This window comes from Papio anubis, chromosome 2 (genome assembly GCF_008728515.1).
Source record: "Papio anubis isolate 15944 chromosome 2, Panubis1.0, whole genome shotgun sequence".
NCBI lineage: Eukaryota > Metazoa > Chordata > Mammalia > Primates > Cercopithecidae > Papio > Papio anubis.
Genome location: NC_044977.1, coordinates 141896345 through 142184702, shown reverse-complemented (window position 1 = coordinate 142184702; position 288358 = coordinate 141896345). Strand labels below are relative to the sequence as shown.

The window sequence follows — 288358 nt, the reverse complement described above, 5'->3', positions numbered from 1 at the left end:
ACTGTACTAGTCCTACCAATAGTGTAGTGATTCAAACTCATTTCACTGGGTAAATGAGCTCTCGAGTTTAATTTTAGAAAATTCAATTTCTTAATTTTAACTTGCAAAAATGTCTTCATAATGGACACACTCAAAGCAAATTAATAAAGTCAAAAAAAGAACTATTAAAGCCTATTGCACCCCAAAAGTCAGGGGGCATTCGCACACAAGAGACAGGTAAAGATCTACAAGATAAATTACCGCTGAGCCACATACATGACCATCCCCATATCTCCACCAGGTTATTGTGAAAGGATCTAAATATAAAGGCTTATCCAGTCATTTCCCCCACGAACCCCACAAGACTTGCTGCTTATGAAGTCCCCCAGAGAATGAACTGTTTTGTTCTTTGCTGTATCCACAACACCTGGCACATGTTAGGGGTACAAGAAATATCTGATAAATAATTTAAGAAGCCACTTAACTGCCCTTGCCACCCATTCTTTCTATTCAGCACCAAATGCCTATTATATGCCAGGTATTGTGCTGGGCACACAGTAATGAACAAGACACAATACTTGCCCTCCTGGAGCCTACAGTCTGGCTTATACCACATCCTGTGTTCATGCCTATTCAAGCACTTATCACACTTGATTATAATTGCTGATTTCTAATGAAATTTTATTTTTTGGTCTCCCTCTTACTGAAAGACTGTGAGGACTTAAAGGCAAGCACTGCTATGTCCACAAGGCCTAGCACACACTAGACATTCAATAAATGGTTTGATAACTGAATAGATGTGTAGAAGCAAGAATGGATTAATGGGACATAAGAGATTATCTTTTTAATTGTTTATCTGCACATACCTTAAGATGCTCATGACAATGGGATATTCTCTCTATGCTGGCCACTCTATCCCAAGTGTAAAATTTGAAGATACAGTAAGACAGGTATATCTTTCTTCTGTCCAAATCCTAAGGCTTTTGTCTTAACTCTTACTCCCCTGATGATCCCGCTATTCTTAAATGTTGCTCTTACTTTCAGTGACATTGTGTTGTGCTAGTGGTTGTTTTTCCTAAAACCACGCTTAATTACTGGCTTTTATTTCTATTAGCCATGAGCAACCAATGAGATTCAGTTCAGATGTCAGAGAAATCATTCTCATATGTGATTTCAACTAATCCGGCATCCAAGATTTAGGCCCATATCCTCAACTACTGTAGAGACTGCAACTTAAACAAGCTGTCATCACCTTAAATTCACTCTATCTTGAACTGATTAAGGCCATGTGGGAGTGTGGCTCTAGTGCCGCCTGAACTTCTAATTTTTTCAAAAGTTGCTAAAAATTATAATTCTGGTGTGAAATTTCCTAATTTTTTTTTTCAAACCATAGAAGGGAAGTGGTCAGACTGTGGATACCTTTTTAAGAAACTGACTTGCAGATGGACTAGATGAAGGGCAAGGAGAAGAGTCAAGAAAAAGTCCAAGTATTTTTGGCCTGTGTGATTCAAAGAATGGACGTATCATCTGAGATGGGAGAGGCTGTGGAAGGAGCAGTTTCAGCAGGGAGGGGGTGTATTAGTCCTTTCTTACACTGCTATGAAGAAATAACCGAGACTGGGTAATTTATGAAGAAAAGAAGGCCGGGCGCGGTGGCTCATACCTGTACTCCCAGCACTTTGAGAGGCCAAGGCGGGCAGATCACAAGGTCAGGTGATTGAGACCATCCCGGCTAACAGGGTGAAACCCTGTCTCTACTAAAAATACAAAAAAAATTAGCCAGGTGTGGTGGCACGTGCCTGTGATCCCAGCTACTGGGGCGGCTGAGGCAGGAGAATGGTGTGAACCCGGGAGGTGGAACTTGCAGAGAGCTGAGATCGCACCACTGCACTCCAGCCTGGGTGACAGAGTGAGACTCCGTCTCAAAACATAAAAAAAAGAAAGAAAAGAAGTTTAATTGACACACAGTTCCACATGGCTGGGGAGGCCTCAGGAAACTTTCTTTTTTTTTTTTTTTTGAGACGCAGTCTCGCTCTGTCACCCAGGCTGGAGTGCAGTGGCCGGATCTCAGCTCACTGCAAGCTCCGCCTCCCGGGTTCACGCCATTCTCCTGCCTCAGCCTCCCGAGTAGCTGGGACTACAGGCGCCCGCCACCTCGCCCGGCTAGTTTTTTGTATTTTTTAGTAGAGACGGGGTTTCACTGGGTTCGCCAGGATGGTCTCGATCTCCTGACATTGTGATCCGCCTGTCTCAGCCTCCCAAAGTGCTGGGATTACAGGCTTGAGCCACAGCGCCCGGCCTAGGAAACTTTCAATCATGACAGAATGCACCTCTTCACAGGGCGGTAGGAGAGAGAATGAATGCCAGATGAAGGAGGAAGCCCCTTATAAAACTAGTAGATCTTGTGATAACTCACTATCTATCACAAGAACAGCATGGGGAAAACTGCTCCCATGACTCAATTATCTCCACCTAGTCCCACCCTTGACATATAGGGATTATTACAATTCAAGATGAGATTTGGGTGGGGACACAGAACCAAACCATATCAGTGGGTAAGAAAGGTGGGATTCAGTTTGGAACACACTGCATTTGAATGCTTATCAAATTACCAAAGTGGAGATGAAAATAGGCTTCAACTGTATGACTCTCAAGTTTAGAGGATAGTTCTAGACTAAAGATATACATTTGGGAATCCCAAGAATATGGGGATTATTTAAGACTTCAAATTGGATGAAACCAGCTTGAGAATGTAAGTGGAAAAGGTATGAAGACTCAGAACTGACCTTTGGGGCATCCCAATGTTTAAAGGGCAATGAGATAGAATCAGCAAAGGAGATTGAGAAAGAGGAGCCTGTGAAGTTGGATGAGAATCAGAGGAAGTTATTTCCCAGAAGGCAACTAAAGAAAGTATTTCAAGTAGGAAGGTGTGACTAACTGTGACAAATGCGTTAATAAACAGAATGGCATAAAAACTAAAAAGCGATGACCTTGAGTAAGTTATGAGAGTAGAGTGAAGATTATGAAGTCTGATTAGGAAAAGTTTAAGAGATAACAGGAAGAGAGAGTATACAAACAGAGAGACAACTCTTTCAAGAAGTCTTAGTGTAGGCCAGGCGTGGTGGCTCACGCCTGTAATCCCAGCACTTGGGGAGGCCGAGGCAGGTGGATCACTTCAGGTCAGGAGTTTGAGACCAGCCTGGCCAACATGGTGAAACCCCGTCTCTTCTAAAAATACAAAAATTAGCCAGGCGTGGTGGCACACACCTGGAATCCCACTGTAATCCCAACTACTTGGGAGGCTGAGGCAGGAGAATCACTTGAACCCAGGAGGCAGAGGTTGCAGTGAGCGGAGATCACACCACTGCACTCCAGCCTGAGCAACAGAGTGAGACTGTCTGGGGAAAAAAAAAAAGTCTTAGTATAAAGAGGAGCAAAATAATGGAGCAGCAGCAGGAGGAGTACATGGAGTCAAGACTGGGTTTCTGACTGTGTGCAGAAGGGAGAGGCAAACCAAGTATGACACAGGTAAAAGAGGGAATAATTGCTAGAACTATGTCCTCATGGGGGGAAATGCAGATGGACTGAGGTATACAAGGGAAAAGGCTGCCTGTAGATAAGAGCATGGGCACTTCATCAAGAGGAACAGGAGAGAAGACAAGTGGAGCAAATGGGTCCTGATACAGGCTGAAAGATGCGGTGACAGGTGCGTGTGGGAGTTCTTTCTGTTTGCTTCTCTTTATTAGTCAAGTTGGAAGCAAGGTCAACAGCTAAGCATGTGGAGCATGGAGGAGATGTTGAGGCTTTGAAGAAAGAGATATAGGACATGCATGGTCCCTGCTATCCCAGTGTTTACAGTTTAGTCAAACAAAAAATAAAAAAACAAAAAACCAGGTACATATAAGTGAGATGACTTGCCAAAAGAGGAAGCACAGGTATCATGAAAAGAAAACACAAATGCCACCAAAATTTAACTGTGTCTAGTGGCAGGGGGCATTTCTCCCAAAGGGAGACATCATTTGGAGCACAAACCCTTTCTATAAAGAACCAGATAATATTTTAGGCTTTGCAGACCATACAGTTTCTGGCACATCTACTTAACTCTGCCCTTGTACTTTGAAAGCGGCCATAAATAATACATAACAAAGGAGCATGACTGTATCCCAAAAAAACTTTATTTACAGAAATAGGTAGCAAGCCAGATTTGGCCCACAGGCCATAGTTTGTTGAGCCCTGATTTAAGCTAAGACTTACAAGGATAAGAAAGTCAAGTCAAGAAGAAGTAGCAAAGCAGAAAAAGCATTTCATATAGAGTAAACATAATGTGTAAAGGCCTGATGCTCCTCACATTTTGAATTCCCACCTTCACTCTCTGCCCAGGGGTGCTAGATTAACTTTCCTACATGATTGTTTTTTAAGGTTACCGTCTCTCTCTTTTTTTTTTGAGATGAAGTCTCCCTTTGTTGCCCAGGCTGGAGGGCAACGGCACAATCTCAGCTCATTGCAACCTCCACCTCCTGGGTTCAAGCAATTCTCCTGCCTCAGCCTCCCAAGTAGCTGGGACTACAGGCATGTTGCACCCCGCCCAGTTAATTTTTGTATTTTTAGTAGAGATAGGGTTTCACCATGTTGGCCAGGCTGGTCTCGAACTCCTGACCTCAGGCGATCTGCCTGCCCTGGCCTCTCAAAGTGCTGGGATTACAGGCGTGAGCCACTGCGCATGGCCTTAATGTTACTCTCTTATCCAAATATCTACAAGGGCTTCCTATCGTCTGCTATGTCAGATCTAAACACCTCTAACCAACTTTCTATAACCTATTTGGACATTACCTCCATTTGAATCAGAAGAAGCCACTACAACAGTGGTTTCCAAACTATTGCACATTAGAGTTACCTGGGTGAAAATAAGCTTTAAAAAATCCTGATGCTCAGGCCGAACTCTATACCAATAAATCAGAATCTCTGGGTATTACACACAAACATCAGAATTTCTGTAAAGCTCCCCAGGTTATTCCAATATGAAGTCAAATTTGAAAACAAGTGCACTGTAATACATATTTATCTGTCATTTCCATATCCACGTGGGTCTTTACAACATATTCTGCCTTCTCTACTAAGAATATTTACCCTAATTTTCTCTATTCATTCATCCTTCTGAAATTTCACTTCCTTTTGCTGGAAGCCTTCTTGGATCATGCCAGCACATACACACAATTACACGTGTTGTTGTTGTCGGGTTTTTTTTTTTTTTTTTGAAACAGTTGTCATCTTCATTTATATAATTATATTCTTCTTTCCCCATCAAGAACCTTGTTTTATAAGCTCCTTTAATTACTAGTTATTTTCAGAACACCTAATATCCCTAACCAAGGTGATACCATCTTTTCCAGTTGAAAGTATTTTACACTTCTTTTGTGTCTCAAAGCATTTAGCACACCTCTAATCAGCAAATAGATGGCATTCAATACACATCTACTAATTTATCGCTCTCTGCTTAATAAAGGACTATAAGCAATGGTCTGAATACACCCTTTTGTTTATGTGACTTTAAAATCAACTGAAAGATGAATCTCACGAAAATAATATTGTGAGAGAAGCCAGGTACAGAAGAATATTTACTGAAACATTCCATATATACAAAGTTAAAAGGCAGGTAAATGTAATTTGTGTTAGAAGTCAGGATGCTGGTTACCTTTGGAAAGGAGGGAAGGGGCAGTAATTAGTTAGGAGGCAAGGAGGATGCTTCTGGGGTATAAGCCACAGTTAAATGCGCCATGTGATAATTCATTGAGCGGTACAGTGACCTGTGCACTTTTCTACATCTGTTAAATTTAAACAGAAAAGTTTTTAAACATCTAGGCACCAATCTAAAAAATCTACATAACCATCTCCTTTTCTAAAATAACCGATTTCTTGCAAACTTTGCAAATTAAACTGATTTGAACACACTGAAAATAAAAGAAATGAACTATTTGTGAAATGGCCTAAAAATGAACATTAAAAAACAAAGTTTCAAACCGGATCTTAGTTAAGGTGGTAAAGAATCCAATAAACAGGACACAAACCTAAAATAATTCTTATATTCTACGTCAAGTTAATTTTAAAAATACTATACCTGTACATCTAGTCGCCATTCAAGGTTATGATAACTGGGAAGACTTGGTGCCAATTCACTTAGAATAGTTCTGATCTCTTTTCTGTTGTCCAGATAAAGCTGAAGCAACAATTTGTTTAATTCTTCAGAGAATCCCAGAACAAAAACAGAGTCTTGGAAATCCAGTTCAGAAATCTAAGTGAATTGAGTTTAAAGAACATCAAAATTTATCTTTGTCTAGCTAAAATACTTGAAATACACAAAAGAATATGATATACTCTAATTTATTCTGTCTAGTAAAAGAAACAGCATTCCTTAAAGATAACCACTGCTCACCATTCCAAAATCCAAGTTACTGATACATAAAAGTACTTTATTAAAGTATAAAATGGAAAGAATTGTTAAGATGCCCAGTTTCCCTTCCTATTCTTCATCAAGCCAGACACTGCTGATATGCAAACAAAATATTAATACAGTCTCCCTCCTCTTAGGATACATAAATGGTTTAACAACATGCAGAATTAGAGGTACTTCTATACTAGCTATTTATACCAGCAAGAGGTATTTGTATCAGTAGATATTATATGATTTTTATTTTTTAGGTATGTCTTCAAAAAATCGATTATAAACCATTAACAACATGATTAAAATCCACAGGTACCTGCCAAGACTATGATGTAGAGTACACCAGACTTTTCTTAAGAATCCAGGCAATACAAAACAGTCCAGAGAAACCCTTACCATGAGCTTTGAGCTCTCAGTGAGGAGATACGTTAATCCTTCCACACCATGCTGGACAGTGTCACTACTCACATTCAGTTTTCCTGAGAAAGAAAAGTGAAAACAAGCAAATAAATTACTACTGTGGTATTTATCTTGTTCATATTTGTCTTTAAAAATAAACACTATTTATTACTACATGTTTTCAAACACTGCACGAAAAATAGTAAGTTGGCCAGAGGCTCATGTTCCTTCTCATTCCACTCCCAGCCAAATGCCATTGGTATTTCCCACCATGTAACCTTCTTAACAAAACGCAGTACTGTGGAGACTAGTATAAGGTGCGTAGCCCTTCTCTTGAAAGCGCAGCTCCTTCAAGTCTGGCGGAAGAGGAACTCGACAGGGATTGACTTAATCCCAAAGGCTGCCTCTTACCCAGGGGAAAACAACACTTTTTTAGCAGAAGCGGATTTCTGAACAACTAATAATGATAACCAAATACTTGCATATTTACAGTTGACCCAGCTATTCCACAGACTTTGGTATATTTATACAAAATACTTTTCAGTATTTCTGAAAGTAAGGTGGTATTATGTATGCACATTTTACCATAAGAAAACTGATTTAATAGAAGCTTTAACAATCTCACAGCTCCTTCAGAGACGGGCAGGATTTGCACCCTGACTGAGGAGCTCTGCTGGTTTTATTCTACTACAATCGGAACAAGATCCTAGGAGTCACAATAATCCCTTTCTCTCCCGGGAGACAGGGAATGGATCGCAACCGCCCTGGCAGCCTGCGGAGCCGTCCCCTTCCCCTTCTTACTGGCAGCGCCTTCGTAGATTTTTGGGTTTGTGCCGCGCCTCAGGAATTCCACAGCAATCCGCCCAAACTCGGCGACCACTGCAATGAAAGTCAGAAGGCTGTTGAGTGCCGGGCGCTGCCTTTGACCTCCTCCCCAGCCCACAGAACACCGCCCCCACACCCTCTGACCCGCGCTGTCCACTTGAGGCAGGAAGGCCAGGTGCTCCTTATGCTCCTCGGACAACTCCAGCAGCATCTTCACTGTCCTACGATTTCACCCCGCAGCGCGGACCCCGCCTTCCCCTCTTCCGGCGCCGGTGTCCGGGCGCCTAGAGGCTCCGGCGTCGCAGCGTCCGGAGCTTTGGGTTCCGGCCTACGAACTAACGCCCTACACTCGGACGCCCCCTGCGGCGCAGGCTAAGGTCAGAACGTTCTGCCTTTTGTAAATCATCCCGCAAAGGTGTAGTGAGTGCCGGCTGGGTGCAAGGTGCTAGGCTCTGTGGGAGATGAAAAAGTGTTCCCAATCCGACACGCCCCCTCGTGGAGCATACATTAATATCAATAGCTCACATTTGTTAAGCACTAACCGTGTCAGGAAGTGTTCTTACATTTATTAAATACATTTGGAGTTCACAAGAACCCTGTGAGATAGGTTCCATTATAATTTCCCCGAGAGATAGGGAAACTGAGAGACAAGTCCAGCAACTGACACTTTTATAAAGCTAATAGTTTCCACAGAGCTTCTGTATATGTTATCTTAAATGTATCTCAGTTAATATCCTCAACAGCCTTGGCTTTGTTTTTACAGATAAAGAGACAAAGTTCCAGAGATTATATGACAAAGCCTGTGACAGAGCTAGAAGGAAAGGGTTAGATCCCTCACTTACCTGCTCCAAAGCCCATCCTTCCACCTACCAGGCTGAAAGCTTGTGACAAGGTTTATGAGTGATTATAAATTAGGATAAAGATAATGATGACAATGACCGCTGCTTACAGCAATGTCTTTCTCTCTCTCTCTCTCTCTCTTTTTTTTTTGGATAGAGCCTCACTCCCAGGCTGGAGTGCAGTGGCGGGATGTCAGCTCACTGCAACCTCCGACTCCCGGGTTCACTCGATTCTCTTGCCTCAGCCTCCTGAGTAGCTGGGATTACAGGTGCCCACCACCATGCCTGGCTAATTTTTGTATTTTTAGTAGAGATGGGATTTCACCATGTTGGCCAGGCTGGTCTTGAACTCCTGACCTCAAGTCATCCAGCCGACTCGGCTTCCCAAAATGCTGGGATTACAGGCGTGAGCCACCACACCTGGCCCAGAGCAATGTTTTTAAAAAAGTGTTTAGGGCCTGTGATAATTTAGTTCCTTTTCCAACTCTCTCTTCTCACCTACTGTGGTTCAAAGATAAGAGACTATAAAGTTGCTAATTGATAGGAATATGATTCTTCAAATCTCAACCCCTTTAAAATGGAGGGCGTGGAGGAGGAGAGGGGAAGGGGAGGAGACTCTTCATATGTCTTTTCTGAGGCTTGAGACAACTCTTTCTATATTCTGAGTCTCCCAGGCAGACTAAAAATTGGAAGAGGTTTTCAATTAACTTCTCTGTGTCTACTTTGTCCTTCACATCTGACTGAAATTGTTTCTTCCACTGTGGCACAGAAAGACAGGTCCTTGAACTTATTAATTACGTCTTGAAGTAGCATTTGCAGAGAGAACATAATTTTTACTTAGACTGTGGATTGCAGATCAGCAAAAATTGCATCATTTCCTGAAGTTGCCTTTATTCATACGTTATTGAGAAAACATCCATTATTAAAGAATAATTTTCAGAACAGGTAAAATCGTGACTCTTCTACAAGTGTACAATGAACACATGTCACAAAATGTATTGAACTAGTTAATGAGAGAATTAGTGAGAGTACAGTAAAAACCCATTTCAACTGATTCAAAAGAGGTATTCAAGAACTGTACATATTTAGGGAATAGGAATGCTGAAATGAATTTGCAAATAGTTACAGTAGTATGCCAATATGAAATGGCCTTTCTTCTCTGTAATCTCAGGGAATGAAGTGAGGACAGGTGAGGTGAAGGTGAGACTAGGGAGTGGCACAATGGGCTGTCTAAAGTCCATGGTCAAGGACCATGGCCAGGTGTGGTGGTTCATGCCTGTAAACCCAGCACTTTGGAAGGTCAAGGCAGGAGGATCACTTGAGAGCAGAAGTTCAAGTCTAGCCTGACCAACATGGTGAAACCCCATCTCTACTACAAATACAAAAATTAGCCAAGCATGGTGGCATGTACATGTGGTCCCAGCTACTTGGTAGCCCAAGGCATGAGAATTGCTTGAACCCAGGAAGCAGAGGTTGCAGTGAGCCAAAATTGGAGTCACTGCACTCCAGCCTGGGTGACAGAGTGAGACACTGTTAAAAAAAAAGAAACCAAGTTTTATCCAAGAAAAACCAGCCTGAGAGTTAAAACACCCTAGGATAATTTATAGAGTGACTTCTGTTGCCATAGATGATATAGTTTTTTAGAAAAAATTACCTGAGTGAAAACTCAAAACTCTAGATTCCATATCTGGCTCTGACACTACCTGTATGACTTCCAGTAAGTTGTTTTTATGTTATAAGCATAGTCTCTTCATCTGTAAAATTGGTATTTTAATAATGCCCTTCTGTGCCATGCAGGACTGTTATGATACTCAGCTGAACTAATAAAATTGATTTTGATGATCAAATGAAACAATAAATTAGAATTAAGCAAACAGCAGCATTTACATTTTATAGGAGCAGATTTTATGCTCCTATAAATTCACAAACAATCATCTTAAAAGCCATTCATTTAATTCAACAAACATTTACTGAGCAATTCCTTAAAGGTTCAAAGATATGCTATGCTTTGGCAATTTGTAGATGAATAAAACAATGTCTTTGCCCTCTAGGAGGTGTCAGAAAAGTGAGGGAGACAGATAATGAAGTAATTCCAATACAGTGTGATGAATAGCAATACTTGAAAAATGAACAAAATGACAAGGAAGCACAGAGAATACACGTTAACTCTAATTTGAAAGAATCAGGCTGAGAATAAATGTCCCAGCGTATCATGTGTATGTTAATACTAATGCTCTACAATTAGATTTACATTATAAATATATACAGTCTTAATGTCACTTCATGCAATCTTACTTCCAGGGCGAATGTGAACAAAGAATAAATACTCAGTATTTTTTTCACTTGATGCTGGTAGGGAACAAAGCTTCATATCAATTATCCCCTCATATTCTCTCTGCATCTTTATATCCCCCTCCAGCTCATGTGTCTTTCTTTTCTCTTACATTTTCCCATCTTTTTCTCCTTCTTCAGTATTCTAGCCCAGAATCCTTGCACAGGGTATTTCCTTAGCTGTGTTTCAATGACACATAAAATATTATCACCCCCTGCAAGGAATTACAGCTCAATTCACTACACTGTCAAGAGGACATTAACGTGGTGACAAGCCTCACTCACACCATCCACCTTCTCATGACTCTAAAGCTGGCACCAAATGCATGAATTAGCTCCTGAGATTTTAAAAAAATATTTAATTCATTAAAAAATTGTATTATAAATGCAAACAGAAAAAGGTACAGATTTTAAAAATACTCATTATTGAATTTTCTCAAATTAAACACACTTATTACTCCAGAACAAGAAATAGAATGTTACAACACCCCAGAATTTCTGCTATGCCTCCTGCCAGTCACTATCATCTCTTGTTTTCTCTATAGTGAACTAATACCTATACACATGCTGCCTTACAACATCCCTGTAGAATCATCTGTGTGAGTGTGTATGTGTGAGTGTGTGCACATGCATGTGTGTGTGTTTGTATTAACCTTTGTGCCCCAACCTTGCAATATCTAACTGGGAACTCAAAGGCATTTTTTTAGAATGAGCCTTAGATTTTAGGTGCCTCCGACTGTTGTACCAAAATCTATCTTATAATCATCTTAGTAAATTGCCTCAAAAATATAAAATATTTAGAAAAAAACTTTAACAGAAGATTTACAAGACCTATATACTAAAAATTACAAAACTTTGCTGAGAGGAATTAAGAAATAATTGGAGATATATACCACCGATACAGAAATATGTCATGGATAATAAGATTTAATATTATTAAAAGGTCAGTTGTACCCAATCAGAATAATTCCAACAGGCTTTTTTTTTTTTTTTTTTCCCCGCAGTTGCAAGATTTAATAGAGTGAAACAGAGCTCCCATACAAAGGGAGGGAACCCAAAGAGGGTAGCCATTGCTGGCTCAAATGCCTGGGTTTATATCCAGATCATTGTCCATCCCGCTGTGCTCTCAGGCAATAGATGATTGGCTATTTCTTTACCTCCTGTTTTTGCCTAATTAGTATTTTAGTGAGCACTCTTTACTATCTGTTTGGTTGGGTGTGAGCTAAGTTGTAAGCCCCGTGTTTAAAGATGGAAGCTGTCACCTTCCCAGCTAGGCTTAGGGATTCTTAGTCAGCCTGGGAAATCCAGCTAGTCCTGTCTCTCTCAGTCTCCATTCTCAACAGGAAAACCCAAGTGCTGTTGGGGAGGTTGGCTGATGACCGTTCTAACTGCTTCCTGCTGAATTGGGGTGTATAGGGGTTGTGCAGTTGAGATTTCCTCAGGAGGGGTGCCTTCGATGTCATTAACATCGGAGCATGGGCTAGCAGGCTGGTTCAGGGGTCCACGGTAGATCTGAGCCATGGACTGCATCTGGGGCTCCATGTGAAGAACCATTTGTAGCTTTACAACTTTGATTCTGGAAGAGACAAACTTAACAAGGAAGTTAAAGATACAGGGATTGAAATGTATGGCCTGCAGTGCAGGGGATTATTTCTTTGGCACACTTCACAGGCCCTGGTTGTCTGCTTGATAGTTTTGAAGAGGCCTGGTCCAGTAAATAATGATTTGGCCATCTGATGGGTGCTATCAATGCCTAAGGGAAAGGTTTGGTGAAGGGTTTTAAGTAATTTCCATTGATTAGCTGCAGGCTAAAGTATTTTCCCTTCTTTGGTGGCTAGCCATCCTGAGGGGGAGGAAACCATGTCCTCTTGAGGTTCCCCATTCTATTTCTCCTGCTGAGTACTGGGGCTTGGTTTCCTGGAGGGGATTATCCCATACTAGGGGTCCTTCTATAAGCATTTTTAATGGAGGGTCCTGCCTTGCGGCTCTTTTGGCTTCAATATCCACTTGGCGGTTCCCTTCTCTTTCCCTTTCCTTTCCTTTCTGATGACCCTGGCAGTGTAAGACTGCCACCTCTTTAGGTTTCCATACAGCCAATAATAATTTCCTAATGGCTTCCTGATGTTTGATAGGTGTTTCCTCGGAAGTTAGGAATTCCCTTTCTCTCCATATTGCTGCATGGGCATGGAGGACTAGGTAAGCATACGTGGAGTCTGTATATATATTTACCCTTTTTCCTTCTCCTAATTCTAGTGCCCAAGTGAGGGCTATGAGTTCTGCCAGCTGAGCACTAGTTCCTGGAGTGAGGGGATTACTTTCAAGTATTCCATAATCACTGACCACTGCATACCCTGCTTTTTGAAGTCCTTTTTCTACAAAGGAACTTCTATCAGTATATAAGTTGAGGTTGGGATCAGTCAAGGAAACCTCTAGAAGGTCCCCTCTAATGGTGTAGGTTTGAGCAATTACTTGTTGACAGTTATGTTCTATCTTTTCTTCATTGTTTGTAAGAAATGTGGCTGGGTTAAGAGTTGCACAAGTGTGCAGTTGCAGCACTGGCCCTTCAAGTAACAGAGCCTGATATTTAAGCAAACTGTTGTCTGACAGCCACAAGTCTCCTTTAGCAGTGAGTATGCCATTCACATCATGAGATGTCCACACAGTAAGATATCTTCCCTGTATTATTTTAACTGCTTCAGATACTAAGACTGCTACTGCCGCCACTATCCGTAAACAATGAGGCCAACTGTTTGCCACTGCATCAATTTCCTTACTCAGGTATGCCACGGGTTGCAAGCTCATCCCTTGGACCTGTGTAAGGACTCCTAGAGCTATTCCTGTTTTTTTCTGTGACATATAAAGAAAAGTCTTGCCCCGTTGGCAAGCGTAACACTGGGGCTTGGGTTAGGGCCTTCTTTAGGGCCTGGAAAGCCGCTTCTGCTTCAGGTGTCCATCTTACTAGATGGGTATTGGCTTTCTGAGTTTCCTTAATTAGTGTATATAATGGTATGGCTATTTCACCGTACCTGGGAATCCGTATTTGGCAGAAACCTGTTATGACAAGGAACGCTTTTAGTTGCTTTAGGGTTTTGGGTTGAAGATAAGCCAGTATAGGCTGGATATGTTCCTCACTGAGGGCCCTGGTGCCTTTGGATAATTTTAGCCCTAAGTATTTAATCTGCTCTGAGCAGAACTGAGCCTTTGGTTTGGAAACCTTGTAGCCAAAAGGTAGTGAGGAAATTTAAGAGCACTTGGGTGGCTTGATGGCACAAGGTTTCTGAACGGGCGGCTAAAAGTAAATCATCCATGTACTGAAGGACAAGGGTGTCCAGGTATGAGAATTAAGTCTTGCGCTAACTCAACAGGCTTTTAAAATAGAGAATGGCAAGTTTATTTTAAAATTTATATGGAAATGCAAAGGACTAAAAATAGCCAAAACAAACTTGAAAAACAATAACAAAGTTGGAGGATACATATTACCTGATTTCAAGACTAATTAAGATGTAGTAATTAAGACAGTGTAGTATTAGTATAACGACAAGTAAATAGATCAATGGAACAAAATAGAAAGTCTGGAAATAGATCTGTATCTGTATTGCCAATTGATTTTCAACAGAGATGCTAGGTAATTCAGTGGGGCAAAGGAAAGTCTTTTCAAAAATTAATCCTGACCCTTACCACATATCAGTCACACAAATAATTTGAGATAGATTATAAACCTAACATAAAGCCTAAAATTATTGAACTTCTAGAAGAAAATATAAGAGAAAATCTTCATTACTTTTGAGTAGGCAGAGTTCTTTTTTTTGAAACGGAGTCTCACTCTGTCGCCCATGCTGGAGTGTAGGGGCACTGTCTTGGGTCACGGCAACCTCTGCCTCCCAGGTTCAAGTGGTTCTCCTGCCTCAGCCTCCTGAGAAGCTGGGATTACAGACATGCACCACCATTCCTGGCTAATTTTTGTATTTTTAGTAGAGACAGGTTTTCATCATGTTGGCCAGGCGGTATTAAACTCCTGACCTCAAGTGATCCACTCACCTCGGCCTTCCAAATTGCTGGGATTGCAGGCGTAAGCCACCGCATCAGGCCAGGTGGAGTTCTTATAGTGGAAATAAAAAGCATGAATCATAAAAGAAAAAATGATAACTTCTACTTCATCAAAGTTAAAAACATTTTTGTTTATCAAAAAACGTTATTAATAAAATAAAATGAAATAAGTTTCCCACAACTGGGAAAAATATACACTATATATCTATATCTATCTATATATATATATGATGAAGAACTTGTATCATAAATACAAAAACTCTAATAAACCAATAATTAAAAGATAACCCAATCTTTTAAATAGGCAGAAATTTGCATTGCTACTTCACAAAAAATACACAAATGGCCAATAAGAACATGAAAAGGCATCCAGCATCATAGTCATCAGGAAAATGCAAATTAAACCACAATGATAGGCCATTTCAACCCCCCTAGAAAGACTAAAGGTAAAAATCACTGATGACACCAAGTGTGTGAAGCCACCAGAACTCTCGTACATTGCTAGTCAAAGTGTTAAAAATCATAAAACCACTTTGGAGAACTCTTAGGTAGTTTCTCATAATGTTAAATGTACATTCACCCTGTTATCCAACAATTCTACTCCTAGATACGTACCCAAAAGAAATGAAAGCATATGTCCAGAAAAATACTTTTTACAATAATGTTCATAGTGCTTTTTTCATAATATGTCAAAACTGGAGGCAACCCAAACATCCATACAGTCCATACACCATGCATTATGGTGCATCCATATAATCAAATACTATTTAGTAATAAAAAGGAATGTATAGCTGGGCATGGTGGCTCATGCCTGTAATGCCAGCATGTTGGGAGGCAAGGGAGGTAGATCAATTGAGGTTAGGAGTTCGAGACCAACCTGGCCAACATGGTGAAACTCTGTCTCTACTAAAAATACGAAAATTAGCTGGGCGTGGTGACACACACTTGTAATCCCAGCTACTCAGTAGGCTGAGGCCAGAGAATTGCTTAAATCTGGGGAGGCGAAGGTTACAGTGAGCCGAGATGGTGCCACTGCATTCCAGCCTGGACGACAGAGTAAAACTCTGTCTCAAAAAAAAAGAAAAAAAGGAATGTACTACTGATACATGCAGTAATGTAAAGAATCTTAAAACATTAAGTTGAGCAAAATAACCCAGACACAAAAGTGAACAACTGCATGATACCGATGATTTGAAAATCTCATCTATGGAGATAGAAATCAAAATAGCAGTTACCTAAAGAAGTTGGAATTGACTTAGGAGCTTGAAGGAACTTCCTGGGGTAACAAAAACGTTCTACGTTTTGACTGGGATATTTTTCAAACCCATTGAATCTTACATTTAAGATTCATGCAATTCACTACATGTAAATTTTAACTCAATTTAAAAAATTAATTGGAAGCAGTGTTTTAGCAGAGTTAAAAAGATGTCTGAGATCAGCATTAGACCTGGATGGTATTTGTTAACTTTCTTAAGAACTTTCCTTATATAGAATTTAAAAATTTTATTTATTTTAAAATATATTCTACATTAATATGGCTTAAAAAACCAGAACACTTAAAAAAAAAAAAAAAAAGAAAAACAAACAAAAAAAGAAAATGTAAAAATTCTCACTTCCTTGTTTTCCATTGTCTCAGCTTCCCTACCTTGTGGACAACTACTATTCTCAGTTTCTTCTGAATTCTTCCTTATATTCTTTATACAAAAATAGCACTAAATTTTCAGTTAGCATGATGAAGTCCAAGAAAATATGGTGTTAAATATCCTATTAAAAGTTATGTGGCATTATAACTGTTACTAGAGATGATAACATTAGAACTGTTACTATAAAATGTTAACATTAGCAATGGACATTCTGTTTGCTCAGGTCTTTGTCCAAACTGAGGTTGTCATGATTTTTCAAAGCACAATTTCTAGAGAGTTTTCACATGCTGTCAGACCTCCTCGGGTGGTCAAGTTAGAAATGCTCTTTTTGGCCAGGACTCTTGCTATTTCTAACTGCTGAAGCCATCGTTTCTCTTTAAAGGCACTGCAAGAAAACAAGATATAATTTATAAGAAGGTCTGATCTTATCTGCATACATAGCTGAAAAAGGATGGAAATCTTCAGGTTGATTTTGTAGCTAGGGCTAGTTTGTCTTGTCACGTAGGTAGATGTGAAATAGAAACAGTAATCTTTCTAAAACAAGTTCCCTGTGATGCAGTGGAAATGATGTTTTCCCAAGGCAATGCTAAAAACTTAGAATCACAACTAGAAACAGAAAGCCACTCAGTATCATGTAGAATTCTCTGAGTCGAAACTTTTTCTCTCTCCTCTCTAGATATTCCTATACATCATATATTCCCTGGCCTCTTCTCCTGTCTCCACTTTCTACCCCTACAAACACACATGAGGATTTTTTAATTGAAAAGATATTAGGTATTTTGATAGTCTTTAACTAAAATGCAAAGGAACTTAATGTTTTATGATAGTTATTTTCTGGCGATATACTAATAAAGACTTGCAAATTTGAATACGATTACTCTTACTTGGTAGGATGCAAATGTGATTTAATACAGAGGTGTTTTACATCCCCTTAAACGTTGGGGTCCTCCAAGATTCTATCCTTGGTTCTCCTCTCTTTCTACACCCTCCTCCTAGGAGTCCTCATTTACTCACTATTTCAATTCTTTTATCCATGACTCCTAAAGCTTGACCTTTCTTGAAAGTTGCATATCTCCAATTACCAAATAAAAATATTTATCTCATAGACACTTTTAATTTAACATATCTTTTATCTTCTTCCTAAACTTGTCCCACTTCTGCTTCCTTGTTCTAACACTTCAATTTTGCTATCTTCACTATCTCCAAAGCTAGAAACAAAACTAAATTCCTTCTTTCTCTATTTCCCAACCCAGTCAGTGACCAAATTTTGTAGATTATTCCCCAGAAATATCTCTTGTATTTGTAGATTATTCCCTGTGTAACATTTCTCTTTTCTCCACAGACCACTGTTATTCTAGTCCAGGTCTTTATTTTCTCTTATTTCTCTTATTGCAGTTTCCTAACTTTACTATAGTCTTTCCACATCTTTCCAACGAGTCTTCCATACATCTCTATCAGATTTGTCTTCCAAAACAAACAAAAACTGATTATGTGACTTCACGAAAAAGAACTTCTGTGAGCTTCCCACCTACCTCCAATCCTATGGAAGGGGAAAGAAGAAGCAAACTCTTCACTTGGTCACACAGATGCTTCTTAGTGTAGAAGCAGTCTACTTTGCCAGTCTTATCTCCAGATAGTTTTTCCTTATTGCCTACAATGCCTTTTGCAAATCCATGTACTTTCCTGAAAACTAAATTTCTTGCTTGCTCTTTCACAAACAGTGCCTTTGACCATGTTACTAGCTCTGCCTGGATCCTTTACCTCACCTCTGCCCATGTTGTCTGGCAAAGTCTGGTATTTTTAAAAGTCTTTCACTCAATCTATTAGGAGTAACCCTGTATAAAATACCATAGTGTTTCCAACATTTGAACCAGGTCCATGTCTGCCTGATTCAAATTCTTTGTTCTAGATTATTCTTGTTTTACCTCAATAGTTGTGTCTTTCTGTGCCCTTCTAAACTGGGTTAACCCATCTATGTTGCCCATAAAAATAGGTATTAAGTCTTAAGGAAATCACTCAGGCACTTTCAGCCTTTCCCCATATCCCACCAGAGTTAATCTGAAGTCCTCTCCTGTTCTGATGCATATCCTTGCTCTTCCTAGGCTCAGGCCTATCCTGATTCTCTCCCTGGCATTTGAAACCTGACTTTTCTGCATTGATTCAAAAACTGTTTACCTTAAGAAAAAGATGCATATTGAGCACTTACTCTATGGCAAGCACTATTCTATGTGCTAGAGATATGAAAGGTGATTAAAACATATAACACATGCCTTTTAAAATAAAGAATAAAAACAAAGAGCTGTACTTGTATCCAGAGTACAAGAGCCCATCAAAGCTCATAGCATTTGAGATTATCATCTATTCTCAGTCCACTCAAACTCTCAGCTTTCTGGACCAATCCCCTACATTTGCATGTTACTTAACTGGACTCCCAGGTCACATAAACCTCTCTGGAATTGGACAATAAGCAATAAGGAAGGCTATTTTTCTAAACACACCTTACAGGTATTCTTGACCTATGTAAAGCCTACACTGACTTCTAGGCTAAGGAATGAGACTCTATGTGACCTCTGGCCTCAGTGACTGTCTACACCAGTCACATTCACTCACCAACCCAAACCCACATTAGCGCTTGATCTGTGCTAACTGCATCAATGCCATCTTGGGGTCAACCCCGAGAGGTTTAGTTTTATGAATCTAAAGGTAGGAATTCCTGAATGACATGGAGTCCAGCAAGTACTTTCACATGATGCCAGATGACTTGTCTGGTTCGGGAGACTCCCCTTTCTGTAAAACAGGAACATCTGATGGTCACTTTACCCACCCGATCCCTGGGTCAGCATCATGAACATTAGGTTCTTCCCCATTTCTTGGCTATAACACTAGCTTGGTGATGGTGCATGTAGCCATCAAGATAGTGTCCATCCATTCCTCATGTTTGCGTCTTTGTGGTACAAGAGCTGCCCTGATCATTTAGAGGAGTGCTCAGACCACCTGACTGCCTGCCTTGACTGTCTACTTCAGGCAGATGTAAGTGCTTTTGTGACTTCTATGAGGAACTTGAACTCGATCAAGAAGACTGCAGTGGCATGAGATTATAGATCTCTCCTTCCTTTCCACAGCCCACCAACAGAGGAAGGTGGAACAGATCCTGGGAGAGATTCAGTGGAAAGGGAGGCAGAAGCAGATGGGAAGTGGAGGGTGTGAATACAGGAAAGAGAAAAATATTGGGAAAAGAGAAATGGAAAGAGGATTTGCTGGGAGTAACATTGCCAGGGTAAGTGCGCAGTCAGACTGACCACCACTCCCCGCCGACGATCCCGCCCGCCCGCCAGCCCACCTGCCGGCCCGGGCAAGCGTCTGGCGGCGGTTATGGCGGAAGTAGCGGCCCACCCACCCGCCCCGCCCGTCTGCCCGCCGCCTGCCCGCCCGGTTCAGCGGTGGCGGCGGTTTTCATTTTTCTCTCTCTCTCTCTCTCTTTCTTTTTCCTTCTTCCTCTCTCTTTCCTTCACAGAATAACCCTTTCTTTAACAAAATGTTTTCTCTAGCAATTTCTTTCTTGACCTTGAAATTGCCACTCCTTAATAACTCCAATCCTTATGCAGTGTAGCTACAGAAAAAAAAAGCACACTGGTAGTCTCTTTTCAAAAGTGTTTAGAAATGTTTACTAAAGCTAAACATAAATTTATCCTATGACCCAGCAATTCTATTCCTTGGTATAGAGTCAAGAGAAGTGAATGCAGATGTCCACCAAACCTCGTATGCAAGAATAATTGTGCATTTTTATTCAAAGTAGCCCCTAAATTAGAAATTATTTAAATGCCTATAATAGGAAAATAGATAAATAAATTAGGATATGGAATACTGCATACAAATGGAATACTACATAGAAATAAGAACAATCAATACATGCAAAAATATTGATGAATCTTGCAGGCAATGTGTTGAACAAAAAAAGCAAAATATAAAAGGTATATGCCATATGTGCCCCTTATATGAAGTTCGAGAACAGGCTAAAGTAATATTTGGTGATAGAAATGAGAATAATAGTTACATCTGGGAAGGATCATGACTGGCAAGGGGCATGAAGGAAATTTTTAGGGGCACTGGAAGTAGTTTGCATCTGATCTGAGTAGTGCTTAAATGGATATATGAAAACATAAAAATTCAACAAACCATGTATGTGAGATTAGTGGTCCTTATGGATTTTACTATATATTTCATAACTCAATTCCTCGCCAAGAAAGCACTCTACATAACAGACACCGTCAGCTTTTCTCATAGAAACGGCACCCCCTCCACACACAAAGCTTAAAAACACATGCTTTTTCATGCACATTTCCATTCTGCTGGGCACAGCACTGGGCTATAGTAAACACTTATTGATAAACTCATTTTTAGCATGTATCTGTTGATAAAACAAATCAATATTTCCTTTCTTGTTTATAGCCTTATTTTAAGATGGACTATGCAGTTTTTTCAATTAATAACTTTTCTAGTATATTTCTAGAATTTTTGGTGATACATTCTAGTCATTCTAGTCAGAGATATCTCACAAATTACAAAGATTGAGGCTACTAAGCTATTAAGTGTCTTCTTCTATTGTCAACCTCACTCTGTTGGATATTGAATTTTGCATTTTACAGCCCAAATTACTCTCACCACAAGGTGGCAACAACTTAACTGAAATAAAGTTGAGCTGAGTTAAAGACCAGTACAGAAAAGCAAGTAAAACAATCTAGCCTTCTAGCCTTGTTTTTTCTTGCCTTCTCATTATGTTGAGTAAGGGGAAAAGTCACTCATAAATTTATATTTCTAACTGCAATATTTGCATCAAATAATACCTCATAAGTAATGGATGGGATCTAAACTCTAATCAGAGAGTTGTGTACCTGAAACATCTAATTCTGATACACTTTCTTATCTCTTTAGATGTGCTACGGATTACCTTTTAACTCACTGTAAATATTAATGTCAATTCTAGCACCCTGTCCAATACAGATCTCACCCCACCTGTGCATCTTGCCTAGTAAGTCAATTCAAGTCTTTAATCATTCAATTTGTCATTAATGTGTTCCTTTCTTTCCTCGCATTTTTGTTATCATCTAGTTTTCTATGACACTTTTGATGTCTCCCTCCCATATTTCAGTTTTCTCTCATTCCCCTCTAACTACAATTAATTTTTTATTAGCTTTAGAAGAAGAAGAAGAGACAGAAGTTGAAGAGGAGGAAAAAGAAGAAGCATTAGCAGGCTAGGCACAATGGTTCATGCCTGTAATCCCAGCGCTTTGGGAGGCCAAGGTGGGAGGATCGCTTGAGCCCAGGAGTTTGAGACCAACCTGGGCAACATGGTGAGTCCCCGTCTCCACAGGAAAAAAAAAATCAACCAGATATAGTGGCATGTGCCTGTAGTCCCAGCTAATTGGAAGGCTGAGGTGGGAGAATTGCTTGAGCCTAGGAATTCAAGCATGCAGTGAGCTGTGATAGCACCACTGCACTCCAGCCTGGGCAACAGAGCGAGACCTTGTCTCAAACAAAAAGGAAAAATAAAAGCAGCAGCAGCAGCAGTAAGGGACCTTGAGAATTGATACAACACTTTCTACTGTGTTTCTTTCCCTCCTGAAAGTTTAAGGAGTAAAGTACTGCACAGATTGGATTGGCCAATAATATTAGTTCATTTTGTCCCAGTCATGAGGCTAAGATGAGGTCCTTGAAGCTGGGTATTGATGCATTAGAACAACTTGTATTACTTTCAGTGGCATAGTAGGGCATTATGGACCATTCCTTACCCTGGACCTGCCTTATAAAAGGTTTGCCCTTTGTATGTTTAAGGGGAGAACATTACCTTGCCACAGCTAAGCAGTAGATCGCGTTCTCCCTTGGAGTCTTCCCACTGTGCTCTGAGAAAGATGAGAAGGAGGACTTCAGTAAAAAGTCAGCACTGGGTGTTGCATAGAAAAACGATGGATGTGAATATCCCACTCTTGAAACTGGAGGGAGGGGGACTTGGGGAAGATATGTGTTTTTTATGAGCTTTTCTTTTTTCCTTGCTGTGGCAGTAATTTTTTTCTGATCTTGTTGTTGATGTTTTTGTAATTCAGAGAATGTACTTGCATTCACCAGTGGATGAAATTTGAGGGCTTGTTCTCTTGCGTCCGGCTGTGAAATTGCCAAAAGACTCACAGGTTTGCTGCTTGCAGTTTGTTTGCTGAGAGATGGTAGCTTGAGCAAGATGCTTTGTGAGTCACTGTTCCCAGCCTTATGCCAGCTCTTGGAGGTCATTTTTGGTTTGGTGAAACCATCCACCATCACAGTGTCTCCAACTTTTGCCCCAAAGACCCTTGCTCCACAAAACTGGCTTTTATGAAGACTGTGACTCTGAGCTCTGAGGATCCATTGTTTTATTTTAATATAAATCCTCATTGGGACTGAAATTTTCGGAAAAGAAACTGTGGACCACATTTTACTGAGCAAATATAATACACAGTCTTTATGCTTGTGTTTGAACACAATGGTCAGGGGAGTTTGTCCTGCTGCATTTTTGCATTCCAGGCACAGCACGCTGCAGTTGACAAAGGCCTTCAGAATCAACAGTTGGCCTGCTTCTGCGGCTGCATGAATGGGGCATTTAGAGACATCTGCATGAAGGGCTTCATGGCACCATGCTCGATAGGGGTGAACACCGACTGCCTCGTGGGGCCGCGCACCCTGCTTCAGGGCCCATTCAGTGAGTTCAATGTACCCACAAAAAGCAGCAATGTACAGGGCTACCCTTTTCTGATACCTAAATGAGTGAAACAAGTGGGGAGGGGTGTTTAGAAAATCAGCAAACAAACAAGTGTAGTTACACTAAATGCTCATGAAATATTCTAGCTGAATGTTTATTTCTTCTTAACTTTTACCTTAAAATGTTTTTGGAAAAGGCATATAGTGATATACAGGTTAAACTGCACAGATCCTGCTTATACACATTATCCTACTATGCACATGTAAATAGTTTCCTTGAAGTGGTCGTCTTTTTTATAAAAATTAAATCCTCAGGAAAAATATCAAGCATGGGGAAATACAAGGAGCTTTTAAGTCTGACCACTTACATTCTCTGAGCTCTTAGATTTTATTTAAAGATGAAGTCAAGTGTAGATGGTCAAGCACATGAACACTAGAGTTAAATTGTTACGATTCAATACCCAGTTCTGCCCTTGCTATTGGTATGACATGCGGCAAGTTTTCTTCCTCCATTCCCTGCCAGACAGAGTCTTACTCTGTTGTTCAAGCTAGAGTGCAGTGGTGCAATCTTGGCTCACTGCAACCTCCACCTCCCAAGTTGAAGCGATTCTTCTGCCTCAGCCTCCTCAGTAGTCAGAATTACAAGTGCGAGCCACCATGCCTGGCTAATTTTTGTATTTTTAGTAGAAACAGGGGTTTCGCTATGTTGGCCAGGCTGGTGTCGAACTCCTGACCTCAAGTGATCTGCCCGCCTTGGCCTCCCAAAGTAATGGGATTACAGGTGTGAGCCACTGCGCCCAGCCAACATGGGGCAGGTTTTCTGATCTTAGTTTCCTCATCTGTAAAATAAGATTAAAAATTGTCCACCTCATCAAAGTGTTATAAACATAGAATGAGGTAGTAAATATAACACAGTGTCTACTATAAAGTATTAAATAAATATACACTATTAAAAGTAACAAAGCAACACAGCTATTTCTTTGGATGCAGAACATGGAAAAAATATCACTATCCCATAATAGAAATCAGTGTAAAATATTAGAATATTTTATAAAATTGTAAAAGCTGCTCTTCTAATCCATCACTTCACAGAGCCCTTAGATCTCCTGATGTGTTGGCTTCTACAAAACATGATTAAATCACCCACGAGGGGACACTATTCTAAAATACTATTAAATTAAACCTACAGATTAGTGCAATTGTGTATTTGAGAATCTGATGGCTGTATTAACACATTAAAATGACCACCTGCCTCTCTGAACCAACCCTCCTCCTGCCCCAGCTATACCCGTTACACTTTATGTATGGCAAAAGTGCGAATGCTGGTAATAAATGCAGTTTGAAAAATTACATGTGAGCTTAGGAAGATGTGGTCAATGTTTTCAGTCAATTAACAAGTGTTTTCTTAAAGAATAACTGAATGTGAAAGTGGCAAGATATAGATGCCCTTTGACTTATGATAGGGTTATGTCCTGATAAAAACCATCATATGTTGAAAGTATCATAAGTCTAAAATGCATTTAATACACCTAATCTACTGAACATCAAATCTTAGTCTAGCCCACCTTAATTAGCATACAGTTGGGCAAAATCATCTAACACAAAGCCTATTTTATAATAAACTGTTGAATATTTCCTGTAATTTATTTAATGCTGTACTGAAAATGAAAAAGAATGGTTGTATGGGCACTGGCAGTTTAGTTTCTACTGAATTAATACCACTTTCACACCATTGTAAGTTGAACAATCTAAGTTGAACCATCGTAAGTTGTGGACTGTCTGTATGTGTTCTGATAGCCTTGAAAAATGTTGCTGAAAGTCTCATATCTAAACCAAATCGAAGTCACCCATTTAATCACCGTTGACCTTTGAACAACATGAGTTTGAACTGTGGAGGTTCAGTTTGGCGATTTTCTTCCACCTCTGCCACACCTGAGACAGCAAGACAAACCCTTCTCCTCTTTCTCCCCCTCAGCCTTATTCAACCTGAAGATTGAAGACCTTCATAATGATCCACATCCACTTAATGACTAGGAAATATATTTTCTTTTCCTTATGATTTTCTTAATATTTTCTTTTCTGTAGCTTACTTTATTGTAAGAATATGGTATATAATACATATACACAACATGTGTTAATTGACTATGTTATCAGTAAGGCTTCTGGTCAATGGTAGGCTATTAGTAGTGAAGTTTTGGGGAAGTCGAAAGTTATATGGGAATTTTCAACTGTGTGGGGAGTTGGCATCCCTAACCCCTGCATCGTTCAAAGGTTAACTGTAGTTAGTATTTCCTGAGGAAAGTCTATCTGAATCGCAAGACTGTCAGTCCTGATGGCATCCCTGCTGTTTTGTTCCAGCAAATATGTAATAATAATATTTGGTTGAAACATGCTAAGTGGAACTGGCATAGAGCAGCACCCCAGCTGTAGAGTGAGTGAACTGCAGGCTTAAGGTCTGATGGAAGTTTAGTAAAAAATTACAGCACTTGCTAAGTTAATTTAACATTAATTTCTCATACTTGAGTACTGGTCCTTCTTTTGATAAGTAACGTTGGACTTTAAGTTTTTGTCCGAGGAGACAACCCATCAGAAATTCCTTCCATCCATCCCAGACGTCCAAGCGAAGTGTTGTGCCTGTGGATCAAGAGAGGTGGTTTATGGTTCCAGTCCAGCAGTGTGGTTTGGGAATCCATAAAACTTCTAATGATAGCTTTCCCCAAACAGAGGCATGAGCTAGATGCAAAATGAAAAATAACCTTGAAACAAGGAGACAGGGATGCTATTTTTAGCATAGGCCATTATTGGGGCTTGGAAAAGCTGTTTAGTATCTGTGCATTACCATTTTCTCATCTGCTCAATGATTGCATATAGCGCTGAAATATTTTTTTGCAGCTATCTTAAAACAGCCTTGTGGAGATTGATTCAATGCTGCTGTATATATTACCAAGTAAACTAAAGTTGTTATATTGGAAGAGGAAACTAAGGACCTGTGGCAGGACAAATGGCCTTCTGGAGCCTTTAGCTTATGAGTGGGCTGTGAGGGAGTTGAATGATGCTCACCAGCTAATTTGCTTGTTCTATCCTTTATGAAACATGAGCTGTTCTCTGTTACAAACATAAAAGTAATTCACTGCTGCTGGAGAACTTATCACTGGCTCCTCCGAAGTCTACCCTTTCTGTGATACTACATTCCCTTTATGCTTCAGGCTGTTTTCCAGGGATCTTTCCTCAGCCTTCTGCTCTTCTCAATTTACACACGTTTCCCTGGGGATTAAACCCAGCCTTCTCCCTATGTGGTCCAGCCTAGTTCTCTCTGCCTCATTCATTTATTATGGCCACCTTGACCTTTCACCTGTCCTCACACCAAGTCTACTCCCATCTCAGGACCTAATGACTTACAATTTTTTGCTTGAAACGATCTTCATCTAGATTTTCACAGGACTGTGTCCTTTTTATTCATCTTTCACTTCAACCATAGCTAAAGCAATATCTGCCATTACTACCTCCTCACCTTCATTACTTTGTATCCCATGATGTTAACTTCTTTATTGCCTCTGTCATCAGTACTTGGAATCATTTTACTTGCTTGGAGATTTTTTTTTTATGCTCCCATTAAGAAGAAAATTCCTTCAGGACTTGCCATGTAGCCTGGCACTTGGTAGGTGCTCCCTAAATACTTGATGTCTGATTAATTGTCAATCTTAGTGGCGATGATGACTTCATTGACCACCCAGGTGTCACTCATTCCCAAGTCCCAATTTCCAGCCCAGTCTCTGCTCCAGCTCCAGACTCCCCCTGCTGGCGATATTACCAATGGTGGGATTGCACTACAACCCTATCATCATTCCAGAAGACCACTCATTCTCTTTCACCCAACCTGCTTTTTCTCCTACATTTTTTTTTTTCTCAGTGAGTGGTACATCTATTTTGCTACCTAAGCCATATATTAGAGAGTTTTTCTTCATCCTTCCCTTTTTTTTTTTTTTGAGACGGAGTCTTGCTTTGTCACCCAAGTAATTCTCCTGCCTCAGCCTCTCAAGTAGCTAGGATTATAGGCCACCATGCCCAGCTAATATTTTTGTGTGTTTAGTAGACAAGGAGTTTCACCACGTTGGTCAGGCTTGTCTCGAACTCTTAACCTCAAATGATCCATCTGCCTTGGCCTCCCACAGTGCTGGGATTACAGGTGTGAGCCACCGCACTCAACATCCTTCCCATTTTTTTTCATGTCCTACATCTGAACGGTTGCTTAGGCCTGACAAGTTTACCTGATCAATATTGAAGAACATCTCAACTCCTTGCCTCCATCTCAACCAGCGCTGCCCTATTTCAGACCTAGATAATCTTTCACCTAAATCTACTTTGAGATGCTCCCAGCAGCCTCCGCTTCTTTATTCAGGCCTCTGTTCAATGTTGTCTTCTTTCCTGACCAGCTATCTAAATAGCCTCCCATCAGTTTACTGCATCATTTATTCCATTTTCCTGCCTTCTTTTACTTCGTAGCTCTTAATCTCTGCTTAAAATGAGAAATTTTTCTGTTTGCTTGATGGTGTTTGCCTCCTCCACTGAGATCCAAGCTTCAGGAGGGTAGGGACACTGCCACTGTGCCTGCTTTCCACAGTGGTGCCTGGCTTATGGTAGACACTCAGTAAGTATTTGTTGAATAAAGTTCTGCTGGACTCCCAAACTTCTTCTGGCCATGCTCTGCCCTCCTAACCGGGCAGGCTGGCCTGCGCTTCCCTGTGCACACCAGGCTGTTTCTGGCCTTGGTGGTTTCTGAACTGTGCTTATCTTTGTTGGCTGAGATTTCAGAACACCAGTAATCTTAGAATCACAGAGTGGTGAAGATAGATCTTAAAAGACCAGCCCACTCAGCAGCCCCCTTTTATAGACTTGGAAGCTGAGGTTCAGAGATAGGTGACTTGTCTGAGGCTTCTCAGCCAGCAGGGAATTTCCAGAATTCCCTGGAATTTGTCTTTAGGATTCTTTCTAATGCCTAGAGAGTTTCCCCCTTTCAGTTGCCTTTCTGATTATTTCCTTTCTGCTTCTCCTCTCTTTTCCTTCTTGCTTCCTCTCTGCACACACACAACAAAGGATATCTCCCTGCCAGTCCCTCCCTTACTGGACATTCTATGTTATAACCTGCAATCTTGAAATGGGGCTCTTCCTCTGTTACTCCTTACTCTGGTTTGGATTTCTTGACCTTGGACTTGCTATTCTTTGTGAATTGATTCCTATTTACGTACTTGTTTACTTATAGGCCTGACCTGCGTTACTACCCTTATCCCCCTCACCTGCCTCGATCCTCATCACTTGGACCTCAGCTAGGAGAGTTTACTCTCCTTGCTGGAGAATTCTGGAATTATTCTGTAGACATAAAGTAGTGGTCCTGCAGCTATTCTGTAGGAATACCTTGATAAACATTTTCCAAAATATGGACCATACTTCCTACAATAGATTAATTTTCTCTAAAGCTTCTTGCTGTACTTAAACCTTCTCACAAAATGTTTAATTCTCATGGACTGGAAACAAAGGACTTTAAACAGCACTCCAAGTGCATTTATTTTATCTCCTGCTGAAATGATCTACGTTTTTAGTTTATTGTGAAAATCACTCCCAAATGAGCAGTAGAAAGCTTTAGCCTGGCCCCGTACCCCAGCCTCCTTAGTCCTCCACAGCTGAGGCTACACGGTCTCCATTTGAAGGACCAGCCAGCCCCAGGTCCACAGAACAATTCCTGTAGGAGGGAATTTATTAAGATTTTGACCAGGGGCCCAGTGCAGTGGCTCACACCTGTATTCCCAGCACTTTGGGTGGGAGGATTGCTTGAGGCCAGGAATTTACCAGCCTGAGCAACACAGCGTGACCCCATCTCTACAAAAACTAAAATAAAAAGATGTAGGCCAGTAACTCAGAGGGTTGGTAGGAAGTCAGTGTTCCTGTTCATCCTGGTCAGATATTCTTGTCACTTCTGTTCCTCCTGAGCAAGTCCCCACTTTGTGCCCTATGTTGTAAATCCCAATATTCTACCCTACCTTTTGGGTTTTAAGACTAAGGTTCCATTTCTGAATTTCTTACTGTAAACCCTAATCTCTGGGGTTAGATTTCTATCACATGTTATCAGAGCCTCTGATGTCAACATCACCTTATCTAGTTTCCTGCCTCTTGTGTCATTCATTCATTCATTCATTCATTCATTCATTCACTACCTTGGTGCTATGGTTCACTCACCAGGTCCCTGCTGGATCTCCCTGAGGGTCACCCTCTGCCTTCCTTGGCCTTACCAACTGACAGCTGCAGACTGATTTGCCTTTTCCAGGACTTCCACCAGAAGGACTTATTTGAGGCTAACCTTCCACTGCTAGATGTCTATAGATGGGATTTTCCTGGCTTACCTGTTCTCCGGATGGTTGCCTACCCTCAGAGTCTCAGCTCTCTCTAGCCCTCTTGCCTACTGCTAAATGAGACCTGATTCTGAAAACTACAGAGGAGACTGTACGATTTAAATCTCCTTAACATTGATGGGGCACCTCCATCAGGCCCTGCATTTTGTTTCATTTTAATTCCCTGTCTAGTAGCAAATATTACAGGTGTTATAACCATCAATTCAGTTCCTTGCAATGAAACAGGCCTGATAATGCTCAACTTTTGAATATCCAGAGAATTTCTAAACAAGTCAGCCAGCACTGTTTATTAGATTATCCTTTCACCCCTGTTGCTTTGTAATGCCCTCTTTGTCAGATATTAAATTCCTTCATAAGCTTAGGAATTCTGTTGGGAAATAGAAATTTACTTGAAAAATGCTATATTGCTCCAGAAAATACAACTAAAACCTATTACTGGAGAGAGAGGAAAACTAATAAGCTTTAGGGCCCCTTGCTGTCTTCTATAGAGCCTTCTAATGTTCTTGTCTTAGTTTTGGATTTTTTAAAAGAGGACCCACAAAACTGTGTTAACTTTACAAAACCTGAATCTGTCCATTCTGTGCTTGCAAACTTATCTACTATGCCCAGGTCACACCGGACAGCAGATGGCAGCAACAGTGCCTATTTAGGCAATCATCCTCAACCTCTCCACATGTGGCCCCTGACTCCCAAGTTTCTGGATTCTTCATTCATACCCCAGGAGTCAATCTATGCCTATCTGATTTGGACTTTTTCTTCCTGAATTTGGAAATTGTTTCTCTGGTTTGAGCTTCCTCTGATGGAAGAAATAAAATAAAACATTGATTAGAACTTAAAGGTCATCAATAAAGGCATACTGGTTTGGCAATATAAATTGTTAGAAAAAACCCGATCCTGGGTGTATGATTATCATTTGATAGCAGTGTGATCTTGATCAGATAACTTAACTTCTCTGAACTTCAGTTTTCTCATCAATAAAAGGAATTAAAATGGCACCATAGGTCTCTATGAGCCTAAGGGTTGGTAAAAAGACCCTGGAGCCACCTCAGATTTCAGGATCTGAGCTGACACAACCCTGCTCCTGGAATGGTTTCTCAGGCGCCATGTGCACAGGCAGCCACGAATACATTCTACAAGGTGTTTATACCAATTGGTATCATCTGTAAAGAAAAGGCATTAATTCATTCACTCATTTGTTTAGGTACTCCTTGTTTCAGAAAGGATGAATGACAGTTTATGAATATATGTGAAGTAAAAACAGAATAACAAGCACATAAGCATGTAGATCAGCAAGGGGAAAGCAAAAGCCAGGGCAGAGATTTCAGAGCTAGAAGCCGGGCTAAAATGAACACCTGGTACCATATAGGTTGATGTAAGACTAGGGGTGTGTGTGCGTGTGTGTATGTCTGCATGTATATGTATGTATTGGACCTATGCGATGTGCCACTAAGCCTCAAGTCACAAAATCACACATATTAGGATATATTTATCATGATAGATTTATGATAAGTTAGTCATTAGATGTTCTACCACCAGAATTCCCTTATCCCATCGTTACTTATCTTCTTCTTAATCCCTGAAATCTTTCTTTCTCCATCTCCTTTATTAAAGCTGCTCTCTCTGAGCCCACCAAAGATCTTTAAAGCAAATCCAAAGCTTTTTTTTTTTTTTCTTTTTTAATCTCAGAATTGTCTTTGGACTTTTACCAGCATCTTGAAAACAGTCTCGTCATCTGTTGCATACAAAGTTCCAGTTCTCCTGACTCTGACAGCTTTCCGTGTCTCGTTTTCTGACTCTTCTGTATGCTTGCCCTGACCTCAGCATGTCCTGAGTGCCAGCCATTGGCCCTTAAGACGTTCCCCTCTATATTTACTCTCTGAGGAATGCACCCCTTACAGGGCTCAGCCTCCACCTACATGCGCAGGATCAGTATCTGCTAACCCAAACCATCAGTCAAGCACGAACTCCATGTTTGCAGTGAAGGGAAATTAGAAGACTTCAGTTGTACTTACAGCTTTGCCACTAACTGGCCAGCTGAGTAACATTTTTTTAAAAAGTGCTCTCTGAGTTTCCTCATATCTAAAGCTTAAAACCCAGAACGTAGCTCCTTTCCTCAATTTCCCCACCACTGTCCTAGTGTGAGAACTTTGATTCTTTCCTCTACTTAAATGTGATCTAGGTCCAGGCATGTTAGCTCACTCCTGTAATCCTAGCACTTTGGGAGGCCAGTCAGGAGTTTGAGACCAGCCTGGCCAACATGGTGAAACCCTGTCTGTATTAAAAATACACACACACACACACAAATTAGCCAGGCATGGTGGGATTCGCCTGTAGTCCCAGCTACTCGGGAGGCTGAGGTGAGAGAATCACTGAAATCCAGGAGGCAGCGGTTGCAGTGAGCTGAGGTTGTGCCACTGCACTCCAGCCTGGGTGATGGAGTGAGACCCTGTCTCAAAAAAAAGTGATCTAGCGTGATGTTCTGTCCTGTTCTGCCTTCTGTGTTTCTCACATTTGTCTCTTCCACTGCTAATGGAATTAATTAATACTGGGATTATCGAACATGCCAGTTATTGTATCACCCTGCCTGCAGGGTTTCCTCACTCCTTTCTATATTTCATATTGCTTGCTACCAGATCAAACCTCTCCTAGAACACTCCTGTTCTAGGCTGGGTGCAATGGCTTATGCCTGTAATCTCAGCACTTTGGGAGTCCAAGGCAGATGGATCACAAGGTCAGGAGATGGAGACCATCCCGGCCAACATGGTGAAACCTCGTCTCTACTAAAATACAAAAAAATTAGCTGGGAGTGGTGGTACATGCCTGTAGTCCCAGCTACTCAGGAGGCTGAAGCAGGGGAATCGCTTGAACCCGGGAGGTGGAGGTTGCAGTGAGCTGAGATCATACCACTGCACTTCAGCCTGGCAACAAGAGCATGACTGCGAGTCAAAAACAAACAACAACAACAACAAAACAAAAAACACTCCTGTTCCAGAAGGTGGAGGGCTCTGGCTGCAGCCACAGCAAGTGTGAGCTGTGTTCCCTCACCTTAAGATCCTCCTCTTTCTGCCCTCAGCTGTGTTTGCTAGTGCTCTCTGGAAGCCTCCTCCACTCTCCAGAACAGTCTCCTGCTTTCTGTCCGTCCCTGGAATGTCTTTCCTTCCTCCTCTCAGATGATCCATAGTTCCCACATCTTTGTGTGTTCCAGCCCCACTTTCTCCAGAATGCCTTTCCTACATGCCTTCAGCCTGCATTGAGCTGACTTACTGGATTTTAACTGAGTGTGTATACATGTCTCATTTCTATCACTTTACTGTAAAAACACCCAGAGTGCAGAGGCAGCTTTGTAAATGTTTGTATGAGCTAGTATGTGCAGTGATTAATTGAGCTACTTAAATCTTCGATTTTCAACCTGGACATGACTGCTTCTCCAAACCCTTCTGATTTTCCACTGCCTCTGGAAAAAGGGCCAAGGTTCAACTCCTGATAGCAGCAGAGATGATTCATTGACTAGAAAGAGAGATCCTGTACAAGAAGCTGATCAAGGACTCTTTTTACCTTCTAGTTTTAAAAAAGGTGAGCTGGCTACTTAAGTAATACTAGTTATGCTTTAGGTAAAGGTATGAAGCATATGAAACAGGCCAAAGAGCCCTTCCTCCGTTCCCTTTGAGGTCCTCTGGTGCCCTGTGTTCTCATGGTGGCCAAAGCAGCCTACTCAGGTCATGCTTAGACCCTTAACCTTATATCTGAACACCATCATTTCCTAAAGTTCCTACTCCCAGAGGGTCATTTTAAGGAGTAGGTATGTTGTCCTTGACACACACTGAGCAAGTAATTTAATCATTCAGATGATTTACTTTTTTTCAAGTCTATAAAAGTTGGGGTTGGGTCAATTCAAATTATCTTCCAGCTTAAAACATCACATTATAATCTGAGCAGTATATGCCTGAAGAATAGTCATCCAGAGTTTATTCTAGTTTTGTTTCATCCTTTGGTACTTCATTAAATAACTAGATTATCAGTTGCTTGGGGACAAATGCCACTGTGTGCCCTTCCGTATGCAAGCCCCCATCATGTTCTAGGCAGGGTTCAGCTTCCAGCAAGCATGCAGAGCAGGTATGTGCATTATAGCAAAGTACTCTGAGGAGAAATTGTAGAACTTCACTTCCCTGATCAAAAACAAGGAAAAAAATTATGTTAAAATTTTGAGAGCCTTAATTTAAAATAACAGGAAAGAATAATGCTAAGCAAATATAACAGTCAGGAGAAGTATCAATAAATGCAAATTTAGCAGTTATATAAAGCAAAACTGCTTAACTAAGGATACCTACAAAGCCCTATGTATATGTTGGGAGAACTTAAATTTCACTGCAGTGTTATAATACAATGTCAACTAAGGATGTGCTGATTGTCAGCAAGGATTCATTTACTTCAAGTAATAATTTCTATAAGGTTCCAACCATTTTTTAAAAATGTGAAATGCGGCCGGGCGCGGTGGCTCAAGCCTGTAATCCCAGCACTTTGGGAGGCCGAGACGGGTGGATCACGAGGTCAGGAGATCGAGACCATCCCAACATGGGCTAACATGGTGAAACCCCGTCTCCACTAAAAAATACAAAAAACTAGCCGGGCGAGGTGGCGGGTGCCTGTAGTCCCAGCTACTCGGGAGGCTGAGGCAGGAGAATGGCGTGAACCCGGGAGGCGGAGCTTGCAGTGAGCTGAGATCCGGCCACTGCACTCCAGCCTGGGCGACAGAGCGAGACTCTGTCTCCTCTCAAAAAAAAAAAAAAAAAAAAAAAAAAAAGTGAAATGCTTCGTGAACTTGTGTGTCATCATCAGGTAGGGGCCATGTTAATCATCTCTGTACTGTCCAATCATTTTTTAGTATTCTTAAAACAAATCTGACAGCTTTTTTCTTTGTCTTATTGATGTTTGGCAATAGTAGACATGACCTGGAAGTACAGATTTTTTTTTTTTTTTTTTTTCCCGAGACAGGGACTCGCTGTCACACAGGCTGGAGTGCAATGGTGTGATCACAGCCCACTGCAGCCTTAACCTCCTGGTCCAAGTGATCCTCCTACCTCAGCCTCCCAAGCAGCTGGGACTACAGGTGTGCACCAACACATCGGCTATTTTTTTTTTTTTTTGTACAGATGAGCATCTCACTGTGTTGCCTAGGCTGGTCTTGAAGTACTGAGCTCAAGTGATTCCCCGCTCCCTTGGCCTCCAAAAGTGCTAGCATTACAGGTATGAATCACTAGTTACTATGCCCAGCCAAGGTATAGTATTTAGAGAGAGGTTGTAATTTGTATCAGGGATAAATGCTATTCCACTAAGGCATACTTTCAGCCAGTATAGCATTGGTGTCACATTGTTAAAAAGATTATTTTAATATAACCAGTGACGTTTTAAGATGAAATTGCCCAAAAGCAGGGTTCAGAATAGCATGTATCATATGCTGCCTCGCATTAAAAAAGGGAAAAAGAATATGTACTTGAACTTGCATTTATACATGCCCGAAGTGTATTTTGAAAGAGAAAAAGATGAAGTGGTCTGAGTTTTGCTCTTCCACCTTGAGGATATTAATGAATCTGCTTTGAGAATAAGACGTGACAGGGCTATGAGACCCTCCTTGTTTCTTAGTCTGTAGACCCAGACCCAAGAATGAAATGTTGATAATTCATATCCACACTGAACTTACAGAGGTTTCCATTTAGAAATAATGCCTCCATTTGTTCAGATTTAATTTGGAAATGGTTTTGATTGTAAATCTTCAAAACAATAATGGTTGCCCATGAGGAGGGAACTAAGTGCTTGTAGGGCCAGGAGAGGGAGGGAGACTTACCACTACACATCCTTTTTCACTTCTGATATTTAAACCATGTAAATGTATTAACTGTTTTAAAGTGAATATGTAAATAAAGTTAACAGATTGTATATAAAAATCCTAGATTTCCATTTTCTCTTGAAAAGCTGCAAAATCTGGTATCAAAGGACCCTAGTGCCAAATGGTAGCTGATATCAAATATACTGGGCAGTACCAATATCAGTCTGGTAGTCCTTGAGGGTGTTGCAATCATACATCTCCAGGCCCCTTGGGGTTCGGAGACAGTAGACACTCACAGGGAGGCCACATCTCAGAGTTACCAGTGTTCTCAGATCAGACACTGTTTTATCAAGAAGGGAGATGCTCTGCATTATTGGCATTGTGTCTTGAGTTACAGCATTGAACACGTATAGAGTAGGCTTGTCTTCTTCCTGAAGGGAGAGAAAAAGAGGGAACTTATTGTCTGGAGGTTGGGATGAGGGCCAAGCATTTCAGGGGGTAGCTTTGAGCACCTCTAGCTCCATGACATGGGTGTTAATGTGAAAGCAATAGTCAGTTAAGTTCTCTGCCTTCTGGTCTGAGTCTAGCTCTTATGTCCTGAGATATTAACAGGTCCCCCTGTTTGAGTGAAGTGAAGAAGACTTGGAAAGGCTTTGAGATCCTTTGACTTCTTAGTCTACAGACCCAGATACATAAGAGTGTTGATAATTTATATCCATCCTGTGCTTATGGAGGTGTTAGTTTAGAAAACATTCCTCTGTTATGCCGCACTTTAATTTGGAATACTGTGGATTTGAAATCTTCAGTCAATTATTACTATTATTATTTTCCTAAGAGGTTATTCCTGGCAAGTGGAACTGAGCTGAGAGTGGGAGGGGAGTGTTTGCTTATCATTTTGTGCTTTTCATTGTCTATATGGTTTGACTGTTTTAAAAGCAACATATATTTACTTTTATTATTTACCTTTCTTTTCTTTTCTTTCTTTCCTTCCTCCCTCCCTCCCTCCCTCCCTCCCTCTCTCTCTCTCTCTCTTTCTTTCTTTCTTTCTTCCTTTCTCTCTCTCTTTCTTTCTTTCTTTTGTGTGTGTGTGTGTGTGTCTCACTATGTTGCCCAGCCTGGTCTCAAACTCCTGGGCTCAAGTGATCTTCCCACCTTGGCCTCCCATAGTGTTGGGATTATAGGTGTGAGCCACTGCGCCTGGCCTACTTTTACTATTTAAAAAGGGAAATACTAAATATAGGTTTAGAAAAGTTTCTTTTGTTTCTTTCATTTTGTAATCTAAGTAGGAAAGCAAGTAGAACTGAGATATCTGAAGTAGAGTTAAGATGGAAAGTTTGAGGAAAATATGAATCCTTCTGTTAACAACAGGTTTAGACAAGTCAAACCAAAACTCAAAATACAGCAAATAGGAAAAACGGGAAGCAGGTGGGGAGGAAAAGATTATTATCATTTCCACTTTTCTCATGAAAAATGAAACTGACTTTACTTCCTCTTTAGCAGATTCAGGACAATTGTATTTTTCTGCAACGGCCTGCTGTTGGGTTGGCGGATGTCAGTGCATGGCGCTATCACGGAATGCCCACGACTGCAGGACTCTCTCAGAACCTGGTATCTGGCCTCCAGGTTCTTCAAGGGGCTCCAACCTGTCAATGCTGTCTTGCCCCTCCTTTGCTTCCTTCCTCTATTTTTTCCATCAGAATCCCTCTCTGGTTTCTCCAGGGGCCCCTGCCTCCTGCAGACTTATAATACATTAAATGCATTCTCCCCTCCCACATAACACATAGCAGTAATATGGTCAACATGCAGACCTTTTTGAAAAAGCCTTTGAGGAGTGGTGTTACTGATGAAATTTAAGGCTACTTTGATCTAGGGCCCATTTCAGTGACTGAAGTGATTAGGAACAGGTTCGGTCCCTCTGTGGCTGCGCATAAAGCCAGATCAGCAAGCTGAGCTGCCCACGAAGCCTAAAGTGCTTAGAACAATTTTTCATCATAGTTTCTCATAAACCCATGAAATACAAATTTAAAGGACACAGGATTCACCCTTTCACTTTTGTCATGCCGTGCTTTCCTATGGTTCCATAAAGCAAGTATCTGTTCAAGCTAATGTAGATAATATTTATGGGCAGGCAGAAATTCCTATGAAAACTGAATAAAAAGATAGTGGGAAAGAGAGAAAAATTATATTTTATATAATAGCTCTTTTTTATTTCTTTAAAAATTCCTAATTCATATTTAGAATTAAATGCAAATAACAAATTAAATAGAAACAAATAACAAAATAAATGCAAATAGAATAACATGCAAACAAAATAACAGAGTCCCAAGTCACTCTTTAAAAAAAAAAATTTTTTTTAAGAGTCTAAGGCTTGCTATGTTGCCCAGGCTAATCTTGAACTTCTGGGCTCAAGCAGTCTCCCACCTCCTGAGTAGCTGGGGAAAGAATTCGCCTCCATTCCCAGCTCTTAAGTCACCCTTAAGTTAACTAGGTGTATGAGGTTAGATAAGTTGAAAAGAAACTTCTCAGAATATGAATAATCATATATTTATATCTATAAAGATAAGCATCTATGACTTAGTATACATATAACTGACTCTGGAACAAGTAATAAGGGAGAATTGCAAAGTATCTAGCAATCTTTTTTTTTGAGACAGGTTCCACTCTGTTGCCCAGGCTGAAGTGCAGTGGCACTATGAGAGCTCACAGTAACCTCAAACTTCTAGACTCAAGCAATCCTCCTGCCTGCCTCAGCCTCCCAAGTACAGGCACTCGCCACCACACCCAGCTACTTTTTAAATTATTATTTGTAGAGACAGGGCGTAGCTATGTTGTCCAGGCTGGTCTGGACCCCATGGCCTCAAGCAATCCATCCACCTCAGCCTCCCAAATTATTGGGATTACAGGAGTGAGCCTCTGTGCCCAGCTGATCTGACAATCTTTAGATGAAAATAAAAAGTGCAAGGAAGAAAATATTACTAATTATTAATGAAGCCAGATTCTTAAGTCTCAAGAAAATTAACACCTGCAGAGTCTGTTCATTTTTCTTAGCATTCAGGAACTTTTTATCACATAAATAATAAATGTTGAATCACATCCCAGGCCTTTTTAATCCATAACGTAGTTCTCATTTTACTTTTTAAACTCTACATATTCACCTTTGTATAAACCTTGTTTTTATGGGAAAACCCATTTTGAGTTCTAGTGAGGCACATTGGTTGTCGATACTTCCTCATTTGGTTGTATGACGAGGGAGTAGGTAGATGTCAATTAATAGCAACTTGCTAACCCACCTTATCCACATAAGAGAAGGCATCTCTCTACCTCCCTCTCTACGTGATACTCCTCCCCAAGTATTCTGAATCAGAGAAGGCTGGTCAGTCACACCCAAGGAAGTCAGATGCTATTAAATAATAATACCATACACAAATCATTGTTGAACATATACAAAATTCGACTTTTTCCTTTATAAACAAACTGAGATGCAAACAAACCAACACAAGAGATATACACAAAGTATCTTACTTTTCAATAAAAACAAATACATTCTATTTCATGAGAATAATTCCATGCTTACCTTCAAAAAACAAATGCTAACTTACTGTACAGTCATACATGTACTTTAACAATAAAAAAGAAAAGCTAAACAGAACCTACTGAAAGAAAACAAGTTAATGAAAGTTTTGAATGTACTATATTTTTTCTCAAGTTGTGCTTTTTTATATTTTGCTGTTTTGGAGTTACAGCCCTAAGTAAGCAGAAGCTTGCTGAACTATTCCAGAGTGAACACAAGGGGAAATAATGTTTGTTTTTGTTGAACCGAATGAATTCCAGTGAGATGTCTTCATAAAGTTCTCCTCTTCTGTTGTAGTCATTCTGGAAAGATTATCTGTGGAGTCTTGGACACCGAATTGGAACACCTTTCTTCGCCAGATTCTTTTCATACCTTTTTTTATGGCTCATTTTAGAAAAGAGGGCCATTTTTAAGAAACATGCTTTCATGTGTAAATTTTAAAGAAACATGTTTATACATGCTTTTGTGTATAAAAATACATAAATGTAAAACCACATATATATTTCCTGGATTTTGGTATTTTATACATTAACAGTACCTTTTGAAAGCTAAAATGTTTATCATTTTGAATCAATTTTAGACTTGTCAAGCTAGTACAAACTTCTCTAACTTATCTGATAGACATCTACTCAATGGTACTATAGTCATTCTCTCAGCATAACACAGCTTTTTCACAACATTCCAGGGATGTCAGGAGGGATTAACTATGTTTTGACTCCAGCACTTGGTTGGTACAAGTCTGGTTATAGAAGGAGGCAGGGCAACCAGGAGGAGTCCTAGGGAGGCTGAGCCCACTTCACACTCTGAAAAGCACAACCTGCTGAATAGTGGCCCCCTTTGCAGTAGGATATGGACATGTGACAAGGTGCTCCCAATCAGACCTGCCTATCTACCCCCACTTTGAATCAGGAGCCACTAAGGCAGAGAAGCAACAGACACAGGAAAGTCTGTGGGCAATGGCATTTCTGAAGTTGCTGGCCTGGCAGCAGGGCTGGCAGCATGTCCAGTGCCTGCTTTAAGGGCTCGGTGTTGTCTGTAGTGGTGACCTTCCTAGATTAGTTCCGGGGCATGTGTTAGATGTTGTTTCTGGCTGCATAATCTCTAAGACTGATTCTCCAGTCTTCCGAAAACTACTCAATAGCTTTTCAATATTTATTTTCTGCTTAAATTATCTAGGCTTTGTTTCTGCTGCTTCCAACTAAGAACCTTGATGTTGGTCAGGGGAAAAGCCAAGAATACTGGGGAAAACTTTGCCGTAACAGTAGAGAAAAATGGGAAATGCCACAGTAAGGGAAGGAATGGATCCCTGAAATGCATCTCAGTACCTTGCTATGAATTGCAGACAATCATATACCATCTTGTTAATTTCCATACTTTACCTCTCAAACCCGTATCAATTCATTTATCAATATCTCTTTATGTACAGCCTACTATGTATCTTATCAGGTACTATTCTAAGCACTGGGTGAAAACAGTGGACAAAACTTAAGCAATCATTTCCATGATCACACAGGTTAAAATGAAGGGGGCAAAAGTGATAGTGCCTCTACATGTTGTACAAAAACATAGACTTTTGCAGTGTCTCATGCCATGGTTTATAGGAACACAGTGAAATGCAACAGCATCAGCAATGAATGGTCAGGACTGACTCCTGTATTAATAGAAATTGGAGAAAGAAATAAAGGGTATTCAAATAGGAAAAGAGGAAGTCAAATTGTCCCTGTTTGCAGGCATGATTATTATGTTAGAAAAGCCATCATCTCAGACCAAAATCTCCTTAAGCTAATAAACTTAGCTTCAGCAAAGTCTCAGGATACAAAATCAATGTGCAAAATCACGAGCATTCTTATACACCAATAACAGACAAACAGAGAGCCAATCATGAATGAACTCCCATTCACAATTGCTACAAAGAGAATAAAATGCCTAGGATCGCTTTACAAGAGATGTAGAAGAGCCCTCTTCTTTTTTGGGGCGGAGTGCCGCTCTGTCACCCAGGCTGGAGTGCGGTGGCGGATCTCGGCTCACTGCAGGCTCCGCCTCCCGAGGAGTTCACGCCATTCTCCTGCCTCAGCCTCCCGAGTGGCTGGGACTACAGGCGCCCATACACCTAAGCCAGCTAGTTTTTGTATTTTTTAGTAGAGATGGGGTTTTCACCGTGTTAGCCAGGATGGTCTCGATCTCTCTGACCTGAAGTGATCCGCCTGTCACCGGCCTCCCAAAGTGCTGGGATTACAGGCTTGAGCCACCACCTTGACCAAGGCCCTCTCAGAGAACTACCAAGCCTGCTCAGCGAAATAAGAGGACACAAACAAATGGAGAACATTCCATGCTCATGGATAGGAAGAATCAATGTCGTGAAAATGGCCATACTGCAGAAGGTAATTTATAGATTCAATGCCATCCCATTAAACTACCAATGACTTTCTTCACAGAATTGGAAAAAACTACTTTAAAGTTCATATGGAACCAAAAAGGCCGCATTGCCAAGACAATGCTAAGCCAAGAACAAAGCTGGAGGAGGCATCCTACCTGACTTCAAACTATACTACAAGGCTACAGTAACCAAAACAGCATGGGTACTGGTACCAAAACAGAGATATAGACCAATGAAACAGAACAGAGCCCTCGATACCACACATTGACAACCATCTGATCTTTGACAAACCTGACAAAAGAAACAAAGAAATGGAAAAGGATTCCCTATTTAATAAATGGTGCTGGGAAAACTGGCCAATACATATATGTAGAAAGTTGAGTGGATCCTTCCTTACACCTTATACAAAATTAATTCAGGATGGATTAAAGATGTAAATGTTAGACCTAAAACCATAAAACCCTAGAAAACCTAGGCATTACCATTCAGGACATAGGCATGGGCAAAGACTTTATGATTAAAACACCAAAAGCAATGGCAACAAAAGCCAAAATTGACAAATGTTATCAATTAAACTAAAGAGCTTCTGCACAGCAAAAGAAACTACCATCAGAGTGAACAGGCAACCTACAGAATGGGAGAAAATTTTTACAATCTACCCATCTGACAAGGGGCTAATATCCAGAATCTACGAAGAACTTAAATTTGCAAGCAAAAAATCAAACAACCCCATCAAAAAGTGGGTGAAGGATATGAACAGACATTTCTCAAAAGAATACATTTATGCAGGCAACAGACACATGAAAAAATGCTCATCATCACTGGCCATCAGAGAAATGCAAATGAAAACCACAATGAGGCCGGGCGCGGTGGCTCACGCCTGTAATCCCAGCACTTTGGGAGGCCGAGGCGGGCGGATCACAAGTTCAGGAGATCGAGACCACAGTGAAACCCCGTCTCTACTAAAAATACAAAAAATTAGCCGGGCGCGGTGGTGGGCGCCTGTAGTCCCAGCTACTCAGGAGGCTGAGGCAGGAGAATGGCGTGAACCCGGGAGGCGGAGCTTGCAGTGAGCCGAGATCGCGCCACTGCACTCCAGCCTGGGCGACAGAGCGAGACTCCGTCTCAAAAAAAAAAAAAAAAAAACCACAATGAGATACCATCTCACATCAGTTAGAATGGCAATCACCAAAAAGTCAGGAATCAACAGGTGCTGGAGAAGATGTGGAGAAATAGGAACACTTTTACACTGTTCGTGGGACTGTAAACTAGTTCAACCATTGTGGAAGACAGTGTGGCAATTTCTCAAGGATCTAGAGTTAGAAATACCATTTGACCCAACTATCCCATTACTGGGTATACACCCAAAGGATTATAAATCATGCTGCTATAAGGACACATGCACACGTATGCTTATTGTGGCACTATTCACAATAGCAAAGACTTGGAACCAATCCAAATGTCTGTCAATGATAGACTGGATTAAGAAAATGTGGCATATATATACCATGGAACACTCATGCACACAAAAAAGGGATGAGTCTCTATCCCTTTGTAGGGATTAGCTGATGAAGCTGGAAACCACTTCATTCCTGAGCAAACTACTGCAAGGGACAGAAAACTAAATACCGCATGCCCTCAACCTCGTGAGGTGGAATCTGAACAATGAGAACACTTGGACACAGGGGTGAGAACACGCTACCAACAGGGCCCGTCCTAGGTGAGGAGAAGGGAGGGATAGCACAAGAGATACACCTAATGTAAATAATGAGCATGGGTGCAGCACACCAAAATGGCACATGTATACATATGTAACAAACCTGTAAGGTTAAAGTACATGTACCCTAGAATCCAGTATAATAAAAATAATACAAAGAACATTGTATTAACTTTTCCTTCTTTGAAAAAGAATCCTATGGAAGCCATAATCAATATTTATGGTTTCTCTAGGTTTTTATGGTTTTTAGGTCTAACATTTTACATCTCTTTAATCCATCCTGGAATTTTCAATTTTTTGTATATGTGCAAGGAAGGATCCAATTTTCAACTTTCTACATATGGCTACTGGCTTCTCTCCAGCAATCCATTTATTAAATAGGGAATCCTTTCCCATTTCCCTTTGCTTTTGTCAGGTTTGTCAAAGATCAGATGGTTGTCGTGGGTATTATTTCTGAGGGCTCTGCTCTGTTTCATTGGTCTATATTGTCTGCTTTTGGTACCCTGTACCATGCTGTTTTGGTTACTGTAGCCTTGTAGTATAGTTTGAAGTCAGCAGTGCGGGATGCCTCCAGTCAAATTTTGGCTTAGCATTGTCTTGGCAATGCTGGCTCTTTTTGGTTCCATATGAACTTTAAAGTAGTTTTTCCCAATTCTGTGAAGAAAGTCATTGGTGGTTTAATGGGATGGTATCATCCATAAATTACCTTCTGCAGTATGGTCATTTTCACCTATATTGATTCTTCCTATCCATGAGCATGGAATGTTCTTCCATTTGTTTGTGTCCTCTTATTTCGCTTGAGCAGTGGTTTATAGTTCTTGAAGAGGGCCTTTGGTCATGGTGGCTCAAGCCTGTAATCCCACTTTGGGAGGCCGAGACGGGCGGATCACGGTCAGGAGATCGACCATCCTGGCTAACACGGTGAAACCCTCATCCCCTACTAAAAAATACAAAACTAGCCGGGCGAGGTGGGCGGCGCTTGTAGTCCCAGCCACTCGGGAGGCTGAGGCAGGAGAATGGCGAACTCCGGAGGCGGGAGCTTGCAGTGAGCCGATCCCGCCACTCGCACTCCAGCCTGGGTGGGACAGAGCCAGACCCGGCCTCAAAAAAAAAAAAAAAAAAAAAAAAAAAGTAAGAGGGCCTTCCCAAGACCCCTTGCAAGTTGGACTTAGGCATTTTATTCTCTTTGCAGTACCAGAATGGGAGTTCATCTCATGATTTGGCTCTCTTGTTTGTCTGTTATTGGTGTATAGGAATGTCGTGGATTTTGCACATTGATTTTGTATCCTGAGACTTTGGCTAGTTGCCATTAGCTTAAGGAGATTTTGGTCTGATGGGCTTTTCTAAATATACAACTGCCACCTGCAAAACAGGGACAATTTGACTTCCTCTCTTTTCCTATTTGAATACCCTTTACTCTCCTGCCTGATTGCCTTGCCAGAACTCAAATATCTAAGTGTTGAATAGAAGTGGTGGAGAATACAAATGTGCTTTCTTCCCCACCATTCCTGACAATTCCCTATTCTCTTTCCAAATATGTCTATACTTCGCTACTAAAAAGAAAAAGTATTAATATACAGGGAAGCTGAAAGTAATTGACTCATTTTAAAGAATGTATTTCCACAGTACAATCTCTTCAGATTTATCCAGTACTTCTCCCTCTTTTCTCTTCTTCTTTCTTCTTCTTTCTTTCTTCTTTCTTCTTCTTCTTTCTTCTTCTTCTTTTGTTATTATACTTTAAGTTCTATACATATGCATAACGCAGGTTTGTAACATATGTGTATATCAGGCCATGTTATGTGTTGCACCCATCAACCTTACCAGCACCCACTAACCTGCTTCATTACACTGTATAACCCCAATGCAACTCCTCCATGATAGGCCCCGTGTGTGGATACCCCCTTCCCGGAACTAAGTGGATCTCATTATCTTCATTTCCCCACCTATGGAGTGAGAACATGGTGTTTGGTTTCTGTTCTTAAGGATAGTTTTATTGAGAATGATGGTTTTAGCTGCATCCATGTCCCCATAGCGACGCCACAACCCATCCTTTATGGCTGCATACATTCCCATGGTGTATATGTGCCACATTTTCTCTTAATCCAGTCTGTCACTGGTGGGATACTTACTGATTCTAAGTCTTTTGTTATTGTGAATAGTACGCTAACAAATACACGCGGTGCATGTGTCTTTACAGCAGCATGATTTATAATCCTTTGGGTATATACCCAGTAATGGGATGGCTGGGTCATATGGTACTTCCAGTTCTATTTCCCTCTTTTTCACACAAGCAGAACCTTGTAAGCACACAAAAATATGAGCACTATAAAGAAGCCAACTATTTTGGATTTATTTCATGAGACATAATATCTACTTGTACCTTTTTAGAAAGAAAAACCACTTACTTGCCAAGTTTTTGAACTTTACAAAAGTTTTGGGTTCACATTATGATATTTCTAAGTTGTACCAAAATTTAGAGATGATAAAGACATGCACTTCAGGGATTCATTCCCTCCCTTACTGTGGCATCTTCCATCTCTCTCAAGGCAAACTAACTTTCACAAAGTAACATGATTAAACATAGTTAAGTAGGAAAGGTACTACTTAAATGTATATAGATTTAATTATTCAGTAAAGTGACTAACATGACTTGGAAATCAGCCTTGGTAACCTGAGATAGATCAAGCGTGATAGAACTGGTATGACTGCACTCTTTGAGGCCCGGGATATTATCTAAATGTGATTCTACTGGACAGAATGAAGAGTACAATTAGTAAAATTTCAGGGAACTTGAGAGTTTTTAATCAAACTCTGTGTGTTGTCCAGTCCTGTGACTTCTGCCCTGGCTCTCTTGAATAAACTCCTCTCTTTTTTTTGAGAGAGGTCTCACTCTCTTGCACAGGCTGGGTTCAATTGATCCTCCTGCCTCAGCCTCACAAGTAGCTGGGATTATAGGTGTGCATCACCACACCCGGATAATTTTTAAAATATTTTTGTAGAGATGAGGTCTCACCATCTTGCTCAGGTTGGTTGCATTGAATAACCTCTTTTACCCCTGCTTTCTATTTATAGAATTAGCAGTTTAAAACTTCAGGTAAAAGAGTTCAGCGTGAAGCTTGCATCACTGTGATATATGATGCTTTATTGGCAGAATTTAGGAAATGTTTTTGTAAGTAAAACTGTGAACATAGGTTGCATCTGGGGAGGGAAACTGGGGGCCAGAGGAGAGAGAGTTTTTTCTATTTCTTTTTTTGAAATGGAGTCTCACTCTATCACTTAGGCTGGAATACAGTAGTGTGATATCGGCTCACTATAACCTCCGCCTCCTGGGTTCAAGTAATTCTCCTGCCTCAGCCTCCTGAATAGCTGGGATTACAGGTGTGCCCACCGCACCCAGCTAATTTTTGTATTTTTATTAGAGGCGAGGTTTCACCATGTTGGCCAGACTGGTCTCGAACTCCTGACCTCAGGTGATCCACCCACCTCAGCCTCCTAAACTGCTGGGTCACAGGTGTGAGCCACCACACCCGGCCAGGAGACTTTTACTGTGTATCTTTTTGTTCCTTTTGAATTGAGAACCATGTGAACATACTACCTAGTCAAAAATAAATTTTAAAATGTTACATAATAAAAATAAAATCAGTCCTTAGTTAAATAAAAGTATCCTATCTATATTGTTAAAAACTTTGTCTATATCCCTAAAAAGCCATCAGATTCTTCCAGTCAGCTCAAATGTTAGTATTGAACTTACACTACCATCTCTAAGCAAGCAAACAATAAAAAGTCTTGAACCTTATGATTGGCATTACAGAATTCTGGGAAATTTTAGAGAGCTGATCCTGTACGGCACCAAAAACATAGTATGGAAATATATTTAAAGATATAAAGAGAAGACATTTAGAAATGGCGGATCACGAGGTCAGGAGATCGAGACCATCCTGGCTAACACGGTGAAACCCCGTCTCTACTAAGAAATACAAAAAACAGCCGGGCGAGGTGGCAGCGCCTGTAGTCCCAGCTACTCGGGAGGCTGAGGCCGGAGAATGGCGTGAACCCGGGAGGCGGAGCTTGCAGTGAGCTGAGATCCGGCCACTGCACTCCAGCCTGGGCGACAGCGCGAGACTCCGTCTCAAAAAAAAAAAAAAAAAAAAAGAAATGGCTGTAATTTGGTCTGCTTTGAAATGTAATGTTATACTTCCATTTTCTGAGTAAAAGAGGGAGAAAAGAAAACATTAAAAACATTTGTAAATATGGTCTTTTGTTTACGTAAATGGGATGATCCAATGATCATTATTCTGTGACTTGTCTTTCCTACTTAATAATAAATATTGAAGAATATTGTTTTTGTTTGTTTATTTGTTTTTTTGAGACAGGGTCTCACTCTTGCCCAGACTGGAGTGTAGTGGCTCCAGCTTGGCTCACTGCAACCTCCCCCTCCTGAGTTCAAGTGATTCTCCTGCCTCAGCCTCACGAGTAGCTGGGACTACAGGAGTGTGCCACCACGCCCAGCTAATTTTTGTATTTTTAGTAGAGATGGGGTTTCAGCATGTTGACCAGGATGGTTTCTATCTCTTGACCTCGTGATCCTCCCATCTTGTCCTCCCGAAGTGCTGGGATTACAGGTGTAAGCCACCACACCCGGCCCAGAGTATTACTTTTAAACATCCATTTAGTCAAGTACTAACACATATTAAAAGAAAGAGTTAACTTTGACTACCATAATTTTTTTAAATGTTAAATATGAGAAACTTGGTGCCCCATTTAGTGGAGAACGTATACTTTACTAAGTTTCTTAAGGTTCATATTTTTATATACGGTAAAGCGCTAATACAGGATAATACTTCTTCCCTAGAGCAGCAGCGTTTAAATTCTTTGGACCACTTATTCCTTTAAAAAATTGTTGTACATACAGGATTTTAGACTCAGAAAATCTCTAGGCACATTAATTTTGTTTATATTACAACTTTAGGGGTTTTTAAAGTTCTTAAAGCCCAACTGTGCATCTTAAGTTAAGCACCATTGATTAAAGACCCTCTATAAATGAAAAAAATCTTTATTGCATGTACACCTAATTGGAATGGCTACTTTGGCTGGATTTGGATGTAGAAAATTCCCTTTCATTCTTATTGCTACTGAGAATTTCTTCTTCCTCATTTCAGTGCTGGTAATCACTGTGGCCCCACTGAAGTGATCTAATGCTCTTATTCCCACATCAAATTCCAGATCTGGAATTCCCTTGGCTTTGTTTTCATATTGGTTCTGTGATGGCAGGACTGGGCAGGCAATAAAGGGTGTGGGGAGGCAAGAGGAAGAAGAGTAAAAAGGGGGCAACTCTATCCCTTCTCCATATCTTACTTCCCCTTACAGCACAAAGCATGCATAAGACCCGTTATACAAATGGAAGTGAGGAGAAGGCAAAAAGAGACAATTTCTTTCTAAGTTATGGAATTACTTTGGTTAACTTATCCCCAACTTTGTTCAAAATGAGATAGATATCTTAGACAAATGTTATCCTGACCATCATACCTTAACAAAGCATTTGAGAGTTGAGCAGAAAGATATTCCAACATCAGCAAGACTCCAACTGTCCTTTAGAGCGGCTCCAGCATACATTAACTCCAGATACCGCCTGCCTTGTTTGTCTTCAGAGAGAGGAATGTGGAAATAATCCTTAAAAATCAATAGCATATGATGAAAACAGTACATTTCTACATTACTAGACCAGAAATGTACTCTCTTTCCCTTTACATTTTTTTCCTCTGGGCATTATAATTGGGACAAACGGAAGAAGTATTAAATAGAGGTTCTTAACTTAGAGAACTTCCAAAACGTTTATGGATAGAATTTAGATGGGAAGAAACTACATCTTTATTTTATTAACTCTAAATGAAATTGAGATTTTCTTTCAATTACACATGTAGGCAGCAAATTAAAGTAGGAGTAGTCGCTGCACCTGTGACTGACAGCAATAGAAGTCACAGATGTTTTCATATCACATTATAGTTGTTGCAAATATTTCAAAATATTATTTCTACTGATCTGTATTTTGAAAATACAATAGTTATTAGATGAGCTGCTAGAGCTTGTTAGTTAATGTGTTAATTAGGAAGTCCACATGTCACTGTATCATACATTTGGGCTTTTTAATATTTGAAAATATTTTAAAATAATAAATTTCATTTCTATTATATCTGTTTTATTTTATGCATTTAAAGACATTCTGAGAAGCAGTCTATAGACTTCACCAGACTTTCAAAGGGATTCATAAAACATAGAGGTTAAGGTCCCTTGTGTTACAAGATTTAGATTTCAGTCATCATAATAATCCGAATATCATGTAACTATGGTTCGGTAAATGCTGCTTAGCAAATAGGCATGACCGTCTCCAAGTTAAATATTTGATGATCAGAAACTAAATATTTTGCTTAATTTTTTACTTTAGAGTGAACATTTACATGAAATTTATAAGGAAGATACTGTACACATGTTATTTCTTATTCTGGCTTTGTGATCCTAGGTAAGATAGTCAACCTCTCTGAGCTTCAGTTTTTCCTGAATGCAAAATGAAGCCATAGCTCACAAGTTCTCTAAAGTCCTCTCTGCTTCCAAAATCCTTCGGTTCTTTGTAGTTGTTTGCTCACCAAATAAGACATTTATCTGATGACTGGCATGTCCCACTTATATAGCCTGAAGTTAGTGTCTTGCTTTTGTCCTTTTACAAAGAATTGCAATAATATTATCTGGCCTATGCACAACCCACACATTCCCTAAAAAGAAGCCAGACTTCTGTTTTTGTTTTCTTGGGAATTGACTGACTCTTTGTTTTCTTGTCTAATGCCACCAGAGTTACTGTCTTCTTATAAATCTATTGTGTAAGCAAATAATAGTATTTTCAAATAATTTTCATTCCGTTTTTGCTGAAAATGTGCCCAATAGCATCTCTACCCTTTGTACATTTTTAAATGCACTGCATTGTTAAAATTAATATACATTTTGATGGCTTGGGAATGAAGTACATACCTTTATCATCAGCTTGACAACCTCCACAGTTTCATCTGCTGAAACATCAAATGGTTCAAAAGATCCTTCAAAAGCGATGAAAATCCTCATTGTACAATTAGCTTTTCAAACAAAAAATACCCAACTTTTTCAAAGATCCTCCTGGATGGCTGGAAAAATTCCAGTTCACAATTAAGGACAAAAATGATAGCCAGAGGCAGCGGTCACTGTCTAGCCTCAAAGGTAAGTTGCAGAATGTGAAGAGCCTAGTCCCACAGTGCCACAGTATCAGGCAACACAGACACCAGCTACAGTGGAGGAAGTATTTATCTGCTGAAGGCAGTAGTCAATAGCCACCTTATTCCTATATTACGGAAACCAGCAAACTTGACAATGGTTGAGGCAAGTATGGACAAGCTTCAAGCATGTGATACAAAAAGCCTACTCATAAATTATACTTCTGTGATGTGGTCCCCGTCAACTGACTCCTGAATTCTTATGTGCTTAAGTACAGCTGATTGAAGAACCCTTAAAAATAGATATTTGACTGGGATGCACTAGCACAGGGTGAAGCAAAACAAGAGTTGATTTTATTGAATGTGATAATCCTGAAAGTTCTCTGTAAATAACTCTGAGCTGAAACATTCTGGTTTCCATAACAACTTTGTGTACTTGTTCTCTGGCAGTATTTATAATCCTGCCACAGGGTACAGAACAATACCCACTTGCACCAGGGAGATGAATGTGTAGGCAAATCATTCTGTGGCTTTCTCTTCCGATTTCTCTATAATAGAATCTGCTGAGTAGCAACACAATATAGTTGATATTTTCTTTAATCCTTGCCTTTATGTTATTTAGAACAATTTCCCATTGTTATGTCCTTCGACCCCCACTTAGTGTTGGTGGAAAATATTTCAAACCCCCTCAATAAGTGATCAAATAAGCTGGGCATGGTGGCACATGCCTGCAATCCCACGTACTCAGGAAACTGAGATGGGAGGATAGTTTGAGCCCAGAAGTTTAGGGGTGTAATGCGCTTTGATTGCCCCTGCGAATAGCCACTGTACTCCAGCCTGGGGAACATAGCAAGAATCTGTCTGTTCGATATAATAGAAGAAAATACTGCATTTTTAAAAGGAAAGATAATGTATTAAGAATAAATTTGGCCAGGTGTGGTGGCTCACGCCTGTAATCCCAGCACTTTGGGAGGCCAAGTCGGGCAGATCACTTGAGGTCAGGAGTTCAAGACCAGCCTGGCCAACATGGTGAAACCTTGTCTCTACTAAAAATACAAAAATTAGCCAGGTGTGGTGTTGTACACCTGTAATCTTAGCTACTCTGGTGGCTGAGGCACAAGAATCACTTGAACCCTGGAGGCGGAGGTTGCAGTGAGCTGAGATCACACCACTGCACTCCAGCCTGGGTAACAGAGTGAGACTCTGTCTCCAAAAAAAGAGAAAGAAAGAAGGAGGAGTGGAGAGAGAGGGAGAGAGAGAGAGAAAGAGAGAAAGAATAATCTTAACAAGAAATGTGTAAGAGCTGTATAACATAAACATAAAAATACAATCAATAAACATAAAAAAAGGGCTGAACAAGTGGCAGGTATATCATAACTTTGGAAGGAAGGTTCAAAATTATTTAAAGTCATCAATTCTTCCTAAATTCATCTATAAATTAATATTATCTCAATAAAAATAACAGCAAGATTTTTTTGTTTATGTAAGCAAGATGGTTCTAAAATTCATGTAGAGAAAGCAGGCAAGGATAGCTGGAAAAACTCTGGGAAAGAAGAGTAATGAGGGGCACTCACCTACTAGATGTTAGAATTTAATATAAGGCTACAGTAATTAAAACAGGATTGTACTGGCATACGAAGAGTCAGAGAAATCAAGGTAAAAATAGAAAGCATAGAAATGGATTCAAATACATACAAGAATTCAGTGTATGGTAAAAGTGACATCTAACATCAGTGGAGGTAGAGTGGGGAAATAAGATAAATTATTAATAATGGTGGATTAACCAAGTAGTCACCTGAAAAAAAAACCAAAAACTGGAGCCTTACTTTTTACCTTACAGCAGGAGAAATTAAAAACGAGTCTAAAACGAGTTTAAAAATTTAAATGGGAAAAATTGAATCATGAAAACTTTAAGTCTTCTTATATTTTAGGAGATTTTTCAATCATCTTGAGTAATAAGACCTTTCTAACTGTGACCAAAATTCCTAAAGCTGTAAAAAAAATTGATAAATTCAATTATTTTTTAAAATCTACATGGAAAAATAATTTGACATAAAGCCGGGGATAAATAAAGTTAGAAAAATATCTGCAGCCGGGCACGGTGTCTCAAGCCTGTAATCCCAGCACTTTGGGAGGTCGAGGCGGGCGGATCACAAGGTCAAGAGATCAAGATGATCCTGGTCAACATGGTGAAACCCTGTCTCTACTAAAAATACAAAAATTAGCCAGGCGTGGTGGCGGGTGCCTGTAGTCCCACCTACTCGGGAGGCTAAGGCAGGAGAATCACTTAAACCCAGGAGGTGGAGATTGCAGTGAGCTGAGATCGCGCCTCTGCACTCCAGTCTGGTGACAGAGTGAGACTCCACCTCAAAAAAAAAAAAAAAAAGAAAAAAGAAAAATACCTGCAATTCTTCATACATGTAAAAGGTGCATTTAATATATAAAGAGCACCCACAAACATTTTGAGGACATGATGCCATTTTTTACCAGGAAATTGGAAAAGATCCAAAAGTTTGATTGCACACTCTTGCTGAGTCTGTTCCAGTGATACTTTGCCATAGGGAATGTGATTTGGTACAACCCTATATAAAGGAAAATTTGGAAATGTGTATTAAAATTACAAATGCACATATTCTTTGACCCAATGATTTAATTTTTAGGACTTTATTTTTACAAATATTTATATGCTTATTTGTAAAATGATCTAGATATAACATTATTCATTGCAGAGTTGTTTGTAATAGCAAACGATTAGAAACACCTTTCATGTCCATCAATAGGGAACTGATTAAAACAAATTATTTTTCATTCATACAAGACTATACAGCTATTGAAAAGAACAAAGAAGTTTTTTCTATACCACTATTGAAAAATCTTTAAGGTATATCATTTTATGAAAAAAGCAATGTATAAAATACAGTGTGCAGTACATTGCCATTTGTGGAAAAAAAGGGAAAAATCACATCTATATCTATATCTGTAGATATAAATCTGTTTTGTGTGTATACCTCAAAATCCCTGGAAATATATTCAGAAAACTAGAAAATTTGGTGCCTGTGGAGAGGAGACTTAAGCATCAAGGGTGAGGACAATATTTTTCATTGTATTATATTTTTCTTTTAAATATATTTTATTTTTATTTTATTTTTTAGAACAGTGTTAGGTTCGCAGCAAAATTGGGTGGAAAGTACAGAGAGTTCCCATATACCTGCTACCTCCACATATGACAGTATCCTTAACTATCAAAATCCTGAACCAGAATGGTTCATCTTTTTTTTACAAATGGTGAACATAGATTGATACATCATTATCACCCAAAGTCCATAGTTTACACTAGGGTGTTGTACAACACTCTTGTTGTATATTTTATGGGTTTTGACAAATGTATAATGACCTGTATACACCATTATAGCATCACAGAGGGTAGTTTCACTGCCCTAAACATCCTCTGTGTTCTGTTTATTCATCCCCCACTTCCTTTGCCTGTCCCCCAATCTTGGCAATGAAGAACATCTTGGTTGCTTCCAAGTTTTGGAAATTATAAATAAACCTTGCATAAATACCTGTATACAGGTTTTTGTTTGAAGTTTTCAACTCCTTTGGAGAAACACCAAGGATCATGACTGCTGGATCATGTGGTAAGAGGATGTTTAGTTTTGTAAGAAACTGCCAAACTGCCTTCTGGAGTGACTGTACCATTTTGCATTCCCACCAGTAATGAATGAGAGTTCAGTTCCTGTTTCTCCACATCCTCACCAGGACTTAATAGAGTGTTTATATTATCTTTTTATTTTTAAATTTTGATCCATGTGAATGCATTAAATGAAATAAAATGAAAAAAAAAAAAAAAAAAGTCCAACTTGCAGCCCTTCTAAGAAGCCTTCTTGATGTCCCCAGGGAAGTTGACTTTTTTTCTCGATTCCCCTCCTGCATCATACATTCTTTAACTATAGGATCTTTTATACTGCATCGATTTATGTCAGTGACAGCCTCCTCCACTAGACTGTGAGCTTCCTGATGGTAGGGCAGTGTCTTATTCTCCTTTGTATCCCCAGTGGCCTAGCCCAGAGCCTCACAATGGATGAATAGACAAGCTAGATTAATATCATCAAAAATTGCCTTGTAACAATGAAATGACAGGTAGACTTGGAAAACTCATAGCAGTTTAGAGACAGCTTAAAATGATAAAGATTACACTTGATTCTCTCAGTTGCAATTTAGGAACAGCTTGCCTTAGCATCTAGAGGCCCTTTTTGAGTTATTTTTCTTTTTCCAAGAGTGGTAAAACTAAGTTAATTAGCCTACTGGGGACCTCCTACATGCAATGGAACATGCTAGGTCTTTGGAAGATTTGGTCCTAAATATGATCTTAAGGGATTTGCTATGAGTAGGGAAGAAGACAGATGTCCAAAACACCTGGACCAGGGACCATATTGTAGTATGGTGTATATACTACCATACTACAATATGGTCCAAGAAAGGTGCAAATAAAATAGAAGGTATTGAGGTGAAGACACATTTGATCTGAGATAAGATATATTCTTAATTCATTTATTCATTCAGTACATGCACACTGTAGGAAAGTTGTGGTATCCTTCTTCATCCATCATAAGGGTCATGGCCAACACTCCTATAACAAAAGACAGATTAATAAGAGAAAAGCGTAATAAATCTATTCAATCAAAGTTTTAGTGACACGGGGACTTCAGAAATGAAGATTCAAAGACCCAGGGAAAACTGTCCATTTTAATGCTTAGATTTGATGTGAAGAATGAACAGCCATGTAGAAATGAAATTGGACAAAGGGATATAATCTAATGGTAACTGACTGAGGGGGAAAACTCAGCAAGGCCTGTCTGTTCATAGTCTTCTTGGCCTCTCTTTGTAGCACCCCTTCCTCCCAGGTGTAGGACAGGACCCCTCTGGAATGAGGGTCTTTAAGGAAGAAGGGAGAGAGTCACCTTTCTAGGTTTTATAGCTTACATTAGAGGTGAGGAGTTCGAGTTTTTACGACCTGCCTTGGGGAAGAGGAATACTGTTTTTTTTTTGCCTCCCTTCAGGGCAGGAGGCAGTGTGGGAAAACAGAGGGCAGGAGAAGGTCTAAAGAGACTTTGCTTCTGAGGTTGCTTCTGAGACCTTCCAGTTTTCTTTAGTTCAAAGGACTCAGTATGCCAAAGTGACATACTTCTGAGTATCATTTTCTAAGCTGAACAGCACTGAGCCCCTAATATGTGTCAGGCACTGTTCTGTGCTGGATTATTGCAGTGAATAAGACATGGAGCTTCCAGTGTAGTGTGTATATGTGAGTATGTGTCTTTGGGGTGGAGATGAGAGTAAGAATAGGTAGGGAATCAGGGGAGGGCAAATACAATAATTAAGTAACTAATAAACAAGGAAGCTCTGTTTAAAGAGAATGGTCAAATACTAGGGCTAAACATGGAAAAAGGGCTAAAAATGGTCAAATACTAGGGCTAAACAAAATAAATGTAATGAATTAGGAAAGAATTGCTTACTGGGAATAACAGTAGGGAATAATTAGATTAAATGCAGGGAAAATAAATAATAGTAAGATGACACATACCAAGATAGAAAGAGAAGGAAAAATAGTGTTACAAGAAGATCTGGGTGCACATGAAAAGAAACAGCCATGCCACAATCAGTGACTAATATTTTAGTCCACTGTCTTCTTCTATATTTCAAAAATGGAGATCAGTTTCTTGATTCTAATTTCTGAGCTTAAAGCGTAGCATTCTCCCTATTATAGTTTAACTCTTTAGGTTCCTTTAAAAAGCATTGTCAAATTGTCCCTGTTTGCAGATGACATGATTGTATATTTAGAAAACCCCATCGTCTCAGACCAAAATCTCCTTAAGCTAATAAGCAACTTTAGCGGTCTCAGGATACAAAATCGATGTGCAAAAATCACAAGCATTCCTATACACCAATAATAGACAAACAGCCAAATCATGAGCAAACTCCTATTCACAATTGCTACAAAGATAATAAAACACCTAGGAATACAACTTACATGGGATGTGAAGGATCTCTTCAAGGAGAACTACAAACCACTGTTCAAGGGAATAAGAGAGGATGCAAACAAATGGAAAAACATTCCATGATCATGGATAGGAAGAATCAATATCATGAAAATGACCATACTGCCCAAAGTAATTTATAGATTGAATGCTATTCCTATCAAGCTACCATTGACTTTCCTCACAGAATTAGAAAAAAACTACTTTAAAATTTCATATGGAACCAAAAAAGAGCCAGTATAACCAAGACAATCCTAAGCAAAAAGAACAAAGCTGGAGGCATCACACTACCTGACTTCAAAATATACTACAAGGCTACAGTAACCAAAACAGCATGGTACTGGTACCAAAACAGATATAGACCAATGGAACAGAACAGAGGCCTTAGAAATAACACATCTACAACCATCTGATCTTTGACAAATCTGACAAAAACAAGCAATGGGGGAAAGGATTCTCTATTTAATAAATGGTGTTGGGAAAACTGGCTAGCCGTATGTGGAAAACTGAAACTGGACCCCTTCCTTACACCTTATACAAAAATTAACTCAGGATGGATTAAAGGCTTAAACGTAAGACCTAAAACCATAAAAACCCTAGAAGAAAACCTAGGCAATACCATTCAGGACATAGGCATGGGCAAAGACTTTATGACTAAAACACCAAAAGCAATGGCAACAAAAGCCAAAATTGACAAACGGGATCTAATTAAACTAAAGAGCTTCTGCACAGCAAAAGAAACTATCATCAGAGTGAACAGGCAACCTACAGAATGGGAGAAAATTTTTGTAATCTATCCTTCTGACAAAGGACTAATATCCAGAATCTACAAGGAACTTAAACAAATTTACAAGAAAAAAACAACCCCATCACAAAGTGGGCCAAGAATATGAACAGACACGCTCTCCTCAAAAGAAGACATTTATGTGGAAACAAACATATGAAAAAAAGCCCATCACTGGTCATTAGAGAAGTGCAAATCAAAACCGCAATGAGATACCATCTCATGACAGTTAGAATGGTGATCATTAAAAAGTCAGGAAGCAGCAGATGCTGGAGAGGATGTGAAGAAATAGGAGAGCTTTTACACTGTTGGTGGGAGTGTAAATTAGTTCAATCATTGTGGAAGACAGTGTGGCAATTTTTCAAAGATCTAGAATTAGAAATACCATTTGACCCAGCAATTCCATTAGTGGGTATATACCCAAAGGGTTATAAATCATTCTACTATAAAGACACCTGCACACTCATGTTTATTGCAGCACTATTCACAATAGCAAAGACTTGGAACCAACCTAAATGCCCATCAATGATAGAATGGATTAAGAAAATGTGGCACATATACACCATGGAATATGATGCAGCCATAAAAAAGGATGAGTTCATGTCCTTTGCAGAGAAATGAATGAAACTACAAACCATCATTCTCAGCAAACTAACACAGGAACAGAAAACCAAACACTGCATGTTCTCACTCATAAGTGGGAGTTGAACAATGAGAACACATGGACACAGGGAGGGGAACATCATGCATCAGGGCCTGTCGGGGGGTGGGGGTCTGGGGGACGGATAGCATTAGGAGAAATATGTAATGTAGATGATGGATTGATGGGTGCAGCAAACCACCATGGCATGTGTATACCTGTGTAACAAACCTGCATATTCTGCACATGTATCCCAGAACTTAAAGTATATATATATATATAAAAGCTTTGAAATAATTACATGCTTATATTGACTTTAAAATATTTTCTGATTTATGATATATTGATACATGCCATACATGTTATTGATATGTACAGAATAACAAGAAGAATTTTACGTTACATGGTGAATGGTATTGTAGAGCAATGCTGAATGATTGGTGGTCCTTTATGATACTATTTACCTTAGAAGTATCTGCTTTGGTATTAAAATGTCAATGCTGATGTGTTGAGAAAGAATTGATAGTATCTATTTTTAATATCTAACTATGCTTTTATTATTGTGACTTTTAAAATTTGTCATTGAGTTTTGTTCTTTCTTTCCATCTAAGAAAGCATAAGTGTGCATTTGAATCATCTGGTGATCCTTTTTATATGTTGATTCTCACTGAGAAGTTCTAGAGTGGGACCTGGGATTTTCAATTTAACAAACTCCCTGGATCATACTTTGTTTTTTTGTTTGTTTGTTTTGTTGTTGTTGTTTTCTGAGATGAAGTCTTGCTCTGTCGCACAGCCTGGAGTACAGTGGCACGACCTCAGCTGACTGCAACCTCCACCTCCTGGGTTCAAACAATTCTCCTGCCTCAGCCTCCCAAGTAGCTGGGAACACAGACGCACACCACCACGCCTTACTAATTTCTATAGCCAGATGCTATAATTTCTATAGCCAGACGTACACCACCACGCCTGGCTATTTTTAGTAGAGACGGGGTTTTGCCATGTTGGCCAGGCTGGTTTTGAACTCCTGACCTCAAGTGATCTGCCTGCTTTGGCCTCCCAAGGTGCTGGGGTTACAGCCTTGAGCCACCGTGCCCGGCCTCCCTGGACCACAGTTTGAATAGCAGGGAGCTAGAAGTTATATGGAGCTTTTTAAAAAAGTAATTGTAAAGAGAAAGAGATTTTTGTCCCAGCTGCCTCCCAATTTAATACAAAGAAAAGCAAAAGAATATTGTCCTTTAAAATTCACCTAAAAATAGTTTCACAAAGCAGTGGTTTTAATCTGGCATTATTTGTTTACTATTATTATCTGATATACCTGGTGTCTTTATTTGGATCATCTGAACACATGGCAAATGCAATTGAACAGTTCCCTCATGTCTTTATATTTGGAAGTGAAAAAACTAGGGGCAGATGCATCTCATTAAATTGCTAAGATCAATAAAGACTTAACTATAACCAAGATGGAAGCTGGGAGAATTTCCAGACATTAGAGCTCATCACTAGATGCAAAGGCTCTTTCAAGGAAGTGAAATTGTGCAACTAATAGCTAGAATAAACTCATGCTTGATATAGGAAATAACAAGCAGTAAACAGGAAAGAAATCTACAATTAGGAAAATAAGCAGTATTTAGGAAAATAGCAATTATAAAACACAGTTTATTGTCAACTAAAATAGAACAAGCAGTAGGCTAATTGAAGTACTATGTACCATTGTGTTAGTTGGAATGCTTTATATCAATACAGGACTTGTAAATTGAATTATAACTTTAACCACTGTCTCATTCAGTAGAATCAAACACATCATGCTTAGTAGTCTCCTTTCTGATATCACATCCCCTATCTTGTGTTTAAATTGTAGAGAAAGCTCTTACATATTCATCAAAGCCCAACAGATTAGGACAGTGCCTTCTCTGATCTTCTGTGTTGTCATTTTTGTTCAATATTCCCCATTCTGTGGACTTTGCTTCTCTGCCTTAAGAATGTGTTTGGTCATGCAGTCTGCAGAAGAGTGTTGGGGTCAGGAGTGAGAACTGATCAAATATTGAGGTGGCAATAGCTGACAATTAAATCTCTGATATCTTTCTTTTTTCTGGATCCAAAGAAAAGAATTAACGTAGGCATTTCAGATACTATTGTAAGGGTTCCATGTGGAAAAAACTGTGGGGCAGGAGCCAGGGATTCTCAAAACCTGCTTGATGTATGCTAAAGGCTAGCTCTAAATATATTTTATTTAGTTTAGTAGTTTTATTTGAAAGGTGCAAAGAAGGCTGCCTGTAAATGATCAAGCAGTCCTCCTACCTCAGCCTCTCAAAGTGTTGGGATTACAGGCATGAGACACTGCACTTAATCCCAGTGTACAGATCTTTTATTACCTCCTTGGTTAAATTCTTTTCTAAGTATTTTATTCTTTTTGATACTATAATAAATGAAATTACTTTAAAATTTTTTTCTTGGATAGTTTATTGTTAATGTATACAAATCCTACAAAATGTTTAAATGTTCATGTTGTATTCTGCAACTTTACTGAATTCATTTATTAGTTCTAACAGTTTCTTGATGTAGTTTTTAGAGTTTTCTATATGCAAGATCATATCATCTGGAAACAAAGACAATTTTACTTCTTCCCTTCCAATTTGTATGTCTTAGATTTCATTTTGTTGCCTAGTTATTCTGACTAGGACTTCCAGTATTATATATTGAAAATAATTGGTGAGAGTGGGTATATTAGTCCGTTTACATGCTGCTGATAAAGACATACTTGAGACTGGGAAGAAAAAGAGGTTTAATTGGACTTATAGTTCCATATGGCTGGGTAGGCCTCAGAATCATGTAGGGAGGCAAAAGACACTTCTTACATGGCAGTGGCAAGAGAAAAATGGGGAAGATGCAAAAGCAGAAATCCCCAATAAAACCATCAGATTTCATGAGACCTATTTACTATAATGAGAACAGTATGGGGGAAACCACCCCTATTATTCAAATTGTCTCCCACCAGGCCCCTCCCACAACGTATGGCAATTATGGGAGTACAATTCAAGATGAGATTTGGGTGGGGACACAGAGCCAAACCATATCAGTGGGCATCCTTGTCTTGTTCCTGTTTTAAAGGAAAAGCTTTTAGTTTTTCGCCCTTGGGTTTGATGTTGCTGTGGGTTGGCCATATGTGATCTCTATATTGTGTTGAGGTATATTACTTCTATACCTAATTTGTCGAGAGTGTTTTTTTTTTTAAATCATAAAAGGATATTGAATTTTGTTAAATGCTTTTTCTGTATCAGTTGGGATGATCATATGATTTTTGTCCATTCTTTTAATGTAGTGTATCACATTTATTGATTTGCATATATTGAATCATCTTTGCATCTCAGGGATAAATCCCACTTGATTGTGGTGTATGGTTCTTTTAATATGCGGTTGAATTTGGTTTGCTAGTATTTTGTTGAGGATTTTTGCATCCATGTTAATCAGGAATATTGTTGTGTAATTTTCTTTTCTTGTAATGTCTTTCTCTGGCTTTGATATCAAGGTGATACTGGCCTCATAAAATAAGTTTGTAAGTATTTGCTTCCTTTCTATTTTTTGGAAAAGTTTGAGAAGGATTGATATTTATTCTTCTTTAAATGTCTGCTAGAATTCACCAGTGAAGTGAGGTCCTGGGCTTTTCTTTGATGGGATTTTTTTCTTATTTGTGCAAATATATAGGGTACATGAGATATTTTATTACATGTATATAATGTGCAGTGATGAAGTCAGGGTATTCACGGTGTCCATCACCAAAGTATGATACATTTTTGTTAAGTATAGTCATCCTACTCTGCAATCAAACATTGAATTTATTTCTTCTTACTGTATGTTTGTACTCTTTAACCCACTTCTCTTTAACCTCCTCCCTTCCTACTCCACTCTTCCTTCCCAGTCTCTTTGATCTTGTTTTACACTCTCTACCTCCATGTGTCCAAATATTTCACCTTCCTCATGTGAGAACTTGCGATATTCGTTCTTCTGTGCCTGGCTTATTTCAGTTAAGATAAAATTACTTCCTGTTTCATCAATTTTGTTACAAATGACATGATTTCGTTCTTTTGAATGGCTGAGTAGTATTCCACTGTGTATATATATTTTCTTTATCCATTCATCCATTCTTGGGCACTTAGGTTGATTCCATATCTTTGGTATCGTGAATAGTGTTGCAATAAACATACAAGTTCAGTATCCCTTTGTTATAATGATATATTTTCCTTCTGGTCGATACCCAGCAGTGACATTGCTGGATCAAACTTTTAGTTTTTTTGAGAAATCTCCATACTGTTTTCCATAGTGGCTATACAAGTTTACATTCTCACTAAGAGTATATAAGAGTTCCCTTTTCTCCACATGCTCACTAACAATTGTTATTTTTTGTCTTTTTAATAATAGCCATTCTGACTGGGGTAAGATGATATCTCATTGTGGCTTTGATTTTCATTTCCCTGATGATTAGTGGTTTTGAGCATTTTTTTCATAAACCTTTTGGCTATTTTTATGTCTTCTTTTGAGAAGTATCTATTTGTGTCTCTTATTCACTGTTTAATGGAATTATTTGTTTCTTTCTTTTTTTCCTATTGAGTTCCTTGTATATTCTGGATATTAGTCCCCTGTTGGACAGTTTGCAAATATTTTCTCAGGTTGTTTCTTCATTCTGTTGATTATTTCTTTTGCTGTGCAACAGCTTTCTAGTTTATTTATTTATTTATTTATTTTTGAGACGGAGTCTCGCTCTGTCACCCAGGCTGGAGTGCTGTGGCCCGATCTCAGCTCACTGCAAGCTCCGCCTCCCGGGTTCCCGCCATTCTCCTGCCTCAGCCTCCCGAGTAGCCGGGACTACAGGCGCCCGCCACCTCTCCCGGCTAGTTTTTTTTTTTGTATTTTTTAGTAGAGACGGGGTTTCACCGTGTTAGCCAGGATGGTCTCGATCTCCTGACCTCGTGATCCGCCCGTCTCGGCCTCCCAAAGTGCTGGGATTACAGGCTTGAGCCACCGCGCCCGGCCAGCTTTCTAGTTTAATTAAGTCATGGGAGATTTATGATTACTGATTCAATCTCCTTCCTCATTATTGGTCTGTTTAGATTTTCTGTTTCTTCATGATTTGGTCTTGGTAGATTGTATATTTCTAGGAATTTATGCATTTGTTCTAGGTTATACAATTTGTTGACTTATAATTGTTCATAGTATTCTCTTACACTGCTTTGTATTTCTGTGGTGTCAATTATAATCTCTTCTCTTTCATGTCTGATTTTAGCTTTCTTTTTTCTTTAGATAAGGTTTATCAAATTCATTATTTTTTCAGAAAAAAAATCTTAGTTTCATTGATCTTTTCTATTGCTTTTCTAGTGTCTATTTGATTTATTTTTGTTCTGATCTTTGTTATTTCTTTCTTTTTAGTAACATTGGGCTTTGTTCTTTTTCTAGTTCCTTGATGTATGATGTTAGGTTGTTTATTTGAGATCTTTATGTTTTCCTTATGTAGGTGTTTATCACTATAAAATTTACTTTTAGACTTTCTTTTGCTGCATTCCATGGGTTTTAGTATGTTGTGTTTCCATTTTTAGCTATCTTAAGATGTCTCCTTATTTTCCTTTTGATTGATTTTTTTGACCCATTGTTTGTTCAGCAGTATGTTGTTTAATCCACAAGTTTTCCTCCTCTTACTGATTTCTAGTTTCATGCCACTATGTCAAAAAAAAAATACTTGGTATGACTTCAGTCTGTGGCCTAACATGATCAGTTGTGAAGAATGTTCCACGTGCACTTAAGAAGAATGTATATTCTGTTGCTGCTGGATAAATGTTCTGTGTATGTGTGTTAGGTCCAGTTGGCCTAAAGTGTAGTCCAAATCTACTATTTCCTTATTGATTTTTGGTCTGGATGATCTATCCATTGTTGAAAGTGGGGTATTGAAGTCTCCTCCTGTTGTTCTATTACTGTTTCTCCCCTGAGAACATATATTTACAATTCTTATAGCTGCTGCTGCTGCCTCTTCCTCTTCCTCCTCCTCCTCCTCCTCTTCTTCTTCTTCTCCTTCTCCTTCTCCCTCTCCCTCTCCCTCTTCTTCTTTCTTCTCCTCCTCCTCTTTCTTCTTCTTCTTCTTCTCTTCCTCCTCCTCCTCCTCCTCCTCCTTCTTCCTCTTCTTCTTCTTCACAAAATCTCACTGTCTCCCAGGCTGGAGTGCAGTGGTACAATCTCAGCTCAAGCAGTTCTCCTGTCTCAGCCTCCTGAGCAGCTGGGACTACAGATGCATGCCACCTCACCGGACTAATTTTTATATATTTGGTAGAGGTAGGGTTTCACCATGTTGGTCAGGCTCATCTCGAACTCCTGACCTCAAGTGATCTGCCCACCTCAGCCTCCCAAAGTGCTGGCATTACAGGCGTGAGCCACCGCGCCCGGCGTCTAACAGCCTCTTAATGCAATGACTTTTTTTTTTTTTTAAACGTTATATAATGCTTATTTGTTTCTTTTTACGGCTTTTCACTTAAAGTTTATTTTGTGTGATGTAAGTGTAGCAATCCCTACTCTTTTTGTGTTTTTTATTTGCATGGAATATCTTTTTCCATCTCCATGCTTTAAGCCTGTGTATGTCCCTAAAGCTGATGTGAGTTTATTGTAGGGAGCATGTAATTGGGTCTCTGTTTTTTTCAAAATCCATTCAGCTACTCTATGTCTTGATTGGAGAATTAAATCCATTTCACATTCAAGGTAATTATTGATAGGTATGGACCTACTATTGCCATTTTGTTAATTGTTTTCGGCTGTGGGTCTCATGGGCAGTGTTCCACATGGCTGGGAGAGACACGCACTCACTCACTAAGCTCTCACTTTTTCTGTGGGAGAAATCGCTGGCCAAGGGAGGTCTCTCTTGGCACTGAGCTCTGCCACCTAGTGGAAGTAGTGATGCAGGAAAAGCAAAACTGTTCTTACCCACTTCAATTTATCTATTCTGGAAATTTTTATTTTTTATTTTATTTTATTTTTATCTTGTTGTGTCCCCCAGGCTGGAGTGCAGTGGCACGATCTTGACCTGCTGAAACCTCTGCCTCCTGGGTTCAAGCGATTCTCCTGCCTCAGTCTCCTGAGTAGCTGGGATTACAGGTGTGCGTCACCACACCCAGCTAATTTTTTTGTATTTTTAGTAGAGACAGGGTTTCACCATGTTGGCCAGGCTGGTCTCAAACTCCTGGCCCCAAAAAACTCCAACAGTATGCTGGAACTTCTCCACTGGACTCCTGGACTTCCACAAAGGTACTGTCATCTGGAGATAGTTTTCAAAATGGATGCTTCTGCAGTAGGATGACAGTAAAGAGCTCCTATTTCACCATCTTGCTGATGTCACTTATTCCATCTCATTCTGAATTTGCCATTTAAAATACCTTTCATTCGCTTCTTCCCATCTCTCCTTTTCTGCTTTATATTGCATATCGTTTTCTTTATTCCTTTATTCCCTTTTTATGTCTACTGGTTTGGAAATCATACTCAATATCTTTGGTCTCCATACCTTTTTTTGCATCTCTTTTTTTCTGGGTTTGATTTTCATCTTTCTGAAGATATTCTTTACAAGTTCAGTTAGTAGAAATCTGTTAGTGGTAAAAGCTGATTTTCCCTAAAAATGTATTTATTTTGTCCTCACTCTTAAGTGATAGCTTAACTAGGCATATAATTCTAAATTGACAGTTGTAACTATTTTATTTTAGCATTTGAAGATACTATTTCACTGACTTTTAGTTTCTTTTGTAGCTAGTAAGAAGTCCAGGCCAGGCGCAGTGGCTCACGTCTATAATCCCAGCACTTTGGGAGGCCGAGGCAGGCGGATCACGAGGTCAGGAGATAGAGACCATCCTGGCTAACATGGTGAAACCCCATCTCTACAAAAAATACAAAATATTAGCCGGGCGTGGTGGCGGATGCCTGTAGTCCCAGCTACAGGCAGGAGAATGGCGTGAACCTGGGAGGTGGAGCTTGCAGTGAGCTGAGATCAAACCACTGCACTACAGCCTGGGGGACAGAGTGAGACTCTGTCTCAAAAAAAAAAAAAAAAAAAAAAGCTATCAGCTATCACTCCTTTGTAAGTATTTTATCTTTTTTTGTTTGTTTAAAACGTTTTATTTTTCTTTGATCCTCTTTAAATTTTATTACAATGTGCCTAAATTTGAATTTATTTTGTGTTTCTTTAGGGTATATTCCTTGGAGTGAATTGCTGTTTCATAGAAAAATTTCTTTTTCACCCTCCCTAGACAATTTCACATTGTTTCCCAATGTGGTTATATCAGTTCACAAGCCAATGACTTCTTCCGTCTTTATATTGCATTATGTCATATGAGTTTTTGTATGCTTATTTTGTAATTCCTTTGTTAGCAAACAGAGGAAAACTGGTTCTCAGTGCCCCAAAGGAAAAGTTGAATTTGCATGTTAGTCATCTTAGATATAGAGAGGGAGGCAACCCATCCCACATAAAACAATGACTATATCATTTTTAAGGCATTTAACATTAAGCATACCTCTTTTTGTCTGATCTTTCTCAACTCCTTGAAAATAAATTGGGTTAAACTTTGTTGAAAAACCCTCTGACTGATATGTATCTCCTTAGGTTCTGAACTTTTCACTTTTTATCTTACTAAATGAACCTTTTCATTAATTTGGAACTTGGCAAAGAAATAAGAATGTTTCAGTATCTTTGGCTAAAAGTTCCCTGATGCTATTTTTAGAAATTCTGGTTGGTACTTTTCAAAATTGCTTATTCCATACATACATAAATTCTTTATGGATCTTATTCTTTCTTTTAATAGTACTAATTTTATTTTGTTTTCAAAATGAAAATACCATTTTTTTCTGAATCTAAAATTACCTTTATTTCTGTTTCTAAATATGATAATACATAGAATTGTTTAAGGTTTCTGATTAATCTCTGTGCTTAAGGAGACTGCCTGCATTCTTTCTGGTATTTAGGGAGAACTATTTCTAAGCCATTTCAGACAATTACATAATTGGGTGTCTGTCTTTTGTTGTTGTTGTTGCCTTATAATATTTTGGAAATAGGAGAGTCTACAATTACTTTTATGTGCTATCTGTTTGTACTTTTTAGGAAGGTTAAAAAAAAAAAAACCTGTTAGATACAACACCTTAAAAGCATATTTTGTTTCTATAAAAAGATAATTAGTGGTATATTAGTATCATGTGCCTTATTAAACCTTCATGTTCTTGAAAATTGTAATTACGATATCTGTCAATCTTACTGTCTAATCTGCTTTAGAAAAATTAATACATTTTTCCAATATATTTTTTTCCAATTTACCTTTTTCAGCACAGGTTGGAAGAGTAAATGTTTTTGCAGAGTGTAGCCTAAACGCAGTACAAATCACACATTACCTTGTTCATAACTGAGAGAACTATACCTATTGTGATCTGAAGTGCAGATTGAAACCAGAAGTAAAATATTCTGTACTCCAGGTGCCTTTAAGGAATAAGCAAAGCTCTTTGGCTGAGCATGGTGACTCGTGCCTGTAATCCTAGCACTTTGAGAGACTGAGGCAAGAGGATCCTTTGAGACCAGGACTTTGAGACCTGCCTGGGCAACACAGCCAGGCTCTTTCACTACAGAAAATAAAATAATTAGCCGGGCCTGGTGGCACATGTCTGCAATCATAGCTACTCCAGAGGCTGAGGTGGGAGGGTTACTTGAGCCCAGGAGTTCTAGGCTGTAGTGAGAAACGATCTCACCACTGCACTCCAGCATGGGCAACAGAGAGAGACCTTGTCTCTAAAATAAATAAAAATAAAACAACAATAACAAAACCCAAAGCTCCTCTCTGTGGACTTAAATATATATATATATATATATTTTTTTTTTGGAGACGGAATCTTGCTCTGTTGCCTATGCTGGAGTGCAGTGGTGGGATTTCAGCTCACTGCAACCTCTGCCTCCCGAGTTCAAGTGATTCTCCTGCCTCAGCCTCCCAAGTAGCTGGGATTACAGGTGTGCACCACCAAGCCCGGCTAATTTTGTATTTTTAGTAGAGATGAGGTTTCACCATGTTGGCCAGTCTGGTCTTGAACTCCTGACCTCAAGTGATCTGCCTGACTTGGCCTCCCAAAGTGCTGGGATTACAGGCGTGAGCCACTGCACCCGGCCTAAAAAAATTTTTTTGATGTTATGCAAGAAATCTGATGTAATATACCAATTCGAGGTAATTTAATGAAAAAATGCTTATAGAGATATTATAAATGTGTTTATATTAATTACACTAGTCTTCTTAGTAATATTCCCAATGCTGAGTTTTATTTATGACTTTCTTAAAGGCAGAATTGTGATTTAAGTATTGAATGTCTTCACAACCAATGAAAAGTTAAGACTATATAGAATACTCATAGGATATACAGAAGAGGAAAGTACCTTTGATGGCTTTTATTTAATTTTTTAAAATTTGATTTTAAATTTCTTGTATTTCAATTTTATTTGAGTAGGTAATATTTACAAGGTTCAAAATTCAAAAGGCACAAAAGGATACACAATAAGGAAAGTGTCTTTCCCCCGTTGCTGTGTGCCACCTACTCAGGGCTCTCCAAGCAAAGTTACAAGTTACATCCAATGGTATTCTACTAATATTCCCTGTGACAGCCTCCTCGCCACCATTTTTAAAACATGATGTTGAAGGAGTTGAAGCCTGTAAAGGCCTTATTAAAGGTGCCTTATTATTTGAAGCAGAAGTAGTGGCTGATTCTATGTCTCCTGACATTTTAGTTCAGGACTTGGTAATCTTTGCACTAAGTCACATTGCTTTTGTAAGGTGGCGAGTTGGCAATGATTAATCAGTGTGGATAGTACAATCCGGTAATTTTCGACTGGTTTAAGATTGGGACAACCAGAAAAGGTTTATCAGAAGGGCGGCAGGGGACGAGATTTTTGGTTCATCAAAAGGAGGCAAGGGTTTTAAAAATCACGTGGTTTGACTTTTGCTAAGCCCCGGGGATGGCGCGTGTCAGGCCCAGAGTGCTGATGTCAGCGCGGATCCGAGCCAGGCCTCGGGGGACTGGCGTTCAGACCTCGGGCCGCTCGCATCTCTAACAATTTGAGCCCTACTCTAAGGTGTGGTCACGGTCCCACCCACCCTGATCTCAGACTGGGCACGGTGCGGGAGGAGGGCGGATGAGGCCTCGCCCTCGCCTCTTTAGTAGGTCGGGTGAGTGTAGTGTGCAGGGAAGAGACGTGTCAGCGTCAGCGCCAGGGCCAGGCCCGCCCGGGGGCAGCCGGGCAGCCGGATCTTGGGCTACTGTGTCCCAACAGCCGGAGCGGATCAGACCGACAGGCCCTGCCCGCTCGGTCCCGCGCCGTCCAGACCCTACGGTCTCCGTTTCTAGGGGCACATGGTTAGCGGCAGACGCCCACAGCCAATCCACTCTGCCAGCCTGCCCCTTCCTCTGCCAAGAGCAGCTTCTTCAGCCGCGCTACAGTTCCGCAGACGCCTGCCCCACCCTGCCCTTCACTTCCAGGGAAGACCGATCACGCGGCCAAGAACGAGACTCGCAAACTGGGCATTTCTCCGAGCCGGGCTGGAGCAAGTAGCGAGACTCCTTGTGAGAGTGGGAAGGAGCCTTAACAGGCAACCATGTCGCCCAATGGGTTTTCTGTGCCTTTGGGTGCGGACCAATGAGGCATGTGGGGCGGGACTTCCGCTTCGCCTCGGTGTTGTTGTCCCTGCTCCTACTCCGGGCTGTGGGGGTCGGTGCGGATATTCAGTCATGAAGTCAGGGTAGGGACTTCTCCCGCAGCGACGCGGCCGGCCGGCGAGACTGTTTGTGTTGCGGGGGCTGGACTTCAAGGTAAGACCTTGTCCGGCTTCGCGGCAGCCGGGCAGCGGGTTATCGAGAGGCCCAGAGAACATACCCCGCTTGTTGGCCCTCGAGCCCGGAGTCGGCCCTGCTGCTGAGGTCTTTTGCTGCTCCTCTAGAACTGGGCGAGAAGTAAATTAGGCTTTTTGCAAAAGGAATAAAATAGCCTTGCCCTCGGGGGACCGAGTCTCCTCTGCACTCTGATTCTGCGAGTTTGTGTGTGTCCAAAGTTGAGTTACCGGTTTTGCTTCTCTCATTCCCTTCTTGAGGCTGCAAGAGCCTGCCTGGAAAACATGTTTGGAAGGCTTTTCTTGGTCAAGCACCTGCCGCAACGTCCTCGGGGGAATCGCTTGACTTTAGTTGAGGGGGCTGTTTTGTCTTCGAATAAAAGGAGGGCAATCACTTCCTCTCTTTTACCCCCACCCCCTTTTTCTTTCCCTGGAAGCTCAGATTGCAGATTTGGGACGTGACCCCTGCTAGGGCCAGATACTACGGTCAGTCAGCAGCCGTGCCTGTACGCTTGACTTGACTTGCACTTATTAAAGAACTTTGTCCCAGAGAGAAAGAGAGAGTGGGCAGACATAGAAGCCAAACAGTAGTATCCCGGAAGCACTCATGCAACTTTGGTGGCAGCCACTCAGTTTTCTCTGCCGGTGTCTGGTAAATTCCTCTATTTTGTCCTAATCTGACAATAGTAAATAGTAAATTTCCAAAACTGTCGTTTCATCATCAGTTTCAGCACCGTGGGCAGCTGCTCGGGTCCTCTCTTGTTGCCCCAAACCTGCCCGGCTATTACTGTTAGTCAGTGATGCAGCAGGAACAGTGAAAACTGATGCATTCCTTTCAACAATGATGTGTTGTTCTCCAAGGAGAACATCTGCAGTTTTTGTTACAATATAAATAAGTAAGGTAGCTGTGCCTCCAAAGAGTTCTTGTGGAGAAACAAATCAATTCAAGATTTAAGGTAGGACTTTCAAGAGTTTATTCTATTTAAGGACAATTTTTTAAATGGGTGGAGATTAGCTCCATATCGAAGTAACAAAACTGGACAGTGGTAGCAATGAAAAAGAACTTTAAACAGGAGGTAAGAAGTGTAGTGCAGTGCTGTAGTGCAGGGCCCATAAGGATTCATTAATAGATTTTAGAATCAATTTAGTACATTGACATAAGCATTAAAAAGAAAGAAAAAAATACTAGAGGACATTGTATGGAATAAAAGTAAATATTATGGCAAGAAGCTTTTGTTTCAGTTTTTAACAATATGCATGTGTCAAGAGGAAGTTGGAAATGTAGAGTGTATTATGGATTATTGCAAAAACAAATGTTTCAAAAATACTGGATTCCAAATTTGAGAGTCAAGCTGGGTTCAGTTCTGCCACTTACTAATTCTGTGACATTTTCCGTAAATAACAAATGAGTTATGAGGATTAAATGAAACAAAATTTGTCTATTACGTAAGTTTTTTTGTTGTTTTGTTGGAAACTATTGAAGAGAAGGACGGTTATTTTTCTCTATGTAGGGAATGAGAACTGTTTTATTAGGTTTTTTTTTTTAACCTCTGCCTTTGTTTGAAGCTAGGCAGCTTGTCATCTTGTCTCTATGTGTAATGCAAATCTTAGACAAAATCTTGGTTTGAGAGTTATAATACTGAAGGGTTTGGGATAAGTTCTCATCTCTCCCTGTATAAAGCTAATTTTCTCAATAATTTTGGAGGGGCATAAATTGTTGTTAGCATTCAGCTTTCTTCCCTTGATATTTTTCTGCATTCCAGAATATCGTAGATTATTCAGAACTTTTACAGGCACTAACTTTAGCTAAGTGAGGGTAGGACTGAGGGTATGACTAAAGGGATAGATTTATGTCTTTGAGTTAAGTTGGAGAAAGGCATTTTATGCCTTATAGTTCTTCCCATAGGAGATGTATGAAATGAAATAGTTTGGTCAACTATCATGGTATGTTTTGCTTACTTCGTGTAGGTGTGACCTAAAAATGGTTGGCATTTAAATAACAATATTTTTAAATCTGGGAATTAATGATGTTTAGCAGAAGGCAAATGAGTTTCAGTCAAAATAGTGTTTTGCACTGTTTGTCATGTTTACCATATGGCATTGCGTATGATAGTTTCACATGACATAAAAAGGGGAAGAAAGTTGGTAAGCATTGTTACTTTTCCCAAAAGAGGAAACAAAATTACAAGCAAATTCCTTTTAGTAAAGCATACTGGTGAGTCATTGTTCAAAAATATATGTATTCTATAGATATTTATTGAGCATATATAAAAGTAAAATATTAAACTTTTATGAATCTTTTACATTACACAAAAGTTGATTTGGGGACAACACAGCATATGATTGGTGTTGTCAAAGTTTATATAACGTAGTATATCAATAACAACAAAACAGTAATGTAGCTAATATTGATTGGTTACTATGAGCCAAATATAATTCTAAGCCCTTTGTAATATCTCAGGTGGTTCTTACAGTCATTGATGTAGTAGATGGTAAATTGTTTCCTTTTTATTTTTATTTTTGGGGGACAGGGTCTTGCTCTGTTGCCCAGGCTGGAGCGATTATGGCTCACTGTACGCTTGACTTTGTGTGCTCAAGGGATCCTCCTATCTTAGCCCAACAAATAGCTGGGACTACAGTCATATACTGCCATGCCTGGCTAATTAAAAAAAAATTGTTTTTTTGTAGAGACAAGGTCTTGTTATGTTGCTCAGTCTGGTCTGAAACTCCAGGGTTCAAGTGATCCACCTGCTTCAGCCTTCCAAAGTGCTGGGATTACAGGTGTGATACATCATGCCTGTCTTATCCCCATTTTATAAGTGGGAAGTGGGGGAATTAAGGCATCACAGATACATAACTTGTGAGTTCACACAAGTAGCTGGTGGAGTAGTGGAGTAGCTGGAATTTGAACACAGGTATTCTGACTACGGAACGTCTGTCTCTTTTATGTCTTATTTCATTAAAAATGTGGAATGCCATGGGGCTATTGTGGATTCTTACTTGCTGGTGAGTTTCGGTGAGCTCCTCCTCAGTTTCCTTAACTGCTTCCTTATTTGTTTTTGTGGAGATTCAGATAATTTGTGAAGCATCAGATGGAGTATATGTTTAGTAAATTATATGCCTTAGCTTTTTTTTTTTTCCCATTGACGATAACGTCATTTGAAAGATTGTTAGCAGTTGAAGGAGGGTGGGAAAAAAAAACTTCCACATAAGGACACTGCCCAAGCAAAGGTATAGAGATAGGAAAAGCAGAGTATATTTGGTAAGGGTATGTTTAAGGACCAGACTGGTAAAGATAGATGGATACAGATTATGGAGACTCTTAAATGTCAGACTAAAGATTTTGTATATGATTTTTAGTTAAGAAGAAACTCTCTTTATGGATAATAATTTGTGAACAGGTCCAATGGAAGAGTGGAAGCCTAGAAGTAGGAATACCATGGAGTTTAACTATAGTAGTTGAGGCAAAAAGTGATGATTGTAGTGAAGGTACAAATTTGAAAGATGTTGACATTATAATGACATTGACACTGGGAACTGACCAGAGTATAGGCCCAGGACAAATTTTTGGGAGGATAGTGATGTTATTAGCAGAAATAAGGATATTATCATGAAGAACAGGTTTTGGTGGAAGGAGATTTAGGAGGAGAGAGGATGATAGGGAGTTTACTTTTGGAGCTGAGGAGTTGTTCAGATATTTAGAAATATAGAATGAAAACTGGAAGCTCTGTGTATTCTATGAAAAGGGAAGAGACCAAATGCTTACATTGTAAGGAAATGACCTAAAAGTAACCACTCCTCTGTGGGTCAGAGTTTCACAAGAGTAATGTGACTCCTTAAATTCCTCACAAGTACAGATTTCTCAATGAAGATGTACCCATTATTTTTCCCTTTAGTGTATTTTGATTTGTGTCCTGGGAGATCAGGAGGTAAGTCAGTGGGGAGGAAAAATTTTTAGACCTAGCAAGGCTCCCGTTTATTAAAAAAATAGCTAGTAAACTGGAGACTAGGGATTCTCACACTAAGAATTTTGAGAGTCTGATTTTTGTGTGGTGCCAGGCATTTATAAACATATGTTGAATGTTGAATTGTTGAACATTTGAACATCTCCAGATTTTTATTTTTTTATTTTTTTATTTTTTGAGAGAGAGTCTCGCTCTGTCGCCCAGGCTGGAGTGCAGTGGCGTAATCTGGGCTCACTGCAAGCTCCACCTCCCGGGTTCATGTCATTCTCCTGCCTCAGCCTCCCGAGTAGCTGGGACTACAGACGCCCGCCACCATGCCTGGCTAATTTTTTGTATTTTTAGTAGAGACAGGGTTTCACCGTGTTAGCCAGGATGGTCTCAATCTCCTGACCTCGTGATCCACCCGTCTCGGCCTCCCAGAGTACTGGGATTATAGGCGTGAGCCACCATGCCAGGCCCAGATTTGTTATTTTTATTATCACTTCTTTGTTACCTTGAATTGGTTAATAGCAAAACCTTTAGAATCAGAGAGCCTGTGTGCTTGTTATGGGAGACAATGAAAGTCAGGGGGCAACTGATGAGACTGTATTTTACTTATAGCCAGGATTGTGGAAAAAGAGACTCAAAGGATAAGAGGCTTACCATTTTTTCCATTCTGTAAAACGATGTTGATGACAATACCAATTCTGATAGTTGTTTTGAAATACTGAGTTAATATATGAAAAGTGTCTGGTACATGACAGATAGTAATTGAGATGTTTTTGTTACCAGTATTATTATCTTCATAAGTGGGGGCAAACACAGAGATCCCAGAACCTATTATAAGAAAAAAATTAAAACAACTGGAGGCCCTTTGTACTTGAAAAAGGGCTCAGGACTAAGTCATAGAAGGACTGTAGGTTTCCTTTCTTGGAAGATTTTCTAGGGTTTGGTACAATTGGGTAGAGCATGATGTTGAATTAAGTAGTAAAATATGTCCATCTCAACTATTTTCAGTTTCCTGTCAAGTTCTCAGTAACTGGCCAATGAAACAAACCAACAGAAAAATGTTGTTGAGCATGATAAGAAGGTTTACATATCTTGTCATACCATTTTTGGAAACATTACTTGGATCCTACTACTTAGGGGTTTTTCTGTAACATTTATTCACTCAAACATTTGTTGAGTACCTTCTATGTCAGACACTGTTCTAAAGAGAAAAATCCTTGCCCTCATGGAGCTTATCTGCTAATGGGAGAAATAAGGTGCATTTTCATAGTAGACGGTAATTAGATTTTTCTCGTACTATGTATTTGTACCTGTTTAAGCAGATGGTAATAATGAATACTATACCAGATTGTAACTAATTTTGCAGAGCATTTGAAAGAAGGGACCATGTCTTTCTTATTTACGTTTGTCTCTCCCTTTTCCCCTTTCTCCCAGTGGAATGGCTTAGATGGATTTAATGCTCAACAAATGTAGATACTCATCATATGTTTATTACAGGGAGAAGGTGTTAAGGGAGAGGCTAGATAGATCTTAAAGATTAAAGGAGTCAGTTAAATGTGGCAGGTATTAAGGACCCATGTACCCCCTAGATTGAAGGTGAGAAGAAGAGAATCTGGCCGGGTACAGTCGCTCACGTCTGTAATCCTAGCACTTTGGGAGGCCAAGGTGGGCAGATCACTTGAGGCCAGAGTTTGAGACCAGCCTGGGCAACATGGTAAAACCCCATCTGTACTAAAATACAAAAATTAGCCAGGCTTGGTGGCTCGCTTACGTAATCACAGTTACTTGAGAGGCTGAGGCAGGAGAATCGCTTGAACCTGGGAGGCGGAGGTTGCAGTGAGCCGAGATCGTGCCACTGTTCTCTAGCCTGAGTGGCAGAGCGCGACTCTGTCTCAAAAAATAAAATAAAATAAAATGAAATCAAATCAAATAAAATATAAAAATAAAAAGAGAATCCCCTGGCTTATCTATGAGGTTGGAATAGAAATAAAGTTATATTGTAGCTGAAAGCATCAGCATTATGGGAGTCTGGGTGCCACCCAACATTCCCACTTATTAGCTGGGTGACTTTGCATAGGTATCTTAACCTCTCAGTTCATTTCCTCGTCTGTAAATGAAGTAGTTGGAATTGTCCAGTTAAAAATCTGCTTTTACCACTTCTTGTAAAATATCTCTTGCGCTAATGTTTCACTTCACTAATGTAGATAATATAGAACCAAGCATGAGCTTCCATTGAATAAGCATGAGAAAATGTACATGGTTAGAAAGAAAAAAGACTGGAGGAATGGCAAGGAACTAAGCTAAATATACAGAGAGGAGCCAGTTTATGAAGAACTTCTTTGCTAAACCACAATTTAGTTCTGAACTTTATTCTGAAAACTGCTTACTCTGTTAAGGAATTTTTGCAGGCAGTAACATAATCAGGCATTTTTATATCTACCTTTATATTCCTCTTAAGAGAAGGTGATCCCTGAGGAAGATATTTGTTATTTCTAGTTGTTTCAATGATGTAGATCTTCCTGAGGAAATCGGTGTTTTTAACTTTGAAATAAAGTCTGAGGAACATTGTCAATTTTGTGGTTATGGAGTTAATAATTAAATATTAATGATCATGAAATATTCAGACATTAAAACATTTAAATGTTTATTGCGACATTAATGTGAACTGAAAAGAAAACTGAAATTTTGGGATGTTTTGCGCTTTGATATGACAGAGCTCCTGGTCACCTACAAGAATTTGGCTTAGAATCATTTTTAAGGAGTTAGAAATATGTTGACCTTGAATTGATTGAATGTGAATGTAGTTCAGGCTTGCTCTTTCGCCCTTCCTTCCTTCCTTCCTTCCTTCCTTCCTTCCTTCCTTCCTTCCTTCCTTCCTTCCTTCCTTCCTTCCTCTCTCTCTCTCTCTCTTTCTTTCTTTCTTTCTTTCTGTCCTTTCTTTCTTTCTTTTTCTTTCTTTCTTTCTTTTCTGTCTCTCTCTCTCTCCCCCCTTCCTTCCTTCCTTCCTTCCTTCCTTCCTTCCTTCCTTCCTTCCTTCCTTCCTTCCTTCCTTCCTTCCTTTTTTCCTTCCTTCCTTCCTTCCTTCCTTCCCTTTCTTTCCTTTCTTTCTTTCCTTTCTTTCCTGCTTTCTTGCTTTTTCTGTTGCCTTGGTTGGTCTCAAACTCCTGGCCCCAAGCAATCCTCCCTCCTCAGCTTCCCAAAGTGCTGGGATGAGTCACCATTCCCTGCCCAGGCTTCATTTCTAATGATAGAAATATCCAGAAAAACTTTATAGAGGGAATGAATTTCCACTGGGAAATAATCCTAGTAAGGAGCTGGTGATAAATCAATATTTCTGAATGAAGTCATGAGGGAGAAACATCGACTTTATTTAGACATAAAACACCTCATTAAATGTTGAAGAATACTTTATTTGCATAATTACTATGCTTGTCATTTGCACATTTGACCTTCAAAGAGGAAGAACTGCTTATAATTTCCACATTTATCCAACACGTATTATAAATGTTAATTGCTTTTTTTGGAAAAAAAATTGAGGTAAAAATTGACGTAATTAACCATTTTGGAGCAACAGTTCAGTGGCATTTAGTATATTTGCAGTGTTGTGCAATCATCACTTCTGTCGAGTTTTAAAACATTTTTATCACTTTAAAGTAAAATCTCATACCTATCAAGCAGTTACTCCTCATTCCCTGAGGCCCCTAGCTCATGGCAACCAAATCTGTTTTCTGTTTTTACGGATTTACTTATTCTGGATATTTTATATAAATTGAATTATTCGATATTTGAGTTTTTATCCCTGGCTTCTTTCATTTAGCAAAATGTTTTCAAGGTTTACTCACATGTAGCTTGTATCAGTACTTCTTTCCTTTTTATAGCAGAAGAATATTCCTTTGCATGTATATATATCAGTTTGTTTATCCATTTATCCATCGATGGATATTTGGGTTGTGTCCACCTTTTAGTTATTATGAATATGTTGCTGTGAATATTTGTGCCCAAGGATTTATTTGAGTACCTGTTTTCACTTCTTCGGGTATATACCAAGAATGGAATGCTGGGTCTTATGGTAATCCTGTTTAGCTTTTTGAGGACCTGCCAAACTGCTTTCCACAGTAACTAAACCATTTTACATTCCCACTGAATGTGTGAGGGTTCCAATTTCCCTACATCCTTGCCTACGCTTATTTTCTGTTTTTAAGAAATGATAATTGCCATCCTTATGGGTGTAAAGTGGTATCTCACTGTGGTTTTGATTTGCATTTCCCTGATAACTAATGATTTTAAGCATCTTTTCATGTGCTTGTTGGCCATATGTATATCTGCTTTAGAGAAATGTCGATTCAAGTTATTTGCCCTTTTAAAAAAATACGTTGTTCGTGTTTTTGTATTGGGTTGTGTTTTTATATACTCCAGATACTAGACTGTTCATTATCAAATATATAATGTGCACATGTTTTCTTCCATTCTGTGGATTTTTTTTTTCAATTTTTTGATAATGTCCTTTGATCGATAAATGTTTTGAATTTTGATGAAGTCCATTTTATTTATTTGACTCGTTTTTGGTATCATATCTAAGAATCCATTTCCAAATCCCAGGCCATGAAGATTTATCCTATGTTTTCTTCCAAGAGTTTTATAATTTTAGTTCTTATATTTAGCTCACTGATTCGTTTTGTGTTAATTGTTGTATAGGGTGTAAATTCCAACTTCATTGTCTTGGATGTGAATAGTTGTTCCAGCATCACTTGTTGAAGACACTGTTCTTTTGTCATTGAATGGTCTTCGGCATCTTTAAAATCACTTGGCTATAGATGTATGAGTTTATTTTTGGATGCTCAATTCTACTCCTTTGGTCTATATATCTATCGTTATGCCAGTGCTATGTTGTTTTGATTACTGTAGCTTTGTGGTAAGGTTTTGAATTTGGGAAATGTGAGTTCTCCAGCTTTGTTCTTCTTTTTAAAAATTGTTTGACCTGTTTTGGCCCCTTGCAATTCCATATGAATTTGAGAATCAGCTTTTCCATTTCTGCATAAAAGGCCATCAAAATTTTGATAGGTAACATATTGAATCTGTAGATTGCTTTGGGTAGTATTGCCATCTTAACAATATTAAGTCTTTCAGTGCCTGGATGTGTGTTTGATATCTTTCAGCAGTGTTTTTGTGTTTTATGGTTTTCAGTGTACAAATCTCTCACCTCTTTTGTTATATTTATTCCTGGGTATTGTATTCTTTTGGATACTATTATAAATGGAAGTTTTTCTTAATTTAATTTTTGGATAGTTCATTGCTGGGGTGTAGAAACACAACGGATTTTGTGTGTAACATTTATTGCCTTTAACAGTCATTTACTGTCTTTTTTCCATATGCAAGCTGAATCACGTGAGTAAATAAAAAAGTGGAAAGTGGAACACTAAAGAACTTGATCTGGGCCGGGCGCGGTGGCTCAAGCCTGTAATCCCAGCACTTTGGGAGGCTGAGACGGGCGGATCACGAGGTCAGAAGATCGAGACCATCCTGGTTAACCTGGTGAAACCCCGTCTCTACTAAAAAATACAAAAAAATAGCCGGGCGAGGTGGCGGGCGCCTGTAGTCCCAGCTACTCGGGAGGCTGAGGCAGGAGAATGGCGTGAACCTGGGAGGCGGAGCTTGCAGTGAGCTGAGATCTGGCCACTGCACTCCAGCCTGGGCGACAGAGCGAGACTCTGTCTCAAAAAAAAAAGAACTTGATCTGTAAGATGTCTGATTTCCCTGAATGTGGAAACTATGAAGGATGTTTTTAGCATAGTGTTGAATGACTATCTTACTATAATTGGGCTATTCCATTTCTGGTATCATGTTACATATATTTGGTCATTATTAAAGAAGGTAGATCATTTCATTTTCTTTAGGTTTGGAGAGAAGTGTCAATATGTAATTCATTTTCAAAGTTATAATTATTTTGCAACTTAATTTTGATGTTACAGAGAAAGCCTCAGGGATAAACCATATTTATCACAGTCTGGTACAGAGATCCATGAATAATAAAGATAAAATTAGAACAGAAGCTAGTTTGAATATATAAATTATCATTAATATATGTTAGTTTTTATGTTTTTCTTGAAGTTTTCAAATAGCCTTAACATTTCATTATGAATAGAAATGTGAACAATTTCAACCTCGTAAGTAATTAAAGAAATGCAAATTTATGCAATACTTGGATGATATGGGAAGGGCAGTATTTCATGACACAGACTTTTAATTGAATCCTAACTTCACTGTTTAAGAGGTAAGCGTTACTGGGCAAGCAACTGAACACTTAAAACACTTAAAAATAGGAGGAAATATTTATAAAGTGCTTACTGTGTGTTAGGCGCTGTTTTAAGCACTTTATGCTGTTGATCCAAGTCTTTATTCCTATATTTATGGAGAGACAGTGGAACCTACTATAGAGTTGTGAGGATTAAAAGAAATAATGTATATTAAGTACTTAGCCAGATATATAGTAAGCATTTGATAAATATTAGCTATTTTTGTCATTTATAATTTCACCTAACACCAACAAAAGACCAAAAAAGGAGAATCGATGCAGTGAAAGGCATATTTATTTGGAAATATTAATAGGAATGTTCTTTTCTGGAAAACAATTTGGCAATATGTATGAAGTTTTAAAATGTTTCTTTGGTGTAGCGATTCCATGTCAGGGAATCTATCCCAAGAAGATAATCAGAAGTATGGAAAGATTTATATTCACTGGAAAATTATTTGTAATAGCCTGAGTTGAATTCAATTCAATATTGTACGGCAAGAAAATAGACAAAGTTATGTGTCAGCCATATAAAGCAGTACAAAGTAGTGGTTATAAAGAGTTTGAACAACTGTAATTTCAAGTAAAAAAAGCATACAAATCATAATACAATATGATACAAGTGATTACTTTGAACTTTGGAAGACATTATATTATTAAAATAAAATAACATGTTAAAATTTTGAAGTAACTACAGAGTTAAAGTTGTAAAAACAGTACAAAGACCTTTATGTTTTTTGTTATTAGAGAGAAAGTTGTTTCTCTGATGCTGTATTTTCCTGTAAACAACAATATTCTTTTTAAAGAAATGGCTGATTTCAGGGCTGGGGCAGGAAAAGTACAAGATAGAACTGGAAAATCTTGTGCCAGAAAACAAGGAGGTGCTCAAGAGTGTTGGGAGCATATTAAAAAGACACAGAAGCTAGCTTGAATAAGCCTGCACTGGCCAAACAATTGGACATCAAAATAATAATACAATAACAGATTATAACCCATTGAATAAAACAGTAATATGTGATTCCATAGTGATATAAATAAATAAATGAATAAATTAAAATTTTGCCAAGAAATGTGATAATTACCATGGTAGGCAGAATAATGACTGCCCAAATATGTCCATATCGTAATACTTGGAATCTGAGAATATGTTACCTAGTATGAGAAAAGGAACTTTGCAGAAGTGATTAAGGACCTCCCTTTGGGAAGATTATCTGTGTGGGCCCAGTGTAATCACAATTGTCCTTAAAAATGGAAGAGGGAGGCATAAGAGGAGTTTGTGATAATGTGCTGTAAGAAGGAATTAATCTACCATTGCTGGCTTTGAAGATGGAAGAAGAGGCTACAAGCCAAGGATGTCAGCAGCCTCTAGAAGCTGATAAGTATAATAATCAAATTGTTGTATAATGTAAAACATTTTCATTTAAAAACATAGATGGATAATATCCTAGACTAGAAAAAAAAATGTATATTTTGTGAAAGGAAATGACCTCTGTCCTAGTTTTCCTTTGGGGCTTTTTTTTTTTTTTTTTTAAAGATATACACACAAATATAGTTAGGTAGATTGATAAACAGACACATACAGGATTATATGAGTATGTCTAGTTAATGTCCATTTGTAAGTATATCTATATCAAAAAGCTGCAAAAGAAAACTAGGTCAGAGGTCATCCTCTTTTTTTTTTTAAATTTAACTTTTATTTTAAGTTCAGGTGTACACGTGCAGGTTTGTTATGTAGGTAAACTTGTGTCATGGGAATTTGCTGACTAGATGATTTCATGACCCACATATTAAGCCTAGTACCTGTTAGTTATTTTTCCTGATTTTTTTTTTTTTTTTTTAAAGAGACAAAGTCTTTCCCTGTTGCTCAGGCTGGAGTACACTGGCGATCATAGCTCACTGAAGCCTCAAATTCTGGGCTCAAGCAATCCTCCTGCCTTAGCCTTCCCAGTAACTGGGACTATAGGTGCATGCCACTACACCTGGCTAATTTTTGTATTTTTTGTAGAGACAGAGTCTCGCTATGTTGCCCAGGCTCCAGCAACCCTCTTTTTTTTTTTTTTTTAAGACTCAGTCTCACTCTATTGGCCAGGCTAAATGCAGTGGCACATTCTCTGCTCACTGCAACCTCTGCCTCCCAGGCTTAAGTGATTCAGCCTTCTGAGTAGCTGGGATTACAGGCACCACCATGCCCGGCTAATTTTTGTATTTTTAGTAGAGACAGGGTTTCACCATGTTGTCCAGGCTGGTCTCAAATTCCTGACCTCAGGTGATCTGCCCATCTCAGCCTCCCAGAGTGCTGGGATTACAGGTATGAGCCACTGTGCCCCACCTCCAGCAACCCTCTTGACATAGATGTTGTACATTCCAGACCTGGTGTTGGCAGCTGCGCCCTGACTGCCTCTGCATACCTACCCATCAGCACCCCAGTGGGCTGTTTATTGTTTGCCTGGCAACCTTGGACCAGCTCTGGTCTGGTCAACCCAGTGAGATTCTCTGTTACCTAGAGTGCTGCAACCACACCTGCTGCAATGAAAACTGAATTTCAGCCTTAGACTGTCTTCCAAGTTTGTCCCTTTGTAATGTCTCCTTCAGTGTTACTCTCTTAGAGTTTAATAATTCCTTTTCTCTAAAAAATTAAAAACAGCTTTACTGAATTATAATTCACATACAATAAACTATATAAAGTGTATACTTTGATAAGTTCTGATATATTTATATAATCATGTAACCACCTCTATAATGAAGTTAATGAACATATTCATCACTCCTAGAAGTTTCCTCATGCCCTTTTGGAATCCCTCTCTCCTGCCCCTCCCTACCTCTCTTCGTATCTTTATATTTACTATCCTATCATAGCTTAATAATCATTTATATTGAATACCTTTTGTTTAACTTACTGAATAGTGTCTCCTGTTTGAACCTCTGCTGGTACAAAATTGGTATCTGGAGTGGCTCCAGCAGATAGATCTGAAATTCTGAGATTTTGGCATTTGGTTGGTTATGCCTTTGGGCCTGAGCACAGTGCTAAGCTCCTTGTCAGAGGGAAATGGAATGCTAGTAATCCATGGCATCACAATTAATTAAGCTATCACCTGTGGTTGATTATGATGTGTTGCTAATGAATGCAGATGCCTCAGAGCCCAAGTGGCTGCTACATTTGACCTTTATGGCAATAATAACTATAAGGACTGTAGTGTAGGATAGAGTCTTTGAGTATAATTAAAGGCTTACAGACAGAAAATGACAGCTCAGATTTGTTAACTCTGCTCAAGATCTGCCCTTTCTCTTTTTTGATTATATATTTTACTTCAAATCATTTCATCTCCTCCAAATTATAAGTAAACTTGTAAATTAAAAGACTTGTTGCTTGCTTATTTAAGAAATGTTTTGCTGTATAAAAGTAATTCACACTTAGAAAACTTGAGCAAGTAGAACAGATTTCTCTTAATATTTTCATGTATTTTTTTCTAGTCTCCTGTATATATTATGTAAAATGAAATAGTCTAGGGAGTTTTAGTTTTTTATTCTGAAACATGCAGATAAATATAAAGAAGAATAAAAACCACAGAGTCCCACCATCCAGAGTTTACATGATTCAGCAAATTCATTTATTATTTCATAGTATTTATGTTTTGTTTTAAGACAGGGTCTTGCTCTGTCACCCAGGCTGGGGTGCAGAGGTACGATCTTGTCTCACTGCAACTTCTGCCTTTTGGGTGCAAACGATCCTCACGCCTCAGCCTCCTGAGTAACTGGGACCACCTGTGCATGCCACTATGCCTAGCTAATTTTTGTATTTTTTGTAGAGACAGAGTTTTGCCATCTTGGCCAGGCTGGTCTTGAACTCCTGGACTCAAGCAATCCATTCACCTCAGCCTCCCAAAGTGCTGGGATTACAGACGTTAGCCACCATGCCTAGCCATATTTACATATTTTTAAATATTAACTTACAGTTGACCCTCTGTATCCATGGCTCTGTATTTGTGGATTCAACCAGTGTTCAAAATATTCAGGCAAAAATGGATGGTCGCATCTCTACTGAACATGTTGAACATTGTGGTATAACAACTATTTACATAGCATTTACACTGTATTCAGTATTACAACTGATCTAGAGATGATTTAAAGTATATCGAAGGGTTTGCATAGGTTATATGCAAATACTGTACCATCTGTGGTAAGGAATGTTACCATCCATAGGTTTTAGTATGAACGGGCAGTCCTGGCACCAATCTCCTACAGATACCGAGGATGACTGTATATATAAAGTATATATAAACTTTTAACATTTTTAATGTTAAGGTCTTAAATTTTTTTTCTGAGCATAGTTAACAGGTAGTCACATTCAGAGGCTCTGCAGAAGATATCAAGAGAGGCCATGTAGGCATTCAGTCTACAAATATTAATATTAAACACCTAATACATGCTAGGCACTCTTTAGGTACTTGTGATATATCCATAAAATAAAGATTCCTGTCTTTGAGGAGCATATATTTTTGTGGCAAAGCTGAACAATAAACAATAAATATTACAAGTATTATAGTGTGATAGAAAGTCGTGAGTATTATAATAAAAAAAGAAAAGATGTTTATAAGAAGAGTGAGGCGTGGTAGGTGCATACACAGGCTGCAAACACTTGCCAAGGGAGAGTGTGGTGTCCAGAAAAGACCAAGAACAGGGCTTGGTCTTTGGGTGATGTTTTAAATAAACAGTTGTTATAGGCTGAGTGTAGTGGCTCATGCCTGTTATCCTAGCATTTTGGGAGGCCAAGGTAGGAGGATCGCTTGAGGCCAAGAGTTCGACCAGCCGGGGCAGCAAGGCAAGACCCCCATATCTCTATTTTTTTTAAAGAAACAGTTGTTATAATCCATGGGAGTGGTATAACTTGATCTGGTGCTCCACCATTAACATGGTAACCCATGTTAAGTTTCATGCTTAACACCTGAGCTAAGTATGAGTCATTAGACTTCTCAGCTTTTTGTTCAGAAATTGCAAAAATTAAAGGAGGGATTGGGATGAGGGAACTGGTTCATTTAGTCAGCCAGTTAGACTCTAGCACTTAAACATAGAAATTGAATCCTCTAAAATAGGGAAAATGGAGCGATAGTGCAAGTTCCCTGTGTTGTTTTTGTTTTATTTTACAATGTTGTTTTGATGATTAGATGCTTAACACAGTTCCTAGCACAAAATTAAGTTTTCTATCAATGTTGGCTACAGTGATGGTGACATTTATGTGAGGAATCATGAAAATTAAACATTCGGGTTCGGGAGATAGATGACATTAACGCCTTCAAGTATACTTTGCATGGTATTTGATATTTTGGTAATCAAGAAAACCAGAATTTTCTACCATCTTACATCTTAGTGTTGAATATTCTGCTATTCATGAAAGCAATTTCATTGTCAATTGTCTTTTTCTTGTTTGCTGTGTGGCTTATTGCTAGGGTTGGCAACCTATGGTACTCGTGACAACAATGGTATTTGAAAGAATTATGAAGTCTGTTTTTGTTAGCACTCCTATCTCTCTCTTTCTGTTTCTCCTTTCTTTAGTTTGACCCTCTGCCCGCTGCCTATTGACTTGGAAGAAGTTTATGAATAATGACTTGGTATGCCACTTGCCAATCTTTGGTTCAAAACAGTGCTTTCCAAATTTGACTTAATTATAAGGATTCAATAGGGAACTTTTTTTTAAAAGTCAAATTATAGGTTTTCTGTCTGCATCTCAAGGAGAGGGGCCTGGGAACATTTATTTTTGTCACAGGCACTGAGAGATTTGTGATATACTGAACTAAAAATGTATTTTCTATTTATAAGAATCACCTGGAGTATATGTAAATACTGTAAGTAGTATAGATTACCAGATCACATCTCATATACACTGAATGAGAAACTATAACTCTGGGGTTGAGAACAATTGGTATGAAGGCCCTGAGATTGGAAAGAATTTGGTATTTTGGAAAAACCTATTTCTTTTTTTTTCTTTTTGAGATGGAGTCTTGCTCTATCACCCAGGCTGATGTGCAGTGGTAATCTTGGCTCACTGCAACCTCTGCCTCCCAGGTTCAAGCGATTCTGCTGCCTCAGCCTCCCAAGTAGCTGGGATTACAGGAATGAGCCACCAGGCTAGGCTAATTTTTGTATTTTTAGTTGAGACAGGGTTTTGCCATGTTGGCCAGGCTGGTCTCGAACTCCTGACCTTGGGTGATTCTCCTGCCTCGGCCCCCCAAAGTGTTGGGATTACAGGTGTGAGTCACCACACCTGCCCGGAAAAACCTGTTTCTTAATCTATTAAAAGTAAAAAATGGATCATTTTGTTTCATTTGTTGAAAAATCAAATTGTAAAACGTTTATTGCATTAGATGAAAAAATTTTGCTTTGGTTGATGGTGGTAGTTAAAAATCTTAGATTATGCTTGCTTTTACTTGGAAGACTTTATGTTAGAGGAATTTGCTGGGCAAACTTCTGCTTTCTTGCAAAAAATATTGTGCATCTTATTTTTGCTTAAAAAGAGAAGCCATGTTATTGTTGTTTTTGTTTTGTTTTGTTTTCTGATGTAACACTTTTGCTTATGACAACTTCTGATCCAGTGTCTTTAAAAGCTTTAAAAAACTGTGGGGATTTACGTATAGCATGTGATATGGTTTGGCTGTGTTCCCACCCAAATCACATTTTGAATTGTAGCTCCCATAACCCCCATGTGTTGTGGGAGGGACCCGGTGGGAGGTAATTGAATCATGGGGGTCGTTTTTTCTGTGCTGTTCTTGTGGTAGTGAATAAGTCTCATGTGAATTGATGGTTTTATAAAAGGGAAGTTCTCCTGCACATGCTTTCTTGCCTGCCACCATATAAGACATGCCTTTCCTCCTCCTTCACCTTCTGCCATGTTTATGAGGCCTCTCCAGCCATGTAGAGCTGTCAGTCCATTAAACCTCTTTTTCATTATAAATTACCCAGTCTTGAGTTTTCATCATAGCAGTATGAAAATGGACTAACATAGTAAATTGTTACCAGTGGAGTGGGTACTGCTATTAAGATGCCTGAAAACTTACGTTTAAAAGGGAAGCGACTTTGGAACTGGATAACAGGCAGAGGTTGGAACAGTTTGGAGGGCTCAGAAGAAGACAGGAAAATGTGGGAAAATGTGGAGCTTCCTAAAGACTTGTTGAATAGTTTTGACCAAAATACTGATAGTCATATGGACAATGAAGTTCAGGCTGAAGTGGTCTCAGAAGGAGATGAGGAACTTATTGGGAACTGGTGAAAAGGTGATTCTTGATATGCTTTAGCAAAGAGACTGGTGGCACTTTGTCCCTGCCCTAGAGATTTGTGGAACTTTTAACTTGAGAGAGATGATTTAGGGTGTCTGGCGGAAGAAATTTCTAAGCAGTAAACTGTTGAAGAGGTGACCTGAGTGCCCTTAAAAGCATTCAGTTGGCCGGGCGCAGTGGCTCACACCTGTAATCCCAGCACTTTGGGAGGCCGAGGCAGGCAGATCCTGAGGTCAGGAGATCGAGACCATGGTGAAACCCCGTCTCTACTAAAAATACAAAAAATTAGCTGGGCGCGGCGGTGGGCTCCTGTATTCCCAGCTACCCTGGAGGCTGAGGCAGGAGAATGGCGTGAATCCGGGAGGCGGAGCTTGCAGTGAGCTGAGATCGCGCCACTGCACTCCAGCCTGGGCGACAGAGCGAGACTCCGTCTCAAAAAAAAAGCATTCAGTTGTGTTCATTCACAAAGATACGGTTTGAAATTGGAACTTAAGTTTAAAAGGGAAGCAGAGCATAAAAGTTTGGAAAATTTGCAGCCTGATGATGCAGTAGAAAAGAAAAACCCATTTTCTGAGGTGAAATTCAAGCCAGCTGTAGAAATTTGCTGAAGTAACAAGGAGCCAAATGTTAATTGCCAAGAAAATAGGGAAAATGTCTCCAGGGCATGTCAGAAGTCTTCATGGCAGCCCCTTCTATCATAGGCCCAGAGGCCTAGGAGGAAAAAATGGTTTGCTGGGTTGGGCCCAGGGCCTTCCTGCTTTGTGAAGTCTTGGGACTTGGTGTCCTGGGTCCTAGCTGTGGCTAAAAGGGACCAAGGTACAGTTTGGGCCATGGCTTCAGAGGGCGCAAGCCCCAAGCATTAACAGTTTCCACATGGTGTTGAGCCTGCAAGGTGCACAAAAGTCAAGAACTGAGGTTTGGGAATCTCTACCTAGAATTCAGAGAATGTATGGAAACGCTTGGATGTCCAGACAGAAGTTTGCTGCAAGGGTGAAGCCCTCATGGAGAACCTTTGCTAGGGCAGTGTGGAAGGGAAATACAGGGTTGGAGCCCCCCACACAGAGTCCCTACTGGGGACTGCCTAGAATAGCTATGAGAAGTGGGCCACTGTTCTCCAGACCTCAGAATGGTAGATCCACGAACAGCTTGCACCACGTGCCTGGAAAAGCTGTAGACACTCAACGCCAACCCATAAAAGCAGCCAGGAAGTGGGCTGTACCCTACAAAGCCACAGGGGCAGATCTGCCCAAGTCTGCGGGAGCCCACTTCTTGCATCAGCATGATCTGGATGTGAGACATGGAGTCAAAGGAGATTATTTTGGAGCTTTAAGATTTGATTGCCGTGCTGTCAAATTTCAGACTTGCATGGACCGTGTAGCCCCCTTGTTTCTGCCAGTTTCTCCCGTTTGGAATGGGTGTATTTAACCAATGCCTGTCCCCTCATTGTATCTAGGAAGTAACTAACTTGCTTCTGATTTTACAGGCTCATAGGTGGAAGGGACTTACCTTGTTTCAGATGAGACTTTGGACTGTGGACTTTTGAGTTAATGCTGAAATGAATTAAGACTTTGGGGGCTGTTGGGAAGGCATGATTTGTTTTGAAATATGAGGACATGAGATTTGGGAGGGGCCAGGGGCAGGTATTTCTTCATAGCAGTATGAAAATGGACTAATACAGTATGTGTTAGAAGTTCTAGTTGCCAGAATTCCTGGAAATATTGATGCTTTTTAAGGGACACTAGGAAGTTATTGATATATTTAGGTGGTGTGTGAGCTGCGAACACTATTTTGGAGGAAATTTTATGGTGCCATATATATGTTATATACATATACATATACATAATCACATTTGTAGGAAAAATAACCTATTAAATGATGTGTGACTGGCTATTATGAATTTTCCACTAAAATAGTTAATTGTTCACTGATTTTTTCTGTTAGTGCTTGGTACAGTATATATTCTTTTGATGCTTATTGTAGTATAAGGTACATTTCTTGAAAAAAAACAAATGGAAATTACTCTTTGTTTATTCTTTTCGCAAATTAGGAAAAGATAACAATTCTTTTAGTAGTGGAATATTTTGGTCCAGTTCTTGAGATGCCAGTGAAGGTCAGGAATACAGCTTCAGAACCAGTGGAATCTGAGCTTACTTGGTGGATTTCTTATGGAGATGGTTGGCTGTTTCATGAGTGTTATTTGGCAGTGAAGTCGTTGGTATCACACTGTTGACTCATCTTCAGAATTAAAATTTATTTGGAAGTGAATTTCCTGAAAGTAATACTGGTCTTAAAAATTCATTGTCAAAGATTTAAATGTGAAGTTAGGATTTACTGTGATGCTTGGGAAATTTTTAAATTTTTCAGTGACCAGCATTAGACAGGTAACTGTCATTTATCCTCTAAAACCATACAGATAATCATGTGTGCCAGCCAGTTTGCTCATTTCTCAAAAATGAGGCCAAGAGAAAACGCAGCAAAACCAAGAGTTGATTTTTAAAAAAATCTATGAAATTAACAAATCTTTCATTATATTGGTTAAAGAAAACAAGAGAGGAGGCTCAACTAAAATCAGAAATGGAAGAGGGGATATAACTACCAATTTTACAGAAATAAAAAGGATTGTAAGTGTACTATGAACAATTGTATGCGGAGAAATTGGATAACCTAAATGAATTGGATGAATACCTGGAAAGACACAGCCTCCCAAGACTGAATCATGAAAAAATAGAAAGCTTGCACAGACCTATGGGAGATTGAAGCAATAATCAAAAACATTCCAAGAAAGAAAAGCCTGGGATCAGATGGCTTCATTGGTGAATTCTACCAAATATGTAAGGAAGAGTCGACATCAATTTTTCTCAAACTCTTCCCAAAAAACTGATAGAGAACACCTCCTAACTCATTCTAAGGGGCCAAAATTACCCTGGTACCAAAGTCAGACAAGGATACTAAAAACAAAAACAAACAAAAACAAAAAAAAGAAAAGGAAATACCTTCTCTCTCTCTCTCTCTCTTTTTTTTTTTTTTTTTTTTTTTGGAGATGGAGCCTCGCTCTGTTGCCGAGACTGGAGTGCAATGGCATGATCTTGGCTCACTGCAACCTCCGCCTCCCAGGTTTAAGTGATTCTCCTGCCTCAGCCTCCTGAGTAGCTGGAGATACAGGTGCCTGTCACCATGCCTGGCTAATTTTTGTATTTTTAGTAGAGGCAGAGTTTCACCATTTTGGCCAGGCAGACCGTAATCTCTTTTGACTGCTGATGTAAAAATCCTCAACAAAATGCTAACAAACTGAATTTAGCAGCACATTAAAAGCATTATACACATGACCAAGTTGGACTTATTCCTGGAATGCAAGGATAGTTCTACGTGTGAAAAGTCTTATAATCAATGTAATGTACCACATTAAGAGAATAAAAACACATAATCATTTCAATAGATGCAGAAAAAGCATTTCACAGAATTTAACACTCTTTCATGATAAAATGCCCAACAAACTGAAAATAGAAGGAGACTACCTCAACAGAATAAAGGCCATATATAAAAAACTGACAACTAATATAATTGATCGTAAAAGACTGAAAGCTTTTCCTCTAAGATCAGGAACAAGACAAGGATTCCTGCCTTTGCCATTTCTATTTATCATGGTACCAGAAGTCCTAGCCAGAGCAATTAGGCAAGAAAGAGAAATGAAAGGCATCCAAATTAGAAAGGAATAAGTAAAATTACCATTGTAAGCAGATGATATGATCTTACATGTGGACAATCCAAGATTCTACAGAAGAAAAAATATCTGATAGAACTATTAATAATAAATGAATTCAGCAAAGTTGCAGGATACAAAATCACACACAAAAATCAGTTGCATTCCCATAAAGTAACAGTGAACTATCCAAAAAGGAAATTAAGAAAACAATTCCATTTACAGTATCAACAAAAATAAAGTAGTAATAAACCAAGGAGGTGGAAGAATTGTACACTGAAAATTATAAGACTTTGCTGAAATAAAGAAGACATAAATAAATGAATAGACATTCCATGTTTACGGATTGATAGACTTAATACTGTTAAGATGTCAGTACTACCCAAAGCAATCTATGGATTCAATGTAATTATTATTAAAATCCCAATAACCTTTTTGCAAAAATAGGAAAATCTATCCTAAACCATATATGGAATCTCAAGGGACTCCAAATAGCCAAAACAAAGTTGTAGGTCGCATACTTCCTGATTTCAAAACTTAGCTTACAGTTATTAAAATAGCGTGGTACTGGTGTAAAGATAGACATATAGACCAATGGAATAGAATAAAGAGCTCAGGAATAAAGCCTCACATACATGCTCAAATAACTTTTGACAGAAGTCCTCCTGTGGTTTGGAAATGGTTTGCTTGGCCCCACCAAGTCTCATATTGATATTTGATCCCCAGTATTGGAGATAGGGTCTGATGGGAGCTATTTGGATTATGGAGGTAGATTCCTCATGAATGGCTTAATGCCATTCTCATGGGAATGACTGAAATTTCACTCTTAGTTCCTCTAAGAACTGGTGATTGAAAAGAGCTTGGCACTTTCTTCCCTCTCTCTCACTTCCTGCTCTTGCTGTGTGATGGGCTCCATTTTGCCTTCTGCCATGAATGGAAGCAGCTTGAGGTCCTCACCAGCTATAGATGTTGGCACCATGCTGCTTGTACAGCTTGCAGAACTGTGAGCCAAATAAACCTCTTTTCTTTATGAATTACCCAGCTTCAGATATTCCTTTATAGCAACACAGATGGACTAAGACAGGTGTCAAGACCATTTGATGGACAAAGGCATTGTACATAGTCTTTTCTACAAATGGTGTTGGAAAAATTCAATGTCTGTATGCAAAAGAATGAGTTTGACCTTTACCTTATACCATTTGCAGCAGTTAACTCAAAATGGATCAGAGACCTAAACATAAGAGCTACTGTGTAAAACTCTTAGAGGAAAACATAGAGAAAGCTTCACAACATTGGAATTGTCAGTAATTTCTTGGACACGACACCAAAAGCATGGGCAACAAAAGAAAAAAATAAATGTTTGACTTCATGAAAATTAAAACGTTTTTGTGCATTGAAGGACAGTACCAACAGGGTGAAAAAAATGAGAGAAAATACTTTTCCGTCATATATTTTATAAGGAATTGCTGTCCAGAATATATAGAGAATTCTTTTTCTAAAATTTTTTTATTTCCATAGGTTTTGGGGGAACAGGTGGTATTTGGTTACATTAGTAAGTTCTCTTCAGTGGTGATTTGTGAGAGATTTTGGTGTACCCATCACCTGAGCAGTATATATCCTCACCCCTCTCCTACCCTTTCCCCCGAGTCCCCAAAGTCCATTTTATCATTCTTATGCCTTTGCATTCTCGTAGCTTAGCTCCCACTAATGAGTGAGAACATACGATGTTTGGTTTTCCATTCCTGAGTTACTTCACTTGGAATAATAGTTTCCAATTCTATCCAGGTTGCTGCAAATGCTATTAATTCATTCATTTTTATGGGTTAGTGGTATTCCATATATACCACAATTTCTTTATCCAGTAGTTGATTGATGGGCATTTGGGCTGGTTCCATATTTTTGCAATTGCGAATTGTGTTGTTATAAACATGTGTATGCAAATATCTTTTTTTATGTGACTTTTCTCCTGAGTTGGGATTGCTGGATCCCCAGTAGTGGGATTGCTGGATCAAATGGTAGTTCTACTTTTGGTTCTTCAAGGAATCTCCACATTGTTTTCCATAGTGGTTGTACTAGTTTACATTCCTATCAGCAGTGCAGAAGTGTTCTCTTTCACCATATCCATGCCAACCTCCATTATTTTTTGATTTTTTTGATTATGGCCATTCTTGCAGGAGTAAGGTGGTATTGCACAGTGGTTTTGATTTGCATTTCTCTGATCACTAGTGATGTTGAGCATTTTTTAATTTGTTTGTTGGCTATTTGTGTATCTTCTTTTGAGAATTGCCTTTTCATGTCCTTATGCACTTTTTGATGGGATTGTTAACTCAGTGGCAAAAAACCAAGCAACCCAATTAAAAAATGTACATAGGAGCTGAATAGACATTTTTCCAAAGAAAACATACAGATGGCCAAAAAATACATGAAAAGATGCTCAGCATCACTAGTCACTGGGGAAATGCAAGTCAAGACCACAATGAGATACCACTTTACATGTATTTTAGTATGGCTATATGTGTATATATATTGTATATATATGTCTATCATAAAATAGATGTAAAGTGGTATCTCATTCTGGTCTTGAAGGAAAACATAAAAAAATGTTGGCAAGGATGTGAAGAAATAGTGTTTGTGTATTATTTGTGGGAAAGTAAAATGGTGCAGCCACTTTGGAAAATGGTATGACAGTTCTTAAAAAAAAAAAATCAAACGTAGAATTACCATATGATCCAGCAATACTTCTGGGTATATACCACAAATAATTCAAAGCGGGAACTCAAGTTATTTTTTTCGCAATAGCTAAAAGGTCTAAGCAACCCAAGTGTCGATTGAGAGATGAATGGATCAGTAACATGGGGTATGTACATATAATGGAATATTAGCCTGCTAAGGAAGGAAATTTTCACATGAGGTACAACATGGATGAAACTTCAAGATATCACACTAAGTAAAATAAGCTAGTTACAGAAGGACAAATATTGTATGATTCCACTTATATTAGATACTTAGAATAGTCAAATTCATAGAAACAAAGTAAAATTGTGCTTGCCAATGGCCAGGGGATGGGGCATGCATAATTCATGTTTAATGTTTGGGAAGATGAGAAAATTTTAGGGATGGATTGTGGTAATATTTGCACAACAGTGTTAATATAGTTGATGTTACTGAACTGTACACTTCAAAATGTTTAAAATGATAAATTTTGTGTCTGTATGCCACATTAAGAAATGAGGCTGAAGGTCTTCTGAAAAGATCACTGAAGAGTTAAAATAATTTTTCATGCATTTAATAAATTTTTTGTTATATAAATTCTCAAACATGTAGAAAAGCAGAGAAATAGTGTAATGAAGCTCAATGTAATCTTCACCTAGATTTACAGTGTTTTTTTTTCTGAAGTGCTTTAAATGACAGATATCATGACATTTCTTTCCTAAGTACTTTACTATAATAGATAGCTCCCAAAATAAGGACTTTTTCATACAGCCGTTGTATTAGTCCTTTTTCACACTGCTGATAAAGACACCTGAGACTGGGCAATTTTCAAAAGAAAGAAGTTTAATGGACTTACAGTTCCACGTGACTGGGGAAGCCTTACAATCATGGCAGAGAGTGAAAGGCACGTCTCACATGGCGGCAGACAAGAGAAGAGAGCTTGTGCAGGGCAACTCCCCTTATAAATCCATCGGATCTCATGAGACTTATTCATTATCATGAGAATAACATGGGAAAGACCTGCCTCTATGATTGAATTACCTCCCACCAGGTCCTTTCTACAACACGTGGGAATTCAAGATGAGATTTGGGTGAGGACACAGCCAAACAATATCATTCTGCCCTGGCCCCTCCCAAATCTCATGCCCTCATATTTCAAAACCAATCATGCCTTCCAAAAGTCCCCCAAAGTCTTAATTCATTTCAACATTAACTCAAAAGTCCACATTCCATTGTCTTTTCTGAGACAAGGCAAGTTCCTTCTGCCTATGTGCGTGTAAAATCAAAAACCAATCAGTTACTTCCTAGATACAGTAGGGGTACAGGCGTTGCATAAATACAACTGTTCCAAGTGGGAGAAATTGGCCAAATCAACAGGGCTACAGGCCCCATGCAAGTCCAAAATCCAGCAGGGCAGTCAAATCTTAAAGTTCCAAAATGATCTCCTTTGACTCCTTGTCTCACATCCAGGTCATGCTGATGCAAGAGGTAGGCTTCTATGGTCTTGGGCAGCTTCTCCCCTGTGGCTTTGCAGGGTACAGCCTTCCTCCTGGCTGCTTTCATGGTCTGGCATTGAGTGTCTATAGCTTTTCCAGGTGCACAGTGCAAGCTGTTGGTGGATCTACTATTCTGGCATCTGGAGGATGGTGGTCCTCTTCTCACAGCTTCACCAGGTGGTGCCTCAGTAGGGACTGCATGTGGGGGTTCCAACCCTGTATTTCCCTTCCATACTTCCCTAGCAGAGGTTCTCCATGAGGGCTCTGCCCCTGCAGCAAACTTTTGCCTGGGGATCCAGGCATTTCAATACAGATTCTGAAATCTAGGCAGAGGTTCCCAAGCCTCAATTCTTGAGTTCTGTGCACCCACAGGCGCAATACCACATGGAAGCTGTCAGTGCTTGGGGCTTGCATCCTCTGCAGCCAGGGCCTGAACTGTACCTGAGTCCTGTTTAGCCACAGCTGGGATGCAGGGCACCAAGTCCCAAGACTTCACAAAGCAGGAAGGCCCTGGGCCCAGCCCAGCAAACCATTTTTTCCTCCTAGGCCTCTGGGCCTGTGATGGGAGGGGCTGCCATGAAGACCTCTGACATGCCCTGGAGACATTTTCCCTATTTTCTTGGCAATTAACATTTGGCTCCTTGTTACTTCAGCAAATTTCTACAGCTGGCTTGAATTTCTCCTCAGAAAATGGATTTTTCTTTTCTATTGCATCATCAGGCTGCAAATTTTCCAAACTTTTATGCTCTGCTTCCCTTTTAAAGTTAAGTTCCAATTCCAAATCGTATCTTTGTGAATGAATACAACTGAATGCTTTTAAGAGCACTTGGGTCACCTCTTGAATGGTTTACTGCTTAGAAATTTCTTCTGCCAGATACCCTAAATCGTCTCTCTCAAGTTGAAAGTTCCACAAATCTCTAGGGCAGGGACAAAGTGCCACCAGTCTCTTTGCTAAAGCATATCAAGAATCACCTTTTCACCAGTTCCCAATAAGTTCCTCATCTCCTTCTGAGACCACTTCAGCCTGGACTTCATTGTCTATATGACTATCAGTATTTTGGTCAAAACCATTCAACAAGTCTTTAGGAAGCTCCACATTTTCCCACATTTTCCTGTCTTCTGAGCCCTCCAAACTGTTCCAACCTCTGCCTGTTACCCAGTTCCAAAGTTGCTTCCACATTTTCAGGTATCTTTTCAGCAGCGCTCTGCTCTACTGATACCCATTTACTGTATTAGTCCATTTTCATGTTGCTGTTAAAGACATACCTTAAACTGGGCAATTTACAAAAGAAAGCGGTTTAATGGACTTATAGTTCCATGTGACTGAGGAGGCCTCACAATCAAGGTGGAGGGTGAAAGGCACATCTCACATGGTGGCAGAGAAGAGAAGAGCTTGTTCAGGGAAACTCTTTTTTATAAACCTATCAAGTCTCGTGAGACTTATTCACTCACATGAGAATAGCACGGGAAAGACCTGTCCCCCATGATTCAGTTGCCTCCCACCAGGTTTCTCCCACAACACCTGGGAATTCAAGATGTGATTTGGTTGGGGATGCAGCCAAACCCATACCAACTGTAATATTATCATCATATCTAAGGATTTTTTTTAAAGAATATCTAATATCTGGGCCATATTTCTGTTGTCTCCATTATTCCCAAAATGTATTTTTATTGTTGGTTTAGTGGAACTATACGTTGCATTTGTCTTTACTGTTTCTCATCTCTTTTGACGTATTAACAATTTCATGTCATTTTCTCATTCTATCCTCTTGTATTGTCTCTGTTTATTGTGCTGAATTTTGTAGTAATTGGGGCATTACCCTCAAGCAAGACACCCATGTTGTGGTATCTTATTTTTTTTTTTTCATTCCAGAAAATTCTTGTAAGCTTGAAGTGAGAGCTAAAGGCTTGTTAGAATTGGTTTAAAACAGCTTTGCAAGAATACATCTTAAGTGTTATAGTACAGACTGAACAGAAAGTAAAATTAGAATTTGACAGTTGGAAAAATCTTTAGAGTTAGGAAGCTGATTTCAGTTAAAATGTCTGTTAATAACTAGTAGAATTATGTCAAATAGTAGGCCAAATTAGATGTGATCAAGGATGGTGGTAGTGGATACATCTCTAGAAGCCTTTTTGGTAGTTCTCAAGGGTTTCTTGTATATTCTCTACTTTGAACTTTCTTCCTTTGAAGAAGTGTGACTTTTTTTATTATAGGCATACTCAAAATGAATACAGAGTTATATTCTGTCTTTGGTAATATAAGTGGGAGGAGGAGGGGCACAAGGAGGAGGAAAAGGATAAAGGGAAGGAGGAAAAGAGGTAGATGTTTGTTATCAGCAAGATTTTACTTGATTTTTTTCTATGCATTCTCTGCTTCCCAGAATGGTTCTAAAATATCCTCAAGATGAATGTATTCTATTTACTGGGGGATAAAAGTCACGACAAACAATACTTTATTGTAGACCATGCAGAGACTCCAACAGTTGAATAAGTTCAAGCATGAGAGACAAGTAAGAATTGTAATGGGGAAGAAAGGCACCACACTCACTGTCCATGGTCAGGGGTTCTGATTGGCATCCACACTCTCAGTAACTGATGGGCTATTACCTGGTACCAGGTTCACTAGCTTGGTAGGAGGTAGGAGGATAGAGACTGGGAGCACAACATATCAACATAAAATGCATCTTCATTGAGAAGCCTTACATTCATTCAGATAAACCTTTCATACCTACCAAAGAGTATACTGGATTGTAACCAGTGAGATAAATATGTGGATGTGTGTCACCTCAGCATACAAAAGTGTCACATATGAAAGGAACCACTTCTTCTAATATTCCATGAGTAGCTCCAGCTTCCCTCAAGCATCATGCTTTCTTTCAAGAAACACACACTGCAGGGAATCTGAGACTTTTTTTGTTTATGTTTTTGTAATAAGCTTTTGTAGTTAACTTACAGTCTTTACAGTTTAAATACTTTTCATCATTCAGGAGTCATTTTTACCATAAATAATATTATCTAGTAATACAACAGACAACCTGCATTTATTTTAATCTAGTTGATTAAGTGCTAGAAGAAGGTGTCAAAGAATTTAAGCTTGCTAACTTTTCTCCTCAGAAGGCTTCCTGGAAAAGGGAAGATTTAAATGAAAACAAAACAGAACAAAACAAAACCTAGCAGCAACAACAGAAAGCCTACGTGCTTATTTGAGAACGTGTTAATAAGCGTGGTTCTTTTTCACAGAAACTATCTGTAGGTGAACATACACAAAATTTTGCATACAATTTCATGGGATTTGTAGTTTTCCCCCAAATTCTCTTTTGAAGATAGAAGGGAGTGTATTTTGGTTCCTGGGTAACATGTGAATGAAGATATAATCCCAGCAAGGTGATTGCTGGAAGCAGTGAGCTAATCAGAGCAAGGTTGAATGGTAGAGTATGAGGAAGTAAAATTGTTTAGGTTGAGCAGATGGTTTTTTAATTTTTTTTTGAGACAGAGTCTTGCTCTGTTGCTCAGGCTGGAGTGCAGTGGCATGACCTTGGCTCTCTGCAACCTCTGCCTCCTGGGTTCAAGCGATTCTCGTGCCTCAGTCTCCTGAGTAGCTGGGATTGCAGCTACTCAGCTACAAAAACTACCACACCTGGCTAATTTTTGTATTTTTAGTAGAGATGGGGTTTTCCCATGTTGGCCAGGCTGGTCTGGAACTTCTGACCTCAGGTGATCCACCCGCCTCAGCCTCCCAAAGTGTTAGGGTTACAAGTGTGAGTCACTGTGCTTGGCCTGGGCAGATTCTTAAATGTGAAAATTTTAGACCCTCTTGCGCCTTCTCCAACATTTACTTTTGTTGACCAATGCCTTACTTCCCCTTACATTCATTTTAAAGTTCTTGTCTTTCTTGACTTTCCTGAAATCAGTCTCTCTCTCTTTTCTCTTTTTCCACCTCCCTTTGAAACTTAGATATCCCTCAGTTTTTTTAGTCCTCTTCTGTTTTTGATTTTCACTTTTACATTAAGAGCACTTCAGTTATTCCTATCTACTGATGATTCCTAAGTCTCTTTTTGCCTTGTGTGGAGCTTGAGACCTTTATTTATTGTTGCCTGCATACATGTCCACCAGCCTGTTCCACAAATACTAAGTTCAGAAATTCTCAAGTTGTACTTACTCTCTCACTGTGGTCTTCCTTCTGTGTTTCCTGTTTCATCTGTTGGCATCCCTGTCCAAAGTCCTTTCTTTCTATATTCCATTGCTATGTTAAGCCCTTCTGTGCATAATTGTATTTATTCTACAGAGTTGTCTTATAGGTCCTATGGTCCTACTTTTAGAGATAAAGCAATTTATGTAATTTAAATGTTTATCTCTAAATTACACTATTAGTATGGGACAGTGCCGGGATATAAACTCATATGTATAGATTGCATATTTTTTACTGCAATTATTATAATGCCTGCCACTTCTGTCACTTTAATCTAAAAAATATTAAGGGTTTACCTATAGGTGTAATTAAAGAAATATTTATTGCAGTGTTTTTCTAAAAAAAAAAATTCCAACAGTAGGAATTTCTGTTCAGTCCGTTAAAGAATATTCATAAGGAATACCAGGTGGCCATTTATACATCATATTTTTTACCAGTAGTTTTTATTTTATGTAGACAAATCATGTATGGAAACCCAAAGTGTGAAATAGATTAACAAAAAACAGTGCTTGAAAGAAGGGAAGCTCCGCAGTATTTCATGGACAGCTATCTGCAATGGTTTTTGAGGAAAATTAGGAAAATATTCGTAATACCTTAAGTGAAAAAAATACAATTAGTAAAACAATATGCACAGTGTGCCCCCAATTTTGCTAAAAATGTATTTGAATATGCAGTTCGCCCTCCGTATCCATGGGTTCTACATCCATGGATTCAATCAACTGTAGAGTGAAAATATTTGGGGAAAAAAGCATCTGTACTGAACATGGACAGACTGTTTTTCTTGTCGTTATTCTTGAAACAATAGAGCATAACCATTATTTACATAGCATTTATATTGTATTAGATATAAGCAATCAAGATATGTTTTAAAGTATTTGGGCGGACATGTGTAGGTTATATGCAAATATTACATCATTTTACATAAGGAACTTGAGCATCCTCAGATTCTGGTATCTGCAGGGAGTCCTGGAACCAATCCTCTGTAGATACCAGGGGACAACTCTATACATCACTAAAAGACTGGAAAGTTATACATCAAAGTATGAACACTAGTTATTCCTTAACTTGAGGATTATTTATAATTTTTATTTTCTCCACATTTTCCACAATGAGCAAGAATTAGTTTTGTAAATAGAGACTATAAAGCAAAACTCCCAAACATTATTAAATAAGGCAATAAATGCAAAAAACCCTCAAAACCTACTACATATCATTGAATACACACCATATACACACATACACCGTCATATACAAAGTAAAAGAAAACTGGTGACTGTTGCTCCATGAGCATTGGCTTTTGAAGCTCTTGAATACCTTTGTAGGCAAGAAACTGTACTCTACTCTTGGAACGCCTTGGATGAATATTAATGCTGTTTTCAGTAGGGGTTTAGAATTTGGACTTTGGAAACTGACTCTTAGGTTTGAATCCTGGCTCTGCTGTTATTTATTGTTTTATCTTGGGCAAGTTGCTTAACAGTTCCTAAGTTTTCCCCATTTGTGAAATAATACCTACTTTATAGGGAGGTTAGGATTAAGTAAGTTAACTTAATAACATGCTTACAGCAATGCCTGGCACTTAATAAGGGATCAGTATTAGTTGTTTTGGTTATTATTCCTGTCTTTTATTTTCCCTCCAAACTCTGTCTTCCTTTCCCTCCCCCAAAGTTAGCTGGAGATTTAGATGGAAAGTCATAGTTTTTATTCAGATTCAGTTTCCCAAAGAGGTCACTGGTCAATAAGGTACATACTTCTTCTCCTACTAAAATTTAGTAGCAACTATACCTTATTTTGTAAATATTTGTGTGCTTTTATGGTATGATTTCTAACCAGAAATTGTCCACATTCAGTGATTCACTAGGAGGATTTACAAGACTCAGCACATGGTTGTACTTACAGCTGTGATTTATTATAGCAGAAGGATACAAAACAAAATCAGTGAGAAGAAAAGGCACATGGGGTAAAGTCCAGAGTAAATCAGTGTAAGCGTCTAAGGGTCCTTTCCCAGGGGAGTTACACGGGATGCGTCTAACTCCTCCAGCAAGTTGTGACAACACATGTAAAACGTTTACCAAGGAAGCTCATTAGAGACTCAGTGCCCAGGGTTTATATTAGGGATTGTTCATATAGACACACTCTGCCTAGTGTGTACCAAATTTCTAGACCCTAGAAGGAAAACAGGTATTTAGCACAAATCACATTTGTTTGTAAAGTGTAGGCACACTGAGCTGTTCCTACTAGGAAATGGTGGGAACTGTCCTGAAATCTAAATTTCCAGATGCCAGCAAGGGGCCAACCTTGCAAGCAGACCTTTCTAGGGATAGCAATCTCAGGCCTGCTATGTTAACTCTTTTCTGTACCATGGTATGTTATGAAATGTATTTTACTTAAGAAACGAATGTCAACAAATCTAGACGTTTTAAAAAAGCTTTATTGAGATACAATTCTCACATTATAAAATTCAACCAATTAAAGTGTACAGTGCAGTGATTTTTAGTATATTTATAGAGTTGTGCAGCCATCACCAGAGTCTAATTTTAGAACATTTTCATCATCTCCCCCTTAAAACCCTTACTCATTAGCAGTCATTTCTCATTCCTACCTTTCTCCTCCCTCAAGCTTTCCCCCCACACCCTGCCAATCCCTAGGCAACCACTAATTTACTTTTTGTCATTAAGGAAAAATCTATACTTTAGCATGTTTTCATTTTTATTTCATCTCTGATATTAGTGTCTTTGTAAATGGTACCTTAAAAATTATTCACAGGTATTTTACTTCCAGTGTGTCAAAGATTCAGAGGTTGAGTCTGTATGGCAGCTTCTACATCTAGAGCACTTATCTACACTAATCATCATCAAAATAGATATTACATGAGTTTGGGATATTTAATGAAATAATTCGTTATAAAAGCCCTTGTTTTTGTAATGCTCATTCTCACTTGTTTAAAAGTATATAATACAATTGATTGAGGCATACCAATGAGAATTTTTATATTTATGGGTTGACATTTAGTGTTTCATGGTATCTTTTTGCTAAAAGAGAGAAAGGGACTCATAGTGAACAGGATGAAGTTGGGAGAGGTAGTTACGCTGTTCCCATTCAGATGTAGAGAAGGGAAAAAAGTGTAGATTGTTAGGAGGTAGGACAAAAAGTATTCCTTTATTATAAGTGGCTATTAATTTTTTGGCATTCTCTGATGTTGGTACAATATACAGTAGCAATGAAAAGTAAATTTACACGTGAGTTTATATTGAACCAGAAGCTAAAAATTTTTTAAGTTGTAGAAAATTTTCAATTTTAAAGCAAAGCTGCTTGTATGTTTTTAACCATTCTTTTGGTTGAAATCTAGTTTCTTTGAAAATTGGGTTAGTAAGACAAGCTGTACTATAAACTGAGCACTATGGGAGGATTTTTTTTTTTGTGATTAAAACACAGAACTTTGTCATCATGAGTTATATAGGTATTGACGAAACATGGATGTTCACCTAAATGTCCAAATCTGTGTAATTCTTATGCTTTTGAAATAAAAACTTTACTTTTAATGTTAATACATGTTTATAATTAAAAGGGATATTTTTGGACATTGGGAATTAATATATCAAATGATCTATTCCCTGGGACAAAGCACCAGCTCTCATAGTTACTTACATCCTTGTCTTGCAGGTGATTTTACGACGAGATGCTGCTCTCAATAGGGATGCTCATGCTGTCAGCCACACAAGTCTACACCATCTTGACTGTTCAGCTCTTTGCATTCTTAAACCTACTGCCTGTAGAAGCAGACATTTTAGCAGTAAGTACAGTAAAATTTATTCATGTCTAGAAACGTCCCTTAAAGAAAAGCTTAAAAAAGCCCTGAATGATATTTATAAGACATTGTTATAAGATATTTTTATCTAAAAACATACTCCAACACATATACACAGTTACTTGACATTGAGGTACCTTATTCATTTATTTATTTATTTTTTGAGACGGAGTTTCATTCTTGTTGCCGAGGCTGGAGTGCAATGGTGCGATCCTGGCTCACTGCAACCTCCACCTCCCAGGTTCAAGCAGTTCTCCTGCCTTAGCCTCCCGAGTAGCTGGGATTACAGGCATGTACCACCACGCCTATTTTTTTTGTATTTTTAAGAGACAGGGTTTCACCATGTTGACCAGGCTGGTCTTGAACTCCTGACCTAAGGTGATCTGCCTGCCTTGGCCTCCCAAAGTGTTGGGATTACAGGTGTGAGCCACCACGCCCAGTGCCTTATTCATTTTTTTTTTTTTTTTTTGCTTCATATCTAATGTAAGATCTTGTGAACAATCAGTACCTGATAAATAATGTTGCACATGAGGGTATGTGTGCACATGTGGGTGCTTTGCACACATACCTACCTGCTGTATACTTATATAGAATTTTACTGTTTTTCTTGGTACCTAGTACATATCTTCATGACTGTAAGATCTCAGTGGTATCTCTATTGATAATAATATTTAAGAAATTCTATAAGGTGTTGATAGAAAACTTCAGCCCAAGATTAGCATTAATGAGTCAGAAGAGAAGCACAGTGGTCCTATCTTTGATGGTGGATGGAAAAGTTTTTAGAGAAGAAGCGTGCTGCTCAAAACCTTACCATAGCCTCTCTTAGCTACTGTCTTACTTTCCTCCACACTGTGGAGTCATCAGATAGTCTCCAGCTTAAGATAAGGCTTGACTAGTGAGCTTTTGACTTTATGATGGAATGAAAGTGATGTGCACATTCAGTATGCACCTCAATTTATGATAAGATTATGTTCCAACAACCCCATCATAAGTTGAAAATATAAGTAGAATTTGACTTCTGAAACATTTTTGACTTATATATTTTCAGTTTATGATGAGTTTATCCAGATGTAGCCCCATTGTAAGTTGAGGATATATATTTTCTATTTCTCTTTTTCTGTGAAGGTAGAAAAAGAACATACATGCCTATCCTCTAGGTCTGTGCTAAGGATTTAGTTTTACTTTCTGGGTGCAACTGATTTGCTTAACGGTATCAGGTGAGAAATAAAAGGGCAAGAATTGTTGCTGACCAAAGCTTGTTGTGGTCCTCAGCTGTGCTCCTGCACTTTGCAGCAATTTTGGAAGATTCTGAGATCATTGTAGCACTTGAGAGAGCCAGGCTGGTTTCCATACTATAACTTTTGAAGGCAGAGGATGCTAGTAATCCATACGAGATTTCTCATCCCCTGTTGTCCTCTGTAGGGAACTGGTTGATTAGGTTTGTTTTTGGGAATAGTCTTGGTCTTTTTGAGGTGGAGTGGAAATAGAACCTTTGAAGACTGAGTCCATTGCTATTCAAATCTCCCTTCTCAATTGATCCCTAAAATCCTTAGAATATTCTTGGCATGACTTTTGAAATGAGTTTAGAGGATTTATGGACTGATCAGGGAATAAAGTTCTCCTTGTCTCCTTTCTCTCCTTTGATTTCTTCTATTTTGTGTCTCTCTTTTTCCCTCTCTGTTGTTTTTAATACCTTTTGCCTTCTTTCTTTCATTTATACCCAAGGTGGATTGCTATTCTGTGGTCGAGCTGCCTGATGGATTAAATGATTTTCAGTGTTGTGCTCTGGGAACTTAAGCAGCTATATGACCTTGATCAAATTACTCAGCTGCTATAAGTGCCACAGTTTCTTTATTTCTTTATGTAAACTAGAGTGTTGTGGTGGTGATTAAATAAGATAAACTGCTTAGAATAGTATCTGACACATGGTAAATGTTTTATATATGGTTTAAATCTTCATTATAATTATCATTCTGATTATATTTCACTCAGCCCCTTGAGAAGATATGAAACTACCTGAGCTGTATTTTTTAATGTAGAGAAACAAAAAAAATGTTAGGTATAGAAGAATAGTCAGTCCTTTTTGCTAGCAGGGTTCCCTGTGCTTTACACAGGTACTTGTGGAATGTATATTGATGTCCTCTAGTGAAGGACCTGTAAGATGGGAGCTGTTTAAATCTGGTCTCTATGCTGACCATAAGGATAGAAGGCTGACACGAATGCAAAGATGGCTGGAGGGGAGCGGCTTGTGAAGGCATGTAACTGGTGAAACAGGGAACTAAAAATTGAGGCAGAGGAACTGGATATGTGACAGTCATTCAAAGGAAGTGAGTTAAGAGGTAGAAAGAACGCTTCCTTTTAATGCAATAAGAGCATCCCTGAAATCTGAGTTTGCAGTAATACAGATATAAATAAATTAGACATCTAGTTCCAATCAACTAGGTTGATTCTAGTTCTATTTGCACAGGGCTTGGGATGCTGCTTTTGAAAAGCTAAGTCCGTTTTAGTTATGCTATTTGTAATGCCAGATGCCTTTGGTTTTGGGTTTTTTTTTTTTTTGCAGTTGAATTTTCCCATGTGACTTTGAATTCACAGACAACAGTGTTTGTCCAACTAGTTGAGTTCTAACAGGCTATGGAGATGCTGCTATAGCATGACTAGATGACTAGTCAGACAGACCTCTAGGCCATGAGTACTTGGAAGGCAGGACTGTGTCTTACTAAACTTTATTCCTGGTGCCTGGTGTCGGTTACACAGTAGGAATTCAATACAGGTTTGAAGTAATTAAAAGCTTTCTCAGAGATTTTTTACATCACATTTTCTTTTAATGGCATCTGTTCCTTAGTACTTTTAGATTACTGTTTTTATCTCTTATCATTTTTCTTTTACTCAAAAAGAAACGTAATACTATTAATTATGTAGGTTTATACTAGAAACATGAAATTTTAGAATTGCACTTAAGAGATAACTACATCAGTGCTGTATATTCTGAGACTCATAGTCCACAAGTGACTTGCTAGTTTTGAATTGTGCCCAAGATCTTACTGAGAAGTATTATCCATCTTATATGAGAGTCAAACAACCCATGTTGCTTGATGCCCAATCTGCCTTTTGATTCTTTTGTCTGGATTTGTCAGAGAGAATTGGTTGCTGGGTGGTGATTATGAGGGCCAGTGTGCTGTGTAGCAAAGAAACACCCAATGGGTGGTGGTGTGAATGGATTGGATTATATAGCACCGTAGTCCAGAGCTCCAGAAATGGATTTATAATCAGAGTTGAAATCCAGATCTACCACTCTGTATTTGCATGACCTTGGGCAGATTACTTAGCATTTCTTAAGTCATGGTTAACTTTTTGTAAATGTGAGAGTTTGTGAAGGACAGTATAGAGTAGTAGGTTAAGGGCTGGGATCTGGGGCCAGACTGCCTCAGTTAGAATCCTGGTTCTTCTAATTTACCAGAGCTTATTTTCAACACGCTGTTGTCAGTCTGTAAAATGAGGATGATAGTAATAGTGGCCTACTTTGTAGAGTTGTTGTTAGGATTAAATAAATTATTACCTGTAAAGTGCTTAGCATGATGTCGGTACATAATGAATGCTAATAATTGTTAGATATTTATTACTTTCTAAATTAAATTAAACCTTTTGTTAAGGAAGCTGTCAAGAAAAATAATTGGTTAAGGAAAAGACCTTTTCAAAATAAGTGTACTCAAACTGTTACGTGGTAATCACTAAGAATGGGATTCTCGTGAGGAGTAACTATTTTCTACTTCAGATTTTTTTTTTTTTTTGAGATGGAGTCTTGCTGTGTTGCCCAAGCTGGAGTGCAGTGGTGCAATCTCGGCTCCCTGCAACCTCTATCTCCTGGGTTCAAGCGATTCTCCTGCCTCAGCCTTGCAAGTAACTGGAATTACAGGCATTTGCCATCGGGCCTGGCTAATTTTTGTATTTTTAGTAGAGATGGGGTTTCAACATGTTGGCCTGGCTGGTCTTGAACTCCTGACCTCAGTTGATCTGCCCACCTCAGCCTCCCAAAGTGCTAGGATTACAGGCATGAGCCACCGCACCCAGCCTACTACTTCAGATTTTTAAACAGTGAACATGCTTTAATTTTATGAGCATTACTCCCCTCCCTCCTTATACCAAAAACGGAAAGTACCTTTGTTAGTCTTGTTCACTGTAGGAACATTTTTTGTTTTAAACAATATGATTTTAAGAGGCCATATGAGACAATCCTTATTTTGCTGTTAAGGAAAGACAAAGCAGTTTCAAAAAGGGTTTCACTCAGTAACAAAACTTAATCCACATCTCAGTGTTAAAAGTACTGTAGTTCAAGCTAGGTATTTTATTTCTATAATTTTAGCCGTAATAGTGAAACTCTTAATAGGAAGAGATAAAAAAATACTTTAGTATATAGTTTGTAGATTCTCGATTTCCTAATTTCAAAAGTACATTAAAAAATACTGCTTACACACATTTGCATTTGTCCTTGGTCTATTTCCATTGATCTAGATAAGTTACTTTATTTTACACTGGTATACTTGGCTAGGAGGAATTAAATGTTTTTCTCAGGTTCAACATTAACCTGATCATAGGTGAATTAAATCAATTAAACATGTTTTAATTAAGAGATTAAATGATAGATTGTGATAATGGGTTTAAAAGCATTTTGTAACTCTAAAGTATTTTGTAAACTATGGAGTACTCTGCAAATATGAATTATTGTTGCAATGGGAAATCACGCTGAAGCAATTACCACATATGCTTGGTGGCCTCCAAGTACACTACTAGAATGATTATCCCAGCAATAACAGAATGAATAGGTTTAGTGACTGCATTTAGATGCTTGAATCACACAGTTTCCTGAGCTAATTACAAGCATACAGTGAGAGGCAAAGGTACAAGATGGACATGCTAAGACACTCAAGATAGGGTTCCAGTGGGATGCAAAAACCACACTACCTGAATCCTGGGTTACCTGTTGTAGTTTGTCCAGTCTTCCTGTATACTGCATCAACTTTTCCTGCTGACAGTGTGGTACGGTTACCAGGACCTGAGTTGATGGTGAGCCAAGGGGACTTGACAGATGGAAGGTGTCTAGATCCAACATTTGCTTGCTCTGCCGGAGAGATGCAAGGCAACTGGTCACAGCTATAATTGGCTGTTAAACTGTGGAGTTGCTTATCTGCATGCCTCTGGCAGACGACATAAGAGGCTAGGATAGCGTTAACCAATGGGTGTTTGATTCAGGGATAACGTAGCTATCAGTCTGGATGTGTGACCTAATCCATACTTTGTGAATACTTAAAGTTTACTTGATCCTTCCATCTTTTCTTATCTATATATAACACTCCTGCTTTCTTCCTTTTTATCTATCTTCAAACCATCCTTTGTATCTATATGCAAAACAAATGTGTTCTTTTTTTTTTGTATTTATGTCCTACAGGTTATGAACACCTACCTTAATTTCTAGTACGTAATTTTCACTTGTGTTTCAAAAGTTACTTGTTTACTATCTATGCTGAGTTTCATCCATATCCCTTGTTTCTCTTGCTCTCTGTATAGCAAATTGAACATTATTAAATGATGAAGCAAACTCATCTCACAACTATTGTCATTACTGTTCTCTTCTAAAAGCACAAAGAACTTTTGTTTTTTTTCAGTAAAGGACTAATAAATATTGTAGCATTGGAATCCATATCTGTGTGGAAGGGGGAAAGTTGTTGAAGAGTTTGAATACCTCCAGCTTTTTCCATATATGCATTTCATTGAATTTGGTCTCTTCAGTGTTCAACCCTGGATAAAAATGTTCAGCTTATAAAAATTGACATGCCTTAAAAATATGATATGATGCTGCTTCTTTCCAAAAAGAAAGTCATTTTTCATAGCTAGAGCCAGAAATGCCGTAAATTTCTTCCAGTAAATCAGACCTTTATAATATAGAGAAAATAAAATGGAATACTCCGCCTGGAAGATGATCTATCTGGAAAATTCCTTGCTAGGAAATTGTCTATGGGAACAACTCAGAAAACAGTAGGCTGAATTAGTGTTGCTGCTCAATAATAACATTTGAAATCAGAATCCAATTTAAGCATTTGTATATGTTGTAAATTGTGTATATTCCTTCTATTTTAGTGGATGTACATTTACAAATTCAGTTTTATTTTGATAAGCTGTGATAGTAATCAGAATTGTCAAAATAATAGTTATATATAATTTAATAAATCTTTGTTTTTAATGTTATGTATAAATTAGTCTTAACTTGAATATTTAAAATTTTATTTTTAGTATAACTTTGAAAATGCATCTCAGACATTTGATGACCTCCCTGCAAGATTTGGTTATAGACTTCCAGCTGAAGGTTTAAAGGTAAGACAGTTGGTAATACATTGTAAAGACACAAGGTATTTAATAAGGTGATTTTTATTGTTTATTATTTAAACAATGAAATAATTTCTTACTATTATAAAACCTATACATAGTCATTTGTAAAGGGTCAGATTATTCAAAAGGTATCAGAAAGAAAGTGAAAATCACCTAGGATTGTATTATTCTGAACTAGCTGTGGTTGACATTTTGGTATATTACATTTCAGACCTGTTTTTTAAGGATACGTGCTATGCGTGTGTTTGTAGATGTGTGTGTGTGTACATATATATATATACACACACACATTTACATATATGTGTAAATGCTTTCATATACAGTGAATCTATATTTAACACTAATAGAAACATGCTATTTGGTTACCTACCTTTTTCTTTTAACTGTATGTTATGATCATGTTTTTCATGCTGATATGTAAGGATTTACATTATTAATTGTAACGGCTGCATAGTTTTGCAATATCATGAAATAGTATGGATTTTGAACATTGCTTTAGTTTTTCGTAGTGGATATTTAGGTTGTCTAGTTTTTACTATTACAGTGCTACAATGAATGTTTTTCTTTGTGTATTCATCCATTTATCTCCATAGGATACATTTCCAAATGTAGAATTGCTTTATGACATGAATATTTAAAATTTTGTTCTATATTTTCAGTTCTTCCTCCAAAAAGTTTAGAACAATTTAGAATTCCATCAGTAACGTCTGAGACTGTCCTTTTCCCCATACCCTCTTAAATACTAGATATTATCGAACTTTTGCTAATTTGATTTTTAAAAATCTAGTGAACGTAAACATATTTTTTGCTGCATGTGTGTGTGTGTGTGTGTGTGTGTGTGTGTGAGAGAGAGAGAGAGAGAGAGAGACAGAGAGAGAGAGAGAGAGAGAGAGAGAAAATGGACTATTAATGCTTTTGCCCAATCTGAGAGAGAGAGAGAGAATGGACTATTAATGCTCTTTGCCCAATTTGAAATTAAAGTGTCCTTGTGCTTTGTAAGAGTTCTTTATATATTGGAAGTATCAATTTATTGTTTGCCATATATGCTTCAGATTATCCCTTCCTCAGTTTTTCCTTTATCTTTTAATTTTTTTTAAGGTTTCAAAAGTTTTGTTTAGTTAAAAATTATTGTCTTTTTCCTCTACCTCTGGTGGTTAGAAAGTCCTTTCTCATTTCAAGATATTAGTTTTTTGTTATATAAATACATGAAGTTGTATAGATATGTACCATAGAATGCTTTCAGTTTATTCTGATTTTCTTAAAATTCCTCTTTTTTTTTTTTTTAAGGTAGGTTTTCACACTGTTGTCCAGGCTAGAGTGCAGTAGCACAATCTTGGCTCACTGCAATGTTCACCTTCTGAGCTCAAATGATCCTCCCACCTCAACCTCCCAAGTGGCTGAGACTAAGTGTGCAGCACCATGCCCGGCAGGTTTTTGTTTTTTTTTTGTAGAGATGGGGTTTTGCCATGTTACCCAGGCTGGTCTTGAACTCTTGAAGCTATCTGCCCACTTCAGCCTCCCAAAGTACTGGGATTTCAGGCATGAGCCACCGTGCCTAGCCAGAATTTCTTAGTAAGATACCATAAACCTATTATTTTTTATTTTTTATTTTTTTTTGAGACGGAGTCTCGCTCTGTCACCGAGGCTGGAGTGCAGTGGCCGGATCTCAGCTCACTGCAAGCTCCACCTCTCGGGTTCACACCATTCTCCTGCCTCAGCCTCCTGAGTAGCTGGGACTACAGGTGCCCGCCACCATGCCCGGCTAATTTTTTTGTATTTTTTAGTAGAGACGGGGAAACCTGTTATTCTTAATTAGGATGGTAGGCACCTCTGGGAGGGATGTTCAGCTTTTAAATTATTTTAAAAAATTCATAGCATTTTATGACTATTTCTCATAAAAATATTTCAACCAAAAAGAAATACACATAAGGAAAAGTAAACACCTTCTTTTATTCTTTCCTTACCTATATGTAGCAGTCACACTTCCCTCTTCAGGGTTAAATATTATCAGTGATTTTATGGGCCTTCAGATCCTTTTCTGAACATGTAATGCTTTTTCGTTCTTTTTTGTTCATCAGTTTATGGACACATATACTTCATAAATGGTTATCATTTGTATACATGAAAAGTTTCTTAATTCTTACAATGAAATCTGCTCTAGCTAGTTTTACCCAGAAAGGGGTTTATAAAGAGATAAAGATATTCAGAGTATCATTTTAGCCTGGACAGGCAGTTTCTAAACTGTTTCAGGAGTAAAACGCAGAACGACCTTGTAGGACTGGTTTTGTAGATGAGTGGTGAACCCTCAAACCACATTGTTTTTTCTCTCATCAGGAAGCCTTTGTGGTTTTACCTCACAACATTCAGCCTCTTCTACCACCCAAGCTAATCAAAGAGATACCCTTTTTCAGACTGTTTCCTTACGTGTCTGCTTCCAAATCCAACACTTGGATTTTTCTGATTGATAGACTTTTGGCCACATAGTTACTTGCTACCTATTTTGGTGAAATACCTAGCTATGAGGAAGGCTGGGAAACACAGTATAGGTTGTTGTTGTTGTTGTTGTTGTTATTTTTGTTGTTTTAGCCTACTTTGGGAAGGTGGAATGCATAGTGGCTTCAGAAAATGTGGAGCACCACGATTGACAGATGTCTACTGTAGTAATTACCCTGCAAGGCTGGGCTGGCTGCAGTGGCTCACACCTGCAGTCCCAGCACTTTGGGAGGCCAAGGTGGGTAGATCACTTGAGGTCAAGAAACCAGCCTGAGCAACATGGTGAAACCCTGTCTCTACCAAAAAGTAGCTGGGCGTGGTGGGCGCAAGTCTGTGGTCCCAACTACTTGGAGGCTGAGGTGGGAGAATCACTTGAACCCAGGAAGGTGAGGTTGCAGTGAGCCGAGATCGTGCCATTGCACTCCAGCCTGGGCGACAGAGTAAGACCTTGTCTCAAAAAAATGACAATAAATAAATAATTACTCTGCAGTGTGATTCCCCTACCTCTTCTGTTTTAGAGCTCTTTCCACAGCGGCATCTATAACTCTAGTATGTTCCTGTTAAGCACTGCATGGTATTCTGTAATGTGAATGATCATAGTTTATTAGTAATTTCCTCTTTCCAAAGTTGTTATTTCTCTAGGATAGAGGTCTGGAAGTAGAATTGATGAAATCAATGGGTACAGACATCTGAAAGTTTCATAGATACTGCCAAATTATCTTTGCAAAGGCTGTGCTAATTTATTCCCATTAACATTGTAGGAGAATACGTATCTCCCTATAGTCTTGCCAACACTAGATATTATCAGTCTTTTTAACTCTTGCCAATCTGATGGGCAAAAGTGTTATCTTGTTTTAATTTGCATTTCTCTGATTGTTAATGATGATCTGGCAACCTTTCTTTCATTCTACGATAAGGAGTCAGACTGTTCCTTCTCACCGAAGAGCCTTTCTGCTGAATAAGCTTATTTTAAAGAGCTTTATTAATTCTTGATAAGCATAATCTTATTGGTGCTCCTCAATTAATAAGTTACTATAAATTTGGTTTACATTTAAAAGATATGTTGACAAATTTGCTTATTCACTGCCTGGCCAAAAAAAAAAAAAATGGGGTTAGATATTTGTCTGCTTTTTGCACTGTGACATAGGCAAGAAGAGAAGTGAAATATTCCAACAAAATTATTGGATTATTATGGGTAGCTTTTATAGTTGCATGACTGGTTTTGCCATTGCCCAGAATCAGAATTCAAAATACCAGCCATGCAAAGATTTACATTTGTTTACAAAGACTTGATAATAATGAAGTGAGGTAGCTCACTATAGTGTAATGTCTGTAAAACCAATTAATTAAATACATTAAAAATACAACTAAGTTAATTTAAAAATATATTAAGAGACTTAGCTGAAAAATACTTTTTTTTTTTTTTTGAGACGGAGTCTTGCTCTGTTGCCCAGGCTGGAGTGCAGTGGCATGCATGATCATAGCTCACTGAAACCACAAACTGCTGGGCTCAAGCAATCCTCCCACGTCAGGCTCCTGTGTAGCTAGGACTATAGTAGTGTGCCACTGTGCTAATTTTTAAATATTTTTAGAAATGGAATCTTGCTATGTTTCCCAGGCTGGTTGCGAATCCCTGGCTTCAAGCAATCCTCCTGCTTCGGCCTCCTAAAGTGATGGGATTATAGGCATGAGCTACTGCACCTGGCCAAAATATCTTACTTTTTTTTTTTTTTGAGACAGAGTCTCGCTCTGTCGCCCAGGCTGGAGTGCAGTGGTGCGATCTTGGCTCACTGCAAGCTCCAGCCTCCTGGGTTCACGCCATTCTCCTGCCTCAGCCTCCCAAGTAGCTGGGACTACAGGCGCCTGCCACCACGCCCGGCTAATTTTTTTGTATTTTTAGTAGAGGTGGAGTTTCACCGTGTTAGCCAGGATAGTCTCAATCTCCTGACTTCATGATCCACCTGCCTTGGCCTCCCAAAGTGCTGGGATTACAGGCGTGAGCCACCGTGCCCGGCCCAAAGTATCTTACTTTTAAACTCTGCCCGGAGAGTTTAGGTGAGATAGTTTTTGTAGGTCTAATTTATGTTCTGTATTTTGTAGCTTTTATAACATCCCTGGATTCCATCAGAATCATTTATAAGACATCAGATATTTATAGTATAACATATCAGTTGAAATTCTGTATTTGCATTCTGTTTATATATGCCCCAATATTAGGTTAATTGTATTTAAAGCCTTTTTCTGTCCTCTCCTGTATTTTAAAAAATACTATTCAGGTATAAGAAAATGACAAAGCCAAGGAATTTTGAGCTATTTGAGCTTTAATGCAAAAATGTGAATCTTTGCATGGATTAAAATATGGCACATCAGTGTTACAGAAGTTTTAAAAGAAAGATTTGATTTTTTTATCTAGGTAAGTGCTATGTTTGTAGTTTTATATTTTAATTGGCTGTTTAGGAAGTTACCTTTTCCATACAACCTTTTTAGACCTTGTAACCTTGAGTACCATTAGTAATTAGTTTACAGTTCATTTGAACAGTGTATTTATATGTTTGGGCAAAATTCAGAACGACACAACTGTTCTTTTTGGAAAACATGTTTTGTCTTTGAAAAGATAAATAATGTTTCTTAGCAGTATAAATATACTTTCCTATGTCCTCAAAAAATTGGTAAAGATTACCTTTCCCCTCACCCCTTCCCCCACTCTATGCTTAGGAGGCCAATAATTATTATTGTATAATGTAGCATACAACTCTATTTTTACTTTTTTCAAATGGATAACCAAGTATTAAAGAATCATTATTGAGTAGTTACTATGGTTTGGATATGGTTTTTTCATCCCCACCAAATCACATGTTGAAATTTGATCTACAGTGTGGGGGTGTTGGGAGATGGGGCCTAGTGGGAGGTGTTTGGGTCATGGGGGCAGATCCCTCATGAAACGGCTTGATGCTGTTCTCTCTCTGGCTAGTTGGAATTAGTTCTAACAAAATGGATTAGTTCCCTCAAGAGTGGGTTGTTATAAAGCCAGGACACCCCTTAGGTTTGGTCCCTCTTCACATATGCCCACTTCTCCTTTGGCCTTCTCCATCATGTTTTGATGCAGCCCTAACCAGAAGCTGAGCAGGTTGCCAGTGCCATGCTGCTTAAACAGCCTGCACAACCATGGGTTAAATAAAACTCCTTCCTTTATAAATAACCTGCCTCAGGTGTCCTGTTATAGAAACACAAAATAGAACAAGACAATAGTCAAGACTTTACATGTAGATGTGTAATGCTAGCAAGCATGGTCTCTTGCTATACTTTTTATTATCAGTATAATTGGAATAATTTAGTTACACGTTGAGGGCTAGTCTCAGGAGGCTCAAGCTTCTCCAGTTTTCTTGTTTCTATATTTTTAGGAAGTGCCTTGATAGATGGAGGAGATAATGATTGTTAAAAAATTGAAAACAAGATTTATCTCTGATAAGGAAGCTTTGATCAGTAAGCCAAGTGTCAGATTACCTGAGTATAATTATTAATGGCAAATCTCGTTTTCAGCAACACAACTCTTGGGCTAGATTTACCATGATCCACATATACTGTGTTTTGTAACCTGGTAGTCAGGATATATTCTTTATGTTGAAGAAGAAGAAGACAGAGGAGATGACGATCATGGGATGCAGATTTGTCCTAGACTATACTGTTCCTACTATCCAGAACAAAGTTGCAAATAAGTGGTTTTTCTTATATCATATATAATTTATTTCCTGTCATCATTATTCATTAAATTAGTGCCCTATATCATCACCAGTTAATTTTCCACAAACTAGGCTTGTTCTTTGAAAGTAATTTACCGGTTAATTTCAAAATTCTTATTACAGGAAATGATTTCGTTTAATATAAAGTCTTGAGATTAGAAGAAAGTTTTTTTTCCCCTGGTGAAGGAAAATGCAAACATTGCAAAGAACTGTGGTTGGTTGGATGGTTTATTTGTGCTACTTCCTTTGCCTGCTTTCTTTGCAAGAAAGAAGCTCAGTGCCACTTAGTATATTTTTCCTCTCAGACCACTTACACGGTTTTGTGATGTGAAGAAAGCCCTGGTTAAGGCTCAATGTGCTGAACTTCCTCACCCTTATGTTACAGTATCACCCTCAGTTTGTAAACTAAAACAAAGGTCAGAGTTCCTTTTTCAAAGGATAACTAAGTCCCAGCTACTTGGGAGGCTGAGGCAGGAGAATGGCGTGAACCCGGGAGGCGGAGCTTGCAGTGAGCTGAGATCTGGCCACTGCACTCTAGCCTGGGCAGCAGAGCGAGACTCCGTCTCAAAAAAAAAAAAAAAAAAAAAAAAAGAAATAGCATTGTCAAAGAGTAAAACCATCTGGTTATACATGAAATAAGAATTCTAAGGTCTAAGGACATTTTCAAATGCACGTAGTTAGATGATATAAAAAGAATACTTTTGTAGTGAATTTTGAGCTTCTAAAATAAACCCTTTCCTCTTAATTTCAAAAAGTCATGGTTGCTTATTCATTTATTAAATCAAGCAGGAATATAGCATTTCATTTGATTTAGAAAATAATTATTTTGTCATGGCAAGTTATCACTTAGAGAAGAGGGGAGGTAAAGACACACACACACATAGAGGAAGTCAAAGGAGACTCAGGTTCTTTATTTCATAAATCGCCATACTCCCTTCATTTTCTCATTGCATTACTGGGCATCTTTGTTGTTCACTAAGTAGTTTTTACTAGATTTTCTTACTGGCTTTCTCAGTTCAATATGGCAAAAGACTAATTTTTTATTCTGCTCATGAAAAAATACTTTTCTCATTAAAAGAGTGATATATGCTCACCATTAAAATTAAGATGATATAGATATGAAAAAGAATATGGCTCATGGAGTAGAAGAATTGGTATAATTAAAACGACCATACTGCCCAAAGCAGTCTACAGATTCAATGAAATTTCTATCAAAATATCAATGTCATTTTTCACAGAAATAGAAAAAACGATCCTAAAATTTATATGGAACCAGAAACGACCTCAAATAGCCAAAGAAATCCTGAACAAAAAGAACAAAGCTGGAGACATCACACTACCTGACATCGAAATATATTACAAGGCAAACGGGTGTGGTGGCTCACACCTGTAATCCCAGCACTTGGGGAGCCTGAGGTGGGTGAAGCATTTGAGGTCAGGAGTTCAAGACCAACCTGGCCAACATGGTGAAACTCTGTCTCTACTAAAAATATGAAAATTAGCTGGGCATGGTGGTGGGCACCTGTAGTCCCAGCTACTCGGGAGGCTGAGGCAGGAGAATCACATGAACCCAGGAGATGCAGGTTGCAGTGAACTGAGATCATGCCACTGCACCCCAGCCTGGGCAACAGAGAGAGACTCCATCTAAAAAGTGTGTGTGTGTGTGTGTGTGTGTATATATATATAGTATTTATACATATATACACACACATATATACATATTACATACACACACATATATGTAACAAGGCTGTAAGAACCAAAACAGTATGGTATTGATATAAAAACAGACAGAGAGCAACGCTACAGAGTAGAGGATCCAGAAGTAAATTCACATATTTATAGCCAAATGATTTTTGACAAAGGTGCCAAGAACATACGTTGGGGAAAGGACAGTCTCTTCAATAAAGAATGCTGGGAAAATTGGATATCCATATATAGAAGAATGAAACTGAACCCTTGTCTCTGACCATATACAAAAATCAACTCAAGATGGATTAAAGAATTAAAGCCTCAAAGCTATAAAACTACTGGAAGAAAACATATGGAAAACACTTCAGGGCATTGATCTAGGCAAAGATTTTACAGCTAAGATCACAAAAGCACAGACAACAAAAAGAAAAATAGACAAATGAGACTATATTGAACTAAAAAGCTTTTGCACAGCAAAGGAATCAACAGAGTGAAGAGACAACCTGTTGAATGGGAGAAGGTATTTGCAAACTATCCATCTGACAAGGGACTAATATCCAGAATATATAAGGAATTTGAACATCTCAACAGTAAAAACACAGACTGATTTTAAAAAGGGCCAATGATCTAAACAGATATTTCTCAAAAGAAGACGTACAAATGGCCAACGGGCATATGAAAAAAATGTTTAATATCACTGATCATCAGGGAAATGTAAAAACCACAGCGAGATAGCATCTTAATCCAATTAGGATGGCTATTATTAAAATGACAAAAAAATTACAGATTTTGGTAAGGATTCAGAGAAGAGGGAACTCATACACTGTTGGTGGGAATGTAAATTAGTACAACTACTATGGAAACTGGTATGGTGATTTCAAAAAAAAAAAAAAAAAACTGAAAAGAGGATGGGGGAGAACTAAATATAGCACTACCATAGGATCCAGCAGTCCCACCACTGGCTATTTATCCAAAGGAAAAGAAGTGTATCCAAGGGATACCTGCACTTGCATGTTTACTATATCACTATTCACAATAGCCAAGATGTGAAATCGGCCTACTGTCCATGAATATATTAATGAATTTTAAAAAGTATGTACGTGGAATGTAATACTATTTGACTGTAAAAATGAATGAAATCATGTCATTTGTCGCAACATGAATGGAACTAGAGATTATTATGTTAAGTGGAATTATACAGGCAGAGAGAGAACAAATATCCAATGTTCTCACTCATTTGTAGAAGCTGAAAATTTTATCTTATGGAGATTGAGAGTAGATCGATAGATACCAGAGGGTGAGAAAAGGGTGTGGTTGAGAGGGGGAGATGAAGAGAGGTTGGTCAGTGGATACAAACATACAGTTAGATAGAAGGTATAAGTTCTAATGTTCCATAACAGAGTAGGGTGACTATAGTTAGCAATAATGCATTAAGTATATTTTAAAGTAGCTAGAAGAGAGAACTTGAAATGTTCTCAACACATATAAATGGTAAATACTCAAGGTAATAGATTCCTCAAGTATCCTGACTTGATCATTACACGTTTTATGCATGAAACAAATTATGACATGCACCCCATAAATATATAAAATACTAAATATCAATAAAGTTTAAAAAGAATATGAAAATCATACATAATTCTACAATTAAAGATAGTGGCAGACGTTTGGGTACAACTGTGTGAACTTGTGTAGACACATTCACGCCTTCATTTTATGCACTTATATGTGCTATTTTGCAACTTAAAAAATTGGCAGTATGTTGGATGGCATATCCAATATCATGGATATCTTTCCATATAAAAATCTATACATTCATATCATCATTCAAAATTATGCAATTTATTATAGTACTTGAATTACACCATAATGTAACCAATCCCTTGTGTCACTGGACATTTAGATTGCTTTCACTTTTTAAAAATTGAAATATTTCAAGCATAGACTAGAGTATAAGAATAACAGAGCATCCTGTATATCTGCTACTTAGAGGTTAGTATTTTTGAAAGAAGAAATAAAATATTACAGATACTACTGAAACATCCTTTTTATCCTACCATATTCTGTTCTCTTACCTCGCTCCTTATAGATGATCATTATCCTGAAACTTACGTATATCTTTCCCATTTATGTTACAAAACATACATATATATTTTTTTTTCTGCCATATATACATCTATAAATGTTGTGCTTCCATTTAAATTTTCTTTGCTCTGGTTTTAAAACTTGCTTTTTCATCTAACACTGTATTTGAAATTTTTGTTATTACATATTCCTAATTCATTTTAACTGTTGCATACTACATTTTATGGATATGCCACAATTTATTTTTTCATTCATTTGCTGGTAGATGCCAGTTTTTTACTTTCTTTTTTAGTGAACATCTTTTAAATATGTCTGCTTGTATACATTATATCTAGATGCCAATTCACACTTATCAAATTAGTAAAAATATGAGTCTAACAATATCCACAACTGACAAGGATATGAAACCAGGTATTTTTATATACTGCTGGTATAAAAGAATGTCCAGCCACTTTGATGAATTCAGTAATATCTCCCTTCTTCTGTAAGTGATAAGTAATAAAATAATTCATTATATTTTACATTTGATATATTCCCTGTTTCATGAAACAAGTGAATGAATAATCATCACCTTTGAAATTAACAGAATAACTAATGGCAATAACAGTACCCTTATTAAGACATTATAATTGTTCTCCCTACTTTTGTTTACCTGCACTATCCCTTCTTGCCAGTTGCCATTCTCTTTGAATTCTGAGTACTGAAATAATTCCTCTAGTTAGGATCTGACCATTTCCATCATTATGATCCCTTTAATCAGATTGATAAGCAAATTGTATCAACTTTAATTAACCAGGTTGTGTTCAACTATAAACTGAATTATAATGACAAATTGCAAATGGCAAGTGCTGTAGTAAGTGATGAATGAGTGAGGTCTTTGTTGTGGTTGTGTTTGTTATGTTTTGGAAAACAGCATGTTTTTTGTCTCATTACCAAAGAATTCCTCTTAGTCTTGATTCCTTTTTTTTTTTTTTTTTTTTTTTTTTAAGATGGAGCCTCGCTTTGTCACCCAGGCTGGAGTGCAGTGGTGCAATTAACTCACTGCAACCTATGCCTCCTGGGTTCAGGCAATTGTTGTGCCTCAGCTTCCTGCGTAGCTGGGATTACAGGCATGTGCCACCACACCTGGCTAATTTTTGTATTTTTAGTGGAGACAGGGTTTCACCATATTGGCTAGGATTGTCTCGAACTCCTGACCTCAGGTGATCTGCCTGCCTTGGCCTCCCAAAGTACTGGGATTACAGGTGTGAGCCACCGCACCCGGCCTACGTTTGTTTATAATACTAAAGGAGAATTTTTCTGATGCCTGTTTGGTTTTCATGGATTTACTTTTTCTATTTGTTTCTGAACGCTTTCTGTCAACGATTTTGTTAAGAATTCTGTAGTTATTACATTTAACCTCTTTATGTTTTTATAGGATTTGTCAAATACTATAGAATATGAATTATGCATAAATCTTCTTTACTGGGTTGTACTGATTATGTGGCAATTGTAGAGGACATGCATTGCTAGTGTAAGCACAATCCACTTAAAATTCTTGTTTTTAGAGAAACTATTTTGTTGCATGTAGCTAGAATGGCAATGTTTGAATGGAATTTTTTTTTTTTTTTTAATAGAATGATAATGTGATTGTAGTATTAGTGTGAATTTAACTACCATTGTTTGGATATTTGATCCTTATGTCGAAATCTGATCCCTAGTGTTGGAGGTAAGGCCCAATGGGAGGATGTTTGGGTCAGGGAAGTGGATCCCTCATGAATGGCTTGGTGACTTCTGCCACAGTGAATGAATTCTTACTCTTAGTTCCTGTGCGAGCTAGTTTTTCAAGAGTCTGGCACTTCTCTTCTCCTCTCTCATCATGTGATCTCTTCTCACACAGGCTCCCCTTCACCTTCCACCTTGCATGAGTGGAAGCAGGCCATCAGAAACAGATGCTGGTGCCATGCCTTTTGTGTGTGTGCATGTGTGTGTGTTTTCTTGTATAGCCTGCAGAACTATGAGCCAAATAAACCTCTTTACAAATTACCCAGCCTCAGGTATTCCTTTATAGCAATGCAAACACACAAAGACAGTAACATATCAATTAAAAGGCATTGTCCTCCAGAGCGCACATTCATTTTGTTTTCTGAAATGTCAAGGTATTATATCCATTGAGTGAACACACAGTATCTGTGTGTACCAAATGAGAGGCACACACCAGATGATCTTTTCTTCGTAGAGCTGGAATATCATAAAATCAAAATCCTAATAAATCGGTACTGTGTTAAGTAAAATAAAACTGAAGGTTACAGTCATTAAATGTTTGCAGTTATGCTATTGTTATTAAGAACTAAATTTGATAAAGACAAAAAGAATGTCAGCTGCATCTTTTATGATTTCCCTTTGCTTAAATCTCTCCATATCAATTCAAATAAAAAAGAAATTATTGATCTTGTTTCCTAGCTTTATTCTGGACACTGATTTGTTGCCATCCTCCCTCCTTTTTTCTTTTAACGGCAAGGTCACTAGCAAACTCTTTATGTCTGCAGATTAATTTGAAGTAGTAAACTTTGGAAGAAGATATTTATTAATTTATATGTAAATGAAATTTTATTTGCAATCAGGTTATTCTGATGATATAAAGAAAGGTATAGTGGATGTTTAATAAGATATATTGTATTTAGATGGAACAACCCAAATTCCAAAACCAAGAGAAGAAAAACTAGGCATTTGGAGTATATTTCTCCTTAACCTGTGTGATCTAAGAAATAAAAAAAATAAATAAAAACAAGCATCTCCATAAGATAAAAGTGTCTTTTCTGGCTGTCTGCAGAAGTGGTACTTATCAATGGTTACAGTAGACTGGAGCCTGTACAAAGGAGCTAACCCTTTCAACACATTCATGAAACTTCTTTCTAGATATTTATATATATATATATATAAAACAGACATTATGTTTGTTGTAATAATCATCAACATTAGTAGTAAAAGCAGGAACATTTAAGATACAACCTCAAAAACTGTCTTATTCATTGATCAGCCCTATACCCTCCTGCTTGGTTTTTTTGAGAGAGAGGATCTCACTCTGTTTCCCAAGGTGAAGTGCAATGGTGTGATCTCGGCTCACTGCAGCCTTCCACTCCTGGGCTGAAGCAGTCCTCCCACTTTAGCCTCCCGAGTAGTTGGGACTACAGGCATGCACCACCACAGCCAGCTAATTTTTATATTTTTTGTAGAGATAGGGTTTCACCGTGTTGTCCAGGTGGTCTCAAGCTAATGAACTCAAGCAATCTGCTTCCAATCTTCCCATTTTTTTGTATACCAAAAAATTGGAATAGATGATCTTTCTTTCTGTCTACTAATTTTGGGTTTCATTTGGTGTTGTTTTTCTCGTTCCTTGAGGTTCATTGTTAGGTGGTTTATTTGAAATCTTTATGCTTTTTTGATATAAGCATTTGTTACAGGAAAGGGGTCCCGATCTAGACCCCAAGAGAGGGTTCTTGGATCTCGTGCAAGAAAGAATTCAGGGTGAGTCCATAGAGTAAAGTGAAAGCAAGTTTATTAGGAAAGTGATGGAATAAAAGAATGGCTACTCCATAGACAGAGCAGCCCGGAGGGTTCCTGGTTGGCCATTTATATGATTATTTCTTGATAATATGCTAAACAAGGGGTGGGATTGTTTCTGTCTTCCCTTTTTAGACCATATAGGGTAATTTCCTGATGTTGTCATGACATCTGTAAGCTGTCATGGCACTAGTGGTGTTACAGAAAAGCGATCCTGATCCAGACCCCAAGAGAGGGTCCTTGGATCTCATACAAGAAAGAATTCAGGATGAGTCTGCAGTGCAAAGTGAAAGCAAGTTGATTAAGAAAGTAAAGGAATAAAAGAATGACTACTCCATAGACAGAACAGCCTGGAGGGCTGCTGGTTGCCCATTTTTATGATTATTTCTTGGTGATATGCTAAACAAGGGGTGGATTATTTATGCCTCCCCTTTTTAGACCATATAGGTAACTTCTTGAAGTTGCCATGGCGTTTGTAAAGTGTCATGGCACTGGTGGGAGCGTAGCAGTGAGGAAGACCAGAGGTCACTCTCGTCACCATCTTGGTTTTGGTGGATTTTAGCTGACTTCTTTACTGTAACCTATTTTATGAGCAAGGTCTTTATGACCTGTGTCTTCTTCTGACCTCTTATCTCATTCTGTGACTTAGAATGCTTTAACCATCTGGGAGTGCAGCTTAGTAGGTCTCAGTCTCATTTTTTGCCCAGCTCCTATCCAAGATGGAGTTGCTCTGGTTCAGACACCTCTGACACGTTTATTACTATAAACTTCCCTCTTAGTACTGCTTTTGCTGTATCCATATATTTTGGTATGTGGTAGTTTCATTTTCATTTGTTTCAGGAAATTTTAAATTTCTTTTCTTAATTTCTTTATTCACCCATTGGTTATTCAGGAACATTTTGTTTAGTTGCCATACATTTGCGAAGTTTCCAAGGTTCTTGTTATTGTAGTCTATTGTGGCCAGAAAAGATAGTGGTATGATTGCTACTTTTTGAATTTTTCAGACTTGTTCTGTGGCCTAAGATAAGGTATATTCTGAAAATGTTACATGTGCTGATAAGAATAATGTCTTTTCTGTAACCGTTGGGTGAGATGTTCTGTTAATGTCAGGACCTTTAGGTTATTGATTCTTCGTTGATTTTCTGTCTGGGTGATCTGTACATTTCCGAAAGTGGTGTGCTAAAGTTTCCTACTATTATTGTATTGTAGTCTCTCTCTCCCTTTGGATCTGTTTATGTTTGCTGCATATGCTTGGCTGCCTCATATTGGTTGCATAAATAGGTATAATTGTTATATCATCTTGCAGAATTGACCCTTGTATCATATATATTGATCTTCCTTGTCTCTTTTTATACTGTTTGACGATTTGTAGTCTGTTTTATTTGATATAAGTGTAACTACTACTGGAATTTCATTTTTCACCCCTCACTTTTGGACTACGTATATGTTTATAGGTGAAGTGGTTTTTTTGTAAGCAGCATAGTATTGGGTCTTGTTTCTTTGTCCATCCAGCCATTTTGTGCCTTTTAATTGGAGAATGGATTCCGTTTACATTTGGTGTTATTGATGAGTTAAGACTTTTACTTCCGTTTTGTTGATTGTTTTTTGTATTGTAATTTTTCTCTTCCTTTCTTACTGTCTTCCTTTGTGGTTAAGTGATTTTCTCTGATAGTGCTTTTTAATTAATTGCTTTTTATTTTTAGTGAATCTGTTACAGGTTTTTGCATTGTCAGTACTATAAGGCTTACAAAGCCATCTTATAACAAGTTATTTAAAGGGTGACATTTTAAGTCACATAGAAAAGAATAGAAACAAATGAGAATGAAAAAGAAAATTCTACACTTTAACTCTATCCCTCACATTTTGGCTTTTAGTTGTCTCAGTTCACATATTTTTATATTACCTATCTCTTACTATGTTGCCGTAGCTATAATTTTTTTTGTTTGTTTTCTTTCTTTTAAATAATTGTTTTAAATAGATTTGTCTTCTGGACATAACTGGAGTTATGAGTGGATTGCACACCACAATTATGGTATGAGTATTCTGGGTTTGTCTATGTACTTAATTTTACCAGTGGGTTTTAGACCTTCGACTATTTTTTTTTTTCTAATTATTTTAGCACGTTAGTCTTTTTTCTTTCAGACTGAATAATTTTCCTTAGCATTTCTTGTAAGACAGGCCTGGTGGTGGTAAACTCTTTCAGCTTTTGTTTATCTGGGAAAAACTTTGTTTCTTATATTTGAAGGATAACTTTACTGGATTTGGTTATTCTTGGATGATAGGTTTCCTTTCTTCCTCCCTTCCTTCCTCCCTCCCTCCCTGCACTTTTTGCTTTTTGCTCCTCTTCATTGTGATTCTCTCTGCTCCTCTCCTCCCCTCCTCTTTTTCCCCTCCCTTCTCCTTCCCTCTCCTTTCCCTTTCTGTCCTTTCCTTTCTTTCTCTGTCTCTCTCTTTCTCTAGTTATTCCACTTCCTCCTGGCTTGTATTGTTTTTCAATGAAAAGTCTGTTGCCACATGAATTGGAACTCCTTTGTATGTTATTTCCTTCTTTTTTCTTGCTGCATTTAGGATCCTCTCTTTGTCCTTGACCTTTGAGAGTTTGATTAGTGTATGTCTTGGGGTAGTCTTATTTGGGTCAAATCTGTTTGTTCTCTCACCTTCCTGTTGCTGGTTATTTATATCTTTCTCAAGTTTTGTAAAGTTTTTTATTTTTTATTTTTGAATAAGCTTTCTATACCTTGCTTTTGCTCAGCTCCTTCTTGAACACCTATAATTCTTAGAGTTGGTCTTTTGAGGTAATTTTCTTTATCTTGTAGGAGATCTTTATTGCTTTTCACTCTTTTCTTTTTTCTCTTCTGTGTATTTAAAAATAGGCTGTCTTTGACTTTGCTGATTCTTCTCCTTGATCCATTCTGATGTTGAGTGCCTCTAATGAATTTTTCAGGTCAGCAGATATATTTCTTAGTTCCAAAATTTGTTTGGTTTAAACAGAATTATTTCAATTTTTTGGTTAAAATTTTCTGATAAATTTCTGAATTTCTTTTCTGTGTTATCTTGGAGATCACTGAGTTTCCTTAAAACTGCTATTTTGAATTCTTGCTTAAAAAGTTCACATATTGTCATCTTGTTAGGGTTGCTTATTGGTTTCTTGCTTTGTCCATTTGGGCATCATGGTTCCCTGCTTGCTGTTGTTTCTTGTGGATGTATATCTGTGTCTGTGCATTGAAAGATTAGTTATTTATTCTGTTCTTCTCTGTCTGGCTTGTTTTGGTTTCTATTGGATGTGTTTGGTTAGAGGTTGTTTACTGCTAGGTTACTGCCTCCTTTTTGGCTTTAGGTGGTGCCTTAAGCTTAGGTTCACCTTGGCTCTAGTAAATTATCAAAGTGTTGCCCTTCCCAAAGGGGCAGGTCCCAATGGGGATATCTCGGCAGTGTGGGAAGGCTGGCTGTGGAGGTTTATGCCCAGTGGACCTGTGGGACAAACCTACTGTATGGTGCTACTGAATAGCTACTGTGATTTGGCATCTCCTTTGGTAGAGTTACAAAGGAGGGCTCTCCTTTATAGGGCTAGGGATTGTAGTCCTGCTTCCCCTCTTAGTCTCTATCTGCCTCATGGATATTTCTCCCTTTAGGTACTTGTGATGCTTTCTGTGGGTTAAGGAAGGGACACATCTCCTCCTAGGGAACCCAAGATAGTGGGCAATTTGGTTCCACCTTGGTCTTACTTTTACAGTAAGTTGAAACAGTGAGTTGAGGGGAAATTTTCCTTGCAGTTGGTGCTGGGCAAAATGGGGGGAGGGGCATCGTGGATGTGCAAGTCTAATTCTCTGTCTGCTGGGAGATTTTTTTACTTCTCTGTGGCCCTGGGAATGATCTCTCCTTATATTTGAGTTCTGGCTTATTTCTGGCCATAATCTCATTGCTGTATATTTGTTTTCCTTTTTCTGTGTAGGGGAGTCAAACCAGCTTGCTTCTGCATCACCATTTTGGAACTGGAAGCCAACCTATATGGCTTGTGTTTAATTGCTATAATAACTGTGTTGAAAAAATTTCCTAAACTATGTTATTTGGCATTGAAACAAAAAGTGTTTGCAGAAAGGCAATCAGAGCAGGGTGCACATTTAACAAGAATAAAGCAAATATTCAGCATTGGAAGGATGACCACAGTTTTACTTCCTTGCAAAAAAGGTGCTTTATGGGATTAAGAAGAGGAGCTATTACATGAGCAAATGAAAGAGTGATACATTTTATACCCAAGTTATGTACAAACACTTTCCATATCACAAGCTCAGCGATATAATTTCACGGAGGAGAAATTGCCAAATCCTGTGGAATAGATGATTAGTGTGACCAGTTCAGGGACCATACAGAACTGTTGTTAAGGCATTGTCTCATAGCTTTAATTGCCTCCTTCCTTTATAAATGAAATCAATGAATTTGATCATCTTTTTATGTGTTTATTCACTTTTTACATATGTTAAGATAGTCATTTGATTTTTCTGTTTTAATCTGTTACCAGATTTTTTTTTTTTTTTTCCTGAGATGGGGTTTCGCTCTGTCGCCCAGGCTGGAGTGCAGTGGCACAATCTTGACTCACTGCAGCCTCCATCTCCTGGATTCAAGCCATTCTCCTGCCTCAGCCTCCCAAGTAGCTGGGACTACAGGCATGTGCCACCATGCTCGGCTAATTTTTGTATTTTTAGTAGAGACGGGGTTTTGCCATGTTGGCCAGGCTGGTCTTGAACTCCTGACTTCAGGTGATCCATCTGCCTCGGCCTCCCAAAGTGCCGGGATTGCAAGTGTGAGTCACCGCGACCGGCCTGTTACTACATTTTCTTATGTCAAACCATCCTGCATTCCTGAAAGCAACTTGCTGTTTACTTTTTAAATTCATGGTTATCTTGTGAACGTCTTTTCAGTTTAGTGTGTACAGGTCTTCCTCATTTTTTTAAATGGCTGCATTATTTACCTATTGTATAAATATACTATAATTGTTTAAATAGCTGTCTTTTGGATATATGTGATTTCCAGTTTTTGCTATTAAAAATAATGTACGAGGCTGGGTGCGGTGGCTCACACTTGTAATCCCAGCACGTTGGGAGGCTGAGAGTGGAGCACGAGGTCAGGAGATTGAGACCATCCTGGCTAACACAGTGAAACCCTGTCTCTACTAAAAATACAAAAAAATTAGAAGGGGGTGGTGGCGAGCGCCTGTAGTCCCAGCTACTTTGGAGACTGAGGCAGGAGAATGGCGTGAACCTGGGAGGCGGAGCTTGCAGTGAGCCGAGATCGCGCCACTGCACTCCAGCCTGGGCGACAGAGTGAAGACTCTGTCTCAAATAATAATAATAATAATAATAATAATAATAATAATTACCAATAACTGTCTTTCCACATACACCTTACATACTCAGGCTAGCATTTCTGCAGAATAAATTTCTATAAATGTATTTATTATGTGCATTTCATTGTCTGCTAACATGAAAGAAAGTTAATTTTTAAGACATCTTTGCTTGGTTTGAAAATGTCAAATATTGTTAGAAAATATACCAGTGGTTGTCTTTGGGGTGATTGGCTTATGCATGCGTTTGCTTATTATTATTTTTTAACTTCAATACAAAAGATAGAACTTACTTTAGAAAACTAAATGCTTTATGAAAGCAAATGCTGCTTTAGAAGTTCTGTGATTGTGAGCAATTGTAGATGCCCAATAATACATCTAGCATAATGCAAAACATGACAAATTGAAAAGATATTTGTAGAAGTAGGTTGATTGATTTATTGACTGAAACAGATAGATAATTTTTACCAATTCTTTTTCAGGGTTTTTTGATTAACTCAAAACCAGAGAATGCCTGTGAACCCATAGTGCCTCCACCAGTAAAAGACAATTCATCTGGCGCTTTCATCGTGCTAATTAGAAGACTTGATTGTAATTTCGATATAAAGGTATGGTTTTCTTTTTTCATTTTTTGTTTCCTATTTGTTTAGTTAGCTAATTTAAATCCTCCCTTATTTCAGAAAACATTTAAAATTTAAAATCCAGTAAGATTGAAAATAAACTGGATGCATAGAATAGAAATAACTTTTACTGGTTCTAAGAATTTTCAGGCATTTGTTGGACATCTTGAACTGTGGTTTAACAGTGGAATCTTACTTGATCTCATGTAGGAATGAAAACTTAACTTCAGCCTTTAGTTTTATGCCTTTACCCTTCCAGTATTAATCTCAAACCTACATCTATACCTGTATCTACATTGTCATTGAGGTTTGTCTTTTGTAATAAGTTAAATCTGCCCCTGTATAAAGTTTTTTCTCTCTGACATGTGTTAAGCTAGCATTTCAGATAGTAAAATGAGGTTTACCCACCTCCCTCACCATGTATCACCAGTGCTGCTCTAGGTGTATGGTTTTTTAAAGTCTGTTTTGGGATTAGCATTGGCTAAGGAGCCACATTGAGGCCTATGTAAAATAAACCTTGATGTAACTGTTACTGGACTTCCTCAGAGCTGAGTGTCATATAGTGTCTTGCATGTATCTCCCAGAATAGGACATGGGCTATTATTTCATGTTGCTTGGTCTTAGATAATTTGTCTGTTCAGCAAGAAAAACCGCCCTGTCACTCTGTGCATGAATTTTCTCTGCAATTTTGATTGCATGGAAGAAATGATACCTCCGTAATAAACTTATGAGAAGAATAAAATAATAAATACAAAGGAATTTGAAAATGTATAGCACTGTGTAAATGATAGGTATCATTACTACTTTATGTTAGTTCCAAATATAGACTCTCACTTGCCTTTAAATGGGAATAGATTAGAGTTTGAAGTCAAAGTAGTAGATTTCCTGCTCCTCAGAGTTGTTTATGATAGTTTACATTTAACTGTTTTATCCAGAACTAAACTATAATAATTAGAGATTGCTTCAGTTAAAATTAAATGTTATTGTAATGTTTCATTAATTTCTTGCTGTTAAGAAATTAAAAGTAAACTAATTCTATTGATCCCAAGGTCTACTGCACTATTATGCTTTGTAATTTGTGGACTCAGTACAGTCTGATAGTTAGAAACTAGAATACTTTTTTGTTGTTGTTATAACTTTCCTTTACAGGCAGGGATGGGAGATGGTACACTTTGAAAATTAGGGAAATACTGTTACTGAATATCTGTTTTTGAAGATGAAACCACAACTCGGGAATGAATACAGTAGACTTGTTAGCCTTCTTGTCCCTTTAGTGGATCCTCATCATGAGTCTGAGTACTTCCAAAGGAGCTTAATGATTTAGTCATTAGTCCAGCTCATCTCTTTTCACTGCTTGCCTTGAATTTTATGTTGCAGCCATACCGCCTGCCTGAATTCTCTCAACTGGCTGTGCCATGCTGATCATACATTTGTGCCTTTACATGTACTATTTTCTCTGTCCAAGATCTCTGCTCCAATGATCTTTATCACCCATTTATCTGTCTCATCACTTATGTGCTAGCTGAGGATGTTACCTCCTCAGGAAGCCTTACTTTTCTTTCTACTTCCTCTGTTGCAGTGCAGACCATTCCAGCTCAATGTGCCACCCTTCCACTTTGCAAATACTTCCTTCATTGCGTTTTATCACATTGTTATTGCTTTTTATTGAATATATATATATATATCTCATTTGTGAATTGATGGTGTTTAGCATTCATGTTTTAACCATATTTATATATCCAATTTGTATTATAGTACATGGTAAGCAATCAATAAAGACTTATTAAATCAAACTATAATAGCCTTTTGCTTATGTGTCTAATATATTCTTGAAAAATGTGTACATATGAAAAACATGGAAAAAGGTTTCAGTTGAGCCATTCTAATGTTAGAAAGGGAAATGTTAAAAAAATTCTCATTGTACTTTACCATGTAGGCACAGTTTTAATGAATAAGGCTCTAGTCTGTTGTACATGTTCTTTCACTTGGTTATTTTTTCTTCCACAAATATACAGTGGAGTATATTCTGGCCATTTAAGACTGAAGATTCCTTACTTATGTCATTCCTAATGATTTCTGTTTTTGTCAGAGTTGTATAAATTTCTGGAACATCAGTTTACAGGGAGACACAATGATTATAATCAAGGTCTGGAAACAGAGTGTATATACTTCAATCTCATCTTTATCATTTATTAGCAGTATGACCTTGGACAAGTTATTTTACCTCTGTGTGCCTCAATTTTCTTATCTATAAAATAAGAATTATAATGTTCCCTATATCATAGGATTGTTGGGAGGATAACATGAACTAATCAATGTTAAATACCTCCCCAACAGCACCTTGCATACAGGAAGGAGGCAGTGGGTCTTAGCTGTTGATGTTTTGTGCTTTTTACCATTAGAATTAAATAGAATAAGGGTAAAGATGGCAAAATTGCTGACTTTTTGGAAATCAAATTGTCTGATAAGTCACATGTGATATAGCAACTCAGTGTCAGCTGTTGTATAAAATTTCTAATTTGGCTTATAAAGACAGTTTAATCATACCATTGTGGAAAGTATGTTTCATAAATTTGTAGTAGTAAGAATTATGCATCACCTGTCAAGGTAGTGTGACTGGGTAAGGATAAAGTCATTATGGTTACTGGAAAAACAACTGGAATCGCACCCTAAAGAAAATTTCCTTTCTAGGGTGGTTACTGATGGATAAGCTGTTAGCCTTATTAACTGTACTTTTCATATCAGAAATCTCTGACTGCATTTAATGAGCTTCCAAAATGGTTATATACAGTTTTATATTAAGTGTGTTGTGGAATTTGGTCATCAATGTTAATATGTATAATACTTCTTTTCAGAATTGCTGATAAATATCTCCTGTAGATAATCAATAATGGTTCATTCGTGTATATCCACAATTCTCTATGATGCATTGGCTTAAAATAGTTAGAAAATGATATATTTCCTTATTTATTACATAGCTTACTAGGACTGAGTACTGAGGAAAACTTAATTCAGCTTCATACATAATACTACAATTGATGGTAGTGCAGGGTTATATTTTGGCATGCCTCTTATCCAAAGTGACATACAAATTATCTCAGACAAAGGAGAATTGGCTCTATCTTTTAAAGTTTTCCTTGGAGAAAGGAACTCTTTGTTTTAGACCACAAAGAGAAAAGAAACGAGGAATAAAAATTTATCGAGATATTTCAGATGATTAATGTTGGTGGGCATTTCAGGATTTTTACAGTTCTTTTAGTTTTTTTTTAAAAAAGATTAAATAAACGTACACTTTTCTTCTTCTTTAAAGGGAAATGAATAAGTGGAATATATGTTATAGTTTTTAAAATGGCATATTTTCTTCATATAAACCATCCCAAGTGATTTGTGACTCAAAGATAACCACAGAGGCAGCGGAAATGCAATTAACAATTCCTGGAGGAAAGGGAATTGCTTTCCAAATAAAGAGAGCCATTGTTTTAATTTTTTATCTTCTGTTGAGAGAAACACATATGAACCTTTTAATCTGTCTTACCTTGAGGAGGTGCAGCAAAACCCATGCTCAGAATGAATGTTTGAATATGTAGAATATCCAAAAAGCCAGTAAGAAGAACTATTGATTACATGTCAGGTACTTATTCTAAAAGTAATCACTTATACTGACAAAAACTGTATCCTCTGAAAAATACAGCTCTTTAGAGGAAAAGCAAAACAGTGCTATTTTGTCTTTGTATGATGCTGTTCTTTACTGTGACAAAACATAATTGTTTGGAAATGTTAGTTTTTGGTGAGCATTTGAGATTAAAAAACATTGTTGGCACTTTGGCAAATAAATTAAGGCTATATTAAATCTTTTAATTAGAAAGTTGACTTTGAAGCATTCTGAGGGAGACGTTTCTCAGAAGGCTTGAATTGGCGTCCCAGTGAGAAATACGACTTTAAAAAAAATCTGTAAAAATACCTAGTAATTGAAAGGCCATTAAAATAATCATTTAACATTGAACTTTCAGAGCTATACAATTTTCTGTATCTATAACTGAATAAAGATAAGTTATAAAAAAAAATCTGCCCATTGTCATTTCAGTACCAGATGCTTTCATTACTTGGATATAATGGCAAGTCACCAATTTCTCTGAGTAGCGAATTTACTGTATTTTAGCTGGACTTTAGGGAACACTGGTAAACAGAAATGGTGCAACATACGCACTTTATTCAGCCGTGTGTGCTGAATCTTATTCTATCTTATGTGTGAATGAGTATTTTTGAAAAATGCAGCTGCAAAGCCATCTAGGCCAGTTATCAAGGCCGAAAGGACTTAGATATTATTCTCCCTTCCCACACCCCATTTTTTTTTGGCATGAATGGAGGTACATTTGGATTGTAGATGATAAGGAATATGTTGGGTCTCTTCAGAGCTATTTTCTGCTGTAATGTGGCTTTTATAAAACTTAACTGGGATACAAATACAGAACTTAACTGGGATACTTTACCTGACTTCTGCCTCTCTCTCAAGTTTCATCTCTACTTTGCCACTCCTCCCACCTCATAAGAATTTACAAGTCCCCATATGTGCTGAGCAGTGTCTCCCACTCTGTCTTAGTTTCTGTCATGTCCTCCATCTGGCATGTCCTCCTTCTACTTGTCTGTCTGGCCAATCTGACTTTATTTTAGATCTAAGATAAACTATGTCCTGTCTGAAACCCTTCCTGATTTTCTTCAAGGTAGAACTCATCCTATCTTTTTTTTTTTTTTTTTTTTTTCCCTGAGATGGAGTTTTGCTCTTATTGCCCAGGCTGGAGTACGGTAGCACGGTCTCGGCTCATTGCAACCTCTGCCTCCCAGGTTCAAGCAATTCTCCTGCCTCAGCCTCCTGAGTAGCTGGGATTACAGGTGCGTGCCACCATGCCCAGCTAATTTTTTGTGTTTTTGATAGAGATGGGATTTCATCATATTGGCCAGGCTAGTCTTGAACCCCTGGCCTCAGGTGATCCACCCGCCTCTTCCTCTCAAAGTGCAGGGATTACAGGAGTGAGCTACCACACCTGGCCCGTATCTTTTATATACTGTTTAATCCCACATCAGTCTCTGTTTCTCTCTGTGAGAGAAAAAAATCATGTTTTAGATTCTGTAGTGCTAGTGCCTAATGCATTATATGACATTGGTAGATGAATAATAAATATTTGCAAAGTGATTTACTTTAAAAACTTTAAGGGCTTATAATAAAATGTGAATAGATTAGAGCCTAAACAATATCACAGGAGCTTTCCATTTGCTTCATGTTCATTTCACTTAATGCTTTTGGAATTATTTCTAAGTCTAGATATTTGTTTATCTCACAGATATTTTTCTTTAGTTCTCAATGTTTATAGAATTTTTTAAAATTACCATAAACATTTTTGGGATTATTTGATCATATTGTAATAACTTTTTTTCTTTTTTTTTTTGTTTTTTTGGTGATTTTTTGTTATCTCAGAAAGTGGCCTTCTAGTTTTCTTTCCTAGATTTACCTTTCATTATCCCCTTTCAGGCCTTCAGGCAAACACATTACTTGTCGTCCCCAGAACATACTCTGCACATACTCTGCGCTACTGTTTCAGTAGTAGTAAGCAAGTAGATATGACCTTAAGTAGAAATTAAACTCTGCAAATTACCTGAAAGTCATTTAATATCATTTAATTTTTCATAATTTATATATTTCTATAAAGTGGTTTATAACACTTGTTATTAATCTACTTCAGAATCATGTTTAAAAGATTCCACTAAAGGAGCATATTCAAGGATACTTGATGGATGGAAACAGTTCTATCCATATATGGTTCAATCAAACAGCTTTGTGCTACTAATTCATTCATTCATTTGTTCGTTCATTCATTTCTTCCACCCTTTAATTGTTAAATATACTTGCATTTTCATGATTAGGTTTCTTTGTACATAAATTTATTCAGTATTAAAACAACAAAGCAAAATTCCCTTCTTTTACCAGGAAGTTAATCTTTCATGAATGAAAAAAGCTGAAAAATGTTAATTTACATGTGCTTTATTCTAATCTAATGAAGCAATGTAATGCCAGTAACTTTATTTATATATCTCTTCCCCAAACAGTCTTTTGCTTCAGAAGTTTTACATGGGTATCCTTTAATCACAGATATCAGAATGCTAGACCATATACTTTTCAAGAGACTTATTGCTTTATTTTGGACTCAAGCAATGAAATGTATTAAAATCAAGAGATTCAGATTACTCAGATATACTATCAGTGAACAATGTCTAGGTAAGGGATCTAAAGAAAGAGAGAAAGATAGTTTTATATCACTGAACTATAATATTAATGAGAGTTAAAATGTCATAAGAGCCTGATATTCTCTTCTGAGGAGTAGCTCTTCCCAACATGGCCTGCAGTAGTCCTAAAATAATATGCAGAAAAGAACAATGTTGAAATGGAGAATGTAATATTGGCAGGATTGCTTGCTACAATTCTGGACCTTATTTTAATAATTGATTATTCAATACTGCAAGGTTCCCAGGAATTTTTATCCAATAGATAAAATTAACGATTTATATTCACATCTGAATCCTCAGATCTATTGCTGCATTCTCATCTGCATTGCTTTGATCACTTGAGAAAGAGATTCTGCTTCTTAATTTCTTCTTATTTCTTTGGACTCAAAAAGATGATCATAGCTAGATTTTGAGAATTATCTCTATTCTCTGTGTCTCTCATTAATTTATTTCATTTTCTTCCCGTATAGAATAAGTACTTTTTCTCCTCTACCAGACATCTGGGTGGGGAGAAAGGGTATTTTGTGTCCAGGCTGATGATTAATTTATTGTTGCTTTGTGTTGGCTATGCTGAAGGAAGAGAAAATCAGTTCTCGGAGAACTTTTCCATTTTGCACTTGGAAAGATTTAGAAGCAGAGTTAAGAGTGTGTTTTCTTTAGGGAATCCTTAGAAGGTAGACAGTAAAGTGAAGATCTGGTTGTGTCACATTGCTAGAACTGCAAAAACCCAATTTATAACTAGTTAGAAGAGGCCATGCTCCAAAACCATTCAGTATCTGTGTTATGCTGTTTTCTTTTTCATTTTTGACTTCTCACCTTTTTGTGTTTTGAAACATAGCATACACAGTAAAAGTATCCATAATGTGTATATGTGCAATTTAAATAATAGTAAAATGAATTTCTGTGTACTCAATACTTAGGTTAAGAGAGACCTGTTGCTTTCTAATATATCACTTTAATCAGACTTCATTAAAGACCTTGTTATCAGGTAATTTTTTTTTTTTTTTTTGAGACAGGGTCTTATACTGTTGCCTGGGCTGGAGTGCAGTGGCATGAACATGGCTCACTGCAGCCTTGACCTCCTAGGCTCAGGCAATCCTCCCACCTCAGCCTCCCAAGTAGCTAGGACTATAGGCACCCTCCACCATGCCTAGCTAATTTGTTTTGTTTTGTTGAGAGGGGATCTTGCCATGTTGCTCAGAATGGTCCGAAGCTCCTGGGCTTAATTGATCCTTTCACCTTGGCCTTCCAAAGTGCTGAGATTACAGATGTGAACCATTGCATCTGGCCTGGTAATTCTTTATCTTCAAGATTTTATTCCATCTACAGATTATGTTAAACGAGCTGATTTTCATAATGAGAAAGCTCTTTATTTGGGCTATTTTTACATTGATTTCAAATGTTTTAAATAAAGTGATGTTAAGTATACCATAAAGTGATTGCTCATTAAAGTTACTCCTTTTTTATTTTGTGTTTATAATAGCTTGCAATGGGAAAGGCTCTTTGTAAGGCCAGAACAAATTCTAGCAATACTGTGTATTTTCTAATTCTTTCTTTTTGCTCCATTATACTATTTTCATTACCTCTAGCCTGATCCTAAACTAAAAAACCCATGGGAATGTCTTTTCTAATTTCAGATTCTTGGGAGTAGAGCGTATATTTTCTACAGTTCTGTGTACTGAGATTTTAGTACAGTGCGTACAATACCGGAAGCAATTAACAGGCAGTAATGGAGGAGTATACTCAGAGATCTGTCACTGGGTGGCGCTAGACATCAAAATTCTTACTGTAATTGCTCCATCACAGATACTTTTCAAGTGCAATGGGAGTTCCTGTGTTACTTGTGAAATTCCTAGTAAGCTGATTTTAAGTACAGAGAGTTATTCTCTTGTTGCACAGAAAGTTATTCTAAAGACTTTATTTTCAGTGATGGTTGGGCTGAAATGGGGCCTCTGCTGTGTTAGGATGAGAAATCATTAAGATTTGATTAGAATATGAATCCTATCAATATCTAAAAAATATGAACTTAGATCAGATCCTTTATTTTAAATATCTACTTTAATATACATGGGTAACTAGAAAATATTTTATGAATAGCTTTTTTTGACTTAAATTGCAATTCCAACAAATATTTAGGCAGCTTTTAACTAGTATAGTTTATTTTAACTGGTGTAGTTTGTTACAAAGTAAAGATTTTTTTTTAAAGCAGTTTTAACTTATAGCAGACATAACTTACAAGTTTTTTTTAACTTATAGCATAACTGCACATAAAGGTTTTTCAGATTTTCTTAATGTCACTGGGAAAAAAGACAAACGTAATTTAACTTTTAAATTAAATTTAATTATATGTTATTCATTTTATTATCTTTAGTACTAACCATGTTCCAGCTACAGTATTAAACTTCGTAATACTGGAAATAGCCACATTCAAAGACTATAAGCTAATGACTGATTTTGTGATGGGATGTTGCAGAACATGATTGTTGCAACATGGAACAATCATGTTGAAAGGCATCAGTCTTTTTTCTGATTGCCAACAACCTATGGAATACTAAGAACTATCTATATGAGTGGGTTTCAAACTTTTTTGACTGCAATCCACCCACAGTAAGAAGTTTATTTTTACTTGTGCCCTAGTATGTATACAGCACACAGTCCGACAATAAAATTTCATGGAGTAGTACTTACGTACACTACCTATACGGTAATAACTTGGTATATGAAATTCCTTTTTATTAAAAACTAAAATTCACTTAGATTCACTAAGACTTTACTGCCTGGTAATGGATCATGACCTACAGTTTGAAAAATGCAGATTTAGGCCAGTCTTTTCTGTGTAGCAGTGAACACTGGCAGGGACACTAAGAAGTATGCTTTTTGCCTAAGTACTTCTTAGTTCAAAAATTATGTTTTATTTGTAATTTTAGCATTAAATTGTGTCTCCCAGTATTTAAAATTGCTTTGTCCATATACCATAGATTGACTTTAAAATGATGCCATCAGAAAAATAACATAAGATCTTTTTTTTTTTTTTTTTTTGAGATGGAGTCTCGCTCTGTCACCCAGGCTGGTGTGTGGTGGCTTGATCACGGCTCACTGCAACCTCCACCTTCCACGTTCAAATGATTCTCCTGCCCTAGCCTCCTGAGTAGCTGGTATTACAGGCACCCGCCACCACGCCTGGCTAATTTTCATATTTTTAGTAGAGATGGGGTTTCACCATGTTGTCCAGGCTAGCCTTGAACTCCTGACCTTAAGTGATCTGTCCACCTCGGCCTTCCAAAGTATTGGGATTACAGGTGCGAGCCACTGCACCTGGCCAACATAAGATCTTTAATAATTTAAGTGGCAAGCATTTTGGCTTCTGTTTTTTGGTATACTGTACTTGAAACAAATAAGTATGACTTTTTGTATAACACAGAAGATTTTACCAGCCCTACCAAAAATGTTTTCTAATGAAATAAATAAATTAAGCTTACCTCTAAGCTTAACATGTACAGTGGTAATACGCCACTTAGCAAAAGGTTAACTCTTTCAGAACATAGCCTCAGAGAAGAGAAGGAAACATGCCTTTGTACCACCGTTCTGAATGTTGCTAAGCTTCAGCATTAAAACCATGTACTTTTCCTGGCAGTTTTTCTCAGAATTCTTATGCACTTAATTTTTTTAAAAGAATAGAATTCTTATCAGGGTTAGTTCTTTTTTTTCCTCTGCCACAGAGAAGAATATATGGATGGAGGAAGTCCGGAATAACTATTAGCAGAGTACTAGTGGTAAGCACAGAGAGAGGAAGTAACATTTGACACTTAAGAGAAAAACTGTAGTCTGTTGAAGCACGTTCATGATGATCCCGAGTAACTGGAAAAGGTCAAGTCACATTTGGTAAAAAGGTGGGGAAAATGCAACATATCAGAAAAATTTTTATCCAAAATGACTAAAGTAAAATTTCCTGTGTGCTTTTATGGATGGTGGGTGGGGTGAGGGACTGGGGAGGAACTAACCAACAGATACGAGGAAATTTTATTTTTTTGACTTATATATTGCTGGATAATCAGTTACCTTAGTTGTAGTTTACTTTAAACAACTATTTATATGAGAGAGATTTTTCTAGGCTTGAGAGATACAGAAACAAAAAAGATTGTTCTTAAGGAACATTAAAGCCTGGCACTTAAAATGGTCTAAATGTTATTTTGTCAGATCTCTGTTTTTCAAGGTGAAAACAGGCTTAGTTTTCTAGTAATTAATGTTTATACCAAGAAGCATGAAAACACCTTTTGTTAATTTTTAAAGTAATACTCTGAAATACAAATTTTCACAAATTTTGCTTACTAGTATTGTGCTATGCACTTATCTTTACTAAATGCAGGATGATTTTGTTTTTATTTTCAATTTGAGAGCGTGAAATTAGTCCATATTTATATCATTTTTTTAATGAGCCATGGTAGTTGAAAATTAATCTATTTAAAGTTAAGTATGTGAAGCTGGCCTGATTAAAATGTATCAGGTTGTCACAGTACTCGGCTGGATATTTAAAAAATAATGCACTCAAGACAAAAGCTTGTGGTTCATGTTATAATAAAGATGAAAATACAGGTATACTTCTGAAGTTAATCCATTGTTAGTAACTACTACGTGTTTTTTCTTAAACAATTTTAAAATAAGCCCCATTCATTGTCTGTACGACAGCAGCATTCTCCTACATGTAGTAACCACACTTGAGAAATTTAATATTGATAAATATTATCTAATAATATAAACTGCATGTTCAAATTTCCTAATTGTGTCCAAAATACCTCTTATAGTTGTTTTCTTTTTAACCATTTCAGGATCGAATCATGAATCCTAAACTAAACACATTCAGCTTGGTTGTCATGTCTCCTTTAATCTACAACAGCTCTTGATTCTTTTTCTCCTACTTTGTGGTTTCTGTGTTTCAGTTTAATAATTTCTATTCCTTTGTCTTCACATTTACTGATCCTTTATTCTACAATGTCTATAATCTTTTAAGCCCACCTGGTGAACTTTTCATATTGTATCTCTTTTATCTAGGAGTTTCATTTGGATCTTTAAAATGTGGGTGTTTGTGTCTATGTATCATCCATTTCTCTGAGCCTTATGTTTATATTCTCCTTCAAATCCTTGAGCATAATTCATAATTTTATGTCTATTTATATTACATGTAAATGTATTCTTACAATAATAACTTATAATTTATAGCTGTTTAAAAATCCTTGTCTGCTATTAGTAATTCCGTATTCATGTAATGTCTGGGTCTGTTTCTGTTGAATGATTTTTCTCATAGTTATGGGTCACATTTTCTTGCTTCTTGGCGTGTCTACTATTTCTTTTTCGACTTTAATTTTTTAAGTTCTGGAGTACATGTACAGGATGTATAGGTTTGTTACATAGGTAAACTTGTGCCATGGTGGTTTGCTGCACAGATCAACCCATCACTCAAGAATTAAGCCCAGCATCCATCAGCTATTCTTCTTGATGCTCTCTCTCCCCCGACCCTCCCTGAGAGGTACCAGTGTATGTTGTTCTCCACCCTGTGTCCGTGTGTTCTCATTGTTTAGCTCCCACTTGTAAGTGAGAACACGTGGTGTTTGGTTTCCTGTTTCTGCATTCGTTTGCCAAGGATAACGGCATCCAGCTCCATTCATACCCCTGCAAAAGACATGATCTCGTTCTGTTTTATGGCTGCGTAGTATTCCATGTGTATATGTACCATATTTGCTTTATCTAGTCTATGACTGATGGACATTTGGGTCAATTCTGTGTCTTTGTTGTTGTGAATAGTGCATGTCTAGTAACTTTTGATTAGATGGTGGACATAGTGTTATATTATCATGTCTTGATTTTATTGTCTTTTTTTAAAGACCATTTAATTTTGTTGTGGCTGGCAGTTAAGTTACTTGCAGATGAGCTTGGTTATTTTCAGGCTTGTTTTTAAAGTTTGTTGAGTTGATGAAGAGTTGCCTTTACTGTAGCACTACTATTTTAGCTCTACTAATAAGGTATAACCCTTCTAGGGTGTCCTCTGAATGATCTAGTATTCAAGGAAGTCTCCCCTCTCTGACTGGTCAAAGCTTGAACTTTTCCTGACCCTGTTTGAATTCTAAAAATTGTTAATCTTAAGTTTTTCAATACTTGTTTTCTTCCCTAGTGAGCTTGTTTATCCAGGCTTGTAGGGTTTCACTGTATTCATGCATACACCATTCTTATATTTAGCCAAAGACCCAAGGGGAACCCATCTACATTTTTTTTAGTTTTTTATTTAAAATTTTTGTGGGTACATAGTGTGTGTATGTATTTATAGGGTACATGAGATCTTTCGATACAGACATGTAATGTATAATAATCACATCATGGAAAATGGAATATCTGTGACCTTAAGCATTTGCCCTTTGTGTTATATACAATTCAGTTTTTCTTTTTAGTTCTTTTAGAATGTACAATTAAATTATTATAGTAACCCTGTTGCGCTATCAAATACTAGGTCTTATTTATTCTGTGTGTGTGTGTGTGTGTGTGTGTGTTTTTGTACTCATTAACCTTATCCCCATCTCCCCCCACTACACTACTCTCTTATCTCCATGAGCTCAATTGTTTTGATTTTTAGATCCCACAAATGAGTGAGAACATGTGATGTTTGTCTTTCTGTGCCTGGCTCATTTCACTTAACATAATGACTTTCAGTTCCATTCATGTTGTTGCAAATGACAGGATCTCATTTTTTCTTATGACTGAATAGTGCTCCATTGTGTATAAGTACCACATTTTCTTTATTCATTCACCTGTTGATGGACACTTAGGTTGCTTCCAAGTCTTGGCTGTTGTGAACAGTGCCACAACAAACATGGGAGCTTGGGTATCTTTTTTATATACTTATTTTCTTTCTTTTGGGTATATACCCGGCACTGAGGTTGCTGGATCATATGGCAGCTCTATTTTTAGTTTTTTGAGGAATCTCCAAACTGTTCTCCATAGTGATTGTGCTAATTTACATTCCTACCAACAGTGTAGAGGGTTCCCTTTTCTCCACTTATTTTCCAGCATTTCTTGTTGCCTGTTTTTTGGATAAAAGCCATTTTAACTGGGGTGAGATGATATGTCATTGTAGTTTTGATTTGCGTTTCTTTGATGATCAGTGATGTTGAGCACCTTTTCATTTGCCTATTTCCCGTTTGTATGTCTTCTTTTGAGAAATGTCTATTCAAATCTTTTGCCTATTAATTGGATTATTAGGTTTTTTCTTATAGCATTGTTTGAACTCCTTATATATTCTAGTTATTAATTCCTTTTCAGATGGGTAGTTTGCAAATATTTTCTCCTAGTCTATAGGTTGTCTCTTTACTTTGTTGATTGTTTCCTTTGCTGTGAGGAAGGCATTTGACTTGATGTGAGCCCATTTGTCCCTTTTGCTTTGGTTGCCTGTGCTTGTGGGGTGTTACTCAAGAAATTTTTGCCCAGACAAATGTCCTGGAGATTTTCCCCAGTGTTTTCTTGTAGTGGTTTCATAGTTTGAGGTGTTAAATTTAAGTATTTCATCCATTTTGATTTGATATTTGTATATGGCAAGAGATAGGGGTCTAGTTTCATTCTTCTGCGTATGTACCTCCATTTTCTCAGCGCTATTCATTGAAGAGACTGTCTTTTCCCCAGGGTATGTTCTTGACATTATTTTCAAAAATGAGTTCACTGTAGGTGTATGGATTTGTTTCTGTGTTCTCTATTCTGTTCCATTGTTCTGTGTATCTTTTTATGCCAGCACCATGCTGTTTTGGTTATTATAATTGTGTAGTATAATTTGAAGTCAGGTAATGTGACTCCTTCAGTTTTGTTCTTTTTGCTCAGGATACCTTTGGGTATTCTTGGTCTTTTGTGGTTTCATATAAATTTTACAATTATTTTTCTCTCTTTCTGTGAAGAATGTCATTGGTTTTGATAGAGATTGCGTTGAATCTGTAGATTGCTTTGGGTAGTGTGGGCATTTTAACAATATTGATTCTTCCAATCTATGAACATGGAGTATCTTTCCATTTTTTTGTGCCCTCTTTAATTTCTTTCATCAGTGTTTTATAGTTTTCATTGTAGAGATCTTTCATTTCTTTCGTTAAGCTTATTTCTATTTATTTAATTTTATGTGTGCCTTTTGTAAGTGGGATTACTTTTTAAATTTCCTTTTCAAATTGTTCACTATTGACATATAGAAATGCTACAGATTTTTGTATGTTGATTTCATATCCTGCAACTTTACCAGATTTATCAGTTCTAATGTTTTATTTTTTTTCATGTGTGGAGTCTTTATAGTTTTTTTCAAATATAAGATAATATCATCTGTGAACAAGTGTCATTTGACTTTTTCCTTTCCAATTTGTATGCCATTTATTTCTTTCTCTTTTCTGATTGTTCCTGCCAGGACTTCCAGTACTATGTTGAATAACAGTGGTGAAGGTGGGCATCCTTGTTGTGCTCCAGACCTTACAGGAAAGGCTTTCAGTTTTCCTTCATTCAGTATGATACTAGCTGTGGTTCTGTTGTATATGACTTTTATTATGTTGAGATATGTTTTTTCTATATACAGGTTTTTGAGGGTTTTTATTGTAAAGGGATGTTGAATTTTATCAAATGCTTGTTCAGCATCAACTGAAATGATTATATAGTTTTTATCCTTCATTCTATTGATATGATGTGTCACATTGATTGATCTGTGTATATTGAACCATCCATGTATCCCTGGTATAAATCCTACTTGGTGATAAAGATTGATCTTTTTAATGTATTGTTGAATTTGGTTTGCTAATATTTTGTTGAGGATTTTTGTATCAATATTCATCAGAGATATTGGCCTGTAGTTTCTTTATTTTATGTTTCTTTGTCTGATTTTGGTATGAAGGTAATACTGACCTCATATAATGGGTTTGGAAGCATTCCCTCCTTCTGTATATTATGGAATAGTTTTATTTGGATTGGTATTAGTTTTTTAAATGTTTGGTAGAATTCAGCAGTGAAGCCATCAGGTCACAGGCTTTTCTTTACTGGGAGACTTTATTATGGCTTTAATCTCTTTACTTGTTATTGGTCTTTTTGGGTTTTGGATTTCTTTATGTTTAGGTTGTTTGTGTCCAGGAATTTATCCATTTCTTTTAGATTTTCCAATTTATTGGCAGATGTTCATAGTAGCCACTAATGATGCTTTGAATTTTTATGTTATCAGTTGTAATTTCTTCTTTTTCATTTTTGATTTTCTTTGAGTCATCTTCCCTTTTTCTTAGTCGAGTTAAAGTTTTGTCCATTTTATTTATCTCTTCAAAAAACTGTTTGTTTCATTGATTCTATTATATTGTTTTCTTCATTTCAAATTCATTTATTTCTGTTCTGATCTTTATTATTTCTTTTACTAATTTTGGGTTCTTAGGTTCAATTTGTTCTTGCTTTCTGGTTCTTTATGATGTACCGTTAGGTTATTTATTTGTTATTTTTCTTCTTTTTTGATGTAGCTATAAATTTCCTTCTTAGTACTGCTTTTGCTATATCCCCTAGATTTTGGTATGTTATGTTTCCATTTTCAATTATTTCAAGGAATTTTTAAATTTCCTTCTTAATTTCCTCACTGATCCACTGGGCATTCAGGAGCATATTGTTGCATTTGCATGTGTTTGTATAGTATCCAGAGTTCCTCTTGTTATTGGTTTCTAGTTGTATTTCATTGTGGTCAGAAGATGTTTGGTATTATTTCAGGTTTTTTGATGTGTTAAGACTTGTTTTCTGGCCGGGTGTGGTGGCTTATGCCTGTAATCCAGCACTTTAGGAGGCCGAGGCAGGAGGATCACTTGAGCCCAGGAGTTTGAGAGCAGCCTAAGCAACAATAGTGAGACCTCACCACACAAATAAAAATTTTAAAAAGGCTTCTTTTTTTTTTTTTTTTTTTGAGACGGAGTCTGGCTCTGTCGCCTGGGCTGGAGTGCAGTGGCCGGATCTCAGCTCACTGCAAGCTCCGCCTCCCGGGTTTACGCCATTCTTCTGCCTCAGCCTCCCAAGTAACTGGGACTACAGGCGCCCGCCATCTCGCCCGGCTAGTTTTTTGTATTTTTTAGTAGAGACGGGGTTTCACCGTGTTCGCCAGGATGGTCTCGATCTTCTGACCTCGTGATCCACCCGTCTCGGCCTCCCAAAGTGCTGGGATTACAGGCTTGAGCCACCGCGCCCGGCCTAAAAAGGCTTCTTTTGTGACCTAAAATATGGTTTATCCTTGAGAATGATCCATGTGCTGAGGAAAAGAAAGTGTGTTCTGCAGCCATTGGATGAAATGTTCTGTAAATATCTATTAGGTTCATTTGTTCCTTTTGCAGATTAAGTCCAATGTTTCTTTGTTGATTTTCTGAGAGACCTGTTCAATGCTGAAAGTGGGATGTTATTGTTTTGAGGTCTGTCTCTGTCTTTAGCTCTACTAATGTATATCTGAGTACCCCACTATTGGGTGCATGTATATTAACAATCACTATATCCTGTTGCTGAATTGGCCCCTTCATCATTACATAATGACTTTCTTTTTCCTTCTTTCAGTTTTTGTCTTGAAATGTGTTTTGTCTGATGTAAGTATAGTGATTCCTGCTCTTTTTTGTCTTCCATTGGCATGGAATATCTTTTTCTATCCTTTTATTTTCAGCCTATGTTTATCTTTGTAGTGAAATGTGTTTCTTGTAGGCAACAGATCATTGGGTCTTGTTTTTTCATCCATTCAGATGCTCTCTTTTTATTGGAGAATTAGTCCATTTACATTCAGTGTTATTATTCATAAGTAAGGACTTACTTCTGCCATTTGTTATTTGTTTTCTGGTGGTTTTGTGATCTTCTTTTCCTTCTTTCTATCCTTCCTGTCTTCCTTTTAGTGAAGGTGATTTTCTCTAGTGGTATGATTTAATTTTTTGCTTTTTTTGTATATTTGTTGTTTTAAGTTTTTTAATTTGAGGTTACTATGAGGCTTGCAAATACTATCTTATAACCCATTATTTTAGACTGATGACAGCTTCACACTGATTGCATAAACAAACAAACACAGAAGAAGAAAACTAACAAAAACTCTGTAGTTCAACTTCATCCCCCTGCTTTACAATTTTTTGTTGTTTTTCTTTTTCCCAAGTAGCTAGGATTACAGACGCCTGCCACCATGCACAGCTAATTTTTTGTGTTTTTAGTAGAGACAGGATTTCACAATGTTGGCCAGGCTGGTCTTGAACTCCTGACCTGAGGTGATCCACCTGACTGGGCCTCCCAAAGTGCTGGGAGTACAGGTGTGAGCCACCGTGCCCGGCCTGTTGTTTTTCTTTATGCATTATTTTGCTGTCCATGTCTTGAAAAGTTGTAGTTACTGATTTTGATTAGTTCATTATTTAATCTATTTAAGATAAGAGTAGTTTGCATACCACAATTACAATGTTGTATTATTCTGTGTTTTTCTGTGTGCTAACTATTATCAATGAGTTTTATACCTTCTGATGATTTCTTCTTGCTTATTAACATCCTTTTCTTTCAGATTGAAGAACTCCCTTTAGCATTTCTTGTAGTACAGGTCTGGTGTTGATGAAATCCCTCAACTTTTGTTTGTCTGAGAAGGTCTTTATTTTCTCATTTATACCTGAAGGATATTTTTGCTGGATACACTATTCTAGGGTAAAAGGATTTTTCCTTCAGCACTTTAAATATGTCATGCCACTCTCTCCTAGCTGGTAAAGTTTCCATTGAAAAGTCTGTTACCAGACGTATTGGAGCTCCATTGTATGTTGTTTCTTTTCTCTTGCTGCTTTTAGAATCCTTTCTTTATCCTTGATCTTTAGGAGTTTGATTATTAAATGCCTTGAGGTAGTTTTCTTTGAGTTAAATCTGTTTGGTGTCCTGTAACTTTCTTGTATTTGAGTGTTGATACCTTTCTCTAGGTTTGGGACGTTCTCTGATATTATCCTATCGAATTAACTCTCCTCCTGTCTCTTTCTCTACCTCCTCTGTAAGACCAGTATCTCTTAGATTTGCCCTTTTGAGGCTATTTTCTAGGTCTTATAGGCATGCTTCATTGTTTTTTATTCTTTTTTCTTTTGTCTCCTCTGACTATTTTTCAATAGCTTGTCTTCAAGCTTACTAATTCTTTCTTCTGCTTGATCTATTTTACTATTAAGAGACTTTGATGCATTCTTTAGTGTGTTAATTGCATTTTTCAACTTTAGAATTTCTGCTTGATTCTAAATATCAGTCTGTTTGTTAAATTTATCTGACAGAATTCTGAATTTCTTCTCTGTGTTATCTTGAATTTCTTTGAGTTTCCTCAACACAGCTATTTTGAATTATCCGTCTGAAAGGTCACGTATCTCTGTTTCTCTAGGATGAGTCCCTGGTGCCATATTTCATTCATTTTGTGAGGTCATGTTTTCTAGGATGATCTTGATGCTTGTAAATGTTCTTCAGTGTCTCAGCATTTAAGAGTTAGGTATTTATTGTAATCTTCACAACCTTGGCTTATTCATGCACATCTGTCTTAAGGATGTTGTCCAGGTATTCAAAGGGACTTAGGCTTCAAGCCCAACAATGCTGTGGTTTTTGTAGAGTTGTAGAGGTACTGCCTTTGTGGTCTTGGATAAGATCTGGAAGAATTCTCTGGATTATTAGGCAGAGACTCTTTTTCTTTTCATTTACTGTCTCCTAAACAGATGGAGTCTCTCTCTCTTTCTGTGCTGAGCTGCCTGCCTGGATCTGAGGGTATGGCGATATATAAGCATCCCTGTGGCCACCACCACTGAGACTGTGTTGGGTCAGACCTGAAGCCAGCACATCACTGTGTCTTGCCCAAGGCCCACTGTAACCACTACCTGACTACCACCTATGTTCATTCAAGGCTTTTAGGGCTCTACAATCAGCAGGTGGTGAAGCCAGTCAGGTTTGTGTCCTTCCATTCAGGACAGTAAGTTTCCCCAGGCCCCTGATGGGTCCAGAGATACTGTCTGGGAACCAGTGGGATTAGAGTCAAAAACCTTAGACATTTACCTGATGTGCTACTGTATTGCAGCTAAGCTGGCAGTCAAACAACAAGGCAAGGTCCTTCCTGCTCTTCCCTCCCCTCTCCATAGGCAGAGGACATCTCTGTATGACTGCCACCACCACCACCAGCCCACAGGGGATTCTGCCAGGCCACTGTCGGTGTTTACTTAAAGCCCGGGGGTTTTCGGTCAGCTTGTGGTGTATACTGCCAGGCCTGAGACTCACCCTTCAGGGAAGTGGGCTCCCCTCTGGCCCAAGGCAGGTCCAGAAATGCATCCAAGAACCTAGGCCTCGAGTCAGGGACCCCAAGAGCCTGCTTGTTGCTCTACCCTACTGTGGCTGAGCTGGTACCTAAGGTGCAAGACAAAGTCTCCTTTACCTCTCCCTCTGCTTTTCTCAAACAGAAGGAGTCTTTTACCATAGCAACCACAGGTGGGAATGTGCCGGGTCATCCCTAAACTTAGCATATCTTAGGGCCCAAGGACCATCTGGGTATCACTACTGGTTATTCTCTTTAATTAGCGGGTGGTGAATCCTGCCAGAACTGGGTCCTTCCCTTCAAAGCAGCAAGTTTTCTTTTGGCTCAGGATGTATGTAGAAGTGCTGCCCCTGAGCTAGGGGCTGGAATGGGGGCCTCGTGACTCTGTTCAGTGCCCTAGTCTACTGTGGCTGAACTGGTATTCAAGATGCAAGACACAGTTCTCTGTACCCTTTGCTTTCTTCTCCTTGAGTAGAAGGAAGGTGTCACTTTTGTTACTGTGAGCTGCACTGCCTGGGGTTGGGAGAGAGGTGATGCAAGTCCTCCCTTAACTGTCCCAGGTGGTGTTTCCCTAGGTCCCATGCCACCCTAGTCAGCTGACTCTGAGCCCTTCCCAGCACTAGGAATTGCCTAGGAATTGCACTCCTTGTGTCCCAGACTATGTTTTAAGTTTATCTATGATCCTGGAGCACTTTGGCCTGTGTGGTGAGGCTTGCAGAGAAACTCAAATTCTCACTACTGGTACTGGGATAGACAATTCCCCTCGGGCTAAGGATGGCCCAAATGCTCCCCCAGCACCAGTGCTGGCTAAGCTCAGCATGGCTTTACTCTCTGCTGTGACAGGGCAGCACTGAGTTCCATGTAAAGTCCTCTAGTCACTGTGCTCTCACTACCCCTAGTGGGCAGACTCTGCATTGCCTGGTTGCTGCGGGGAAGGGGGCGGGGAATGGGGAAGGGTGGTGTCAGCGATTCAAGTCTGTCTCTCCTGTCCTCTTCAATGTCCCTTTCAGCGATTTGAAGTTGAAACCAGATACTGTGATTGCCCACCTGATTTTTGTTTCTTCTGAGGGTGCTTTTCTGTGTTCACATAGTTGTTAAAAGTTGGTGTTCCTGCAGAGGGGAATTAATGATGTAGGCTTTTATTCTGCCGTCTTGCTCCACCCCCCATTTTTGAAGTAATTTCTCTGCATACCTCCCATCTCTGTGGTACTCTAACCTGCTAATTCAAATTTGAGCCACTTCAGCTTGTTTGAAATCAGATCTTTGTGTTCACAACTCAGTGAGTTGGCTGTGTTCTGTCTTGCTCTGCTGTGTTATGTATGGTTCAGGCAGAAAGCCAAGGCAGTTGTGGAGATCACCTTGTTTTCATTTTCTTGGAGCACAGTCCTGTGCTGTTTAGTTTTGAATGCAGTTGTTTCATAAATTTTGTCTAGGGAAGAGAAATCCATATCAGTTATTCTCTCATGGCTAGATACAAAAGTTTCTCCATTCTCTGTCTTTTGTGACACTGATATTTTGGAAGAATCCAGAATTGTTTTGTAGAAATGCCCCTTACTTTGGATTGGTCTGATTGTTTCCTCATGATTGGATTCAAGTTAGATATTTTGGCAGGAATTCTAAATATGAAATATTGTTTTCTTAATTTTATTTCTAATAAGTTGACTTGTATGTTTATTCTTATGCTGTACCACACTATCTTGATTACTATAGCTTTGTGCAGTACAACTTCAAATTGGGAAGTACAAGTCTTCCAACTTCGTTATTTTTTCTCTTTTTCTTTTTTTAATTACTATTCTGAGTTCTTGAATTTCCATATGAATTTTAGTATAAGCTTTTCATTTCTGGAACAAAATAAAATTGGGATTTCAATAGGGGTTTGGTTGAAATTGCAGGTCAATGTAGGGAGTATTGCCATCTTGACAGTGTTAGGTCTTCTATAAACATAAAATGTCATTCCCTTTTATTATGGAGATCTTTAATTTTTTACAATGTTTTGTAATTTTAGCAGGGAAACCTTGCACTTCTTTTGTTGAAAGACAGAAAAAATCCTCCTATATATAGGATTTTTTTCTCTTAATTTTATTTTGAATTCTTCATTGCTAGTGTATAGAAAAACAATGGATTTATGTATATTGATCTTGTATCCTGTCACATTGTTAAACTGGTTTATTAGTTTTAGTAGTTTTTTTTGTGGATTCTTTCATTTGATTGATTGATTGATTGATTGAGATATCATTTGCACATACAGATAGTTTTACTTCTTCCTTTCCAATCTGGAAGCATTTTATTTCAATTTCTTGCCTAATTTTCCTGGCTAGAACTGCCTGTACAATACTAAATAGAAGTGCCAAGAGTGGAATTCTTGTCTTTCTGATCCTAGAGAGAAGGCTTTAAGTCTTTTAACCTGAAGTATGATGTTAGCTGTGATTTCTCGTAGATGCTCTTTATCAGGTTGAGTACCCTTCTATTTCTGTTTGTTGAGTACTTTTATCATGAAAGGATATGTTTTTTTCAAATATATAGTGTTAGTAGTATCCCAATAAGTTTTGCTGTATTTTGTTTTTGCTTTCATTTATCTCAAAGTACTGTAAAAATTTCCTTTGTGATTTATTTTTTGACCCATTGATTAGGAGTGTGTTATTTAATTTTGAAATATTTGTGAATTTCCCAAATTTCCTTTTGATATGGATCTTTAATTTCATTCCACTATGATTGGAGAATATACTTTGTGTGATTTCAGTACTTTTAAAGTTATCCAGGGTTATTTTATGGCCTAATGTGGTCTGTCCTGGAGAGTATACACTTGAGAGGAATCTTTATTCTGTTGTTGGGTGGAACAGAATCTGTTTGAGTCAACACTCCTTAATAAACTCCCTTTCATATATACATCTATCCTATTAGTCCTGTCTCTCAGGAGAATGTTGACTAATACAGATTTTGGTACCAGGAGTGGGGCAGAATGATACAGTTTGGCTGTGTCCCCACCCAAATCTCACCTTGAATTGTACTAATCCCCACATGTCAAGGGCATGGCCAGGTGGAGATAACTGAATCATGAGGATGCTTTCTCTTACACTGTTCTCATGGTAGTGAGTAAGTCTCACAAGATTTGATGGTTTTATAAATGGGAGTTCCCCTGCACACACTCTCTCTTGCCTGCTGCCATGTAAGACGTGACTTTGTTCCTCATTCATCTTCAGCCATGATTGTGAGGCCTCCCCAGCCACGTGGAACTGTGAGTCAATTAAACCTCTTTCCTTTATAAATTATCCAGTCTTGGGTATGTCTTTATTAGCAGCATGAGAACAGACTAATACAATGTAACAAAGTGGCAGATGTAAATGCTACCTCATAAGTAATTATATTAAATATAAATAGATTAAACATCCCAATCAGAAGCCAGAGACCAGTAGAATGGATTTTAAAAACATTACCTATCTATATGTTGTTTACAAGAGACTCACTTTATATTATTCAAAGACACAAATGGGTTGAAAGCAAAAAGAAAGAAAAATACATACCATGCAAACAGCATACAACTGTACTTTAAGACAAAATTGTTGCTAAGACAAAGAATGCTACAATGTCTTCCATCAGGAAGATATCAGAGCTACAAACTTACACAGACCTAATTACAGAACTCCAAAATACATGAAGCAAAAGCTAAGATAATTAAAGAAAAACATACAATTCAACAATGATAGTTGGAGACTGCAATGCCCCATTTTCAATAATGAACAGAACAACTAGTCAGAAAATCAGTAAGGAAACACAAGACTTGAGCAACAGTATAAATCATCTATTTATATTTAATATAATTACTTATGAGGTAGCATTTACATCTGCGTCTTTGTTACATTGTATTAGTCTGTTCTCATGCTGCTAATAAAGACATACCCAAGACTGGATAATTTATAAAGGAAAGAGGTTTAATTGACTCACAGTTCCACGTGGCTGGGGAGGCCTCACAATCATGGCTGAAGATGAATGAGGAGCAAAGTCACGTCTTACATGGCAGCAGGCAAGAGAGAGCGTGTGCAGGGGAACTCCCATTTATAAAACCATCAAATCTTGTGAGACTTACTCACTACCATGAGAACAGTGTAAGAGAAAGCATCCTCATGATTCAGTTATCTCCACCTGGCCATGCCCTTGACATGTGGGGATTAGTACAATTTAAGGTGAGATTTGGGTGGGGACACAGCCAAACTGTATCATTCTGCCCCACTCCTGGTACCAAAATCTGTATTAGTCAACCTTCTCCTGAGAGACAGGACTAATAGGATAGATGTATATATGAAAGGGAGTTTATTAAGGAGTGTTGACTCACATGATCACAAGGTAAAGTTCTACAACAGGCCACCTGCAAGCTGAGTAGCGAGGAAACCAGTCCAAGTCCCAAAACTTCGAAAGTAGAGAAGCCAACAGTGCAGCCTTCAGTCTGTGGCCAAAAGCCCGAGATCCCCTGGCAAACCACTGGTGTAGGTCCAAGAGTCCAAAAGCTGAAGAACTTGGAGTCTGATGTTCGAGGGCAGGAAGCATCCAGCATGGGAGAAAGATGGAGGCCAGAAGACTTAGCTAGTCTAGTCTTTCAGCTTCTTCTGCCTGCTTTTATCCTAGCTACACTGGCAGCTGATTAGATGGTACTCAACCCAGATTGAGGGTGGATGTGCCCCTCTTAGGCCACGGACTCAAATGTTAATCTCCTTTGGCAACACCCTCACAGACACACCCAGGAAAAATACTTTGCATCCTTCAGTTAAGTTGACACTTAGTAACAACTATCACATACATGTTTTGTATATATTTTCCTTCTCTTTTCATTTCCTGCATTTTTGTGTGTTAAATAGTTATTTTCTAGCATAACTTTAAGACTTCCTCGTTTCTCCTACTAGACATTTTTTAGTTATTTTTATAGTGGTTGCCCTGGGTATTACAATTTATATCTTAACTTGAGACAAAGTAGTTAGGTTTAATACTAATTCAGTTCAAATAGTATACAAAAACTTTACTCCAATATACCTTCATTTCCTTTCTCCTCGACCTCACTGTCGTAATACTGTTGTCTTACAAATTACATCTATTTTGTGCAATTGTCTTTTTAAACAGATAGGAGAAAAGAGTTAATAACCAAAATATTTTTATACTGTTTTCATAGCACCTATGTAGTTACATTTACAAATATTTTTTATTTTGTGTAAATTCAAGTGATTATCCACTTTCCATTCATTTCAGCCTAAAAGGTTCCCTTTAATATAACTTAGAGAGCCAGTGGCAGATTCTCTGTTTTTGTTTATCTGGTAATGTCTTAATTTCACCTTCATTTTTTGTCTTGGTTAAAAATTTTTTATTTTTAATTTTGTGGGTCCATGGTAGGTATATATATATTTTTGGGGTACATGAGATGTTTTGATACATGTATGCAATGTGAAATAAGCACGTCATGGAGAATGGGATATCTGTTCCCTTAAGCATTTATTGCCCTTTTTTTTTTTTTTTTTTTGAGATGGGGTCTTGCTGTGTCATCCAGGCTGGAGTATAGTAGCACAGCCTTTATCTCCACGGCTCAGGTGATCCTCCCACCTCAGCCGTCTGAGTAGCTGGGACTACAGGTGTATATTATCACACCCAGCTTATTTTTAAATTTTTTGTAGAGATGGGGTCTCTTTACATTGCCAGACTGGTCTTCAGTTCCTAGAATCAAACAATCTTACTGTCTTAGCCTCCCAAAATGCTGGGATTACAGGCATGAGCCACCATGCCCTGTCTTCTAGAAGTCTTTTTGCAGATTCATTTAAGTAGATGATTATGTGAACTTGCAGATAAAGATTTTCAGTTTTTCATTTCTTCATCCATATGCATTTTTACACACTCTCTCTTCTGTCCCCTCCCTCTGCCCCACCCCCGCCACCTTATTGCATTGACTAAGAGCTTCAGTACAATGTTGAATAGAAGCAGTATGAGTGAATATCTTCATTTTGCTGCTGTTACTAAGGAGAAAGCATTCAGTCTTTTCCAGCAAATAGAATGTTAATTTTAAGAGTTTTGTAAATAACACTGTTCACAGAAGATATTTTAAAATATCAATTTAAAATATGAAGCCAAGTTCATACTTGAACGTGAAAGTAGATTGGGAGCAAAAAGAAAAGAAAGATGCTTTAAAGCTACTGAAGACATCATGAGTAAAATCGGAGTTGAAGAAAATTTAGTCTTTCTCTTCCTAGTGATTAAGAACTTAAAATACACCTTGACAGAGATGTATTTTTATGTTTATTCCTAAACCATGGTAGATGAATTTTCCCAGTATTTATTACTTTTTTCTACTTCTATTCTTATTAGTTTACTTGTTTTAGTAAATAAAATTGTGACTTGTCACTGAAATTTTCCTCTAACTCACATATATTTTTTATTTTGCATGCATTACTCTGTTTGACGTATTTTGGTATATCCTCTTTTAACTTCCCAATTAAATGATCTTTTTATACTTATAAAAATGTTGAAATAGGGAACTAAAATGTATGTTATTAAAACTAGAAGAGACTATTTATGTAAAAGTTACTGTTTATCATCAGATATCTTTTGCCTGTTATCTGAAGACAGATGTTCTCAGAAACACTGGGCATTTGCAGGAAATGCATGTATGCTATTGCTGGAATATCCTCTATCTGTCTGAAGTAGACCTTCTTTTGAGCTTGCCTTTTCTCTGTTCTTCAAATATTACAAATTACTCTTCATGCAAAACAGTACTATAATTCAGATAAAAGTTTTAGAACCTGAAATGCAGATTTGTATTTCAAGTAAATAATGTTCTTGTTCTAAGTGTGTGTCATTTTACATGAATATCCAGACTCCTGTCTAATATAATAACTGGATTCTTTTCAAAGTTATTATTCACCAAGGAAAGTCATCTCTCTTACATTTTTACCATTCTTGCAGGTGTGTAGCCTGGACATATACACATGTCCGCTTATTTGTAACATCTCTTCCCAGAGAAACAATAAAGTACACTTAACTTAGTTCACATATAGATGTTAAAGAGGATTGAAGATTATAGGAAATGTAACAATGTGAATAGATCATGTTATTAGAAGTTTGTTTTAAACAATGAGGCAGCCAGATTTGTATTTTTTTGAGATGGAGTCATGCTCTGTCACCCAGGCTGAAGTGCAGTGGCGTGATCTCAGCTCAGTGCAACCTCCGCCTCCCGGGTTCAAGCAATTCTCCTGCCTCAGCCTCTCGAGTAGCTGGGACTACAGGCATGTGCCACCATGCCCAGCCAATTTTTGTATTTTTAGTAGACATGGGGTTTCACCATGTTGACCAGGATGGTCTTTATCTCTTGACCTCATGATCCCCCGAACTCAGCCTCCCAAAGTGCTGGGATTACAGGTGTGAGCCACTGCGCCTGGCCCCAAATATTTATTGAATGAATAGATCAACTTGCTGAAAATCTGAATTTTTGTGTGTGTGTGTCGGAGTTTTGCTCTGTTGCCCATGCTGGGGTGCAGTGGCGCAGCTCACTGCAACCTCCGCCTCCTGGGTTCAAGTGATTCTCCTGCCTCAACCTCCGTAGTGACTAGGACTATAGGTGTGCGCCACCGTGCCTGGCTAATTTTTGTATTTTTAGTAGAGACGGGGTTTCACCATGTTGGCCAGGGTGGTCTTTATCTCTTGACCTTGTGATCTGCCCGACTCAGCCTCGCACGGTGCTGGGATTAAAGGCGTGAGCCACTGTACCTGGCCCCAAATATTTATTGAATGAATAAATAGATTAACTTGCTGAAAATCTGACAATTTTTTTGTTTTATTTTGAGATGGAGCCTTGCTCTGTCGCCCAGGATGGAGTGCAGTGGCACAATCTCGGCTCACTGCTATCTCTGACTCCTGGGTTCAAGCGATTCTCCTGCCTCAACCTCCTGAGTAGCTAGGACTACAGGTGTGCACCACCGTGCCCAGCTAATTTTTGTATTTTTAGTAGAGATGGGATTTCACCATGTTGGCCAGACTAGTCTTGAATTTCTTGGCCAGATTGGTCTTGAACTCCTGACCTCGTGATCTGCCCGCCTTGGCCTCCGAAGTCCTGGAATTACAGGCGTGAGCCCCGCGCCCGGCCTGAACATTTTTGTCTTGAGTCCTAACCTGTTGTGTTCTACCTACCTATGGAAACTTGCTACCTCTCAAATCTAGTATGCTTAAAGCCAGTCTCTGCTGCTTTCCTATCAGAACAGTTTCTCAGCTTTCCTATTTTGGTCAAAGGCATTCTCCAAGTTCCCTAAGTTCAAAAATTGGTTGTGAAGAATAAGAGATAGTATTCTTTCATGTCATTAGTGTTATCCTGCCTTGTCTTAACAGCTTCTAAATCTTCAGTCTCTCCTTTCCAAGTCAATGTAATCATTACCAGATTGTTCCAAAGCAGTGTTTTAGCCATGTCAACCCTTTATTCAAGTGCCTACTCTGAACTCCTGACTGAGGAGACAACAAGTCTACTTTTCTGAAGAGCCTTCAGGGTACTGCACAATCTGTCCTTTTTTCTCTCTCTCTTCTCACTTCTGACTCTCCAGCAATAAACACTAGTAGCAATGGCAATAAACATAACTCTTACTTAGTATGTGCCAGGTAATGTTTAAGCACTATTTTAAGTGTTTTTAATATATTAAATTATTTAATCCTCAAATTAAACAATAATAAGTAATTATGTATATTGCAATACTAGTAATATAGACATTTAATAACTTGCATGTCTAATGGAAGCAGGATTTGAGCCCAGGTAGTTTAGTTCCCAGAGTGTGTACTTTTAACTAATCTGCTGTTGTGCCTTTCAGTAACTCTCTTCTTTAAGTCAGATCACTATGTTTTTTGTTTTGTTTTGTTTTAAATGTGTCTTTTAACATACCATTTGCTCTGTTGTAGCTCACTTCTTCCCATATGAAAAAATTTCCCCATCTTTTCCCAGTGTTAACTAGAATTTCCTGTTTTTGTTGAGGTGTAATTCAAGCCTCATAAAATCTGCCATAGGTATTTCATCCCATAGCCTTTTTCCCTCTAAGTTTCTATCAAGTCTTCCCACAATATTTTAACACATTTCTTCTTGGCTTGTGTTGTTTTATGTATAGGTTTTATTTTGCCCACAAGATTTTAAGATTAATGTTATCTGCATCTTGATGCTTTCTCAGTTCAATTCCTCTTTCTAGACATTTGTAAAATGTTACATAAGGTTAATAATGATCCTGGGCCTCATCCTGATTCATTGGGCAAACCCATGCTTCTCTATCTAACCAGACAAAGCAGTGTTTAAATCTCAGCTCTGCCTAAGTGTGACCTTAGGGTAGTTACACTTACCATCTTTCCTCATTTGTAAGCAATATAAAAGAATATCTACATTGTGGAGTTGTATTGAATATTAGGGATAATATGTGTAAAGCACTAGCACACAGAGGTTTCTTTTTAAAAGGTCTCTATTCATGATCAGCTAAACAGCATAATCATTTCTATTTTCTTATAAGGCATGTTTTATTAGTGTCAATATTACAAATTTGTTCAGGCTAGAAATAAGATGGATTATTGTGTTGTTCCCAGGTTTCCTTTTAGAACCTGTCTTGTTGAAGACTCTTCTATTAGCAATCCGCTATCTTCTGACAGACTGGCTATTTATAATAACAAGCCAGCAGTTCCATTATTTCTTTAAACCTCTTGGTTCGGTGCCACCTGGTCTATATAATTTAGTTGCATGTAATTTGTTTATTGGATGTAAAATACTTAGTGCATTTACCATAATTTGAGCTAATAGCTCTGATCAGTCTCCTTAAAAAGGCAGATTGCCAATACAATTTAGAAGGCTTTATGATGTAGTTTTCAGTTTTGATGGCTGTTTTGGATTTGCATTTGTTCTCTGTGCATGCTTTGTTTCATGAATCTTTAAGTTCTTTGCTTCCATCTGACACCATGTGTTTGAGGTTGCATTTTATGAATGGGAAACTTTGCAAATGCTTACTAAATGATTTAAAATTTATTTCTGCCTCATATGTTCTTAAAAATACCAGCTGCTGCTTAGTTGAAAATGTAATTTAATTTGACTGACACATGAGTTTTATAGTTCATAAACATAGATGTATTTTCCTTGTTTGTATTCATAAGCCTGTTAGTCCATATGTTAATGTGTTCTTTGATTTAATTTCATTTATTTTAAAAATCAATAAAAACAACAGAAACCTTGGGAAAGCCTTCATACTTGCTATATTTTTGAAACATGCTTCTGTTTTTTGGAGATCACACTTAGGCCTACAGAATTTCTTCCCATTTTAGTGGTTTCCTAAGGTTTCTATTTTAGGAGTTGTATCATCATATTAACAGAGAACAGCTTTTGATATTATATAATTTTGTACTGTATTTATAGAACTAAGTGCATTTTGGATGTGTGAAAGACATATTTCTCCTAAGTTGTTTGGTACAGTTTTAAAAGCCTAATGGCTAGATTTAGTTAAACATGGTAGACTGTTATAAATCCATTCATGTATATTGATGATTCTTAATAATTTGAGAGTGAGAAAGCCTCTTGCAAGATTATTACTTTATCTCTTCTCTCCAGAAAAGTTTATATGTAGACAACCGCAGATTTAAGGACCCCCGAAGACCAGTTTGGGAATTGGGATAGTACAGGGGTCCCCAAGCCCCCAGCCGTGGTCCCATGCCTGTTAGGAACCAGGCCGCACGGCAGGAGTTGAGTGGTGGGCTAGCAAACATTACTGCCTGAGCTCTGCCTTCTGTCAAATCAGTGGTGCATTAGATTCTCATAGGAGCATGAGCCCTCTCGTGAACTGTGCAAGCAAGAGATCTAGGCTGCACGCTTCTTACGAGAATCTAACTAATGCCTGATGATCTGAGGTGGAACAGTTTCATTCTGAAACCATTCCCTCAGTGGAAAAGTTGTCTTCCACAAAAGCAGTGCCTGGTGCCAAAAAGGTTGGGGACCCCTGGGATATGACATGTATATGTGTAAGTATAAGACACTGTATAAGATCTTGAAGAAAAATATAAATAGATTAATATAAATACTGTAAGCAGGGAGCAATTAATATAGGTACATGGGGCATAGGGGTACAGGACAGGGCAAGCTTCATGGAGATGATGGAATTTGAAGTACTGATAGGCGTTCAGAAGACAAAGCCATTTCTACACAGGGTCAAGAAAGCAACCGACCTGTTTAGCTATCCATGAGTATTGAAATTTCCTTAAGGATAATGACTTTCTGATTGACCCTCAAGTTCCACATTGTGTCTAGTGTGGATACAGTTATCTTTAAGCTCAGCAACTACTTGCTGAATTCAGCCACAGTTTTTACTCATTGTTGTGGTTTCTGAGACCACTTTTCTCTGTGTTCTAACATGTTACATGTTTGCCTTCATACATATTTTTATTCAGGGAAAAAAGTTAAATGATGTAATTTCAATGACTATGTGCATTGGTTGGCTTTAAAAAGAAATTTAAAACAAGTTTGGTATTAGCAGGAAACAGCTTTTGATATTGGTCTAATTTTTTATTTCTTAAATTGTGTCTTTGGCAACAGTTACTTTTTGGGTGTGGAAAGAAACATTTCTCCTCAGTTCCTTGGTTAGCTTTTTGGGAAAAGTTAAAATGGTCACGAAAGCATCAGATAAACTAATAGTAACCCCAATGGAGTATACTTTTGTTTAAATAAAAGCCAAGTGAAGTCTGTACTGCCATGGTAATATCATGCAGAAATAATAAGTTAATATATGTAACAAATAATCAAGGTTTACAGACTACATTCTTAAGAGATTATTTTTTTCCTCCCTTTGGAAAGTAGTGATATCTAAGGGGAAGAGGGTGTGGGGGACTGGCATTTTCTCAGCATTCATAGTTGGATAACAAAATCCACCTAAAAATAAAATATGTACTCATATGCAAAAATGCTGAACTTACTTTTTTGATTATTGACCTTTCTTTGCACAACTAAAACATACTTGTCACAGTTTTGTTGACTGGTTGATTTCTTGTCATTATTCCTACATTAGAGTAGTGAGTCCTGTGCCAGCAAACAATTTATATTAATTAGTTTTTTAAAAAATCACTCTCTGCATGATTTTATCTCCTGTGTTTATAATGTTATAATATGAGCTATTAAGCACATTTTAAAAATACATTTAATTGATTCAAGTAGTATTTTATAAGTGCCTACCCTGTGTCAGACTATTTCATAGGTGCTATGGAGGCTATGAGATGAACAAAGTATTAATTTCTTGGGGCAGTCATATCTCCTACAGATTTAGTTTTTTTCAGTAATAGGATAATATTATTCTGATTTATCCACACTGTTGTCTCTTTCAGAAATCTAACTTGAATTGGTGGGATAGTTTTAGAGAAGTCAGAAATAATGGAGAAGAGAATTTTTCGCTGTGCCAAGTCAACTGACCTGACTGGGGTTGAATATGTAGAACTCATTTCTCTTACCTAGCTTTCAGATCCAGAGTCTGAATAATTGCATATCCTTTTTACATTTGGGAACTTGACTCGGGGCTTTCCCTGACCCTTTGGAACATGACTCAGGTTTTATTTTTATGCAATTATTGCAGAGTGTTGAATCATTATAATGCTGATAACTAAAACGGAACTAATATTAGACTTGGAAATTCTTCTAAAAAATTAATATGCCTGTTTCTTAAAAACACTTAACACTCAAACACTCTGAGACATACCATTATGGAATGCTCATAAGGTAATGTATTTCAAGAGTTTCTTACTGAAATTAGTATCCAGAACTACATATGTTCAAAAGTATTTCATGTATTCAAAACTACGTATATATATGTTTGCCCTCCCAATTTTTATTTTGTTCAACCAATATGCAAATAATGGTCTATCTGATCCTTCATTTTTGCTGGTAGTCTAAAGGTCATGCAATAAGTAGTTTTTGTCTGGGTTTATTTTTACTTATAACAGAAAAATTATTTTTAAAGTGAGATGTAATAACATGTTTTGACACTTTTCAGATCTTTCATGTAAGAAAATTCTGCCACACATCCGACTATATTCTTATGGTGCAAAGGTTACTATTTTGGAAGCTAGCTTTAGGAAAGATCAAATAGCTAGATAGAATCAGAGTAAGCAGCTTCAGCCTGCAGGTATTTTTAATTTTTTAAAAAGCTTTCTAAAGGAATTTTACAGAATATTTTGGATGATCAAGCTAGTGATATGAATTGGTTCTATCTGACTCATTTCTATGTGTTAGACATGGTATTAAGCATTTTAAAAATATTATTTTACATATGAGAAGAATATTGTCATTCTCATTTAAAAGGTTAGGAAACTGAGGGTTACAAAAGAAGTAATTTGCGCAAGTTCATCCCACTAATTCATGGCAGAGGTGGGAATTGAATGCTCAAGGTCTGGTGACTCCTAAGCCTGATTATAGCAAGTTTCTACCTCTTCAGAGCAAAACAGATACATTACTTTGGGTCCTTTTAGTGTTTTAGCTTGTATCCTCATCCTTTATTTACTTCAGTAGGTTTTTATAATCAATTGTAAAACATCTATGTTTCAAGAGCATACCTGAGATTTATTTCTACATATGTTCATAATCTAGTCCTAGGTATATAGTATAGACTTTGTTGATTTATAGAGTTGAGGGACACTGTGACAAACCACTGTCTTCCTTATAACATGATTTTTTATTTTTTGATTTGCAGGTTTTAAATGCACAGAGAGCAGGATACAAGGCAGCCATAGTTCACAATGTTGATTCTGATGACCTCATTAGCATGGGATCCAACGACAGTAAGTACAGGTATCACTTTTCTTCTCTCCTGTTTGACAGATCATTTGTAACTAAAAATTAACAGGATTTTCCTTCTCTCATATTCTTTTTAAAAAGCAGAATTTCTTCTCTATCAGATAATCCCCCATTCTTAACTCTCTTTGGATGATTTTATTCATAGTAGAGATGAAAATGACTTTCTTTTCTGAACAGTTTTTTTAAAACATAAGTGTTTTGTTTATTGATGTTTTGTTAAAAACCAAAATTTTAACAAAAACTGGGAGAAACAGCTTTAATAGGGATAAACATGCTGAGTTAAGAATGCCATAGAGGGCGTTTTGTAATTTATTTAGAGATTCACAGCATTATTTTAGGGTCCGCACATACACTAAGTAGCTGCTATAATCTGCTGAAATTCCAAAGCCACATACTTGTGCTTCCTTATACCAGTTGGTTAGTATCCCTTTGTCATACACTGGCATGTTCGTAGTTTTTCATTTCAGATGGGAATGTTTTTCCTTACTCTCTACTAATTATTGGCTTGTAGGGAACAACGAGCCAATTTTAGTGACATAACTGGCTATAATAAGACACTGACTTTTAAGCTGTATGCCTCACTTAATGTAGTTTCTATCACTCAGGGCACTATGGGGTTTTATCAAAACCTTTCTAATTTATACTAAGATTATTTACTGTCAACACTTAGGATTAGAATTTATTTTATTTTGTTTTGAGTGCATAACCACAGTATATTTTGCTATTAAGTCCTATTGATTCATATTTTCAAGGTAAAGCGAAGTATAGACATAAAGCTATAGACTGATAGAAAACACTGGAATGTATTTAGGAGTTTAAATAACTACATCCTGAAAAGGAAATATTTTATATTCCTTAACCAAAAAGCCTTATTTTAGCCTATGACAGTGTTTTCTGTTGTTTTTGTTTTTGCCCTTCTTTTTTCTTTTTTTTTTTTTTTTAAGATGGAGTTTCACTCTTGTCGCCCAGGCTGGAGAGCAGTGGTGCGATCTCGGCTCACTGCAACCTCCGCCTTCCCGGTTCTAGTGATTCTTCTGCCTCAGCCTCCTGAGTAGGTGGGATTACAGGCACCTGCCACCATGCCTGGCAAATTTTGTATTTTCAGTAGAGACAGGGTTTCTCCATGTTGGTCAGGCTGGTCTTGATCTCGTGACCTCAGGTGATCTGCCTGCCTCAGCCTCCCAAAGTGCTGGGATTACATTCGTGAGCCACCGCGCCTGGGCATTTTTGTCCTTAACCCTGATAGAGTGAGGCAAAATTATAATATATAAAAGGTAAAATTTATTAATGCATTTCTTAGGTAATTTATTTATATTTTAAATTATTATTTTAACCTCCTAGCTGATTAAATCTTTATGACTGTAGAGTCCATTAAGTACCCATGAGAAGTTTTAGCATTTCAAGAATAGTTTGACAGCTACTACATGGGAATTATAGGACTTACTTAAGTGAGTTTACTTATCAAATAAACTGGTAATGTTAGTACTGCCAATTTGACACATTTTACTTCTCCTCCTTTAACTATTACCCTCTTTAAAAAAATTATCCCAGTTGATACATCCCAGGGTCAGTAACTTTTGTGATCTGTATACATTTATTGGCAAAATGGAAAGCATGCATAGTCTGAAAATAGATAGGCCTGAATTTGAAATCAAATCCTACTTGTATCAGTTGTATAACTTTGAGCAAGTTACTTACTCTTTGTATGTTTTGCCAAAGTTCCAAGCCCAGGATTTAGCAAATCTTCAAGACCTTCTTAAGGGCTGAATATGTTTTGGATTGAACAAATTGATTATTATTTGTAAACTATTTACTCTTTTGACATGTTTTCAGTAAAAATTTTTCAGGCTGAAATTGTCAGTTCCGTTTATCACTTATTTTTTCTTTATAATACCGTAAAACCTTTTTGTGATAATCATGTCAGCTCCTAAAGAAATATGTTCAATATTAAAAGTAGCACATAACCATATAAGCCTGCTGTTTCCATGGAAATGTTTCAACTGAGTTGTTATTCAAAGACTGCTCAGAATTTTGGTTCTTGACTTTGTTGCTTAGATTATTTTCTATGATATTTTGCTCCATCTTTGCCCGTGTGTTTAAACATTTTATATGTATGGAGACAAATGTTGTAAAGATGTTTACCATTTTCATCTTTACTGTTACTTGGTAGAGGTAAGAAAAGCATGGATTTATCAGAAGAGGCTTGTATCTGTCCCTCTTTTCAAGGCCTTCCCTAGGAATACTGGTATCGTATACTAAGTAGAGATACTAATGCCTGGAAACAAAAGGAAGTTTTAAAAGCCCCTTCCTGTTGACGCTTCACATGAGGAATATACCAATTTTTATTTTAGCCAGAAATAATGGATTAATTCAGTGGGCCAATAACATTCTTTATCTTTAGGAGACAGCAGAAAGTGGTAGGAAGGACACCAACTTCAGAAACGGGAAATATGTGTTTTTTTCTAAGACAGACTAGTTGATATATGAGCCAGGTACCTGCACCCTCAGGAAAGTTACTTAATCTTTATAAGCCCATTATTTTCATCTATAATAGTGTGCATAATTTTAATAATTATTTGACCTGGCGAGTTTGTGAAAATCTTATGAGAGAAGGTATATGAGAAAACCCATGCAATGGCAGAGTGAGAGGAACCTAGATAAGGAATAAGAAGCCTCAGGTTTGAGTCCAAACTGTGCAAATATCTAACTGTATATCTCTGGGTCATTTTTTTCTCCTTTTTTTCTTTGATTTCTTCCTTCAGCAAATGCTTTTTGACAGCCTAGTGTGCACTGTTTTAGGCATTGAGACTATAGCAAGTAATGATGCAGTCAGAGGCTCTGCCTTCATATCTTTCATTGAGGTAGTAGAGTGCAGTAGTTAAGAGAGTACTTTCTGGGTACTGCCTGTCAGGGTTTGAATCCCAGCTCTACCACCTAGTAGCTGTATGACCTTGGATACGTTACCTAATATCTATATGCTTCAGTTTTTCCGATCTGTGAAATTGGGATAATGATAGTACCTAAGTCATTTAGTTGCTATAAGGATTGAATGAATTAAGGCCTGTTAAGCATCTAGAAGACTTCCTCATTCATAGTAATAATTTAATGGTTGTTCAGCTATTATTATTGTGATTATTATCATTTTATTGCATTCTAGAGTGGGAGAGAAGAAATGAACACGTAATCAAATAGATGTGCTATAATGTCAAGTAGTGATAAATGCTATGAAGAAAAATATCAGTGTAAGGGGATATAGAATGATAGAGATGAAAGGAAGGCAGCTATTTTATATAGGGTGGTCAGAGAAAGCTTCTGTGAGGCATTGCAATTTGAGCACAGATCTAAAGTTAGTGGCTGAGTCATGCAGATTTCTGAAGGAGGGTATTCCAAGGAGAGGGAACAACAAGTACAATAACTCGAAGATAAAGCATGCTTGGTGTTTCCAAGGTGTGGCATAAAGCCACAATGGCTGGATTAGTGAACAAGGGAGGGAGTGGCAGGGGATAAAGTTAGAGAAGGAGCCAGGGGTCAAATATGATGGGCCTTATCAGCCATGATAAGGACTTTGGAATTTATTCTAAGTAAGTTTTAGGCTGGGTGCAGTGGCTCAGGCCCGTAATCCTAGCACTTTGGGAGGCCAAGGTGGGAGGATTGCCTGATCTTCGGAGTTCGAGACCAACCTGGGCAACATGGTGAAATGCCGTCTCTACTAAATATATAAAAAATTAGCCAGGCGTGGTGGCGTGCATGCCTGTAGTCCCAGCTACTTGAGAGGCTGAACCACAAGAATCACTTGAACCTGGGAGGCGGAGGGTGCAGTGAGCTGAGATCGTGCCATTGTACTCCAGCCTGGGCAACAGAGCGAGACTCCATCTCCAAATGAATGAACGAATGAATGAATGAATGAATGAATGAATAGGTTTTAAACAGCTGTGTAATATGACATATTTTATAAAAGGAGCACTTTGGCTGTTCTTTGGAGAGAACACTGAAGGTGAAAGATGAGCAAAAGTGCCAACAGAGAAGATTTATAAAGTTGCTGCAGCAGCCAGGCAAGAGGGATGGTGGTTTGGAGTATTAGTAGTTAAAGTAATGAGAAGTGGTAGGAATATGGCTATATTTTGAAGCTGACAGGATTTGGTATAGGGAGTAAGGGAAAGGGAGGAGTCAAGGATGACTCCAAGATGTTTAGCCCGAGAAACTAAGTGAATGTCTATGCTGCTTACAGAGGTGAGAAATAGAGTTGATCAATTGAGGGAAAAGAGACATTCAGAGTTCAACTGAGAAACTTTGTTTGAAACATCTATTAGGAAATCAAATGGAGATATTGAATGAGCAATTGGGTATACGAATCTGGAGACGTTGGGACTGGGTCATTCAAATTGTAATTTATCTTTGTTTGGCAGTATATACCTCACAGAGTTGTTTTACAGATCAAAATAAAGTAGAGTGTTTTAAAAGTATTTTGTGAAGTAAAACATATTTAGTTTTGTTTTCAGTAGATAATGTTGCCATTTTCAAAATGGTTCCTCATATTTGCTTACAATATTTTCTCCCTTTTTCTTAATCATTTTATTAAAGTAAGGAGCTTTCTACATACATCTCTTTAGATATCATAATTCAAAGAAGCTAGGTTACTTCCAATATTATTAGCCAGTAGTCACAAGCCAAAAGTTCTTCCTTGAGTTTGTCATAGTATCTTCATGAAAGAATAAAATATCATACACAGGGTATATAATTGCAAGTTTTAAGTATCAAAATAAGCTTTAAACTCATATGTGGTAGAGAAAATATCTTAGCAAGATAGAAAATATCTCCCAAATATGAAAAATATGTATAGTCGCATAACAATACCTCTGCATCTATTAAAAAAATGAAATAATGCGTATAGCTCCAGCTACTTGGGAAGCTGAGACAGGAGGGGCACTTGAGCCCAGGAGTTACAGGCTGTAGTATGCAATGGTGGCATCTGTGAATAGCCACTGCACTGCAGCCTGAGCAACCTAGTGAGACCCTGTCTCTAAAAAAAATAAAAATAAAAATAAATGATGAGGTAGATCTGTATTTATTGACATAACAGGATGTCTGATCTGTATCATTGTGTAGAAAAAAGCTTACACTTTAAAAATTATATGATCACATTGATGTTAAAAAATAAAATTGTATTGATCACATTGATATAAAAGTAGTGATTAAATATTTCTTGACTAATATTTTTTGTTTCTGCCCTCTTTGGGCTTTGGGGCTTACATGTTTTTGTTTTTTTTCTGGTGTGTGTGTGTGTGTGTGTATGTGTGTGTGTGTGGAGGGGTGTGTGTGTGAAAGAGAGAATGTGTGAGAGTTGAATGTTTATATTTGCATAAAACAATCTAGAAGTGAAAAAAACTTACTCTACCAAGGATATCAAGATTTTAAACCTTGTCTTTATAAGGATGAAACAATAACAGCAAAATAGATCAGTGATTTATAAGTTTGGGGGGGGGTTGACTGTATGAGGGAATTTTGGTGGGTGATGGAACATTCTGTATCCTAACTGTGATTGTGGTTATAATTGTACGTATTTGTCACAACTTACAGAACTGCCTATTACTTCAAATAAAACATTTGTCCTTGGATGGGAAGGATTATGGTTTTGTTTTGTTTTCTTTTGCTTTACTTGCCTCCCCCTCTTTTAAATGCAAATGAATATGCATTGTTTTTAAAATGCAGAACAAAGTTATTTTGAAAACTATAAAAAGGAAACAAATGGGCCTTCTCTAAAGCCAAATGTGTTAAACTAACTCACAGCTAATAATGAGGCTGCTTTTTCTATTAGCAACATTAAGAGGATTGTTTTTATTTCTATTCCTGAGTAATGGGTAATTTTTACAAAATTCTTTTTGGGTGGCATTTGATTTTGGTTTTGAATATGGGTAGAAGAGTCAAATATCTTAAGATACCAATCAAACACAAAGCTTTGCCATGAGTGCCAGGCTTATGAGGAAGTAGAAATTTACCCAGCTTTCCTACTCTATTCCCTTTCTCAACACCTGTCAGCCTTTCAGTCTGGAAAGCCAGAGATGTGTGGCATTACTTTTTAGATTGTTGTGAAGTTGTCTTTTCTTATATTCTCTGGCTTATACCTCTCGTGGAAATGGGTATGTAAAAGAAGCTTTTTCTCTTTTTCATTTAGGAATTAAGTTATGTGTGGGAAGAAAACCTAAAATTTCTTCCTCATCTTTCTTCTCTAACAAATTATGTCTAGAGAGGAAGAATCAAATGGAAATATTAACAATAAAAATTATATCTGCATCTCATAGACTATTGAGAGAATTCAGGTAATGTATATATGCAAAATGTTAGCTTTGTTACTGTAAATGTTATGTTTCTCAACCATTTTGATGATGAATAAAATCTGCAATCTGGAAAATCAAGCAATAGACAATTAAAGTTGATTATAATTGTTTCCAGTTGCATTTGCTGCTATTATGAAGAAAGTTAAGTTGATTGTACACTAAGTATGGGCTTTTAAGAATAATTTTATTATTCTTTTATACAGTTGAGGTACTAAAGAAAATTGACATTCCATCTGTCTTTATTGGTGAATCATCAGCTAATTCTCTGAAAGATGAATTCACATATGAAAAAGGGTAAGTAATGGATATAAAAAATCATGTTGCTTAAAATTCTTCTTTATATTAAGGTAGAATTATATAATATTGTAATCAAAATTATGTTTCAGAATGAACTCTGTAGTGCCAAATTATCCCTTTTTAAATCATTATGCTTTTAAGATGTAGTATTTTAAAGTATTTTACTACTTTTTCTTTGTATGATTATGTTGAAAATGTATTCATGCTAGTGAGAGTAAGTCACCCTTCTTGCTAAAATGATAAAATAACTTTTCATTTTACAGTTTAATCAAACTACTAGTATTTTAAAACAATGCAATTTATGTTTATATGACATTTTCTATTAAGAAATGTTTGTATATTACTAAAAGATATTTTATATATTATAAACACAGAATCCAAAACATTGTGTTAAGTGACTAACATTTACAAAGACAAAAAGTCAATTTTCAAGTTTTAGAAGTTTGATTTGAATGAAAACTTTTATATGAAACTCTTCTCCCCCACCCCCACAAAATAATCTCATTACAAAGATAACATGCGGACTGAAATTAACTTGAGGCACAGCTGTCTCAGCTAATATAGAAAACATAGAGAAAATGGTACAATGAACACTTCAGAACTTCTTCTATGACACAGATCCCCAAAACGTAGTGGACCAGAACAGACTTTTGTCTAAGAGGAACACCAATAATAATAATAATAATAATAAAAGCAGCTAATATTTATTCAGCATTTAGCAAAGCTGGGGACTCATAAAGTAAGACTTCTATGTTTGTTATCCATTTCATCCTCACAACAACCCTCTAGTGGTTGTTATTATTATCACTTATTATCTACATTTGCCAAAAGAGGAAACTGGCACAATGAAATCCAATTCTAATTATTTAGGGGGAAAAGAAATCCATGAACATTTGTGTTTGAAAATGCATAAAAAAGAATAGGGCAGGGTTTTCTGTTTACTGTTATTGTTAGTTCCCCACTACAGTGTTGATATTTAAAATGCTGTTCACATATTATACGCTCAGAACAGTACGTTAAGGAATGTAATTTTGGAAGTTGTATCAACAAACAATTGCGCAAAGTTGTGTTTTGTCAGCCATGTTTGCTTGGTTAAAAGAGAGGAGAATTAGTACTTGCTTTTACCTCAATATTGCTCCCCCATTTAGAATACTTCTATATATTTTAATATGTATTTTAAAGAGTATTCTTTGTTTTTAATTATAAAACCATACTTTTTAAAATTAAAAAGTAATATATAGATGCTAGCAAAATATGGAAAAATTGAAATATAAAACATTTAAAGTGCAAGTCTCTATATGACACTATTGTCTAACAACTACTGTTTTTTAAAAAACCTTTGTTTTTCCCCATATTTGATTATTCACATTAATTAGTGATCACATGTTCATAAAATGGAACCATACAGTACATAATAATTTGTAACTTGCTTTATTTCCTTAATGTTTTGACCCTTTCCAGGCGAATACAAGTTTACAAACTCTCTTATCCCACCTCTTGGCTACAGATATATTGTGGCACTGAAAAATGTTTAAATTTTAAAAAGTTAAATAATATTCCAAATAGAATTTGAGGCAACACCCCATAATCAAGCAAATTAATGTATCTGCAATGAATATATGGCTATTTTTTCCTGTCAGTTCACTTTAAGTTGACTGTGAAATGAATTGCAAACATTATTTTTTAAAGCTTTCTAGGTTTTAGAATTGTTCATAAGGAATTGTAGAGCTGTACATAAAGATCTATTCTATCTATCTGTCTATCTATCTATCTACCTACCTACCTACCTACCTACCTATCTATTTATCTGTCTATTTATTATCTACTACCTACTTTACCCTCAAGCCCCCTCTCTTTCTTTCAGTGGGCAGAACTAGGAAATATATATGGCTTTTAAAAATACAGTAAATCATGAGTGTATACTGTTGCTTTCAATTTAAATTCAAGAGCCTAGAATTTTTACTTTATTGATCTTAAATGGGTATTTTATTTTTCTATGCTGAAAGACACCAACATAATAATATATTGTCTTTTCTAATTGTAGAGTATATACACAACAGACTCAGAAGAAGAATATCAATGCTAGTACCAACATTTTTTTAAAAACAGTTCTTTCTCTGCTTAGAGTATATCATAATAGATAAGTTCAAATTTATTATTATTATTATTATTATTATTACTGAGACAGGCTGTTACTCTGTGGCCCAGGCTGGAGTGCAGTGGCATGATCTCAACTCACTGCAACCTCTGCCTCCTGATCTCAAGCAATCCTCCTACCTCAGCCTCCCCAGCAACTGGGGGCTAAAGGCAAATTATTTTTTTAAAAGATAAGTGAAATAGTCTGTGTGCAGATGTTATAAATTGAAAACACAGGTTTATTTGATTCATTTGCTTTCAGAGTTTAGAGATTGCTCTCCCTACCCCCAAGTGTGATTTTAAAAATTATATATAAACTTTAAGTCAAAATCAGTAAAACAATGTATATTCAAAGAAGTTCAGATTCTAAGTATCATGCTTCTTGTCCATCTTGTTCCTCTCCTTACCTTATAAGTAACAATTTAAAAAAGATTTAATTTATTCTTTAGTTCATTAAATTTAAAAATATACAGGAAAATATATCTCCTCTCCCCTGTCTTTTATCCTACTGCATAAACAGTATTCCCCTTCCTGCTTTTGACTTAATAGTTTATCCTTGAGTAGATACAGATATTCTTCATTCTTTTGTACAGCTGCATAGAGCTCTTGTTTTGTGGATGTTCTAGTTTAATCAGCCAGTCCCCTGTTGATCAGCATTTGAATTGGTTATGTTATGTTGTAATTAGAAATACTGCTGTAATGCATAACCTTATGCCTAAGTGTTTTCATGTTTTTGCCAGTATACTTTTGGAATAGATTTCTAGAAGTTGGATTGCTAGTTCAGAGGTAAATATATATGTATTTTTGCTAGATATTGTCAGTTCCCATCCATAAGGGTCATGCCAGCAGTTTATGAGGGTGTCTCTTTTATTGTAGCCTCACCAACAAAGTTGTTGTCAGGTTTTTTTATTTTTACTAATAGGTGAGAAATGGTATTCTGTTATCGTTTTCATATGTATTTCTCTTATTACAAGCACATTTGAGCATTTTCTTCTTATGCTTACGCACTACTTGTATTTTATTTTTTATGAGCTGTTTATCTCTAGGTCAGTTTTTCATATTAGATTGTTGGTCATTTTCTTCCCTATTTTTATAAGTTCTTTATTTTATTAGGTATGTTGGCCCTTTAATTTTTAATATTACAATTTTTTTTGCATTTTGAAATTTTTATTTCACTATGGTGTTGGGTTTTTTTAAATGTAACCAAAAATCAAATGTCTTTTCCCTTGGGCTGTTGGTCTTGAGTCTTAATAAAGTTTTCCCTACTCCTGTGTTATAGAGGAATTCAGCCACATTTATACTTGTACGGCTTCATTTTTAACATTAAATCTCTGGTTCATTTGTAATTTATCCTATATATGGCTTGAAGAATGTATCCAATCATATCTTTTTCCAAATAGCCATCAGTTATTCCAATGGGTTTTTTTGGTCCTTCCTAGTGAAATTTTAAAAACAATTTTATTGAAATATATCTCACATACCATAAGGTTTACTCATTTAAAGTGTAAAATTCAGTGATCTCAGTATATTTATAGAATTCTGCAACCATCATCACATTCTAATTTTAGAACTTTTTCAATATCCCAAGTAGAAACCCCTTACACATTTGCAGTCACTTCCTGTTTCCCAGTCCCTTCTCCATCCACTCCAGCCCCAGGCAATCACTAATCTACTTTCTCTCTCTATGGATTTGTCTATTCTGGTTATTTCACATAAATGGAATCACATAATATTCTTTTATGGTTTTTTTTCATTTAGTGTAATGTTTTCAAGGTTTATCATATTGTAGCATGTATTGGTACTTTATTCATTTTATTGCTGGATAGTATTCCATTGTATGGATATACCATGTTTTGTTTATCTTTTCATCAGTTGATGGACATTTAGCTTATTTCCACAACTTGGCTATTACGGATAATGCTTTTTTCACTATTTGTGTACAAATTTTTACATGTGCGTATGTTTTTATTTCTCTTTGGTATATACCTAGAATGGAATTGTTGCATTATGTGGTAACTCTATGTTTAACACTTTGAGGAACTGCCAGACTTTTTCCAAAATGCCTTCACCAATTTATATTCACACCAGCAATGTATGAGGGTTCTAGTTTTTCCTTCCAAAGGAATTTAATAATCAACTGGTCTAGCTTCAGAAAAACCTGATGAGATTTTTATTGAGATTACATTATATTCATAAATTAATTTAGGAAGGATTGACATTTTTAGGGTAAGTCTCCTTATTCAAGAGTGTGGTATGTCCTTTCATTTGTTTAATTCTGCTTTTTTTTTTTTTTTTTTTTTAAAGAAAGGGTCTCACTCCAGTTGCGCAGGCTGGAGTGCAGTGGCTCCAGCTCACTGCAGCCTTGATCTCCAGGCTCAGGTGATCTTCCCACTGCAGCCTCCTGAGTAGCTAGGACTACAGGCATGCACCACCTTGCCCAGCTAATTTTTTGTATTTTTAGTAGAGATGGGGTTTCACCGTGTTGCCCAGGTTGGTCTTGAACTCCTGGACTCAAGCAATCTGCCCACCTCAGCCCCACAAAGTGCTGGGATTACAGGCGTGAGTGAGCCACTGCACCTAGCCAACTCTGTTTTTATGTATTCAGTTTTGTTTAGTTTTTTTAGTCCAAAATCTATGTGAGATAAACATTTCTTGTTAAATTTATGCCAAGGTATTTTATTGTTTACTATCATAAGTGGACTCTGCTCTTTCATTACCTCTACTAACTGGTTTTAATTTGTACAGCTGAAAGCTCATTTTTAAGTGTTGATATTATAACCTGCAATTTGACTAAATTCTCTTACTGTTGGTGGCAGTTTTTTCATATAAATAGGAATAGTTTTATCTTTTCTTTTCCAATTCTTATGCTTCTAATTGCTTTTCCTTATCAAATTGCATTGGTAATAACTTTAACACCATGTTAAATAGTAGTAGAGATAGGCATCTTTCCCTTTTTACTCCCTTTAGTGAGAAAGCTTCTCTTTTCCTCTTCAAGTAAGATTCTAATTTTTTTATCATATTAATGAAGTATTCATCAATTACTGTTTTATTGTACTTTATTCTTTTTAGCTACTGTCCACTCTTCTAACTACTTAAAAAGGATGATGTATTCTGTATTTAACAATAGTCCATTGTTTAGCCATATCCTAATTTACTTAGCCAGTAAGCCACTGGCTGTAAGCATGACCTCTGGAGTAAGAGCTGCATGGATTCAAATCCTGGCTTTGATCGCTTCTTAGCTGTGTGACCTTCAACAAAAAATTTATTATCTCTGGGCTGTAGCCTCTATTCTCATTAAAATGTGAACAGTAATAGAACCTACAGCATATAGCATTGCTGGAAGGATTAAACACTTTAATAAAATTCTTAGAAGAATACCTGGGACATAGTAAATGCTTCATAAATGTTAATGCTTACCTTCCGGTTTTTGTCTATTACAGAAAGTGCTACAGTGATATCCCTGACCATATACTATGTGCAGTTGCGCAAATGTTTCTTTAGCAAAAGTACCTAAACGTGGAATTTTTTTAATTAAGGAGAAACAGTTTTAAATTTCAGTAAACAACTGTCATATTGCCCTTTAAAAAGGGGAACAAGTTATGTTTCCACCAACATTTTAGGAAAGCCAATGTTTTCCCCTACTCTTGCCAGAAATACATATTATCAGTCTTTTTATGACCTCCCAATCTGACAAGAAGAAAATGAGTTGGTCCAATTAGCATTTCTTTATTCACAAGGAATATTTTTATAAACTGCTGTTCTTTGTCAATTTTGGTCTTTTAAAAACTTAAATTCTAGGAGCATTTTGTAACTTTTATTAGGGAAGGCAAATTATTGGATAACATACAACCTTTACAAGTTGTAGGCAGAGACAAGGCTTGTTTTTGATCAGAGTGAGTAGTGAGGTTCACTGGAGGGATTGCTGGGCTGTGGCCTTTGGGAGGGTATTTAATCTTCATGGACATATTTTCTCTTTTGAAAATGAAGAGTTAGAACAAAGAACCTTGAAGTTCCTTTAAGATTTCTGTATTCTCTCTGATGGTTAGAGATTCTATTTTTTCCACATTTAATCCCTAGCACTGGGCCCAATGGCTACATCACAGTAGATATTTAGTAAATTCTAATGAAATTAAACTGCTTTTATGCTACCTCAGAATTCCTCAAGAAGACAGAGCAGTGCCCTGGCAGCAAATGGGGACACAGGACTGAGCACAGAGCCTGTTTATTAAGGGATGTAAGATGTTTAATGAGGCAGCTGTGAGTTTTGTCTGAAAGGAGCAAGTTCAAGCAAGTAGTCAGATGAAATAGTGGGAATATCCAGCAGTTGGGCTGAATACAGGATATTGCCTGGAAAGCTGATCTATAGGACAGAAGGCTCTGCTGTGTGGCTGTAAATCCACTGAGGCACAGTAGTTTGATTGGTGGGGGTTGGATGTCAGGAAAGAACAGACAAGACTTTATGTGTCAACAGAAGGATGGGGAAATTAGACAGGTTATTATTATCAAGCTTAAGTCTAGGCAGCTGGTTTGAAATTAGCCTGGGAACTCACACAAAGGAAAATAAGACCCTATTTTTTGGGTTGCTTAGATGATCTTCAATGATCAAATCTTAGCTGCAGAGCTCATAACATGTGCTGTATTTAGGCATGGACATGGAAGCAGTGTGGTGGGATACTTCCTAAAGCTGTTTAAATGCCTTCTTCCTCAAATACAGATTAATCTGGGACTAGGGCAAGGATGAGTCTGCAAGTTCAGCTGTGGGAGACCTGGGCTGACAGAAGAAATAGAAATGGAGCCAGAGGACTCAAATTCCATTGTAGTCCTGTTGTAGTTCCCTGTATCATCACTATCACCACATCCACCATTAGCGATTTGGTTAAGAAAAAAACAGTATCTTGAATGTACATTGAGCTTTTGATTCAAGATGCTCAAAACCTTTTTTTTTTTTTTTTTTTTTTGAGACAGAGCCTCACTATGTCACCCAGGGTGGAGTGCAGTGGTGGGATCCCAGCTCACTGCAACCTCTGCCTCCTGGGTTCAAGCTAAGGTTCCAGCCTTAGCCCCTGGGGTAGCTGGGACTACAGGTGCTGGCCACCATGCTTTTTTTTTTTTTTTTGTATTTTTAGTAGAGTTGGGGTTCTGCCATGTTGGCCAGGCTGGTCTTGAACTCCTGTGGCCTCAAGTGATCCACCCACCCTGGCCTCCCAAAGTGCTGGGATTACAGGCGAGATGCCCAAAATTTTTTTTTTATCAATTGTTGACCCTTTAAAATCCTCACAATATATCTTGACAGTAAACTAAAATGTATTTAGTTTCTAATGGAGAGCATTAACAGGATATGTAGAATATTAGATTTAGAACGTGGGCATATGAATCTTAGCATAATGCTTACTAGGAAATTCTGGAATTGATTCCATTTCTGTAGTTACAAACACACAGGAAGTTCCTAGTTCACTGGGACTTCCTGATTTGTTCTGTTTTTTGTTTTGTTTTTTTGAGATGGAGTCTCGCTCTGTCGCCCAGTCTGGAGCGCAGTGGCGTGATCTTGGCTCACAGCAAGCTCTGCCTCCCAGGTTCACGCCATTCTCCTGCCTCAGCCTCCCAAGTTGCTGGGATTACAGGCGCCCACCACCACACCCGGCTAATTTTTTTGTATTTTTAGTAGAGACAGGGTTTCACCATGCTAGCCAGGATTGTCTCAATCTCCTGACCTCCTGATCTGCCTGTCTTGGCCTCCCAGAGTGCTGGGATTATAGGCATGAGTCACCGCGCCTGGCCCTGATTTGTTATTTTAGCTTGCTCCTTCTCACCTAGAAGCTCTGTTTATTTCTGAGCAACCCTGGGGCTTGTCTCATAGGACAGGATTTATTTATCTCATCAAGGCTGAATGTGCCTTAGGAAGTCATAAACATAAAAAGAGAAGAAAAAGAATATGAGAGTTGTAAGCCTTCCTACTGCTGAGATACTAAGTTACAATGGGTTGAATTTAGGATATGCAATACTCTGGCTTCTAAACCCCAACAGTGTTAATTTATAGCAGGTTAGTGGCTGTGGGGTAGGGAGGTTGTAGAGGTCTCATGGAAAGGCTCCTATACTTAAAAGTGGTACTGTGTCCGGAACTGGTGGGTTCTTGGTTTCGCTGACTTAAAGAATGAAGCCACAGACCTTCGTGGTACAGTTCTTAAAGATGGTGTGTCTGGAGTTTCTTCCTTCTGATGTTCGGACATGTTCGGAGTTTCTTCCTTCTGATGGGTTCGTGGTCTCGCTGGCCTCAGAAGTGAAGCTGCAGACCTTCACCGTGAGTGTTACAGCTCTTAAGATGGTGCATCTGGAGTTGTTTGTTCCTCTCGTCCAGAGTTGTTCATTCTTCCTGGTGGGTTCTTGGTCTCGCTGGCCTCAGGAGTGAAGCGTCAGACCTTTGTGGTGTTACAGCTCATAAAGGCAGTGTGGACCCAAAGAGTGAGCAGCAGCAAGATTTATTGCAAAGAGTGAAAGAAGGAAGCTTCCAGTGGGGAAGGGGACCACAGTGGGTGGCGCTGGCTGGCTCCAGCAGCCTGCTTTTATTCCCTTATCTGACCCCACCTACATCCTACTGATTGGTCTATTTTACAGAGAGCTGATTGGTCCATTTTGAAAGAGTGCTGATTGGTATATGTGCAATCCTTTAGCTAGACATAAAGGTTCTCCAAGTCCCCACTATGGAGCCCCACTGGCTTCACCTAGTAGATCCCGCACCAGGGCTGCAGGTGGAGCTGACAGGCAGTCCTGCGCCTCGTGCCCGCACTCCTCAGCCCTTGGGCGTTGGATGGGACCTGGTGCCCCCGCGCAGGCGGCAGCGCTAGTCCAAGGGCTGGGGCTGCAGGACTGTGGTGGGGAGGCTGGGGCATGGCGGGCTGCAGGTCCCGAGCCCTACCCCACTGAGAGGCAGCTGAGGCCTGGCGAGAATTGGAGAGCAGCGCTGGTGGGCTGGCACTGCTGGGGGACCCGGCGCACCCTCTGCAGCTGCTGGCGCGGGTGCTAAGCCCCTGACTGCCCGGGCCTGGCGGCGTTGGCTGACTGCTCTGAGTGCAGGGCAGGCCGAGCCCACGCCCACCCGGAACTTGCGAGCGCTGCAGCGCAGGCCGGATTTCCCCCGGCGCCTCTCCCTCCACACCTCCCGGCAAGCAGAGGGAGCCGGCTCCGGCCTCGGCTGGCCCAGAAAGGGGCTCCCACAGTGCCATGAGGGGCTGAAGGGCTCCTCAAGCGCCGCCAGAGTGGACGCTGAGCCTGAGGAGGCGCAGAGAGCGAGGACTGCTAGCATGTTTTCATCTCTCAGTACCATTGGCTCAGGGCAGTTTCAGAGGGTATGTGCGGAGAACAGGGATATTGTTTGCAAAGCTGGCTGACCTCGTGCTGGAAGAGATGGTATTAAATAGAGCAGCTTAGGTCCTGCTGCTGCTGATTTTCTTTTTTACACTGACGATCTATAAGTTACTTTAGTATTTTGTGCAAAGCTGTACAAAGGTGTGTGGAATCCTTTTGTCATCCCCCATTCTGCTGGAAAGTGATTGAAGTAAAAAGCTACTTGTATTCTAGCAATTGTAGCAATTTTTGGAAAGTTTAAATTATTGGGGGAAATTACTGGTATTATCTTTGTTGTTTGTTGGAGCTTGATAGAGCCCCTTGTGTGTGTGTATAAGAAATAATAGCGTGAAGATTTAAAAATAGCCTCGGAAAGTAATAAGTCGCATTCATGTTATTTGTCTCAAGTGCTGTTGTGTCCTAAGCACCTGTGTATGAGGAAAAAAGTAAATCTGTTTTTATTTTCCTTTATACTGAGAACGAATGTTTCGCATTGAACCTTTCTGTTATGAAATACCTGACTTCACTACCTAAAAAATTAACTGGCAGTGGATAACAGAGTAGCTTTGCTGGCACCATACTAGTCTAGTAGCACAGTGAACCCAATGGAGTGATCTGTCATATCTGTCATATTACTGAACATTATCCAGACTCTTCCCTAAACTAAGGATATTTTTAATGCAGAGCTTTGATGCCATGTAAAATTTCCTCATGCAACACAGTGTGCATATTGTGATTACAGTTTTATTTCATGGGTCCCTGTCAATTTTTAATGCAGAGCTTTGATGCCATGTAAAATTTCCTCATGCAACATGATGCGCTTATTTTGATTACAGTTTTATTTCATGGGTCCCTGTCAATTTTTGTAATGATAATGTCACAGTAATAACATGGTTAATGACAAATGAGAATTAAGGCATGTAGCATTTCCTGTTCCCCACCTTACAACATACACATTTCTGTAGTTTTTTTTCAGTCCAGCGGTGGAGAAGGTGGGGGATATACGGGAAGCTGTAACTCTTATGAATTATTTGACCAGTTTTTCATTCCGTATCTCATAGATAATTGTAGAGTATAGGACCTGTATCCATTGTACCTGGTACAACAGATACATGTAAAGCAGATAGGGAGGAAACAGCATAATTATCAATACTGACTCTAGAGTTTTTCCATAGGAAGAACTTATGAACAGTAATTTGATTGAAGTGGAGGTTCTTTTTGGTACCCAAGGTACTACCATGATTTTACATATAAAATACACTTTTGCTCCAGTTAGTAAATTCAATAAACATCTCTAGACCTGCCGTGGTGGCTCATGCCTGTAATCCCAGCACTTTGGGAGGCCGAGGCGGGTGGATCACCTGAGGTCAAGAGTTCAAGACCACCTTGGCAAAACCTTGTCTACTAAAAATACAAAAATTAGCAGGGTATGGTGGCAGGCACCTATAATCCCAGCTACCTCACTTGAACCCCGGTGGTGGAGGTTGCAGTGAACTGAGATTGCACCACTGTACTCCGGCCTGGGCAACAGAACAAGGCTCCATCTCAAAAAAATAAAGTAAAATAAAATAAATAAATAACGTATCTCCAGGATAGACACAGTAAGTATTGATTGGCTAGTTTTCTTTACACAGTGTAATCATATAGGCATGCTATTAGGAAAAATATGTAAAATAGACTTAAAGATGTAGAAAGCATTCCTTAAATTATTGGAAGTTGTATTTTAGAAAATGAAATGTGTGTAGTGGATTTAATTGTAATGTCTATATGTCTGTTTTTAAAAATATTTTTTCCTGTTTTTAATTAACATCAGAATTTAACAATTCTTCAATTCTCAATTGTTGATTTTTGTTTTCTTCTAGGGGCCACCTTATCTTAGTTCCAGAATTTAGTCTTCCTTTGGAATACTACCTAATTCCCTTCCTTATCATAGTGGGCATCTGTCTCATCTTAATAGTCATTTTCATGGTAGGTACATTAACTTTTAATAATTTTTAAAAAATAGTATGGATGAATCTAAAAACATTGTATTGAGTGAGAGAATTTAAACAATATGTACATAAAAGAGTGCATATTGTATAAATTCATTTATATGAAGTTCTAGACAAAACAAAGATAATGTGAGTAGGAAAAAATAGGAATGGTGATTTCCTCTGGGGGGTTAGAGAGAAGTGATCAATTTACTGAAAAGAGTATGAGGGAACTTTTGGGGGATGACAGTCATGTTCTGTATCTTGATAGAGATGTGGGTTGCAAAAATGCATGGCATTTGTCTGGATTCACACAATCAATTGTGTTGTACTTTTCATTATATGTAAATTTTACCTCAAAAGAAAACGAACTGTAAAAAAAAATTTACTAAACTGAGTAATGATTTGCATGCCAAAGTATTTTAGGGAAAGTACACTGATACCTGCAACTTACTTTAAAATACACTGTAAAAAAATAAGAGGAAAAAGTAAGATGTATTGATGGGTAAATAGAGATGTGACAAAAAGCATAGTAAAATGTTAATTATAGAATTCAGGTGGATATATGGGTATTTATTATAAAATTCAACTCTTCTGTATGTTTGAAAATTTTTATATTAAAGTATGAAAAAAATAATGTGAGAGCTTAAGGTTAAGGGGGAATGACATATTATTTCTCCGTAATGGTGATTATCAAAGTATGGTCACAGGACTATTAGTAGGTCTGCAAAATCAAAATTATTTACATAATAATATTAAGGTAATATTTGCCTTTGTCACTCTCATTCTCTTAGACGCGTGTAGTAAAAGTTTCTAGAGGCTACGTGATGTGCAATATCAAAATATTTGAAAACAGAAGCAGTTTGAAAATCCCTCTGTATTCTATTTTTACAGATATTAAAATAGATTTGCAAAGATATAAAACAGTCCCACTATTCTTGCCAACTTCTTTGTCATAAAGAATATGTATTTTAATATTCAGTACATTTATTATTATATTGAATTCATAGATTAGTTTAAAGATTAAATGCTATCTTTAAAATGTTCAGTCTTCCTATGATGCTATCGTATTTTTAAATTTACTTATTTAGGTCTTTCCATCAGTTGAATAATAATTTTTCTATAAATGTTTTGCATGTCTTCTTTTAGACTTATCACACATACAGTTTTTCTTGCTACCATAAAAGGGATTTTTGAAATTATATTTTATAATTGGTTATTCTCATAATTGAGTATTAGAGCATTGCTTTTTATTGAACGTTTAATTTTGGAATAATGTTAAGATTTACAGAAAGTTTGCAAAGAAGAAAATTCCTGTTTATCCCTCATCTACTTTCCCACATTGTTAAAATTTTACATCGCCAGGAGACTTTTGTCAAAACTAAGAAACTGACATTGGTACATTACTATTAACTAAACTCTACATTTTGGATTTTACCAGGTTTTTCATTAATGTGCTCTTTCTGTTCCAGGATCAAGTCTAGGATACCACATTGTATTTCATTATCCTGTCTTCCCTCTGGTCTATGACAATTTTGCTGTTCTTGTTTTTCATGGCCTTGATAGTTTTGAGGAGTACTAGCCAGGTATCCTGTAGAATGTCTCTCAACCTGATTTTTTTCTCACGATTAGACAAGGCTACAGGTTTTTCAAAAGAGTATCACAGAGGTGAAGTGCCCTTCTCCTCACATCATATTTAGGGGTATATGATATCTGTAGAACATCACTGATGATGCTAACCTTCATTCCTTGGTTAAGGTAGTGTTTGCTGAATTTCTCCATTATAAAGTTAATATTTTTTCCTTTTTCTACTCTGTTCTTTCTTTAGAAGTGAGGCACTAAGTATAGCCCACTCTTAAGGTGGGGGAAGGGGAGGGCATATCTGCATTATCTGAAATTCTTCTGCAAGGAAGATTTCTCCGCATTTATTTATTCAACCAACCACTTACATTAGTATGCACTCATGTATATTTATTTTACACTTAGGTTATAATCCAGTACTATTCATACGTTATTTTTGGTTTTTGATTGTTTTTAAATTGTTTAACTTTGGCTGTTGTCATGCTGGATCTTATGTTCCTTTGATTCAGTGCTATCCCTTTTTAAATGATTATTAAGCACTTCTTGACTACTGTCTTATACTATAAGATGCTTCAGGTTCATTGTATATTTTTTATATTTTTCCTGTCCCACCCCTAGCATCAGACCTTTTCCCAAGGAGTCCTAGTTTTTTTAATTAGAGAGTTGTATTTAGAAAGCAAGGTTTGGTCAGGGGACATTATTTATTTTTATGTATTAATCATATAATCATGTCATTAATCATTAATCATGTAATCGTGTAACAAATTCCATTACAGTAATTTGTTTGTTGATTCCCTTGGGGTTTCAGCGTAGAAGCAAGGAAGTAGACAGTAAGTTAGAAAACCAAACAACAAACAAACGAAAATACCCTTGGAAAACCAGGAGTACAAGTAAATATCCTTATACAGAGAAAGAATATAGACTAAAAACTTAAAATAAACATTATTAAATGGTGAAATGCTAGAAGCCTTCCCTTGAAAGTCAAGAACAGCAGGGCCGAGTGCGGTGGCTCACACTGTAATCCCAGCACTTTGGGAGGCCGAGGCAGGCGAATCACCTGAGGTCAGGAGTTCAAGACCAGCCTGGCCAATGTGGTTAAACCCCATCTCTAGTAAAAATAGAAAATTTAGCTGGGCATGGTGGCAGGCGCCTTCAATCCCAGCTACTCAGGAGGCTGAGGCAGGAGAATCGTTTGCACCCAGGAGGCGGAGGTTGCAGTGAGCTGAGATCTTGCCATTGCACTCCAGCCTGGGCAACAGGAGCGAAACTCAGTTTCAAAAAAAAAAAAAAAAAAAAAAAAAGGTCAAGAACAGGAAATGGATGTCTATTGTTCTACCTCCTTTAACATTGTGCTATGTTTTTTGGGAAAATAAGGGGGAAAAAGCAGTATAAGTCCTGGACATAAATCAGATTTTTATTTGCTTGACTTTTTAAAATGGGGTACTGGATTGTATGTCTTTCATCTGTTGTAGTAATAATTGATTTTTCTCTCTTTTATCATGTTTATGTTGGGTTACATTAATTCTGGAGATAAATCCTGTTTATGATGTATAAATTTTGCCCTTACATCTCTAGATTATTCAGATTTCTAATATAGATTAATTTTTTATACTTGGACATCGATGTAAAAATCCTAGAATATTAGCAATCTGAATATTCAGGTAAGAGAAAGCTTTGGTTTTATGGGGCCAGAATAACCTTGACATGAAAACTAGACAATCCCTTGAGCACTGTTGGTAGGAAGGTAGAATGGAACAACCACTAAAGAAGACAGTATGGCAACTCCTCAAAAAATAAAACATGGAATTACCATACGAGCTGGTAATTCCACTTCTGGGTATATACCAAAAAGAATTCAAAGCAAAGACTCGTATGATATTTGTACACCATGTTCATAGCAGTATTATTTACAATAGCCAACGATGAAAGCAACCCAAGTGTACATTGACGGATGAATGGATAAACAAGATGTGGAATATACATACAATGGAATATTATTCAGTGTTTTTAAGGAAGGAAATTCTGACACATGCTGCAACATAGATGAACCTTGAAGACTTCATGCCATGTGAAATAAGCCAGTCGCAAAAGGACAAATACTGATTCTACTTATACGACATACCTAGAGTAGCCAAATTCATGGAGACAGAAACTAGAATGGTGGTTGCCAGGAACTGAGGGGACTGAGGAAGGGGGAGTTATTGTTTAATGGATATAGCATTTCAGCTTAATAAGATGAAGTCTGTGAATGGATGGTAGTGATGGTAGCACAACAGTATGAATGTACTTAAGCCATCGAACTGTACATTTAAACGTGGTTGAGATAGTAAGGTTTATGTTGTGTATATTTTACCATAATTTAAAAAAAACTAGACAATCAAAATTATAGCTCATAAAACTAAAGCTTTCTCTTACTTTCTAAAATAGTTTTTTTTTTTTTTTTAAAGAAAATTTGGGTTATCTATTACTTGACATTTTTGTAGAGGATGCCTATAAAATCATCTAGGTCTAGTGACTTTTTCATAGTTATATAGACATTCAGATGGTTTTCCAGTTCCTGCTAAATTGTATTTCTAAGAAATTTCCGGTTTTCAAGTGTAGTGGAATAAAGTGATTTATAATATTCATATATTCAAATAACAATTTAAAGAGAATTTCTACTATTTGTGGAATAAGTTATCTTTATTCATATCCATCTGTGCCTTTGACAATGTTGTCAGAAATTATTGCCTTATTAGCCTTTCATAGAAGTAGTAAATATTTATTCTGTACCTATGGTGAACTAGGCACTGTTCAAGGGTCTACAGATTCATCAGTAAACAAAATCGGTAAAAATCCCCAATGTTAAGCCGATTACATTTTGGTAGAACTTAATGCTAAATTCTTTACTTTCTTTATCTTTATCATGAATTTTTGTTCTTATTTTCTTTCTTCTACCTTGTCTGGTTGTATGGCTTTTCTTTTTCTAGTTTATTCAGCCAAATGCTTTTTTTTTTTTCTAGTATATGCATTTAGGTTATAAATTTTTCTACAACAATAACTATAGCTGAAACCCACAACTTTTGATAAGGAAAATTCTTGTTTTCATTCGACTTAAATTTAAAAGTTTTTCATTTTAATGTAGGATGTTTCTTTATCACTCTTAATGTTTCAATCCGTATGAAGGGGGAACTCAGTTACTATAACTCTTAGCCCTTCTCTGCCCATTTACTCTTTCCACCTTAGAGGAGATAAAGTGTCTTATCTGTGTGGCATAGTTAGGAAGAATAAATTGGGCACACTTGGCTCAGCTCCACCATCTTTGTTTTGTTATTAACCTGACTTTGGGACATAGATGTTGATTCAGCTCCTCCAGGGTTAGGGCTGGTTCTGCAATTCTGCGACAGGGTGAAGGGAAGGCCTACTTCATTCCAAAGTTGTGTTTGTCTATATCTGAGTGGCTAAGGCAACCTAATTCTATTGCTCAATAAAAAATTATGTTTCTTGCACCGCACGGGGGTCATGCTAATCTTCTCTGTATCATTCCAATTTTAGTATATGTGTTGCTGAAACAAGTACAAAAAGTTCTGTTTCTCTCTCCAGTGAGTTAGTTGTTTCACCTTCCTCCTTCTGGCAGTTCATGGTCTTATTTCTCAAGTTATTTAGAATCTAGGTGGCATGCTGATTATAACACCCCCTCAGAAAAGTAGATATTCATTACGATTTGTTCTGTGACTTATAAATTATTTCAGTACAGTTTTACATTTCCAAAATATGTATTTTTTTCCTATTGATTTCTAATTCAGTTGTGTTGAGGTAAGAAAACATTGTATGTTATGGATTCTTTGTGGCATGGTTTTCTGATTAAATTTTGTAAACATTCCCTGTGTGTGAAAAGACACGAAGGGCAGTTCTGTGTTCATTAGTTCGAACTTGTGAATTTGTTTTGGCTAATCTTTTAACAGTTTTATTGAGATATAATTAACATAAAAATTAACTCATTTAAGTGCACAATTCAATAATTTTATTTGCAGAATTATGCAACCATCACCACAATCGTTAATAATTTTCTGCGTTCTTTTCTATTTTCTGAAACTGTGCTAAGAATAGAACAATCTTATGAGCCACATTTTATTATACTTTTAAATTTTCTAGTAGCCAAATTTAAAAGGTTAAAAAAAGAAAACAGATGAGATTAATTTTAATACTATATTTAACCCAATAAATCTAAAATATATAACAACATTCAATTAATACAAATATATGATATTTTTACATTCTTTTTGTACAGTGTCTTCGTAATCTGATGTCTACTTTGTACTTACAGCACATCCCAATTCAGACTATCTATGTTTCAAGTGCTCAGTAGTCACATGTACTTGGTGGCTACCAAAATTGGACAGCACAGGTCTATAGTCTTAACAATTTTTTGTGTGCTTACGCTATAAGTTGCTGAGCTTGTGAATGTATGTATTTCACTCTTTTGTTTCTAGATAAGGTGTTGTTTTTATTGTTGTCATGATTCTCCTAATGATGCTTTTTTCCTTAAATTCTATTTTGCTTGATATTCTAGGCTTCTTTTGCTTAATAGATCTTTATCCCTTTATTTTATTTTTTATGTTAATTTGGTTATTTTATGCAGGATCTTGCTCTGTCACCCAGGCTGGAGTGCAGTGGCACAATCATAGCTCACTATAACCTCAAGTGATCCTCCCACCTCAGCCTCCCAAGTAGCTGGGACTAGAGGCACACATCACCATGCCCAGCTAATTGTTTTTATATTTTTTTTTTGTAGAAATGGGGCCTCTCTGTGTTGCCTAGGCTAGTCTCAAACTCCTGGGCTCAAGCAGTCCTTCAGCCTTGGCCTCCCAAAGCACTGGAGTTACAGGTGTGAGCCACTGCACCTGGTCCTATCCCTTTATTTTTTACTTTTATTTTTGTCCTAATGTATCATTCAGTTTTTATCTTGTGTCTTGTAAATAGCATATGATTGGAATTTTTTTCTTATACAATGTGATATACTCCTTTTAAATACTGGTGAATTTAATCCACTTAACATATATTGTGATCACATATGTATTTGGATTAATTTCTGTTGTTTACTTTTTATTCTGTTTTTTCTTCTGTGTAAATTTGCATTAATAACTTTTACTTTCTTTTCCCTATTGATATGAAAATTTGCATTATATTGCTCTTCTTTTAGTGGTTACCATTAAACTTTAAAAAAATTTATGGAGGTATGGTTTGATATAATAAATTACACATATTTAAATTGTACACTTTGGTAAGTTTTGACATAGGTTTACATGCATATATATATCACATTTGCATATGTATATCACATATATATCACACATATCATACACATATGTAACAGATATGTATGTATATACCTGTGAAACCACCACCACCACAATCAAGATAATGAAATATTAACCACCCTAAAAAGTTTGGCAATGCCTTCCTTCTGCACCTTTCAACTTTTCCTTCATCCTCCCCTCGCCACCCTTCTCCATGCCCAGGCAACTACAAATCTGATTTTAGTCACTATAGATTGCTTTGCATTTTCTACAGCTTTGTATAAATGGAATTATAAAGTCTGTACTCTTTTGTGTCTGTCTTCTTTCTGTCACCATAATTATTTTGAGATTTATATATGTTATTGAGTACATGGATTATTCATTCCTTTTTATTGCTGAGATGTATTCCATTGTGTAAATATACCATGATTTGTTTACTCATTTACCTATTGATCAACATTTGGGTTGTTTCTAGTTTTTGGCTATTACAAATAAAGCTGACATGGACATTTGTTGTATGGAAATATGCTTTCATTTCCATTGGGTAAGTATATCTAGGAGTGGGACAGTTGGGTCACAGGATAAGTGTGTGTTTAGATTCATAAGAAATTGCCAAGCTCTTTTCCAAAGTCGTTGTACCATTTTACAATCCCACCAGAAGTGTATGAGAGTCCCAGTTCCTCCACTTCCATGGCAACACTTGGTGTAGTCAGTTTTACATTTTAGTCACCGAATAGGTGTATTGTATTATAGTATTTGTGATTTGAATTTTTGTTTTCCTGTTGACTGCTGACTTTGCACATCTCTTCAAGAGCTTATTTGCTGTTTGTATGTCTTGTATGGTGAAGTATCTTCAAATATTTTGTCCATTTTTTCTGTTGGGTAACTTGTTTTCTTATTGAGCTTTGAGAGTTTTTTATATATATCTTCTGGATACAAATCCCTTGTGTATACAGTTTGCAAATATTTCAGTCTGTGGCTCATCTTTATTTTTAATTTTTAAATTTTATTATGTATTCATTTATTTATTTATGTTTTGGAGACAGGCTCTCACTCTGTTGCCCAGGCTGGAGTACAGTAGCACAAACATAAATCACTGCAGACTTGACATCCTGGACTCAAATGATTCTCACACTTCAGCCCCCAAAGTAGCTGGAACTACAGGCACACGGCACTGCACCAGGCTAATTTTTTTCTTTTTAGAGATAGGGTCTCACTATGTTGCCCAGGCTGGTCTTGATCTCCTGGCCTCAAACAATCCTCCCGCTTCAGTTGTCTTTTATTTTTTTAACAGTGCCTTTTGAGCAGAGAAGTTCTTAAATTTGACATTCATATTTTTCCTTTGCAAAGGGTGTTTGGTATTTGGTTTTTGGCCCTGTGTACTTCCTTTTTATTTTTGCAAGCATAGCAATTTATAGTTTAAAATATTTTGTATATTTTATCCAGCATTTCTGAATATTTGTAGTGAAGGTGTTCTGCATTATTTCTGCCCATTATTCTGCAGTAACTAATAAGTGTATGTTTGAAATTTTTATTAGTTTGTAATGTATAGGAATATCAACCTTCCCATTATTTTTTATTTTATTTTATTTATTTATTTATTTATTTATTTATTTATTTATTTATTTTGAGATGGAGTCTCGCTTATTTATTTATTTATTTATTTATTTATTTATTTAGAGATGGAGTCTCGCTCTGTCACTCAGGCCAGACTGCAGTGGCACTATCTCGGCTCACTGCAAGCTCCGCCTCCTGGGTTCACGCCATTCTCCTGCCTCAGCCTCCCGAGTAGCTGGGACTACAGGTGCCTGCTGCCGCGCCTGGATAATTTTTTGTATTTTTAGTAGAGATGAGGTTTCACCGTGTTAGCCAGGATGGTCTCGATCTCCTGACCTCATGATCCGCCTGCTTTGGCCTCCCAAAATGCTGGGATTACAGGTGTGAGCCACCGCGCCCGGCCCCCATTCTTTTTTTTTTTTTTTTAACCCATTGGAGTCTTTATAAAATCTATAGTTTACCATTTGTATTTTTACAGGCAAACAGTTGTATGTTTTTTATAATGTCTCTGTCAGTAAATCAAAGGTAATCAAGATCAATTAATAAAAACTTCAAGGGGTAATTTATGGGTTAACTAATCACTAATACGATTTAATGCTTTAATTAATAATACTACTGCAGTTCGAATTTAAATGAATTGAATTGATTTGCAGTAGCTATCCAGAAACTTAAAAGATATTTGTTATTTTAATGGTCACTTTCTATTTGCACATTTAATATCTGACTCCTTTTTTTACTCTTTTATTTTTAGATCACAAAATTTGTCCAGGATAGACATAGAGCTAGAAGAAACAGACTTCGTAAAGATCAACTTAAGAAACTTCCTGTACATAAATTCAAGAAAGGTAAGTATTTGTTTTCTAAATAATTATCTTTAGTTTATTTAAGACTGCAGGATGACTATACTCTTTAAAAAAATTTTTTTTTAAATTATTACACTTTAAGTTCTAGGGTACACGTGCACAACGTGCAGGTTTGTTACATAGGTATACATGTGCCATGTTGGTTTGCTGCACCCATCAACATCATTTACATTAGGTATTTCTCCTAACTCTATCCCTCCCTTAGCCCCCCACCCCCCAACAGTCCCTGGTATGTGATGTTCCCCTCCCTGTGTCCTTGCGTTCTCATTGGTCACCTTCCACTTAAGAGTGAGAACATGCAGTGTTTGGTTTTCTGTCCTCGTGGTATTTTGCTGAGAATGATGGTTTCCAGCTTCATCCATGTCCCTGCAAAGGACATGACCTCATCTTTTTTTTTATGGCTGCATAGTATTCCATGGTGTATATGTGCCACATTTTCTTTATCCAGTCTAGTATTGATGGACATTTGGGTTGGTTCCAAGTCTTTGCTATTGTGAATAGTGCCACAATACACATTCGTGTGCATGTGTCTTTATAGTAACATGATTTATAATCCTTTGGGTATATACCCACGAATGGAATTGCTGGATCAAATGGTATTTCTGGTTCTAGATCCTTGAGAAATTGCCACACTGTCTTCCACAATGGTTGAACTAATTTGCACACCCACCAACAGTGTAAAAGCATTCCTATTTCTCCACATACTCTTCAGCATCTGTTGTTTCCTGAGAAAACAACAGATTTCTATTTCTCCACATCCTCTCCAGCATCTGTTTTTTCCGGGTTTTTTTTTTTTTTTTTTTTTTTTTTTGAGACGGAGTCTCACTCTGTCGGCTGGAGTACAGTCGCACAGTCTTGGCTCACTGCAACCTCCACCCCCCAGGTTCAAGCGATTCTCCTGCTTCAGCCTCCCGAGTAGCTGGGATTATAGGTCCCTGCCACTGCACCCGGCTAATGTTTGTATTTTTAGTAGAGACGGGGTTTCACCATCTTGGCCAGGCTCGTCTTGGACTCCTGACCTCGTGATTCACCCACCTCAGCCTACCAAAGTGCTGGGATTGCAGGTGTAAGCCACTGTGCCCGGCCTGTTTTCTGACTTTTTAAGACTATACTCTTGTTCTACCTTCTGTGTCCCTACCATAAACTCTGCCTAACGCTAAGTAGACTTTCAGTTAAGAATGAATGTGAGAGATGATCTTTTGCTGTGATGACCTGGTGAAGGCAGGAAAGGGATGCACAGTCTGCAGAGAATTTAAAAACAATAATTAAACTAACCAAAATGCTTATAAATATTATCACCATGTGCCATTAGTTCTAAACAATGTCAGTGGATAAAATATTTTTCTGCACCAGGTGGACTACTCCCACTTACCTTCCTCTTATTCTGTCTCCCATGATATAACACTGTATAGTGTTGTATTAATTAAACATATAGGTAGCTGTTATATATCATCACTTATATATATCATCTTAATTTTCATACTTTTATGAACTGTATACTATTATTATTTTCCCTTTATAGATGAGGAAAAATAGGGTCAGGGACATTAGGAATTTTAATATCACATAGCCAGTTTTGACAGAACTACAGGAGAGGTATGACTATAATACCATAGCCAATGTAAGTTTCCCCTATAGTATAGTTTCTCTGTGGTTTAGTGACCTTTTAGTGCAGATATCTACTTGATAAATCCTTTTGGCTGGGATTTATCAAGTAGATACCTGATAATACCCAGACTTCATTTTCATATACCATAACCCAGACTTCATTTTCATATACCAGTAAAAGTATTCTGTTTTTTAATTCAGCAGTGAAAAAGTGTAGGGAGTGGAGGGAGAAAATAGAGAAAAAGACAATAAAACATAGTTCTGCCACATTTTTATTTTTCAAATAATAAAATGTTTTATAAACCTGCCATTTAACATTAACATTTAAAAAACAGAACACTTAACAACAAAAAAGTAGGAAAAAGAACATCATGTTAAAATAATGAATAGACATTTCTAAAAATGCACTGCATTTTACATTTACATTATCATTATACAGTGATTTACATTATCATTATACAGTGTGGATTAGTTAATAGTTTTTTTGTTTTGTTTTGTTTTTAAGAGATGGGGTCTCATCTCACTGTGTTGCTGAGGCTGAGCTTGAACTCCTGGGCTCAAGTGATCATCCCACCTCAGCTTCTCACGTAACTAAGACTATAGGCATGTGCCCCTGGGCCCAGCTTGGATTAGTTAAGATTTCTACATAGACCAGAACTAGTTTGAAGATTAGGAATTACTTTTTTAGGCTTCATTTTATGTGTTAAAAATATGTTTAAAAAGGCTGGGCACGGTGACTCACACCTGTAATCCCAGCACTTAGGGAGTCCGAGGCAGACGGATCACGAGGTCAGGAGATTGAGACTATCCTGGCCAACATGGTGAAACCCCGTCTCTACTAAAATACAAAAAAATTAGCCATAGTACCAGCTACTCAGGAGGCTGAGGCAGGGGAATCACTTGAACCTGGGAGGCAGAGGTTGCAGTGAGCCAAGATCACTCCACTGCAATCTAGCTTGGTGACAGAGCAAGACTCCTTCTCAAAAAAAAAAAAAAGTTTAAAAAATGGTGATATTGTCCTGGGTTTAAAGGGAATGCATGTCATTGGCTTTTCCTCTGAGTAAGATGGGTAGCTGTAGTAGGATTTTGAACAGAGGAGAGAGAGAATGTCTCAGTTAACTGTTAAAAGGATCCTTCTGCTGGCATATTAAGAATAGGTTATTAGAGGGCAAAGGGTGTAGACAGAGAGAACAGACAGGAAAGTTATTGTAGTAATTCAGGTGTGATATAAATGTGGCTTGGGCTGATTATCAGTGGAGGAGAAGAAATCTTCAAATCCTGGCTATATCTGGAGATGGAATATACTGAATTTACTGATGGACTAGATATTGGGAGAGGAGACAAGGATGACTCCAGATTTTTTGGTCTGAACAACAAAATGGATGGTCTCTCTATTTAAGGAAAGTCCTTAAATAGAAATAAGGATGGTTAATGTATGAAAGAGCAGGTTTTAGCAGGGAAATTGGAAGGTTGGTATTGAACATAATGGAATTTCAGATGTCTATTAGATGTTAGAAATGAGTCTGGAGTTTAAGACAGAGGTCTGAACTGGAAATACTGGCACGAAAATACATTTAAATCATTAGACTGAATGAGATTACCAAGAGAGTGAGTACAGATAGAAGAATACCAAAGACACTGAGGGGCATACCATCATTAAGTAGAAGAGGAATCAGAAGTGGCAGCAGTGGAAACTGAGAAGGTGTGACCAATTACACAGGAAGAAAATCAGGAGAGCATGATTTACCAGAAACCCAGTGATGCAAATCTATCAGGGAGCAAGGAATGCTAACCTGTGTCAGTGCTCCTGAACATACGTAAGATGAGAGCTCAGTATTAACCATTAGAGACTATTGATGATCTTGATGAGCAGTTGACAGAGTGGTCAGGCCAAAAATCTGATTGTGGTAGTTTTAAGAGAGAATGGAAAGAGCAGAATTGGAGATAATTTTTTAAAGAAGTTTAACTAAAAAAAGGAGCAAAGAAATGGGGTCATAGCTGGTGGGGGAAGTTGAGTCAAGAAATAACAGTATGTTTGTTTGCTGAAGGAAATTGATGATATAGGTGACAGATGGGAGAGTTCCTGTAATGTTCTTGAGAAGGCAAGAGGAGATTGGATCTCTTGCACAAAAAGGCGGACTGGCCTTAGGTAGTATCATAGAGACTTGAGCTAAGGGAAAGTAGAATATGTGGGTGAAAAATCACAATAGGTGGGTATTTGTAGTGGTGTGTCTGTGGAAATGTTCTTTGCTTTCATTCCTCTCAGTTACTTAGGAAATCACCAACTGAGGGTGAGGACAGAGGAGGAGGTATTGGAGCTTTTAAGAACAGAGGTATAAAATACTGTTATTCCAGGAGAGTAGGAGGAGGAATGGACTAGGGAAATATAATATGGTTGCTTGGCAGCCTGAACCCATTATGAACCCATCAGCATAACTGTTTTTCTCTATGGAGTGGTGTTTATCATCACTTTTTTCAAAATGTGAAGTATAACATTTATACAGAGAGTATGTAGGATACATATTTCTAGAACCATCCAGTTCAAGAGACAGAACATTACTACCACCCTAGGAGCTATTATGTTCCCTTCCAGATAAATAATCCTTTTTTGTCCTCTGGAGGTAATGACTATCCTGGCTTATGATAATTTCACTGCCTTTCTCAAGTTGTACCACATATGAATGCATACCTAAACAGTTGGCTTAATTTTGCCTATTTTTGAATTATATTTTTCTTACCTCTTATTAATTTTTTAATGAAATTTATACACTTTATTGCATGTAGGTATAGTTCATTTACTTTCATTCCGTCTTTTAAAGATTTTACTTATCCACTTTACTGTTAATTGATGTTCATTTTTTTTCAGTTTAGGGCTATTATAAACCATACTTTTGAGAATATACTTGTACATATATCCTGTTGCATATGTCCATGAATTTCTTTAGTATATATACCTAGAAGTAGATTAATTTGATCATAGTATATACCTATTTTCAATTTTATTGGATAATGCAAAATCATTTCCAAAGGGATTGATGGTACCAGTTTCTACTCTCACCAACAGTGTATAGGATTTCCTGTTGTTCCATGTATTTATCCAATACTTTGTACTGAAGGACTTTTAAATCTTAGCCATTCTGGTGAGTTTGTAACTCATTGCTGTTTTACTTTTTATTTCCCTTCTTGCAATGAGGTTAAATATCTGTTCACATTATTTGCCAGTTGGATTTTCACTTTCACGAAGTACCTTTCATGATATATGCCCATGTGTCTGTTCCATATGTGGGAGGAATTCTTTATATGTTCCTACAAGCCCCTCTGAAAGTGTAGTGTATGGCAATTTAGTTCTTCAATAATTTTGTGTGTTTTAACTGTCTTTTTCTAGTTTATGGACCAAAATTCTTGATTTTCATGGTAGTGTTCTTCTATTTTTGTTTTGTTTTGTTTTGATTTGATTTTTTTTTTTGAGACGGAGTCTCACTCTGTCCCCCAGGCTGGAGTGGAGTGGCGCGATCTCGGCTCACTGCAAGCTCTGCCTCCCGAGTTCACACTATTCTCTTGCCTCGCCCTCCTGAGTAGCTGGGACTACATGCACCCGCCACCATGCCTGGCTCATTTTTTGTATTTTTAGTAGAGACAGGGTTTCGCCATGTTAGCCAGGATGATCTTGATCTCCTGACCTCATGATCCGCCCACCTTGGCCTCCCAAAGTGCTGGGATTACAGGCATGAGCCACCGCGCCCAGCCTCTTCCATGTTTTTAAAGAATATTTTGTATCCCAAGATCATACAGATGTTATTTTATATTACCTTCTGAAAGCTTTGTATTTTTGTCTTTTGTGTTTAATCCACATGAATTGATTGTATAAAATTGGAGTCCAATTTGAGTTTTTTTCCAGTTTGATATTTTATATAAGGGTATCCAGTTGTTCCAGAGCTAATTATTGAAAATACACTGTTCTACAGTGTCACCTCTGATGTAAATTAAGGTCCAGATATATGTGGGTTTGTTTCTGGATTTCTCTTGGTTTTATTGTTTAACCATGTATCAGTATCACACTGTTTCAGTTACAGTAGGTTTATGGTAAGACCTGATAGAGCTAGTCTTCCCACTTTGGTTTTTTCAATAGTGTTTACCTATGTTTAACACTTTGCCTTTCCACTTAAAGGTAAAAATCGACTTGCCATGGCCACCCCACCTCCAAGTATATGCACAAAAAAAAAAGATTGTATTTTTTATTGTAGCAGAATACACACAGCATAAAATTTATCATTTTAATCATTTTAAAGTACCTTCACATTGTTATGCAACCATCACCACCATCCATCTCCAGACCTCTTTATCTTCTCAAACTGAAATTCTGTACCAGTTAAATAGTAACTCCCCATTTCCACTTCCCCTTAGCCACTGGCATCTACCATTCTACTTACTGTCTCTGAATTTGACTATGTAGGTACATCACGTAAGTGGAATTGCCTGATATTTATCCTGTTTCTGACTTATTTCACTTACCATAATGTTTTCAAGGATTATCCATGTTGTAGCATATATCAGAATGTCTTTACTTTTTCTGGCTGAATAATAGTCTGTTGTGTATTTTTACCACATTTTGTTTGTTTATTTATCTATTAGTGAATACGAGTTGGTTACACCTTTTGGCTATTGTAAATAATGCTGCAATGAACATTGATAAAAAAGTATCTGTTTGAGTCCATGGATTCAATTATTTTGGGTATATACCAAGGAGTGATATTGTGTAACTTTATGAGGAACCTGGATACTGTCTTCCACACTTACTGTACTGTTTTACATTCCCAGCAGCAATGCTCAAGGGTTCATATTTCGCCACATCCTTGTCAACACTTGCTGTATTCTGTTCTTTTGTTTTAATATAGCTATCCTAATGGGTATGAAGTGGTACCTTAATGTGGTTTTATTTGCATTTCCCTACTGACTAATGATGTTGAGCATCTTTTCTTGTGCTTATTGTCTACTTGTATATTTCCTTGGGCAAATTGTCTGTTCAAGTACTTTGCTCATTTTCAATTGGGGTGGTTTATCATTTTGTTCTTGAGTTATAGGAGTTCTTTGTATATTCTAGATAACATGATTTGCAAATATTTTTTCACATTCTTGTCAGTTGTCACTTTCTTGATAATGTCCTTTTATGTACAGAAGTTTCAAATTTTGATATAGTTCAATTTACCTTTTTTCTTTTTTTTGCTTATGATATGAAGCATAAGCAAAAACTTTTTTTTTTTTTTTTTTTTTGCTTATGAAGGAAATTAAAGAAGACCTCAATAAATGGAAAAGCATCCCACATTCATGGATTGGAAGACTTAATATTGTTAAGATATCAAGACTACCCAAAGCATTCTACAAATTCAGTACAATTCCTATCAAAATTCCAAGAACTTTTTTGCAGAAATAAAAAGTTTAAATTTTGATTAAGTCCAGTTTATCTTATGATGTCATATCTAAGAATACATTGCTAAATCCAAGATCATGAAGATTTACCCCTATGTTTTCTTCAGAATTTTATGGTTTTAGCTTATATTTAGGTCTTTTATCAATTTAGAGTTCATTTTTATATATAGTAAATATGAGGTAGGGTTCCTGGCTTATTTTTTTGTATGTGGAAATCCAGTTATCCCAGCACCATTTGTTGAAGAGACTGTTTTCTCATTGAATATCTTGGCACTCTCATCAAAAATAAATTGGCCATAGATGTATGATTTTATTTATGGACTGTCAGGTACATTCCTTTGGTCTATATGATTATCCTTATGCGAGTCCCACACTATTTTGATTACTCTAGTTTTGTAGTAAGTTTTGAAACTAAGAATTGTGAGTTCTCTACATTTGTTGTTCTTTTTCAGTATTTTAGCTATTCAGGGTCCTTTGCAATTCCATAATAACTTGAGAATAATTTGAGGATAGAACTTTCTATTTTTGCAAAAAAGTTATTAGAATTTTGATAGGGATTGTGCTAAATTTGTAGATTGCTTTGGGTAGTCTTGACATCTTAACAATATTAAGTCTTCCAATCCATGAATATGGGATGCTTTTCCATTTATTGATGTCTTCTTTAATTTCCTTCAGGAGTGTCATGTAATTTTCAGTCTATAAGTCTTTAATCTCCTTAGATTTATTTCTAGGTATTTTATTATTTTAGATACTATTATGAATAGAATTCCTTTCTAAATTTCTTTTATGGATTGTTCATTGCTGATATGGAGAAACACAACTGATTTTTATGCATTGATCTTACAACCTACAAGTTTGATGAATTTGTATATAGCGCTGGTAGCTTTCTTGTGGATTCTTGGGGATTTCCTATAGAGCAGATTGTATTAGCCTGTTCTCACACTACTATAGGAAATACCCAGGACTGGGTAATTTATAAATGAAAGGTTTAATTTACTCACAGTTCCATATTGCTGGAGAAGCCTTAGGAAACTTATAATCATGGTGGAAGGCAAAGGAGAAGCAGACATCTTCTTCATAGGGCATCAGGACGGAATGAGGGCAAGCAGGGAAATACCAGATGCTTATAAAACCATCAGATCTCGTGAGACTCACTATCATGAAAACAGCATGGGGGAAACTGCCCCCACGATCCAATTACCTCCACCTGATCCTGTCCCTGACATGTGGGGATTATGTGTATTATAATTCAAGATGAGATTTTGGGTGGAGACACAGCCAAACCATATCACAGATCATGTCATCTGTGAATAAGTGTAGTTTTACTTCTTTCTTTCCAACATGGATTTATTTCATTTTCTTGTGTAACTGCTTCTAGAACTTACAGTACAATATTGAATAACAGTGGTGAAAGTGGCCATTCTACTTTCTTTCTGATTTTAAGGCAAAAACTTGCAGTCCTTCACCAGTGAGTATTTTAGCTGTCAGTCATTGTTGTTGTTTTTAATAAATGCCCTTTATCAAGTTGATGAAGTCCCCTACTATATAGGTTCATTTTTTTGGCATGTTGAAATCTACTTGTTCCAGCATTATTTGTTGAAAAGACTGTCCTTTCTCCCTTGAATCACCTTTGCTCCACTGTTAGAGGGCAGTTGACTATATTTGTGTGAGTCTTTTTCTGGAATCTCTATTCTGTCCCGTTTATCTGTTTATTCCTTCACCAGTACCACACCGCCTTGATTACTGTACTTTTGTTTTGTTCTGAGATGGAGTCTTACTGTGTTGCCAGGCTGGAGTGCAGTGGTGCAATCTCAGCTCACTGCAACCTCTGCCTCCCAGGTTCATGCAATTCTCCTGCCTCAGCCTCCCGTGTAGCTGGGAGTACAGGCATGTGCCACCATGCCTGGCTAATTTTTTTTGTATTTTTAGTAGAGACGGGGTTTCACCATGTTGCTAGGCTGGTCTCGAACTCCTGACCTCAAGTGATCCGCCTACCTCCGCCTCCCAAAGTGCTGGGATTACAGGTGTGAGCCACCGTGCCGGCTGATTACTTTACAGTAAGTCTTAACATGGGGTAGTGTCAGTTCATTGACTTTGTTTTTTCAGTATGGTGTTGGCTGTTTTGGTCTTTTGCCTTTCCTTATGTACTTGTGAACTAGTTTGTTATCCAAAAAAATAAATTGCTGAGATTTTGATTGGGATTGCATTGAATTTATAAATCAAGTTGGGAATCCTGCTTGGTCATGGTGTATAATTTTTTATATACGGATATTCAGTTTTCTAATTTTGTTTAGGATTTATCGTCTATGTTCATGATAGTTACTAGTCAGTAGTTTTCCTTTCTTGTGATGTCTTTGCCTAGTTGTGAGATTTGGATAATAACTGGCTTCACAGAATGAGTTATGAAGTATACCCTCTGCTGTTTTCTGGAAGAAATTGTAAAGAATTTGGGTAATTTCTTTCCTGAGTGTTTGGCAGAATTCACTAGTGAACCTATCTGGATATGGTGTCTGATGTTTTGGAAGGTTATTAGTTATTGGTTCAGGTTCTTTAATAGACCTAGGCCTATTCAGATTGTATATTTCTTTTTGTGTAGCTTTTGGCAGATTGTGCCTTTCTGAGTAATTGGTACATTTTATCTGTTACCAGATTTGTAGGCATAGAATTGTTTAGTATTCCTTTATTATTGTTTTTATATTTATAGGATTAATAGTGATGACCCCTTTTCTAAAATTTTTGATATTAATAATTTGTATCTTTTGTCTCTTTTTCTTGGTTCATCTAGCTAGATATCGATTTCGTTGATCTTTTCAAAGAACAATATTTTGGTTTTGTTGATTTTCTGTATTGAATTTCTGGTGTTTTTTGGTTGCGTGTGTGTGTGTGGTGTTTTTTTTTTGTTTTTTGTTTTTTGTGGTTTTTTTTTGAGACAAGGTCTCACTCTGTCACCTAGGCTGGAGTGCAGTGGCACAACCATGGCTGACTGCAGTCTTGACTTCCCAGGCTCAACCAACCCTTCCACCTCAGCCTTCCAAGTAACTGGAACTACAGGTGTGTACCACTGTGCCCGGCTAATTTTTTTATTTTATTTTTTTAGTGACAGGGTCTCACAATGTTGCCAGGTCTGAATTCCTTTCCTCAAGTGATCCTCCTACTTTGGCCTCCCAAAGTGCTGGGATTACAGGCATGAGCCACCACACCCAGCCTGATTTTCTGCTTTTACTTGCATTGATTTGTTCAATTTTTATTTCTTTTTTTCTGCTTACTTTGAATTTAATTTGCTCTATTTCTAGTTTCCTAAAGGTAAAGCTTAGATTATTGATTTTAGCTCTTTCTCCTTTTCTAATATATATATTCAGTGCTATAAATTTCCCTGCACTGCTTTCATTGCATTTTACAATTTTTTAGTTATATGTAATAGTTGTACATATTTATGGCATACATGTTATATTTTGATACATGCATACAATATGTAATGATCAAATCAGGATAATTGGGATATTCATCACCCCAAGCAATGATCATTTTTGTGTATGTGTTGGGAATAATTCAAAGCTTCTCATCTAGCTATTTGAAATATATAACTTTACTGTTAACTATAGTTGCCTCACCATACTATCAAAAACTAGAACTTATTCCTTCTAACTGTTTCTGTACCCAGTAGCCAACCTCTCTTCACTACCCGCTTCCACCCTTCCCAGCATCTGGTAACCACTAGTTTGCTCTCTACCTCCATCAGATCAGTTTTCTTAGTTCCCACATACGAGTGAGAACATGGGATATTTGTCTTTCTGGGCTTGGCTTCTGTCACTTGGCATCATGTCCTCTAGTTCCATCCATGTTGCTGCAAATAACAGGGTTTTATTTTTTTATGGCTGAATAGTATTCCATTGTGTGTATATACCACATTTTCTTTATCCATTCATCCATTGATAGATACTTAGGTTGATTCCATATCTTGGCTATTGTGAATAGTGCTGCAGTAAACATGGAAGTACAAGTATCTCTTCAATATACTAATTTTCCTTTCTTTTGGACACATAGCCAGCAATGGGATTGCTGGGTCATATGGTAGTTTCATTTTTACTTTTTTGAGGAACCTCAATACTGTTTTCCCTAGTAGCCATACTAATTTATATTCCCACCAGCAGTGCACGGGTGGTCCCCTTTCTCCCACCACATCACATGTTCCTCTTGCATCGTACAATACAGTCATCTCTTCCCAATAGTATCCAAAGTCGTAACTCATTCTGGCATCAACTCAAAAATCCAAAGTCTAAAGTCTCATCTGAGACTCAAGACACATTTCCTTCCACCTATTAGCCCGTAAAATCAAAAACAAATTCTTAACTTCCAAGATACAATGGTGGTGCAGGTATTAGGTAAACATTCCCATTCCAAAAGGGAGGAATTGGCCAAAAGAAAGGGAAATAGGCCCCACACAGGTCTGAAACCTAGCAGGGCAGACATTAAACTTTAAAGCTCCAACATAATCTTTGACTCTGTGTCCCACATCCAAGGACACTGGTGCAAGGGGTGGGCTCCCACGGCCTTGGGAAGCTCCATCCCCGTGGCTCTCACAGGTTGGAGTCTGGTGTCTATGCCTTTTCAATGCTGAGGGTGCAAGCTTCTGGTGGCTCTACCCTTCTTGGTCTGGACGGTAGCAGCCCAGTTTCCATAGCTTCACTAGACTGTCCTGGTAGGGAGTCTGTGTTGGGGATCCAACCTCACATTTCCCCTCAATACTGCACTAGCAGAGTTTCTGTCTGGGGGCTACGTCCTGTGACAGACTTCTGCCTGGGACCCAGGCTTTCTAATACATCCTCTGAAATCTAGGTTGGAACCTGGCAAGCATTCTTTTCTTTTGAATACTGCACACCTACAGCCTTAATACCACATGGAAGCTACCAAGGATTACAGCTTGTGCTCTCCAGAGCAGTGCCCCAAACTGTACCAGGGTCCCTTTGGAGCTGAGGCTGGAGCTGGAGCAGCCAGGATGCAGGGAGCAGCCTCTTAAGATGGTGCAGGGCAGTGGCTCCCCAGGCCTGACCCACTAAACCATTTTTTCCTCCTAGGCCTCTGGGCTTGTGATGGGAGGGGCTGACTTTTGAGGCTTTTTTTTTTTTTTTTTAATTGTCTTAGATATTAGCACTTGGCTCTCTTTTAGTAATGCTAATCAAAAGTGGTTGGTTCACAGCCCACTTGTATTCTTTTGAATGCTGCACACCTACAGCCTTAATACCACATGGAAGCCACCAAGGATTACAGCTTGCACTCTCCAGAGTAGCTATTGTAAATGAGATTACTTTCTTGATTTATTTTTCAGATTGTTTGCCGTTGGCATATACAAATGATACTGATTTTTGTATGTCGATTTTGTATCCTGCAACTGTACTGAATTTGCTATTAGTTCTAACATTTCTTTTCTTTTTTCTTTGTTCTTTTTTTTTTTTGAGATGGAGTCTAGCTTTGTCGCCCAGGCTGGAGTGCAGTGGTAAGATCTCGGCTCACTGCAACCTCCACCTCCCAGGTTCAAGCAATTCTCCTGCCTCAGCCTCCCAAGTAGCTGGGACTACAGGTACCCACCACCATGCCCAGCTCATTTTTGTATTTTTAATAGAGATGGGGTTTCACCATGTTGGCCAGTCTGGTTTCAAACTCCTGACCTCAAGTGATCCACCTGCCCCAGCCTCCCAAAGTGTTAGGATTACAGGCGTGAGCCACCATGCCCAGCCTCTAACAGTTTCTTGATAGAGTTTTCTTTGGTTTTTAAAATATACAATCATGTCGTCTGTGAACAAGGTTAATTTGACTTCTTCCTTTCCAGTTTGGTAGTTTTCAGCAGTGAAGCCATCCAGTCCTGGGCTTTTTCTTTGATGGGAGACTTTTAATTACTGTTTCAGTTTAATTACTTGCTATTGGTCTGTTCAGACTTTCTTTTTCTTTATGGTTCAGTCTCAATAGGTGCTACATGTCTATGAATTTGTCCATTTTTTCTAGGTTATCTAATTTGTTGGCATATAATTATTCATAAAATCTCTAATGATTCATTATATTTCTAGTATATTGATTGTAATGTTTTTGTTTCATTTATACTTTGAGTGTTTTCTCTTTTTTTCGTTAGTCTAGCAAAAAGTATGTTGACTTTATCTTTTCAAAAAACAATTTTTTCTTTCAGTTATCTTTTGTATTTTTTCAGTCTGAATTTTATTTCTGCTCTGATCTGTATTATTTCTTTCTACTAATTTTAGATTTTGTTTATTCTTGTTTTTCTAGTTCCTTGAGGTGGATGGTTCAGTTGTTTATATGAAGGTTTTCTCCTTTTTTGATGGAGGTGCTTATTGCTATGAACTTCCTACTTAGTATTGCTTTTGCTTGTCCCATAGATTTTGATGTGCTGTGTTTCCATTTTCATTAGCTCAAAAAAATTTTTATATTTCCTTTTTAATTTATTTATTGACCCATTTTTTTTTTTTTATTCAGGAGCATGTTTAATTTTCACATATTTATAGTTTTCAAAGTCCCCCCGCCCCCCGCCTTTTTTTTTCTAAGACAGTGTCTCACTCTTTTGCCCAAAGCTGGAGTGCAGTTGCACAATCTCAGCTCAGTGCAGTATCAACCTCCCAAGTAGCTAGGAGGTCAGGCATGTACTACCACACCCAGCTAACTTTTTTGTAGAGATGAGGTTTTACCATGTTGCCCAAGGCTGGTCTCGAACTCCTGGACTCAAGTGATCTGCCTGCGTCAGCCTCCCAGATTGCTGGGATTACAGGCATGAACCACCACACTTGGTCCAAAGTTCCTCTTTAAAAAAGAATAAAAATCTAATTTTATTCCGCTGTGGTCAGAAAAGATACTTGTTATGATTTTGACTTTTTTGAGTTTGCTGAGACTTGTTTTTTCTCCTAATGTGATCTGTCCTGGGGAATGTTCCATGTGCTGATGAGAAGAATGTATATTTCACAGAGTTGGATGAAGTGTTCTGTAAATGTCAGTTATCATTATATAGTGATGCTTTTTGTCTTTTTTTATAGTGTTTGATGTTTATCTGATATAAATATAGCTATTATTGCTCTTTTTTGTTTTCCAATTGCATGGAATATCTTTTTCTACCCCTTTACTTTCAGTCTATGTGTCTTTATAGGTAAAGTGAGTTTCTTATTGGCAGCAGATCATTGGGTTCTGTTTTTCTATTCATTTAATCACTCTTTGTCTTTTAATTAGAACATTTAGTTCATTTACAGTGTTATTATTGGTAGGTGAGAACTTAAAAACTCCTGTCATTTTGTTGTTTGTTTTCTGGTTGTTTTGTAACTCTTCTTTTACTTTCTTTGTTTTTGTTTTTGTTTTTTTTTTTTTGAGACAGAGTCTTGCTCTGTCACCCAGGCTGGAGTGCAGTGGCCAGATCTCAGCTGACTGCAAGCTCCGCCTCCTGGGTTTACGCCATTCTCCTGCCTCAGTCTCTCAAGTAGCTGGGACTACAGGTGCCCGCCACCATGCCCGGCTAGTTTTTTGTGTTTTTTAGTAGAGATGGGGTTTCACTGTGTTAGCCAGGATGGTCTCGATCTCCTGACCTCGTGATCCGCCCGTCTCGGCCTCCCAAAGTGCTGGGATTACAAGCGTGAGCCACCGCACCCGACCCTTCTTTTACTTTCTTTTCTTTCTTTCTCTTTCATCTTTCTTTATGATTGTGCAGATTTCTCTGGTAGTATGTTTTAATTCCTTGCTGTTTATTTTTAGTGTTTCCTATTATAGGTGTTTTGCTTTGTGGTTACTATGAGGCTTATAAAAAACATCTTATAAGTTATTTTGAATATATGAGAACTCAATGTTGATCACAAAGAAAAAGACAAAAAACTTTACATTGTAATTTCATCCCCCAACACACATTTTGACCTCTTGTTGACACAATTTACATCTTTTTATATTGCCTGACTTTTAACAGATAGTCGTAGTTTTTATTTTGGTAGATTTAGTCTTCATACTAGAGATACCACAGTTACAATATTAGAGTATTCTAAATTTGTATACTTTTACCAATGACTTTTATAACTTCAGATATTTTCTTGTTGCATGTTAGTGTCCTTTTGTTCCAGACTGAAGGACTACCTTTGACATTTTTTATAAGATGAATTCCTTCAGCTTTTGTTTGTTTTCAAAAGTCATTATCTCTCATTTATGGTCGAAGGATAGCTTTGCTGGGGACAGTATTCTCAGTTGGCAGTTTTTTTTTTTTTCCTTTAGCTTTTTAGTATGTCATCCCACTCCCTTCAGGCATGTATGGTTTCTACTGGATGTCCATTAACAGATGAATTAGAGCTCTTCATATGTTATGCTTCTTCTTTTTTTCCTGCTTTTATGCTCCTCTTTTTGTTTTTGACTTTTGAGAATTTGATTATTGTATGCCTTGGGATGGTCTTATTGGGGTTTAATCTGTTTGGTAATCTTTGGCCTTCCTGTGCCTGGATATTTATCTTTCTATAGATCTGGAAAGTTTTCTGTTATTATTTCTTTAAATAAGCTCTCTACCCCTTGCTCTTTCTGAACTCTGTCTTGAAGGACAATGACTCTTAAATTTGCTCTTTTTGGGCTATTTTCTAGATATTACATGTGTTCTTCCTTTTTATTCTCCTATGTCTCCTCTCTTTATATATTTTCAAATTGTCTTTGAGCTCACCAATTCTTTCTTCTGCTTGATTAGTTCTGTTAAAACCCTCTCATGCATTTTCATTTCAGCCAATGTATTTCACAGTTCCAAGATTTCTATTTTTTTAATTTTTTAAATCTCTTTGTTAAATTTTTCTGGTAAGTTTCTAAAGTGTTTTACTCTGCTATCTTGGAGTTCCCCAGGTTTTTCCAAAATTGCTATTTTGAATTCTTGATCAGAGAACTTACACATCTTCATCTCAGGTTGGTAGGGTGTCACTGGCTCCTTGCTTTGTAAATTTGGGAAGGTCGTGCTTCCCTATTTGATGTTGTTTCTTACAGATGTACATTTATGTCTTCACATTGATTTGTTATTTATTCTAGTTTTTGCTGTCTGCCTTTGCTTGGTCTTTCAGGTATGGTTTGTTGCATTCTCTTAGACTTAGATCACTGCCTTCTTTTCAGCACTAGATGGCACCCTAAGCCCAGGTTTGCTTGGCTTTCACAAAAGTTCAGAGCACTGACCATCTAGGGTTAGGGGATGTTCCAAAGGGGATTCCCTGGCTGGGGTTGGTGGGGAAGGGAATTAGCTAGGAGTTTGTGCCCAGAGGACCCGTGGAATGTGCTTCCTACTGCTGCTGATCCACTGTCCCTCTGATTTGGCGTCTTCTTTGGCTGACATAAAGAACAGCCCCAAGTTTCCTTTGCTGGAGTTGCTAGCCCTACTTCCACGTTTGTCCATAGCTGTCTTCAGATTTTCTCCCAACAGGCACTAGTAATGCTTCCTGTGGGTTGAGGCAGGAACAGCTTTCCTGCATAGTAACTTTAGACAGTGAGGAAACTGGCTCTCTACCTCAGTCTCAGTTTCTCCAGGATAGGAACCATAAGTCTTGGGAGACTTTTTTACTCAGTGCCTAATAACTTAAGGGAGGGGCATCATGAATAGAGAAGTCCGTTCTCTCTTCTGCTCATAATTTTTCTTTTCTTTGTGCCACCAAGGATTGTCACAGCCTCAGTTTTGAGTTCTGGAATATTAGTGGTGATAATGTTGTCACTGTATAGTTGTTTTTCATTTTCTGTATGGAAAAAATCAACTCAGATTGCTTCTACTCTGCCATTTTGGTAACACCACTGCATTTTACAAATTTTGATATGTTGTATTTTTATTTTCACATAGCTGAAAATATTTTCAAATTTCTCTTGAGATTTCTTCTTTGACCTACTTGTTATTCAGAAGTGTGTTTTTTAATCTCCACATGTTTTGGAATTTTCCAGCTATCTGTATTTATATATTTCTAGTTTAACTCCATTGTGGTCTGCATGGTAATATTGTAAGATTCTTAGTTTTTTAAAAAATTTGTTAAAGTATACTTTATGCCCCAGAATGTGGTCTCTCAGTGGATGAATGTTCCATGTAAGCTGGAAAGGAATGTATATTCTACTTCTTGTTGGATGATAAAGTAGTGTGTACGTCAGTTAAATCCAGTTGACTGGTGCTGTTGAGTTCAGCTGTGACCTTACTTCTTTTCTGCCTGCTGGATCTATTTCAGATAGAGGGGTGTTGATGTCTCTAACTATAATAGCAGATTCATCTGTTTCTCCTTGCAGTTCTATCAGTTTTTGCCTTATATATTTTGGCAGTCTATTAGGTGCATACACATTAAATATTGTTTTTTTATATATATATATAATTTTTTAAATTTTTTATTTATTTTGAGACAGAGTCTCACTCTGTTGCCCATTCTGGAGTGCAGTGGTGTGATCTCAGGTCCCTGCAGCCTCTGCCTTCTAGGTTCAAACAATTCTCCTCCTTCAGCCTCCCGAGTAGCTGGGACTATAGGCAAGGACCATCATGCCCGGCTAATTTTTGTATCTTTTAGTAGAGACGGGGTTTCACTATATTGGGCCAGGCTGGTCTCGAACTCCTGACCTCAAGTGATCCACCAGCCCCAAAAGTGCTGGGATTACAGGCATGAGCCACCGTGCCCGGCCATATTGTTTTTTTGTGTTTTTTTTTTTTGAGAATTGATCCCTTTGTTATTATGTAATGCCTCTCTCTTTGTGATGATTTTTCTTGCACTGATGTCTGCTCTGTCTGAAAATATGCTTACTCCCACATTTTTTGGATTAGTGTTAGCGTGATATTTTTGTCAATCTCTTTACTTTTAATCATGTGTCTTAATTTTTTTTACTTTATTAAAATACTGAGTTTTATTTCACTGTATATTTTTGCCTCCCCACCACTTCCATGTCTGACCACCACTACTACTATGTCCTGTCATAACATTCCATACATACTAAAAACCAAGCAAAGGGTGGAGTTCCATCTTTAAAAACTAAAGAGGCATTTTGGAAAACACATTTTTGGCAACAGAGCCTGGACAACATTTATCAAACACAGTAGGGAAAGTTCTCACTCTGCATTATAAAAAGGACAGCCAGATATCAACTGTTACAGAAGTGAAATAAGATGGAACATTTTTAACAAATTGTTTAAACTATTTTCCTAAAGAGACTTCCTCCACTGCCAGATTTTGAATAGCTTCCTGGTCAGTCACCCGGAAGCATTCTTCACAAAATTGATGAACTGCTTGCATTTTAATGTCTTCTACAGAACTAGGTCCTTTTCGTGTTTTAGGAGTTTTTTTCCTGTTTTTTGAAAGATTCTTGTCCTTTTGATCTTGGTGTTGATGGTTTTCAGTCTTTTCCATTCTGATTTGTCTTTTGTGCATTTTTGGCTGGAGTATCTCGTATAGATTTCCTCACTGGCACTTTTTCTTCAGTTTCCTCATCATCAAAATCATCATCCTCGTCATTTTCATCATCATCATCTTCATCAGCAGCAAGTTGTACTTTTTTCTGTGGAATCTTTCTACCATAAACTTACGAGTTTCACATCCTCCTCCTCTTCATCTTCTAACTCTGCATCTTCCTCCACAGCTACTAAGTGCTGTCCACTAATATGCACTGGCCCTGAAGCACACTTCAACTGTAAGATCACTGGTGGTGTTATTTCAAGGCCCCCAAAGGAAACCATTGGCTTTACAGACATTTTCAAAGTTGCCAGTGTTACTTTAATTGGACTGCCTTCATAATTCATTGCCTCTGCTTCAACAATATGCAATTTATCATTTGCACCAGGTCCTGAACTGACTGTTCTTAAAGATAACTGGTGCTCATTTTCATCATTATCCACCTTAAAGTGATCATCTTTGTTGGCCTTTTGTTCACAACTGAAAAGATAGTTCTGGGGCCTCAGGGGGCTCATGTTCATGTCCATCAAATCTTCCATGGGGTGGTGGCATGCACTTAGGTGGGAGAGGTGAACAGAGATAAACAACTACTGCTCCAGAGAACAGCCGCGCAGGATGGGAATCACGCCAGGGTATGTGTCTTCATATTTAAAGTGGGTTTCTTTTCAACAAAATCTAGCTGGTCTTATTTTTGGATCTGATCCACTCTGACAATCTGTCTTTTAATTAGCATATTTAGGACATAGATATTTAAAATGATTATGAATATAGTTGAGTTAATATCTATTATATTTGTCATTGTTCTGTATTTGTTGCCCCTGTTTCTGTTTTTGTTTCAATCTTTTTTCACCATTTGTGGTTTTAATTAAGCATTTCATATGATTCCACTTTCCTTTCTTAGCATATTAATGTTATTTATGTGTGTGTTTTCTTTTTTAGTGGTTGCCCTAGAGTTTGCATTATACATTTACAACTAATCCAATTTGACTCTCAAATAACACTATACTTCTTTGTGGGTAGTGCAAGTTCCTAATAATAACAAAATATTCCTAATTTCTACTCTCCCTTATATCATTGCTGTTATTCATTTCACTTATATATGTTATACATTAATAGCATAATTGAATATATTATTACTGTTATTATTTTGAACGAACTGCTATTTGTTTGTTCACAAGTAAAATCAACTAAGAATAAGAAAAGTAGGAGTTTTTATTTTACTTTTACTTATTTCTTCTCCAGGACTTTTCCTTTCTTTATGTAGATCTAAGATTTTGACCTATATCATTCTTCTTCTCTTTAAAGAACTTATTTTAACATATCTCGCAAGTCAGTTCTGTGGGCAAAAATTACCTCAAATTGTGTTTTAAAAAGTTTTTATTTTTTCTTCACCTTTTTTTTGCTTGCATTTTTTATTGTAAAAAACACATAATAAATTTAAAATCTTAGCCATTTTTAAGTGTACAGTTCAATAGTGTTAAGTATATTTACATTATCGTGCAACTGATCTCTAGAATTTTTTCATCGTGTAACACTTAAGACTTTGTACCCACTAAACACTAATTAAATTCCCTCTCTTCTCTCCAGCCCTTGCTAACCACATTTTTTTTTTTTTTTTTTTTTTTTTGAGACGGAGTCTTGCTCTGTCGCCCAGGCTGGAGTGCAGTGGCGCAATCTCGGCTCACTGCAAGCTCCGCCTCCCGGGTTCACGCCATTCTCCTGTCTCAGCCTCCCGAGTAGCTGGGACTACAGGTGCCCGCCACTGCGCCCGGCTAATTTTTTCTATTTTTAGTAGAGACGGGGTTTCACCATGGTCTCGATCTCCTGACCTTGTGATCCACCCGCCTCGGCCTCCCAAAGTGCTGGGATTACAGGCGTGAGCCACCGCGCCCGGCGCTAACCACATTTTTGCTGTTTATTTTCTACAATTTGACTACTTTAGATATTTCATATGAGTGGATTCATACAGTATTTGTTCTTTTGCAACTGGCATATTTTGCTTAGCATAATGCCCTAATGGTTCACCTGTGTTGTGGCACGTGAGACAATATTCTTTTTTAAAAAAAAAATATTTCATAATACTCCATTTTATGTATATACCATTTTTCCTTTTCCATCCATTGTCAATAGACATTTGGATTGTTTCCATTCTACCCCTTGTCTATTATAAATAATGCTTTTGTGAACATGGGTGAAAATTTATCTTTAAGATCCTGCTTTGAATTCTTTTTGGATATATATCCAGAAGTGGGATTGCTGAATCATATTCTAATTGTATTTTGAATTTTAGAAGTATCTCCTTACTGCTTGCTCTCTGTACTACCTGCACCATTTTACATTCCCATCACCAGTGCACAAGGGTTCTCCACATGCTGAACACTTACATTCTGCTCTTTTGATAGTGGCCATTCTAGTGAGTATGAGTTGATGTCTCATTGTTTTGATTTGCATTTCCCTGATGATTAGTGATGATGAGCATCTTTTCAAGTATTTATTGGCTATTCATATATCTTCTTTGGAGAATTTTCTATTCAAGTCATTTTCTCATTTTTTAATTTTTGTTTTGTATTTTTACTGTTGAGTTGTAGAAGTTCCTTATATAGTCTGGATATTAACCCCAAATCAGATACATGAGTTGCAGTTATTTTTGCCCAGTCCGTAAGTTGCCCTTTCACTCTGTCGATCATGTCTGTTTATGCACAAAAGTTTCTTGTAGTCCCATTTGTCTATTTTTTTTTTGTTGCCTGTGCTTATGGTGTCACTTCCAAGACATAATTCTCAAATCCAATATCCTGAAGTTTTTCCCCTATATTTTTTTCTAGGAGTTTCATAGTTTTAGGCCTTATATTTAGGTCTTTAATCCCTTTTGAGTTAATTTTATGTAAGGTGTAGGTTAAGGTCCAACTTATTTTATTTATTTATCTATTTATTTAGGCATGTGGATATCCCAGTTTTCCCAGTACCATTTGTTAAGGAGACTGTCCTTTATTCACTGTGTCATCTTGGCATCCTTGTCAAAAGTCATTTGGCCATATATACAAGGGTTTATTCCTAGGCCGTAAATTCTGTTCCATTGGTGTATGTATCTAGTACCATACCATCTTAATTACAGTTGCTGTGTAGGATGTTTTGAAATCAGGGAGTATGAGTTTTCTAATTTTGTTCTTTTTCAAGATTGTTTTGGCTATTTATAGTCCCTTGAGAATTTCAGGATGCTTTTTTTCTGTTTCTGCAAAAAATGTCATCAGTATTTTGATAAGGATTACATTGAATCTGTAGATCACTGTGGGTAGCATGGATAGTTTGACAATGTTAAGTCTTTCAATCTATGAGCCTGGAATATCTTTCCGTTTATTTCTATCTTCTTTGATTTTCTTGTGGCAGTGTTCAGTTTGTAGTGTGGAAACCTTTTACCTTCTTAGTTGAGCTTATTTGTAAGTATTTTATCCTTTTTGTTGCGATAAATGGAATTGTTTTCTTAATTTCCTTTTTTTTTTTTTTTTTTAACAGCTCCTTTGGTTGAGGGATTTCCTTTGTGAATTGATTGTTAGTGTATAGAAATGCAATTTTTGAATTTTGCTTTTGCATCCTGTAACTTTGCAGAATTTACTGATTTTAACAGTTTTTATGGAACATGTCATCTGTGAAGGGAATTAATTTTACTAATTTTCCAATCTGTATGTTTTCTATTTCATTTTCTTGTCTAATTGCTCTGGATAGACCTCCTAGTACTGTGTTGAATAGTAGTGGTGAGTGTGGGCATCCTTGCCTTATTCCTGCTCTTAGAGGGAAAGTTTCAGTCTTCTTTTGTTGACTATGATGTTAAATGTAGCCATCTCACATATGGCTTTTATTATGCTGGGGTAGTTTTTTTCTATTCCTAGTTTATTGAGTGTTTGTATCATGAGATTGTTGGATTTTGTCTGCATCAATTCAAATGATCATCTGGTTTTGTCCTTCATCTTGTTAATGTGGTGTATTAAATAGGATTATTTTCATATGTGTTTACTTCCTTTCGTTCCACAAATAAGTCCCACTGGTCATGGTGTATAATCCTTCTAATATACTGTTGAATTCAGCTTACTAGTATTTTGTTGAGGATTTTCACATCAGTATATTTAAGGGATATTTGCCTGCAGTTTTCTTTTCTTGTGTCTCTCATTTTGGTGTTAAGGTAATTCTGACCTCATAGAATGAGTTTGGAAGTGTTGCAGTTCTTTCAGAGAGTTTCTGTTTTGATTCCTTCGAAGAGTTTGAGAAGGATTAGTGTTAGTTCTTATTTAAATATTTGATAGACTTCTCCAATGAATCTGTCTGGTCCTGGCCTTTTTTGTTGGGAGGTTTTTAATTACTGTTTCAATTCTTTGCTAGTTATAGGTATGTTCACATAGATTTCTTATTTCTTCATGATTTAGTATTGGTTGGCTTCATGTTTCTAGGAATTTACCCATTTCTTCTAGATTATCTGGTTTCATTGTAATTTAATAGTAGCCTCATACTTCTTATTTCTATAACATCAGTTGAATGTCTTCTCTTTTGTTTGTAATTTTAGCTATTTCAATCTCCTCTCCATTTTAATTATTGCAGCTAAGGATTTGCTAATTTTGTTCATCTTTTCAGAATACCAACTGTTGGTTTTGTTGTATTTTTTCTATATTTTTTCCTATTTGTTTCATTTATCTCTGCTCTAAGCTAGTTGTGAATTTAGCTTATTTTTCTTTATTCCTTTAAGTGTAAGGTTAAGTTGTTGATTTGAGGTCTTTCTTCCTTTTTAATAAAACTTTCCTCTTAATACTGTTTCTGTTCCATTCCATCAGTTTTGGTATGCTGTGTTTTCATTTTCATTTATTTCCAGATATTTTCTAAATTCCCTTGTGATTTCCTATTTGACCCATTGGTTGTTTAAAACTGCATTAATTCCCATACATTTGTGAATTTGCCTGTTTTTTTGTTTTTGTTTTTTGGTTTTTTTGGCTATTGATTTGTAGTTTCATTGTGCTGAGGATGGAGAATTTATTTGTATGACTTCAATCTTCTTACATTTAAGGCTTTTTTTGTGGTCTAACATGTAGTCTCTCTTGGAGAATATTACATGTGCACTTGAGAAAATGTGTATCCCCTGTTGTTGGGTGGAGTGTTCTGTTTGTTTGTTAGTTCCAATGGGTCTAAAGAGTTATTCAAGTCATCTGTGTCTTCTGTTTGATCTTCTGTCTGGTTTTCTATTCTTACTGAAAGTGGGGTAATTGAAGTCGCCTGTTAGTATTGTGTTGCTGCTCATTTCTTCCTTCAATTTTTTTTTTTTTTTTTAAGGTGGAGTTTCCCTCTTTTGCCCAAGCTGGAGTGAAGTGGTGCAATCTTGGCTCACTGAAACCTCCTCCCCCTGGATTTAAGCGATTCTTCTGCCTCAGTCTCCTGAGTAGCTGGGATTATAGGCACCTGCCACTACACCTAACTAATTTTTTATATTTTTAATAGAGATGGGGTTTCACTGTGTTGGCCAGACTGGTCTCCTCACCTCCGGTGATCCACCCGCCTCAGCCTCCCAAAGTGCTGGAATTACAGGCGTGAGCCATCGCACCTGGCCATCTTCCTTCAGTTCTGTCAGTGTTGCTTCACATATTTGACTGCTTTGATGTTAGATGTGTATATATTTATTGTTATATCTTTTTGGTGAATTTACCATTGTATCATTATATAATGTCCCGCTCTTTCTCTTATGATAGTTTGTTTTCCTTAAAGTCTATTCTGTTTGATATATGTATGGCCGCTCCTGCTCTCCAGTTTCTCATTTGCATAGAATATCTTTTCCACCTTTTCACTTTTAGCCCATGTGTATTTTTTGTTTATTTGTTTGAGAAGGAGTCTCGCTCTGTCGCCCTGGCAGGAGCACAGTGGCGTGGTCTCGGCTCAACTGCAACCTCCACCTCCTCAGTTCAAGCAGTTCTCCTGCCTCAGCCTCCCGAGCAGCTGGGATTACAGGTGCATGCCACCGTGTCCAGCTAATTTTTTGTATTTTTAGTAGAGACAGGGTTTCACTATGCTGGCCAGGCTGGTCTTGAACTCCTAACCTCATGACCCGCCAGCCTTGGCCTCCCAAAGTGCTGGGATTACAGGTGTGAGCCACCGTGCCTGGCTCCCATGTGTTTTTAGATATAAAGTGATTTTCTTGTAGGCACCTTATCATTGGATCTCATATTTTTTAGCCATTCAATGTCTTGGTATGTTTGATCTTTTTACATTTAAAATAATTACTGACAGGAAAGGACTTAGTATTACTTTAGTGTATTTAATCCTTTTATGTTTAAAGCAATTACTGATAGGAAAGGACTTAGTATTACTTTTGTTCATTGTTTTTTGTCTGTCTTACAGCTTTGTCTTTCCTCTCACTGTGTTTTTTGTTGATTTTTTCTAGTGACGTTTTGATTCCCTATTTCCCTTTGTATATATTCTACAGATATTTTCCTCATGGTTACCCTTGCAATTCCATAAAACATCTTAAAAGTTCTAACAATCTATTTTAAACTGACATTTTAAATATTTAAATATTTCAAACTGATAAATTAACTTCAATCACGTATAAAAACCATGCTCCTTTACCTGTCTTTCTGCCTCCTCTTTTGTTATTGATGACTCAAATTGCATGTTTTTACATTGCTTATTTAATATAGATTATATTAAATAAGCTTTTAGAAAAATTCTGGGCCAGATGCAATGACTCATGGCTGTAATCACAGCACTTTGGGAGGCCAAGGTGGTGGATCACTTGAGTTCAGGAGTTTGAGACCAGCCTGAGCAACATGGCAAAACCCCATCTCTACAAAAAACACAAAAATTAGCCAGGCATGGTGGTGAGTGCCTGTGGTCCCAGCTACTTGGGGGACTGAGGCAAGAGGATGACTTGAGCCTGGGAGGTGAAGGTTGCTGAGAGTTGAGATCATGCCACTGCACTCCAGCCTGGGTGACAGAGCCAGACCTTGTCTAGAAAAAAAAAAAAAATTCTATACCAGATTTATAAGTGATTTACTCACCTACATTACAATACAGGATTCTGTATTTTTCTGTATATTTACCTGGGACTTATGTTTTTATTAATATATGGCTTTATGTTCCTGTTTATCAGCTTTTCACTTACTTGTAGGTGCTTTTTTAGAATTTCCTATAGAATAAGTCTAATGGTGATAAACTCCCTCAATTTTTATCTGAGAAAGTCTTAATTTCTGTTTTTGTTTGTTTCGAAAGGGCACTTTTGCTAAACATAGCATTCTTGATTGGCACCGCTTTTCTTTTGAATACATCATCCGACTTCCTAGCCTGCAGGATTTCTGCTAAGTCTGCTGAGAATCTAGTGTGAGCTCCTTTATATGTACTGAGTTGCTTTTTTTTGTTTGTTTGCTGCTTTCAAGATCTCTGTCACTAGACAGTTTAATTATGATACAATGATATGTCTCAGTGTAGATCCCTTAGATCCCTTTAAATTTATTGTGGTTGGATTTATCTGAGATTCTTGAATTCGTATATCCATATTTCCAACCATTATTTCTTCAAATAGGTCCGCTACCCTTTTCTTTCTTCTCCTTCTGAGGTTCCCATAATGCATGTTTTCTTCTATTTGATGCTATCCCAGAAGTCCCTCAGATTCTCTTCATTTTCCTTCATTCTTTTTTTCTTTTTTGCTCCTCTTCTTTTCTTTTTCTTCTTCTTTTTTTGGGGGATTTATCCTGCTTGATGTTCTCTGAACTTCCTGGATCTGTGGTGGGATCTGAAACCAATTTCAGGAAATCCCCAGTCATTGTTACTTTATTTATTGCTTCTGTTCTTTTCTCTTTTAATTTTCTTGATGTTTCCATTATGCATATGCTGCATTTTCTGTAGTTGTTCCACATTCTTGAATATTATTCCATTTTTTCCGTCTTTTTTCTCTTTGCTTTTCAGTTTTGTAAGTTTCTACTGACATGTCCTTAAGCTCAAAGATACTTTCCTCAAGATGTGTCCAGTATACTAATGAGCTAATCAAATGCATTCTTCATTTTTGTGTTTTTGATCTCTAGCACTTCTTTTTAATTCTTTCTCAGAATTTCCATCTCTTTGCCTACATTATCCAGCCATTGTTGCATGTTGCCTAATTTTTCCACTAGCACCCTTAGGATATTAACGGTCGTTGTTTTAAATTCCTGATCTGATAATTCCAACATTCCTGCCATATGTGAGTCTGTTTGTGATGCCTGCTCTGTCTCTTCAAGCTGTGTTTTTGCCTTTTAGTATGCTTTGTAATTTTTTGTTGAAAGCTGGACATGATGTACTGGTTGAAAAGAATTGCAGTAAATAGGCCATTAGTCATGTAGTAGTGAGGCACAGGGGAAGGGGAAGCATTCTATAATTTTATGATTATATCTGAACCTTTTTTTACAATTAGGACAGAATGAAGCTGTCACTCTGGTACCCAGGCTAGAATGCAGTGGCATAATCTTGACTCACTGCAGCCTCCACCTCCTGAGTTCAAGCCATCCTCCTGCCTCAGCCTCCCAAATAGCTGGGACTACTGGCATATACCACCATGCCTAGCTAATTTTTCTTTTCTTTTTTTTTTTTTTGGGGGGGGGGTAGAAATGGGGTCTCTCTCTGTTGCCCAGACTGGTCTTGAACATCTGGAATCAAGCACTCCTCCCACCCCAGCCTCCCAAAGTGCTGGGATTACAGAGGTGAGCCACCACACTTGGCCTGTCTCAGTCTTTAAGTGAGCCTGTGGCCCTAGAGTCTGAACTTCACAAGTGCTCCTCACTTCTTTTCCCAGATGGCTGGAGGGAGGTATCTTCTGTTCCACGTAGGTTAGAGCTGACTGGGGTTGGTTATTTTTTCCCTTTCCCCAGGTCAGTTAGATTCAAAACCATAGCAGATTATGATCTGGTAAAATAGTCTTCCTTGGGGGAAGGCCTTGTTTAGAACATAATGCTTCTCCCGACCACCCCTAATACCTGAGGGGATTTTTCCTGGTAGAGCTCCAGGAGGTAAAACTCACAAAAGCATTGGGTCCCCTGGAAGTTTTTTAACTCTCAGACTTGTCCACACTGAGTCTCTGGCAATTTGTTTATTACCGTTCAGGCTTTGCTACCAGTACTGGTTCTTGTAGTGGTTTTCTACTCAGGGTTTCTGCTAAGTTGTGACTGTATATCTGCTGTCTGTCAGAAAAGGGAATGCTTCTCAGCTCTTCTAAAGGAATACTTTTCAGAAGGCCCACAAAGCAGTGAACTGAGGATGCAAGTTGGGTGAGGAATTACTACCATGGCTATGGTTCCTAAGAAATCAGTGCATTCATGAGTTATTTGAAAAGGAACTGTTTTATTACCTCATGTCCAGAGATAAAGATCCTAAGGTCTGTACTGTAATAGCTTTGACTGAAGGAGACTGACAGTTGGTGTTATAGGTTGATTTGTATCATGGCACTCTTATCATTTGCCTGTAGCTGTAAATGCATAGGAGAACCATGCTTTAGTCCACCCTTGCCTCTCTCCACTGAAGTCGGTGTTGTTTGTACCATATGGGTTATTTGGGAGTAAGTTGGTTTGGGATGGGCATTGCACCAAATTAAAATTTGATAATTTCACATTTTAGGTCTTATAAGCATGTAACACATACTATTATGTAGTATGAAAGCAAACTGTGTACTTTGCATATATGAATTCAGTTAGTTTTCAGAGTAGCCTAATTAGGAAAGTACTGTCATGTCTGTTTTATGGATAAGGAATATGAGACTTAGAAAGGTCAAGTAAATTGCCTGAGGATACGCAAGCAGCTAAAGGTAAGTGGCAGGGCTGCAATTCAACCTCCTGACTCCAAACACTAGTAAATACTACCCTACTCTTTTCAGTCACTACCATTTCATGGCTTTCATTCTTCCCATTTTCCTTCTCTTGTCATTCCCTCCACCCCACCCCTACTTTTCCTTCTCCTCTTTAACTCACTATGTCAAAGAGAAAAGGAAATACCATTTTTGAGACAAACTGATTTGCTGAAAGTTCAAGTCTACTATCAGTATATAGTACTCATTTCATCATATTCTACATTAACAAGGTAAAATATCCATTTATATTTCTGCTTTTGTAAACTGGCATGCCCTTTATTCACATTTCAGTTAGGATCATACTATTTTATTATTGATTCGTATGCACTATTTAGAAGGAAATTTTACGTATGACTTCCTGTAGTCACCTTTTACACTCTGAGGGCTGCAACAAATATTAGACTAATCTAATCAACAAGCAGAAGTCATCTAGAAGCAATTCAGCTTTATGCAAAAATAATGTAGGCCCAGTGCCCCAAGTGTAACTGAGACGGACAGATTTTTTATTTAATTTCCTTTATATGTAGGGAGAAAAAACAAATTTTAGATTAGAATTACATAAATTTCAGTTTGTTGAAGTTGGCTCTGGAAGGGTGTTGTACACCCTCATTTCCTAGTGGCCTGAAAAAGAATAATAAAAGAAGAATAATGAACCTTCTGTACTTAGTATAAGGAAATGCCTTTTTTTTTTTTGAGACGGAGTTTCACTCTCGTCACCCAGGCTGGCGTGCAGTGGTGCGATATCGGCTCATCACAACCTCTGCCTCCAGGGTTCAAGCGATTCTCATGCCTCAGCTTCCCGAGTAGCTGGGATTACTGGCGTGCGTTACCACGCCCAGCTGATTTTGTATTTTTAGTAGAGACAGAGCTTCTCCATGTTGATCAGGCTGTTCTCAAACTCCCGACCTCAGGTGATCCGCCTGCCTCGACCTCCCAAAGTGCTGGGATTACAGACATGAGCCACCGTGCCTGGCCTAGGAAATGCTTTTTAAGTACTTGAGGTCTGGCACAATATTTACCATTCCAACACTCCCATTAACTTTGGTTTTTCTCCTCAGGATGATAAATCTGTATTCAGAAAGGTTTTGGGTACAGTTGTAGTTTATCTGCATAGATAATATCAACCAAGTTAGAACCAATAAAGAGTAATATAGAATGACTATTTAAAATACTATAGGGAAAAGTTGGTTTGTTTTTTTTTTTTTTAAGCTAGAGTACCCGAAGTGAAATTTGGCCAAAGCGGGTATCAATTCCTAGACTTAGGTTTTAACTTAAATGGATTTATTTATGGCCTCTAAGACAATCATTTTATTCTTACTGCATTCATGAAATAATTCACTAACACATTTCCCCCAAAGAGTTGCTAATGCAATGCTCTTTCGGTCAGTGGAGTCATCTGATTGTTTTAGCATATGCATTATCATCTCACCATCAGAATATATAAGAAATGTTTGACCTTTAATTGAAGTTGCAGAATATAGCTGCTATTGTGTAGCATTCTAGAAATATTTATAAAAATATGAAACCATGGGAGATGGGAATAAAAAGTGGTCTTCATCCCTGCTTTGTGTTAAATATCTGAAGAAAAAAATGTTCTGGCTTATGAATTGGAAACATTTTCATCCCTAGTAAACACGTAGCTGCTTAAGTGTATTTCTTAACACTGTGAATCATAGGGGAATATTTAAATGTGACCAAAAATTCTACATACATAACTTAGGAGGCAATATAATAAAACATAACAGCTAAGACTATGCAGAGGCTTTAGAGCCCAACAGACCTGGGCTGGAATTCTGGATCCCCCATTTATTGGCTGTGTCACCTTGTGCAAGTTTCTTAACCTTGCCAAACACCCATTCATGTGTAAATGTAACTAATAGTACCTACTTCACAAGGTGTGTGGTTGGGAGGGATTTAAATCAGTTTATGAAAAATGCCTACAATAGTGCTTGGCACATAGAACTCAACAAGTAGTAGCAATTATTATTACAAAAGCGAAACAACCTCTTAAATAAAAATAAAATATTAGTGTCATCAAAATTCAGTCATTAAACATATTTTATGATTAAAAAGAAGACTGCCAAAATCATGAAGCAGTTGGAAAATAAAACCATTACACTTGAAATTTCAATAACAGTAAGTTGGAGCTAGTTGTATTTTTGTTTTAGAATTTTTTGGTTATCATGAGATTTGACATCTTAAGTAAAAGGTCTATTTGTTATACCATATTCTGGTGTGCTGTAGTGGTTTTGACAGGTACACATAGATGTTAGAAAAAAAAACCCTTTGGTTGTTGCAATTATCTCCTTATTGCATCTAATTGTACCGTGGAAGCCATGGAAGCCTTTAAGAGAACTTCTATAGGCTTAGAATGTAGTGAAAATTGTTCGGGGACTCTATAACATTTGTATTACCATAAAATCCCCACCCTTACCCTTACTCCTTCCCCACCCACCTGCAAAAAAACAAGAAAGAAAAAAAGAAACTATTCTAGTAATCAGCTGCTTCATTGTGCTAAAAAGTATTTCTGTTGTGGAAATATTTGGCAATGAACCAAAAAGAATTTGGCATTTGGAAATATCTTCCATTGGCATAGCTTGTAATACAGTTCACAGAAACTTTTAAAAACAACTTGAATATAATATCTGTAAACTTTCATATTTACCATACTTTGGGGACAGGATCTTAAATCTTCCTATCTTACTCATCTTCACTTTTGAAGTTCTTTCAGAAATGTTCATGCTGATTAACAGTTAAACGATTTAAGTATTAACTTACCCATTTCTAGCACATATAATAAATAGCCTTTTAGTTGTTTTCTTGCTTCTGAAGCAGCCAGCATCCTTACAAATTTTTTCATTACTCATTGTCCTCAAAAATTGCTCTTCAAGCAAAATGTGGTTTCCTGTATTTCCTGTGTCATTCAATTAATGTATTTATCCAAGTCTAACCATAAGAACTAGATACCACACACTGTTTCCTAACAGATAGAAAATCCTTATGTTTTCACTTAACATCCCTCTACTAAGCAGCTCTCTGGGAGCTGTCTCCCTTGTCCCATTAGTATGTTAAAGCAGCCAGATCCCTGAAATATAAATGATAAAAGTGGATTTCATATCTGACATTTTAAGTTACCAGGCATTTTTCCTTTATGGCTTAATCATTGAGATTTTTGAAGATAATATGTACAGGAGGGGAAAGATTCTTATTTCAGAGACTGGAAAAAAGCAACACAGCATTTTAGTAGATTGCATAAAAATGGAGCAATAGTTAATTTTTATAATTTTTTACTTTAGCTATTAAAGACTTCTTTTTTTATAACTACATTTTAATAGCTTTTAATCTAACCATAATAATAAATACTAGTTCCTTTGCCCAGGGTTTGGAAATAATCAGAAAGAGTTCTCAGGCAAATTTGGCTTTTAAAATATTTCATCCTGTTGTATTTTGTTGATTTCTTGGGAACTGGTATAGGGAAAAGAAGAATAAAAAATAAGATTCATTTATTTCTTATTTGCTAGAAAAAAAGCTGCTATTCATATCAAACACACTCTTGGACTACAGGGCAATTAAAAAGAAATCAATAGTAAGAAAAAAAGCTGCTATTGTTTTCTTCACTGGCAGAAGCAGCGTGTAAGTGGCAACTCATGACTCTAATGATGCATCATCCCTACGCAGATTACTTATAATACATATGTAAAGTCAGTATCACTAGTGACATCTATATGTATTTAACCCTGAATCTTCAATCTCTTTTATCTTTTATTTTGAGGAAACCTATTCTTGGTTTACTTGATACCTAGACTAGTTTGGTATAGTATTGAACAATTCTACATCAGTTTGTCTCCACTGTGACTATTTTAACTAGCTCAGTTTTAAGCCTTGTTTAGAAATGGTAATTCCTCTTTCTAAATCTAATTTTATGTCCAAATGTTTTTGGTACAGCCTGGCCAAATTCAGGTCCCCATCTAACTTACTTTCGTATTTATTCAAAGACTGAAAGAAGGCCACAAGGATGCAGCATGAATGAAGGGTGGACTAGTATGAGATGAGACAGGATGGCGGGGTAGGGGGATCAGATCATATATAGCTATATGAAGGCCATGATAAGGAGGTCAAATTTTATTCTCAGGGAAGCCATTTAAATTACAATGACATGATGTGATATTTCATTTTTAAAAGATCACTGTAGCTGCTGAAAACTACATGGGGCAGGAATAGATGGGAGACCAGAGAGGAGGCTCTTAGCATAATCTAGAAGATTAGACCAGAGTAATCAAGGCGATGGAGAGAAGGGGAAAGATTCAGAATATGTTTTGCAAATAAAAGGTTCCAGGATCTAGTGACAGATTGTACGAAGGCTCTAAGGAAAAGAAGCATCAAAGATATGCCTAGGCCTGATACTCAGTTCATGCCACTGCCTTGGCTGCCTAGGTCTTTGTGTGAGTCTTGTTACGAAGGGCCAGTGCTTTTCCGTATCTGATGAGCCAAAGTTTTGGGCTTGAAATGGGGAAAAATCATGGATGAACAAGTTTAGAGAGGAGACAATCTAAGTTCTGTCTGGCTACATGTTTTAACATTCCCAGACTGATGAGATTTACTTTAAAAGTACCTTCATGAAATTTTTCTGAAACTTTATTCTACAGCAGTGCCAAAAACATTCCAGACAAAAGTGGTCCTCTGTTGTTTCATGTAACAGACATGAATCTGATTTCTTCCACAACTTTTGACATCTTATCCAATAGTGAATTAGCAAAGTTTTGTTAGCCTGCAGGGGTTTCTATGAGGGTTTCTCACCTCAGCACCACTGACATTTAGATGGGATACTTTGGTTTAGGGGGCTGTTCAGTACATTATAGGATGTTTAGCACCATCCCTGGTCCACAAGATGCCAGCCGCAACTCTCAGTTATGAAAGCCGAAAATGTCTCTGGTTTAGGGGGCTGTTCAGTACAGTATAGGATGTTTAGCACCATCCCTGGTCCACAAGATGCCAGCCGCAACTCTCAGTTATGAAAGCCGAAAATGTCTCCAGATAACACCAAATGTCCTTGGGGAGCAAAATCATCCCCAGTTTAGAACCAAACTAAGCAACAGAATTTTCTAGCATGGTGCTAATAGTAACAAAACTAACACTTATTAAGCACTTGTTATGGCCCTTTTATCTTATACTACCAGAGCCAGTAGGTAATGTTTAAAATCTTATACATCATAAAAATAGATAAATGCCTTTAATTTCTATTTTAAATGTAATTATAAATCCAATCAACAATTGATGTTGGACCACAGCCTTTTGAGTATGAATCCACTGGCTGGATTTCCAAATTGCCATGGTACATGAAGCATTTTCTACCATTTTTAGTTTCAAGTATTTTAAAATGGGGTAAAACTGGATTCTGCTTTCATCCTTGCTTTTTACATTTGTCCAGTCTTTTAGTTTTCTTACCCATACCCAGTTTAACTGCTTTTTGGCTGGCGATGGGTTGAGGGGAACAACTAGCTTTTTTTTTTTTTTAAGTGTTTCTAATGCATTCAACCTAGCTTTCAAATAAAACCAGAAGTCTTTTACACTCACAGTTTATTGACTGCTGAATATTTAACTGAATTACATAATTACCCTAAGTAAAACAAAACAGATTCAATGACCACTGCCACTAGCCTTTGGTAAGCATGCAGCTGATCATCTGGTGGGACAAAAGCATAAGGTTGGTTAGAGAATAGCCTCCTAGCGACAGTCTTCTACCATGTGATAAGCAAGTATGCCTATCAGCTAGTTTCACTAGGCAAAAACTGGTTAAGAGTTATTGTATGTGTGAAACACCATGTAAATTACTCTACCTGCATTATCTCTTTTAATCTTCACAACAACCCTAATACATAATTATGTTAATATTTGTGTTTTGCCTTTGAGAAAACTGAAACATAAAGATAAGTGTTTTACAGAAGGTTACATAGCTAATAAATAAAAGGACCAGGATGGGAACCCCAGGCATTCTAATAGGTGCTTTACCATGTCATCACAAGTCCAAGGCCATAAAGGTTAATTTTCTACAGAGCACTAAGCTCCAGTTTGGTCCATGATCACAAACTGTACCTTGGCATCTTGACCTGTCATCTTCAAAGTAAGTGCTATGGCAACAAAACATGGGATATTAATATAAATCTACTACTTGGAACAATTCAAAGGATTGATAAGAAAGCTCAGTGACTCCAAAGCATCAAGTCCATACATTTAAAGATAACCCAGACAAATATACCTGTATTAGTTTCCTATTTCTTTGATAACAAATCATCACAAGCTTAGTGCCCTAAAACAACAAAAATATATTATCTATAGCTTATAAGTTTGACACAGGTCTCACGGGGCCAAAACCAAGGTGTCAGCAGGACTGTGTTCCTTTCTGGAGCATCCAGGGAAGAATCCATTTTCTTACCTTTTCTAGCTTCTGGAGGGCACTCACATTCCTTGACTTGTGACCCTTCTTCCCCCTATCTTCAAAGCCAGTAGCTGCATCTCCCTGACCATTCATCTGTAGCCACATCGCCCCGACTCTGAACTTTCCTGCCTCCTTCTTCCACTTTTCAAAACCCTTGTGATCACATTGAGCTCACATGGATAATACAGGCTGATCTCCCTACCTCAATAAAATGAGCCTTGGAGCCTTGGCACAGCTTTGAGCCACAGTCAGTTCCTGTTCAGCTACATTAACTGTTTTGTTTTTAGTAGGCGTTTTCACAAGGTGATGTGACTCAAAGTTTGATTTGTATGAGAAATCAGTCATGACTGAATTGCATAACTGTCCCCAAAGTCCATGTAAATGGATTTATGTAATTATAAATAAAAATAATAATTACAGCTATATCAGAGGTCCTTTAGTCTTGTAATAGTTGAGTCTAGTAAGTCTCACCAAATTCCAAACACAAGGTTCTAACATATGTATACATGCCTTTGTTACAGAATGTAATTTAAATACTATAGTAACCAAATTCAAGGTAATGGACAAAAATTAATTTTCATTAAAGCTTTCTATTTTGGGCTCCTCCTGAATGTGCTGTTTTAAATGACTAGGACATTAAAGTGATTGTTTCAGAAGAACTATCAGCACCTTTTTTATGTGTCATGTTCATCCAGACTATCCATCCAGATAATGATATGTCTTCCAAGGTTGTTACCCCTCCATGTGGGTTAGGCAATGAATTTAACTGTCTTTTGTTCCCTAAAAGTTTTTAAGTTTTTATCCAACATATGCATGTAGTGGAAAAAAACTCACAGAAGTGCTTTCAAGCACTCACAGTGGTGTCTAAGCCACTATTAACTGAAAAAGCTGCTGTATTTAAAAAACTGCTAGCTCCTTTAAAGACTTAGAAAACTACACTGAAACTCCAAAAAGAGCTATGAATTAATAAATTTCTATGATTATAAAACTGATAAATTCTACAGTAAGACAATTAAAATGGCAATATTAATAGTATACCCTTTATTGAATACCTATGTGTCTGGCCCTTTGCTCGTATCATCTCATTTCATCCTTATAACCTGTAAGGTAAGTTAATCTTTTTACTGATAAAGAACTGGATGGCAAAGGCTAAGCAACTTGCCAAGCACCGCAGAACGTGGTAAATGCTGGAGATTTGAAGCCCAGTGTGACTCATTTCGAATCTGTTTTTATTTGCTAATATAGTTAAACATTTGAGTATGTTCTCATGTTTCCATTTTTATTTAAGACTGAGTTTGAAAATTTTAGTAGTGAAATTTTTCTGGCATTAAATATTTCAAAACTAGCATTTGGTTAGGTAAAACACTGATGTAATTATGATTCTTATTAAAATATTTTGCAAAGATAATCAATGTAAACAAATTTGTCATCCATTTTAAACTATCTAGTTTAGGTAAAATGTGAATTACTTAAATTGAAACTTCAGGTCCTACAACTTGGATAAGCAGATCCTTGAGTCTGATGCAAAAGGCATCATTCAAAGATAAATACATCAAAAGGCAGTAACTGACTGAGGACTAACTTGAAAAGTTTGAAAGGCGAAAAAATAGTTCTCTACGTATTTTCTGTTTTCAGGAGATGAGTATGATGTATGTGCCATTTGTTTGGATGAGTATGAAGATGGAGACAAACTCAGAATCCTTCCCTGTTCCCATGGTATGAGTAATTACATACTGATTTGAATTTACATATAGTAATTTATATTTAGGTTCCATATTCCAGGGGAAGAGACGGAAAATAGCTACTGGCACACCGTAAGCCAGGCCCTGTACTAATTAGTGGTCTCATTCAAGGATGGAGGTGTATTTATAAAAATGTATAAACTTTCAGGCCAGGTACAGTGGCTCACGCCCATAATCCCAGCACTTTGGGAGGCCGAGGCAGGCGGATCACAAGGTCAGGAGATCGAGACCATCCTGGCTATCAGTGAAACCCCGTCTCTACTAAAAATACAAAAAAATAGCTGGGCGTGGTGGCGGGCACCTGTAGTCCCAGCTACTCGGGAGGCTGAGGCAGGAGAATGGCATGAACCTGGGAGGCGGAGCTTGCAGTGAACGGAGATCGCACCACTGCACTCCAGCCTGGGCGACAGAGCCAGACTCCGTCTCAAAAAAAAAAAATTTATAAACTTTCTTCCCGTCCCCACATGATACATACAGAACACTGAATATGGCAAGAGATTAAATATAAAAGTATCAACCACAGCATACTAAAGATGTATATTTTGCTTCAACAGCTTATCACTGCAAGTGTGTAGACCCTTGGCTAACTAAAACCAAAAAAACCTGTCCAGTGTGCAAGCAAAAAGTTGTTCCTTCTCAAGGTGATTCAGACTCTGACACAGATAGTAGTCAAGAAGAAAATGAAGTGACAGAACATACCCCTTTACTTAGACCTTTAGCTTCTGTCAGTGCCCAGTCATTTGGGGCTTTGTCGGAATCCCGCTCACATCAGAACATGACAGAATCTTCAGACTATGAGGAAGATGACAATGAAGATACCGACAGTAGTGATGCAGAAAATGAAATTAATGAACATGATGTCGTGGTCCAGCTGCAGCCTAATGGTGAACGGGATTACAACATAGCAAATACTGTTTGACTTTCAGAAGATGGTTTATTTCCCTTTAAAATGTTTAGGTAATATACTGTAATTTGATTTTTTGCTCCCTTCAAAGATTTCTGTAGAAATAACTTATTTTTAGTATTCTACAGTTTAATCAAATTACTGAAACAGGACTTTTGATCTGGTATTTATCTGCAAGAGTGTACTTCATTCACTAATAATAGACTGGTGCTGTAACTCAAGCATCAATTCAGCTCTTCTTTTGGAATTAAAGTATAGCCAAAACATTTAAAAAAAAAAATCCTCAGTATAGCTTGCAATTAAGACCTAGATCACAGTATTTAAATGTTTTGTGTTTTATACATGAGGTCAGTGCGACAGCCACCTAGCATGAACTAACCCAGCTTCCACCTCCATAAAGTTACCTAGAGTTGTTGAGTTGGAGTATGTTCTGGCATTTACCTGACCTGCCAATCATTAGGGAGAGGCAACAAGGTAACTCAGCCTTTCCTCCTCCTATCAGCACAAAGAAACTCAAAGCTGTATTTTCCCTTTCTGTTCCAAAGCAGTCTTATCCTGACAGGAGCGGTCTATACTAGTGCTGATTTCAACACTTTTTTTTTTTTAATGTTTTAATTACTATAGTGTTATGTAGAGATTTGATTCAGCAGCTAATGTTTCTGAACTTTACTTATTAATTTTCAGTGTCCTTAAGGGTTTTGTGGTGTTATCAAAGCAAAAAGAAAATGCTGCATAAAAATACCAAACTTCAGCAACTGTTAATACTCAGATCATATACCTCTTAATAAATAGCATCTTATGCTAATTAGCCCTGCTAAACTATGTACAGAGGAAATTGTTCAAGTATTGGATTTGAAAGTAAGTGACTTATGTTTAACAGAACTAATGATGTATTGAAACACTGTATTATGAAAAGCTAAATTATATACATCATTGTAACTATGTAGAAAATGTAGACTAATGTATAATCAAAATGCTAAGGATTTTTATATGGCCTTGTATGAGGGGAGTTTGAATGTTAATAAACATGTTTTCCACTTTAAGATCCAGTAAATGTCTGTTCTACCATTTACTTACCGTATTAGTCTTATTTATATATATCCTATAAAGGGATAACGATTGAGGTCAGAGAAATCACATCACCTTAGAATTTTATACAAAGTAACTGACCATTCACATGCAGTTAGGTAATCTCCCAAAAAGTTTAGACTGCTGCCAAAATTATTCCAAAAATAAACAGTGTACATTTTGGTACCCTGTTGTAAATTATGGTATATCGAGGGAAAATTTCACTTTCCGAATTGCCTTTTAAAAAATGTTCATAATCAGGAAAAAATAGGTATTTCTACTTTGGAAAATAAACGGTTGAATTCAACATCCGCTATCTGATACCTCATCCCTCTTCCCCTTTTTTATAAAAAAGAACCACAGGCCTGAGAAACAGGACATCAAAGGTTACCACGGTAGTTAAGCAAAGTTTGGAACTGGACATAATTGTGTGGCCCTAACCTTTTTAAACCTGCTTGGTCATTTGCATAATTTTCATTTAACCTAAGTGAGGGTGTGAGGACAAAACGTTGGGCTCAGTATCTGGCGCACAGATGTGCAATAAGTAATAGTCTTCAAAATAATAATTAAATAAAAACATCAAACCTAAAATAGTATTTTAAAATAGGAAAAGGGAAAAAAATAAAAAGTCACAGTAATGGGTAAGTATGTATTAGATGTTATATTCCCTTAGTCTTTAATCCAAAGTTTAGAACAAGGACCTAGTTCCTTTATGTTAGGAGTTTTTATGGGAAAAAAAAATTTTTTTTTTGAAATTCCAAATTACTTTAATTTTATGTAAAAAAAAAATCTACGAAGTGTCTTATTTAGCAGCACTGGCTAGGACTGTTACTAGGTTCTGTTAATGTTCACTTGAAATGTTCTGTAATTTCATGGTATAGCTTTTTGAATAGGACAGTAGGTGCAATTAAAATCCAATTTCTATTTAAAAAACATTTAAAATTTTCTTGATTACAAAAGTAACATTAAAACACTAGAAATCAAAATATAGTCACCTGGAAACTATACTGCCTTCAGAAATACATATGTAAAATACATGTATATTAATACTGTATGTATGTGCACTGTCATGTAACATGTTTATACTCTCATTAACATTCATTGGTAAGCATTCTCATGTCATTCTTCAATGACTATTTTGTCCTATGGACTTAAAATCATTTATTCAAACCATACCCCTTAAAAAGCTGAACCTTGTAGATGTTTTCCAAGTTTGGATGGCTTAAGTAATGCAGTGTGATGGACATTCTGGTATACAAATTTGTATAGCTTCATTTCCATATGCGAAATTCCTAGAACTAAGTACAAAGCAAAGTATACCTGTATATATTTCCCTAAGTATTTTTCTAATGAAATTGTGGGTGGAGGGCCAATGAATAGTTTCATTATATACTATTTTAGTGATACAGTCACCCTTTACCACCTTCTACCCCCAACCTCCTCTCTCAACACACACACATACACACTGCCCCCTCACCTACTTACAGATTAATTCATTAACAGTTTCAGAATTTTGGTCACTGCTTTCTATAATTGGTTACCCTAATAGTTCTTTACAAGTGAAGTGTGAATGTATATTATTGTAAAATCTCAAATCATCACAACTCAACCACCAAATTTTCATTTGCCCAATCTTTTGGCCTTAACAGGTCAAGAAACTGATACCAGGTTTTTATTATAGTTTTACAATTTCTAGGTTATGTCCAACTACCACAATAGCCCCAGTTCCTTTATCTTCCATACTTTTACATCCCTGTGTATGTACAACCATATTCACAACCAATGCCTGACAACCAAAGAAAACTTTCATTATGCATAGTATAAGGCAGATTAATTCCTATTCCCTAACCCATTGTTTCTCAAAAGGTAGCATAAACACCACTTAAAATGAATCAGACTGACCCAGTGATTGTTTCTGAAAAGGGATTCCTGGGCTTATGGACTCTCCATCTCCAGGATGGAACCCCAGAGTCCATAATCTGCCTTATAACCAGCTCCCCAGTTTTACTGAAACCCACTAACTTTTGAGCACCCCTGGCTCTAAGCATCTGCTTGAGTTGTTGGTAATAATGATTTATCTAAATAGCCCTAAATTTACATATTTACCAAACTTTAATACATATCAGGGATTTTATGGCCTCTGGGATTAAATCTATTACATAGCCATGGTCAACATGTCACTACAAAGCCAAAAAGTGCAAAAGAATCCCAATTACCTTATATGCTGCCTAAGGAATGTCTTCTGCTCTTATGTAGGAGGTCTCCAGTTGGCTGACTTCAGCCTGCCAACACAGCCTCCAAATCTAAAGTCATACGACATTTCAACACAGAAAAATCCACAATAGTGCAGAAACCCTTCTTGGTACTCCCTTTGCTGTTTATTAGATTTCACATCTAGAAACCAGCAAGAAAAGGAAAATACTCATTTTCTAGAAGATGTCAGTTGCTTCTCACATACGCCTGAAGATGAGCCTGAAATGACTCAAAACTATGTGTAACAGATCAAAGCCCATTAAAAAGAAATTCCCAGGCACTAATTTTATCTGTAATATTACTTGAAGTAGGCCATCACCTGAATGTTAAAGTTTTATGCTTGCGGCCGGGCGCAGTGGCTCACGCCTGTAATCCCAGCCCTTTGGGAGGCTGAGGCAGGCAGATCACGAGGTCAGGATTCGAGACCATCCTGGCTAACATGGTGAAACCCCGTCTCTACTAAAAATACAAAAAATTAGCCGGCGTGGCGGTGTGGCCTCTAGTCCCAGCTACTCGGGAGGCTGAGGCAGGAGAATGGCATGAACCCGGGAGACGGAGCTTGCAGTGAGCCGAAATTGTGCCACTGCATTCCAGCCTGGGCGACAGAGTGAGACTCCGTCTCAAAAAAAAAAAAAAAAAAATTTTATGCTTGCAGCAGACTTTGGCCTATTCTGTGTATTCCCACTTTGTCAAAAATCAGCTTTTAACAGTAAGGCAACAATTTATATAAACAACAGGAGCCTAGAGTATTTGGTTGGAATAAATTTATTTCATCTGTCTGTAAACAAGGTGTTTAATAGTTATGGCATTTTTTTAAATGCATATTAAATCAGATGAGTTAGACTGTATCCCAGATGTAACAAAGTGCAGGGAAAGAAATGGACAAATCAGCAACAAGATTTGTTTTTAAATCTGTACATTATCCACAAGGCCCAAACAATAGAAGCAAATACTAGAATGTCCCTAAAGTAGTGCCATTCGAAAGAAACCCTTAATAGGTCGGTTAAAATCCATCTCACAATAGCAACGGTTCATTTTAACAATAGTATGGCACAGAATACATATGAAAAAAATTCATCACAAGACAGCCAAGTCCACAATAATGCAACTTCATATAAAAACTCAAGCTGCAAATAAAAATTGGTCCTATGAAGAACAAACTGGACACACTCCAGATGGTTATGTTGGGATACCTAATGTCCATAATGGCAGCCTTTTACAATTTTACTAAAGAGTAGAGCTGGTGTGCAAAGAAAAAGACAGGAATAAAAATGTGAGCTATTGCAATGATGGAATGTCCCTGGGGAGTCAATCAGTATGGTTACTGTAAGGTCATGGGAGGAAGTGCTTTTTGCTCTTGTTTTGCCATTGCACTCTTCATATGTCCTGTAGACACTATGAATAAAGGTTTGTCTCAAGTGCAACAACAATACTAAAAGCAAACTACTGCAGCTCTCAATAGCTCATCAACAAAAGGGATATTAATTGGTTAAAAAAAACAGGCACTGCATAAAAAAAGATGGAAGCAAACCAAATGCCTATGTGCGAAGGGAGGTGGGGCGGGAAAAAGAGAAGAGTGAAGGAAAGATGCATGCACTTTTTCCTCCCAACCATGCGCTACAAAAGGAAGACTAAATGAGCCAAGTAAATGCTCAAAGTGCTGAAAAGACATTGATCAGAGATTGTACAACCGGCACCTTGCTTAATATTAACTTATTTTAGTAATCAATATCCCATTAATTGCTAAGACAAAGTGATGCCCAACTTGGCATGCCCCCTCCCCCCAATTTCAAGGTATCATGCAAATCATTATTGTGCTGCAATTATGTTGCCAGATAAGGGTTGGTTACATACAGTGGTTAACATACAAATGATCCATTGGGCAAACAGGAATCATGACATTAGAAAATAGGTAAAGAAAAATTAGCTACCATCTATAGTTTGGTAGCATTGTGACCATAATTAGGGTTGTTGATGAAGACAGTTGCTAGGTAGATGGGGAGAGGCTGCTTACACATCAGACCTCCTCAGGTATAAAGCGAGTTCATATGCTTTCTTGTTAAGTGTGCCTCCGTGGACACCTTCCTTTCCCATGACTATAACCAATGCTGGAGTACACAAGGAAACAAAACAAAAGTGAACAGAATTATTTGGGGGGGGAGGGCAGAAAGAAAGACACCTTTCCCCACCAACAGAGGGATACAAAGGAGACACAGGTTCATACCCCATCACCCTGCATTGCTAATAAAATTTCCAGAATTAAGACTTAAGCTTACAGCTAGGAAAGTTTAAGAGCAATTTTCCCCTAATACTTAACAGTCTGCCTAGCAGCTAGAACCCAGAGTCTCTCAAGTATTTTGCCATTGAGTATGCCTTCTTATTCAATCCGCCTCCATGGACCCCTTCTTTTCCCATTACAAAGACCAAGACTGAAAGAGAAAGAAGAAAAGTGTTTCAAAAGAAGTGTTAATCAAGAAAGTCACATAAGTTTTAGCAGACAGAACCCCGATTAATAAGTTAACATTAAGTTAGTTTTCCATGAACTGCCAAGCACTGAAATCAAGTAGGTTTCCAAAAAGAACTTTCAAACTAGTAATATACTAAACAGAAAATAGTAAACTTGAATGCATCTTGGAAGCCCAATCAATGCAAGCAAAAGTTCTATACAACTATCTTTACACTAACTACAGGAAAAAAAAAAAAAGTGATCATTTGTCTTCTATTTTAGGGCAAAAAAATTCTGGCTTATGTCAAGTACATGTTATTACTTGCCCCAAACATATAAACTTAATAAACTCAGGGAGTTATTTACTTACAAACTCTCCCCAAATTTTAACATGCTTGACAAGTTTAAACTATTACGTTTTACCAGTGAGGCTAAATGTATCTCTTATTTCCAAAGGAAAATGAAGATCAAATTTTAAGTAGCATACTCAGTATCATTCAGAAAAGGCCAAATTAAATTATTTAAGGTGTTTGCTTACTGATAACTTCACCGTACTAGCCTTGTTTTTAATTGCGTCTAAAAAAATAGGTTTACGATTTCTAATCGCTCTTGTATAATACAATTCAAAGGTCTATAACCCAAAATATATGTATATGTCAAATTTTATATTCACTACCACTAGATGTCAGTAGTGCTGTAGAGTATAAAAATATTCTGGTTTTTTTTTTTGTCTTGTGCTTGACGCTTCTTTTTAGCATATAGTGCAGCTAAGGTTTAAAGAGATTTGTCACTATTTCAAAGTCATCTAATTTTCTTATAAATACTTAAAACATCAACTCACACCAGAATTACGAGTAACTTTTAGGATAATCACAGGGAGCTGGTAGAGCCACAGCATTAAATTACAACTCAGGGCAGCTTCAAGTCCCCTCACATGGTAGAGCTGTTATTAAAATTAGATGTGCCAAGTCAGCTATGTGAGGCTACAATAGCACTCTATATTTACAAAATATTCGTATGCGTTAACCCATTTAAATGTATTTGTAAATCAATCAGATGTCATAATAAACCTCAATTTCAAAAGTTTATTTTGAAAAAGTAGGGAGACTTAGTACAATTAAGAGTTTCTATAATGCTGACAACAGTCTGGAGACACCTGAATTTTTGGACCAAGTATACAAATGAAATGTAATTTCCTACTTTTCAAATCTAAGTCTCAGACACACAATTTTTGAAAATATTTCAGTGAATGGACAACTTACTCCAAAATCCTCATCTAATTATCTTTTCCCCAGCAAAGTTCCTAACTGAAAAATGAACTGATGTTAATTTTTACTTCTTTATGCTGAATAGTGAAATGGTTAGAATACAAGCAAGAAAAAAAAGAAAAGAGATCCAAAGGTCAAACACAAACTGCAAAGGACTAAAATAACCAAGTGATTCCAACAATTTAACAATCTGAAACACCACAGGATTATCATTTGACATGCCAAGCAGTTTAGGAGACTTTTAAGTTTAATAAAGCTGAAAGTGAGTTGATACGAATATTCTACCGTAGAACAAAATCAGGATCTAAAAGGGCAGGTTGTAGATGCTGTAGAGTAGGTAAAACTAAAGCAGTGCTTCTCCATAGTGCTGGGCAGTTCACAAAAACCACCTTAATAGCCATTATGGACTAACTTTTATTCAAAATGTTAAAAGAAACTGCTTAATAAGTTGTAATGTGGCATGCAACTTTTAACCAAAAGAATGCCTTACTTACCTCTACCAGCTCTGCCGACAGCAACATTGTATGTTGGCTCCCCACCTTGACTCTTTGTCCGGATGTCCATTGTGCAGTCACCATCGACGTATAGACTATCTCTGATCACTGAGCATTTCTTCGCGCCAAGAGTCAAACCGTTGGTAAAGAAACCTTCCCGGTCTTTTCCTACAATCATATCTATTTCTATTGGCTGCCCCCCACCAGAAAGAAAAAAAAAAAAAAAAAAAACACATGAAGTTGTAGTTAATTCCTTTTAGGGCTTGATGTTAACAGGAAAGGCTGTGTGCTATGCCAGACAGCCACATTTCACTAACGTAAAACCAAGATTCGGTCTTTTCTTAATAATTACTTAATTCTATATAATCACATCTTTTACATCAGTTGATTTGATTTCAGTTAACGGTGTCGTCTCTTAACCAAGACCAGTCTATATAAAGAAACTCTAAATAATTGATAGTTGACACTAGACAAAGTGCAAACTTAAAGAGTTATTTATAAACTGTATTAAGTCAGCTGGTGCCTGAAAGTGTTCACGTAATGGTAAAAATTCAGCTATCAACTCTTTGAACACAGCTGGTCTATCATATTCAGTCCCATTACAGTAAATCATGTTTCATCACATTTAAAGTTGCTTCAAAGTCTCCCAAAATAAAGCCTGTTCTTTGATTTGTTCACTTCTCTGCTTGGAATAACTAGAAATATAACTGATGATATGGACTTCAATCCCTGAACATCAGTACTTTTCCAAATTCATATTTCCCTCCTATTTTTCTAGCCACGACTCCTGTTTCTTTCCAACCTCCCTTCCCCTCCCATCTCAGTAATCAGTTTTCTTTCTGGGCAAACGCAAAGTGGATTCTGTCTACAGCACTGCGGTAGGCAATAGTAGAACAGAGAAAATGGAGGGAGATTGGGAAAGAAACTGAGGTAGCCACCAGAACCGGAAAGGAGAAAACGTGCATTCTAACATTCCATGAATAAGAAGGAAGGCGTCGCCCCCATCAGAACTGCAGAGTCATAGCAGGCCCCAGCCATTTCCAAGCACACTCCCGCAATCTTCCTAGTCAGACAGCGGGAACTCACACACAAAGACAAGAGGACTGCAGGAAAAAAGTTGATGACCAGATGCCAATTCCCTACAAGAATTGTAGTCCACTGCGGGTATACGAGACCTTAAAGTACTAGCATCAAGGACTGAGTTCTAAAGTCAGACTTTAAACCACGTTAAGTGGCAAAAGAGTAATTAGCACCCATAATAGGGGACCTGAATTTTGGTGTTTAATGGGAAGGGAGCGTGGTGCTAAGAAATTAAAGGAATGGTCTCGTATTTAATACAATTATCATAATTTCAGAAACAGCCTTGGGCAGAAACAGGCAAAACAATAAGCTGGAGGCTTACTTGCAAATATTCCCCAAACATACTGCAACCAACTCAAAACCATCAAGTCTCAAGAAAATCAGGCAATGTGAAGCATAAAACTGCATTAGTTCCTTTACTGCCACCACTAAAGAGGGAGGGACTTGGAGAAGTGAAGTGTGCTCCTGGTCTTCGCAGATAATTGAAAGCCCCCGAAAAGCACCCCTTTTTTGAGCTATGTTGCGTAACTGGGGATAACCGTATATCGATGAATCTCCATATGAGAAGGAGAGAAATCAATGGCAGTTCGCCATCTTGGAGAATTTAAAAAAAAAAAAAAAAAAAAACAACCTATAGAGCTACAGCTGAAGTCGAGATTCACGAATCCACCTACGCGGTCGGCGCACATCTCTCGCAAGCCCCAGAGGCCTGGACATCGGCAAACCTACGCAAAGTCGCTTCGAGAATCTCGGGGGCCGGGTCGGGGCCACCGCCTCCCACAGCCGGAGGCGCGGGCGGCTCGCTGTCCGCCGAGCAAGAGGCGGCCAAGAAGCCTGGGGACCTCTACCCGGGGCCCGCGCTCCCCGGCCCGGATCCCCGACCCCCGCTTCCACCCCAGGACGTGCATAGCAAACCTCAGGGCTTCAAGAGAACCTAGGGGAACTGCACTAGGAGGAAAAAAGGAACCCCTCCCCTTGCCCTGGCCGGTGCGTGCCCCCTCCCCCAACCCGGGCACCTGGACCCACGCTGGGAACGCCGGGGACGCCAGGCGAGGGCCAGCGAGGAGTCTGGCCGCCGCCCCCGCTTGTCAGCGCAGCCCCGGGTGAGGGGGCGTCCCCGGGCCTCGGCCTCCCAGCCTGCCCGGCAGCCGCATCCTCGGCGCCCGCTGCCTAGCACACCTGCGGGCTCGGCCCTCGGTGTTCCGGCCCCGCGCTGCGGCGCCCCCGCGGCCCGCCAACCCCACTCCGGTGCAGGGACCAGGGTCCCGGCCGCCACTGGTCCTCACCGTAATGCTCTGAAAGACGCCCCCGGCCGTGGCTGCCCAGACGTATTTGGCGTCGCAGTAGCCGACAATGGCGGCCTCCTGGCAGCAGCCATCGCACATCAGGTTATCCACGTAGCTCTGCCAACCGGCCATCTTCGAGCCCTTCGCACTGCAGCGCGGACGGCGAGGAGCAGCAGGCGCGGCGGCGGTAGCGGGCGGCGGCGGCGGCGGCGGCGGCGGCGCGGGGGAAGGCGGGGCGGGGGCGGGGAGGAGGCGGCTCTGCGCAGGCACCGACCGCCCCCCTCCCCGAGGAGCCGCGGAGGGAGGACGCGGGTTCAGCGATGAGGGACGAACCTCAGAGCGCGCCCGGCCACCCGGCCGCCCGCAGCCGCGGGGCTGACTAACCAGCGGCGGGAGGCTGCGGAGCGGCTGTGCCGGTGGTGGTGGCGGCGGCGGCTGCTCCTTACCGCAGCGCCCTCCGTTCTCCGCGGATACGGCGGGGCGTGCGCGCGCGCGTGCGTGCGATCCTTCCGCGGCGCCCTGGCACGGAGGGTCCCGGGAAGGGCGGGGGGAGACTGAGGCGGGGGCGCGGAGGGATACCGCCCCGGGACAATCACGGCCGCCACGTGCGGCAGGCGCCGGCCGGGCGCGGTGGCGTTGCGGCGGATGGCCGATCTTCGGACCCCGGGCCGGCGGAGAGGGGTGGCCCCCGCGTCGCTCTCGGCACCCTAGGAACAGCAGCCGCAGGGACGCCTTGGAGCCCCGCGGCCGGGCCGCGATGTGCTTTTCTTCTGTGTCCGCTGCCCGGGATGCGGAATCTTGAGCCTTGGTGTCGGGTTGCAGAGTTGCCCTGGTGACGGGATGCGGAGCGTTTCCTCTTCTTTGTGGTGGGGGCGGCTGATGGCAGGGTCGCCCACGCTAATCTCCGAGCCCCTAAGGGCACCCTCTTTCCTGGAGCCCTTTTGCGCCTCGCCCATAAAGGCAGACCCGCGGGCGCGCGCCGGCAACCTGAAATCAGAGCAGGCGTCCGTGGCGCTCAGGCACCTTGCTGAGCTTCGCCGATCTTTCATTGTTGCTTCATTTGGGTACCTAGGGCCTCTCATTCTGTGGATTCTTTGCCTGGAAGAGCCCCCTTAGTGTTGCTAATCACGTGTGTGCTTAAATGGCTCGTAAATTCCGAACAAAACAAATAGCGACCTGTGTTACACTGTTTCTTGGTAACTGGGAAAGTTACTGGTGGCTCGAAGTATACGCAGAAAATACAAAGATTAAAAACTAGGGACGAGTTCACTGAATGAACACCATAACATTTCTGTTCTGCAGGGTAAAATAATTTCGGGACCCAGGTCTGGGCGAGATTTGCATTAACAAGGTAAATGGTGGGTGGAGTGCCTGAGAAGCTATTCGTATCGTCTTTGGTAGCCTCTGGGCACTAGGACTAGACATGGAATTAGGGGTCCCCCAACAAGGACTTCAATTTTAGGTTAATAGAAACCATCTGCCACTTAGGGAAAGCAAGCGCCAAAATGTAGATAAGTTGATGTTCACCCTTAAAGTTATCGTGTAAGGTCATGATTTGTAGGAGGATTAAGGCATGTATCTCTGGAAAGGGCAAGAACGTTGCTTTTAAAAGTCTAATTGGTTCTGAAGTTTGATGTTTTTTCTGCTGATTCCTTTAAAATGTTCGGCTACTAGAGAGAAAAAAGTACAGTAAAAGAACCCCCAAGTCGGAGACCTATCAGACTGAGAATATGTATTTTCTCATGTTCTAAAGATACAGAATACCTGTGTGGTGTAAAATGTGAGCCAAAAATTGTTTCATTTCTCTAAGTGTGCCTCCCACCTGATTTAATTACACTTAATTGTTCTTGTTTATAACTGCCTTTTATGGTGATGTTGATCATTTTAGTCCTTCGATCATAGCACTGTATCATCTTAAAAGTTAATAATAGATTACTTGTAACACAGGCTCACTATGTGAGAATTCATAAAGCTGTATGTACATTTATTATTGTACTCTTCATTGTATTTATAATTCAATAAATTGAAACAGTAAACAAAAAGGTAATGATAGAAAAAATAAAGTGATGATAACTTGAAGTATGTTGAATTTTTATTAATTTACTCTGAAGATTTTAAAGTGTAATTTCTAGACGTTATTATCTTATTGTTATAGCCCAGAGTTGGAAGTAACTACATTCTTTTCCTATTATTTTATTGTTGGCTTTAAACAGTGAAAGAATTGGACCAACAATATTTTCTAATACAAATCTCAAAAGATTCTAAAACACATTTCTTGGGTAAAATATTCACAAAATTTAGAATTCCTGTCATTTTTCTATATTTTTCAAAATATAATTCATTTTAAATTACTGCTTTTCCAACATGATGTTATTTTTCTAGAATTGCAAACAGTAAAATTTAAACAACTGAAAATTCTGTATAATAGATTAAATTTTACAGTTTCAGTTTTTAGGTTATATATTCAAAGAGACTCCATTTGCTGTCTCCGTTTTCAATACTGTGATAAAGTAACCTTTTTGTTGGTTGGTTGGTTGGTTTTCTGAGATGAGACTCCGTTCCCAGGGCTGGAGTGCAGTGGCGTGACTGCAACCTCCGCCTCCTGGGTGTAAGCAATTCTCCTGCCTCAGCCTCCAAGTAGCTGGGATTACAGACGCTTGCCACTACACCCAGCTAATTTTTTGCATTTTTGGTAGAGATGGGGTTTCACCATGTTGGCCAGGCTGGTCTCGAACTCCTGACCTCGTGATTCGCCTGCCTCAGCCTCCCAAAGTGCTGGGATTACAGGCATGAGCCACCATGCCCTGCCACCTGTGCTTGTTTTCTTTAGAGCCAGCTTCCTTGAATGCTGCTTTATTTTCCATTTGCATCTTTCTCTACTTTTCTGAGAGTAACTAATGGCTAGGATAATAATTGTAATATCTGGGCAGAAGTCTAGAAAAGTTGTCGCTATGTTGTTGATACAAATATCCAGAATAATGTAGCCATTAACAATCAGTAGCATATTCAAGTTTGGAGTGCATTATTACGCATTCTTTCTAGAAGTATTTTATTCTTATTGAGTAAAGCAGAAACTGTGTAGTAAACCACATTCTTTAATGTGTGAGTCCAGTGGTGTCTGAACCACTTGAGTCCATGTAAAAGTCATTTGAAATTTTAGCAAAACTCAAACAAGAAATTATCTTTAAAATGTACACAACCTGATAATCACTGGGGACAGGATCTAAAACTACAGACTGTAATTACCCCCAAATTTAGTAAAACCATAATTAACCCTCTGTTATCTAAAGATTTCACCTGTATACTTTATTTCTGAAAAAAAGTATATTAATTATAAAAGCAATATGACAGCAATAAAGTTTAGAAAATGGAGAAAAATCCTTAATCCCACAAGCTAATACAAATATCTTTTGAATGTATTCACTCTTTTATTTATGAGTTTTACAGTAAAGAACAAGGAGGACTTATAATTCCGCATTTGGCCATTTTACCCTGAAATTCTGTGAATTTTTGCTTTTTATATTTTGAGGCTATTAGGAAAATGGACATTTAAATTGTTATATTTTTCCTTTCTGATGGATTTATTCTTTGTTATTTAGTAGTTACCCTCTTTATCACCAGTACTGCTTTTTGTCTTAAAATTTTTGTCAAATATTAAACATCCCAGCTCTCTTTTTATTGGTGTTTACCTTATATAACTTTTCTCTCCACCACCTCTCTTTCAACTGTTCTCTGTCCTTTTTGTGTCTCATAAACTTCACACAGCTGGATTTTGTTTTTTAATCCAATATGGCAGTATAACCTTTAATTGGCAAGTTTATTCCATTTACATTCGTTGTAATTATTGACATATATGTGGACTTGTTTGAACTAATTTTATTAGTCTCATTTTTTTTCTATGCTTTTTTCTTCCTTGCTTTTGAAAAATAGTTGGGGCATGTGTGTCTTATTCTTCCATATTTTTTTCAAATTTATGCTAACAATTTCTATTCTCTTAGTGTTACCCTTAAATTTTTGCCTTGCGTATTTAATACAATAAAGTTTTAAGTTAAATATCTTAAACACTACCCCTAGACAATCCAAAAACCTTAGAATGTTTTAAATCTGGGCACCTCTCTCCAGACTATCTTACACAGATGTTTGTTTATGTATGTGTGTATATATATGTACTTACATGTTTGTATTTTACTTACTATTCCTTTTCATATCTCAGATCATTCTATGATCATTTTTCTTTATTTCTAAAGTACATCTTTTAGAAGTTCCTTTAATAGAGGTCCTTGGTGAGAAACTTTATCTGAAAATGTATTTATATCACTTTCATCCTCTAACAATGGGTTTGATCTACAATGCAAAATGGACACTTGGAAGATGTTATTCGATTTCATTTTGGTTTTTGTCATTGCTGTTGTATCATATGGATGATTTGTCTCTTTTCCTCTGGCTAGTTTGGAAACTTTTTGTGTTTGCTCTTCTACAGTTTCACTATGATGTGTCTACTTTTGGGTTTATTTTATTCTACTTAGGAAAATAGATTTATATCACTTCTGTGAAATTCTCAGTCACTGTCTCTTCAATTCCTTTTTCTCAGTTCTCTTTACTGTCTTAGAGTTCAGAATACATATGTTTCTGTTTCCTCTTCTGTTCTCCGTATCTCTTAGCTTCTTTCATCTTTTTCATCTTCTTACTACTCTCTGTGCTCTATTCTGGGTAATTTCCTCAGCTGTGTATTCCAGATCACTGTTCAAGTATGTTTCATCTGTTGTTAAACCCCATACATTGAGACTTTTTTAATTTTTAAAAGTCTATTTTTCATTTTAGAAGTTCCATTTTATTGTTACGCATATCTTCCCAGTTATTCCTGATACTCTGGCATTCCTTCCCCATCTTTGTGGTTCCATGCTTCATTTCTTTAAACGTTTCTTACCTACTTATTCTGTACTCTGTATCTCAGTACTCAGTATTAAATGAGGCTTTTAAAATCTTTTGTTTTTGCCCAATGAAACCATTCCAATATATAAACAAGTTGTGTGTTGTTTTTAATCTATCTCACCCATAGTGGCTTGCCTCCTTGTATGCTTGGTGATCTTAAAGACTGTGAATGATATTTCATTGATCTTAATATGTGGGAAATTTAATGGCCTAAAAAGTGTGGATACCTTTTTTCAAAAACAGTTTGTATCTGCTTCTACTATAGGTCCGGGGTGCTAGCAACCTGGGGGCACTTTAACCCTTTCTGTGGTGCCCCCTAAATACAGGAGTATCTGATTCAGCTCCTCACACAGCTGCCACTAGCATCTGCACTCAGACTAGCCCCATTTTTCCTGGTTACATACAGACTTCAGCTCTGCTTTCTGCTGAAGATTTGTTTCTCTTTATTTGGCAGGAAAAGGGTATTTTGAAGATTTTTCTAATACTTTCTGTATGAGGATTTCAGTTGCTCCACATATGCACCAACACTTGATATTCTGTGTCTTTTTAATTTTAAACATTTTGCTAGGTGTATTATGGTATTTAATTATGGCTTTAATTTGCATATTTCCAATGACAAAGGTGAGCGTCTTTTTCATGTTGTTAGTCATTTAGGTACTTTTTTGTGAAATGCTTGTGCAAATCTTTTGCTCCGTATTTTTCATTGTTAATGACTATGCAGTAGTCCGTCAAGTGGCTGTATCATAAGTTATCATTTCTTATTGAAATATCAGGTAACTTGAGAAACAGTAACCAAAAGAAAACTTCTTTATGATCTGTGTGGTGGTGAACTTTGAATTGTGTGGACATGGATGAAATACATTCTTTTAAATGTCTGATGACGATTTAAAATATGAAGTGTGGCACTTAATTTGGTTAATCAAATGTGATAGACATTGCTGATTTCCCTATCCAGTGTGTACTCTTCTTCCTTGCTAACAGAATCTTGAATTTGCTTGAGATAATAGTAAATAATTTAAAATACCTCCGTAAATACCCTTCCAGCTAGGGTGATCGTCTAGTCCATTGGCCAGTAAACTAGATCAAAAGCTACTTCATGGACAGCTATTTTTTTGTTGATACCTGTATCTTTCTATAAAGGACTGCTCAGCTGGCATAAGCTTTCTACTTTTAACCTGTCTTTTCTCTTGTCCAGATTGTGATTCAGTGTAAAGTGGAGCAGTCATTCCTAAGTGCTGAGCATTGTGCAGCAGGAGGGGAAAGGGGCCTGTTCTCTCAAGGGCCTTCACTATCCATGCATTTCCTACCCCCAGACTCTTGTTACATTGGGTAAACAAACTCTTTACTTGGTTAAAGTACTGTAATCAGCCTCTGTTAAGTGCAACCAGACCCTGCTCTAACCAGAATATCCATTTTGCTATCCCACCTCAGGTCTCTAAGCATTCTAATTTATCCAGTTTTGCTTTTCCATAATGAGTTAAGCTCTTGAGGAAATGCTTTACATCTATTGCATCCCTATTGTAATAATGACTGAATTAACCATATCATAGAAAATTGCTCTATTGATTTTTTTTTTTTTGCAATAATACATTAAATAGTGCTCTAGAGGCTTCAAGGATTTCGTGTACCTCCCTAAATATCACATTAGCTGATAGAAAATTCCTTATGAGTCATGAGTCATTTTTTCTGATTTGATGCAGAAAAGAGAATTCTGGAAGCACATGTGGAGCATTTCATTCCAAGTTACACATGAACTTGAGAGATGTTTTTTGTAGAATTCCAAGGGTAAAGGCACAAAGCCTATAAAAACACTGGCTGTCTTGTTATCTGATATGTGAGAGAAATGCAGGCAATCCATCAAAACAGCCCCGAAAGAGATTACATGTCTAATTTTTCTTCATCTCAGTCCCAGAGGACAAATAATAAAATTTAATTAGGTAGCTATCTCCCCCAAAAAAGTATTAAATGAGGCTTTTAAAATCTTTTGTTTTTACCCAGTGAAACTCAGATATCACTTCGGGGAAAAATTCTTTCTGGGTTCACAAACATACTGATAGAGAACTAAAAGGAAAGTGTAAATTGAGCAATGGCTGTGTTCCATTTACAAGCATTTTAAAAGTGAATGTCAAATATATAGATGTCTAAATCATTTGATTTTCAAAGAATGTAAACTTTGCCACCACCGCCTACAGCACCCCCATTCTTATTGAGAAATTTATATTAGGTAGCTAATTATGCACATAATAAGACTGTCAAAGATCATGTTGACGCCTTATCCCACTTTACCATTTCAGGCTAATCCAAACTCATAATACGAATAGATGTACATTTACCAAAGAGACCAGCAGCAGAACAAAAGCATAAACAAACATGAGAGTAGGCTAATTTTACCAACCTGAGGTCAAAAGTAAGTATTTTTAGAAGTAAGTGAGTAACAAGATGAAGTAGATGATGAAGGTGGTATGCAGGACTGTTAATAACTGAAATTCCAAATAGAATCCAGGGAGGTTAAAGTGAAACAGTTTCAATACGATTCCTTTATGTTGTAGAGGTTAGACTCACTTGATGACTTATGTGGCTCTGTTTTAAAGACCTCTTGAACAAAATATTTAATTGGAACGATTTATTTACTATCAGTTCTTTTAGTGGATAGTAGCTATTCCTGGTAATATTAACATTTTTCAAATCATATAACAAGTATTGAGCTCTCGCTCTTGTTACATATACGAAGTATTACATATAACAAGTATTGTAGCTCTTGTTACAGATAACAAGTATTACATATAACAAGTATTGTAGCTCTTGTTACATATAACAAGTATTACATATAACAAGTATTGTAGCTCTTGTTACATATAACAAGTATTGTAGCTCTTGCTACAGCTGTACTTGTTGGTATGTATTAAGGATAATATTTGTTAAAAAAAATCCTTGCCCTCTGATTTAAAGTCAGGCAGGAAAGTAATGCATGCAAAAGCACGTAAGCAATGTGGTCTGGCTGTAGAGTATGTGAGAGGCAAACAAGGATATGAACTAATTATATTACCATTAGATCACAAAATCAGATGGTAAACACTCTAGAAGGGCAGAGACGGTGAAAATTAATGGAGGCTGGAGTTATAGGAAACTAATAAAACAATGTTTCATAGAAAAGACCCAAGTACTGTGAGACCTTAAGGAATGGGTAGAACTGAAGTTTGATTTTCAAAATCATAGAGACAGCATAAGCCACTGATTCCCCCTTCCACTAGAAAAAGCAGCCCACAGAATGAGAGAAGATATTTGCAGCACATTCATCTGACAAAGTACTTGATATGATTTGGCTCTGTGTCCCCACCCAAATCTCATGTTGAATTGTAATCCTCACATGTCAGGGGTGGGGCCTTGTGGAAGGTGACTGAATCATGGGGTGGACTCCCTGCCTTGCTTTTCTTGTGATAGAGTTCTCATGAGATCTGGTTGTTTGAAAGTGTGTGCCACTTCCCTCTTCGCTCACTCCCTCTCTCCTGCTCCGCCATGTGAAGACTGTGCCTGCTTTTCCTTCACGTTCTGCCATAATTGTAAATTTCCTGAGGCCTCCCCAGCCTTGCCTCCTGTACAGACTGTGGAACTGTGAGTCAATTAAACCTCTTCTTTATGAATTACTCAGTCTCAGGTAGTTCTTTATAGCAATGTGAGAACAGACTAATTCAGTACTCATTCAAGATATGTAAATAAACTACAGGACAATAGAAAAAGGGGGACAACTTTTAAGAAAAGTGGGCAAAGGCTTGAATGGAAAATCTGCAAAAGAGATTACAGGCCAATAACTACAGGAGAAGATGTTCAACTGCATTAGTCACCAGGAAAAAACAAATTATCTTTTGCACCGTCTTATACCCATTAGGATCGCTATTATAAAAAATAATAAGTGTTGGTAAGGATGTGGAGAAATTGGAATCCTTGTGCACTCTTGGTGGGAATGTAAAATGGTACAATATGGAAAATAGTAAGGTGGTTCCTCAAAAAATTAAAAATATGATTGCCATATGATCCAGAAGTTTCATTTCTGGGTATGTAAACAAAAGAAGTGAAAGCAAGAACTCAAACAGATATGGACACCCATGTTCATAGCAGCATTACTTCCGATAGCCAAAAGGTAGAAGTGACCCAAGTGTCCATGACAGATGGATAAACAAGTGGTGGTAGATACGTACAATGGAATGTTATTTAGCCTTAAAAAAGAAAATTCTGGCACATGCTAAGACATGGATAAACCTTGAGGACATTATGCTTAGTGAAATAAGTCAATCACTAAAAGACAAATATTGTATGATTCCACTTATATGAGATACTTAGAATAGTTAAAATCATAGAGATAGTAAATAGAATGGAGGTACCAGGCCTGGAGGGAGGAGGAAGTGAATTATTGTTTAATGGGTACAGAGTTTCAGTTTAAGAAGATGAAAAGAGTTTTATATGTGGACGATGGTAATGGTAGCACAATAGTGTGAATAGAATTCATTCCACTGATCTGTACACTTTAAAATGGTTAAGATGGTAAGTTTTGTTATGTGTATTTTACCACAATTGAAGTTTAACCACAATGCAATATCACTATTTACCTATCAGAAAGGCAAAAATGAAAAAGAAAATACCACATGTTACCAATCAGAACAACACATACACTGACTGCTATTAGAAGCGTAAAATAGTACAATAATTTTAGATGACGTTTGTGGTGTCTACTATAACTGAACATACAGAAACCTAAGACTTTACAGTTCCACTCCTAGATATATATCCAAGTAAAAATGCTTCCGTGTCTTCCCTAAGGGACTGCAAGAATGTTCACAGCAAATTCATAGTAACCCCAAACGGGAAACACCCAAATTCCTATCAAAAACAGGATGGATAATAAATGTTATATTCATGCAATGGAATATTATACAGCAGTGAGAATAAACATAATGGTAACTATTTTCAACATATGAATGAAACTCACAAACATACAGTTAAAAAATGTCAGATAAAGTGTATCCTTTGGGTGGATTATTTGAAAGGTGCCCTGGAGTAGTGTTATAGTACTGTTTCTTGATCTCCGGGCTATTTATATGGATGTGTTAACTCTGTGGAAATTCATCAAGCTATATACTTATAACTGGTGCAATTTTCTGTATTTTTGTCATAATTAAAATGAGAAATTTTGAAATCCCAACAGTTAGGTGTGTATGCATGTGTGTGTGTCTGTATGAGAGACAGTGAGTGAGAGACAGAGACAGAGAGAGATAAAAAATTGGCAAACTGTTAATAAAATTCATACAGAAATGCAAAGGACCAAGAATAATCAAGAAAATGTTTCTTGAAGAACAACAGAACTGGAGGATATTTACTATTGGCTATCAAGTCTACAGTATATGTAATATTGGCACAAGGATAAACATATAGGTCAATAGGCCAGAATAGAGACTCCAGAAATAGATCTATGTATGGTCAATCACTTTTTCAAATAGATGTCAAGGTAATTAAGTGTGTGTGGGAGAAGATAATTTTTTCAAAAAATAGTGCTGGAACAACTGGACATCTGTGCAAAAAAATGAACCTCTACCCTTACATCTCACTCTCTGCAAAAAATTAACTCAAAGGGGATCCTAACCTAAATGTAAGAGCTAAAATTATAATATTTCTAGAAGAAAATGAAGAAGTCTTTGTGACCTTGAATTAGGCAAAGAATTCTTAATTAGGACACAGAAAGCATGAATCACAAAAGAAAAAAATGATAAATTGGACCTTATCATAAAGTTTTTAATTTATTTCTTTATACGACAAACTCTCATACACTCATAATGGGAATGTAAAATATGGTACAGCCTTTTGGAAAACAACTTGCAGTTTCTTAAAATTTTAAACACACACCCACCATATGACTGAGCTATTGTACTCTTAAGCATTTATCATGGAACTTTAAATCACATGTTTACACAAAGACTTGGACAAAAATGGTTTTAGCAGCTCTATTTGTAATAACTCCAAACTGGTAAAAAAAAAAAAAAAAAAAAAAAAACAAATGTCCATCAGCAGAGGTATGGATTAGAAAATTGTGGTGTATTCATATAATGGAATATTATTCAACAATAAAAAATAACACATCTGATACATCCAACAACAGTGAACCTCAAAATCATGCTTAATGAAAGAAGCCAGACCACCCCCACTACAAAAGAGCACCTACTGATAGAGCTGACCTAAGAAGTTTTGAAATGCAGTATTTCGACTTGATATGACAAGGCAGACAAAACTGTATATAAACGCTACACTCTGGTTGGTAAATTTGTTTCTCATAGGTGCATGGTTAGCAATTCTGAAACTCTTTTACATGTTGTGTTTTCTAAGGCTGCTGTAACAAATTACCACAGACTTGGTGGCATGAAGCCAGAGAAATTTAATCTTTCATAGTTCTGAAAACTGGAAGTCCAAAATCAAGGTGTTGTCAGAGCCGTGGTATCTCTGAAGTCTCTAGGGGAGAATCCTTCTTTGTGTCTTCCAGCTCCTGGTGACTTCAGGTGTTCCTTGACTTGTGGCTGCTTCACTACAGTCCCTGTCTTTACCTGGCCGCCTGCTCTTGCCTCTATGTTTCTCTTCTCTGCGTGTCTCTTATAAGGATACTTGCCATTGGATTTAGGGCCCACCGGGATAATCTAATGTAAATAAATCTTGAGATCCTTGATTATGTCTGTGAAGACCCCTTTTCTAAATAAGGTTACATTCACAGCTTCCAGTGGTTAAGACATGAGCATATGTTTTTGAGGATCACCAATCAACCTAACACACATGTATATAAAAATTGAATAAGTGCTTTGCAAACACTGTCACTGCCCAGAGCCCCCGACGTCAGCCATAGTCGACCCCACCATGCTCTTTGACATCACTGTCAATGGCGAGCCCCTGGGCCACATTTCCTTAGATCCATTTGCAGACAAAGCTGTTAACACAAAGACAGCAGAAAATTTTCATACTCTGAGCACTGGAGAGAAAGAATTTGGTTATTAAGAGTTCTTGCTTTCACAGTTTTATTCCAGGATTTATGTGTCTGGGTGGTGATTTCACATGCCATAGTGGCACTGGTAGAAAGTCCGCCTATGGGGAGAAATTTGATGATGAGAGCGTCATCCTGAAGTATACAGGTTCTGGCATCTTGTCCATGACAAATGCTGTACTCAGCACAAATGTTTCCCATTTTTTTCATTTGCACTGCTAAGACTGAGTGGTTGGAAGGCAAGCATGTGGTCTTCGGCAAGGTGAAAGAGGGCATAAATAAGGTGGAAGCCATGGAGTGCTTTGGGTCCAGGAATGGCAAGACCAGCAAGAAGATCATTTCTGACTGTGGAAAACACTAATAAATTTGAATAGTGTTTTATGCTAACCACAAGAAAATAATATGCTGCTTCTGTAGCTCAGGAGAGCACCCCTCCAACCCATTTGCTCACAGTATCCTATAATCTTTGTACTATCTCTGCTATTCTTTAGGTTCCATATTTTTCTTATTCCCTTCCATGTCTAGCTGGATTACAGAGTTACATTTATGATCATGAAATAAAAACTAAATAACAAAAAATAAAAGTAATAAAAATTGAATAAGAAAATATATTGTAAATAATGAGAGCCAGGTTTCTCACTGACATGAGAAAGAAGTTACAAATAAGCAGGAGTGAAAGGTTAGAATGACCCCTGTGGTGCTAGATTAGAGTCACAGTTATCAGCATGAACTTATATTAATATGTATACAGATATATGAGCATAAATACAGGTATTGTAGATACACGGGTTAGTATACATACATATATCTCCTACCTCTGTTCACTAACAGAAGCTGAAGCAATGACACTCAAGTAGTAACAAGTACACATAGCACTTAGATCTTTATTTCTAAATACCTTTTTTTGTCTGTTTGTTTGTTTGAGATGGCATCTCACTCGCCCAGGCTGTAGTGCAGTGGCGCGATCTCGGCTCACTGCAACCTCTGCCTCCCGGGAGCAATTCTCGTGCCTCAGCCTCCCAGGTAGCTGGGATTACAGGTGCCTGCCACCGCACCCGGCTAATTTTTGTATTTTTGGTAGAGACGGGGTTTCACCATGTTGGCCAGGGTCTCAAACTCCTGACCTCAGGTGGTCCACCCGCTTCGGCCTCCCAAATCTAAATACCTTTTTCCAGCAAACAGAACCAGTGCTCCTTAAAGAAATGGTTGTTTCTAGATCTAGAGCAGAGTAATACAATATGAGCCAGGAGCATCTTATAGTGCCAGAAAGGAAGTGTCCAGAAAAAAACTCTATAGAGATGGAAATTAGATTAGTGAATGCCTATGGCTGAGATTGAGAATGAGAAAATGACTGCAAATGAAGATGAGGCTTCTTTTCGGGATGGTGGAAGTATTCTACAATTAGCTTGTCCCATTGCTTTTACAACTCTGTAAATATACTAAAATTCATATTGATATCATGTACCTCCTGATGTGATGAGTATGAAAGTTGAACATGTGCATACATGTCAATAAATTTTATGGTATATAAATTATACCTCAACAAAACTGATTAAGAAGAAAATGCTCAATAAAACAAACAAACAAAAAAAAGGTCAGGCACGGTGGCTCACACCTGTAATCCCAACACTTTGGGAGGCAGAGGCAGGGGGATCACGAGGTCAGGAGATCAAGACCATCCTGGCGAACATGGTGAAACCTCCATCTACCAAAAATACAAAAAATTAGCCAGGTGTGGTGGCACACACCTGTAGTCCCAGCTACTTGGGAGGCTGAGGCTGAGGCAGAAGAATCACTTGAACCTGGGAGGTGGAGGTTGCAGTCAGCCTAGATCGCACCACTGCATTCCAGCCTGGGCAACAAAGCGAGTCTCTGTCTCAAAAAAAAAAAAAAAAAAAAAAAAAAAGAAAGAAAGAAAGAAAGAAAAAAAGAACAAAAAAAGGATGGTGTATGTTGAAGACACGCAAGAACCAACTGAAAGTGCTACTAATGGCCAAAGTTGGAACAATCTGAGCAACAAATTAAGTGATGGTAGTATTGGATTAAAGCCCCAAAACAGAACCTTCATGATATTCATGACTCCATACTAACATACATACATACATACATACATAAATGGGTAAGAAGGGACAAATCTCTTCCTTACAGAAGCATTGCAAGTACTAAATATAGAAGGAATGAGAGAAATAGGAAATCACCATTAGAACACCACAATAATAGCTACTATGAGCAAGATCCACTAACGAAGGCTAAAATTAGTGAGTGAAACTTTTAGGATGAGTGAGATATTTGCATAACCTCCAAGTATCTCCTTCTAAGTATTTATTAATTACTGTGGTCATTTAACATAAGCCTATAAAGTCTTTCATATACCTTCCTCCAGAGGTAAAGTTTAACTCCTTTTCCCTTGAATGTAGGCTAGACTTAGTGACTTGCTACTAATGAATGGAATGTGAAAAGGGAAAAATAGCAAGAGAAGAGTGGCAAGCATGACCTTGAAAGTGGGTCAAAGTTAGCATCAACAATAATAAGTCATGTTGATATAATGCGCCTGCTGATATGTGATAAATATGTATCTTTGGGGTTTGTTCCTTTGTTTGTTTGTTTTGAGACACAGTCTTGTTCTGTTGCCCAGACTGGAATCCAGTGGCGTGATCTCAGCTCACTGCAATTTCTGCCTCCTAGGTTCAAGCAATTCTCGTGCCTCAGCCTCCTGAGTAGCTGGGACTACAGGCACCCACCACCACGCCTGGCTATTTTTTTTTTTTTTTTTTTTGTATATTTAGTAGAGACAGGGTTTCACCATGTTGCCCAGGCTAGTCTTGAGCTCCTATGAGGTGATTTGTATCAAATCTCCTAAAGCTGATCATACCCATACCCTAGGACCTATCCATTCCAACCATAGGTATACATGCAACAAAAACGTGTTCACATTTTTTTGCACCAAAAACCCTTTAAAAGAGGTTGAAAAACAGCATTATTTATAATAGCCCAGTAAGTAATACCTAGCTCAAAAGACTATTTTGAGGACTAAATAAAGACTATTTTGAGGACTATATAATATATATATATATAATACATAAAGTAGGACCACAGGCTCTGGTACAATAGACAATAAAAGGCTATCATCATTATAATAAACAAGGGGGACTGGGCAAGGTGGCTCACACCTGTAATCCCAGCACTTTGAGAGGCCGAGGCAGGTGGATCACCTGAGGTCAGGAGTTCGAGACTAGCCTGGCCAACATGGTACAGCCCCATCTCTACTAAAAATATAAAAATTACCCGGGTGTGGTGGCAGACGCCTGTAATCTCAGCTACTTGGGAGGCTGAGGCCTGAGAATCACTTGAACCTGGGAGGCAGAGGTGGCAGTGCGCTGAGATCATGCCACTGTACTCCAGCCTAGGGGATAGAGCAAGACTCTGTCTCCAAAAAAACAAGGAGAACCTTCCTTTTAACTCTGGGCCATTCTTTGTTGCATATGCCTCCAAAATAGCTCAGCTTGGGTAAATCTCACAAAGTCCCACTTGACTGTGTCTGCTTTTAGCCTCTCCAAAGAGGTTCAAAATCAGCCAAAGAAGAAGACATGCCGTCCTATCTTTATTCATCAGCTCAACACAAAAGATCCCATTTGTGTGTGGCCAAAACTGCCCTTCTCCCCACTCCCCTAGGTGAAGTAAGGATGGGAAGAAGCCATGGATTGGGTAGGAAGCTTTGAACATGGCATCTTCCAAGGTTAACTAATTAGAAGATATTTTGCTTGTCATTTTGCTTGTCACTCAAGCTCAAGCAGAAGATAGGCCCTAGTCATGATGTGGTGATGCAAGCATAAAAATAGAATAAGTTTAAATTGAAACAAGCGGTGTTCATGAAGGGTTATGAGCTTCTAACTAATGACGTAACAAAAAGTATACAATAATTGGATTGTTAATTAGCACCAGGGGTCAGTTGCATAACCAAATAAAAAAGAGGTCCATTCATGTATTCCAAAATGATAAATTTCCTAAATGTCCTACAGCGGTTTGCTAAGCACACAGACTCAGGTTATGAAACTCTGGTGGTTCCAGCAATGGCAATAAAATACCAATAAGAGCATACATGTTGTTTAAAACCCTAACATGACAGATCAGTCTACCCCAATATATTTTAATGTATTATATCATCTTGACCAAGTGAGACTTTAAAATACATTATTTCAGAAAACAAACACCAAGTTCTGGGGGCAAACTAAAATCTAGAGAAAGGAGTTGACTTTAAAAAGTTTAAGCAACCTAACAACAAAGTTTAACAGTAAGAAAGAGAGGCTATTGTCTTAGGTTTAAGTCACTTTAGGAGAAAAAACTGAATTTTGTGTAATCCCAGCACTCTGGGAGGCTGAGGTGGAAGAATCAGGAGGTCAGGAGTTTGAGACCAGCCTAAACACAAAAAATTAGCTGGGTGTAGTGGTGGGTGCCTGTAATTCCAGCTACTCAGGAGGCTGAGGCAGAAGAATCGCTTGAACCTGGGAGGCGGAGGTTGCAGTGAGCCGAGATCGTGCCACTGCACTCCAGCCTGGGCGACAGAGTGAGACTCCATTAAAAAAAAAAAAAAAAATCCAGGACCCCAGGGAATTTGGGGTTGAGTAAAAATTATTACCCAGAAGGTATCCAACTAATATTACTGAAACATTAGGAAGAAATCAAAATAAGTTTATCTCTAATCCTAGAAAGGTATAAAACAACTTTAAGGAAGAAATAAATTCACCACATGGTACTTGATGTTTGGAATAGTTTAAGGTTAAATGTTGTAATCAGTTTTGTTGTTTTGTCTACAAAATGCATTTTATGTATTTTGTATTTTAAGGTGTTGAAATGTTCAAAAGAATCAGACATACTAAGTTTGCAATTGATGTTTAAAGGAATTTAATCAAATTTTATACCAATACCTAAATGCTCACTCCACTGACATTAAGGTTCATATAATTGTGAGTGTTACTCTCTGTGCAAAAACTCTCTCAGATAGTAAAGGCTAACCTATATGCCAGCAAACTCAGTCTTTGCAGAGAAGGACCGTGACTCAAAATGCACCCTGTGTGCTGGGAAGATTTCTGTCTTAGTGTGCTTGGGCTGCTTATATCAAGTACCACGGACTGGGGGATTTAAACAACAGAAATTTACTTCCTCGCAATTATGGCAGCTAGAAGTCTGACATCAAGGTGTCAACAAGATTGCTTTCTTCTGAGGTTTTTCTCTTTGGTTTGTAGATGGGCATCTTCTCTCTGTAGTAATACATGGTTTTTCCTCTGTGCCTATCTGTCTCCCAATGTCCTCTTCTTGTAAGGACACCTGTTATATTGGATTTGGGCCCACCCATATGAGCTCATTTTACCTTAATTACCTCTTTACAGGCCCTGGCTCTACAGTCACATCTTTAAGGTATTGGATGGATGTTAGTATTTCAACACATGTGTGAATTTTGGGGAGCACAATTCAGCCCATGATTTCCAAGACCCAAGAGACTGAGGGCTCAAACACCGTGGGCAGAAGAACCCAGCCTTGGAAAGGATCTGGGGGGGAAACTCTGGGGATATAGAAAAGGAACTGGATTATCTGAGGAGCAGAAATCAGAGAGGAGGGTGTATTCTGAGGAAGCGAGAGAGGAGCCCCAAGGGTTGTGGTACAGAGGCCCCTGTCTGCACACTGGTCATCATAATCTCAATGCCCAGGTTGTACTCAAGAACAATTCAATCAGAATGTCTGGGGGTGAAACCTGGGCATCAGTAACTTTTAAAGCTCCCCAAGTGATTCCAACTGTGCAGCCAAGGTTGAAAACCTAAAGGTTTGATCACAAGGCCTTGAGCTCCAGCACCCTGCACAAAGAAAGTTAGACTACAGCTGGAACTTTCTGACCTCTTGCTCTGCAAAAGGTGGGAACAGATGACCCCCACACCCACACCAAAGTAAATGGCAGGTGTCTTGATCATCTTCACTCCGACCCAGAAGGTCGTCTGAAAGAGCTACTGGTTGTAATGAATCCTACTGAGAAATACTAAATCTGACATTCCTGTCTGCGTTGACTCTTTCCAGGCGCTTTACCCGTGATTTTGAGCTTCAGGGTTTTTCCATAGCTGTGTCCAACCCCCACCCACACTCTCCACCCTCTATCCCCAAAAAGAAAGAAAAAGAGGAAGTGGGAAAGTGTGTTTAATATATTTGCAGATGCACATATTCGCGAATATGTTGGGAATGTTTGAGCCATGTTAGTTGGGTGAATACTTTGACCCAATCCTTCAGGAATATTGAATCATGGGAATACCGTACTTAGAACAACACAATATTACCACGGGCCTCTCTGCCCTGTTCAAATATTAGTCTTTAACTGGAATGACCAAAAACAGATGTTTCATATCTAGAATGTTTTCTCACAGAGAGTTTCAATAGAAATATTTTAGTCCCTCAGATACATCCAAATAAAATACTTGGTCTTGAAACATTCTATTTTAAAACTCAGTGAGTTGTGGCTTCATTATAGCAGAAGAAGCATGACTCAGAGACCTGTTTTCATTTTTCACCTTCAGGTTAAGCAAGAGGGAACAGTGAAAAATGATAAAATTCTGAATGCCAGTGATTCAGAGATGATTTTTTTAAAAACATGCATCCCTCATGTAATAAACCTGAGAAATGCCGTGACATTTGCTCTAAAACATGCATGGTGACTCCTTTCATGCTTATTTGCATTATAAAACCAGAAGTGACGTTTGATTAAAAAAATTGTCCCAGGGATATACTAAAATCATGCATGTAGCCAAATTTTAGTCACATCTTCAAAGAAACGTGTCACTTTAAAAAAGACCTAACATGGCCAAAAAGTCAGTATTATTGATATGGCACATTCAAAACAAACTACAGGAAAAAACATGGAAAGTAAAAATATTATACAACAATGCCTCTCAAATTTTAATTTGCATAAGAACCACCTGGGGATCTTGCTAATTTTGATTTGGGAGGGCCCAACATTCTGCATTTCTAACAAGCTCCCAGGGCATGCTGTTGCTGCCAGTCTGCAGACCAAAGGCTCTGAAAGCTTGATTTCTTCCTTATTAATTATGCCCACTCTAAAGGTAAAGTTTTGGTTCTTCGCTAACATTTTCACCAGGTTTGAACAGTCCTGACAGTTACAACTTTATATTACCACCCTTCTTTTTTTTTTTTTTTTTAACTCCCTACGGGATCTCTTCATGAACAAATTTTCCCTTACCATCACTATTTTACTTGATTATATGGCCTATAAGGAGCAAAACTGCATAAGGGTTATGAACTCTCATTAAGAATGAGCAAACAGACTTCTCCCCAGTGTAGGATTGAAAGTGTACTAGTAAGGCAAGGCTTAGCAATGATCACCACATCACCTTCTGTAATGGTAATGGCATCTCCTACTGACTACTTACTATTTGTCAGACATAATGGTAAGTGACTTATTTAACTCACCTTAATTAAATGTTAAAATAAATCAATGAAGTATTTATTTTATTTAGCAAACAAACACTTATATAATGCTTTCTACTTACCAAGCATTGTTCTGAGTGCTTTACAAATATTCACTCAATTAATCCACATAAATCATATCAGGTTAGTGTTACTCATCTGACAGATAAGAAAGCTAAGGCATGGAGAAGGTGAATACTTGCCTAAAGTTATTTAGTTCGGAGATGGTTCGAATTGAACCTACGTAGTTTGGCACTTAATCATCTTCCTAAAGAGAGGAGGGAGCGGGTGAGAAAACCAAAAATTAGCTAACTTGTGAAACTGTCAGGTCTCACAGCCAATAAGAGGAGGAGACAGGGGTTAAAGCAAGGTTTACGGGACTGCCTGTCCCCTTACGTTCTCACCAGTGCACAGTGTCTCTCTACCTTAACAGGTGTCTCACTGTGGGACACTTGACTCTCAGTCTAATGATCTGTTCACTTAACCAATGATTCCTATCCACGTTAAAGACTATTCCAATTTCAAACCATGATGTTATATGCTTAAAAATGGTTTGAAGTATTAGATCATGTCTGAAGTTTAAAGATGACGTATTAATGCATGTGGTTATAGAGGAAGCAGGAAGAGAAGAGAACAAATATTTGATTGGCAGCAAGAGAAACAGCATTGTCCTATAAAATTACAAATTTTATCTATTCAGTGGGTTGTGACTCTTAGAGGAAACTGCAACTTAAATATATTTAGTTAAAACCAGGACCGAGGCAGGCAGATCATGAGATCAGGAGATTGAGACCATCCTGGCTAACATGGTGAAACCTCGTCTCTACTAAAAATACAAAAAAATTAGCCAAGCGTGGTGGCGGGCGCCTGTAGTCCCAGCTACTGAGGAGGCTGAGGCAGGAGAATGGCGTGAACCCAGGAGGCGGAGCTTGCAGTGAGGGGAGATCGCGTCGCCGCACTTCAGCCTAGGCGACAAAGCTAGACCCATCTCAAAAAACAAAAACAAAAAACCCAGGAATATTTCCAATTTTATTATGCACAATTTAGGAAACATCCATCCAGTGATATATTGGATGTTAACCTATCTCTTTTAGAGATCATCTAGTTGGGTCTTGCTTTTTTTAAAATGCAACTTAATATTCTGTGTCTTTTAATTGAAGTGTATAATCTACATTTAATGTAATTAATATTGTTAGATTTAGGTCTGCATTTTGCTATTTATTTTCTATTTGTCTTATCCTCCTTTCTTCCTTTTCTGCCTTCTTTTGAGTTAATCAAATATATTTGAGCATTCCATTTAGATTCCTCCATTTTTAGATTTATCTTTGCATTTTGTTACTGGTTGCTTTAAGGATCACAATATACATCATAACTTATCAGAGTCTACTTACAGTTAAAATTGTACCACTTCATTCAAAATATAAGAATTTGCAACAGTGTACAGCAGGTCCTCAAATAATATTCTTTCATTACACGTCATTTTGTTATAACATTGATGAGAAAAACATTGATTCCCCACCAGGGCCACTGTTTGTGTGGAGTGTGCATGATCTCCCCATGTCTGCATGGGATTTCTTTGGGTACACTGGTTTCCCCCCACATCCCAAAGATGTGCATGTTAGGTTAATCGGTGTGTCTAAATGGTCCCAGCCTGAGTGAGTCTGGGTGTGTCTGTGAGTGTACCCTGTGATACAATGGCATCCTGTCCAGGCCTGATTTTTGTCTTGTGCCCTGAACTGCTGGGATAGGCTCCAGCCACCCATGCCTCTGAACTGGAGTAAGCAGGCTGGAAAATGAATGAATACAAGTTATTATAAGACAAAAATTCACTAAGTATACAATAATCATACAAATGCACAACACTAAACGATGGGGTACAAAAACACTCAGCAAGCTGCCATATTTGTGATTGTTTTTGAAATGTATGGTGGTAGGCGGTATTCCTTATAGTTTTCACTTTGCATTTATTCCTGGATTCAACCCACTACCAATATGACCACTGTCACTCACTCATCACCAAAAATAGCATTGATATCTGACTTTTTATTAATTGTTCTTAAATGTATGTATAGCTCACACCTAATCCAGTGTTTAATATTAGAAGTGTTTTGGGTGTTTAATTGAAGTTTAGTGATGTTTTTGTTACCAGAAATAATCTATAGGAACATAATTCTTGATTATATCAACTAGCCTATGGTAAAATTAGTTTCCTTACATGTTGTTTCACTTACAGTCACAGTTTCCAAGAAGCCATTGAGGTGTGAAGACTTAACTGTAATTTCATTTATGCTACCCTATTCTTTGTACTAGTATTGTCATGTATTTTACATTTATGTAGATTAGATTATAAATGTTACAATACAATGTTACAATTTCGCTTTAGACAACCAGTTGTCTTTTAAGTAAAGAGAAGAAAAAGTGGCCTTTTATACTTATCCAAACATTTGCTATGTGTAGTGTTCTTATTTCCTTTCTATAAATTAAAATTTCTCTTTGGTGCTGCTTCCCTTCAGCCAGAAAAACTTCTTTTAATATTTCTTGCAGTACAAATCTGTTAGTGATAAATTATCTTGACTTTTGTTCATCTGAAAATGTCTGTTTTAACAGTCTTATTTTCCTTCAACACTTTAAAGATGCCATTTTATTGTCTTCTGGCCTTTATGTATTTATTTTTTTCTGATGAGAAGAAAGATGACATTTGTGGTGGTGTCTTCCTGTATGTAGTATGCCTTTTTTTGCTAGCTGATTTAAAGATTTTCTCTTTATCATTAGTTTCTACTATTTTTTTTTTTAAGGTGGCGTTTTCTTTGGATCTATCTGTTTGTTGTTTGCTTAAACTCTTGGATTTCTAAATTGATGTTTTTCACCTTTATTTGTTTAAATATATACATGTATTTTCTGCCTCATTCCCTATCATCTCTTCTTCTGAGACTCCAGTTACATGTGTGTTAGACCCCTTGATATTGTCCTATGGGTCACTGAGACTCTTCATTGTTTTAAAACTTGTTTTCTTTGTATTCTTCAGATTTGATCATTTTTATTGGTGTCTTTAATTTTATTTACACTTTCTTCTCTGCTTCCAATATTCTGTTAAGTAATTTTCTTTTAACTTCTGATATTTTGTTACCAGATTTAGAATTTCCATTTCATTCTTTTTTTAAATAGTATCCATTTCTTTGTGGTATTTCCCATCTATTCCATCATCATGATAACTTTTCTTTACAGTCTTTAAACATATTTATAATAGCCACTGCAAAGTCCTTGTCTACTAATTCCAACATTTAGTCTTTCAACTCTGCATAGTTTGAACTGGGATGTGCCTCTGGGGACAAAACTATATAAATGTGGCTCTCATCCATCCGTCTTCTCTTAAGTTTGTGCTCAACTTTGGTTGTTCTTTTGTACCTTATAATAGCAGCTTTTTTTTGTGGTTTGTCTAAAGGTTATTATTGTATCTGCAGGAAGATTTGTCAGATATAAGCTTCTCTGCCATTACCAGGAATATAATTCTAAATTGAATCTTGTATTTAAATTAAGACAGTATCCAAATAAATCATTGATAGAGGTATTAGCATATTAATATCAGAAAGAATTTTACTAACAAAAATCAAAGAAACCCCATCTCTGAGTCAACATTTGATATTAAAGTAGCAAGTTAAATATAGGAAGAGACTTCAAGATGGCTGACTAGAGGCATCTGTTGCTTGCCTCCTCCCCAAAGAGGAACCAAAATAGTGAGTAGATAATCACATTTCTAACAGATCACCTGAGAACACTGGAATTCAACAGAGAAGTGACAGTAGACACCGAAGACAAAGGAGAGGGGAGTGAGGTAGTCAGCTGAGGGATGACAGGATCAGCTGGGAGTCTGCAGAGGATCCTCAATGTGGGGAAAGAGTGAGTGAGTGACTCCCAGTGGTCTACATTCTCACTGCAGACTCTCCCAATCCTAGCCATGGGAGAGCCCCTCAACTCATGAGGGCCCTGAGACTAACACAGGGATCTGCCTGGAGACTGCATAACAGGATTGCTTCAGAGAGGGGTCCCACAGATGCCTCGAGTCCTAAGCAGCTACAGCAAAGTGCCATTTTGAGAGTCCAGCTCCCACCAGCCTGCATCCTGCCCTGGGGCTCAGTAGCACCTGCATCTCCATATCCATGGAGCCCCACTGACATACCTTGCATGCAGCCATGTGCTGCTGCTAGTTGCTGCCACCAGGGCTGAAGTGCAACCTATTGGGAGCAATCCTGCCATTCCCGGTAGCATGGCTGCTTTGAAAGCACCCTGAGGACAGGCTATCCTTCTTAAATCTGCCACCAAGGGTCCAAGTGTGCATGCCCCCCTGCCATACATTTAAGACTGCAGTCACTGAAAGCAACCCTGCTCTTCACAGGAGCAGAGTTGCAGCACAGCCGCAGCTTCCCCCTACTTGAGCATTCAGCCAGAGGCCTGGTGATCATCTCACCCCTGCCTACCACAGCCAGCACCTGCATGTACCTCTGAGGGGCCTGAGGACAGGTCTACACGGCCCAGCTCTTATCCACCAGTGCCCAGGAACCTGCGGATCTCCCTTCCCCATCTACCTCCATTCGCATGTGAGGACTCCTCCTGGGGGCCAGAGAACAGACCACCCAACCTGCTGCTAGTACCACAGCTGGCACTCACCCATGTGTATCACCTTTAGGCCTGGGGACTGGCTCACCCAGCCTATCATAGCCACCGTCAACACCAGTTGGGAGGCAGAGAATTGTCCCACTACTGCTACTATCATTGCCCACACTACACCCACTGCCTAGAGGCACAAGGACCCACCCACCAGCCTGACCCACCACTGCCACTACTGGCACCCAAGTAAGCAGACTGGAGGCCTAAGAATTGGCTCACCTGTACCTGCTAAAAACAATGCCAGTGTATACTTCCCTGGGAGCCAAGGACAGGCATGCTTGGCATGCTGCCGCCACTACTGGGACCCAACGGCTAGCCCACCTGATGTCCCTGTCTCCAGCAAAACTTCACCGCACCCTCCGTTAATGATTAAGCCACTGAGGGAATTACAGACACTCTTGACACTGCTTATAGCCAAAGAAATAAAAAAGAGACTACACTATTGCACACACCCTAATTCAAAGCCAAAGTATCCTACCAACCAATGCCATAGGGACATCTTCAGGAAAAAGTCCTCCGCTATGAAAGCAAATTCAAAGAATTGGAAGAAGTGACCATTACACCAGATGCACAGATATCAACAGGAGAACACAGGAAACATGAAAAAGCAAGGAAATATGACACCTCCAGAGGAACACAATAATTCTCCAGCAACGATTCCAATGAAAAGGAAATTTATGAAATCTCAAATAAATAATTCAAACTGATTCAAAATAATATTTAAAAAGCTCAGTGAGGCACAAGAGGATTAAGAAAAACAATACAAAGAAATCAGAAAATTCAGGACATAAATGAAAAATTTACTAAAGACATGGATATCATAAAAAAGAACGAAATATAAATTCTGTAATGCAAGAATTTACTGAATAAAATATAAAATACATATGAAAGCTTTAACAATAGACTAGACCAAGCATAAGAAATAATTTCAGAACTTGAAAAAGGTTTTTTAGTTTGTTTGTTTGTTTGTTTGTTTTTGAGACAGAGTTTCACTCTTGTTACCCAGGCTGAAGTGCAATGGTGCAATCTCGGCTCACTGCAACCTCTGCCTCCCAGGTTCTCCTGTCTCAGCCTATTAGCCACCACACCCGGCTAGTTTCTGTATTTTTAGTAGAGACAGTGTTTCATCATATTAGTCAGGCTGGTCTCGAACTCCTGACCTCAGGTGACCCAACCACCTTGGCCTCCCAAAGTGCTGGGATTACAGTCACTGAACCCAGCCAAAAAAGGGTCTTTTAAAATCACCTAGTCAGACAACAATAAAGAAAAAAGAATGAACAAAGCCTATGTGACATATGGAACACCATAAGGCAACCAAATTATTTGAATTTTTGATGTCCCACAAGGTGAAGAGAAAATAAAAGTGATAGTAAACCTACTTAATGAAATTTAGCTGAAAACTTCCCAAGTCTAGCAAGAAATTTAGACACCTAGAAACAGAAAGCTCAGAGATTTCCAAACAGATAAAATTCAAAAAGTCCTCTCCACAGCACATTATAGTCAAACTGTCAAAAGTCAAGGATGAAGAGAGAATTCTAAAAATAGCAGGAGAAAAGTATCTAGTTACTTATGATGGAAGCCTCATCAGACCAATGGCAGATTTCTTAGCAGAAACTTTATAGCTCAGGAGAGAATGAGATTATATATTCAAAATGCTGAAAGGAAAAAAAAAAAAAAACTGTCAGCCAAAGATATTACACCCAGCAAAGTTATCCTTCAAAGTGAAGGAGAAATAAAGTCTTTCCTATAGAAGCGAAAGCTAAAGGGAGTCTTCACCATTAGACTGGTCCTATAAGAAATACTTGACCAGATGTGTTGGTGTGTACCTATAGTCACAACTACCAGGGAGGCTGAGCCAGGAGGATCACTTGTGCCCAGGAGTTCAAGGCCAGCCTGGGCAGCACAGTAAAACACTTCTCTTAAAAAACAAAAACAGAAAGAAAATTTAAAAGGAAAGAAAAAGAAATGTGTAAAGAAGTCCCACATGTAGAAGCAAAAGATGATATCTATCCTCATTAAAACATACAAAAGTATAAAATGCACTGGTAGAGCAAACATATAAATAAGTAAGAAAAAGAATTCAACTGTTATTACTACACAAAACCACTAAACCGCAATGATAAATAATGAGAGAAAGAAAAGAACAAAGGATATATATACAACAACCAGAAATCAATTAATAAAATGACAGGAATAGCCCTCACATAGCAATAAAAAGTTTGAATGTAAATGAATTAAACTGTCCGTTTAAAAGATATAGAGTAGCTGAATGAATTAAAAAACATGACCCAACTACATGCCAACAAGAAACTCATCTCTCCTGTAAAGACACATATAGACTGAAAATAAAGGGATGGAAAAAGATATCCCGTGCAAACAGAAACCAAAAATAAGCAGGAATAGCTATATTTATGTCAGACAAAACAGACTTTAAAGTGAAAAACAGTAAAAAGAGACAAAGAAGGTCATTATATAATGATGAGGAGATCAACTCAGCAAGAGGATATAACTATACTAAACATATACGCACCCAGTACCAGAATACCCAGACAGATAGCAAATATTGAATCTAAAGGGAGAGATAAACTCCAACACAATAATAGCTGAGGACTTCAACATCCCATTCTCAGTATTACACAGATCATCTAGACAGAAAGTTAACAAAGAAACATTGAGTTTAAGCTGCACATTAGACCAGATGGACCAAACAGACAGACAACACTTCATCCAACAGCTACAGAATACACATTCTTCTCATCAGCACATGGAATATTCTCCAGGATAAGCCATATATTAGGACACAAAACAAGTCTCAACATATTTTTAAAAATTGTAAACATATCAAGTATCTTCTCAGACCACAATGGAATAAAACTAGAAATCAGTAAGAAGAGGAACTTTGGAAACTGTACAATTATATGGAAATTTTAAAACACGCTCCTAAATGACCACTGGGTCAAGGAAGAAATTAAGGAAGAAGTTCAAAAAAAATTGAAACAAATAAAAATCAAAGCACAACATGCCAAAACCTATGGGATATAACCAAAGCAGTGATAAGAAGGAATTTTATAACAATAAATCTGACATCAAAAAAAGTAGGAAGATCCCCAGTAAGTTCTAACAATTCACCTTAAGAAACTAGAAGAGCAAGAACACATTTAGAAGAAGGAAAGAAATAATAAAGATCAGAGCAGAACTAAATTAAATAAAGACTACAAAGCCATACAAAGGATGGACACACTGAAAAGTTTGTTTTTTCAAAGGATAAACAAAATCAACAAACCACTAGCTAGACTAAGAAAAAAAGACACAAATAGATCAGAAATAAAAAAGGAGACATTATGACTGCTATCACAGAAATGCATAAGATAATCAGAGATTGCTGTGAACAACCATACACTAACAAACTAGGTAACTGTGAGAAAATAGATGAATTCGTGGACACATATGACCAATCAAGACTGAATCATAAAGAGAGAACCTGAACAGACCAATTACAAGTAATGAGATTGATTCAGTATCAAAAGTCTCCCCACAAAGGAAAGTACAGGACTGGATATCTTCACTGCCAAATTTTGCTATAATTACAATGAAGAACTAACACCTCAAACAATTCCAAAAATTGAAGAGGATGGACATCTCCATAGCTTATTCTATGAGGCTGGCATTGCCCTGATATCAAAACCAGACAAGTTTGCAATAAAAAAGAAAACTACAGACCAATATCCCTGATGAATTTAAATGCAAAACTCCTCAACGAATACGACCCACCCAAACTCCAGCAGGATATCATGATCAAGTGGGATTTATCTCATGGATACAAATACGGTTCAACATACACACAACAACAGAATGAAGGACAAAAACTATATGATCATCTCAATAAAAGCAGAAAAAGCATTTGATACAATTTAACATCCCTTTATGATTAAAAAAAAAACCCTCCTCAAATTGGGATAGAAGGAACATACCTCAAAATAATAAAAGCCAAATATGACAGGCAACACCATAGTAAATGGAAAATTGAAGGCCTTTAGATCTGGAACAAGACAAGGATGCCCACTTTCACCACTCCTACTGAACATAGTACTGGAAGTCCTAGACAGAGCAATCAGGCAAGAGAAAGAAATGAAAGGCATCCAACCTGGAAAAGAGGAAGTCAAATTGCTCTTCTTTTCAGATGACATGATCTTATATCTGGAAAAGCCTAAAGCCTCCACCAAAAAACTCTTAGATTTGATGAATAAATTTGGTAATACTGCAGGATACAAAATCGATATACAAAAATTAGTAGCATTAATATACACCAATATTGAGCCAGCTGAAAAAGAAATAAAAAAGTGATCCCATTTATAATAGCTATAAAATAATGAAATATTTGGGAATAAATTTAAGGAAGTGAAAGACCTCTACAATGGAAACTAGTGAACTATGATGAAATAAATTAAAGAGGACGCAAACAAATGGAAAGACATCACGTGCTCATGGACTAGAAGAATCAGTATCATTAAAATGGCCATGCCACCCAAAGCAATCTACAGGTTCCATGCAATTCTTATGAAAATACCAATGTTATTTTTAGAAATAGAAAAAACAATCCTAAAATTCATATGGAACAAAAGAAGAACCCAAATAACCAAAGCAATCCTCAGCAAAAAGAACAAATCTGGAGGCATCATTATAAGGCTATAGTAACAAAAATAACATGGTATTGGTGACCCATAGACCAATAAACATAATAGGAAATCTAGAAATGAATTTACATATTTACAGCCAACTGATTTTCAACAAAGATGCCAAGAACAGACACTGGAGAAAAAACATCTTCTTCAATAAATGGTGCTGGGAAAATTGGATATATATACGCAAATAATGAAACTGGACCCCTATCTCTCACCGTACATGAAAAGCAACTCAAAATGAATTAAACACTTAAAATATAAGACCTGCAACTATAAAACTACTAACAGATAATATTGGGGAAACACTTCAGGACATTGGTTTAGGAAAGATTTTATGAGTAAGACTTAAAAAGCATAAGCAACGAAAACAAAAAATAGACAAATGGAACTTAACTGAACTAAAAAGCTTCTGCAGAGAAAAAATAATCAACAAAATGATCAGACAACCTTGAGAAAAAGAGGGAGCATTTGGAAACTATGCATGCAACAGGAGACTGATACTCAGAATTTATAAGGAACTCAACTCATCAATAACAAGAAAAACTCCAAATAATCTCATTAAATAGTGGGCAAAGGGTATTAATAGATATTTTTCAAAACAAGACATACAAATGGCCAAGAAGCATATACAAAATGCTCAACATCACTAATCATCAGAGAAATGCAAATTAAAACCATGATGAGCTAACATCTTGTACCAGTCAGAATGGCTATTATTAAAAAGACAAAAAATAACAGATGACAAGGATATAGAGAAAAGTGAATGCCAGTCGCTGTTGCTGGGAAAGTAAATTAGTACAGCCTCTTTGGAAAACTGTATGGAAATTTATCAAAGAACTAAAAATAGAAGTGCCATTTGATCCAGCAATTCCACTACTGGGTATCTACCCAAAAGAAAATAAATCGTTATATCAAAAAGATACCTACACTTGCATGTTTATCACAGGACAAAATTACAATCACTATAGCATAGATGTAGACTCACTTAAGTGTCCATCAATGGACGAATGCATAAAGAAAATGTCGTGTATATACACAATGGAATACTACACAGCCATGAAAAAAAAATCATGTCTTTGGCAGCAACATGGATAGAATTGGAGGCCACCATCTTAAGTGAAACAAGTTAGACACAGAAAGACAAATACTGCATGTTCTCACTTATACATGGAAGCTAAATAATGTATATACATGGACTGATAGACAACGGAACCTGGGAAGGGTGGAAGAGTGTGAGAGGGTAGATGATGAGAAATGACTTAACAGGTATAATGTACATTATTTGGGTGATGGATACGCTGAAGCCCAGACTTCACCACTTCACAATAAATCCATGTAACAATATTGCACTTGTATTTCTTAAATTTATAAAAACAAACAAATAATAAATGAGATATATGTTTGTTAGCTTACTCTTTTCTGCCTGTGGAAAAAGTGTCACGAAAGTATCTTTCCACTGCCATCTGTCTAATTCTGCCATCTGCCATCTACCACTCTAAGTCAGGGTCTCCTAAAGAAACCAAACAGCTGTGGAAGGTCTTCATCAAAGGCTTGGTGAAACAACCAGCATGAGTCTGAGGAGTCATTGTGAGCAATGGGAAACACTCACAGAATGTGTGGTAGCAAGAGATCCAAACACCTAGCGCTCCAGGAGCTTTGAGTTTGTCACCTATACCAATTTAGAGGAGGTGGATGCAGCTACGAATCAAAGGCCACACAAGGTAGATGGAAGAGTTGTGGAAACAAAGGGAGTTGTCTCAAGCGAAGATTCCCGAAGACCAGGTGCCCACTTCACTGTGAGAAAGATATTTGTTGGTGTTATTAAAGGAGTCATTGGAAAGCATCACCTAAGAGATTATTTTGAACAGTATGGGAAAATTTAAATGATTGAAATCATGGCTGTCTGAGGCAGTGGCAAGAAAAAGTGCTTTGCTTTTGTAACCTTTGACAACCATGACTCTGTGGATAAGACTGTCATTCAGAAACACCACACTGTGAATGGATATAATGGGGAAGTAAGGAAAGCCCTTTTAAAGCAAGAGATGGCTTCATGGAGCCAAAGAGGTCACAGTGGTTTTGGAAACTTTGGTGGTAGCTGTGAAGGTGCTTTTGGTGGAAATGACAATTTTGGTTATGGAGGAAACTTCAATGGTTGTGTTGGCTTACTGGCAGCTGTGGTGGTGGTGGATATGATGGCAGTGTTACTCTGGTGGCATAGTTATAATGAATTTTGTAATGTTGGTGCTTATGGAGGAAGAAGCCCTGGTTACTCTGGAGGAGGAAGCACAGGCTACAGAACTGGTGAACAAGGTTATGGAAAGCAGGGCAGTGGCTATGGCAGGACTGGCACCTATGACAGCTATAACAATGCAGGAGGCAGAGGCAGCGTTAGTGGTAGTAGTGGAAGCAATTTTGGAGGTGGCAGAAGCTACAATGATTTTGCAATTACAACCATCAGTCTTCAAATTTTGAATCCATGAAGGGAGGAAACTTTGGAGGCAGAAGTTCCTATGGTGGTGGAGGCCAATACTTTGCCAAACCATAAAACCAAGGTGGCTATGGTGGTTCCAGTAGCAGCAATAGCTATGGCACTAGAAGAAGATATTAGTTACTGCCAGGAAACAAAGCTTATCAGTAGAGGAAAGCTAGAGAAGTGACAAGGAAGCTACAGGTTACAAGAGATTTGTGAACTCCACCAAGCACAGTGGTGGCAGGGCCTAGCTACCACACACACACACACACACACACAGGACATGTTTTAGACAATACTCATCTGTATTAAAAAAAACTTGAGGACTGTAGTTGTGACTAATTGTATAACAGTTTAATGTTTCTGTTCTGTGGAAAGTGGAAAGCACCACAACAAAAGGGGTTTAATGTAGACTTTTTCCACTCATGTTGTTGATTGCTAAATGTAATAGTCTGTCCGAACACGATGCTGAATAAATATGTCTTTTTAAAAAAGTGAATCGTGCTGGGAAAACTGGATATCCATATGCAGAAGAATGCTCCCCTATTTCTCACCATACACAAAAATCAACTCAAAATATGTTAAAGACTTAAGTGTAAGACCCAAAACTATAAAACTACTAGCAGAAAATATAGGGGAATCACTTCAGAACATTGGTCTAGGGAAATATTTTATGCCTAAGACCCCAAAAGCACAAGTATCAAAAACAAAAACAGACAAGTGGAACTTGATTAAACTAAAAAGCTTCTGACCAGCAAAGGAAACAATCAATAAAGATAAAATCTGTTGAATGGGAGAAAATATTTGCAAACTATTCATTCAATCAGAGACTAATATCCAGAATACACAAGTTGTCATGTCAAACAACTCGACAATAAGAAACCAAACAATCCCATTAAAAAGTGGGCAAAAGACATGAATAGACAGTTTTCAAAATAAGACATAGAAATGGTCAACAGGTATATGAAAAAATACTCAATATTCCTAATCATCAGGGAAATGCAAATTAAAATCACAATGAGATATCATCTTACCCCAGTTAAATAGGCTATTATTAAAAAGACAAAAAATAACAGATGTTAGTGAGGATATGGAGAAAAGGGAATTCTTATGCACTGTTGATAGGAATAAGAACTAGTACAGCCACTATGAAAAAACAGTATGGAGATTTATCAGAAAAACTAAAAATAGAACTATAATATGATCCAGCAATCCCACTACTGGATATTTATCCAAAGGAAAAGAAACCAGTGTATCAGAAAGATACCTGTACCCCCATGTTTATAGCAGAACTGTTCACAATAGTCAATATATGGAATCAACCTAAGTGTCTCTCCACAGGTGAATGGATAAACAAGATGTGATATATTTACACAATGGAATGCTATTTGGCCATAAAAACAATAAACGCATGTCATTTGCAGCAACATAGATAGAACCGGAGGTTACTATGTTAAGTGAAATACGCCTGGCACAGAAAAAACAAATATCCATAATCACCTGTTCTCACTCATCTGTGGGAGCTACAGAAGTTGATCTCATGGAGATTGAGAGTTGAATGATAGCTATGAGAAGCTGGGAAGGGTGTTGGGGATTGGAGGAATGAGTAGAGTTTGGTCAGTGGGTAAAAACATGCAGTTAGATAGAAGAAATAAGTTCTAATGTTTGATAACAGAGTAGGGTGATTATAGTTAACAACAATATATTGTATCTTTCAAAACAGCTAGAGAAAAGGACTTGAAATAGTCCCAACACATAAAAATGATAAATACTTGAGGTGATAGGTACCCTAAACACCCTGACTTGATCATTACACATTCTGTGCATGTAACAAAATATCACATGTACCCCATAAATGTGTACAGGTATTACGTATCAATTAAAAATAAAGTAGGAAGTTAATTTTTAATTAGGTTATTTCCTAGAGAAAATAACTAATTTTGATTATGATAGACAACACTATGGTCTGAATTTTGGGTTTGCCCTCCTGGTGGCCTACTGAACAACTGACAAATTATGGGAGTTATGTAAAGTATTAATTGCTTCAAAAATAAGATTTCAACCAGGAAAAAGAAGGATTGCTATTTGATAAAAATATTTTTCTTTCCAAAATCTGACAGATTATGACATGTGATATTATATTTTGATGAACATACTGTATAAAACTATGATGGTTCAGACTGGATTTTTAGGTACAACTGTTTCATATTCATGACTATATTTCCCTGTTTGTGTTCCATTACATTATCAATAATGATGTCAATTTGGGGAATCAGTAAGGATGTAAAACTAGAGAAAAACTTTTAATAAGAATTTTGAAAATGTTTAAGAAGCATTGATAATTTTTAATTTGTTTCTTCTCCAGTTGTTGTAGAAACCAGAATAACTACATGACAAAATGCAGGGTTTCATTTTACCTTCTTCTTTCTGGCTTTTTATTGTGATATTCTGTGGTTCAGAATTTTTTTTTAATAGGCAAGAGTTCACATGTATACTGCATTTTGATAAAACAGGGAAAGTCCAAAATTGACTGTAGAAATTCTTTGTTTCAAGGGCTACCTGCAACCTACTCTCCTAAAGTAAGATTTTTCCTGGTTTCTTGGGTCCCTAATGTATTAAAAGTGCCCTATCTAGGGCAGTCTCTCAAGGTGATAGCTAACATTCCACAGTTCTTTCAGGGCCAAGAAAGTCTTCTCTAAGAGACACAAACCTGAGATTTATAATCTTTTGTCCTATCTCTCCTCTCACAAACACCTCACTGCACATTTGGCATGCATAGAAAGCTCATGACCACAGACTGTTATTTCTAGATACAGAAATAATTAGAAATAAATTAGAAATAATTCTAGTTCTAGAGTATTTTATTTAGTATAGATAATTACAAGATTAGAGATTCACATTACATAATTATTTTTGACATGGGTTAAAAGCTTTGTTTTTTTCAAACTCTGCCAGTTTTATGGCCCCTTTACGCTGATGCAAGCCTCAAATATGGCTGGTTGCTCTTGTTTTAACTAAGCATTAGTTCAATTTCAGGCTCTGTCCTGTAGGACCCATTTAGAGCCTGGGAATGGCAGGGCTCTTTTCACTTTGGGCTCCCAGTGAACTCCTTGGGCTTTAGGTCAAACTGGTCTTGCAGACACCTTGATCCACTATCCCTGAGCTTTGATTGTCCAGAAATGCTTTGGATCTTCCTCTGAGAACATTGGCTGATGCTGTGACACAATATCTACACCAAGTTTAAATAAATTGTTTGTCAACACGTGAAATTTTATTGATAAAATTGTACCAGTTCTATAAAGCCCAGTAAGCAAGCCCCTTTTTGTGGAATTATGACCACCTGAGGAATGTGTGATATTGTCACACTCTCTAGCTTTTCAGCAAGCTCAGAGTTTGTGCATCCTAGATAATATAATCCAGCTGACTTCTATATGTGAATTATACCTAATTACATTAGTACCTAATTACTATTTTTCTTGTTACGTCTTATCTAACGAAGAATAATAAGGAGGATGAATTAGTAATTCTCACATTACTTAATCTCTGTCTCATGGAGATTGACTATGAGTCAATCTCAATAGTCAATCATACGGTAGGGTGGGTGGGGAATCTCCACTCACAAAATACATGAGAGGTTGAGCTATGGAGTAAAGTGTAAAGTCAGCAAATGAGATCCACCCTGGGGTACATTCCTTGTCAATGGAAGTGTTTGATGGCAGGGAGAGGTTACAGGAAGAAATGCCAAAGAAAGCTGTTTCTTCAGGTCTGTGCTGAGTCGTCTCAGACCATTAATGAAACATGAAAATTATCAAGTGATTTCCATATATTTTCATATCAGCAAATTACTTGCTTATATGGAAAGCAAGATAATAAGTAGAACACATGTTCCAAAAGTTTGGGTTGGTTATTATATAGAGACATTTGAAATATGCTAAATTAGTTTACCTTTGAACTTAGTTGGCACCATTGTGTCCTTGGCTAAGGTTGACCCTACAACACGGAAGGAGATCTGAGTGGTGCTGTGATGATCTCATTGGCTTTAGTGTCTACCACTAACCACAATGCACAATTTTAGCATAATCATTGTCATCATCATCATCATCATCATTACTACTACTACTATTCAGAAGAGATGAGATATAGTAGGCTGTTTCTTCAGGTCTGCACTGAGTCGTCTCAGACCATTAATGAAACATGGAAATTATCAAGTGATTTCCATATATTTTCATATCAGCAAATTACTTGCTTATATGGAAAGCAAGATAATAAGTAGAACACATGCTCCAAATGTTTGGGTTGGTTAGTATATAGAGACATCTGAATTATGCTAAATTAGTTTACCTTGAACTTAGCTGGCACCCATTGTGTCCTTGGCTAAGGTTGGACCCTATTAACACGGAAGGAGATCTGAGTGGTGCTGTGATGATCTCATTGGCTTTAGTGTCTACCACTAACCACAATGCACAATTTTAGCATAATCATTGTCATCATCATCATCATCATCATCATTACTACTATTCAGAAGAGATGAAATATCAGTACAGTCACATAATATCACATAATATGTGCACATTGTGAGTCCAATTCAACTACCCTCATGGAAATAAAATACTGTAAACATATTTGGCATGTGTGTTATTTATTATATTCTGTCTATCCTGCACACATAGCAAAAAGCTGTAAGTCCAAAGCTATGAATACTGTGTTTGATTCTTTTCAAGAGAAGATTGGATTATATGTAATCTTCTTATTACAGGTTGATTTTAGAGTCTATGTTCTGGGTAAGACATGATTCTACTCTATAGTATAGATTCTTGTTAAGCAAGTAAAACGTATTCTGTTTGTATTTTGTTTTTCTTCACACATGGATTATATTTACATTTACTATAATAGTTATTTTAAAAAGTTCTAAAGCAATATCCTAATTAATTATTCATTCTTCACAATTTATACTTATTCCATGGAGGCAGAAGGGGTCCACTCTTCTTTCCCCCGTGAGTTGTTGGGAACTCAGGACAGTGTGATGTTTACCCTGGTTGAGGAAATGTGCTCAGTATAGTCAAAAGGGATACCACACACTTGGTTTCCCTTATCACAAAGGTATTCTTCTTGGCTTCTAAACTTAATTTTATAAGACAAAAAAACACATATAGTATGGGAAAATGTGTTAAATAGTGAGAGTGGGTGAAATTTTTGTCAGGTTTTCTAAAAAGGGACTGAGAGAAGTTAGTACAAAAGGAACTAGCTGACTAGACAGAATAAACACGAATATCATAGAAGGGCGAGGTCATGAAAAACACTGAAGACTTTGAAAAAGTTGCATGAATGTCCAGAAAGAGCCTCATCAATAGAATCTTTCATTGTGTTGATGAATTGCTAGGCAGGAATTACAGTCTTTCTCAGCCAGGTTGATGAATGGCATCATCTCAAATTATACAGCCCGTGAGACTGATTACCTTAGAAAGGCTAGACATGTACTGTCAGGAGCTGTGTCAGGGTCAAACCCCCACCACCAACTGGCAATTACAGTGAGGCTTACATGCAAATTTATCTACAAACCTGTCAGAAATATATGTTTTGCAAAAATGTATTTAAGAAGATAGGCATAAGATATATCTGAATCAAAATATTGTTTCTACTTTTTGGAAGACATAGAAGCCTTTAAAAAGATCTGCTTTATCCGCATTGCTCAGATGATAGATACTCTCATCCACGTTAAGATAAAGCTTGATTGTTACAAGATGTATCCAGAGTCATGAGTCATAGGAAGAGTCTGTCAGAGATTAGATCATATCTGGTACTCTTGGGAAAATGTGGAAGTTCTGCTTCTTTTAAAGAAATATAGGTTTTTCTTGCCTCACTGGTCAGCCTTTCCCAGTGCAGGGACACACACACTCATGTTATTTGTACTGTACCTTTGTCTCTAGAATGAGAACCAAAAACCTGTAACTCTGCAGAAAAAAATGATACTTAAACTATTCAGAGAAAACTAATGTGAGCAATATAATAAGATGCTTGGTCCTGAGCAAAGTTATACTCCAGGAATATGACTGGGAAATTGTAAGCTGAAAACATTTACCTATTTTGCTTCTGTAGCCCCAAGAAGATGAATTAAAACAACAGTGAAATGTTATGAATCATTAAGAAGACATGGGAAATGAAAATAGCCACTATCTTGCCAGTTTATTGAACCTAGAAATATCATGTGTTATTCTGGTCACTGCATTTAAAAAAATCAAATCATAGTAGGCTTGAAGAAGAGCAGGGGTGACTTCCATATATAGAAAGCAGAGACCCTCCATTTCCCCTGAAAAAAGACCTAGAGGGGGATAAGATTAAAATACATACAGCAGGGAAAGCTGTGACTGGATAAACACAGACTCACCAGGAGTAAGTTTCATGTGAAGCTTGAAAGTTGCAAATTTAAGACAAATAAAAGGAAGAATTACTTCGTACAGTAGTTAGTAAGTGCAATGCACTGAATATTTGTATTCCTGTAAAATTTATATGTTGAAGCCTAGATCCTCAGTGTGATGGTATTTGGAGATGGGGCCTTTGGGAGATAACTAGGTCATGAGGATGGAGCTCTCATGATGAGGTTGGTGCCCTTATGAAAGACAGGGGAGAGCTTGCTCCCTCTCTCTCCACCAGGACACAGCCCCTCACCAAACACTGGGTCTGCCGCTGCCTAGATTTTGTATCTCCCAAAATTCTGCCCACATGATTTTTGAGAAATTTCTGTTGTTAGAGTCACCCAGTCCATGGTATGCATAGCAGCACAAACAGACTAAGATAGTAAGTTTTACACCGTCTTTTCTCAGAGGGGAAGTACTAGTGACAAACCTCCATAATGCCAAGAAAGGCTTGAGGAGTCATTATGATAACATAGTTCAGGGCATAAACTTTGACATTAGATGGTCTTGGGTTTGAATCCCAGGTAGGGCATTTGCTGAGAGTGACTTTGGGCAAGTTAGGTAATCTAACTCTTTACAGAAAACACTTGACCCCTGTCTTGGAGCACAGAAATTCCTGAGCAATGGAAGAATAATATTTCGTTGAATATTTGTAAATATTTTAGGTTTAGTGGGCCATATTATCTCTGTTGCAAATACTCAACTTTGCTCTTTGGCATGAAAGCTGCCATAATCCATAAATACATTGACTTAGTTATGTTCCAAATTAAACTTTATTTATGTATGCTGGAATTTGAATTTCACATAATTTTGATGTCACTAAATATTATTCTTCCATTGGAATTTGAATTTCTTATAATTTTCATGTTACTAAATATTATTTTTCTTTTGACTTTTTTTCCAACCATTGAAAAAATGTAGAAACAATTTTATCTCCTGGTCTATACCAAAACAAGTGGTGGGCCAGATTTGGCTCACAGGTTGTAGTTTGCCTACTGCTGCTCTAAAATAATAACTCAGTTAACTCAGTTCTGACAATATTAAGAGTCGTTCTCAAACTCTCTAGTGTGCCACTCCATCCGTGCTTGAGGACACGCACAGTCTACTGCTAAATGCGCCACTTGGCATCTCTGTGTTAGGTTAAAGGGAATTCAAAATATATTTTGAAAAGCATAGGATTTTCAGGATTCCATCTTAGATTCTGACCTGTAGAACAGTGGGGAAAAGCAAATTAGGGTCACGTCAACAAAAAATACTACAATAAATTGTCTCTTGTTGGTAAGTTCTGAAAATAACAAATATGAAATATTGTAGGAGCCATTGCCAATCTTACGTCTTTCTATGTGTGACTCATTGGATCATAAGACTAGATACTCAATTAATCAACAGCTGAAAAATATTATGATAACAAGGCCCAAGATTCTGAAGGTAGTTTTCTAAACACCTTTTAGAATGGTCTAATGACAAATGCTAAGACATCTGCAGTGATGTTTGTAGTAGAAGACGAAATTTATTCTTGATATTTCCATCAGTGTGCTTAAATTAATTTTATTTTAAATTTGGAAATTGTAATCTTGTATTAGTGTTGTGGTGACTTATATGTGGGAAATCAAGCTTCACACCAATGCTTCACATCAATGCTCCCATCCTTCAAAGTGAACTGGAGATCACATACATCATGGCTGAGACCAGGGAGCTCAGGGCAGTGTGAATAGATAGAAGAAAGCACAATAAAGGATTTCCTCATACCCCATTTCTCTTCTATGTCATGTTCTTACTCCTAAAGTTAACTCTTTTATAACATCCATCCATCCACCTATCCATCAACAGATACTTAGTGGGCATATCTTAACAGATTCAACATCCATTAGGCACAGTAGGTACAACTAAGAGCCACACTATTTTCAGAGGTCTGTGAAAATGTTTTAATTTCTTTTAAAATTAGAAGAAAAAATAACTTTCAGGTTGAAGAAAATGTTTTCATACTAATATTATTTGTCTTTATAGCAATGTATTGGCAAAATATAATTTCAAGTATTTTTAATGCAGGAAGAAGCCAGGAAAGTAAAAGTGCTGAGGGCCCTTGAAATTCATAATATGTGTTGAAGGAACATACCTCAAAATAAAAAGAGCCATCTATGACAAACCCACAGCCAACACCATACTCAATGGGCAAAAGCTGGAAGATTCCCCATGAAAACTGGAACAAGACAAGGAAGTCCTCTCCCACCACTCCTGCTCAAACACAGTACCAAATATAGTCCTGGTCAGAGCAATCAAGCAAAAGAAAGAAATAAAGGGCATCCAAATAGGAAGAAAGGTAGTCAAACTATCCTTCTTTGAAGGTGAAATAATTCTATATGGAGAAAACCACACAATCTCAGCTCAAAAAGTTCCTTAAGCTAATAAACAGCTTCAGCAAAGTTTCAGGATATAAAATCAATGCACAAAAATCACTAGCATTCCTATACACCAAACAACAGCCAAGCTGAGAGTCAAATCAGGAACACAATCCCTTTCACAATTGCCACAAAAAGAATAAAATACCTAGGAATACAGCTAACCAGGGAAGCGAAAGGTCTCTACAATGAGATATACAAAACACCTGCCAAAGAAATCAGAGATGACACAAACAAATGGAAAAACAGTCCATGCTCATGGATAAAAAGAATCAATATCATTAAAATGGGCCACACGGCCCAAACCAACTTACAGATTCAATGCTATTCCTATCAAACTACCAATGAAATTCTTCATAGAACTAGAAAAAAAAGTGTTAAAATTCATATGGAACCGAAAAAAGAGCTCAAATAGCCAAGACAATCCTAAGCAAAAGAACAAAGCTGGAGGCATCACACTACCCAACTTCAAAATATACTACAGGGCTACAGTAACCAAAACATCATGGTACTAATACAAGAAAAAACACATAGACTAATGGAACAGAATAGAAAACACAGAAATAAGGTCTCACACCTACAACCACCTGATCTTTGACAAATTTGACAAAAACAAGCAATGGGGAAAGGATTCCTTATTCAATAAATGATGCTGAGATAACTGGCTAGCCACATGTAGAAGACTGAAACTGGACTCCTTCCTTATACCATATACAAAAATGAACTCAAAATGGATTAAAGACTTAAATGTAAAACCCAAAACTATGAGAAACTGTGGAAGACAATCTAGGCAATACCATTCAAGACATAGGAACTGGAAAAGATTTCATGATGAAGATACCGAAAGCAACTGCAACAAAAGCTAAAATTGACAAATGAGCTCTACCTAAACTTAAGAGCTTCTGCACCGCAAAAGAAACTATCATTAGAATACACAGACAAACTACAGAACGGGAGAAAATATTTGCAAACTATGCATCTGACAAAGGGTCTAATACTCAGCACCTATAAGGAATTTAAACAAATTTACAAGAAAAATCAAACAGCCTCAGTGGGCAACGGACACAAACAGACACTCTTCAAAAGAAGACACATAAGTGGCTGGGATGGTTAATACTGACTGTTAACTTGATTGGAATGAAGGATGCAAAGTATTGATCCTGGGTGTGTCTGTGAAGGTGTTGCCAAAGATTAACATTGGGGTCAGTGGGCTGGGAAAGGCAGATTCACCTTTAGTCTTCATAGGCACCATCTAGTCAGCGACCAGTGCAGCTAGAACGTAAAGCAGGCAGAAAAACATGAAAAGGCCAGCCTGGCTTAGCCTCCCAGCCTACATCTTTCTCCCATGCTGGATGCTTCCTTCCCTTGAACATCAGACTTCAAGTTCCTCAGCTTTGAGACTCGGACTGGCTTTCTTGCTTCTCAGCTTGCAGGTGGCTTATTGTGGGACCTTGTGATCATGTGAATTTAATACTCCTTAATAAACTCCCATTTATATCTATCTAACCTACTAGTTCTATCCCTCTACAGAACCCATATTAACATAGCGGCCAAGAAGCATATGAAAAAAAGTTTAATAGCACTATCATTAGAGAAATGCAATTAGAGAAACCACAATGAGGTACCATCTCACACCAGTCAGAATGGCTATTATTAAAAAGTCAAAACATAACAGATGCTGGCAAGGTTACAGAGAAAAGAGAATGCTTATACACTGTTAGTGGGAGTGTAAATTAGTTCAACCATTGTGGAAAGCAGTGTAGCAATTTCTCAAAGCAGAATTACCATTTGCCTCAAAAATCCCATTACATATACCCAAAGGAGTATAAATCATTGTGTCATAAAGAGACATGCATGCATATGTTCATTGCAGCGCGATTAGAAATAGCAAAGTCATGGAATCAATCTAAATGTTCATCAATGACAGAGTGGATAAAGAAAATGTACATATACACCATGAAATATCATGCAGCCATAAAAAAGAATGAGATCATATCTTTTGCAGGAACATGGATGGTGCTGGAAGCTATTAACCTTAGCTAACTAACACGGGAACAGAAAAACAAATACCACATGTTCTCACTTATAAGAGGGAGCTAAATGATGAGAACACAAGGACACAAAGAGGGGAACACCACACACTGGGGCCTACTTGAGGGTGGAAGGTGGGAGGAGGGAGAGGATCAGAGAAAAAACTATTGGGTACTAGGCTTAGTACCTGGGTGATGAAATAATCTGTACGACAAATCCCTATGACACAAGTTCACCTACATAACAAACCAACACATATACCTTTGACTCTAAAATAAAGGATTTTAATAATACTTAAAAAAAAAAAAAAAAAAAAAAAAAGGCCAGGCGCGGTAGCTCACACCTGTAATCTCAGCACTTTTGGAGGCCAAGGTGGGCAGATCACAAGGTCAGGAGTTCCAGGCCAGCCTGGCCAATATGGTGAAACCCCGTCTCTAGTAAAAAATACAAAAATCAGCCGAGTGTGGTGGTACACGCCTATAGTCCCAGCTACTCGGAAGGCTGATGCAGGAGAATCGCTAGAACCCGGGAGGTGGAGGCTGCAGTGAGGCGAGATAGCACCACTGCACTCTAGCCTGGATGACAGAGTGAGACTTTGTCTCAAAAAAAAAAAAAGAAAAAGAAAGAAAGAAATTCATAAAGTGACCCTGCCTCTTACTTAAGTCTCAACTCTCTGCCACGAGCTGCAAAGGAAACCGAGAAAACAGAAGTTACAATCTCGTATCCTTTCTCAGCCTTTCTATAGTTTTAGTTCCTGTGTGTTGCCTACAAGGCAAAATTGAGACAAGGTGTCCTGGACTCGGCACAATGGAGGGCTCTGGAGAAGCAGAGTTGAGATTCGTTCAGGAGAACCTTGTGACCAAGAGATACCAAACAACCTTATATTTGGCCACAAACTAAAGGGCTGCCTGAGCTCTTACTTCCATGAAACTAATTAGAAAATAAGAAGAGCATGGGGTGACCATGGAGGTCATCAGAGACCACCAGGAAAGCACCAGGAAGCAGCTGATGAGCCATAAGTGGTGAGTAGCCTGGCTGTGGAGGAGGGACTGAGCAGGCTTTCTTGCCCAGCCCAGATCCTACCAGATCCTTTCCAGGATTTTGGTCACAGACAGTATCCCTTAGTTTGCTTCCTATATGACTGGGTTACTCACAAATAGAATCACCCAGGTGGCTGGCCCCTGTGGTCCCCAGGGATAAATCCCCTGATATCTGGGAAACTGCAGTTCATGAGAAACTGGCTTGAATCTTGGTGGGTGGAGATCACCTCTTTGTTTCAGTTTTGGCAAATAATGACATCTGATATGAAACTGTACTCTGAGGGTGGCAGAAAACTCAGTAAATATCCTACCTCCCAACCCTGGAAGAAGAAACAGACTTCATTAGGGGGTGGAGTGTAAAGAGAGCATTAAATTTAGTTGTAGATTTGTTTCCCTGCCATCTAATTTTAAACTTCCCAACTCCTAGATTTTTCTAGAAGGTACTTCACAAACTAGTTCTTGGCCTATTAGTAGGTTCTGAAATCAACTTATTGGGGCATGACCAATAATTTTCTTTTGTTTTAAATTTTTTATTAAAGATATCAAATATATAAAATTTTAGAATAGTATTTCAAACTCCCATGTGCCTATCACCCAGTTTGATATGATCAACTCATGGCTAATCTTGTTCATCTAGTTGTCTGTCTCTATTATTTTGAAGCAAGCTCCAGACCTCATATCATTTCATCTGTAAATATTTTGGTATGTATCACTAAAAGATGGTTGGTACCATTTTGAAATGACATACATAGAATAGAAAACACCAGAGTGAAGGTTAAGTAATATTAAACTTTTGCTTCAGATGTGTGTGTGTACACATATGTGCACTTGGCTGAGATGTGAAATGTATTTCTTATAATAAGTCGCAAAAGAAAAGTGTGAAAGTCACTTTTCTAGGAGAAACTCTAGAGGACCTGGTCCTCACCAGCAACCTCAGTAGTGCCCTTGACCCCACCCCTCCAAGGCCTGTGTCAGAGCAGAACTTGGCTGAACCCAATAGGAGAAAAGGATTGAGGGAAGTATGCTGGGGTGTCTGGAAGGTGACCTGGACAATATGATGTCCTCATTTCAGTGAACAGTAAGTTTTTCCTAGAGATAATTTGTGATTGGGGGAAAAAGAAACAGAATAGTATAACAAATGCTTGCAACCTCCCCCTTTCTTTCTAAGGAGGTCTTAGAGCCTGCCTTTGTGTTGCTGCTTGGAATAAAAGATGAATTGAAGGAGACCTAGAAAAGCTAATTGTGTCTCCTTAGTGAACAGCTGAGCAGAAGTGGGGAGGGGAGAGGGAAACAGCCAGCACTGAAGGAGTTTAGCGGGAGAGTTTGCAAAGAAAGGGTGCGGAAAAGAGCCAGGAGAGATTTCTGAGTGGCTGCCGTGGAGACGGGCATGGATGGCTGGAGAGGGATTTTAGAGTAATTTGCTGTGAGTCATGCAGTGTATCTTGCTTTAGGCCTGTTCTTAAAACCTAATAGAATGTTAAGATCCTTTTCAGTGCCCTTTGGATGTTTCCAGTGAGCCACCCATATGAAGAGGAGGCTCAGGTTGTGTGGGTCAGAGTGAAAAGGGGCAGGCAAGTTAGGAGGCTTGAAATTTCAGCAATTCAGTGAGAGGATGGTGGCTCGAACCAGGATAGAGATGCTGAAGCTGAAGAGGAGTGGGTGGATTCAGGACACGTTTTGAAGGTAGTCAATAGGACTGCCTACTGGGTTGGATGTAGGGGGGAAGGGTGAGAAGGAAATCAAGGATAACTTACCTATTTTAGAAATAGAATTGGTGAAGAGGCCATTTATGGGGGTAGGGAAGAATGTGAGAGGGGGTAGGCTGCAGGTGAAACATCTAGTGTTCTATTTGGCTCATGCTAAGTTTGAGATAGATCAGATATCTAAGTTGAGGGGCCAAGTAGAAGGCTGAATATATAAAAGCCTGTGGTTCTGCAGATAGATCAAGGCTGGAGATATGGGTTCCAGGGCCATTAGCCCAAAGATGATATTCAAGCTGGGATCCTGGTTGAGATCATCTGGAGCATGTTTGCTTTCTGATGAAAGTGATAGAGAAGTCATTGTTAGGTGATGGGATCCAGAGCTCAAGTGGATGGGGCAATCTCTGGAGACACTTCATCCAGAGAAAAGAAAAGGTGGGGAATTTTACATAGATGCTGGTAGGTTAGGAGTCTACATTCTAGGCTGATGAAGGAGCTCCTTTCTGATTATTTCTAAAGTCTCAATGAAAAATGAGAAAAGTCACCAGCTTAGAGTGAGCACAGGGGAACAGGTATTAGCAGCTGAAATGATCAATCAACCAATTTTTCCATGTCTTTCCAAAAGACCGTCAACCCCGTAAAAGTAATAGGGGTTGGGCCTGTCTTGTTCATTCGTGTTCCTAGTGCCTTGCAAGTTGCTGCACATACAGTAAGTGTTCAACAAACAATTGCTGAATAAAAGAATCAGTGATAGAATGAAAGTCAGACATCTCTGTTAGTTATTTATTCCATATAACAATCTACCTTGAACTTTGTGGCTTGAAACAACCATTTATGATTACCTCTCACCATTCTGTGGCCTTGATGAGCTCAGAGAGGTAGTTCTTACTTGGGGTTCCTCATATGATTCCAGTCAAATGACACCCCAGGCTGGGGTTAGCTTACAGCTTCTTTACTCATGTGTCTGATGCCTGAGCTGTGATGTCTGAGACATTTGGGTACTGATGGGGCATCTCTGTCTTCTTCTTTTTTTTTTTTTTGAGACGGAGTCTCATTCTGTCGCCAGGCTGGAGTGCAAGGGTGCGATCTTGGCTCACTACAACCTCTGCCCTCCAGGTTCAAGCGATTCTCCTGCCTCAGCCTCCCAGGTAGCTGGGACTACAGGCACGTGCCACCACGCCCAGCTAATTTTTGTATTTTTAGTAGAGATGGGGTTTCACCATGTTGGCCAGGATGGTCTCTTTCTCTTGACCTTGTGATCCACCTGCCTCAACCTCCTACAGTGCTGGGATTACAGGCGTGAGCCAACGCACCGGGACATGGTTTCTTCTTGTTTGCTAGTTTGGTCTTCCTTACAGCACAGTGGCCTCAGGATATTTGGATTTCTTCCATGATGGCTGGCTTTCTTCAGGGATTGCTTCTCCCACAATTAGTGTTCCAAGGGACCCTGATGGACTCTGCGAGGCTTCTTAAATCCCAGACTTAGAAGTGTCACAGCATCACTATTTCTGTCGGTTAAAACAGTCACACATCAGCCCAGATTCAAGGGGGTGAAGGGATAGAATCCACTAACAGGAGAAAGAATTGATGCAGCATTCTTGGAGACAAGCTACAACATTCATGAAAATGTGTCATGTAGATCTGGAATTTAGATGAAAGAATAGAACTAGAGACCAAAAATAGAAATCACGGACAGAGATAAGAGAAGTGGATTCATGAGAATGGACTGGACCCCTCAAAGGAGAAATGGTAAAAAGTCTGTGCCTTGGAAGACATTCCCCCACCAGCAACCAAAGGTAAAGGAGAGAGAAGAGGGAAGACAGGGGAGGGAGGGATAAAAAGGAGGTGGGAGGACCAAGGTAAAGGAGGTGGGGAGACAGAGCAGGGAGAAAGGAGAGAGAGAATATTAGATTTACAGTCTAACTTTAGCTTATGGAATCAATAAGAACCCAATTAGCTGAAGAGTAAAATCAAATTCTCAAATCTGTTTTTAGAGACTACTCAGCCTCATTGATAAAATTAATTGCAGTTGCTACTTTAACCTCAATGGAGCAGAAGCTTAAAATTTGCTGTTTAGATTTTAGTTTCTAGTTACACCTGAGGTTGTTCCAGCTTGGTTAGGTTCAAGCCGGTGAAAGACAGGCTGGTACTATTGATTCTTGTAAATATTGCCATTCACATACCCTGCTGCATGCTTGATTGAGTTTCATGAAGCCTTCAAAAAGCAGTGATTTGCTTACGCTCTGAGTTTGAAAAAGGACCATTGTTATGCCAGATTTAAAGTTGGATTTTGGGTTAGCTCAGTTATCTGACTCATCACTAATTTTCTTCGACAATTAATTCTTGGGTATACCTTGTATCTGAGTCTCAGTTTTCATTGAGAAATAAGATTTTATCTTTGCAAAGTTAGAAAAGGGAAAAGATAAAGCAGCAGGTTCTGTCAAAAGGAAAGGTGAATTCAATGTCAAATGGTGGGACTGCAAAATTAGAGAGCCAGGAGCGCTAATGAGGAAGAGTTCAAAGGACAGAGAACAAAGGGGTGCAGAAAATGACGGAAGGAAGAAGAAGTCAAATTGGATTAGCTGAGCTGATGTGTTTTCTCTTAGAAACCTTTCCAGGATCTAGCAATACTCTACTTTGCATAAAAAAAGAAATACTTCAATTAATCATTTTCTTTAAGGTAGAGTCATACAATGTATGTGATTTTTAAAAAAATGATACCCGAGTTAAAATGTAGCTAGACTCCTTTACATCAGCTGGTGTCTGTAAATATGCTCACATTCTTACACAGACACTTCATGACTTCTGCTCCAAGCTCAGAGTTAAGATGGGCGAGAAGCTTGACTTGGCCTTAAGTCTTAAACTGTTTGTGTAAAGCAATTACTCCTACTTTAAGTTAAATTTCCCGTGTTGAGCCAGCCTAGAATGTTGATTTTGGAAGGTACTTCCCGGCTCATTCATCTCTACCCCTCATTTAGCAGATGAGAAGACACCATTCAGCAGACGAGAACACAGTCATCAGAACCCAAATGATAAACCTATTCATTTTAGTTTAAAGACTGAATTTCACAAGAAATTTTTTAGATAACATTGTACAGATGCCTTCAAAAACTCATTAATAGAATATTATTCCCTCTCATATCATCTGAATAAACTCACCATTGCCATAAATGTTTTGAACAAAGCCACAACAAAAAGATGTCCTTTGAACCTCACTTTCAATGTCTTTAAAGCTACTCTTCTGGGCTTTGCAAACTCCTTGGCAAAATTATTCTTTTAAGTCTGAATAGAAAATATCTTCACTAATGAATAAAACTCTTAATCAATAGTCTCGTAAGATACTTGTGCCTTGGAAAGTTATTTAGCCTTTTCTTGTGTCAGTCTCCTAATTTGTAAAGTGGTGATAATATTAGCATGTGCCTCACAATGCTGTTTTGTGTATTTAAGGAGCTAATATATATGAAGCCCTTAGAGTAGTGCCTGGCACATAGTAAACCTATGCAAGTGGCTGTTGAATGAATGAAAGCATTAAGTAAATGAACGAACAAAAATGTATTTCTTGCTCACTCATAGTCCAGTGTGGGTGTTCCTGGTCTGGCTGTTTTCCCTGGGCTCACTCATTCCTCTTCTTGGGGCTGTGCTATCATCAAGGTGCCCAGGTAGCAGGACGAGCCGCAGACAAAACTCCTCAGACACCAAATTAAAGAAGGAAGAGGTTTATTTGGCTGGGAGCATCGGCAAGACTCCTGTCTCAAGAGCTGAGCTCCCTGAGTGAGCAATTCCTGTCCCTTTTAAGGGCTCACAATTCTAAGGGGGTCCACGTGAGAGGGTCATGATCGATTAAGCAAGCAGCGGGTACATGATTGCAGGCTGCATGTACCGGTAATCAGAATGAAACAGAACAGGACAGGGATTTTTACAATGCTCTTCCATACAATGTCTGGAATCTATAGATAACATAACCGGTTAGGTCAGGGGTCGATCTCTAACTACCAGGCCCAAGGTGCAGCACTGGGCTGTCTGCCTGTGGATTTCATTTCTGCCTTTTAGTTTTTACTTCTTCTTTCTTTGGAGGTAGAAATTGGGCATAAGACAATATGAGGGGTGGTCTTCTCCCTCACCCAGGGTCCACTCCATCCCTCCAGTAGTGCCCAGCATCAGGCACATGGTGCCCTCTCCCCTCCTAGCACCAAAACTGGAAATGCTCTAAAGTTGGCCAAGTGGGGGAAAATCCTGATTCAGCAGCCAATACAGGAAAGAGACCTCATCTGAGAGATCTACCTCATTGGGTCCTTTTGAGAATCATCTAAGACAGCACATATAAAGTACCTGGCACACAGGACCAACACGTAGTAGTCATTCATTTGCCATTGCTTATTTACGCTTGTCTCCTGTATTTTGGCTGTTCTTCTGTTATTTCCTCCTCCCCCACCTCTGCTTTTCCAAATAGATGTATGTATTTGACATCATTTTGTTGGTATTTAATGACATTTTCCATAGTGTTATGTCTTGTTCCCAAAATGTCTTCCACCTCATCTGTGACCTCTTCATTGTTTTGGCCTCTGGAAGAAATCTTCTGGATAAAAATGGGTGTGGTCCAAAGGCACCTTCTTCACTGACAGAGGTGCTGATGCAGAGCAGTTTTCAGGATGAATTCTCCTTTATTCCTTTGAAGCCAGTAGCATGGTTCCTGGTAAAGGATGAGTAGCAGTGACATGGAAGAAAACCTCTCAGGAAGAATACAATGTCTTTCACACACAGGCCATTTTTCCTGTTACATAAACACTGTGGTCCTTGCTGCTGTTTACCTCTTTTCGGATTAGAAGGGCAAAAGTGAGATAGATGTCCTTCTGGGATGTGCACTGGCTCCCAAGCTAAGCCTTTCACTATGGTGCCATGAATTTGTGTCAACTTAGGTCAAGGCCTGCTTGTCAGCCTTGCTAGGCAAAAATTAAGCTTTATCAGGTCACTCAAAGTTGATGGGCAGCAAAGCACTGATCTGTTTCAACTGATCCATGAAGGACCAATTGTCTAAACCAGAATCCTAGACTCAGGATAGCTCATGGATTATGATCACAGGCTTTGGACTCAGAACTGTGTCCTTATCTTCACTCTGCCACTATGTGGAGCAATGTTATCTTGGACTACTTACCTAATCTTGCTGAGCCTCAGTTTCCTCATCTAGAAAACAGAGATACTACGTACCTCAGAGAATAACCTCAAAGACTAAATTAGATTGTAAAGTGTTTAGTGGCTGTCATGTGCTAAGTAAACACTGATGTTGTTATTATGATTCTGAAAGTGGTTGTTTTATTGGGAGACATGATTTGAAATGCCTGAAAGATTCATGTATAATGTGCAGGATCAGGGCATAAACCTGAAGTTGCTCAGTGAGGATGGAATCTGATCAAAGCCATAGATGGAGCAATAGATTAGCAGTGCCTGAATCTTTCTAGGGCTGAATTCCTGTTTGTCTGAGTCAGTGTCTCACTCTTTTGCATGTGCCTGCTCTACCACAGATATTCAATAAATATTTTCAGACTGAGCGTACTGGACAACAATGTATACTTTTTGCTCACTGGGCTTTCTTTTTCTATTCTTCATTCTCACAATCTCATGATAAAATTGATTCAGTTTTCACTCACTAAATTCAATCACTTTCACATTTGCTTCCCAGAAATTAAACTTAGGTCACCTTGATTGCAGTCCTGGATATTCTAAGACATTCTCATTTTTTTCTTTTTTTTTTTTTTTTTTTTTTTTTTTGAGATGGGGTCTCACTTTGTCACCCAGGCAGGCTGGAGTAGAATGGCATGATCTCAGCTCACTGCAACCTCTGTCTCCCAGCGATTCTCGTGCCTCAGCCTTCTGAATAGCTGGAATTACAAACATGCACTATGACAACCTGCTAATTTTTGTATTTTTAGTAGAGATGGGGCTTTACCATGTTGGCCAGGCTGGTCTCAAACCCCTGACCTCAAGTAATTTGCCTGTTTTGGCCTCCCAAAGTGCTGGGATTACAGGCGTGAGCCACCATGCCTGGTCACGTTCTCATTTGTAATTCCACTTAAAAAATGTACAACTCATAAATACTTACACAAGACATATGACTTAAATGTAAAACCTAAAACTATAAAAAACCTAGATGAAAACCTAGGAAATACCATTCTGGACATAGGCCCTGGAAATATTTCATTATAAAGACTCCAAAAGCAATTGCAACAAACAAAAAAAATTGATAAGTGGGACCTAATTCAACCAAGAGCTTCTGCACAGCAAAAGAAACTATCAACAGAGTAAACAGACAATCTACAAAATTTGCAAACTATGCATCTGACAAAGGTGTAATATCCAGAATCTGTAAGGAACTTAAGCAAATCAATAAGCAAAAAATAAATAACCCCATTAAAAAATGAGCAAAGGACATGAACAGATACTTCTCAAAAGGACACATACACATGGCCAAACATGTGAAAAAATTCTCAACATCACTAATCATTAGAGAAATACAACTCAAAGCCACACTGAGACACCATCTCATACCAGTCATAATGGCAATTAATAAAAAGT

The 288358-nt window shown here is 37.9% G+C and overlaps 4 protein-coding genes, 1 long non-coding RNA gene, 1 other non-coding gene and 4 pseudogenes across 11 annotated transcripts in view; 4 read left to right on the top strand and 6 right to left on the bottom strand.

The window, feature by feature from the left end:
* COMMD2 (COMM domain containing 2) overlaps positions 1-7922 on the bottom strand; it is a 14369-nt gene extending 6447 nt beyond the window's left edge. The window contains exons 1-4 of the mRNA XM_009201526.4: positions 7787-7922; positions 7619-7696; positions 6815-6897; positions 6095-6268 (exon numbers count right to left, since the gene is read on the bottom strand). Of these exons, the coding sequence (XP_009199790.1) occupies positions 6095-6268; positions 6815-6897; positions 7619-7696; positions 7787-7853 (402 nt within the window). The 5' untranslated portion in view covers positions 7854-7922. The remainder of the gene's footprint in view (positions 1-6094; positions 6269-6814; positions 6898-7618; positions 7697-7786) is intronic.
* Positions 7923-16606: 8684 nt separating this feature from the next.
* Positions 16607-51227, bottom strand: ANKUB1 (ankyrin repeat and ubiquitin domain containing 1). The gene is made up of 6 exons (XM_003894963.5): positions 50142-51227; positions 48648-48791; positions 35671-35887; positions 25748-25862; positions 22348-23286; positions 16607-16887 (listed from the first exon to the last, which is right to left on the bottom strand). Exons 1-6 carry the CDS (start codon positions 50229-50231, stop codon positions 16758-16760), a joined length of 1635 nt encoding a protein of 544 aa, XP_003895012.2. The 5' UTR covers positions 50232-51227; the 3' UTR covers positions 16607-16757.
* Positions 34428-34530, bottom strand: LOC116273958. The gene has a single exon (XR_004182453.1). It is a non-coding gene; the product is annotated as a U6 spliceosomal RNA (small nuclear RNA).
* Positions 51228-68987: 17760 nt separating the features above from the next.
* Positions 68988-228136, top strand: RNF13 (ring finger protein 13). Of its 4 annotated transcripts, none has more exons than XM_003894959.3 (10): positions 68988-69665; positions 102950-103079; positions 109383-109463; positions 128855-128980; positions 162266-162353; positions 168908-168998; positions 180341-180446; positions 189617-189710; positions 226072-226152; positions 226733-228131. In XM_003894959.3, exons 2-10 carry the CDS (start codon positions 102966-102968, stop codon positions 227095-227097), a joined length of 1146 nt encoding a protein of 381 aa, XP_003895008.1. In that variant the 5' UTR covers positions 68988-69665; positions 102950-102965; the 3' UTR covers positions 227098-228131. The 4 variants fall into 4 exon arrangements, with proteins under 4 accessions (XP_003895008.1, XP_031519541.1, XP_031519540.1 ...); XM_031663681.1 differs by having other exon boundaries at positions 162266-162363; XM_031663680.1 differs by lacking the exon at positions 68988-69665 and adding an exon at positions 69694-70638 and having other exon boundaries at positions 226733-228136.
* LOC110742636 lies at positions 111171-115772 on the top strand. The gene is made up of 2 exons (XR_002520513.2): positions 111171-112209; positions 114248-115772. It is a non-coding gene; the product is annotated as an uncharacterized LOC110742636 (long non-coding RNA).
* Positions 185495-185583, bottom strand: LOC116273953 (annotated as a pseudogene).
* Positions 207346-209782, bottom strand: LOC110742635 (annotated as a pseudogene).
* A 3014-nt stretch (positions 228137-231150) lies between the features above and the next one.
* Positions 231151-237774, bottom strand: PFN2 (profilin 2). 2 transcript variants are annotated; one of them, XM_003894962.4, is made up of 3 exons: positions 236978-237774; positions 234612-234804; positions 231151-232511 (listed from the first exon to the last, which is right to left on the bottom strand). In XM_003894962.4, the coding sequence occupies exons 1-3, from the start codon at positions 237107-237109 to the stop codon at positions 232414-232416; spliced, it is 423 nt and encodes a 140-aa protein (XP_003895011.1). In that variant the 5' UTR covers positions 237110-237774; the 3' UTR covers positions 231151-232413. The 2 variants fall into 2 exon arrangements, with proteins under 2 accessions (XP_003895011.1, XP_003895010.1); XM_003894961.5 differs by having other exon boundaries at positions 231151-232832; positions 236978-237691.
* On the top strand, positions 237539-239056 carry LOC103882291 (annotated as a pseudogene). The gene has a single exon (XR_644049.1). The product of XR_644049.1 is annotated as an uncharacterized LOC103882291 (transcript).
* Positions 239057-266845: 27789 nt separating this feature from the next.
* On the top strand, positions 266846-268704 carry LOC103882290 (annotated as a pseudogene).
* The last annotated feature ends 19654 nt before the right edge of the window (positions 268705-288358 follow it).

Excerpts from the sequence above, each read along its gene's own strand:
- ANKUB1 (XM_003894963.5), bottom strand. The coding sequence starts at position 50,231 with ATGAGGATTTTCATCGCTTTTGAAGGATCTTTTGAACCATTTGATGTT. Across the intron at positions 23,287-25,747 it reads AAAGAAGGACCAGTACTCAA|GTATCAGAAAAGGGTAGCCC; the intron begins GTATGAGAAATT and ends TCACTCATTTAG. Across the intron at positions 16,888-22,347 it reads TACTGCTTAGCTGTGGCAAG|TGCCTTTAAAGAGAAACGAT; the intron begins GTAATGTTCTCC and ends GTTTTCTTGCAG.
- PFN2 (XM_003894962.4), bottom strand. The coding sequence starts at position 237,109 with ATGGCCGGTTGGCAGAGCTACGTGGATAACCTGATGTGCGATGGCTGC. Across the intron at positions 234,805-236,977 it reads GCGTCTTTCAGAGCATTACG|CCAATAGAAATAGATATGAT; the intron begins GTGAGGACCAGT and ends GGTGGGGGGCAG. Across the intron at positions 232,512-234,611 it reads TGTCGGCAGAGCTGGTAGAG|CATTGGTTATAGTCATGGGA; the intron begins GTAAGTAAGGCA and ends TGTGTACTCCAG.
- RNF13 (XM_031663680.1), top strand. The coding sequence starts at position 102,966 with ATGCTGCTCTCAATAGGGATGCTCATGCTGTCAGCCACACAAGTCTAC. Across the intron at positions 128,981-162,265 it reads ATTGTAATTTCGATATAAAG|GTTTTAAATGCACAGAGAGC; the intron begins GTATGGTTTTCT and ends TTTGATTTGCAG. Across the intron at positions 180,447-189,616 it reads TCTTAATAGTCATTTTCATG|ATCACAAAATTTGTCCAGGA; the intron begins GTAGGTACATTA and ends TTTTATTTTTAG.